Here is a 232,954-nt window from a genome sequence, read left to right on the forward strand (position 1 = left end):
TTGAGAGGGGGGTTTTCACCTCTGTTTCAATGTATTTATCACATAACTTCCTGTGAACATGTTTTCAAGCAGTAAGACCCAACGATTTGATCGGGTTGTCTCTGCCTGAGGTGCAATTTCCCCACCGACCTCCAGCTAAAAATTTCTGTACCTAGGAATGCCTTCCGCCCGCAGGGAAAATGGGGGTAGAGGTTGGGGTATGAGGGGCGCGGGCGCAAGTGGCTCTTAAGTATCCAAGGAAGATTCCATGGAAATGCCAAGGACAGAGGCAGCATCCGCAATACTGCCTCAGTTGATAGGATTGATGGGAACTCAATACTTGTTGATCACCCCATTTCCCCCTGAATTTGGCTTGTGGAAAAACAGAGGAAACAAAAAAGTGGAATGAAGGGATGGCGAAACACTCGCTCGAGTCGGACTCCGCCTTTGGTCCCAAGGTGGGAGAGTGGGGAGGTCGAGGGCGTGGGGGTGCGACACTGGCTAGCGCCTGCGCCCTGGCGCCCACCTGTTTCGGAAGCCCTGGGATCCAGACACTTTCTGACTCCGTAACAACGGCTCGATTAAACGTTTTATTCTTCATGCAACTGAAAGTGTGTTATGATTTAAAACATCCGATCCCCGAGAGACTGTTTCTTAGCCGTCTCCGTCGTCCGCCGGCACCGTCGAAGGCAGCTGCCATTGAGGGTTGCCAAGGCGCGGGGTCCTGGGTTTCCATGACAACACGAAGGCGTCCCGGGAAAGGCGTGGCAACAAGATGTCTGGCGGGAAACACAATTTACGGGTACGGGTTGCAAGTGTCCGTTTCCCATCACTTCTGACGGCAGAAACGAGGTCGAGTTCTGCCCGACCTCGAGTCGGTGAAGCTGCGAGCGCGAGGGCGGCCTATGGGGAAGCCAGGGGCGCCCTTAGGTGGTGCCGGTGGTCGGAGGGGTGGGCCCAGCGTGTTCTTCCCGGCCTGGGCCCAGGTATTTTAGTTGCATCAGATATCTTGGGAGAGCCCAGAAATCTCCCCAAAGAAAACCCAAGGTAGATAAATTGTAAACTCCAAATTTAGCATGAACACTAAACGGGTATCCCTCCCTCCCTTCCCTTCTATGTCTCTCTTTTTTCCCTGCAGGTCTGTGTTGCAACTCTGCCAAATCCCAGTACTGCATGCCGGTGATAGGTTTGTAGATTAGCTTTCCAGAGGGGTATTTCAACTATTTACAGAGAGTGCTAGGCATTGCTTATAATGTCACTCCCGAAAACACCCTCCACGTCAACACCTGAGGGCAAAAACTTGAAAATCTCTGCATCCAAGGAAGAGACAGGTAACGTTCGTCAAGGCATAAGTAATCATGACCATAATCAGAAATCACAACCATTCACTTTTTTCCTTAATCTGAGATTTCAGATACTTTAGTTTTGTTTTACTAATATACTTGTTTAAATAAAATAAAAAGCCTTGTCTTTTATAATATTTTGCAGTCCTACTCCGCGTAAGGATTGTAATTTTTTTTTCAAATGCTGATGAGTTTTATGTTGTTCTAAATTCAACCTATTTTAAGTACCAGTGGTGGTTTGAAACAGTACTTTCTGGGGTTTGGGGGGTTTTTCTTTGTTAAGGAACTAGTTTGTATCAGTTCAGTTCAGTTCAGTTGCTCAGTCCTGTCGGACTATTTGGGAAGCCATGAACCACAGCACACCAGGCCTCCTTGTCCATCACCAACTCCCAGAGTTCATTCAAACTCACGTCCATCGAGTCAGTGATGCCATCCAGCCATCTCATCCTCTGTCGTGCCCTTCTCCTCCTGCCCCCAATCCCTCCCAGCATCAAAGTCTTCTCCAATGAGTCAACTCTTCTCATGAGGTGGCCAAAGTACTGGAGTTTCAGCTTTAGCATCATTCCTTCCAAAGAAATCCCAGGACTGATCTCCTTTAGAAGGGACTGGTTGGATCTCCTTGTAGTCCAAGGGACTCTCAAGAGTCTTCTCAAGACTTTGTATCAGGTTTTAGTAATTACTCTGAATGAAGGTACTTACATAAGATTTTCATTCATATATAGACGTGCAGATCTGTTCTAGGATAAGAATCTGCCAGACTCATTTCTCCCCTTGTTATGTTAAAGGCTCCTCCAGCTCACCTACATCTTGTTTTTAGGAGAGACTCTGCTAAAATCCACTTACCTTTTTTTTTTTTCTTATTCTGATATTCTGACTCCATCCCAAACTCGCAAGAGGTAAAGATTTGGTAATGTGAACTTCAGGTGTTCTGATGGTCAATAAAGCATGATACATCCTTACAAAAATTAAACCATGCTATGTGAGAAGCATAGATTAGTGGAGAGTTCTTTAAGAAGAGTGACAGCCCAGCCCTCCTTGACTAACTACATAGGAGACTTTTCCTATATTAGGTGTTCACCTTCTCTTTATAAATCATCTGCCCTCATTGAACTCTTCAGAACATTCTTTGTACCGAGTGTACCTTACTAATTTGCTCAGATTATTCTACTCCTTTTTTTTGTTTGTTTGTTTTTGAACAAGCTCTGGGAGTTGGTGATGGACAGGGAAGCCTGGCGTGCTGCAGTTCATGGGCTTGCAAAGAGTTGGACACTGCTGGGGAACTGCACTGAACTGATTCTACTCTTTTCATTTCTAACAATCGCAATTCTCTGTTAAATCCAACTCAAATCCCTTCCACTCTATAAATTTTCCAATTGAATTTTCACCTTTGAACTTAGATAGAAAAAATTACTAAGTAATTTGACAGTTTTGAAGAAATTTCTTTTGTGATTTTCACATCAAAGGGTAAATAGACATTCCCATCATCCTTATGCTATCCCAGTTAACTGATCAAGTTAAGTGAGTTGTTTTCAGTTTTGAATTTGGAGTAATGGAGGTTTATCATTGTACATGAGTTTCTGAACTCATATCTGATGTGAGTGTAACAGAGCAGAATGAGCGCAGCCCTTAGCAGCCAGCCATTACTGTGCCTCATTACTCCACACCCTGTTACTAGGCAACAGGTCTTGCTCAGCCGTTGCTTGCTGCCTTAGTGAGCCCTGCTTGCAAGCAACCAACTATTAATGAAGGATTGTCAGTTGTCCTTCTCAGCCATTGGTCAGCACCGCAGTGACCCACTGATAGCTGTCAATGAGGAATCACTGGGGAAGTGATTCAATCAAGGATCAGTGATGTGGTCATCAGGTGGAGAGTGAGGTAAGAGACAGATACAGGTCTTCTCCTGGAGGCCCTCCAGCTTACCCAGGTTTGGGCCAGGGGGTGAGCTGAAGGGCCCGGGGAACAGCCTGTGGGGCTCCAGAGCCCTCACCAAGGCCCTCCACTAGCCTTGGTCCAGGCCTTGAGGCAGCAGTGAGATTCTCCCTTCCCTGTCTCTGTGACCTAAGAGCAGTGGCTGTCTGCCTGGGTTGCAATCTGTGAGACCTGGTCTCCCCCATTTGGGTGGCCTGAGGAAGCAGAGGGCCGGTTGGGTTGGATGCCTGGCTCCCTCAGGGATGACAGCTGGGCAGCGTGTGGGAACCTGGCCCTGAGGGAGCTGCCAATTGAGCTCTGTCTCCTCTTAGCCGGGACCGCGACCTTGGAGGGTGAAAGTTATACCCTGTAACCTTGTTCTTCCTTGTCAGGTCAGAGAATACCATTCATCTGGTAGAGATTTACAGGAACATCACTACCTGCCCATGACTAGACTTAAAGAACAAAGAATCTGACACTGAGAAGTCTGCAACAACTAACCACGCCCATCCCTCCCCTTTTGCTTTTAAAGGGACTTGCTGAAAGCTTTCCGTAACTTTGGGGTTCTTAGGGTATGAGCCACCCATTTCCTCATGTGAATCTGTAATAAACCTTTCTCTGTTCCAAACATTAACGTTTAATATCGATGGGCTTCACTGTGCATAGGACACAGGGATTTGTGATTTCGGTAACATGAGTAGGGCAAACAGTATGAGTTGTTTTTTTTTCTTGACTAGATGATACAGTGTTTTAAATATTGTTGCTATTCTTGACAACCAGAGGCAATGGGTCTCTCTGTCAGCAACATATATATAGGATTGATGAGACAGCCTGGAAATCTCTAACTAACTAACAACAACAACAACAAAAAAATACAGTAAGCTTTTCTTTCCCATTGTTTTCTTAGGACTTCCTGAACTAAAGGAGAAAAAAATTTTGGTGGATCGGTCAAAACCCCTTCCTACTTCCCTTCAAAATGAGTTCATCCCTGAGGAAGTTCTGCTTTCTCTGACCAATGCGGCCAATGCTGGTCCTTGTCCTGAAAACTTACTGCCTCCTAAGAAAATTAAAACTCCAAAGGTGTGTATGTATATGTGTGTGTGTGTGTGTGTGTGTGTGTGAGTGTGTGTGTGTGTGTGTGTATAAAGTACTTGGGAACATTTATCTTGACATCCAGTTCATTAAGTATTTATTTAAAATGTTTTATATTCCAGATTATCTTAAGGATATTTTAAAATTAATTTCCTAGATTGAAAGCTAAAATATTTTGCATGAATACTTTCAAGGAAATACATGAGTATATCCATTAACCTGTTTCTGTGTGATTTACCTAAATGATCATTACTAGTCTTAGTCTTGATGTTTTTCTTTTAAAAAAAAAAAAAAGTTACTTGTTTATTTATTTGGCTGACTTGGTCTTGATTGCTGCATGTGAGCTCTCTCTAGTTGCAGAGAGCGGGGCCTACTTTCTCCTTGCAGCACGCAGGCTTCTCATTGCAGTAGCCCCTCGGTCATAGCCGAGCGCACGCTCTAGGGTGCCCAGGCTTCACTGGTTGCTGCATGTGGGCTTGTTAGTTGTGGTTCCTGGCCTCTCGAGCACTGGACTCAGTAGTTTTGGAGCCCGGACTTGGGTCCTCCGAGGCTTGTGGGATCTTCCCCAGCCTGGGAAGTCCTTGTGCCCTGCATTGCAAGTCAGGTTCTTAACCACTGTACCACCAGGGAAGCCCGGAGTCTTGATATTTTTCTTTCACTATTAAGTTGTTCTAGTTTCAATGATAATTCTTCTTGTTATCGAATAAGAATTACACTTTTTCTAAACAGTATCCAAATGCCTTTAATGTACTCAAAAATGATTAAGAATAGATTTCATTTGACTAGAGCGCCCTCTGCTGTGTACTCATGGTTGTTTTCTTTCCCCCAGGGTACTCTTCCTCGCTCAGTCGACCATGTCTGGCATAACCCTGTCCGAAGAAATAAGTTCAAATTCCTGATTGACCATCCAGTTTCCCTAACGGGAGCTGGAAGGTAAAGAAGGAAGATAGTGGGGTAGAGGCAGATGAACAGAGTCATTATCTCATTTTGTATGATTTCCTTGGGAGGAGCAGAACTGGAAAAATCACAGAATCATAGTTTTAAAGCTTAAAGTATCTTTAATGAACCAGCGTGCCATCTGGAGAGGGCATGGGTCTACCTTTTGTGTATGACTATTATCGGTAGGATGGCAATGGAAGCTGGCTCTTCTGACGTTTCACTCATTTAAATTTGCCTTTGTGTGCCTTTGTGTGCTTGTCCCCTTACTCTCCTGTTCCTTACTGTACCCTAGCAGGAGGGACAGTATCAGGCAGAATGTCTTTAGGGCCTCTTTAATTTGCACTTCTGAGAAGAGCTAGGTAACATAGTTTTATGACATGCAAAAACTTGAAAAGTAAGTGCTTAGTCCCTGGTTTTCCTCAGAGCAAACCCTTAACCTTTACACGTGTGTGTGCTCAGTCGCTCAGTCATGTCTGACTCTTTGCAACCCCATGAACTGTAGTGCACCAGGCTCCTCTGTCCATGGAGTTTTCCAGGCAAGAGTCCTGGAGTGGGTTGCCATTTCCTACTCCAGGGGATCGTCCAGATCCGGGGATCAAACCCAGGTCTCTTGCGCCTCCTGCACTGGCAGGCAAATTCCCTACCACTGCACCACCGTCAAGGAAATGATCAAATCAGCAAGTTATATTTGTTTTTATATCATTCCTAAAAATATCCAAAGTGTCAGTATTTTCCCTATGAAGATGGTGGTCTCCTAATTTTCTGTGTGTCGTTCATTTATCAACTTACTCCCTCAAAAAAAAAAAAAAAACAAAAAAACAAACTTAACTCCTGCCATGCTCCTTACTGAAATACCACTTAATAGTGAGTTTACAGTTACTAATACTTGGGTAGATTATTTGGTTTTTCTGAGTTCAGTTTCTTATTTGTAAAAAGGGAATAACAGACTCACTCCGTTTCGTGTACCTCCCAGGGATATAGAAAGCATGAATGAGATAATGAATGCAAGGGCACTTGTAAACCTGTACACTGCTCTTACTGCTGTGTGAATATAAGCTGTTATTCCTCAGTTATGTCTCAGTGCTAGAAAAAGTGGCAGAAATTTAGGCTATGGACTTCTCTGTTCTGGGGCTCTGGTGTCATAAGTATCGGTACTTTATTTTATGCCAGTGGACCATGACTTTAATCATTACCATTTAATAATTAGTAGTTATGAGATATTTGAAGTACTTTTGAAAAATTATTAGCTCTGAGTGCAGCAATAATGTGACATTAAAATGTTAATGTCAAATGACATCTAAGTAGCAATTTTTAAAATGTGAGATCTGTAGTAGGTAAGACAGGATAGTGGCCTCTCTGAAATGTCCACGTGGCAAAGGTTACCCTGATTTGGCATTGGTAAGAGATAAGAGGAGGGTGACGATAAAATCAGTAAGTGTTAGTGACAGATATTGAGGACAAAGGATGGGACAGAATCAATCATGGATGCTGAGATTTTTGATGAGTAGAGTGGTGGTGCTAACTGACAGAATTAGTGATTACAGAAGGATGACACGTTAGAATGCAGGAGAAATATTTAGTAACTAGAAGTTACTAGAAGTATCTAGAAGTAACAAGTGTGATAAGGTGAGATTTGATAGCATAGCCAAGGGAGACTGTGTAGGGAAAGCGCAGCGGAATGAGGCTAGGATATTGTGGAACATTTCCATTTGGCAGGCAGGAGGTCACAGAGATGTCCAAGAAGGAGTGGGTGGGACGAGGGAACCGAGGGAGTCCGGTCATACAGAGGGCAGGGGAGAGGAGAGTGTTTTTAGAAAGTGAGGTGATCAACCCTGGAAAATACCCCAGAAGAAGAGTGGAAGATGAGAGCTGGTGACTTAACTGTAGAAAGTCATCCTTAGCTTTCTGGAGCATGATTTCAGCAGAGAGATGGGAATGAAATCAGAATTGCAGGAAAATTGTAAAAAGTCTAATGTTGAGCAGAAAGTGCGAGGCAGATGAAGGTAACTTGATGACAGTGCACGTCAAGGGAAGATTTTTAGAAGCAGAAACAACCTGAGTTATAGACTGGAGGGAATGTTCCAAGAGAAAAGGAAATACACAGAAATTATAATTGATGGAATGAGATCCCCAAGGATGTGGGCAAAGATGAAATGAAGGACTGAAGTGGAGGAAATAATCCTGGGGAATAGAATACATCTTAACCTGAGGTTGAAGGAAAGGAGAAAGAAGTTTGAGGTGGAGAAGAGGAAGGATGTGGGGAAAAACCCTAATGCCTCAGCCTTCTAAGTAAAGTATGAGGTAAGGAGACCAGTTTTGTGTCCCTTTTTACCCACTAGAAGGATGTGTGTGGGCATTACCCACTTTTATCCAGTAGCCAAACAAAAAACTTATTTTGTATTTTTTAATCTTAGGGATATTTCTTTTCTGTATGATGTTAAATACGTTAAAGGAGAGACGAGGGAGAGTGCGGTTTGTCCCCCACGAACGCACCATGCACTGCAGTCACGTGATGGTGTCATTGTACCTCATAAGGTAAATCAAGTATTTGAAAAATAACTTCCTCTCCCGCTACCTAAAAAAAAAAAAATCCTCAAAATATAAAGCCATGGGAAACTCTAACGGCCTGCATTGTTTAGGTTTTCTAATTTTTTCATGGCACTTTTCTAATTTTTTCTAGAAAAGGGAATTTACTGGGAGAAGATCAAATGTATCTTAAGCAGTTTTCCAAACTACAACTATTTAATCTTGAAAATACAGTATAGGAGCCTAGATTTTTTTTTTTTTTAAGAAACCCACAGTTTAAAGTTGTAGAGTACTTAAAAGTAACACAACATCATAAATCAGCTAGATTTCAATTTAAGAAAAGGCAGAAAAAAAAGTTGTAGAATTCTTATTTTTGGCAGGTTGCTAAGGTAAATTTGAAATAACTCTTCAATTTTCAAGTCAATAGATTTCTTTGTTATCAAATACTAAAACCAAGATTGTTCTTTAATTCATGGTTAATTTTTTAACCTGTTTTCTGCTAAAAGTTTATTATTCCTTGCCATGACCCATATTACTAAGTGTTGTTATTTCTCTAATCAAAATCTCTTAATAAATAGTATCCTTTTGGGGTAGCAATTAGGATTTATATGACTCATCTAATGTTTTTATTCTTGTTCTTTCTTTTTAAGCCAAAGAAACTAACAGATACATTGATTCCTGAAGAATTTCATATTGTGTCAAACACAGGAGTTTCAGGTTTAGAGTGTTTTGATGAGTGAGTACTGGGGTATATACTGAATATCTGACAAGTTGAGCTGTTTCCTGCTTCCTAGACATAGAGGAACCTGAGCAATTCACTCATGTTCCTAGGCAGTTGTCTGGTCACTGAGTTGTGTCTTACTCTTTTGTGACCCCATGGACTGTAGCCCGCCAGGCTCTTTGTCCATGGGATTTCCCAGGCAAGAATACTGGAGTGGGTTGCCATTTCCTTCTCCAAGGGATCTTCTCAACCCAGGGATCGAGCCTGTGTCTCCTGCATGTGGCTGGCAGATTCTCTACCACTGAACCACCAGTGGAGCCTTTTCCTAGTCAATATCTACAATGAAATGAGTAAACGTTCGGCTTAACATGCTAATAAAATTTAAGGAAGGTATCAAAACCTAATGAAAAATGTCTTACTTAAAAGAGTTTGAAACAACAAGAATTTACTGTATGGTGCAGGGAACTGTGCGATTATAAAATATTCAATATCCTGTAATATCTTCAATATCTTGTAATAACCTATAATGGAAAATATTCTGAAAAAAACACATAAATATAACTGAGTCAGTTTGCTATGCACCTAAAAGTAACATAATATTGTAAATCAGTTATATTTCAATTTTTAAAATTTTGAGATTTTTGTGATTAAATTGTTCTGTCTTTTTCCTATTGTTTAATTTTGAATGAAAAAAATTAGGTCTTTGTTCTGAATGCTTGCTTCCTCTTTAGCAATGGTTTTGAGCAATGACAAAGGAAAGTATCCCTCTAAGTTGAAACCTCGTAATGCATGCTCTAGGGCTTAACCCCAGACTTCAAACTAGTCATTTCCAGTTTTCTTTGATTCCTGCTTTATGAGTTTGAAAATGGTTTTATTTTCGGAAACAACACTTGAATGTTTCATAATTTGAAATTTGAAAAACTAAAACTGTGGACTAGTTTTTATAGTAAAATATCCAGAAGCTGTCATTCATTTCACCTTATCCAGTACGTATGTTATGTGGCATTTCGTTATAATGGTGGGTTTCAGAACAGTATTGTGCCAAAGGGAACTAAATGCAACTCATTTTGGGGGGTGACTTTTAATTTTTTACATAATTTTAAAGTTACAAAAATGTTACAAAATAAGACAAGGAACTCCCATATACTCTCTCCTGACTCACTGAGTAATTACATTTTGCCTTATTTGCTTTAATACATACATACACACACTCTTAAACTATTTAAGAGTAAGTTGGAGGCCTTCATAACATTTTGCCACCAAATACTTTAGTGTGTGTTTCCTTACAACACGCTATCCTGTTGACGACTTTTTTAGCTCCATCATCTCGTATGTACTAGTTGCTGTTTTACAATATAGACTCATAGATTTCTCCCTTTTTTTTGGTGAGTCATATTTCTTTGCTATCATTGATGTTCAAGTTTTTCCTGATTTTGCTAATGCCAGCTCCTTTGAGCTGGCTCTTGTGTTCTTTAGGCACGTGCCCGTTTTCTCTTATTCTCAGGCTCAGTGAGATTTTCAGGTTCATCTTGGATTTCCCAACTCCAGCTCTGAAATGAGCTATGAGTCACTTCTTCGAGAAGTACTGTTTTCCTTTTCTTGGAGAAGAGTTCTTAGAAACCAAGATCTGGGTCCTAGGTGTACTCATTGCTCCCAGGGTATCATTATTTTTAGTGCCTCTCACACACTCACATTTGAAACTATTCTGAGCCTTTACAGTCCCTGAATATTTTTCGCGAATCTTAATTCTGAAAATGGACCTTATTAAACAACTGTGTTCCAGTAGGGGGCAGAAACAAAGTAAATGTTTTTCAACTGGAGGAAGAAAAAAGATATATAAATAGCAATGAATTTGAAGAATTGCCATGTGGTTCTCATCGTGATGCCCACTTAGGTATAGGCACGTACTTCCAGGCGACAAATGTGTATGTTGGGCATCAGGAAAACTGGGTTTGGTTTCATCTCTAGTTCTTATTAATTTTGTAACCTGTTTAGTCACTTAACTTTGTTGACTTCGGTGTTCTTAGAACATTCTTCCACCTTTGATAGGCCATTTTTTTTAATGAGCCAAAGAAATTTTTGTATTGTGATATATTGGAAAATGTGATTAATGCTCTTTTACTTAAATGCTTTAAATCTAAGTATCTGTGTCTGTAGATGTCTAAGGCTATTTAAGTATGATCTTGTGTGTAAAACAATGGACCTTTCTGATTGTCTCCAAGCTTCTCAATTCTGTGAGATCTTAAGTTTTTCGTGTTTTCTTATGTGATAAATAGGCCAAACAGTTTTCTTACAATAGCATTTCCCTGTCTTATTTATTGCAGCAAATACACTACCCTCCTCACAGACAGTGAAAATAGGTTATTGCTCTTCCCATCCATGTAAGTACAGTTTATTTTGAGAATGTTTCTAAGAAAGAATAACTATATTTCTTTTTCCTTTTTATTGATAGTTTATTACACAAAAATAATAAAATTATCATAGAAACCCAAGACAATGATTGCCTACATTTCTGTCATTTAATCAGTGCTTTCTTTGTCCAACTGCATATTGATTCTTTACATATTTATAATAACATCAAAGTGCTAGAAAACACTTTTTTAAAAAATTACCATTTTAAATGGTTTTTTTTTTGTTCTTGTTTTTAAATTTTATTGTGGGAAGAATATTTAATATGAGATCTACCCTCTTAATAAAATTGTAAAAAAAAATAAAATTGTAAGGGTGAAATACAGTGTTGTTAATTATAGGCACAGTGTTATACAGCAATACTCTAGAACCTTGCATTATTGAAATATTATGCCCTTGATCAGCAACTTCTCATTTCCTCCTCCCCACAGCCCTTGCAGACTGCTGTTAAACTCTCTGATTCTATGAGTTTGACCATTTTAGGTACCTCATGTAAATGGAATCAAGCAGTGCTTGTTCTGTGACTGGCTTATCTCACTTAGCATGATATCCTCTTGGTACATTCATGTTGTTACATAGTGAAGTATTTTCTTTTTTCTAAAGGCTGAATAATATTCCTGTGTGTGTGTGTATACTTCTTCATTCATTCATTAACGGACGTTTAGGCTGTTTCCGCATCTTGGCTATTGTGAATAGAGCTTCAGTGGCTATTGTGAATAGAGCTTCAGTGAACCTGGAGTGCTAATCTCTCTCCGAGATCCCTTTTTTGGGGGTGAGGGGCCATGTTATGCAGCAATCAGGCTCTGAGTTCCTTGACTGGGAATCAAACCTGTGCCCCGTGCAGTGGAACTGTGGATTCACTGGACCACCAGGAAGTCCCTCTCTTTGAAATCCTGGTTTCAAGTCTTTTAAGTGGGATTACTAAATATATATAAAATACCTTTATATTCTACATTTAACTATTAGTATTTCTCCATTTTGCTATAGGCTTTTTTTTTTCTTATCCTTTTCCATTTTCTTTTTGATTGTGAAGTATCTGGTATTAACACCTTGTTAGCCAATATTAACAACTTGTAGCCAATATTAACAGCATGATGTTTATCACTCCACGTTTTTCTGTGTTATAGTCTTACACAGTAGGTATATAAAATTTTTTTTGAGGGAGGAAAACAGAACATTATTTTCTTTTATGAAAAAGAGGATCATACTATTTGTATTTTTTTTGGTTTTTGTTTTGTTTTTGTATTTTGTTTTACTGTATTAATGATATCCCACAAGATTAGTACGTACAGGTATAATGCTTTAAAATGCCATTAATGTTCCATAGTATGTACATTTTCTTTATACATATTATGTTCCTTTTGAGCATGACGTTTTATAACATTAATTATATAAATCTGCTGTCTAAATCTTTTAGGAAACCTAATAAGAGAATAGAAGTGGTCCAACTGAATGATGTGATGGACACTATGCTAGAGAGGGCTGGTGTGGAAAATCAGGAATATACAGGGCCAACCAAGGTAAGTGCAAACATCAGTGAAAACTGTTAAGAGCACTTGCTCTGGAAGTAAAATGCCTGGATTGGAATCCTGACCCTGCCATTTATTAGCTGGTGACCTTGGGCAGGTCATTTAATGTATTTGTGCCTTGATTTCCTCATCTGTAAATTACAGATAATACTATTTACCTCATAAAGTTGTTGTGGAGATTAAATGACATAATGAATGTAAAGTGCTTAGGACAATGCTTGACATGTGGTAAACACTGTATAATTTTTTATTATTGTTATTGTATTTAACCAAATATAAGGCACCATTGATTATAAAACCCTTGTATTTCATGTACCATTAAAAAACACTGCCAATTAAACCATGGTTTCTTACCACTTGTACTTTTTATTTTGCACCTAATGAAAGGGCTTTTTCAGTCTTATATAGATATAGATTTTTTTTTCTTTATGGGGCTATTTCTCTTTTATTTTGTAGTTTTATTTCTATAGAATTTGAAATTTATAGACAAGTTCAGTATAAGGCACTGCTATGTAATCTTTACCCAGATTCGTTAATTGTTTGCATTGTGCCCTGTTGGCTTTATCATTCTCTTTCTCTCTGTATACATCCTCCATGTGTATGGGTATTTTCCTGAACCATTTTAGAGTAAGCTGGCAACTTCATGCATCTTTATCACCAAACATTTTAGGGTATGTTTCCTATGAATAAGGACATTCTCTTATATATCTATAATATAGTTTTCAAAATCAGGAAATTTAATGTTGATATGAAAATATTATCTACTACAGTTCATATTCAAGTTTCAAATTTTATTAACTGTACCTGTAATGGCTTTTATAGCTATTTCCCCCTCTATTTCAGGATCCCAGGTCACACAGTACTTTTAGTTGTCATGTTCCTGAAACTGTTCTTTGGTTTTCTTAGCTTTGATATCTACAGAATGTTCCTCAATTTTGGTTTGTCTGATGTGTAATTATTCAATTCAGGCTATGTATTTTTGGCTGGTATAACATAGTAGTAATATTGTGACTTTCTCAGTGCATCGTATAAAGAGGTACATGATTAGATTTATTGATGTATCATTTTTATATATGTTTATAAAGAAAAATGTAAGTGAGCAAATTAATCTAGGTATTTCAAAAACTTACACTAAAACTTCCCAGTGCTTACCCCCTAGGATGTCTTTTACTGGCAAGACTATAATAAATACTGATTGTCTTCCTTATCTTTTGCCAGATGCACAAACTGCTTCATATACTGAAGAAGGAACAGACCATTTATAACACAGTATTTCATGAACTGATTCGACAAGTCAGTGTGGACTGTGCAGATAGAGGAGAACTACTCTCCAAAATCAGGTTCGAGCTGTTACTGGAGTATGCCAGTTTCCTCCTGAATTTTGTATTGGAATTATATTTATATCTGTTTTTCAGAAAATCACAAAAATATATGTCTCTATTCTGTTGATAATAAGGGACCCAAGTGTATTTCTATTCTATTTTATATAGTAAAAGTATATTATCTGAGAACTTCCTTAAGTTGATTTCTGTTGGGATGTTTGACACCCTCTTCTTTTATGATGGGGAGTGAAATGCTATGTGAAAAGGTAGAAAAAGATAGATTCTGAAGACAGACCAGTCTGGTTTTAAAGCATCATCTAGGTGTATGACTTTGGTAAAAATCTATGCCTTAGTTTTCTTATCTCTAAATGAAGATAATAGCTATGTGAAAATTTTCAGTCTTTTTGTTCACTTGTAAATGATATTTACTGAGTGTCTACTATGGTTCAGGCCTTAAGATGCTTCACAGAATTGTGGTGAGGTTTAAATGAGAGCACGGAAGTAAGTAGGTGCTCAGTACAAATGATTATGATAGATTATGATTATAAATACTATTAGGACTATAATTCTTCTCCTTATGGCTATGGTACTTTCCAAAAGCTGAAAGGAATAGTAGAATACTGGGTTCTGATTACGTATCTGCAGCTTCCTTGCCCTGGAACCATAGGCACATGATCAGATCTCTCTGATTATCTGCGTCTCCTGAATGGGAATTAACAGTATACATGTGCCCTATTTGTCCGCTGTCTGATTTGTGGAAACAGAGTGTGCCTATGTGACACTACTCATTAACTAGAAGCAAAGCCATTAGCAGGAGACTGATCAGGATTAGAATGCTAAGGAGTAAGCTGTTGGAACACCACCAAGAGCTGCAGAATGCCAAATCAGAATGAGGATGGGGACAAATGAAGGCTGAGTTGTCACTCCAAGAACAAAGTCAGGAAGGACAGATGAGGAATCAGTTGGAGAGGAACTAGATGACGGTATCCAAAGTTTCTTTAGTGAGAAATTGATGTGAGTGGAACTCTTCCAGCTGATTTTAGGAGTTAGCTTTTACAGGCCAAAATAGGGTGGGCCCCTGTTCCAGGAAGTCTAGACAGAAAGAGACAGGGAAATCAAAGCCAGAATTCTTTAACAAAAATGGAGTCAGACGCTAGGGAGACAAAAATACTAACTTCAAAATGCCAGCAATAGGATCAGAACAGGGCTTGAAATGGGTTTCCCTGGTGGCTCAGAGGGTAAAGAATCCTGCAGTGTGGGAGACTTGCGTTTAGTCCCTGGATTGGGACAATCCCCTGGAGAAGGGAATGGCAACCTGCTCCAGTACTCTTGCCGGGAGAATCCCCATGGACAGAGGAGCCTGGTGGGCAACAGTCCATGGGGTTGCAAAGAGTTGGACACGCTGAGCAACTAAACACAGCACACAGGGCTTCAAAGCTAAGAATTTAGAATAGGGTAGAGTTGGACTTAAGAATACACAGTAGGTGGGGATAAACCATGAGGTTTCAGGATGATTGCTGGGAACATTCATGATGTATTTGTGGAATAGTGAAACACTTTGTCGGTTCAGCATAATCTAATGTCCACTATTTTGTTGTGGTAGGAGTTTATTTTGAAGAACTAGGCCTCACCTTCAATGAGGAAGACATCTGTTGTCCTCAGGCTGGTATCTTACAGAGTCCTCCCTGTTTCACAAGATTTTGGGAGGATCCAATAGATATCCCCAGCAAATGGTAACACCTCGCATGCCCCAGAAATACTCTCCATCAGCCCCTAGCTGTTTGCTTGTCCGTCTGTTTATCACTAGTTTTCTGCTTTATGTCTTTCTGATCAGCTTGTGTGTGTGTCTTTTCATGCAACTGTCTCTCAGGCTTGTTGCTGTAGAAGGAGGGTTTCATATGAAACAGAGGTTCATAATAGCTGTTTTTTATAAGGGGAGAATAACTGACAGACTGGTTATAAGCTGAGTAAGACTCACAGAAATAGGGCTACCACAGTAATTATTTTTGGTTGACATTATGTTTGTATGCAGGCACCTGACTTTTTTTCTGGTTGTTATTTTTTCCAGTATTTTATGGGAATTTTCAAATATACACATAAAAATGGAAAGAATTTTACTGTGAGCCTACATACATCTAGATTCTCCATTAATATACTTTTCTTGCTTTATCGCTTATCTATCTAGCCATCCTGATATTTATCCACCAATTTTGTGTACTTAAAAGGCAGACATCAGTGTATTTCCCTTAGATACTTCAGCATGTATGTCACGAATCAGTTCATTAGTTATTTGCCGTTTTGTTTCTTCTGAGTCTCATTCATGATGGTGTAATTGTGAGTGTTTTCCAATCTTTGCTTGTGTGACTAATAATTTGGCTAATCTTAACCATGAAATCCTTAGGGTATAAATGATGGATGCTTCCTGAAGAGATGATTTGCATTTTTTCTCTCCTGGAATCCTGGCTTCCTCCTATACCCAGGTTGCCTGCTTTGAAGAAAGCCCAAGGCTTGGTCTCTGGGACCCAACGCTAGCACTTTTACTGGGCCACCTCTAATCTTGCGTTTTCCTGGTGAATAATTTTTACTGGTTACCACTTCCCACCCCATTGTTAGCTTACTGTATTTAGTTTGTTGCTCTTGTGTTGTTGTTTTTGTTTTTTTCCATTTCTAGAGGCTTGTGTTTCTTTCTGCGAGTGAGGTAATACTTCAGAAAGTATGCTTTATCATGGATATAATTGTGTGTGTGTTGGAGGATAATTACTGTACAGTATGGTGATGGCCTCTGCCGTACATCAGCGTGAATCATCAGTAGGCACGCGTGTAACCCCTCCCTCCTGAACCCTCCTCCCCCTCCCTCCTCACCCCATCCCTCCAGGTTGTCTCAGAGCACGGCTTTGGGTTCCCTGTGTCATACATCAAACTCTCACTGGCTGTCTATTTTACACATGGAAATGTGTATGTTTCAGTGCTATTCTCTCAAATCATCCCATCCGCTCCTCCTCCGACTGTGTCCAAAAGTCTGTTCTTTATGTCTGCGTCTCCTTTTCTGCCCTGCACATAGGATTGTTGGTACTGCCTTTCAGATTCCATATGTATACGTTAATATATGATATTTGTCTTTCCCTTTCTAACTTACTCCATTCTGTACAATAGGCTCTAGGTTCATCCTGTAGTTGTGTTTTAATGGAAAAGCCCTTCAGAGTGTGTTGTTCCTGTATCACCATAAGGGAAAACCCTAAAGAAAGCGTTTTAAAAATTGATGCTTCCCAATGAATGAGCTGCACACTGAGCTGATTAACTCCCTGTCACTTTAAGTGTGTAAGCAAGGGCTGGATAATTCTTTTTGTCAGTGGGTGAGAGATTCAACCAAATGATTATTCCAACACAAAGATATTATAATCCTGGGGTCTCAGTTTTTAGAATATAATACCTAGATCACTTTTAAAATAAATGAAGACTTCTCAGTTATGGTATTCATAGTTTATCATCTAGAATCATTTCCAAATATTTTGTTTGATGTTGTTCAGAAGCAAGAGAAATTACTGTACTTAGGGACTTACAGTTGGCGTCCTACATTTTGGTCAATTTGAGAAAAGTGGTTTTATTCATGAATTTAATTTATAAAAATCCCACTCTATTCAAGATACTGTCAGATGTTGTAAATGAATAAATATGTAAGATATAGTTTTTATCATCATAGAGTTTCTAAATTAGAAGAAGAAATAGAAGAAGTCGTTGTTTTGTTCTACATCTCAGACATTATGTTCCAAATAACTATGACTCTGTTTAAAATTCTCCATAGTTCATTCACTCGGCATTCAGAATTTATTCATGAGATGGCAAGAATTCACAGCCTAGGTCTTTCTCTAGCTTGTTCTTCGCGCATAGCTTTTATGAGTGTCTGTTCACTATTTCTTTCCTTAAAATTACTTTTCTCTCTCACATACCTTCTGGCTCCTGTTCCTTTCTGCCTGATGTCTTGTCTTCCTTTTTCTCATGCAGAGAGCGGTATGTACAAATGCTTGACCAAATTGCCCGGCAGATGATCGACTTCTACAAAGACATGGTAACTCAGCGAATGATGGACCAGCGCATTTTAGAAGAACTGTACAATTTTAAGAATGTGATTGAGGAACTGACCAGGTAAAAACTGTGCTTATCAAAGCTTTGTCTCTAAAGAGAGTAAAAGATACTCAGGGAAAGTAGAGATTAAAAGGCTCTCTTACTCTGATTTCATGTTTTGCAAGAGAACAGAAAGACCTAGATAGAGATGCAGAGACATGGGTTACATAGGTTAACACAAAACTAGGGCTCTGTGTATATTTGATAGTTGTTCTTCCTTTCAAAATAGAGGTGCTTATCTTAATCTGGTTTACAGAGCAGTGCCATGATTATGGATGTTAAGGTTCAAATCCCGAAGAGAATAAGCAGTATGTGTCATAGCTATCACATTTTGTGATCGGCTAGATGTTAGTGGGAGGAATGAAGACAATAGAATAGACATGCCAGAGGGTAGGATAGAGCAGCCTTAAGGCCTTGGCTGCCAGCATCTGCCCTCACTCCATTCTAGAGAGCTCTCCAGATCTTTCTGCCTCTTCTAGCCAGTCTGACTCCATTGCTAAACCTGGTTAGAGTTCACTTGAATGAATACTAGATTTCTTGCCTTGGTTTATGGGGCAGAAAAACTGGGAAGAGATATATGCATGATAACTGAGAAGATTCCTGAGTATAAATCTGATTTCCTAGGCAGAAACTTTTTCAAAATCTTCAGTTATGGCTATAAAATTGGCTTGCTCAATTTCAGGGAACTGTGTCTGGTTCGGGCACATGATATAAAATTAACAAAGGAAGCAGAGAAGGCCCACAGAGATTTGGCACAAGCTCTTTTAGACGCTGAAAAGAATGCCAGGTGAGTTACCAAATGTTAGCCATTATGTCATATTTGCTTCACACCTTCTTTCAAGAAATAAAATTTTTTAGAAGAATTTGAAAATTTTTAAAATTATAGCGGTTCTGGAAGGAGTTAATATACATAAAGCTCATTGTATATATTAACTCTTCCACACACTGTTGTAATACACATCTTGTGTCTCCTTGTATGAAAGTTTTCCAGGGGTGTAAAACCTAGAAGTGGAATTACTGAGTCATGGCATATTCTAACCTTGTCTTGCTAGATGTTACCAAATACTCCCCAAAGTAGTTATACCAGTGTATCCTCTAATCAGTGTATGAGATTTCCCTTTTGCTCATATCTTCTATAGTCTTATAAATATGAAAATGTATCTGGTTTTTGTTTGCATTTTCCAAGTTAGTAGTTAGTAATGTGAGTCTAGTTCTCTTTTAGATGTTAATGACTCTACTGAGGTCCTAATGTTATTATTCTATTTCAGGGACTTAGCCGACTTTTTCTATAAAGGGCCAGATGGTGAGATATGGTTTCTAATACAACTCTGCCTTTGTCAATGTGTGCCATTGTAGTGCAGAAGCAGCCAAGGACAATACCAGAACATCAGTGTTCTGAAAAAATTTTATTTACTGACACTGAAATCTGAATTTATAACATTTCCATTTACTACAGAATATTATTCTCCTATTGTTTTTTCACCACTAAAAACTATTAAAAAGTAAATCAAATACATAAAAAATTTTAAAGTAAAGTTCTTAACTCATAGGGTATACTAAAACAAGCGATGGGCCAGGTCTGACCCACTGGCTGTAGTTTTCTAACTTCTCTTCTATTTCATTTTCTGTTAGAGTTCTGATTACTAGGAAGCTCTTGGGTATGTATCAAAAGATAAATCTCATTGCATTTTAATTTCATATTTAGTTGATTTAAGATATTATATTATTATAGAAGTAGTACATGTGCCTTTTATGAAAATTAATAAATACAATCAAAAATAAATTTTAAAAAAATCACAGTTTCACTCCCTATAGATTACTACTGTAAATACCTTAGTGTATATTCTTATGGGTATTTTTTCTGTGTATATGTGCATACGTGCATTGTTTAAACCAAAGTTGTATTGTACATACTGTTAGCCTGTTTTTTCAGTCAATAATCCATACTTGTTTCAGCAAATTTTTACCTGATATATTACCCAATTCTTTTTTTTTTTTTTTTTAACTTTATTTATTCGGCTGCACTGTGTGGCATGTGGGATCTTAGTTCCCTGAGCAGGGGTTGAACCTGGGACTCCTGCATTTAAAGCATGGTCTTAACCCCTGGACCACCAGAGAAGTCCTCACCCAATTCCTATTTGAATGTTCTTAATTATTCCCCAAATGAATTTTACATTGGGTTGTCCAAACCAGTACCCAATCTAGTACCACACATTGTATCTTATTCTGTGTGCCTTTTAATCCAGCATTATCTTTTGCTTTTTTTTTAACATGTTAAAGAGTGACCATATTTTCTAAATGTCAAGAAAAACACAAATTTATATAAAATATAAATTCAAAAATAACTTTCTGACTTGTATTCTGTTTTGTCGCTTGCTAGAATGAGGGGTACCTTGATCATTTTTTGTCCACTGAATGTACTACTGTTTTCTGTAGCTAAGTCATCCTTGTTATCGTAGTAAATAACTACCTTATACTCTGTCTTTTATCCTCTGATCTCTGATATTACCTCTCCATCCTCTTTCTGAGCTGATGACCTTGCTTTCTAAAATACAGAAGCAAATTGAAGACAGAGCTCAGTTCTCTCATCTCCCCACCCCGCTACGTCTGTGCTCATACATTTGCTCTTTCCTTCTCTCACTGTGGATAAACTGTCTCCTTTCTAAGGTCAGTCTCTCCATTTGTGTCCTATTACATCCACTCTTCAAGTACTCTTGATATTTGCAGCAAATATTCCCTCTTTCTCCTGTATCATTAATATTTCCCTCTACTTGATCAGTCACACCAGTAAACAAATATGCTGTAATTGCGCTTATCTTAAAAACAATAATAACAAAAGAGAACCCCCCTTCCCCAGACCCCAAAACCATACACAAAAACTTCCAAGTCTCTGAGGACGACAAATCCCCTTCTAGCTGTGGCTCCATTTCTCTGTTCCCCTTACAACAGACTTCCTCAAAAGGTTGTCATTCTCCTTTTTCTCTACTCTGTCCTCCTGTTATCACTTGAACCCACTCCAGTCAGGCTTTCAACCGCACCATTCCACCAAATTGCACTTGTCAGAGTCACCATTGACTTCCATATTATTATATCCAAAGGCCCATTCTCAGTTCTCATTTAGCTTGACTTACAGCAGCATTTGTCATAACTGACCAGTTGCTTTTACTTAAAACAATGTCTTTTAGTATATTATGCTGTCCTAGTTTTGCTGCTACTTTACTCTTGCCTCCTTATTGATATCCCTTACAGGTTCCTTTCATCTCGCCAATTTCTATTTATTTATTTGAAGTATAGTTGATTTACAGTGTTGTGTTAGTTTCTGGTGCAGAGCAAAGTGATTCAGTTTTGTGTGTGTGTGTGTGTGTGTGTGTGTGTGTGTGTGTGTGTGTGTATCAGTTCAGTTCAGTTCAGTTCAGTCGCTCAGCCATGTCCAACTCTTTGCAACCTCATGAACTACAGCACACCAGGCCTCCCTGTCCATCACCAACTCCCAGAGCCTACCCAAACTCATGTCCAGTGAGTCAGTGATGCCATCCAACAATCTCATCCTCTGTCATCCCCTTCTCCTCCTTCCCTCAATCTTTCCCAGCATCAGGGTCTTTTCAAATGAGTCAGTTCTTAGCATCAGGTGGCCAAAGTATTAGAGTTTCAGCTTTAACATCAGTCCTTCTGATGAACACCCAGGACTGATCTCCTTTTGGATGGACTGGTTGCATCTCCTTGCAGTCCAAGGGACTCTCAAGAATCTTCTCCAACACCACAGTTCAAAAACATCAATTCTTCGGTGTTCAGCTTTCTTTATAGTCCAACTCTCACATCCATACATGACTATTGGAAAACCATAGCCTTGACTAGATGGACCTTTGCTGGCAAAGTAATGTCTCTGCTTTTTAATATGCTGTCTAGGTTGGTCATAACTTTCCTTCCAAGGAGTAAGCGTCTTTTAATTTCATGGCTGCAGTCACCATCTGCAGTGATTTGGAGCCCCCCAAAATAAAGTCACCCACTGTTTCCTCATCTGTTTGCCATGAAGTGATGGGACCGGATGCCATGATCTTCGTTTTCTGAATGTTGAGCTTTAAGCCAACTTTTTCACTCTCCTCTTTCACTTTCATCAAGAGGCTCTTTAGTTCTTCACTTTCTGCATAAGGGTGGTGTCATCTGCATATCTGAGGTTATTGATATTTCTCCCAGCAATCTTGATTCCAGCTTGTGCTTCTTCCAGCCCAGCATTTTTCATGATGTACTCTGCATATAAGTTAAATAAGCAGGGTGATAATATATAGCATTGACGTACTCCTTTTCCTATTTGGAACCAGTCTGTTGTTCCATGTCCAGTTCTAACTGTTGCTTCCTGACCTGCATACAGGTTTCTCAAGAGCAGGTCAGGTGGTCTGGTACTCCCATCTCTTTCAGAATTTTCCACAGTTGATTGTGATCCACACAGTCAAAGGCTTTGGTACAGTCAGTAAAGCAGAAATAGATGTTTTTTTGGGAACTCTCTTGCTTTTTCAATGATGTAGTGGATGTTGGCAATTTGATCCCTGGTTCCTCTGCCTTTTCTAAAACCAGCTTGAACATCTGGAAGTTAACGGTTCATGTATTGCTGAAGCCTGGCTTGGAGAATTTTGAGCATCACTTTACTAGCATGTGAGATGAGTGCAATTGTGTGGTAGTTTGAGCATTCTTTGCCATTTTCTTTCTTTGGGATTGGAATGGAAACTGACCTTTTCCAGCCTTGTGGCCACTGCTGAGTTTTCCAAATTTGCTGACATATTGAGTGCAGCACTTTGACAACATCATCTTTTAGGATTTGAAATAGCTCAACTGGGATTCTATTGCCTCCACTAGCTTTGTGTGTATATATGTATATATATATAAGCTGGAGATAGAATATATATATAAATATACTTTTTCATATCCCTTTCCATTATGGTTTATTATAGGATATTGAACATAGTTCCCTGTATAATACAGTAGGATCCTGTTTATCTGTTTTATATATAGGATTTTGTATCTGCTTATCCCAAAGTCCCAATTTGTCCTTCTCCGTTCCCTTTTCCCTTTGGTTAACCATAAGTTTGTTTTCTCTGCCTGCATCTCACCAGTTTCTAAGTGTTGGCATGCTCATTCTTGGATCTTTCTTCTTTCTATACTCATTTCCTAGGTGAATCTATTCAGTTTTGTGGCTTTAATGCCATCATCTATATAGTCTCAATTCACAAATTTCTATCTCCAGCTTCAACCATGTCCACGAATTTGTATCTCTAGCTTCAGTCTTCTCTTTGAATCCCAGACATGTATTCAACAGCCTTAACGTTTTGGCTTAGATGCTTAACATTTCCAAACTGAATTCCTGTTCTTCCCCTCAAATCTGCTCTTCCCACATGCTCTTCCCCTTTCAGTTAATGGCAACTCCCTCCTTCTAGTTTCTCCAGCAAAAAGTCCTGGCATTAGCCTTGATCCCTTTTTTCTCTCAAATCTCACATGTCTCCATTAGCAAATTCTGTCAGCTCTCCCTTCGTTATATATACAGAATCGTCACTGCTTTAACTACTACCATCTGCATCTCTTGCCTGGGGTATTACAATAAACTTCTAAATGGCCTTTTTACTTCCGCCTTTACACTTTGTGAGTCTGTTCTCCACACACCAGCCAGTGTGATCTCTTAACACTTGACTCAAATGATGTCATTTCTCTGTTCAAAATTTTTTAAAAATCACAGGACTTATCCTACCAGAATTCCTCTGACTTCTGCTTTATTCTAAGTCTGCTTGTCTTTGAGCTGTTCTTTAAACACACTAGGGTGGCCTGCTTCAGGCCCTGGAGTCCTTCTCCCCCAGGCAGCTGTATGGTTTCCTCCCTCCTTCTTTTGGACCTTTGCTCAAATGTCTTATCAATACAGTCTTTCCTGACCCCTCTATTTAAAATTGTAATACACTTCATATTCTTAATCCCCTTTATCTTACTTATTTTTATCCACAGCACTATCACTACTTAATACAGTATGTTTTACTTTAATTTATTCATTAGCTCTTCTAAATAAACTTTATAAGGGCAAAGTTTATTTTTAGTTTTTGTTTAATTTTGAATATTACTTGGGATATAGCAGGCACTGAACAGATATTTGTTGAATGAATTAAAAAAATAAACTAGACCTTCTTTTGTGCTAATGTCCATTATAAGAATAAAACATCTTCTAAAATCAAAGAGAAGGGGAAGAAAAGAGAGGAAAAAGGTCTCACTTTCTTTAAACATTGGTGGTTCTGAAGTAGGATGGTTTGTGTTTTGCGTGTGATTAGAAATTACAGGTAATATTTTTATTATGATTATTTTGTTGAAAATTTGGAAAACAGATACACATAAATAAGAAAATAAAGAGCATTCACAATTCTTTTAGAGTTAACTACTATTACTATTTCAATATGTTTTTCTTTTTTCTATATATATTTTTAAAAATCATATAAAGCTGAATATAGACCATTATCATTTGGGTATTCTTGTTTTATGTTTTACACAAAAATTTTTCCTATGCAGTACACTATTAAGAACATGATCTTTAATTAGCAACAGAGTATTTTCATCAGAGAGCTACATTATGTATTTTATTTGGCCAGTCCCTTGTTTTTGGACATTAAGGTTATTTCTGCATTTTTTCTTTGGCTGTTATAAACAAGGGTCATTAAGTTTAGTGCGTAGCTAGTGCATTAATTTTAGTGTGTAGCTGTTAAGGTTATAGCTTGTTGAATTTTTACATGTATATTCATCTGCATGACATCTATGGTGATTAATTTTTTTGCAGTTTGAACAAGTTGAAGTCTCCAAATAGAAGGAGGCTTTAGGAACTGATTTTGGTGGTTAATGGCTTTCAATGAAATCAGAAGAATTTTATGTCACTAGCTTTTTATTGTTTCAGAAAAGTTAATGTCCTTGTTGTTGTTTAGTTGCTAAGTCATGTGCAACTCTTTTGAGGCCCCATGAACGGTAACCCACCAAGCTTCTCTGTCCATGGAATTTTTCTGAGCAAGAATACTAGAGTGGGTTGTCGTTTTCTTCTCCAGGGGATCTTCCCCATCTAGGGATAGAATCTGCGTCTCCTACATTGGCAGGCAGATTCTTCACCACCTAGCCACCAGGGAAGCCCTAATATTCTTTAGGAGGAAGTGTTTCAAAAGGTTTGTAAAAAGCTGCCAATCACTTTATAACTTCTGTGTTTGTATTTAATCTTGGAAGGGCTTTTAATTCAGTTAGGAGGAAAAGATATATTTTGGTAAACATGAAGAAAAAAGATTTAAGATAAAGGTACTTAATTAATTAAACTTAAGCTTTTGATTGGTAGAGAATTTCTTTAAATCTTATGCTAATTATATATAATTTTAAAATATAGTTCACAATTATTGGGCTTTGTGCCTTTGTATCTTCTTAGTAAAGAATCCTAAATTCAATGAGAAAAAAAGCTAAAAACAGTTATATTACTACTACATGTATTTAGAAGTTTTTATTAAATGTCTTGTTATACCACTAGAATACCATGGTGTGAAAATTCTAGAGAATAAAGAAGAATATGATGAAAAGTGTTTAGAGCAGGGAACAATATATTAAACTTTTTCCTTAAGACCTCTATAAGGTTTATACATGAAATGTGACTATTTTTTCTTCTATTTTCCTGTATGTTAATGTTACTAATATATCCAGCAGTTATGCCATAATTACCTTATGATGAGTTTTAAAGGAACAGCCTGCTTTAGAACAAAGTTATTTTTTTGAGATATGTATTTATGTATCTGTTTTTTAATTTTTCTTTTAGAATTGTAGAAGAATATCATGACTTATATACATTACAAAGAGAAAGGATGGAGAGTGATATTAAACAGTTAATGGCAGAAAGAGATATCTGGAGCTCAGCTACATATGAATTATCCGTAAAGGTTGTTTCATCTGAAATCAACTTCTTTTTTGGCTAGATAAAGTTTCATTTTATAATTTTCAATAATCTAGACAAAAATTTTGTTTTATTTTAAAATTTTTGTTGAAGTATGCTTGATTTATAATGTTGTATTTAATTTCTGCTGTACAGCACAGTGACTCAGTTATACATATATAGACATTCTTGTTTCATCTTCTTATCTGTTATGGTTTATCACAGGATATTGAATAGAGCTCCCTATGCTATACAGTATAGGACATTATTGTTTATCTGGCCTATATATAATAGTTTACATTTGCTAATTCCAAACTCCCAGTCCTTCCCAGCCTGACTCTCTTTCTTCCTTGGCAACCACAAATCTTTTCTCTATACCTCTGAGTCTATTTTTGTCTTGTAGATATGTTTGTTTGTGTTTAATTCCACATGTAAGTGATATCATGTTACTTGTCTTTGCTTCTGACTTCACTTAGCACTATAATCTCTGAAAGGGAAAGTGAAAGTCGCTCAGTTGTAATTCTCTAGGCCAGAATACTGGAGTGGGTAGCTATTCCCTTCTCCAGGGGATCTTCCCAACCCAGGGATCGAACCCAGGTCTCCTGCATTGCAAGCTGATTCTTTACCAGTTGAGCCACTAGGGAAACCTAAGAATACTGGAGTGTGTAGCCTATCTCTTCGCCAGCGGATTGTCCCAACCCAGGAATCAAACTGGGGTCGCCTGCATTGCAGGTGGATTCTTTACCAGCTGAGCTACCAGGGAAGCCCTTGATAATCTCTAGGTCCATCCATGTTGCCGCAGATGGCATTATTTCATTCTTTTTAATGATTAGGTAATATTTTATTATGTATATTATATATATGTATGTATATGTGTGTATATATATATACATACCACATCTTCATAAAAATTTTTGTTAATTTTTATTTATTTTTAAAAAATTAGTTTGTATTGGAATATAGTTAATTTGCAATGTTGTGTTAGTTCTCCTGTACAGCAAAGTGAATCAGTTATATGTATATTTATATCCACTCTTTTTAAAATCCTATTCCAATATAGGTCATTACAAGTTATCTGTCTTATATATATTAGTGTGTATATGTCAGTCTCAGTGTCCCAATTTATCCCTTCCATCCCCTCTTTCCTCCTTGGTAACCATATTTGTTTTCTACATCTGTGACTCTATTTCTATTTGTAGATTGGTTCTTTTGTACAATTTTTTAAAAAAATTCCACATATGAACATCATATGATACTTGTCTTTGTTTGACTTGCTTCACTTGGTATGACAATTTCTAGGTCCATTAATGTTGCTGCAAATGGCATTTCATTCTTTTTAATGGCTGAGTAATATCTCAGTGTGTGTATGTGTGTTTGTGTGTGTGTGTATGTGTGTTTGTGTGTGTATGTGTGTGTTTGTGTATGTGTGTTTGTGTGTGTATGTGTTTGTGTGTGTATGTGTGTTTGTGTGTGTATGTGTGTTTGTGTGTGTATGTGTGTGTGTATGTGTTTGTATGTGTGTGTTTGTGTGTGTGTGTATGTGTGTGTGTACCACATCTTCTTTATCCATTCGTCTATCATTGGACATTTAGGTTGTTTTCATGTAGACAAAATCTTTAGAAATGAAGATATATATTTAATTAATGAATAATGCAACTATTCTAAGCCTTGAAAAGGAAAAGTATTTTTTTCTCTTGTTTCTTCTCTACTGGGTACCTGTCTATTGCCCAATTAAGGGCTCTTTTTTTCACCAGAACCTATGAGTATGAGCAGGTATTCTATTTCTATTGTTTGTGAATGTGTTAAAACTTTCAACTTTAATTAGATATTAATAAATTAGGGAAAGTGGTTCTTTTTTTAAATGATTTAACTGTATTATGATCACTGGATAAGTCACTTTGGTTCTATTATTTAATACTTTGGTACCCAAGATGACAACTGAATTGAAATATAGCAGCCTGTTGACAATGACAAGATGCTTTAGGAAAGTATTATAGCAACGTCCCACAATACAGTATTCATTGTTTCCTGGTTGATTGCCTAATGTCACATCTGGAAATTACAATATTAACAGAAAATTATGACCCTAAACACATTGAAAATGTTGTCCTACTTTCCTCTGGAATAGTCAGATCTCATCTCTGACGTGAAAGTTCTATTCTGATGCAGAACTTTAAAAGAGACATTGATATGTCCAGAGAAACAATTGTGACAGTAAATATATGATATAAGAAACAAACCTGTAAAAGAAACAGACTCACAGTTAGAATAAACTAGTGGTTACCAGTGAGGAGAGCGAAAGGGGGAGGGCCAAGGTAGGGGAAGGGAATTGAAGTATGAACTACTATAGATAGAAAAATAAGCCACAGTTCAGTTCAGTCGCTCAGTCATATCCGACTCTTTGCTACCCCATGAATCACAGCACGCCAGGCCTCCCTGTCCATCACCAGCTCCCGGAGTTCACTCAAACTCACATCCATCGAGTCGGTGATGCCATCCAGTCATCTCATCCTCTTTCATCCCCTTCTTCTCCTGCCCCCAATCCCTCCCAGCATCAAGTCTTTTCCAATGAGTCAACTCTTCGCTTGAGGTGGCCAAAGTACTGGAGTTTCAGCTTCAGCATCATTCCTTCCAAAGAACACCCACTACTGATCTCCTTTAGAATGGACTGGTTGGAACCACAAGGATATATCATATAGCACAAAGAATATTGTCAATATTTTATAATAACTACAAATGGAATATAACCTTTAAAAATTGTCAGTCACTATGTTGTACACCTGAAACATGTAATATTATACATCAGTTCGGTTCAGTTCAGTAGCTCAGTTGTGTCCGACTCTTTGTGATCCCATGGACTGCACCATTCCAGGCTCCCTGTCCATCACCAACTCCCGGAGTTCACTCGAACTTGTGTCCATTGAGTCGGTGATGGCATCCAACCATCTCATCCTCTGTCATCCCCTTCTCCTCCTGCCTTCAGTCTTTCCCAGGATCAGGGTCTCAATTATACTTTAATTTAAAAGAAAAAAGAAACAAATCTGGGAACTAGTATGTTCAGTGGGAGAAAAAAAACAAGGGAGTTACCTCATCTAGAAGTATTTAAACAGCAGAGAACTTGACCACTGGTAAGAGATTCCTATAGAAGAATACCTTGAACTAGTGGGGTTTTGTATTAGATCATCATGCTTGCTCCTTGGAAGAATAGGTATGACAAACCTAGACAGTGTATTAAAAAGCAGAGACATCAGTTTGCCAACAAAGGTCCGGCAAGTCAAAGCAATGGTTTTTCCAGTAGTCATGTATGAATGTGAGAGTTGGACCATAAAGAAGGCTGAGGGCCGAAGAATTCATGCTTTCGAACTGTGGTGCTGGAGAAGACTCTTGGAGGGTCCCTTGGACTGCAAGGATATCAAACCAGTCAATCCTAAAGGAAATCAACCCTTAATGTTCATAGAAGGACTGATGCTGAAACTGAAGCTCTGATACTTTGGCCACCTGATGTGAAAAACTGACTATTTAAAAAGACCCTGATGCTGGGAAAAACTGAGGGCAAAAGGAAAGCAGGGGGTGACAGAGGATGAGATGGTTGGATAGCATCACTGACTCAATGGACATGAGTTTGAGCAAACTCAGAAAGATAGTGATGGACAGAGAAGCCTGGTGTGCTGCAGTTCATGGGGTTGCAGAGTCGGACACAAGTGAGTCTGACTGAGCAAGAACAATAGGAAATAACAGCTATAATGTCAACTCCCTAAAAATAAGGACTATGTCTCTTGTTTACCACTATATACACAGTATCTTGAATAGTCAGTTATTCATTGAATGACTATAATTGATTTAGTATATCAGTGGTTCTCAAATGTGACCCCCTTGGAGGTCCATAAGACTCTTCATGAGGTCAAAAGGAGTTTCATTGTAACACTGTTGATATTTGCCTTTTCTCATTCTCATGTGAATGTACAGTGGATATTTCTTGCAGCTACATGGTTTGGGATATTACAAACAGATTGAATTCAAAAACAAATGAAAATACAGCCCTATTCTATTAAGGAAACGCTAAAGAGATTTGTAAAATGTGAAATTGTATGTTCTTTTCAAGTTTCTGTTTTAGAAAACATAGTTATTTTTAAGAAAAAACTTGAAAATACAATGGGTTTATTAATGTTTATGTGAATTAACAAATGTATATTTTAAATAATTTCAGTTAATTTCCAAAGCAATAAATAGCAGTATATATAATCCATGTAAATAAAAGCTCTTTGGTGTTCTCAGTAATTTTTAAAAATGTAAAGGAGTTTTGAGATAAAATTGTTTGAGAGCCTCTGCTGTATACCATGTTCAGTTTGGTTCCAGTTCAGTAGTTTAAGAAAACATGGATTTGTGATTCAAATTAGTTCATGATTTAAAAAAGAAGTTGTCATCGAATTAATGATTCAGTGAAAAATTGATATGTGAAACTGGTTTGGGTTTAATAAATTACAATGGTTAGTTAATGTTTTAGGTTCCTAATTTTAGTACTTTCTAAAAATAGGTAATTGAAAGAAATAAAGTCCTGTTGGCTAAAAGACTTTACCTCAATGAAAAAGGCTGGAATAATTATACTAAGCATTTCATCGTACTGCTATCATCTAAGGTAAAGCTCGATTCACTTGAGTCATGGAAAAAGAGACTTCACCTATTGAGGGTTGAAACTGCAAGAAGCCTTTGTTAGTTTATAAGACTAAATTTTAAATATAGTTTATATTTGTGCTTTATTGGGGGCAGAATGAAAAACCTAAGGAAAAGTGAATAAAGGCTGTTCTTTTTATTTGTCTTCTGATTCGAGCAATTTGAGTAATTTATCTAAGTTAACACTGCAGATGTTACTTACAGAGTTATAGTGCTTAAACAAAAATGGTCATTGAAATAATTGGATTATTGATGTATTCTATGCAATTTGACAGGCAAGTTCAGTGAGCGCATTTGGTTGCAAAGAAAGGAATTGGCATTTAGTATGTTTCTAGAGTTAAATCATTTACACTAGTCATTTCATTTAATTCTTACAACAATCCTGTGAGATATATATTAGGGTCTTTATTTTTTGGAAAAGAAAAATTAATCTGAAATTAAATAATATCCCCCAAGCCAATAAATGACTAGGATTTACATTTGGTTCTGTTTAACTTTGAAATTCCTATTCTTTCGAATGTACTGCCCAGCCTGCCAAGTCCTGTGAGGAAACTGGGCTCATATTGCAACGGAAAAAAAATCTTGATTCTAATTTTTTTTTTTTTACTGTGGAAAAATTCACCACCAAAGGGACTATATAATCGCGTCACTGATATTTTGAAAGAGGAATATCTGTTCAATTTTTTGATCCATTTTCTATGAATGTCTCTAGTATTAACAGTATTAATAATGGCCTGGTGCATGCTAGTAAGTATTTGTTACATGGATAAATGAGTAAGTGGTTCAATTCTGTGCATTTTATCTAGGACACTTCAGACCTTGCACTATTGCAGAAGTTGACACAGAAATGGAGAAATTTAGTGAATAAATTTCAACAGGAAGTGGAGCAAAATGAAGAGGCTACAAGGGAGAGATTGCAAAGTATTAAGGATGGCCTTGTCAAATGGCAGCAGTTCTTCAGAAATAATACGTGGGTCTTCCAAGAATCTTGTTTTTCTGATTATATGACATCATGTTTGATAACTCAGTCTAGATCTTTCTCTCGTTATATCTCATTTCTCTTTTACCTTGTAATTACTCTGACATTGATTTTGGTGAGGTAACCAGCTGGTCCTACAAGGGCACAATCCTTCTAGGAGCTTGAATGGTCTTATATCATATTGATCATACTGATCCCTGTACCAAACTGCTGCTGCTTCCATTGAAATCCAACTCTTTTTCTTTTCTTTACTCTCTTTTTAAAATCAACTTAATGTCTGTTGGCACACTTCATATGTGGATTCATCTGCAAATTCTGTAGCATAGTGCATGTGCAGAGAAGTGGAATCAATGACTGGCAGTTATTAGGAGGTTGGTTTTGATTGGATATCATACTTTGTAACAGAACTTTGATAATGGAAGAAGCTGCCTATAAAGTAGTTAGGTGGAGGCTGGTTGACTAAATCATAGCCAAGGTTAGTGGGAATCAAGGAAATGGCAACCCACTCCAGTATTCTGGCCTGGAACATCCCATGGACGGAGGAGCCTGGCGGGCTACAGTCCACGGGGTCACGAAGGGTTGGACACAACTGAGTGACTTCACTTTTTCACTTTTCATACTTTAAATGCAGGCTGGGCTCAATGTTTTCTAAAGTTTTTTTTTTTTTTTTTTAACTTTAAGATGCTTTGTCTGTTGAGGAAACACATTTAGGTACTATTTCCATGTCGAACTGAGAAGAATAGTTTCAATTTTTCATATCGTCTAAGAGGTGTTCCAGTTAGTAGATTGGGAAGTGGCAGCAGAAGCTGGTGTATATCCAAGCCGGTTGCTGCTGCCACTGGGCACCTTCTGCTTGTTGACTCTCAGCTGGGAGAGGAGCACAGGTGGCAATGGCTTTCTTCTCCTTTCTCCTCAGGAAGGACTTTATCAAGAGCTTTCTTCTTGTGAGGCTTCAAAAGATACTAAAGGAAACACTTTTTAATTTTTTAACCAGAAGTTGGGGCTCCTGACCTAAATGTTGAGTCTTAATTATTCTTTAGGTTTCCTTTCTCTTTATATATTGCTTTGGCCACTGTGTTCAGCAGGAATTATTCCTATGATGACCTAATTTTGGATGCTGAGGACCCAGAGGCTACCCTTTTAATATTGCCATGGCTTCTGACCCTGTAACTTGCTTCCTCAGGTCTGATTATGTTCTGAATTTATATTGTATTTGTCAATTTTAAAATGAATGCCTGTGAGGGAGAGGCTGAACCTGGAAGGCATTTGGGAAAATCATTAGGGAGAAGTAGATTATTAATTGTTATATTATGTGTGGATTCATGATTTTCTTTGTTTATACCTTGCCCTGAGACCACACTCTCGCTCTTTTTCCTTCTTTCAGTGAAAAAGACATTTTATCCTCCCATAAACAAAAGACACTTGAATCAGTCGTTCCAGACTTCAAGCGGTGGCTAATGGTAAGACTTTCTAGTAAACAACTTGGTAATCAAAATGCTGTTTGCAAACTTGTTACTTCTTACCTACAACTGAATCATATCTCATCCTTTAAAAATGCCATGTTAGGTTTTATGAATGACAAGGAAAACATTAAAACTACAGAGGCTTTAAAAAATACTCTTAAATATTCTGTTCTCAGTTCTGTTTTTTAGATTTTGGGGTCAAATAAAGTTAGGTTGTCAGTAAAAAGATTAGGAAAAGATACTTGGGTGGCAATTAAGATAGTTCTGATTCTCTCATCTAATTGTCAGACATAAACAACATCTGTGCCTCTCATGTACCTGGCTTTTGTCTTAAGGACACATTGGACTTTAAAAATTAGTAACATCTTTTTAAAACCTGTGGTAAAAGATACATAACATAAACTTACCATTTACATCATTTTTATGTACAGGTCAGTAGCCTTAAGTACATTCCTTTTGTTGTACAACCATCATCTCCATCCATGTCCAGAACTTTTTCATCTTCCTGAACTGAAATTCTTCCTATTAAACAGTAACTTCCCATTTCCTCCTCCCTCCAGCCCCTGGCAACCGCCATTCTACTTTGTCTTTATAAATTGACTACTCTAGGCACCTCATATAAATGAAATCATGTAGAATTAATCCTTTTGTGACTGACTTATTCTCTTCAGCATAATTCCCACAAGGTTTATCCAACATTGCAGCATTTATCAGAACTTGCTGCTTTCTTAAGGTTGAATTGTATATATAGAGCGCACTTTGTTTATTAATAATGTCTTTTTAAAGTAATCTTTTCAAACTTTGAAAATAGGCTTCATTTTGCTAGTCAAACTGCTATCCTCTTACAGTAGTCTGGTAAGGGAAAATACAATATTCAGTCCAGTTCAGTCGCTTAGTTGTGTCCGACTCTTTGCGATCCCATGAATCACAGCACGCTAGGCCTCCCTGTCCATCACCAACTCCTGGAGTCCACCCAAACCCATGTCCATTGAGTCGGTGATGCCATCCAACCATGTTATCCTCTGTCATCCCCTTCTCCTCCTGCCCTCAATCTTTCCCAGCATCAGGGTCTTTTCAAATGAGTCAGCTGTTTGCATCAGGTGGCCAAAGAATTCCTTCAAATGTTAACATCAAACTCATGACCTAATGAAATCTCATCCAATCCCAAGAAACCATTTTCTTTTCTTTTGGAATGATTTGAGCAGAATTGAAAATGTTTGTTGTCATACATACAATATAGTTAGTTTAGTGACTTATTTTTTTTAATGTTCATCTCTTTGACATTGCATAGATAAAACTGAAAAAATCATGCTTCTTTTTTTTAGTAGGAATAGTAGTAATTTTCATTCATTAACTTGTCAGGCTGAAGGTGCTTTCCATATGTTATTATACTTTTTCTTCATGGTATCCACCTGATGCAGGTTCTGTAATCCCCCATCTTCCAGATGTGGAAATTGAAGATTAGAGATGTTAAGTAACTTGCCTTAGTTACCTATAAATGGTAAATGGCCGAGTCCGTCTCTCAATTGCTCTGCTACAATGCTTTCCAATACTGGTTGCTAATAAGTGTGGATGATTTGTTTACATTATCTGAGTCTTGAAATAATGGCAAGCTTTATATATAAATTGTAACTTATTTTTTCCACAAATACTTAATTGATATGTCAGGTATATCACTTGTACTTTGGGTTAAACAAACGAAAACTTATACATTCTAGGAACTTTCCCAGTATAGTGGGGATCATATAAAGAGAAATATTACATCCTTATCAAAGCAAATAGTGATTATACATGCTCAGCTCTCTGAGGCTTAATTGCCTCTCACTAATATTTTTACCTACATAGGACTGAATATAATTATTTCTTCTTGGTAAACTATGGGTTATCTTGTAGAATATCAAAATTAATTTAAATTCATTTTAATTTTAAAAATAGAATGTATGTCATATGAGGAAATGATATGATGAATAAGATATATAACTCCCAAATATTTGGGAGTCACCTGAGTAGACTTTGATGAAATCATTAGTGAATAATGTACTAATTTCCTCGTCCCCTTTTCACTCTCCAGATGTTGATTGAAGACAGAGACAAATTTTCTGGGGATCTTCTAGTGTCAAAATATGATTCTCTCAAGATTATTAAACGGTTACAGGAAAACTGGACAGATATTGGGCTTGGGATATTTGGTCGCCATAAAAGTATGGAGGGAAATATACCACCAGAGCAGAAGCTCATGGAGGAAATTTTGAAAAATATAGCAAGACTCTACAAAGAATTTGAAATAAGAATAAATGGGGATAATGGTAAGGAAAAAACCAATGGTAATGATAATTAGATGGCTTGACAGTATAAAGCATTTTAATACTAATTATTAGTTTCAATACAATTAATGTTGAAAATCAAAATAATACATTTAGTTTTAAAAATCAAGCAAAATAAAGCATTGAGTATCACTTTATTGAGATATAATTCATTACAACGCATCTATTTAAATATACCATTTGATGAGTTTAATGTGGCTCAGACGGTAAAGCATCTGCCTGCAATGCAGGAGACCCACGTTTGCTCCCTGGATCGGAAAGATCCCCTGGAGAAGGAAATGGCAACCAACTCCAGTACTGGCCTGGAAAATCCTGTGGACAGAGGAGCCTGGTAGGCTACAGTCCATGGGGTTGCAAAGAGTTGGACAGGACTGAGCGACTGACTTCACTTTCACTTTCAGTGTATTCATAGACATGTGCAATGAGGTTGTAAGTCATTTATTAACAAGTCATTTTGAAAACTCCTAAAAGATTAAAGTTTACTGATGAAGGCAGTGAAAATATTTTCATCAAGGACAAGAAAAAGTTGTTTTTTGAAAAATTATTTCTCTTTATATATCTCTGAAATGGGAGTATTTTCATTTCTTATTTTGCAAATGAGTTTAGACAAAGGTAATCCCAAGGACAGAGGAGCCTGGTTGGCTACAGTCCATGGGGTTACAAGAGTCAGACAGGACTCAGGGAGTAAACCACCACCAGCACCATTTGTTTGGAGAGGGTATCTTGCCGTGATGTCACAGTGAATCAATCAAAGATTAGGATCTAGACTTGGTCCTTATCCAGACCAAAACTCAGAATAGGCAATGGCAACCCACTCCAGTACTCTTGCCTGGAAAATCCCATGGACTGAGGAGCCTGGTAGGCTGCAATCTATGGGGTCGCTAAGAGTCGGATAGGACTGAGCGACTTCACTTTCACTTTTCACTTTCATGCACTGGAGAAGGACATGGCAACCCACTCCAGTGTTCTTGCCTGGAGAATCCCAGGGACGGTGGAGCCTGGTGGGCTGCCGTCTACAGGGTCGCACAGAGTCGAACACGACTGAAGCGACTTAGCAGCAGCAGCAGCAGACCAAAACTCTATGTAAACCTGAACAGTGACCTGAAAAATTATCTGTTCTTGTTTCTGTTTTAACTATCCTGTAATCATGAAGAAGCTGTTTTTCATCATTGTCTTCTTAACAGGATAACTCAGTGAATTAATGCCTTTAACAGAAACTGTAGTTCATGGTTTCTGTGTTTAATGTATTTCATTGTCCACCAAGAAGATAAGACAAAGTAAAAACTATCATCAATAAAAATAGTCCATCAGTTAGAAAAGCACTGATTAGATAATTTTTATTCACTAAATATTTGTTTAGGAGCTACTCTTTGCAACATTCTCTGCTAGGCAAGCTGTAGAGTAATATGAAACTTAAAGAAGATATGCCCCTACCCATTAGGATCTCATAATTTATTATTGAAATAGACTTATAACTACTTCTGAAAGTTAATGATTTTCTCACTTTTCCAGGTACCTCTAAAATTCTCCCAACTTTGATTAGTTCTTTTGAATTCTGTTCTTTCAAGTTGGAAAGCCTCCTGGAGTTTCCTGACCTGCTTCTTGAAGAATGGGAGGGACTTAATGAAAAAATAAATGAGATGAAGTCTCAGTTGGATTCATCATTATACATTATTGGCACTGTTCCACAGTACATAGATATGGATTCTGGCCTGTAAGTTCTCATAGCTATCTGCTGGGTAGAAAGGAGTCCCCACTTCTCAGTACTTAGCCTCAATAATGGGTATTTGGGATCAAATGAGAAACCTTGACATCCTGTTCCTCCCAGGAAGAAAGCCATCTGACTGGGGGCCGGAGGGTGAGCGAGTCCTGGGTTCTTAACTACAGCAATCTACAGTGCAGTTTCTGCCTCACTGAGCTGGGAAGGGGAAGAACAGTAGTTTGGGTTCAAATACCATGGACTCTTGCCTTTCCTACTGACTCTTCATAAATTGTCTTGAATATGTATTTCTTCAGTTGCTGTCTATCCTTGAAACCATGTCCAGAGGCTTTCAATATTTTATTGTTTTGTTTTAGTAATTTTACTAATTTCACCGGAGAGTGGGTCACCTTTTCTCCTCACACTGTCATGCTGGAAGTTGATCTCTTGAGAGGATTTTAAAATTCATACTTCTTACTTTGTGGCCTCACTGGTATAGAAGTGAATGTAAAGGGTGTGAGTGTGAGTTTTCATAGTAGAGAGCTAACAGTGAATGTAAGGTCTACATTATTCACAACTGGCTACCTATGTGAGGTGAGGTTAGGAAGGTTGTCAGTGGGTAGCCTTTCTACCAAATATCTTAGGGCTTTAATTCACCTTTCTCTGAATTCTCAAGCAATTGTTCACACCAAAGTTTCCTAGGCCCAGCCAAATGAAACCCTTTCTTTTGTCTCACATTTATTTTTATACTCTTAAGTAAGTCACTTACCTTTATTTTCCTTGCTTTTCCCTTCAGGGAGCTACAAGCACATATATTTAACATGATTCAACAGTGGCTTTTGAAGATAGGTGGTGAGATTAACAATGGTAACATGGAACTTCAGCGCCAAGTATGTACCTGCAGGAATTTACCAGATTGTTTTTTGCCTTGGCTGCGAGTTTTCTTCAAGGGAAAAACCAAGTCATGGCTAACTGAAGTAGGAGATTGGGAGGGCAAAATGGGAACTTGCATAATTACTCAAATGGTTTCCAGTGGATTTTTAAATGAGGTATGTTACTGCGTTTGGAATGAAGTTTCAGCAATGATCAAAAGTTTTTGAGATCCAGTTACTATCTTTACTCTTTACTCAGTGTACGGAGAAGGCAATGGCACCCCACTCCAGTACTCTTGCCTGGAAAATCCCATGGACGGAGGAGCCTGGTGGGCTGCAGTCCATGGGGTCGCTAAGAGTCCGATACGACTGAGCATCTTCACTTTCACTTTTCACTTTCATGCATTGGAGAAGGAAATGGCAACCCACTCCAGTATTCTTGCCTGGAGAATCCCAGGGACGGGGGAGCCTGGTGGGCTGCCGTCCATGGGGTTGCACAGAGTTGGACACGACTGAAGCGACTTAGCAGCAGTATACTGAAAAAATTTCCCTCAATAGTGTTAATCATTTTAAGGATTTATGTTGGTGCCCTTGACTGGCTGAAGGAATGACAGACACGTGTTTCTAGGAAGAAAGACAAAATGCTACAGTACAATTGGTTTATAGTTATTAGAATAGGGACTTGCCCTGCCATTCTGAGGAACTGAACCTGTGGACTTCTTAACTATCACAACAAGAAGTAATAATTTCCAATGGATGTCTTAGTTTATTATATTTACTCCCACTTCCTAATCTTAATTATAAGCTAAATTTACACAGGAGTCTCTTATTATAAGTAAATATAATATGCAAATATTTGATGTTACAAAATTGATAAAATGAATTTAGCTGATTATAATCTTGCTTAAATTAGGAACTTGAAAGGCAGAGATCAGCGTGTTATATGGGAATGCTACTTATGAAGCATTATATCAGTCTGTGAGCACGTTGTAAATATAGAAACACCAAGAGTTGAAGAGCAAATATGTTAAGACTGGAAATATGGATATAGGGGATCTCCAGACCCGTGAGAAATTTCTGATTTAGAACATAACCAGAAGTAAGAAGAAAAAGGGTAGGAGAGTGCCTGTCACATAGTGAGACTCAGTAAATATTTCTCTGAAGTAAGAAGGGACATTCCAACATTGCTGATGTTTTGTGGTGTTGCTGCATTAACACCTTTGATGAGATACTCAGTTTACTATTGGGGGTTACCTCTGGGGAATCATAGTCTCAATTTTTAATATTATGGAATTCAGTTTTTATAATATAGGATTATTTATAAAGTACCTTTATATACTTCTCTATACATCTCCATTTTGATGCTATAAGATTATAATATAGTTAAACTGAATAGAAAACTTGCAAGATCATATATTTTTCAAGAAACTGTATATATCCATATTAATCTATATTAATTGGTATAAGTATTTAAAAATGGAAAATGTTATCTTTATTTCACTCACCGTTTATTTTTCTTTCTCATCCACTTTCTTCCAGATTTTTTTTGTTTGTTTTTTTCTTTATACCTTTAGTTTATCTAATCTGTGCTGCTTGGCAGTAAAACCGATCGTCAAAGATTTTTTATTGTGTATCTCTATTAGCAAAAAATCATTGAACAATTCATTTCTAACTTATATGTGAGACTTACTCTATTGACTTTTTTTCTACATTGTAAAATATATATGACTAGTCAAAAGGGATGAGATGGATAATATTTTAAAATTATTTTCAGTAATGGTTTTTTAAAAAACTGATGTGATCTAATAGGCTTCATAATTTTTTTATAAGCACAGGTTAAGGTTTAGTGACAAAGCCATCTGAAGGTCTGCTTTTAAGTTCAGTTTACTTTTTTTTTTTTTAAGGACTGTCATTGCTAAAATAATAGCTTGCAAAGAAGCAATCCAAATTGAAGAAATTCATTATAGTAAAATTTTCCATTTGCCATAATGTCAGTCAGTGGTTTTTATAAACATTAGACAATACAGCATTTCTTTTTTTAAGCAAAAGATTGTCAATCAATTGAAACACTTTATTTGTAAGATTTTAAAACAATGCTAAAGCTGAAACTCTAGTACTTTGCTGACCTCATGCGAAGAGTTGACTCATTGGAAAAGACTCTGATGCTGGGAGGGATTGGGGGCAGGAGGAGAAGGGGATGACAGAGGATGAGACGGCTGGATGGCATCACCGACTCGATGGACGCAAGTCTGAGTGAACTCTGGGAGTTGGTGATGGACAGGGAGGCCCGGTGTGCTGCGATTCATGGAGTCGTGAAGAATCGGGCACGACTGAGCGACTGAACTGAACTGCAGGCAGCAGCAGCAGAGTTAGGGGAAGGGCAACTCTTCTCGCTGCTTCTGCTGCTGCTAAGTCGCTTCACTCGTGTCCGACTCTGTGTGACCCCAGAGACGGCAGCTCAACAGGCTCCCTCGTCCCTGGGATTCTCCAGGCAAGAACACTGGAGTGGGTTGCCATTTCCTTCTCCAATGCATGAAAGTGAAAAGTGAAAGTGAAGTCGCTCACTCCTAGTGACCCCATGGACTGCAGCTTACCAGGCTCCTCCATCCATGGGATTTTCCAGGCAACAGTACTGGAGTGGATTGCCATTTCCTTCTTCAGAGGACCTTCCTGACCCAGGGATCAAACCTGGGTCTTCTGCATTGTAGGCAGATGCTTTACCATCTGAGCCACAAGGAAAGTCCTTGACTCTGGTCCTCACTAAATCCCGTGCTGGGCTTGATTTGATTGAAGGGTTGGATTGAGTAGATTAGATTGATTAGTTTGATTAGTTTGGTTTGACTGATTTAATTTGTATCAGTTCCTCACTAAAGCCTATGGGCCTCACTAAGGCCTGACACTGTTCCTCACAAAGACCTGACTCTGATCTAAGGATTTAATTGATCGGATTGGGTTAATTGAACTGGATTGATTGGATTGATGTGATAGTTGATTTGTTAGAAAACAGTTCTATTTTAAACTTTTTATGGTTTTTGCTGTTTGATTTATTTTAAATGGGTCATTTATATTATAATCTTTTTTTTTTAACAGATGGATGAATTGCATATACCCATGATCCAGTGGATGGTAAATTTGCTGATTTTAATGATACCTGACTTTCCTGATCCAGATACTCTCATAAATTTGGAGAATAGTGCTGAAAAACATGACGTAGGAATTGCCAAGTTAGAGCTAGATGCAATGGCCCTGGCAAAAAAGTTGTCCCAATATTCCAGCTATTTGAGCAGGTGAAACTATCTGGTTACTGTATTATTTCTGTTGAAAATTAAATATGACATAAAGCAAAGATAAAACACTCTAAATCAACTATACTCCAATAAAAATTGGAAAAAAAAAAAGCAGAGGAGAGAAGGGCAGTTAGTAGTAGCAATAAGGGATAGTTCAGTTTTTAAACTAGCTTCAACACTGTCCTGTTGGAATGTGAAATTTTGGTGTTTTCTTAATTACTTTAGAATTCCTTTGAAAACAGTGTTAGCATAAGCAGAATAGGAAGTGTATATGTATGTGGGAGTGAGAAGTAAAACAAAAAAAACAACTAACCAAACCAGCTGCATAAATAAATTGTAGTTTTGCACCTGCTGTCGGGGGAGTAAGTATAATTTGCATATGTAATTCCATGCAAAATTGAATGTATACTTTTATATGTTTTACTAAACACCAACCAAAACATATTTTAAAAAAGCAAAAAGTGAGGAACTTTCCTGGTGGTCCAGTGGCTAAGACTCTGAGCTCTCATTGCCAGAGGCTTGAGTTTGATCCCTGGTCAGGAAACTAAATCCCACATGCCACAGCTAAGACCCAATGCAGACAAATAAGTTTTTTTAAAAAGAGGAAAAAAGCCTTATATCTGAAAACCTAGAAGATTCCCATCAAATAAAGAAGATGTCTATAAAACTGTACCTTATTAACTAGGAAGCTTACTGTCACTATGATGACTTCAGATTTGAGAAGCCGCTTTTGCAGTTTAGCCAGTTTTGCCTTCATTTCCATTCAGTGTTACCAATGGTTGAATGTGACATGAATGGAGGGGCGGGGGAGGATAGGACTGAGAAACTGAGCAAGAAGCAAATTATTCTGTGGTCAATCAGTAGCTTAATTATTACGGTTAACTTCCACTGTATTTGGACTTATAAGAGAAACCAGCAATAAAAAGGTGATGCTCTGTATGTGTGTGTGTGTGTGTGTGTGTGTTTTTTTTCAGTTGTTGCAAGGAGCTGGTAGTAGCTATGGCTGTGAATAAAGCAAGTCGCTTAGAAAAAAATCCTGATAAGGAACTTAATGAACTGGAGAAGATGAAGGTAACAACTCTATATTCCCCTTACTTTTGTTTTCTTTGTTTTAAGTAGACTTTTTAGGCATAATTGCTTTACAACAAACTGCACGTATTTAAATGTGCAATTTGGTAATTTCTAAAATGTACATACACTTGTAAAATAATGACTATGATTGAGAAAGGAGCATATCCAGCAAACTCAAAGTTTCCTTGTACCCGTTTATACTCTCTCCTTACAGCCTTGTCCTATCCCAGGCAACGTCTGGTCCACTTTCTAACACCAAAGATTAGTTTTCAAGTTTTAGAATTTATATAAATTGAATCATACAGAATATATACATTTCTTTGTCTGACTTCTTTGACGAAGCAGAATTATTTTTAGATTCACACTGCTGCTTTTATTAAAATTGCTTTTTAGTGCTGAGCAGTATCTCATTGAATGGAAATACACCATTTATCAACCATTCTTTGTTGATGAACGTTTGAATTATTTCCATTTTTTATTATTACAAGTAAAGCTTCAATGGATATGCATGTACATATGCATTGCTTTCATTTGTCTTAAATAAATATCTAGAAATGGGATGGCTAAGTCATATGGCTTGTGTTTGTAGCTTTTTGAGAAACTGTCTTCTACGTTCCTGCCAGCAGTATATGAATGTTCCAGTTGTTTCAGACCCTTGCCAAAATTTGATTCGGTCAGTGATTTCAATTTTAGACATTCCAGTAAGTGGCTCGTGGTATGCCGTTGTAGTTTTAATTTGCATTTCCTTCCTGATCAGTGATGTTGAACATCTTTTCATGGGATTATTTGGCATTGCATCTCCTTTGGTGAAAGGTACAAAGTTGCTAAGAGGGTAGATCTTAAAAGTTATCACAGAAAAAAATGTAACTGTGAGGTAATGGATGTTAACTCAATTTGTTGTGATAATCATTTTGCAATAGATACGTATATCAAATCATTATATTGTACATATTAAACATATGCAGTGTTATACATCAATTATTAATCAGTAAAACTGGAAAAATGCTGAAAAAAGAAATACAGTTGTTTTATAGTTTGGTTATTGGTTACTTGATATGTTTAAGTCATTATAAGTGAAATAAAATTAATAAACTATTCAAGGAAAAAAGGCAAAATATCTGCTCAAATCTTTGGCCTTTTATTATTGGTTTGTTTGTTTTGTTATCATTGAATTTGAAAGTACATTATATATTCTGGATAAATGTCCTTTATCAGATATGTGATTTAGAAATATTTTCTCTCAGCCTGTGACTTCCTTTTCTTCTCTTAACAATGTCTTTCAAAAAGGGGAACTTCTAAACTGATGAAGTTCAATCTATCATTTTTTTTCTTTTATGGGTCTTCTTTTGGTATTGTTAATCTAAGAAAAATTTTGTATCGTAACATCTGAAGATTTATAGTTTTAAGCTTTGTGGGTTCAGATTTGTGACCCATTTTTTTTCTTTTCTGGTGTCAGATATGGGTTGAAGTTCACTTATTTGGCATTTGGGTATCCAGTTGTTTAGCACCATGTGTTGAAAAAACTACCCTTTCTCTATTCAGAAGCCTTTTCATCTTTTTTAAAAATCTGGAGGGAGGGCACAGCAGCCCACTCTAGTGTTCTTGCCCAGAGAATCCCCATGGACAGGGGAGCCTGGCAGGCTACAGTCCGTGGGGTCCCAGAGAGTCAGACACGACTGAGCGACTAAGCACGGCACATTGATCGTATATATGGATGATATTCTGGATATTCTACTGTGTTCTGTTGATCTGTGTGTCAACATTGTCACCATTATCAAACTGTTTCGATTACTGTAGTTTTATAATGTTCTGAGATTAGTAATGTAAATCCTCCAAATTTGTTCTTTTTCAAGATTGCCCAGGCTATTCTAGGTCCTTTGCTTTCCATATGTGAAGTTTTTAGAATTAGCTTATCAATGTTTCCAAAGAAACCTATTGGGATTTTTCTTATGATTACATTTTATCTATTGATTAATTTGTGGAGAACTGACATCCTAACAGTATTGAGTCTTTGGGCCTGTGAAGATTGTATATCTCTTCATTTACTTAAGTTCTTTATTTCTTTCAGCAAAGCTTTGTAGTTTTCAGTATATAGGTCTCTGTAAGGTTTATTCCTATGTATTTTATATTTCGGTACTGTTGCAAATTATATTATTCTGTAATTTCAATTTCTTATTATTCTTTTGTAACAGGATTATCACGGATTTAAAAAAATTTTGATTTTATTGGAATATAGTTGATTTACAGTGTTGTGTAAGTTTCAGGTGTACAGCAAAGTGGTTACACATATACATGTAGTCATTCTTTTTAGTATATTTTATTTATTTTTGGCTGTGCTGGGTCTGTGTTGCTGCACACACAAGCTTTCTCTAGTCGTGGAGAGCAAGAGCTACTCTTCCTTGTTGTGCACAGACTTCTCATTGTGGTGGCTTTTCTTGTTGCAGAGCTCAGATACCAGGCATGCAGGATTCAGTAGTTGTGGTGCCATGGACTCAGTTGCATGGACTCAGTTGCTCCGTGACACATGAGATCTTCCCAGATCAGGGACTGAACCCATGTCCCCTGCATTAGCAGACAGATTCTTATCCACTGGACCACCAGGAAGTCCCTATTCATTCCTTTTTAGATTATTTTTTCTTATAGGTGATCACAGAATATTGAGTAGAGTTCCCTGTGCTCTATAGGACGTCCTTGTTCATTATCTATCTTGTATGTAATAGTTTGGGTATGTTCATCCCAAGCTGTTGATTTATCCCTTCCCCCCATGTTTTCCCCTTTGGTAATCATAAGCTTGTTTTTGATATCTGTAAGACTTTCTGTTTTGTAAAAGTTCATTTGTATCATTTTTTAAGAATGATTAAAAAAATTTTTTTATTAGATTCCACATGTGAGTGATATATTAATCATTCTCTGTCTGGCTTCACTTAGTAAGCTAATCTCTAGGTCCATCCATGTTGCTGCAAATGTCAGTAATTCATTCTTTTTATGACTGACTACTATTCTGTTGTATGTGTATATACGTATCACATCTTTATTCCTCGGTTGATGGGCATTTAGGTTGCTTCCATGTCTAGGCTACAATGAGCATTGTATCATGATTTTTTTTAATATATTTATTTCATATCTTGTGATGGTACTGAACTCACTTATCCCTGCTAAGAAGTTTTTTTTTTTTTTCAGATTCCTTAGAATTTTCTATGTACATAATTATATCATCTGCAGATAAGGACAGTTTTATTTCTTTCTTTCTAATTTACATGCCTTTAATTTCTTTTCCTTGACTTTTTCACTAACTAGAGTCTCCAGTACCAGACTGAGTAAAAGTGGTGAGAACAGACACCCTTGTTATAGTTTGATTGATTTTTTATTATTTATTTATTTATTTATGACTGTGCTGGGTCTTCACTGTGTTGCATGGACTTTCTCTAGTTGCAGCGCACGGGCTTCTTTGGTGGAGCACAGGCTTTAGGACACACAGGGTCAGTAGTTGCAGTGCCTGGGTTCTCTGGGTGTGGTGCATGGGTTTAGCTGCCCCATGGGCATGTGGGATCTTAGTTCTCTGACCAGAGATCAAACTCATGTTCCCTTCATTGGAAGGCAGATTCTTACCCACTGGGCCAGCAGGGAAGTCCCTGATTGATTTTTGAATTAAATATTAAATGAACCTTACATTCCTGGTATAAACCCCACTTGATCATGGTGTACTCTCTTTTTATATACTACTAAATTCAATTGTTTGAAGCTTTGTGTAGAATTTTTGCATTGATGTTCTTGAAGATACTGATTATATATTAGTAGTTTACTTTGTTTTCTAATATTTTTGGTTTCGATATTAGGGGTAATGTTTAGCCTCTTAAAATGAGTTGGGAAGTGTTTTACTCTTCTATTTTATAGAGTAATTTGTATACAATTATATATTATTTCTTCCTTAAATGTTTGATATGATTCACCAGTGAAGTCATTTAGGTTTGTGAGAAAGTTTTAAATTACAAAGATAGAGCTATTCAGATATAAGGCTAGCCAGTTTCTCTACTGGGTTTAAGGAAGTTTCCTTACTGCATATAGGGCTATTATATCTTCTTGAGAGAGCTCCTTAGCTTTGGTCTAGTTAGGAATCTGTAATTTCATCTAAGTTGTCTAATTTATTGATGTAGAGTTGCTCACGTTATTCCCCATTATCCTTTTAATAATTATAGGATGTCCACTCTTGTCCCTGTTATTGAAAATTTGTATTTTTTCTCTTTTTGTTCTCATCAGTCTATAAAAAGATTTATCTATTTTTTTGATCTCAAAAACTTGATTTTGCCTTTACCAATTTTTCTCTGTTTTTCTGTTTTGCTAATTTCCACATTGCTCTTTATTATTTCCTTATTTCTACTTATTTTGGATTTAATTTACTCTTCCTTTTCTTGTTTCATAAGGCATGGTGACTCAGTGGGTAAAGAGCCTGCCTGCAGTGCAGGAAGTGTAGTTTGATCCCTGGGTGGGAAAGATCCCCTGGGGGAGGACATGGCAACCCACTCCAGTATTCTTGCCTGGAGAGTCCCTGGACAGAGGAGCCTGGCGGGCTGTAGTCCATGGGGTCGCACAGAGCTGGTCACTACTGAAGCGACTGAGTACATGCACGTAAAGTATAGCTGAGCTTATGATTTTGAAACCCGCCCATAAACAGTAGAAGGGATATTGTATTATGCTGTGTCAGGACTGGTGTATAGAATGCAGGCAGTTTTCTGTTCTTTGGTCTGTTTGATGTTTAAATGACTGTTCTCATTAAATTCTATGATTTTATGCTCTTCTGTATGTGTAATAGATCTCACAGTTTAAAAAAAATGGATTATAACAAATTTAAGTGCAATATCTTATGAATTAATTTAAAAATCTCTAAGAAATGGAAAATTTCTAGGAAAATATACAGTAACATTAATTTTAGGAGGATAAAACTGGTCAATTTTCAGAGAAGAAATTGATACATTTGTTGAAAAAGAGCCTCAAAATTTTGCCTGGGCTCCACAGATGTGTTCAGACTTTGAAGGAGAAGGTAATCCCCACGCCATAGAAACAGTTTAAGAGCATAGGTAATGACTGAACTTTTCCCCAGTTTATTTTGTATAGCTGGCAAAGTTATTTTTAGTGTTAGTCACTCAGTTGTGCCTGACTCTTTGCAACCCCATAGACTATAGCCCACCAGGCTCCTCTGTCCATGAGATTTTCCAGGCCAAGGATACTGGAGTGGGTTGCCATTTCCTTCTCCAGGGGATCTTCCCAACCCAGGATTGAACCCGGGTCTCCTGCACTGCAGATTCTTACCCATTGAGCTACAAGGGAAGATGAAGTCAAACTACAAATGAAGTTTAGGAGAAATAAACTTCATAAATATCAATGCTAAATCCAAATTTTAAAATAGAAATTCCATTCAGTAGAAACTTAAAATAAGAACACTATGAATAACTAGGGTACATGTCAGGAGAGTAAGAATATTTTAGTATTAAAATATGTTTTTTTTTAATTTTAATTTTTAATTTTAAAATCTTTAATTCTTACATGCATGTAAGAAATAAAATATGTTTTTATAGGTATATTTTACTTCTCATATAGGAACTGAAATGTCTTTTAGTTTTGTTTCCGGGAAGACCTCAGAGGCATTGTTTCCAGCAGATTTGTGTGCCTCTGAACTGAGTGGTCTCTTGGATCTTGTAGCCCTTATACTGTGCATCTGGAAGTGTGCTCACATCTTCTCAGGCCTGCTTCTACCCACCCGGATATGGTGAATATCCTGGTTTTGGTAGGCTGGATCTGCCATAGGTGGTAGTAGGGACTCATCAGCCTGTTTTGTTATACACCTTATTTCTCGCTTACTTAAATGGGTTAGAGTTGTGTGATGAGACCACATTTTCAGATAAGAATGATTTTAGAATGAAGATTCAGGGTGCTTTGAGGTATATCTCCTCATTAAAGCTATAGAGGGGACTTCCTTGGCAGTCCAGTGTTTGAGACTTTGCCTTTCAATGCAGGAGGTGTGGGTTCCATCCCTGGTCAGGGAGCTCAAGATCTCATATGCATCAAGGCCAAGAAACCAGAGCATAAACAAGAGAAGCCATATTGTAATAAATTCAATAAAGACTTTAAAATTGGTACACATAAAAAAATCTTTAAAAAAATGGTAAAGCAATAGCAATATGGGGGCGATGTTATGGTGAGGGGATCTTGGGGACTTACATAAAGTCATTCAGGACATTCTCTGGTGGTTCAGTGGTTGCAACTTGGTGCTTTCACTGCAGGGTCCCGGGTCGAGAACTAAGGTCCTGCAAGCTGCATGGTGCTGCCCAAAAAAATCCATATTAGGAGATTTCATAAGAGCTTTGTGCAGTGGATCATTCACAGCCTAATTCACCCCAGCCCCTGACTGGAGGTCCATGACCTAACCATCTCTGAGAATCTATCCTTTCCACCAGGCATATTCAGTCTTCTGTTGAGCTCTTTCTCACTTATTTACTATTTTTTTTTGCCAACAATTTCAGATTAATAAACTGGGAAGGTGTTATCAGAGAAGGCTGAGGATCTGCTCTTCCACCAGAAGTAAGACTTTAATTGATCCTTTGCTCGGGCCTTTTTTCCTCCCAAATGCACCTGTCCTATTTTTAAGCCTGAGGCTGAGGCCTTTCAACGGGTACGTCAAGCTAGTTTATGGCTCAACAGCTATGCACCTGCCCTGGAACCACCTCAGTACTCTTTATTTTATTTTTAAATTAATGGTTAGTTCCCCTCTCATTAGGGTTAACTTCATTTCAAATTCATCCCCATCCTGACTACTACTGTCTTCCTCTCATCTCCTGGACAACCTGTGTGGTATGTGAATCTTTATGACATCAGACTCTGGAACTTATATGGCCTTATGCATATCCTACAAGGTGAAGAGTAGAAGATGGTTCTCCAGAGAAGCTTTCTCTAGTGTGGGCATACTGTGATGCGGTGTGGCTTGCAGCACACTCCAGCTACATTCCAGCCCCTGAAGAAGAACATCTTGCCAACCCAAAGGACTGATATTTGACCTTAATGATGGTTTCCCACAATCTGATACTTCTTGGGCTCCTTCCTGATAAATGTGAGAGTTGCATGATGCTGGACTGGTTTCTGGATCGGGAGGCCTCTTAAGTCAGCATCCTCTGGAGTTTGATCACTCTTACTGATGGTTCATACTCCACTCTACCATAATAATCCCCTAGAGAAATGACTTCTTCATGAAGTCTTGGGGTTGATCTAGTTCCCCAAGACCATCAAGGCAGTGCAGTAACTAATGACCCTATTTACCTCCCATCTGATCCTGGTATATTCATTCAGACCTCACCCAGCTGGGCTGCCATCTTCCAAGAGGACTCAGTTCTTGGGATTCTTACCCCTATGCCTATTTCTGAAAAAAAAGATGATCTCAGTGCATATCAGCTGCTTCACTTGGGAATGAGACTTGCTTATGTTTTCATTTGCTGTTTAGGAACACTATGTCAAAGAGTCCTGGCATCCAGTCAGAGTACAACCACTGGGTCCACTACAGCTGAAGCAGCTGCTGAAAACCTAGAATAAGCCAGATATCTTTTTTCAGTTGTGTTAGGTTGATCATCTATAATGTGCCAGGTGTCTAGATTTAGAGTCACTGATGCCTTGGAGTTTGTTCACAATCTGAGCAATCAGCAGATTACCTGGAAAGATTTCTGAAATAAACTTCAGCAGGCCAAGACTGGTGAAAGACACACACTGACCAGCACCTGATAGTTCTGAGAACATGTGGGAAGGAACAATCCTTTCAATGCCGAACACCTACCATGATAGAAATGAGAAGACTTCTGGCTGGTGCCCTTCAAACTGACCTCTGGCTGCAACTGATGCCATTCTTTCTTGTCTTGCCCTGTGTAATCTATCAAGACCCTGCTATCCACCTTGGGCTATAGTAACCTTTATGTTGCCCAAGATACTACCACCAGTTTCAGGATTTGGGCCTCTGAAAAGAGTATGAGTTTGAAGAGTGGTGCTGGAGAGTTGCCTCTTGCAGTGTTCCAGCAGGTAAACTCAGAGATCTCAGCTTTGTTACCCTTTTGGGGGGACCTGGAGATGATGGATTCTTAATAACTACATTACCACTGTGGACCTACCACTTAGAAAACTATCTCCTGTAGCCTTTTGTTCTGTTTTTGATCCTCTATAATAGGCTTAACATTTAGGACCTTCTCCTTCTCCCCAGACATGAATTTTAGTCTTTTCCCTTCACATCAGAAGCATTTATTAACAGCCCTGAATCAGACATTATCAGAATCAGAGTGTTGATGGAAGGAGATCCACGTGTATTGATTGGCAACCGAGCTATCTCCGTTTAGCTCATCAAAAGTGATGTTAAAGGTTTTTTAGGAAAACTTCCTTGACTGTATAGATAGCCATGAAACTTTTATTAAAAATTCATATTGGGACTTCCCTGATGGTCCAGTGACTAAGACTCCACACTCCTAATGCTGGGGCCTGAGTTTGATCCCTGGTCAGGGAACTTTTCACATGCTACAGTGGAAAGATCCACATGCCACAACTAAGGCCCTGTGCAGCCAAATAAGTAAATATATATTTTTAAAGACTCATAGTGGTATTTTTCCCACCAGTAAGGAAAAATATGTTCTATGGTAGTATTTTCAATGTCTCAGAAGTTTGTAAGAAAATGTCTAGGATGTGCTTTATAGACTGCAATTCAGCTGAAAATAGTTGATTTCTCATGGATGGTGAACTAACTCTGAAGAACTAAAACTTTTAAAAGGTCATTACTATTTTTAAAATTGACTGCCGGGAGCCAGCGTGAGGAATTCCACCCGTGACAAGGTCATGCGGCAGAGCTCTGATGACAAGGCTAATCAGACCTCAGGTTTTCCCCATGGAATTTCCTGAGCATCCACCCCACCCCCCCCCCCCCCCCCCCAAAAAAAAAATAAGAATCTGCCTGCTTTTCCACTCTTCTGACATTCTCTGGAAAAAGTCAGTTCAGGGCTTTAGTCTTCTGCATTTGAAAGGGTGTTTCAATCCAAAAACCCCTCTGATGGCTTTCTAGCCTGCCTGCAGGACTCGTACAGCTGCGCACGTGATTGTGTGAGGCCTCCTGACCGCAGGAGGCACCGGAAGCTTAAAACATCCTAGGAACGTAGGGGCTTCCGAGGAGTCGAAATCATTAGAATAGGACTGATTAAAAGTTTCATTTGTTGAGCCAATACTTGCTGCCACATTTTCATATCCTTTATTTCTAGATATAGTTGGTATATAGAAAAAAAAGTAGTAGGCCTGGCTTTAGCAACATTAGATCTTTGAGTTAAGTACCTTCTTTGTTATAACCCACTGTACCTTTGTTCTATAGAGATGTAACTTTAATGCTTTAAGGAGATGCAGATTAAAGAAAAACACTTCAGGGGAAACGAGATTAACATTCCTTAAGAAAGAGCCAAAAAAGTGTTAGCAAGCCTCCTGGCCAGAAGATAATGTAAATCACCTGAGACCTTTTGTATACAAAAAAGATATACAGTCCATGGAATTCTCTAAAGAAAAATATTGGGATGTGTAGCCATTCCCTTCTCCAGGGGATCATCCCCACCCAGGAATCGAACCCATGTCTCCTGCATGGTAGGCAAATTCATTACCGTCTGAGCTACCAGGGAAGCCTAGTTATATTTATGCAAATATGTTTTTCCGGTTCATTTCTTGACTTTTCACTTAGTCATTTCTCTGTTGTAGCTTTTAATTTTGGTATCTTGGTTAAGAAGATCACTCCAGGATTTCCTTGGTGGTCCTGGAGTGGTTAAGAGTTCACTTGCCAGTGCAGGGGACACAGGTTCAGTCCCTGGTCCAGGAGGATTCCACATGTCACAGGGCAGCCAAGCCTGTGCGCCACAACTACTGAGCCCCTGGGCCCTAGAGCCTGTGCTCCACGACAGCAGAAGCCAGCGCAAGGAGAAGCCCACACACTGCAATTAGAGAGTAGTCCCTGCTCGCCACAGCTAGAGAAATCCTCGCACAGCAACGAAGAGCCAGCACAGCCAAGAATAAATAACGTTTAAAAAGACCACCTCTGCTCACCAAACTTATAGTTCATCCGGCTCTCTTATATCTTATTGCTATAATTGTTGTCTTCAAATTTCATGAGGATTAGGTTTGTGTGTGAGGCACAAATCTCATTTCACTGTTTTTCCCAAATGGATGGTGAATGTTCTTTAAACCCTTTGATGTGTACTTAACATCTTCTTATTGATTTAAAATGTTATTCTCATGATAATGTAAATCTCCTAACTTTCACAGAATTATTTCTGGGCACTTCACGATTAATTTATCATTATTGATGGATACTTGTACAACACCACATTTTATAAAGTAGTACACATTTTGCTATCTGGCATATCAAACCAGGTATTCTTCCTTAAAATGGCATAATTAATAACAAAGTTACCTTCGCTATTTTGCTGATTTACTCTTTCACATTAGTTTTTTTGTTGTTCTTAAATATTTATCTATTTATTTGACTGCTCTGGGTCTTCATTGTGGTGTGTAGGAAAACAGACACCATGTGAAGCTAGTTCCCTGACTAGGGATCGAGCCCAGGCTCCCTGTATTGGGAGCATGGAGTCTTAGCCACTGCATCATCAGGGGAATCCCTCACATTTATTTTAGAATTAGCTTGTGAAGGTTACTGAAAAATCCTATTGAAAGTGAGAGTTAAACTGAATTCACATGTTAATTCTGGGGCAAAACCTTATGTAGTCTTCTTGTCAGTGAATATATGTATCTAAAATTTTTAGGTCATAATGTGTTCTTCAGTTAATGCATTTTCCTAAGACAACTGGTCTTACCAGGTTTATTCACAGTCATGCTACAGTTATTGATATTGTGAATTAAATTTTTTATTCTTTCACCATTTCTCATGATTGCTTGTGCGAAAGAAAACTAATTTTTGAAGACTGATCTGGTGCCTGTCTACCTAAAAGGATTAATTCTAAATATTAATTCTAATAGTTTGTCAGGTGACCCTCTTAGATGATTTTTCCATCAGTAATCATATCACTATTCATTGATGACAGTTTTGTTTCTTCCTTTCAAAGATATATCCCTCATTTATTTTTCTGGCTTATTGCATAAGCTAGGATCTTGAAAATGTTGAATTGAAGAAATATTGAGCATCTATATCTTCTATTGGCTTTAATGAGGAAAATTTTAGTATGTCATTATTATGATTTTGCTAAAATTTTTGATAGTCACTCATTATTAAGTTAGGGAACATGATGTTAGTATTTAATTTGTATATAACATAATAAAATATCATTCTTGTTAAACAGGGTAATTACTATTTTAATAGTGTTAAACTATAATGGACTATGTTGTTGCTCAGTGCTCCAAATAAACTGCATACAATATGAAAAAAAAGAAAAAAAAAGATATACAGAAAGGGTCAAGACTGCTGCCCCTGCGTGACTCTGTATCTTCCATTATGTAAAATTTAGGGTATATAAACACCTTTTAAATAATAAAGTTAGAGGGGGTTTTTGCACAAGCCTGGCCTCCCCTGTGTCGATTCTTTCTCTTGCTCCCTCCCTCTCCTTTTCAGGCTGGTCCCTTGGAATGTGGAGGCTCACTGTGTCTACTTACTTGTCCCGGCTTCTAAGATCCGTAAGAGAGAGAGCCCAAGGCGGGGCACTCTCCGATATTCAAACAGGCGCCGGCGGCCTAACGTAGACGGTGCAAGCTCCTTGTCTGGAACTTTATTGGTTTTCCACGTAACCCAAGTTAATCAGCCTCTTCTCTCCACTTAATTTTCTTACTACACTATTTCTTCCTAATCTAATCTTATATTAATAAATAAATAAATAAGTCTTTCCTTGTCAACGCCGTCCCTGCTTCGAATTCCCTGGATCCACCGGGGCTGGACCCCGGCAATTGACAAATGTTTTTGTTCTAGGTATGATAAAGTTAAAATATGCATCAAATTTTGCAGCTGGAAGGATCTTTAGGGGCAGTGGTATGGTGGAGACTAAGGCTGCCTCACAAGAGCTGACTCAGCAGACCTCTTCCCAACTCTGCCTTCAGTGATAACATACTAAATTGATGACTACCATTGGAATTTCCCTATGAGAGTATATATTTTGGAATTCAACAAATGCTACAAATTAGGGATCCCCCCCCACCAATAAATGTTTTACCAGCTCCCCAGTACATAGGGGTCATCTAGAATAAATGAATAGCTTCATCTGTTTTTAATAGATGAAGACTATAAGAGTTTACTCAAGAAGCCACACCAATTAGAAGAACTAAGGACTAGAACCCAATACTTTCATCTCCCTTGTTTGATCCTCTTTCTGATATGCAGTAAGACATTGACCTAACTCTTTGAATGCAAAATTTAAACTTAGTGATGTTAACAGAGCTGTGGTAAACTTATTTATCTGAAGAGGCTTCTATTCCTTATTTATAAGGCAAGGGTTTGGATTAGATTTTTAAAAAAATTTTGGCTCTGATTTTCCACAATAATTCCACAATAAAAGTTTAATCATGAGAAAAATATGAGACATATTACTACTTTTTATGGTTTGCTTCAGAGAAGGTAATGGCACCCCACTCCAGTACTCTTGCCTGGAAAATCCCATGGACGGAGGAGCCTGGTAGGCTGCAGTCCATGGGGGTCTCAAAGAGTCGGACACGACTGAGCGACTTCACTTTCACTTTTCACTTTCATGCACTGGAGAAGGAAATGGCAACCCACTCCAGTATTCTTGCCTGGAGAATCCCAAGGACAGAGGAGCCTGGTGGGCTGCCATCTATGGGGTCGCACAGATTCAGACACAACTGAAGCGACTTAGCAGCAGCAGCAGCGTGGTTTGTTTCAAGGACCTAAAGTGGATAATTATTTCCCCACATGGTGCAATTTTTTTTTTTTTTTTTTGATGGTGTGAATGACCAAATCCCCTTCCCCAGAGAAAATAATGCTTCCTAGTTCCCTCTGCTTTTTCTCACTAATAAGGAATAACGCATCTTTTAAACACTGAATCCAAAGCTTAGCTCGTAGGAGATCTTAGTAAAGGTAGTTTTTCTGTTCCCTTTGTGGGAGTAAGACCTGCTGTGGACCAATCGTGTTATCTTGATAGATGAGAGATGAGCTCCTTTTCTAAAAAAGTGCTTCAACTTTATCACTTTATTGGGGGCAGAGGAAGTAATATTTTTGTAATCGTTAGGAGCCCTGGCCACCTGGATTAGAATCAAAGCACAGTGCGTAAATATATATGTGACCTTGAGTGAGATATTTAACTGTTCTATTCCTCAGTTTCCTCATCTTAAAAAATGAGGCTAGTAATAGTCTCATAATGAGGATTGAATGAGTTAGTAATGTACAATGCATAGAACAGAGTGCTACATAAGTGTTTGGTGCTGTTATTGTCATATAATTGTAATTGACCCTGGTCAGTTGCATAACATTTATTGGGACAAGTCATTAGACCTTAGTAAATCCAACAGCCTTTCTGCCTCTAATTTTATAGCACTTCACTACTTGTCCCATTTCAACCCAGATCCCAAACCCTGTTGATAACAGATGATATGATTTAGGTCTATATTAACAGAAAATCATTTCTGCACAAATCTTTGAACTGAACTGATACAAAGTTAATTGAATGGAGTTATATTTAGAGGACTTACTCTTAGCGGTTCCTCAGTAGGAGTAAGTGAATAAATGAGTTGGTATAATCTGATTTTTTCTATTTAGTGATTATCTTTTGTCTCTTCTCAGAGAGAATGTTATGATTGGATCACCACGTCCTCTTACCTCCTTTCTGGCCTCAAAGGCAGAAAAATTCAGTTACTGACAGATGAAGAGAAACAGCAGCTACTTGGAGAAGAGGTATTTGCCATGGGTTAGCACTGGTCATCATTCACGCTTTTCCTGTATTTCAGTAGATAAGAGCGCCTTGACTCTTTCCAAAAAATGTTTTGAATCCTCATTCATTTACTCTCTGATAATTTGGGTTCTGACCAAGAGCACTGGCAGGTCTTCTCTCTTCTAAAGAAGAGAGTCCTCACCCAAACACCTCTTTTCACTTTCTTGGAGGGTGATTTTGCCTCCTAGGATATGGCAAGCCACTCCAGTATTCTTGCCTGGAAAATCCCATGGACTGAGGAGCCTGACAGACTGTATAGTCCAGAGGGTGACAAAGAGTGGGACGCGACTGAGCGAGGCACAGCATATTACAGAGGGGAGCTGCCCTGCCGCTTCCTGAGGCATCGCCTCAGACTTCTCTGCTTCTGCCCACACCCCTCCTTCTCCATTTAGTCTGTCTTCCCATCCAAGGTTATGTCTTCCTTTGGGTACTTAATCTCATGTGCATTGTCGTCTTTCTTTAGTATCTTTAATGCCTTCCTCTCTAATTCCATTTTATCAGTGTATTAGCAATCTATAATCACGATCTCTCTCCCATCTGAGAAAATATGTCCTTTGATTTTTTCTCCTCCTTTACGATTTCTTTCCCTCCTTCCTAGCACAATCACTTTTCTTAAAACTCTATGTAAAGTCCCCCAGTGATCTTATTGTCAGATCCAGGTGTCTCCCAATTCCGTATTTAACCTGACTTCTCTGTAGCATTTGATCCTGTTAACCATTCACTTTTTTGGTCATCTCTCTTTACAAGACAAAAATTCCATCTTTCTCCTACTGCTTTCTTTTCATGTAGTCTTCCACCTCTGCCTGCCTCTTAAATGTTGATATTCTTTCCTTGGCTTATTTCCCCTCTCATTCAACACTCTCCACACTGCTATGTTAATCCTGTAGTTTTAACCACCTGTTAACTGAGGATCCCAAGTCAATGAATATCATGTACCTAATGGCTTCCCTGGTGGCTCAGCTGGTAAAGAATCCACCTGCAATGTGGAAGACCTGGGTTCAGTCCCTGGAGGAGGGCATGGCAACCCACTCCAGTATTCTTGCCTGGAGAATCCCCATGGACAGAGGTCTTGTCTGGAGAATCCTCATGGACTGAGGAGCCTGGCAGGCTACCATCCATCGAGTTGCAAAGAGTCAGACACAACTGAGCAACTGAGCACACAATAGCAGTCACACACGTTTATTTTTACTTCAGTCTGTTTGATGGAGTTCGTCTCCAGCAAAGTCTGAAGAAGCTCCTGTTGCTACTGAAGCTGTAAACTATACGGGTGTGATTTGATGGCATATATGTCAATGCTCTTGGGTCTAAGAAGGAAGTTTCTCTCTATACACTTGCAGGACTTCTGTTTTACATTTATTAAAAAAAAGATTTATTTTTTAAATTTTGGCTGTACTATGTGGCTTGTGGGAATTCCCCAACCAGGGGTTGAACCTGGGCCACAACAATGAAAGCTCTGAATCGTAACCGCTAGACTACCAGGGAACTCCTTATTTTACATTTAAACACTGAAAACAGACACCATCTCTCTAAGTTGTACACCCTTAACAAATACTCATTTTTTCTTTGCTGCCCAGATCTTGGCCAGAATTATTTTGAATTAACCACTGAATGATTTCATTAACATTATACATCTTAAATTACAGTACAATTTTAGAAACTTAATGAAGTACCATAGATATGATCTTGGCTGCACTTCAGATCTAGGAAAAAATTCAAGACCTAAACAGAATCACAAAGACTTAAGAACAGAAAGGATTTTAAAAGTCGTTGAATTCAACCAACCATCAGATGCATGAAACTTAGTGTAACACTTACACAGTTGATCGTTAGGTCTGTGTTTGAGTATCTGAAGTGATAGAGAACTTTCAGAGTTAGTCCATTTGTTTTTGGTGAGCAGTGACTATTAGAACATTATTCTTTTATTGAACAAAATGATAGACGTTTCCTTGTAGCTTTTTTCCTAGCTTCTGGTCCTAGTTCAGTCTTTGAGTTTGTAGGAAAAGGCTGATACGTCCTCCACATTATAGTATTTCCCACTATTCTATATTACGGTATTTCTAACATTTGAAACTAGCTATATTCAACCTAAGTCTGTGTCTAGGTTTTCTATTATTTTATATTAATCTGTCAATTCATTAGTCATCACCACAGTCTTTTAATTATTGAGGCCTTATGATACACTTTTATATTTGGTAGGGCCAGCACTTCCTCACTAATCTTTTTCGGGTGTTTGATGGCTACTCTTGTTTATTTATTCTTCTATATAATCTCCCTCTAGAAAATATATGATTCTTTAAAACTCAGGTGATATTAAACTTATATACTAACTTAGAACACACTTTATGCTGTTGAGTAGTCCTGTGAAGAATATGGCTGATAGGATGTCCACCTGTATGCCTTTTAATAATGTTTTATCGTTTTCTCATTTTGCACATTTCTTGTAAGGTAAGCTTGAATATTTTATTTTTCGATATTTTAAATGGAATCTTCTTTTCCATTATACCTTCTAATTGGTAACTGTGTATATATTACTGATTTCTGTATTTTTAATTTTTGTATGGTGACTACTAAATTATCTTCTTATTTTAATAGTTTTTTCAATAAATTCTTTTGGGTTCTCCAGATATTCAATTAAACCACCTACACATAGAAATAGTTTTACCTCTTCCCCCCCCAATTATTATGCCTTTAATTGCTTTTTCTTATCTAATTGCATTGAATTATTCTTCTCCTCTTTCCTTCTGCCTTAATCTTTAGAATTTTCATTAGTGAGGACCTGCTGAAGGCAAACTCAATTTTCGGTTGTCTGAAAAATGTCTTTTTTTCACCCTCATTCTTAAATTTTTTGCTGTGTATACAATTCTAGGATGATTTTCTCTCTGCACATAGAAGATACTGTTTCCACTGTTTTCCGGGTTTTATTGTTACCAAACTGACGATTGAAAATCCAGCTGCCAGACTTCCTTTGTGGCTGAGTGGTGAATAATACACCTGCCAGTGCAGGAGACATGGGTTCGATCCCTGGTGTGGGAAGATCCCACACGCTGCGGAGCAACTAAGCCTTTGCGCCGCAACTGCTGAGCCTGTGCTCTGCGCACCCTTGAGCCCGTGCTCTGCAACAAGAGAAGCCAGGCGATAAGTCTGTGCACTGCAGCGAAGGGTAGCCCCCAGTTGTTGCAGCTAGAGAAGAGCCCATGTGGAAAGGAAGACCCAGCTCAGGCATAAATAAATAAACAAAAATCCAGCTGTCAATTCTTTTGAAGTTCATCTCTGGTTGCATTTAAGATATTCTTTTTTACTTTGGCATTTTGCAGCTTCACTCTGATAAATGTGGATGAAGTTTTTCTTTTCAAATTTTACTTGGGATTCTCTTGGTTTTCGGAATCTTTGGCTGGGTGTCTTTCATTGGATTTGGAAAATTCTCAGTCATCAACTGTTCAATTATTGTCTCTACTGTATTTTCTCTTTCCCTTCCTTCTGTAACTCTGAATGGATATATATTGGAATCTGTCCCCAATGTCTTTTAATTCTTTATATTTTCTGTCTCTTTGCCTCCCTGCATTGATTCCTGGATGATTTCTTCTGACTTAATTTCCAGTTCACTGATTTGCTCTTTAGCTGAGTTTAATCTGCTCTTAAAGCTTTCTGTTGAGTTTGAAATTTAATTGTTCAAGTTCTATTTGGTTCTTTTTCAAGTCTGATTATTTTTGTAATCTTCCATAGTTTCAATCTCTTATTTCTTTTAAAGTTTAAATATAACTATGTAGCCTATCTGATAATTTGAACCTATGTCTATATAAAAATATTAATTACAGTATTATTTATAACAAAATATAAGAAACAATATAGATACTAATCAATAGAAAATTGCTTTCATAAATTATGATATGTTCAAGTAGTAGAATTCCATACAGATAAAATAGATGGTTATATAGTGAAATAAGAATCACCCATGATATGCTATTGAGAAAAGCAGATGAAGGAACATAACATTTATTATTTCATTTGTATGAATGTGTTTATATGTGGATAAAGCAGACGAGAATATTCAACAAAGTGATTCAAGTTGTTACCTCTGAGGGTTGAGATTATTAATTTCTCTGTAATGTTTCAAATATTTCATAGCAATGGTGTGTTATCAGGAAAAGTATTTTCATTTTGGAAAAACATCCTAATATACTATTTTTCTATACTATGTACATAATGGTACAGCATAATTTAAAATTGCTATAAAATGTCTTGTATGGTTTATACTATATTTTTTAATGGCATTTTTCTATTGTGGGTATTGAGCTTATGTATATCTTTGTTTTATAAATATTGCTGCAATAAACTTCTGAAGGACAGTCTTTAGTCAATATTTGTGCCGACTCCACTGGGTATTCAGCACTGTTGACTCCTTCTCTCTTCGCTTTTGGCTTTCCCTGTGACCCTTTCACACTTCTGAGGCAACTTTTAGCCTCCTTTCCAGTCTCCTCTTTCTTCCCTGACCCTTTTTGTGACTCGGTTCCTGTCCAAATAAGGCCTTGTCCCCTAGTCATTTCACAAGTTCTCCTTTGGCAATATAATCTACTTTCTTGGCTTTAAATAAATGCAGATAACTGTTAAATCTCTATCTATAACCAACAGCCTTCCAATCTCCAGATCCACAAATTCAGCTACTTACTTATTTTGCTCCTTCATGAGTCACAGCCTTGTGTAACTCAATGAAACTGTGATCCACACTATGTAGGGCCACCCAAGATGGACAGGTCATGGTGGAGAGTGCTGACAAAATGTGGTCCACGGGGGAAGGGGAATCACTTCAAACCACTTCAGCATTCTTGCCTGGATAACCCCATGAACAGTATGAAGAGGCAAAAAAATAGGACACTGGAAGATGAACCCCCTCGGTCTGAAGGTGTTCAATACCCTACTGGGGAAGAGCAAAGGGCAATTACCAATAGCTACAGAAAGAATGAAGCAGCTAGGCCAACGTGGAAATGACACTCAGTTCTGGATGTGTTTGCTGGTGAAAGTAAAGCCCGATGCTGTAAAGAACAATATTGCATAGGAACTGGAATGTTAGGTCCATGAATCAAGGTAAACTGGATGTGGTCAAGCAGGAGATGGCAAGAGTGGACATTGACATCTTAGGAATCAGTGAATGAAAATGGACAGGAATGGGTGAATTTAATTCAGATGACCATTGTATCTAATAATGTGGGCAAGAATCCCTTAGAAGAAATGGAATAGCCCTAATAGTCAACAAAAGAATCTGAATTACAGTACTTGGGTGCAACCTTGTAAATGGCAGAATGGTCTCAGTTCGTTTCCAAGGCAAACCATTCAACATGACAGTAATCCAAGTCTATGTCCCAAGCACTGATGCTGGAGAAGCTGAAGTCGACCAGTTCTCTGAAGACCTACAACACCATCTACGGCTAACACCAAAAAAGGGATGTCCTTTTCATCATAGAGGATTGAAATGCAAAAGTAAGAAGTCAAGAGACACCAGGAATAATAGGCAAGTTTGGCGTTGGAGTACAAAATGAAACAGGGCAAAGGGTAGCAGAGTTTTGTCAAGAGGATGCCCTGGTCATAGTAAACACCCTTTTCCAACAACCTGAGGCAGTTCTACACGTGGACATCACCACATGGCCAATGGAAATCAGATCGATTATGTTTTTTGCAGCCAAAAATGGAGAAACTCTATACAGTCAGCAAAAACAAGTCCTAGAGAGCTGACTATGGCTCAGATCATGAACTCCTTATTGCAAAATTCAGGCTTAAATTGAAGAAAGTAGGGAAAACCACTAGGTAATTCAGGTATGAAATAAATCAAATCCCTTATGATTATACAGTGGAGATGATGAATAGATTCATGGGAGTAGATTTGATAGAGTGATTGAAGAACTATGAACAGAGGTTTGTAAAACTGTACAGGAGGCAGTGACCAAAACCATCCCAAAGAAAAAGAAATGCAATAAGGCAAAGTAGTTGTCTGAGGAGACGTTACAAATAGCTGAGGAAAGAGAAGCGAAAAGCAAGGGAGAAAGGGAAAGATGTATCCAGCTGAATGCAGAGTTCCAAAGAATAACAAGGAGAGATAAGAAGGCCTTCTTAAATGAACAATGCAAAGAAATAGAGGAAAGCATTAGAATTGGAAGTACTAGAGATCTTGTCAAGAAAATCAAGGGAACATTTCACCCAAGGATGGCATGATAAAGGACAGAAACAGTAAGGACCTAATAGAAGCAGAAGAGATTAAGAAGAGATGGTAAGAATACACAGAACTATATAAGAATAGTCTTAATGACCCAGATAACTACAAGGATGTGATCACTCAACTAGAGCTGGACATCCTGGAGTGTAAAGTCAAGTGGGCAGTAGGAAGCATTACTCCGAACAAAGCTATTGGAGGTGACAGAATTCCAGCTGAGTTGTTTAAAATCCTAAAAGATAATGCTGTGAAAGTTCTGCACTCAGGATGTCAGCAAATTTGGAAAACTGAACAGTGGGCACAGGACTGGAAAAAGTCAGTTTTCATTCTAATCCCAAAGAACAATGCCAAAGAATGTTCAAACTATCACACAATTGCATTCATTTCACATGCTAGCAAGGTTATGCCGAAAATCCTTTAAGCTAGGTTTCAGCAGTATATGAACTGAGAACTTCCAGATATACATGCTGGATTTCAAAGAGGCAGAGAGAGGAACCAGAGATCAAATTGCCATCATCTGTTGGATCATGGAGAAAGCAAGGAAGTTCCAGAAAAACTTCTGCTTCATTGACTATGCTAAAGCCTTTGCCTGTGTGGATCACAACAAATATATGGAAAATTCTGTAAGAGATGGGCGTACCAGACCACCTAACTGTCTCTTGAGAAACCTATATGCAGGTCAAGAAGCAACAGTTAAAATCAGACATGAAACAACTGACTGTTTCCAAGTTGGGAAAGGAGTATGACACCCTGCTTATTTAACTTCTATGCAGAGTACATCACACGAAATGCCAGGGTGGATGAGTGACAAGCTGAAATCAAAATTGCCTGGAGAAATATCAACAACCTCAGATATGCAGATGGCAACACTCTAATGGCAGAAAGTGAAAAGGAACTAAAGAGCCTTTTGATGAGGGTTAAAGATGAGAGTGAAAAAGCTGGCTTAAAATTCACCATTCAAAAAGCTAAGATCATGATTCCATCAGTTCATGGCAAACAGAAGGGGAAAAAGTAGAAGCAGTGACAGATTTTATTCTCTTGGTCTCCAAAATCACTGCGAACAGTGACTGCAGCCACAAAATTAACAGACGCAGAGACATCACTTTGCCAATAAAGATATGTGTAGTCAAAGCCATAGTTTTTCCAGTAGTCATGTAAGGATGTGAGTTGAACCATAAAGAAAGCTGAGTGCCGAGGAATTGATGCTTTTGTGGTGCTGGAGAAGACTCTTGAAAGTCCTTTGGACAGCAAGGAGATCAAACCAGTCACTCCTAAAGGAAATCAATCCTGAATATTCACTGGAAAGGCTGATACTGAAGCTGAAACTTCAGTGCTTTGGGCATCTGATATGAAGAGCTGACTCATTGGAAAAGACCTTGGATGCTGGGAAATACTGAAGTCAAAAGGAGAAGGGGGTGGCGGAGGGTGGGATGGTTGGATGGCATCATCAACTCAATAGACATGGGTTTGAGCAAACTCCAGGGAATAGTCAAGGACAGGGAAGCCTGGTGTGCTGCAGTCCATGGGGTCACAGAGAGTCGGACATGACTGAGTGACTGAACAAGAACAACACGTGGCTAGAGTGATTGTTTTGAAATGTGAAACAGGTCAATCAGATGACTGGTACGTCAGGATAAAATCCAATCTCCCTGGCATAATATTCTAGTCCTTCCTCTGTGACTGTGCTCCTGTCCGTCCGCTTCTAAGTTTTTGTTCTACTGACCTCCTTTTGTTCTTAGTGCCAGTCATGTGCAAATAACATTCTCTGTCTGGAACTCACTTGCGCCATCTTTTTTCTCCTCACCCATTCTTCAGGAGGAAACGCAGACATTATGTCCTCCAAGAAACCTTCTTGATTAACCCTCTCTTTCACCCTTGCCCAATACCAGATCTGGCTTAGGTGCTCCTACTCTTTGATTATATGTAACCATAGTATTTTCTTGTCCACTAAATTGTAAGCTGCTGAAGGCAGGGACTGTTCTTATTAACCTTTGTAATCATGGACTCGATGGACGTGAGTCTGAGTGAACTCCAAGAGATGGTGATGGACAGGGAGGCCTGGTGTGCTGCGATTCATGGGGTCGCAAAGAGTCGGACATGACTGAGCGACTGAACTGAATTGAGCTGAACTGATCCTTATCACTAGCATAATGCACAGTTACAAAATTAATGCTCATTAAATATTTTTTGAATGGAAATATTGCTAATCTTCTGCAAAAATATTTATGTCCACTAAGATACAATATAATATTGTTGTATCTAATAGGATAGTCTAAAAGAATTAAGTGACCCTGAAGCAAGAAAGATTCATAAAGACGTTGAAGAAAACATGGAGGACAAGAAACTTGAGAAGGAAAAGAAAGAAGAGAGTGAAAAAGAGGTAAGATTATTTAGTACTATTTCCTTTTCCTTTATATTTTTAAAGAAAATAATGAATATATATATATTTAAAGAATGAATATATAATGAAAAAATATTTATATATTTGAGTCTCCAAGATGGCTAGTGGTAAAGAATCCCCCTGCCAATGCCAGAGACATGAGTTCAATCCCTGAGTCAGGAAGATCTCCTGGAGAAGGAAATGGCAGGCTTTATAGTCCATGGGAGTCAGACTCGACTTGGCGACTAAACAACAACAAATGCAGCGTGTGTGTATATACATATGTATATATACGGTTGAAAGTAGGAATAGATCGTCTGCAGTGAACGCTTCAGCTTCCTTCCTTTCCTCGTTTAGATTTAACCGTACTTGCACGCACACTTATGTCTTTATTTTCCAAGGATAGGGTGTCCCTCTTCCTTTCTAAATTCAGCCCTTTCCTAACTGGCCTCATTCACCTATACGACTGATAACTACACAATCTACCTCTCACTCTGATGCTGTTTCTTTATCCTTTCATTGGCATATTTTTCAAATAGTTGTTTAAACTCCTTGTCTCTGCTCTTCAGCTCCCACTCTGAGCTGCCTTTTCTCACTTCCCTCAGGCCAGCCACACTTCTCTTCTCCTTATCCTGTCTCCACCCCTGCCGTGGCATTAATAATAAAAATAACCCCTTATTGGGGCATTTGTAATAATAATAATAATGAAAATACAATGATAACTACCAATAACTGAGTGCCTACCATGGCCTATATGCTTTGCACATGTTATCTCTTACACAATACAACCTCAAGGTAAATATTATTGTTCCTATTTTACAGATAAGAAAACAAGCTCAGAAAGGAACTAACTTATGGAAAACCATATGCTATGAGGTGGCAGAACCAACATTCAAACCTAGTTTAGTCTGCCGTAAGAGCCCTTGTAATTCCTGGGTATACTACTACTTTCTTTGGCTTTCAGAACTCATGATCACTCTCCATTTTGTCTTAATTTACTTCCCTGGGGTGTTTCTTTGCTGTGAATAGTTTAAATATTGGCATGACCCCAGACCATGACATACATCCTTTACTCACTTTACGTACTGTACAAAAGAGTAAATATTGTATAACACCCATGCCTCTTTTGATCAGCATTTTCTGCTTTTCTTCTGTTATAGTACTTGGCATATAAAAGACAAAATATATGGAATACATTATTTTTTGGCCACTAAATCTGTCATACCTATTAAATCTCCTCCTTCTCTTCTTTTGACGCCTGAGTTCAGGCCCTTTCCTCCCTATTTTACAAACTCCTATTCAGCTTTCAAATATCGTTTCACTGTAAAAAAAAAAAATAACAAAAACCTGGGGTGTCTAGACAAAATGCAGGGCCCTTTTCTGGGTACACATAGCTCGTGGAACTTACCTTTCTGATCACAGTTATCATGTAGACATAATTATTTTATTGGTTATCTCTTCCACAGTTCTATGAGTTCCTAAGGTCTGAAAGAAATCCTCTTTGTTTGTTTCACAGTTACTTCTCTTTGTCCCCTCTTCCCTATCCCTGCTAATTTTTCCCACAGTGTTTCCTGTAAGTCTTCTAAATGCTTCCTGAATGATGAAAACAAATGGAAAACCAAAGCTTCAGACATGGTACCAGGCAACTTGCCCTGCCACTGGGTCACACACCAGCTCACTAATAGGTCTGTGGTATTTCTATGCTCTAGAAACCTTCGACATCTACAGAAATGGAAAAAATCATTCGAGTCATTGGAGAAGATGAAAACATTCATTCTCAACCTCTATATGGAACAGATGCATTGTCTTCTTGGGTATGTATCTGCAACTCAGCTAGGAAATTCAAAACTAGAAAATTTAACATTATGTAAAAATTATATGGATCTAACATAACTTTTAGCATTTCTAAGAGAACGCCTAAGTAATATATTTTCCAGATTTATTTTTCTCCCAGCATCATCCTTGGAAAACCTCTTGTTTGTTCACAAAAACTTTTCTTTCTCTTCCTTAAAACTCATTTTAAAATCAGCGTTTCATCCCTTTGCTTAACTTAACAATATTATGGTCAATATTTGATCAATTAAAAAAATGTATTTGTTCAGCAGACTCTTGCTAACTGTGATAAGAACATACCACCAATCACAAGAATTACTGGGGAACTGGAAACTCAGCAGGAAAACAAAGTTAAAACTCCTTCACAAAAAATTCTAGGATCATTTACACTTAAGTTAGCGCTGGATTTGTATCTCTCTGTACAGGATGCCATGACTTTAGGAATCTCTGGGTGGGCTTCATCCCACAAACCCCCTGAAAATGGTATGCAACATTCTGTCTGTATAGTCATACTGTGCATTTTCTCGGGGAGCAAGGAGATGTGCTGGAAATCCATAGACATCATCAAATTTCTCAACCTCAAAGTTAAGAACCATTTCATTGCTAGGAGTCTGACCCGTCTGAGTAGGAACAGGCGTGGTGAGCTGTGGTGAGGGTACTGGTGGATAGCAGCTAGATCACTAAAGTGGCTGCATGGTCCAAAGTAGAGGCAGATTGCAGGGATGTATGTGAAGGGAGATTGTAGGAAATAGGCTCCAACTCTGGGAGGAAGAACTGGGTGAAATGATGTGGAGAGTTAGGCAGGAGCAGGCAGAATTGGAGAAAGAGTGGTGCATGGGTTGCAATCACATTCTCCCAAAGTAATGCCTTTTTAACAAGTTTCTAAAATTATGTGTTAATATGTCAGCTGATAGGCTTCCTAGGTGGCTCAGGGGTAAAGAATCCGCCTGCCAATGCAGGAGACACAGGTTCGATCCCTAGGTCAGGAAGATCCCCTGGAGGAGGAAATGGCAACCCGCTCCAGTATTCTTGCCTGGGAAATCTCATGAACAGAAGAGCCTGGCGGGCGACAGTCCATGGGGTCACAGAGTCTGGCGTGACTGAACTGAGCACGCACACATATCAGGTGAGAAGACTGTGAAGCAAAGATGGAAGGGTAAGCAATGCAAACGATGCAAGCGATGCAATGTCATGAGACGTATTTTCTAAAAAAGCAAACAAAGGGTAGCACTATAATGAGAACCCCCCACCAGTCCCACCCCAAACCTTCCTACCCCAGATTTTCTCCCCTGAGGTAAAAGCCCTGCTATGCTATCCTGGCAAGGCATCAGTGTGCGTGCTGAGTCGCTTCAGTCATTTCCGACTCTCTGCGACCCCCTGGACTGTAGCCTGCCAGGCTCCTCTGTCCATGGGATTCTCCAGGCAAGAATACTGGAGTGGGTTGCTGTGTCCTCCTCCAGGGGATCTTCCTGACCCAGGGATCGAACCCTCGTCTCTTGTGTCTCCTGCATTGGCAGTCGGGTTCTTTACCATCAGTGCCACCTGGGAAGCCTGGCAAGGCATCAGGGTCTGGCCTACACTGTGGCGAGAAGCAGTCAGGAAAATATAAGCCTGTAGCCTGGGGCAAAATGGAGGGTGCAGTGCTTGTCTTCGATAGCGTGGGGCTCCTGCCCCAGGATGCCACAGTTCCATCTGATACAGTGTGGTGCCGTGTGGCGAGCCCACCTGAGGATGATGTGGTCCAGAAAGTCTATCTCTCGGCTTTGAAAAGTTGCTGATGTTCTACTATAGACCCCTGAAAACCCAACTGGTCAGGTTCTCGTTGACCCTGAGGCCTAAAATGGACTAAAATGCCCTCCAGATGTACTTGCAAGTTCCTTGAAGTAAGGAAGAATCACATTCATCCTAGGGGGTGGTGACTGAACCACTGCACAGGTAGAAAGGGATCACCAGGTACTCAAACAGAGGGGCCCTGTGTGCTAGGCAAGTGAAGACAGAGTTGATCTTTGGGGATGTCGGTACACAGAGAATGAAGATCCTTGACCTGGAGGAGGTCAGAGATTCGGGGCGGGAGGTGGAGCCTGGGGGAAGGGTGCTGTCTTGATGTGGACTGTGCTGTGGACTCGGTGGGGACAGGAGGGGCCTTGGCTCTGTGCTCTTTCCATTCATAAAGACATCTGGGCTCCCTGAGGGCAGTTTAAGATTTTAAAACTTTCACTGTAAAAATTTCTTTTGCTTTATTTGCTTGTTTTTCCTTTATCCTACCCCCCCCCGCCCCGCCCCCATCTTTCTTTTTGTCTTTTTGACAGACACTTAGCCTCTGGCTCTAAAAACGTAGCAACCGTTTAGCAGGGCTATAGATCCAAGGCACTAGTTCTGTTGGGCAGTGGCTCTCTCTCTTTATGGTCTGCAAATGCGGCTCCCAGGAGGCAGTTTGAATGACACTGGGGAAGGAAAGAGAAAAGGAAGGAAGGGATAGAGAAGCAAAAACCTTGTGGTTTGCAGGTATTGCTTGTCATGTCCACCATAACTAGGAGAGGGAGAGGGATGGACTATCAGTTACTCAAAACTCTCTTCAGTTAGCTGGAAATTAGGACTTTGTGGGAAATCCTGAAGACTGTACTCAAAGCAGGAACCATGCACAAAACTTGGCCTGCTGTGCCTGTTTCAGGCACTATCCGGTCTGGCACTTCCTGATTTCACTGGTGAATCAAGTGACCCCAGTAAGCAGCCCTGACCCTGCCTCTGCACGTCTTGGGGTGCCGCCTGATTTAATCAGGTCTGAGAACTTGCTGCAGAGCACCCCTTGTGGCCCTCTCTGGATGAGAATCATTTCAAAGTTGTCCCTGGAGGAGAAGCAGCCTGAACTCTGTAACAATTAACTGACGGGTGGAGGTGTGGTAAGACTAAATTCAGCAAACTCTCCCGGAGGCTACCCGCTGACCCCAGGCACTGCCCCCTGGCTGCACGAACTGGATTGCCTAAGGCTCAGCTACCAAGATGTTAGGAACAAACAGGTTCTGCCTGTTTGTACAGAGTTATAAATTTGAGGGAGATGGGAGATTTTTGCTGATTACCTCTAAACTCCTTTGAAAGAAAGAGTAGGGGCCAGACTTGAAGGATCAGCCGTATTTCTTTCACTGAGCTAAAAGAAGTGCTTAGAAGTGCTTAGTGTTTTCCTTCCACAATACCATGTATCCCCAGTGTAGGTATTAAGAGCAGTGACTAAATTATCCATCTTTTAACAGCAGCAGGGAAGGGTCCTTGGAATTGGTGGGTCCAGAAAATATGTCCAAAGCTGACAAGGGTCACTGTGGCTGGCTAGGTATTCAGTACTGAGCATTGGATTCCAAGGAACTGGGTCTGAAGCCAGATCCTCCCTGAAATAGTCTCAAGCTAAAGATGTTAGTCCAATCTAAAGCCCATTCGCGGGTTTCCCTGGTGACTCGGTGTTAAAGAATCCTCCTGCCAATGCAGAAGACACAAGTTTGATCCCTGGTCAGGGAAGGTCCCACATGCTGCGAAGCAACTAAGCCTGTGTGCCACAACTATTGAGCCTGTGCTCTAGAGCCCAGGAGCCACCACTGCTGAGTTCATTGCAATGAGAAGCCCGTGCACCATGACTAGCAAGTAGCCCCTGCTTGCCGCAACAAGAGAAGCCTGCACAGCAGCGGAGACCCAGCATGGCCAAAAATAAATTAAAAAAAAAAAGCCCATTAGTAGAGTCAGACCTCAGGAAAACCAAGCCAAAAAGGCCAAAGGCATAATTGGAGTCTGACAGAGAGACTAGCTGAAAGCTATAGCAGGTTGGCACAAACAAGGATGGTCCAATGCAGTTGCTTCCAAGAGCCATGTGGCCCATGTTTGTCTCTATTATACAGTGGGTGAAAGAGCATAAAAGCCAGAGGAAGCTTCAAAATATGAAGAAAGGGCTCAAGGCAGAGTCTCTGTGATTTCCCTTGAGGCATCTATATCCAGTGGGCTTCCCAGGTGGCTCATTGGTAAAGAATCCAGTTCACCTGCCAAGCATGAGATGTGAGTTCCATCTCTGGGTCAGGAAGACCCTGGGAGAAGGAAATGGGAACCTACTCCAGTATTCTTGCCTGGGAAATCCTGTGGACAGAGGAGCCTGGTGGGCCATAATCCATGGGGTTGCAGAAGAGTCGGACTTGACCTAGCAACTAAACAACAACAGTCTGTATCCATATATATGGCTGATGCAGGGAAGTTTGCTCCTTGGCATATATAGAGGAGGCCATAATTCTAGAAACCCAACCGTCCAGCATTTTGGGCCATGGGAATTTCCTATTGAAGGATTTGAAAAGGACCACAAAACATTAATCTATACTTGGTGGTTTCAAAACAGAGGAATGCTTTGCTGGCACATTGTAACTAAATATCTGTCTTTTATCTGAAAGGTACCTTTCACAGAGTACAGTCCTGATCTACTTTGGTTTCCACCTGTAGTTAAAACTGCTTCATGTAGCTGTACAAATCATGTGGAATTCCAGTTCCAGAAGCCTCTGCTGTGAAAAACCTCCTTTTAGATTCAAAGAACAAATAAATTAGTAGTATATGCTGTATGACTGCAGCTATGAAATTAAAAGACGCTTACTCCTTGGAAGGAAAGTTATGACCAACCTAGATAGCATATTGAAAAGCAGAGACATTACTTTGCCAACAAAGGTCCGTCTAGTCAAGTCATGTATGGATGCGAGAGTTGGACTGTAAAGAAAGCTGAGCGCCAAAGAATTGATGCTTTTGAACTGTGGTGATGGAGAAGACTCTTGAGAGTCCCTTGGACTGCAAGGAGATCCAACCAGTCCATTCTGAAGGAGATCAGCCCTGGGTGTTCTTTGGAAGGAATGATGCTAAAGCTGAAACCCCAGTACTATGGCCACCTCATGTGAAGAGCGGACTCATTGGAAAAGACTGATGCTGGGAGGGATTGGGGGCAGGAGAAAAAGGGGATGACAGGATGAGATGGCTGGATGGCATCACTGACTCAATGGACGTGAGTTTGAGTGAACTCCGGGAGTTGGTGATGGACAGGGAGGCCTGGCGTGCTGCGATTCATGGGGTCGCAAAGAGTCGGACACGACTGAGCGACTGAACTGAACTAACTGAACTGATGTGCTGTATTAGCGAGGCCACGTGACACATTGCTGGTCCAGCCTGAAAAGGACAGATTTATTATCCAAAGGGGAGGCAAGACAGAAAGAGGAAAAATATGTGACTGAGACAATAGCAAAAGAATAAAAGAACTGGAGGAAAAGTGAACTTGTTTGATAGTTTGTTTTTGCTGGTTTGCTTTTAGAAAAAGCGAGCGTGGTGCAGTACCATGTGTGACTGAGGATGGAGAAGCCAAGATGAAGGTTCTGCTTTCACCACTAGATCATTCTGTGATTATGGCCGGCTGCCTATCCTCTTAGGTCCCCCTTTCCAGGTCCCCCTTTCCATCTAGAAGGTGGGGTTTACCTTTTACTTGTCCTTGTTGGGGAAATGTGGATAAAAGAGATTTTTAAAAGTACACAGGTCTGGAAAAATGCGTCATAATATTCATTTTAACATATAGTTTTGTCTTCTAAATTTTTCTCTTTTGTCTTCCTCTTATTTTCTGGAGTATGTTTAGAGCCAAATAAGTAAGAGGTTTTTTTAAAAAAATATATTTTCACTACTTTGATGTCTATGAAGTTTCCTAAGAAACTGAAAGATCTGATTGGATTATGCAATGCTATGTGCTTAGTGAAGTAAATTATTAATGACAGAAATATAATTGATTTCCTTGATATTTAACTTGGTTAGAGAAATATGTTTGCCCTTCTCTCTATTTTTTAAACTTTCTCTTCTTTCCCTGCTTCTTTTTGTTGATATTGTTTACCCTGCTTCTTCTTTACAACTCTAATAAAGTTTATGTCCATCTGAATATGAATAATTGGCAATCTGGTATGGTATGTGGCCACAGTCAATCCCTGTTCTTCTTTCATATTAAGAGTGTGTTTAATCATCTACTATATAAATATGAATAGTAGAAAAAGATAGCGTGGTCCAGAACATCTTGAAGAAGGAGGCTATTTACTGTTGGGACTTTCAGTTCATTCATAGTATATATTTTTCTTGTCAGAGAGAATCAGCTAATCAAGGTACATTGGCCCCAAAGTATCTTGAAGCAATGGCTATACTTGATCGCACACAGGAGAAGTTAATGTAAGTATGAGACAGCACAATGGTAAGAAGACAGAGATTGTTGTCCAGGAGGTCTAGCTGAGAAATGCACACTTCTTGGCTTATTTTTGGTTCTCCTGTTTCCTTTTTCCTCACAAGCAGGATGGGTACCATCAAATCATCTGGTGGCAATGAATTAAACTGCTCCAGGAGGGACAGCTGTCCTCAGCTACATTGGAGATGGAGGAAGTCCAGTGTGTGTGTGTGTGTATATAGAGTGGGAGCAGAGTGTGAGGAGTGATCCAGCTCAGTATGTTTTAAAAGATGAGCTAGAGAAATAAATGGAACTAGAAGAAGCTATTATGTGCAAGAAAGAAGGTTACATAACCCAAATTGTAGGAAGGACAATAGAGTTAAGATAGCTAAGAAACTGTGAGAATAAGAGATATAGACATATATGTTCTAGTTATTAAGCACACTTCAAACCAGTAAGATCTGGTTTTAAAGGTGCTGGAAAATAAGGGACACTATTTTATTTGCTTGTTAGATTATATCAATATAGAGAAGCCAAGCTTAACCACTGAAAAGGGTTCCTTGGCTATTGGTGGAGAATCCCAAATATCCAAAAGTCAGTTTTTATTAAGAAATTATAAATATATTCTTAAATTGCACCATGACTGCAACTCTGACATTACCTTCCAGAGTAGCTCCTAGACCCTCAATTCTTGGCTAAACATTGATGCTGCTGCTTTCCTTGTTTGTGCTGTATATATATATATATTCTTCTCATCCCACTACCTTTTTTGGACAATGAGTTTCTAGATCTGAAAGATACTTTTTCAGACCTTTCCATTTTACTGTGTTTCTCTGGACTTTGTCATCATCAGAGAGGTCGAAAGCCGAGCCAGACAAGCTGAGGAGAGGTTTGATGATGTGAATGAAAGACTTCATTATACCATTATAAGAAATAAAGAACTGGAGAAAGAGTTAGAGGAAGTATTGATGAAGTATAAAATGAAGGAGCCTGAAGTGGAAGAAGAAGAAAATGAAGGAGAAAGAGAAGAAGAAAAAGAAGAAGAAGAAGAAGAAATCAGACCACCAGACAGAGCCTCAAAATCTCCAAAGAAAGGTGAGCATTGCTTTCTCATTTTTGCTTCATTTGGATAGTACTTATGAGTGAAAACTTGATTGGGTCATAAATATTTTAGAAGAGCATTAATATTTTTTGTGGTGATCTACTAGTTCATACTTCTGCTAGGAATCCAGACACACACACACACACACACACCCCCAAATGACTAACAGTGGTGACTAATAAACTAATATGAGATACAATTTCAACTTATAAAACTGGCAAAGCTTTTTTAAAAACAAAGAATACAGTGCTGGACAGAGGGCGCAAAGTAGTTAGTTTTACAAATAATACTTGTGGATAGACAGACAGGTATAACTCTTTGAGAAAGCAGTTTGAGAGTGTGTATGGGTAGGCCTCAAAAATATACATGTATTTTGACTTAAGAATTTCACTCTTGAGAATCTAGTCAAAGGAAATAATCACAATTTTTTAAAGCTAGAAAAAAAGACCAGAACAAATATGCCTACACATTGATATACATTGTCTCTGGTTGCTAAAGGTTTATGGGGAATTTTGTCTTTAGTTTTCAGTACTTAGTGGATTGTCTATGATGAAAATAATTTTTATTCAACAAGAAAAGGAATTTCGCTCTTCATTTTCTTATCTCTAATTAATCTGTAATCTTCCCTCAAAGAGTTTTGAATATCCCCAATAGTGGAGGCTATTCTTTGATTTTGGCTTTCACCTTCAACCTGCAGTCTGTCCCCAGGACAGGTCCTGGTGCCAGGGGTAGTACTGGGCAGACATCTATTATCTATTTTTCTCTATCACCCCTGTCTCTACCTCTGCCTTCAGCAAAAGCAGTTAGCTGGCCAGTCACTCAGAGTCCCTGGCCCAGCTGTGGTGTATCCTGTCAGTACTGGAGCAGGGGGAATCTGAGTCCATTTTCTCTCCTCCTGTTAACTCTGAACTGGTAAAATGTTAATCATTCCTGGTGTGAAGATCCTTTAGCCTTAGGTCTGAATGTATGTGAGGTAGTTTGCATGAATTAAAAAAAAAAATTATCTTCTATTGTGGTGTGATTTTATCCCGATAATCTAGAAACTAGACTTTCCCTAGATTGTTGTTGTTGCTAAGTTGTGTCCAGCTCTGCGACCCTGTGGACTGTAGCCCATCAGGTTCCTCCATCCATGGTGTAAATTACTATATGCAAATCACAGAAAAGGTCTTCGTGTTAAACTGGAGAGGTCACCTCAACATGGGATGTGTGACTTTAGTTTCGTCCATTTCCATGAAAGTCTTGGGAATTAGTTTAAATACAAAAATAAAACATTTTAATAATTTTAGGTGGAGGATAACTATTCAGTTAGGTCCCAGCCTGCAAACAATAACCTGCATACCAAGGATACAACCCCTCTTCTCCCTCCTTTCCATACCCCTCATCAGAGTCACTGCTAGGGACTCAAAAGTAGAGGATGAGAAGCCTTGCAAAGCTTAGGGGAACAGGCTGCTAAGCAAGGCAATCCCCATGCCATGCAAGTGACCTAAACATTTCTCTGAAAAATCCACAAGTTAGACATTCCTTAGAGTTAGCAGGTAGCTCCTTAAAAAAAAGAAAAAAAAAATGCAGATACCTTGGAGCAATCTGACATGCATATGGAACATACTGGGTCATATTTTATGAGTTAGTGCCAGGAGATCTCTTCTCTCCTAATTGTTGTTCAGTGAAGGAATGGAAAATCATACAGTGAAGGAATGAGCCTTGTGAATGCTGAGTAAGGAGAAGATTTGGATGGAGTAGGAAGACATTTATTTTTATGTCATTATTTTTAATAGCAAATCACTGTGTTCTGAGTTATTGATGAAGAAAGGAATGGAGCTTGGTGTTTACAAAGATGAATGTGGCTTAGCCTCTGATCAAAGTGAGGCCTGTGATAAGGAATGGGGACAAGACAGGGTGTGAACAAGAGGACCGTTGAATGCGGGAGGCAGATGGCTGCAGCCAGTCAGAAGGATTCCAAACAACTGAGAAGCTTCATTTCATGGTGCAGTCAGAGACAGCAGGCTTGTGTAGGATCTGTGCATGAGAGACTGGAGGGAACAGGGACCAAGAGACACAACAGGGGTACAGCCACGGATATGGGAGGGTTCTGGACACCCAGCTCTATTTGAAAAATTTTCCCTACTAAGTTTGGGGTATGTACTGGAAGGAAGGAAGGAAGAAATATTCTTCTTTCTCTTCTATCCTCATTACCTATAAACTTTGAGAATATACATTCTCAATCCCAGTAACCAATGTGGAGTCAAATTTTGGGCACATGGTTTGTCGCTTGGGGCTTACTCATGCAGACAGAATTTTAAAAATGCTTTGTAAAATCAAAAGTCCTTAATATAAGGTATTATTACTACAATAATTGTTTTGGTCTTTTCAGAGATACAGCGCAAGGAGGGTTCTAAATCCAAACTCCGGACTAAATCCAAGACGAAACCCAAATAGCAACCACAGGATGCTGGGCTACACCACACCATAGCCATCCCAGATATCTGTGCACTTTTGAACTGACAGTGTGGCTCAACTGACGGGACTCCCTTTGCAGCAGACAACTCAGGAGCATCTTCTCTTTAAAAGTCACAGTGATGGCTCTAGGCAGTCAATCAGTTAGCTTATTTCCAAAATTAAAAATGGTTTGTGTAAAGGTTTTCTAGCCTCTTCAGTTGATTTCCCAGCGGAAGTCTATGAAAAGTGTCAGCTTCTGTCAAGAAAATTATGCTTTCTGAGGACTTTGAACTCTGCAGAGGAGAATGGCAAATAAAAAGCTTTACTCTTTTTTCAATTTAAAAAAGGGGATCCTGATAACACTGTTAGTTTTCTGCAGCATTTTCAGATTTCTTATTTCAGAAAATAAGAAAGAATTCTTTTTAAATAATTGTAAAATTATTGTTTTCTTCTTGTTAAATAATTTTTTGTCTTCTCTTCTTTTTAAATAATTTCATTTATTTTTGGTTGTGCTGGGTCTTCGTTGTTGTGTGGGCTATTCTCTACTTGAGGTGAGTGGGGGTTACGCTTTAGCTGCACAGGTTTCTCACCATTGTGATGTCTCTTGTGAAGCAAGGGCTGTAGGGTGTGGGGGCTTCAGTAGTTGCAGCGTATGGGCTCAGTGGTTGCGGTTCCCGGACTCCTGAGCACAGGCTCAATAGCTGTGGTACACAGGCTTAGTTGCTCCTCAGCATGTGGGGTCTTCCCAGACTAGGGATCAAATCTGTATCTCCTGCGTTGGCAGGTGAATATTTCACTGAGCCAGGAGGGAAGACCCTTACTCCAGGCATTCTTAAGATTTATCTGGTCTTCGCAATAACCCTGCAAAGTAGGTGGAAGAGAGACAGTTTACCCCCTCATTTCTCAGAAGATGAAATTGAGGCCCCAGATGGGCAAAAACTCCCCAAGACCTCAGAGCTAATTGCTGTCAGAGACCCCAGCTTGCTGGCTCTGTGTCTGGATTGTCCAACAATGGTGATGGGCCACCAGGCCATTGCTCAGATGGCTTCCTTCACAGGGGCCAATGTTATTGAAGATTCACCCAGAATCTCCATTTTTCACTTTTATTGCCTCATTGTCTGCTCTGTTCATGACCCTGGATGCATCTTGGCATTAGAGATGGACCAAGCTTCAAAAGTATGTTGCAAATGACAAGTGGACATCTGGCTGGTCACTCAGCAAGGAGTCCCTCCTACCTCACTTCTCGGCTCGCTTGCATTTGTTTTATCTCCCCCTGGCTCCAGACACCTATGAGATTTCTTGACCTGCTTTGGTTCCGCATCTTTGCTGTTCCTTTGGATTTATCTCCTAGAATTGTAGGATTTTGTCTGTTCCTTTAAGCCTCAGAAACCCTCTGACTGCAGAGTCCTCAGCTCTGTTTAAGCCCAACCCCTGGTCAGGCCTGCCTTGACCCACACATACCAAAGTGTTTGTGGGGTGGGTTTCAAAATTGCTTGGGGTGAACCTAGGCCTACTGGTTGACTCCTTAATTCTGGGGAAAGAAAACATGAAATTCTTCAGACAATTGACTAGGCACATGGCCCACCTGAAAGCCACAGATCAAGCTACTGGCTCACACTTCTAGGTACCACTTGGCAGGGCAGAGCCAGCCCCACCTTTTCACTTTCCTAGATAGATTCTTGAATGATTCTAGCAAACTGAGGGTTTTTGGTGAAATTTTAGAACACTTGAAAAAAATTGATTCCCTGCTTTGTAGGAATGAGTGGTCGTTTTCATAGAAATCATCAGCCCCCATGCCTGAACACAAGGGTCTGGCCCCTCAGAATGTGTCAGCTCCATTAGGTAGAAGGCTGTCTTAAAGGTCAGAGTGATGCTGGATGCCGCTACAATTAGAATGAGATGTTGGGTACCTAGTTGGGATGGCTTGGTTGTGAGTCACAAAAACCCATTCTTGCAAACCCCAAAAGAAAGAATAATTTATTTGAAAGCATGTTGGGGAGCTCAAATTGAAGGATTGAAGGAAAGTCTTAAAGAACCAGGCTAAGAATAAGATAGGATCAGGCAGTTTAAATCAGAAGCAAAATTTGCTTCACCATCTCACCCAATTGCTACCACCAATTGAACTCCAGTCATTTTTTCCATCCTTATACTATTCTTAAAGTCTCACGAGGGAGAAAGGCCACCTTGTAGTCACAAACCATCCATGGATGTACCAGGGATGGTGAGAAGACGTAAGGGATCTCTCTAGCTTCTTAAAAGGGAAGGAAGGACCCCTGGCTCTTCTGTTTCGTTGAGACGGAACACAGTTACAGGAAAAGGAAATACCCAGATAAAATCAGGCTGGTGGTAGGAAGGTGTAATGAACATTTGGTGGTTTTTTTAAAAAGTATTCTACAGAGAAGGCCTCTGCACTACGGCTTTCTGAAAGTTGTCTTGAGCGTCTTCACTTTCCCAAGTAGCTGACTTGGGAGAAATTTTAGGTAGTCCTTGAGACACTGCTGTCCCTTCTCAAGATGACCCTGAGGTGGTCCCCTGAGCAGAGTGGAGGGAGGAGCTCTAACTCTGTTTTTCTGGCAGTGAGGTTCCTGTGCTTGTGACAAAGGAGACCACCCATTCTGTGCTCAGCTGTTCAGTCAAAGCTGTGCTGACCAGATGGGGCTCATCACACTCCTCAGTGTCCCAGTCTCAGTGGTGACATGTTCCACATCCCTAGGGAGCCGAGGTGGTAGTGTCTTAGGGACCTCAGGAAGTTTGGTGAGCAAGTCCCCAGTCTACCAGGCCTGGCTCTTCACCACCCACCTAGACCTACCCCACACACGTGGGCACTGTGCAACTCTCTCCCAAGAGTTCTGGTTCTACGCTAAGATTCTACCCACTTGAACTTGTCAGTACTTTCTGGCACACATTGGCTAGTCTTTCCTCTTGTTTTTGGCCTTTCCCAGCCGGAGATCAATGACTCACATGTTGCCTCGGTAACCTACATTTTGCATTTCACTTTCAAAGACTGCTGAGAATTCCGCTTGAGGGCCCCAAATCTAGAGCACCTTGTACCCACTTCTGGATTTCCAAATAAGCCTGCCACCTATGAGCAAGCATTTTCCCACAGGAAGCAGAGGAGCTGCTCTGAAATTAGGAACGTAACTGTCGTAGTCTTGTGGCCTAGGGCCTGCTTTCTTCAAAAACTGGGGGTGCTTGCTCTCTGAGCCTGAGGCTGTCTGGAGTTCATCAGCACTTCTACTGTGAATAACAGACAGTTCATTCCAGCCAAGTCTGCCACAGCCGCAAGACAGTCTCCTATTCAGGACTGTTGAGCAAGCCCACTAATCCCCCGGCCTCAAAAATGAGCTCTGCCATGCACAGGTTTTCAAGAAGCAGGACTTTGTGGATGGTGCAACTTGTCTAAGATGGGGCATCTAAGAGCAAGACCAGTGAAGGCAGCCTTCCAGAGGTTCCTAAACAATCCCAGTACACAGCGGTGCCATTGGCCTGGACAGTGTTCCTGTGGTTCTAGAATGGCTGATGAAAGGGCTCCTGCACATCTTTTTGGATTGCAGTGGCTTTTGTATGGAGACCATCCTCCTGTACTTGCAGGGGTTGGGTCCCATGAGCCCCTGATCTTAGGCTACCTCTATGCCAGCTGTGAGAAAACTTCTGAAAGTCTAAAGGTGAGAGTAACAGTTCCCATCATCTGTCTCACCAAGGCAAAGTGCTTTTGGGCAGACAGTATATTTCTATCTCAGATGTCCAGCAGATCCTAGAGTTTATAAGATACAGCTATTAATCCATCTCCCATTTTCCACTCTGGTCACCCAAATAATCAAACCAAGGTAAGAAGGAAAAGCATGTCTGATTTATGGCTGAAACTATTGCTGATCAAGAGAAACTCCTCTCTTCTGTCTAGCTTTTGCATTGCTTTCATAAAGAAGAGCTCTACACCTTTGAAACAAATGCTTGAAATATTTCAGGGTGGGGGGATTCTAATACAGGAGACCTCATATGCAGATTCTTAAGCTGGTTTTATCCAAAACAACCACTGTGGGGACATGAGTTCCTGGCCATTGGGGGCTAACTTTGAAGCATGGGGACAACCTGTATTAGGGGCCAGGCTCCTATTTGGATGGACCCAATCACTGTCATTGAGATCTACTGGGCTAAAATCAGAAAAATAATAATAGTCATGATTTATTGAGTACTTACCTAGTTTATAAGCACTGGGCTAAGCATTGCATACGAATTACTTTGTTTAGTCACAACAACTTTGTGAGGTGGTTTCTACTGCTATGCCCATTCATGTCAGGATAAGTTGCATGTCCAAGGTTAAACATCTAGTAAGTTATAGAGTCGGGATCAAATCTGGTGTATCTGACAGCAGAGTCCAAGCTATCAGTTAACAGTGCTACTTTCCCTCCAAGCTCAGAAAAAACTAGAAGTGCTGTTGATGAACCCTCTTCAAAAGGATTTGACTTCTACATTCTCTACATACTGTTCAGCTCAAATACTGTGTAAATGCACTGACATGCAAATCAAAATCCTAGAGGACATCAGAACCTTCACAGTCCCGATAGACTCTGCCAAAGAGCCTTGCAGCAACCAGGAGTAATCTAACGAGGAGGAACATATTTACTCTATTATCCAGACAGGGTCCCCAAGGATGTGGAACACAGAAACATTGGCGGAACAACCTACCACGCTCCCAGATACAAAGGAGTCCAAACTGCAGAGTTCTAGGTGATGTAGGGGTTGCCCTTGAAGCTCCAAGGAAGCCCTGCTAAGCCCCCTTAGGATGACCTGTGTTTTTGATATTGACTTGTATAAGCTGTTATCTCCATCTTGTACTTCCCAGATTCCAGAACTGTAAGAAATAAACTCCTGTGGTTTATAAGCCACCATCTATGGTATTCTGTTGTAACAGCCTGAACTAAGACACTGCTACTCTGTTAACACTAAAGTAAATTTCCAGAGAAAAACTGTTCCCTAGTATATATCCTAGTTTTGGATCCTATTGTCCAGCTTGTCCTCTACTATCATTTCAAGATCAGTAACAGTTGGAATGCAGCACCTGGGCCTCAGGAGAAGACTTCTCCTGCTGAGACCTTGTGGACAGCCCTGTCAGCTCTCTAAGTAGTCCCTGAAGAATTTGCCTTTGACTCATTGTGCCCTTTCCCCGAGAACAGTTTCATAGCAGCTTATCCCCATTATTCCTTCCCATCAAGCTCTCCTACCCTAACTAAAAGTTGGTTAATACCTAAAGATGCCATAGATCACTCAAGAAGACCTGGAAGGTACCCTCTGCAAGGCAGTGAACAATTTAAATGTTGACTCGAGACAGACATCAGAGGAGACCAACCAATGGCATTCCCCAGATATATAGACAAATCTGCCATTGACAAAAAGAACCAAGCTCTAAGGAATTATTAAGAGTCCTAAAAGTCATCATTGCATTATTACCCAGGCATTCACTTATTGTTCTATTCCTGCCTCTGGTTATGCTTGAACAAGCATGATCTTACCACCTCCTTCATTGCTCATGCCAACATTTGCCACCCTGAAATTAGGAACCATCTGTATGGGGCAAAAAGTGGCCAGCTATCCTTGATGCCACCTTAACTCCAGTAACCAGTACACTTGGGTGGGTATGGACAGTGGTCATGAGAAATACTTCCTGCTTCAAGGAGGCTCTAATTGCCACTGGTCCTTTAAATGGGAGGTGGACCATCTATGACCGTGCCCTAGCTGGGCCACAAAAGCACACTGCAAGCCCAAATATATTAGCTATTCTAGGAAATCACCAGAAGCTTCCCTCCCACCCCACTCCAAGTCTCATCCTATCACTGCTTCATCAGTGACTGATGCCTCTCTGGCATCATATTCCTGGTTCTGGCAATTTTTGTTAGCTGCCTTTGGCTCACTTGGATTTGACAGCCATTTGGATTCCACACTTTGTATTTTGGCACTTCTGCATGGTTTAGAACTTTTCTTGCTCCTCTGGCTTCAGAATCCTGCATTTCCTCCAGCCGAGGTGGCACAATCCATGATGTTCAGCACTGCCACTCCTCCACAAACTAGTATGATCTTTGGGAGGAAGGACTGGAAAGACTTTTAATAAGAAGATATGGAAACATTTTTAAGAATTGGATGAAACAGTCTTTTGAAACAAAATTGAAAGTTATAGTCTCAATAATTAGCAAACTTATAAGCAGATTGCTATATCAATAAATTAATTTGGCATGGTGTAGGAATATGTTTTAAAGTCATCTAATACGTCCAGTGTAACCTTGGGAAGATAGATTGCTTGGCTGAAATCCTAAGTTAGTAGGATTGGTGAGAATGTGTAGTTTTCCCAGCTGTGAATGGAGATGAGGGGGCAGCCTAGAGATGTATGACAGTGATGACTCTAAGGTTGGCATCATTTTGTCCAGCTTTATTATAATGTGCTGTTAGGAAGTTTTAAAAATTGAGGCAGAATTAGTATATAACATTATGTAAGTTTTGTGTGTCCAACATTAAGTTTGAGTTCTGTATATATTATAGCACATTCACCATCAAAAGTTTAGTTTCCATCTGTCACCACATAGCTGATCCCCTTTACTCAATATAAAATAATAACATCAAATAACGTGGGGAATAAAGAGGCAGATTGAAGGACAAAGAAATCACCAAATAGTAAGCCACTGAAGAGAGCTACCACCATTTCCCTCTTTACAAACAGCATGGAAATTACCATTATATGTAGCATTTTACTAACATGATTTATTATAGTTTTACAAATTAGTAATGTTCTATATGTTATTACTTTTTTAAAGTTTTTAGAGAATTTCCTATATACCTCACTATGCTTTCTTATTTACTTGGCTAATTTTTTTCTGTACTATATACTTCTAATTATGTAGGACAAGTTAATGGAAAGTAAGACTTAGGGCACGTGTAGATCACATAATTTTCAGCTCAGTTCAGTTCAGTCACACAGTCGTGTCTGACTCTTTGCGACCCCATGAATTGCAGCACGCCAGGCCTCCCTGTCCATCACCATCTCCCGGAGTTCACTCAGACTCACGTCCATCGAGTCCGTGATGCCATCCAGCCATCTCATCCTCGGTCGTCCCCTTCTCCTCCTGCCCACAATCCCTCCCAGCATCGAAGTCTTTTCCAATGAGTCAACTCTTTGCATGAAGTGGCCAAAGTACTGGAGTTTCAGCTTTAGCATCATTCCTTCCAAAGAAATCCCAGGGCTGATCTCCTTCAGAATGGACTGGTTGGATCTCCTTGCAGTCCAAGGGACTCTCAAGAGTCTTCTCCAACACCACAGTTCAAAAGCATCAATTCTTCGGCGTTCAGCTTTCTTCATAGTCCAACTCTCACATCCATACATGACCACAGGAAAAACCATAGGCTTTACTAGACGGACCTTAGTTGGCAAAGTAATGTCTCTGCTTTTGAATATGCTATCTAGGTTGGTCATAACTTTTCTTCCAAGGAGTAAGTGTCTTTTAATTTCATGGCTGAAGTCACCATCTGCAGTGATTTTGGAGCCCCCCAAAATAAACTCTGACACTGTTTCCACTGTTTCCCCATCTATTTCCCATGAAGTGATGGGACCGGATGCCATGATCTTCGTTTTCTGAATGTTGAGCCTTAAGCCAACTTTTTCACTCTCCTCTTTCACTTTCATCAAGAGGCTTTTTGTCTTCACTTTCTGCCATAAGGGTGGTGTCATCTGCATATCTGAGGTTATTGATATTTCTCCTGGCAATCTTGATTCCAGCTTGTGCTTCTTCCAGCCCAGTGTTTCTCATGATGTACTCTGCATAGAAGTAAAATAAGCAGGGTGACAATATACAGCCTTGACATACTCCTTTTCCTATTTGGAACCAGTCTGTTGTTCCATGTCCAGTTCTAACTGTTGCTTCCTGACCTGCATACAGATTTCTCAAGAAGCAAGTCAGGTGGTCTGGTATTCCCATCTCTTTCAGAATTTTCCACAGTTTATTGTGATCCACACAATCAAAGGCTTTGGCATAATCAATAAAGCAGAAATAGACGTTTTTCTGGAACTCTCTTGCTTTTTCCATGATCCAGCGGATGTTGGCAATTTGATCTCTGGTTCCTCTGCCTTTTCTAAAACCAGCTTGAACATCAGGGAGTTCATGGTTCACGTATTGCTGAAGCCTGGCTTGGAGAATTTTGAACATTACTTTACTAGCGTGTGAGATGAGTGCAATTGTGCGGTAGTTTGAGCATTCTTTGGCATTGCCTTTCTTTGGGATTGGAATGAAAACTGACCTTTTCCAGTCCTGTGGCCACTGCTGAGTTTTCCAAATTTGCTGGCATATTGAGTACAGCACTTTCACAGCATCATCTTTCAGGGTTTGAAACAGCTCAACTGGAATTCCATCACCTCCACTAACTTTGTTCATAATGATGCTTTCTAAGGCCAACTTGACTTCACATTCCAAGGTGTCTGGCTCTAGATGAGTGATCACATCATGATTATCTGGGTCGTGAAGATCTTTTTTGTACAGTTCTTCCATGTATTCTTGCCACCTCTTCTTAATATCTTCTGCTTCTGTTAGGTCCATACCATTTCTGTCCTTTATTGAGCCCATCTTTGCATGAAATGTTCCCTTGGTATCTCTAATTTTCTTGAAGAGATCTCTAGTCTTTCCCATTCTGTTGTTTTCCTCTATTTCTTTGCATTGATCACTGAAGAAGGCTTTCTTATCTCTTCTTGCTATTCTTTGGAACTCTGCATTCAGATGCTTATATCTTTCCTTTTCTCCTTTGCTTTTTGCCTCTCTTCTTTTCACAGCTATTTGTAAGGCCTACCCAGACAGCCATTTTGCTTTTTTGCATTTCTTTTCCATGGGGATGGGCTTGATCCCTGTCTCCTGTACAATGTCACGAACCTCATTCCACAGTTCATCAGGCACTCTATCTATCAGATCTAGGCCCTTAAATCTATTTCTCACTTCCACTGTATAATCATAAGGGATTTGATTTAGGTCATACCTGAATGGTCTAGCGGTTTTCCCTACTTTCTTCAATTTAAGTCTGAATTTGGCAATAAGGAGTTCATGATCTGAGCCACAGTCAGCTTCCGGTCTTGTTTTTGTTGACTGTATAGAGCTTCTCCATCTTTGGCTGCAAAGAATATAATCAATCTGATTTCAGTGTTGACCATCTGGTGATGTCCATGTGTAGAGTCTTCTCTTGTGTTGTTGGAAGAGGGTGTTTGCTATGACCAGTGCATTGTCTTGGCAAAACTCTGTTAGTCTTTGCCCTGCTTCATTCCGCATTCCAAGGCCAAATTTGCCTGTTACTCCAGATGTCTCTTGACTTCCTACTTTTGCATTCCAATCCCCTATAATGAAAAGGACATCTTTTGGGGGTGTTAGTTCTGAAAGGTCTTGTAGGTCTTCATAAAACCATTCAACTTCAGTTTCTTCAGTGTTACTGGTTGGGGCATAGACTTGGATTACTGTGATATTGAATGGTTTGCCTTGGAGACGAACAGAGATCATTCTGTCGTTTTTGAGACTGCATCCAAGTACTGCATTTTGGACTCTTTTGTTGACCATGATGGCTACTCCATTTCTTCTGAGGGATTCCTGCCCGCAGTAGTAGATGTAATGGTCATCTGAGTTAAATTCACCCATTCCAGTCCATTTTAGTTCGCTGATTCCTAGAATGTTGACGTTCACCCTTGCCATCTCTTGTTTGACTACTTCCAATTTGCCTTGATTCATGGACCTGACATTCCAGGTTCCTATGCAATATTGCTTTTACAGCATCAGACCTTGCTTCTATCACCAGTCACCTCCACAACTGGGTATTGTTTTTGCTTTGGCTCCATCCCTTCATTCTTTCTGGAGTTATTTCTCCACTATCTCTAGTAGCGTGTTGGGCACCTACTGACCTGGGGAGTTCCTCTTTCAGTATCCTATCATTTTGCCTTTTCATACTGTTCATGGGGTTCTCAAGGCAAGAATACTGAAGTGGTTTGCCATTCCCTTCTCCAGTGGACCACATTCTGTCAGCCCTCTCCACCATGACCCGCCTATCTTGGGTTGCCCCACAGGCATGGCTTGGTTTCATTGAGTTAGACACGGCTGTGGTCCTAGTGTGATTAGATTGACTAGTTTTCTGTGAGTATGGTTTCAGAGTGTCTGCCCTCTAGTATTTAAAGAATAAATATTGGGTTGGCAAACTAGTTCGTTTGGGTTTTTCCATAAGATGTTACAGAAAAACCAAAACAAATTTTTTGGCCAAGCCAACAACTGGTAAATTCTATACTGAAAGTACATCAGCCCTATATTTATCACAATGCTTCCTTAGATTATAAGCAACATGTACCAGGTAAGTGTTTTTATCCTTTTATTTCTCTATTTGAAAAAAAAGAGTCTCTATAAAAATAATTCATTTGAAATTCTTTAATTAGGTATACATTTTATATCCAGCTCAAGTACTGGAATATGTACTCACAAGTATCTCTCTTTCACTCAGAAATACAGGAGTGTCATTGTGGTGCAGCTATCAGAGTCAGGTGCAAAAGCCTTGGGTGGAGCATACAAGCTAGAGTGTGGAATGACAGGGAATTATTAAGACGTGCTTTTGAGGAGTTCATAGTAGGAGAGAAGCCTGCATCGTGTGAGATTACAACAGAGTGTGATAAGCATAATGATAGGGGCATGTAGAAAGGGCTGTGGGAGCAAAAGAACTCTTCCCAAAGGGGCTAGAGGGCATCGAGGGAAAAGGACATTTGAACTGCATCTTCAGAAGTCAAAATTCAGCCATGTGTAGAATGCTGGCTAACGCTCTTTCCCATAATTCCTCTGATCAGATGATCCACCTACACATGTTCTGTGGCTTCTCTGTCATTACATGATTTCACTGTCTTCTTGTGTGTTGCTGCACTGGGGCTTCATGCATTCCAAGGGCATCTCACATGGCAACAAAAGAAAGAGCGGAACTGAGGACCGAGGGCCTTGCTTGGGGATGTAGCTGTTATATGGAGCCCTCTTTGCAGTCACATGATCCTTGTTTCTTCCTATAACATGGGAGAGTCTTTCTTTTTAGGATTCAGCGGCTCAACAGGTTTGGAAGGATTTGGTAAGGGGATGCCTCCTTGAGTTCTATTGCTTGGAGAAGATAGGAAATTAAGCAAGTCAAATGGCAAAGGTAAAACCACTGTGGAAGGTTTCTCTGTGGACAAGGATTGAAGGGTGTGCAGGTACCGAAGCTGAGCAGCGGCTGGAGTGCCTGATAGAATCTCGGCTGCCATCCTCAGGGACTCGGAGGCGGCCTTCTCCCCTTCTGCAGCGATCATCTAGACAAGGGATGCGAGGAAAAACAATGTGTGATTTTTCTTCTTTGCTTCATGAAGGTTTTAATCCTACTTAGGGTGATTCAACAGACAAGCACTAGTATCTACTATGGGACAGGTGCTGCTAAGCACAGGGGAGCAGACTGCCTTTTTGCTTAAGATCTTGATCTAGGGAGAGAGATACACTGTTGATTATAATGGGCTTTCCAGGTGGCACTAGCGGTAAAGGATCCACCTGGAAGTGCAGGAGATGCAAGAAGCTCAGGTTCAAATCCCTTGGAGGAGGAAATGGTAACCTATTCCAGTATTTTTGCCTGAAAAATTCCATGGACAGAGGAGCCTGGTGGACTACCATCCATGGGGTCACAAAGAGTTCATTGTAACTTGGTGCAGAATTTGTTAAGAGCAATAAGTGTTAGGGGAATTACTATGTCTGGTGGGCCTTGGAAGAGTATTAGGGTTTTGCCATTTTAGAGGAAAGGTTGGCCAGCATTCCAGGCAAAGACATGCAATCCTGAAAGAATGACTCCCAACTCAGGTTAGCATTTCAGAAGAAAAACACAAAAAAGGTCACCACCCAAATGTCCCCTTAAAGTGGGCAAAGGGAACTAGACTCAAAGATCTAGAAGCAGCTCTGCCCAGAGGACTGCCTTCCTCCCCATCTTTGTCCACCAATGCTCCAAAGTTATCCATCCTCTTGGTAGTATGGATTTTTGCTTACCTGCTTTCTGTTCTTTAAGGGGAAATCTGCCTCCCCTTCAGCCCTCATTTTCCTCTTCCCGACCCCCTTTCCCACCCACACCCAATCCTCTGGTAGCCACATCTTCTCACTGGCACACCTGAGCAGATGCCATGCGTGGCACAGCCTCCCCTGGGCTCTAGAGATGAGGAAAGTGTGCTCTGACATGGTTGTCCCTCCAGAGCTTGCACAGAGCTAAGGATACAGGCCTGGGTGTCATTAACCTAGAGGGGACAGGTGACGGATATCACTCAGGGAGAGATGCCAGTGGGATGGAGTTCAGGGAAGATACCTCTAGGGAAAGAGAGTGAAGGCAAGACTCAGGGAGGAGGAGGTCACCGTTACCAACAGCATCAGAGAGAGGGTCTAACAGAGAAAGAGATGTTGCACTGGTCAGTTAGGAGGCTGTGAGCATGCCCGAGGAGAATAATTTTAATAGCGTGGTGTGTGCACAAGCCAGATTCCCCCCAGCGCCTGGATGGATAGGTAAGGAGCGAAGGGGAAATCTTCTCCATGAGGAGGGTTTCTTTTGGATTTTCTGGAGCTCCTCTGATGCTCCTCCGCTGTGCGGGAGGATGGCATGCTCAGGGCTGGCTCACCCGCACTTTGGCTTGTCTTTGTGCTTCGGCTTCCACCGCCAATGAGTGTTGCAGCCCAGCTGGGAGGCGCACATCCTTACTGAAAGAGAAAGTGGGTGGGTAGGTGAGTGTGCAGAGCAGCTTTAGCAGCCAGAGCTTTCAGACAAACCTGCCACCTTCTCTACGCTCGGTTCATGATACATAGTGGACTCTGATTAAGCAGAGTGCGCCGCCCTAGACCTCTGTGCAGACAGTGGGCAGAGAAGAGGGGCTTAAGCATCATTGCCTCCAGTGTGGATTTTTATTATCACTGATGCTGTAGTAGAGCTGTGGTTTTCTCTTTACAAGTAAAGCAAATTTTGTGTTGCTGTATTGGGTTGGCCCAGAAGTTCGTTCGGGTTTTTCCATAGTATCTTACAGAAAATGTGAATGAACTTTTTGGCCCACACAACACTCTGATAATTTTCCCACTTAAAGTTTAATCTGAATTCTGGCTACTAAATCTGAATAATGAACAACAGCCTTGAAGAGCCATACTATTACTAATGAGGGAAGTCATCTAAGTTAACAAAAGAGAACTGAATCAAAAAGGGTAGAACTGATCAAGTACTTAATGTACTGGAAAAAAGATACAAAATTGGATTTTTCCCCCTGATTGTAACTATAAAAAGTACATAGAAAACAACTTGGCAGTTCCTCAGAAAGCTAAATATGGAGTTACCAGATGATCCAGTAATTTCACACCTACGTATATAACTAAGAGAAGTGAAAACATGTTCACATATCACCTTGCACATGAATGTTCATTGCGGCCTGATTAATAATGCCCCCAAAGTGGAAGCAACCCAAATGTCCATCAGCTGAGAGCAGATCAACAAACCATGGTAAAAAAAAAAAAAAAAAAAAAACCATGGTATAGCCAGTCACACGATGGAATATTATTCAACTGTAAAAAGGAAGGAAGCACTGATTCATGCTACACCACGGAGGGACACTGAAAACATTATGGTGAGTGAAGGAAGCCAGACACAAAAGGCCACAGATTGTGTGATTATGTTTATATTAAATTTCTAGAAAAGCCAAATCTAGAGAGACAGAGAGGAGTCAGTGGTTGTCAGGGGCTGGGGGTTGAGGCAGAAATGAAGAGTTCCTGCTTAACGGATGCAGGTTTTCTTTTGGAAATGATAAAAATATTCTGGAATTATATGGTAGTGGTCTGTGAATATACTAAAAACCACTGAGTTTCTATTTTAAATGGTTAAAAATGATGAGTTTTATGTTATACGAATTTTACCTTAGAAAATGTTTAAATCCATAGAAAATATGACAGTTATTTACCCAGATGTTTATAGTGGTTGTGTTATAGTAATAAGATAATATGTAAATTTTTCTTCCAAATTTATGCTAATATGGCTACAGTACTCATTCAATGAAAATAACTTTTCAAATAGAAGTTTTTAAATAAGATCAAAATATTTCCCTTTATCATGTTGTTCTTCCTGGTTGATTTCCTACCCACATTTCTGTTCTCTCCACTTTGATTCCCCAAATACAGGTCACTGCATCCAAGGCGACCTGTGGAGGGAAGAGTTAAGACATCAGTGAGAACCTCTGGGTGCACCGATGGCCACTGCACTGAGAAAGCACATTTCTCCTGAAAGGTCATTATGTCCTTCCCTTTTTCATTTTAACATTATAAGGCCTTGCAAAAAACTGTTTAGTTTGCACAGTGCCACTCAACAAATACTTGTGGAATTAAAGATGGTGTGATAGGCTGACTAATGGCTCCTAAAGACATCCCTGGAACCTGTGAATGTTTCCCTAAAAGAAACTATGCAGACGCAATTTAACTTCAAGGCTATTAAAATGAAGGGCTTATCCTGGATCTTCCCAGTGGGCCCAAAAAGCAACTGCCAGGGTCCTTATAAGAGGGAAGCGTGGTTGGGGTGGGGGACATCTGGCTACAGAAGAGGAGAAAGTGATGTGATGATGCAAGCAAAGGTTGGAGTGCTGTGATTTGAAGACGGAGGAAGGGGCCACGATCTAAAGAATACAGGCGGCCACCCAGCACTAAAAAGGGCAAGGAAATGGATTCTCCTCTCCAAACCTCCAGAAGGAACCAGCCCCTGCTGACACCTTGACTCTGGCCCAGTGAGACGTGTTTTGGACTTCTGGCCTTGAAACCATAGATAAAACTGGTGGTGATTTGTGGTTTGTTACAAAAGCTATAAGAAATAATAGAGATGGTATGTTTGTTAAATCTGCTCTAAAATACATTTATTATTGGGGCTTCCCAGGTGGCGCTAGTGGTAAAGAACTTGCCTGCCAATGCAGAGATGTAAGAGATGTAGGTTCAATCCCTGGGTCAGGAAGATCCCCTGGAGAAGGGAATGGCAACCCACTCTAGTATTCTTGCCTTGAGAATCCCATGGACAGAGGAGCCTGGCGGGCTACAGTCCATAGGGTCGCAAAAAGTTGGACATGACTGAAGCAACTTAGCACACAGCACATTTGTTAAATTTGTTCTAAAATGCATTTGTTAGAGAACCAATATTTTTAGTCTCTCTCTCATAGGATATTCTCTTCCATATAATATTCATTTATGGGAGCTTTTACTTCCTGTTTTTGGCACCTGTCTCCCCTACCTCCCCATCCCAGGAGTGGGAAGAAAATGAACTATGGGTTCTGGAAAGGAGGGGGAGGCATGGAGCAATAGGTGGGCCATACTCTTTTTCCTTTTTAACTTATTTCTGATGACTTCTTGGGGACTAGATGGCTTAGTACACTGGGAACCCTGAGAAGACTAATTTGAGGGGTTGATGGGAGGAAGAAATGTTGAAAAAGACTTCACAGAGGAGGTGGCATCTTAAAGAACAATACAATCTTGCCGGTGGGGAAAAGGGAAGTATTTGGTGCAGTGCTGGGCTGTGCTTAGTCGCTCAGCCATGTCCAACTCTGCGAGGAACAGCCTAAGAGGAAGCATGGAAGCATAGACACACTGAACGCTGGAGAAACACTCGCGTAGAGTATCAGACACACCAGAGGAAAGACGGCAAAGCTGAGGCTACAACAGTTGGGTCATTTATTCACTCATCCAAAAACCCAGTATCTGGCTGCTGTGTAAGAGCCCAGGACCAAGTACTGAGGACAAAAAGATGAATAAAATATGACCCCTGACAGAATGGAGTTCAAGGTCTGGGGAAACAAATGTGTAAATGTATAAATTATAATTCAGCATAACAAGGGCAAGCTTGAATGTCAAGCATCTGGACCTTATCCATTATCCCTTGAGGAGGGATGAACAGAAAGAGACGGTTGAAGGGAGGATAGAGGGGAGCACATGAGAGTGGTTTTTAAATTACAGAGCAGCAACTTCCCTGTGTCTTCTTGCTCTAACTTTCTCTCTTTTCAGCTTCTCTTATTTCCTGAATTCTTCCATTTTCACTAGGATGCTAATCCCAGTTTCATCAGTGATGAATTGGACAAGCCACAAACATTCGGACACCTCATTGTCTCAGCTGCGTCTGCCTGGGCCTCATCAAGAATAATCATTATCAGTGCCTTTGATCCTTTGTTGCTGCTGCTGGAGGTCTTCCTTTAGCTAGACTTGCTCGTAACCTCCTTAGAGAAGGCAAGGCACCCCACTCCAGTACTCTTGCCTGGAAAATCCCATGGGCGGAGGAGCCTGGTAGGCTGTAGTCCATGGGGTTGCGAAGAGTTGGACATGACTGAGCGAGTTCACTTTCACTTCTCACTTTCATGCACTGGAGAAGGAAATGGCAACCCACTCCAGTGTTCTTGCCTGGAGAATCCCAGGGACGGCGGAGCCTAGTGGGTTGCCGTCTATGGGGTTGCACAGAGTCGGACACGACTGAAGCGACTTCAGCAGCAGTAGCAGCAGCAGCTCGTAACCTCCTAACTCGGTTCAGGGCCTGGGCGCCTCTTGGCCTCAATGACAGCCTCCATCACTGATGATAACTGCCACTTGACTGGCCGGCTACCTAGAATGCTGCTCTGTTCTCATCTCTCTTCTGAACACCTCTGCCAACTTGTCTTGGTAAGAATCGCAGACACCCACCCTGGTTGTGAGCGAAGTTGCTGAGCTTGCTCTCTGCAGGGCTAGATGCTGCTGCTTGTGAGGTTGTTCTTGTTTTTCTCTCTTTTCACCCCAGCTCAATAAAATCTGGATCATTGGCTGGGTAATTAACCACTTAAAGGTCTGTGATATTTTGCCTCTTTTAACCTGATAAAGTTTTTCAGTCTTTATCATTATCTAACTTTGCTTGTTTCCCCAACTAGACTGTAATGTCCCCAAATTCATTCCGTATCATTTTTTATTCCACCAACCCCTCCTTCCAGCCACTAGGGGAGGGTGAGAAGCAAAAGTGTGGCAATGACTGACTAATGGCAGCACAGATGGGTGACTAGGACCGGTTCAGGTCTGATTGGCAACCTCTTAACTGTCAGCTCCTTTCGGGACTGTACCTTTAACAGTGAATGCACGGCACATGGAAGATTCAGTAAATGGTCAACGAAGAAATGAATAAAAGGTAAAGGGATATTTCAACATACTTGGTGTTAAATTCATCTAAGTACCTTTACATCTTGAGCAATGTTCTTCCTCTCAAGAAGAATTTCAGTGAGGGATCGATGAGCTAGGAGACGCTTCATGGTGGTTTGCACAAGGAATTGGACGGCTTTGGACACATGAGCAAGACTGTTTAGGAGAAGAGAGGCATTTTCCATGCGGTAGTAGCAGACGGCATCTATCTCCATCACAAACATGTCTTTGGTTACAATCTAGGCAGAAAAAAAAATTTTGGATGACAGGCCTGATTCTTGGGCTTCTTTCCCACATAAGGATAGAGGGGTTAAATATGTCCAAAGGGTATTTTCTCAGAGACAGATAATAGTAAGAAAAAAAAAAAAAAGAGTAGTTGGCTCAGTCTTTAATCAAATAGACATTGAAAAAAATTATGGAATTTGTATTAAATACACTAAACAACTCAATTTAAAGGAATCCTGTTATAAATCCTTTTGTAAAAATATCAGGAATAATTTTCTCATATGAAAACATCCAGTTGATTGTATATCAGGTCTTTTTAAACTGATGCCAAAAAAATCTGCTAAAAGAGCAACACATTCTGGGAAACCAGTACTCATGTGTATTGAGTGTATATTTAGAGGGCAGTTTGTGATATGTATCAAAAGCCCTAAGAGATGTATGTGTACAACATTTCCTTTTTTAGACAAAAGGATATATTTTAACGATTTAACTGTAAAGATGTGATTTACAGTATTGCTTATTGTAAGAAAAAATTAGAAATAGAGAGTTCCCTGGCAGTCCAGTGGTTAGGGCTTGGAGCTTTCACTGCTAGAGGTCTGGATTCAATTCCTGGTCTGAGAACTGAGATCCCATATCCCATGCAGTACCTGTGTGCTTAGCCATGTCAGACTCTTTGCAACCCTTTGGACTGTAGCCCGCTAGGCTCCTGTGTCCATGGGGTTTTCCAGGCAGGAATACTGGAGCAGGTTGCCATTTCCTCCTCCAGGGGATCTTTCTGACCCAGGGATCAAACCCACATCTCCTGTGTCTCCTGCATTGCAGGAGGATTCTTCACCCACGGAGCCATCAGGGAAGCCCATGCCATGCAATGCAGCAGCCAAGAAAGTTTAGAAATAATATCAACAGTAGGGAATTAGCTGAGTAAATTCCAGTTACTAAACTCAATTAGTTAAGTAAATTAATTGAGTAAAATCCACACCATGAAATGCTGTATGTCTATTTAAAACAGAGGTAGAAACATAGCTAATATATAAAAAGATGGTAACAGTATATTTTTGAGTGAAAAAGGATAGGTGACTAAATAGGTATGTATGGTATGATTGATATATATGATGTATATATGTATATATGATGTGTATATGTATATATGATGTGTATATGTATATATGATGTATATATATATATATATATATACATGTCTGAAAGTATAACCACATATATAGAAAAGTTTGAAGGATACATTCCAAAATATCAACTCTATGGGTAACAGGATTAGGTGTATGTTTTATTCCTTTTTCACATTTTATTATCTAAAATAAGCCTTTTAAACAAATATCATTTTTATTCACCTATCTGTTTGCCAAAAGAAAGAATGAGAAAGAACCTCAAATGGAAAGTAGGAGAGCATTTAGGAAAGGCATATAAATCAGAATCAGTAACAGGAAAGTCTAGATGTTAACTCAACATTTAACTTTTAATTGTGGTAAAATGAACAGAACATCAAATTCACCATCTTGACCATTTTGACAAGCACAATTCAGTAGAATTAGGTACATTCACACTGTTGAGCAACAAGCATCCAGAGCTCTTTTCATCCTGCAAAACTGAAATCCACTGAACACCTCTCAGTTCTCTCCTCCCCCAGTCCCCACAACCATCCTTCACTTTCTGTTGCTCTGAATCTCACTCCTCCAGGTTCCTCATACAGAAGGAGTCATACAGTATTTGTCTTTTTGTGACTGGCTTATTTCACTTAGCATAATTTTCCCCAGGTTCATCCATGTTGTCGTATGTGCCAGAATTTCATTCCTTTTTAAGGCTGATTAGTATTCCATTGTCAGTATATGCCACATTTTGTTTATTCAGCCATTGATGGGAACACGGATTGCTTCCACCTTTGTGGCCACTGTGAACTGATGTTATGCACACAGGTATATAAGCATCTCTTCAATTAGCCTGCTTTCAATGCTTTGGAGTCTATACACCCAAAAGTAAATTGGTAGAGTATATGGTAATTCTATTTTTAATTTTTGAGTAACTCTTTTCTACAGTAACTGCACCATTTTACATTCCCACCAATAGTATACAAGGGTTCCAATTTCTCTACATCTTTGCCAACACATTATCTTTTTTTTCTTAATAATTGCCATCCTAATAGATGTGAGGTGGTATCTCACTGTGTTTTTTATTTGCATTTCTCTAATGATTTTAGTGATGCAGAGCATCTTTTCACATGTTTATTGGCTATTTAAATAGCTTTTTTGGAGAAATATGTCCATTCAAGTCAAGGTATATACAATATATCATATATAGAGGGCAATCTTCTTTACTCAGTCATTCAATTTAAATATTCATTTTATCTAAAGAATACCATAACAGCAACATCCAGATGTATTTGAACAAATTATTGGGTACCATGCCTTAGTCAGGTTGACACATAAAATTAACTATCACTAAGGCCTTTGCCCATTTTACTTGGATTGTTTGCTTACTTGTTGAGTTATAAGGTTTAATATATATTTTGGATATTAACCTCTTATAAGAGAGAATATTTGCAATTTTTCCCCATTCTATAAGTTGCCTTTTCATTCTGCTGATTGTATCCTTTGATGTATAGGAGTTTTAAATTTTGATGTAATCTTTTTTTTTTTTTTCTGTTTTTGAGCAAGAATAGTCATTTTCTTCTAGGCCAGAATTGGTAGAGTGCTTAGCCAGGAAAAATGTAGACAGAAAGCAAAATCCCCCACTTGGCTTACCTCATGAAAGGGTATCTCCAAGGTTTGGAGACGAAGGTCAACCTTGTGGTAGGTATCCAGGCAGGGCAAAAAGAAGAAAAGGCCTAGAAAGGGGGGAAAGGGAAGTGACAGGTGAATAGCTGGCATGGAGGCTGTTTGGGGTCCACTTTTTTGGTGTCAAGTTGAATGCTGCGTCACTTTTCTTCGCCTCCATGATCTATGCATGGACCATTGGGCCATCACACCTCCACCCTGTGTTGTGTTTGTTGTTGCTAAGGTTACCAAATAATTTGTTGTTCCATATGGGACATGTTTAGGGGTGAAAGGAAAGGACTACACCGGGACAACAGGCCCAATCAGGGATTATACCCAGTAAAATGGGCTGTATGGTCAGCTTGGTCATGGTGCTGACCTGTCCAGATCTTGGGTCACACATCTGTCTCCTTCATCAGATTTAAACTCTCCAACACGAGTGTCTTATGCATTATTGTTAGCATTAGTGCCTAACTAGTGCCTTTTAGGTGCTCTATAAAAAACTAGTTTTTGAATCCATGTGTGTACCAAGGTGACCAACTTTAGAGCCAGCAACCTCGATGTGGTATTTCTTATACTGGGAGTCCCAGAGGTAATCAGGACAGCAGCATCATGATATCAGCCTCTGGTTGGCTAGTCAGTCCTCACCCACCCAGTATAATGTATAGAGTGCCTGGCCATAGGTCCTAACCTACTTCCTGCTCCAGCCAGGGGGCCCTAGCACATGGCTGTCTGCATCTACTCTCTTTCAGTCGCTAGTGACCTGGTAGTAATGCTCTCTGAAGGATTTCTTAATAACTGGTGTTACAAATAACAGACTGAAAAATGAAGATATCACGAGTCAAGTTACTTCATGGAGTCTGAGGGCCATATTACAGATATACATGAATTGATGAAATTGGCAAGTTTCTTGCAGGGGGTGGGGTGTAAAGAAGATTGTTCTTACCAGGGCCTTTGGCTCGTCCAGGAAGCAGATGTCCCAGTCGGAATATAATTACTCTCTCATACTCCTGTACAACCTAAAGGGAAATGTAATACTTTTGAATTACTCTAGGAGAGAAAAATGAAGTCTTCAAAAGACCTTGGCATGACAGTGATTAAAAGTATCAGAAATCTCTTGTTTTGAGAACCAAGAAAAAATTTCTCTTAAAACTTACATTTTCAAAATGTAGAATTTCAGGAACCAATGAAAAAGTATATTGGCCATGTTAATTTTTGAGCCTGTGGACAGAATTTTGATTAGGACTCATGACTGTCTAAAAAATAACTGCTTCTACCAAATCAAAGAAATCACAGCATATTTAATCTTGTATTTTTGCTGTGACTGATGCATTAATAGCTTTTACATGAATTTCTTATTAGCTACATACAAACCTTATGGCAGCCATGCAGGTGCTCAGATCACCCTTCAAGAAGAGCCTGCAGCCAACTATATGTTGTCTGTAGGAGACACACTTTCAAGTCAAAAGTACAAATAGCTTGAAAGTAAAAGGACAGAAAAAACTACACCATACAGAGTAACCAAAAAATAGCAGGGATGACTACACTGATGTCGGACAAAATGGAGTTTAAAACCAACACACCAAAATGTTACTAGTGATAAAGAGGGACATTGTGAAATGGTAAAAGTGACATTGTGAAATGGTAAAAGTGTCAATGCATTAGGAAAGTATAAAACAGAAAACATGTATGTACCTAAAAATAGATCTCCAGCATATATAGGGCAAAAACCAAAAGAAGATAAAAATAGACAATTCAATAATAATAGTTAGAGACTTTACTATCCCACTTTCAATTGTGGGTAAAAGAACTAGACAGAAGGTCAACAAAGAAAGAAGAGATTTCAAAAACACTATAAGTAAACTAGACCTAACAGATATCTATGCATAATTCCACTCAACAATAGAAGAGTACATATTCTTTTTGTGAAAACATGGAACATCTCCAGGATAGCCCATATGCTAGGCCATTTTAAAAAACTTCAGTAAATTTAAAAGGATTGAAACCACACAAAGTATATTCTCCTATAACAATTAAATGAAATTAGAAATCAATAACAAAAGGATATTTGGGAAATTAAATCACACACTCTAACCAACAGGTCAAAGAATTTATCACAAAAGGAACTGAAAAACACTTTGAGATGAATGAAAACAAAACCTCAAGATACCAAAATGAATGGGATGAAACTAAAGCAATGCTTAGAGGAAAATTTATAGCTGTAAATATCTATAATAAATGAGATGAAATATCTCAAAATAATACACTAATTTTTTAATATAAATTTATTTATTTTAATTGGAGGTTAATTACTTTACAATATTGTATTGGTTTTGCCATATGTCAACATGAATCCGCCACATGTATAGGGTTCAGGATGGGGTACACTAATTTTTTGATGCTAGAAACAGAAGCACAAACTAAACCCAAAGTAAGCAGAAAGAAAAAAGATTCAGTGGAAATAAATGCAATAGAAAATAGAAAAACATTAGAGAAAATTAATTGAAACCATAGTTGAACCCAAAGAACCATAGTTGGTTCTTTGAAAAGTTCAGCAAAATTGACAAATATTTAGCTAGACTGACCAAGAAAAAAAGAGAGATTAAAATGTTGAAATCAGGAGCCAAAGAGGAATGACAAAGACATCACTACTATCCTTATAGAAATAAAAAAGATTATAGATGAAAGTACTATGAACAACTATACACGAACAAATTAGATAACAAGTAAAATAAATTCCTAGAGTCATAAACTACCAAAACTGATTCAAGAAGGAAAAATAAAAGTGAAAAAGACCCAGAATTAAAAGATTGAATTAGTAGTTTAAAAATTTCCAACAAAGAAAAGTCCAAGGCCAGATGACCTCACTTGTAAATTCTGCCAAACATTTAAAGAGGAATTATCAGCAGTTCTTCACAAATTCTCCCACCTCATTCTCTGAGGCCAGGATTACCCTGATACCAAAACAATACAGAGACATCACAAGAAAGGAAAACTATAGACCAATATCTCTCATGAATATAAATGCAAAACTCCTCAACAAGACAATAAGCAACCTGACTCCAATAACATATTAAAAGGTTTATACACCCTAAGCAAATGGGACATATCCTAGGAATATATAGTTGATTTACCATCCAAAATTCAATGAATACAGTATACCACATTAGGAGAATAAAGAGCAAATGTCATGTCATCGTCTCAATGGGTGAAGAAAAGGCATTTGACAAAATCCAACACTCTCTTATGAAGATGAAGGAGAAGAAGAGGAGGAAGGAAAACTTGCATGAAATTGTCAACAGCCTCAGCAGCATCTGCAGCGTTCCCACCAAAGACATGCTCTTCCTGGCCACTCCTGCCAGTGACTAAGAACGACAGGGATACAAGGGCCTGGCCATTTCTGTCCATTGTGAGACTCATCTCCGAGGCAAACTTTGCTCAGGAGTTCCCTTTCAGTAGGTCCAAGACTTTCTTGAAGTTGTCCCACAGTCTGAGGCTCCTTCTGTCCAATCCTTCCTTCCCCTTCTCAGATCACAGGTGTTAGATCTGCCTCATTCGTGGAAGGCTTTCCCTTCCCTACTTCCATTCTCAATCTTTCTTACGATGTCTCCCCACAAATCCCTTGCACTTCTAATTCCATCTTGGTATGTTCTTCCTGAACTGACACAAGTCTTCGTTTACTTCAGGGACAGCTTCAGACACATGTAAAATCACCTGTGTGTGGATGCCAAGGTGCTTCAGTTGTGTCTCATTGTGATCTATGGACTGTTGCCTGCCAGGCTCCACTGTCCATGGGATTCTACAGGCAAGAATACTGGAGTGGGTTGCCATGCCCTCCTCTAGGGGACCTTCTGGCCCCAGGGATGGAACCTTCACCTCTTATGTCTCCTGGTGCCTGGTATTGGCAGGCAGGAGGGTTCTTCACCACTAGCATCACCCATGGGCCCAAGATGTTTGTCATTTGTGATCTCTTGAAGCTGCCTGAGGTTTCCTGAATGTGTTAATAATAGGCACCATGACCTATTCTTGGGGAAGGCAATGGCACCCCACCCCAGTACTCTTGCCTGGAAAACCCAATGGACGGAGGAGCCTGGTGGGCTGCAGTCCATGGGGTCGCGAAGAGTCAGACACGACTGAGCGACTTCACTTTCACTTTTCACTTTCATGCACTGGAGAAGGAAATGGCAACCCTCTCCAGTGTTCTTGCCTGGAGAATCCCAGGGACGGCGGAGCCTGGTGGGCTGCTGTCTATGGGGTCACTCAGAGTCGGACACGACTGAAGTGACTTGGCAGCAGCAGCAGCAGTAGCAGCAGCATGACCTATTCTGGGCCTGTCTTTGTGTTAGTATAGAGTGTAGATCAACTGGATACAGGTCCTGTCTTGAAGGGGCTCTCAGTCGAATGGCAGAGATTGAAGTGAGTGAAAGTTGCTCAGTCCTGTCCGACTCTCTGCAACCCCATGGCCTATACAGTCCATGGAATTCTCCAGGCCAGAATACTGGAGTGGGTAGCTGTTCCCTTCTCCAAGGGATCTTCCCAATACAGGGATCAAACCCAGGTCTCTCTCATTGCAGGTGGATTCTTAACCAGCTGAGCCACCAGGGAAGCCCAAGAATACTGGTGTGGATTGGATATCTATAAACATTATACTTGTGGTAATTGCTAGAATGGATGAGAAAGGTGGGGGAGATGAGAGCACAAGGAAGGGAATGACAGTCTGGACTAGTCAAGGAAAGCTTCTCAGTTCTCTTTGAGCAGGTATAAAACAGTAAGAGGTCTTCTACAAGGTGAGTGGGAGTGAGCGCATTCCATGCAGAACAGACAGCAAGTACCAAAACACAGAACTGAGAGTGGACATGGAGTGGTGAGTGAGAGACACCAGGCAATTACTTGTTAGGTCCTCATGGACTCTCACCTTTATGCAGAACCAGATAGAAAAAGGGAAGGTCACGATGATGAAGAGCAGCGATGTGAGGACAAGAAGCCACTCACAGGCCCCTAAACTGGAAGACTTGGTACCTTGAAAAAAGAAAAAATAAATTATATTGGAACTTCACCACATTTACTGACTAGCGCCTCTAGCTCAGTCCCTGATATTAAGGTCGGATCAGTTTGTAGACTTTGCTGGAAACAGTAGAATGAGCTGGACGTCAGTGTGCTCGTTTCCCAGAACCTGTCTGTGTGACGGGCTTTGGGGGCTGACGGAAGGCGGAATAGGCTCCTGGAAAGGCAGTGGTGGGCACCCTGGAACAAGCCCAGCATCTGAACATGTGGTCTGGGCTCCAGTTCTGATGCCACCGTTTTCTGTTCAAATGGCCTTAAGCAAGGCACACAACCTCTCAGTTTCCTCATCTATTCCAGGAAATGCTATTCATCGCATGACTATTTTCATAATAACCGTCTCATGGGATATTTCATATCTGGCATAAGGATGAAATGACATATACACATAGAGGCATGAAACTGTTTTCTTTTGTGTGTGTGGTGGTGTTATTTGAAGCGATTCAAAACACATGTGTCCAGAGGTTTATCTTCCCTGAAATTACAACCCCGTCTATCACTTGCCCCAATAACTGAAATTTCTGCATGAGAGCCCCTTCTTGTTTTCAAGTCTTTTTTTGTTTTTGTTTTTGTTTTGGCTGCACCCCACAGCTTGTGGGATCTTAGATCCCCCTGACCAGGGACAGAACCAGGGCCCCCACAGGGAAAGTTCCAACTCGTAACAACTAGACTGCCAGAGAATTCCTGGGAGTCCCTTCTTTGGGTAAAGGTGTGGATCTTTAGACAATCTCTGAAAATCACCTTTGTGGGGTAATATTAGCCCATCTGTGCCTATAAAGAGGTGATAAGGAACTGGAGTACAGACCATCCAGGTTGCTTGAGTGATAAATGAAATGGTGTTTATATCAGGGAAAGTTCATCTCAAGAACACAAGCTTCTTAGGGCCTTGTCTTATTTACACTGTGTCCCACGACTGGAGTAGTGCCTGAAACACACATTCAGCAAATAATTCTTGAATGTAGAAAGGAAGGCGAAGTGGATAGTGAAAATGATTTAAATGCAATAGTTACAGAAATCTCAAGAATTTTAATCTTTAGGTACTAGAATATTGGCCAAAGGGACACTATTTATCAGTTAAAAAAAAATCTCATAGACAACTAGAAGGTGACTAAAGATTACAAATGGTAAGTAGTCTATTTTTAAGAGTAGGGATGGAAACGGATAACTAATTAGTGGGCCTGAAGATTTTATTTCCATGCTGGGAAAATAAATGGAAAGGTCATCACCAAACTGATGTGCAGATTAATTGAAGAGGGCAGATAAACAAGATGCACGAGCACAAAACTAACCTCAGTGCTAGATGCCAATCTGTGGTGGTTCCCAAATGGTGTCCCACAGAACCCTAATCCCACAGGGTGCTCCACAGACCAAGAGTTCCCGGAATAAATGAGTTTAGAAAATACTGTGAACGGTGTTCCCCTCCTGGAGCTCCCAACAGTCATGGGCGTATTGAAGCTAGGAAAATCCCTTCAGCAAAGAAGCCTTCTTAACTTTGTTTAACCTAGTATTTCCCAAAATTTGACCAGGTGATGTTTTCTCCAAACAAATGCATGCTCCATGGAATTTATTTCTCATGCAACCTGTTTGGGGAGAGATGACTCTATCAGCATCACATTGGTTTTTACAATATTCTTTCCTGAGAGCAACAGTAGTGTTCTTGCCATGTTTAAACACGTTTATAATAATATTTCATTTGCCAGTGATAAGCATGGTAAGTAAAAATAAATAAATGCACATACAGACAAAATTTACATTTTCTAAGTGAAGAAAGTCCTCAAAATTCCTTCATGTAATAGTTAGGGATATGAACAGAAAACTAATATCTATACCCAAATATAACTTATACATTTTACTAACAAAGTATTTTTCTCTTAAAATGAGTTCCTTGAACATCCAGTTTGTTAGGTTTAAATAAATAGTGAAACGTGACATGTTAAAGCCAAAAGAGCCTTTAGATACGCCGTAGTGCAAGAATCCCCAACATTTCAATGAAGTGAAGCTTCTTTTTGTTTCTCCCAACCTTAGGTGGCCTGGTGGAAATGTGGTGCTACATGAGGAGGAGAGGGGGTATTGCTGTGTCTGTGGGAACCACAGAAAGCTCCCAGTCAAGGACTCAGCAAGCGGGTCTCATCCTTAAGGTGACCCATCCACTTGGGGGGCCACTAGCTCTAGTGACCTTATAGCTGAAGAGACTGAATGAGGCCCACAGTGTGAAGCTACTAGCCCAAGGCCACCGCTAGTTGGGGGTAGTGCTGGAACCATGACCAGAAATCAGGCAGAGCACCCTGCAAGGATGGGCTTTTCAGTAAGACTTATTCTGAGATTCTGGCTTCTCTAGTTTCCACCTGTAGGTCTTGGGCAAGTAACTTAATTTCTCAGCATTTTTTCTTATCTGTGCCTACTCAGTAAAGCACTTAGCTTGTGCCTGGCACAAAGTAAGAGGTCCAAAAATGGGGCTCCCTTCCTTTCCTACCCCACCCATATGATCTGAAGCACAATACTTACTCAGCATTAATACTCACAATGACTCACAATACTAACCTCAGCATTAATGTAGCAGTAAATCCAGTAACCCTTTAATAATCAGAAATTTCTGATCCATGAAGAGGCATCAGGTAGGCAAAACAGCATTAACATGGTCAACATAAACCAGAGCCCAACTGCTGGAATATTTCTCAAGTCATAGCTTTCAATGCTACAGCATATAGGGAAGTGCTGCTAGCTGGGAAATGTTAAAATTTTGTAGTCAGCAGAAAGTAGTATAACACTACTCCTTATTTACCTTCCTTTAAAGTTAAACCTCCTTCATCCTATAATTAAGGTAATGAGTTTTTTCTTCATTCATCATAAGATGGATTGGAGTCAGGGACTTCCCTGGTGGTCCAGTAGTTAAGATTCCACCTTCCACTTCAGGAGGCATGAGGTCAGTCCCTGGTCAGGGAACTAAGGTTCCACATGCCACAGAATGTGGCCAAAAATTAGACTAAAAAAAAAAAAAAAAGGATTGGAAGCAGATAAATTTGTTCCTAAGAGTTGTTTCACCTGCAGAAGCCAAAGAGACCCTTTTCCCTGTGATTCCCTCCCTTTGGTCTAACTTGCCTCTTTTAGCTTGCAAAGATTCTGCTCTGAGCATTTATATGTATATTCTTTCCAGGCTTTGTGTAAGATAAGCACTTTGAATGTTTATCTTAGCTCATTTTATGTGAGCTCATTTTAATGTTTATGTTAGCTCATTTTATCCTCACAATTACCCTCTGCGGTGGGTACTCTTGGTGTCCCCATTTGATAGATGGGTAAGGCTCTGCCTATGATCAAATGGTTAACTGAGATCTGGCTTTTCTTTACTTGACTCTATGTCTCTACTTTTTAGCAAGAATGATCAGCGCGAGGAAGGTGTAAAATGCTTTTAGGTTAAGTCTGATGAAGAGCCGAGAAAAAGCTACAAACTACCCTGAATCATCAGCTCCTGCATTTCTTAAACTAGGGGCCCACATACTCTTCCAGCCACAAGAGCAGCTGCAAGGTTCCTTCGGCATGTTGGTCCCCAACCTGGACCACACTCCCTGCCACCTCTCAACCGTGGCTGACCCCTGCGAACAGTGGTATTCGGTGGATGTTATTTGTATTTCTTCTGATGCATTTTGGTCTCCACCACTGGTGGGTCAGCGGGTCCTAACTCGCTGTCTTTGATTTCCTGGGAATCTGAGCAGGTCCAGCCGGTTGCTCTGACCCCTGTAGCTCTCAGGGCGGTGACTCGTTGCACCCTAACTGACATTTCTTGGGTACCACTTGGGAAGACAGCACCCTCTCCCGGGGCCTCAGCCTGCCCGCTGTACCTTCCTCGGGCCGCTCGCTCTCCAGCAGCGCCACCACTTCGGTGCCCTCTTCGCCAGAGCCCCGGACTTCATCCACGTCCACCACAGTGGCTGCCGGAGCTCGGGGCTCGCCCGGGCTCCCTGCCCGCCCGAGGGCCGGCTGCTCCGGCTCGGCATCCCGGCGCCCGCGGCCTCGGCCGCCCCTGTCTGTCTTCGCCCTTTTGCTCTCCTTGTGCGAGGAGCCGCTGCCTCTCCTGTGGGCGTCTCTGGACGAGCTCCGAGCCCTCTTCTCCATCCTCAGAGCGACCTGGCCCGGGAGTGCGGTTCCTGCGGCGTCTCTTGGCAGGGATGCACGCGCCTCCCCGGGGAAGAATATAATGACCCTGGGCGGGGGCGGGACCCCAGAGGTGTGCGGGCGGGGCTCTGCTCAAGGTGAAACCCGACCGCTGTTTCTCAGAGGAGCCGGGGTCAGGGCGCGCCGCCCTTGAGACTCGGTGCCACCTTCAGCAGTGAGTTTGTGTGAGAGCCCGTGTGCCAGGTTAAAACGTCTTAAAATGTGTTTCTAGAGACGAACATTTGAGCTGAAATATCACGCAGGCCCGCAAACTGCTGAAGGTGTGATGGCACTTTGCTTTACGATTTGTTAATATTGTATGAATTACAATATGTGGTCCCCGCGTAAGGCTAGAGAGATTAAGGGACAGAAAAGGTTGTCCGATTAGGGTAAATAAGGTAAAATTAGAAACTTCTCTGCAAGCACCACCCCACCCCCCACCTCTGCCTTAAGATCGTCTCAAGGTTACCTTTCCTCTCCTAATTTACTTTATGTCCTGGCCCCACTCTTTCTGCCGAAGATTTCGCAGGTAAAGGTGTTGGCTGACTACTCCTGGGAAGATTCACATTTTAAAAGGGGCGAAGCAGGGGTGGGGGTGGGTGGGGGTAAGAAAAATTCTCCCAGACCTCTACTTACACACACACATGCTCTCTTATTTACATTTCTTTTTCAATAATTTATTATTATTTTACTAATGCTTAAGCCTGCTGATGTTGCTTCGTGAAGAAGCAGAAGAGAAGGGATCTGATTTAACTTTTTTTTTTTTTTGATTTAACTTTTTTAAGGAAAGGGCTACTTTTGTTCTTGGCTAAACCCTGTTCCTATTCTTCCTTCATAAAGGCAAGAGTTTTGCTTTTTTAAGCCTTACTGGCCATCTCCACTCAGCAGTACCCTGGGGTAGCTGCCCCACCTGCATCTGAAACGTTGAATGGATCTATTTCTTTCTTATTCTCTATTAATAATTTCTCATTGAATAGGAGGTTGGTCTGGATAACCAAACTCAAGATTTATGATTCTACTCAAAGAGTTCATTACAGTATGGTAGAGATAATGATCACTTAGTTTTAATTTTCCAATATTTATTGAGTTCACATAGTGATAGCTTTTTTTCTTTCTCAAAAACTTTATTAAAGAATGAGGCCTGGGAGACTTTCCTGGTAAGAGGGTAAGACTCCATGTTTCCAAAGCAAGGACTGCAGTTTCTGAAGTAACTTAAATTGACTCTGGAAAAACCATTCTACTATTTTCTTCCATATATTCTGAGTTAGGTCACTGGGAATATAATAATTAAAAGATGAGTAAAAAAAAGTCAAATAGATTTATTTTTTTACTGTCTAAACCTGATTATTGTGTGGACTACATAGGGAGGGTAAATGTTTCTTTTCAAGTGCCTGACTCAGTATTTTTTCCCCATAACACTATACTGAAAAAATTTTTGAAGTTGCATTTGGCCCAAAGGGGGGAAAATATGATTATTTACTATTCATTCAAAATTAATAGTTGCTATTAAACATAGGTAGTTTATCATCTTTAAAGATTTTCCTATTTGGAAACTGTAGCATTTATTAATTTTTTCTCATCTTTTGATTCTGTTATGTATTAATTTGACCTAGAGTCCTAGCTGTAGACTTTTAAACTAAAATTGTACCTCAATTTTTGAACCAAGAATTGGCAGGATATCTGGCCAAATTACATTCTCAAAGCTGTACCTTCTCCCCCAATAAGATTTCTTGTAGGATAAAAATTGATGAGAAAAAGCCATACTTGATTGTTGCAGCCCGTGTTGGGTACTTGTTCTCAAGTCTCCTCTGCTCTTATCACTGCTTCATTTTCTATATCCATTTATAACAGTAACACAAGCATCTGCTTACATCACAAGGCTCTTTGGATTATGAATGACAATGACAATATCTGAGAAAGGGGGTAACATTCCATGTTTAAAAAAGTCAACATGCTGAGTGCTGAGGTAGCAGCACTAGTCTCTAGCTGGCTGGCCTCATCTCTTCTTAAAATGATGCTGCTGTTTTCTTTTAGATTCCTTTTTAATTGAAAGTGTGTCAGTCATCCCTTTGCTGAAAATATATGTGCACAGCTTTCTCTCTTAATACATTAGCCCTTGTTTGGGTTTGTTATGAGGCTGACCTCTGTGGGAATGGAGGTATCAGGAGAGGGAGAGGACCAATTAAAGTTGCTGGCTTTGAGTTTTTTTCTAAGACAAAGGTCATGAAAGATTTCAATGCTTTCTAAATTAATATACTTATTCTCATTTAGCAGCTTGAAATTTTATATCTATAATGAAGAGTGAATATTTATACATCTTATTTAATGGAAAAGTGGAATTCATTATCACTAGATAAAATTGCAAATATTTTAAAGCTAGAAGAAACTATAGGGACTTATATGTAACTTTCTCAATTTGTAGGTGGCAGAGAAACCAATCAGGAGGGCACAGTAGTGGTCTAGGAAAGCGATGCTGATGAGAGCTGGCTTTGGCAGTGGGGATGGCTTAGAGTCAGGAAATTTATTTCTGAGGTAGAGAAATAGCAGAATTTAATGACTGCATGGAGTTATGAAGGGGGTGGTGGGGGTGAGGGGATAGACTTGAGAGATTTTTGCCTTTATAGGTTGAGCAGTTGGTAAATAACTGCAGGCATCTCTGGCAGACCCACTTCCCCTAATTATACTGCTCTCAAGCGTTTCAAGCTCTGGCCTTCTTTGCCTGGAGAGGCAGTTGTCTACTTGTTAGGTGTAGGTAAGACTGCCTGGACTTTTCTCTCATGAATTCACTTCACAGATACATAGTGAGCGCTTACCGTATGTTTAGCATTGCTCACTTCTGAGAATGTAAAGGTAAGACATGTTCTTGAGAAACAAGAGAGTCTAACAGGGAGAAACGTGTAAACATACAGGTGTGATACAGTGTGTATGTTATGACAGAAGGATCTACAGCAGGGTTTCTCTGCCTCAGCCCTGTTGACCTTTTGGACCAGATAATTCTCTGTTGCAGGGGACTTTCCTGTGTAAGATCTTTAGCAGCATCTCTGGCCTCTACCCACCACAAGATGCCAGTAGTACCAACCCTGAGACATTATCAAGTGTCCCATAGGGACAAAACTGCTCCTGGTTGAGAACCACAGATATCTATATGTTACCATGAGGACCCAAAGGAGGGGACAAGTAATTCTGAGTAAAGTCAGAGAAAACCTAGTTTAAACCATATTAAGAGGTGGGCAGGTGATTCTCAGAGGGCTTCAAGAACTGGGCCTTCCAGCAGATCAAACGACTACATGAAATTCCTAATCAAGGGTTTTTGATAAGCTTTAAATATTTTTTGTTACCATGGATGAGAAATGTGTTCACACACTTTTTTAAAAAAGATTTATTTTATTTGTGGCTGTGCTGGATCTTGGTGGCTGCCACAGGCTTTCTCCAGTTGCAGCGATCCCTGGCTACTTTCCAGTTGCAGTGGGCAGGCTCATTGTAATGGTTTCTCCTTCTTTTGGAGTATGGTACAAGTGGATTTCAAATTCAACCAAACTTTTTCCAAACCAGTATTTCAAAATAAAGATAAAACTTCAGGCATGAAATTGGCTGCAAGGGCTCAAGCCCGCTGCGCAGGAAACCCCACCTCGCTCCCCCGCCCTTCGTGGGCCTCGCTTTACGCTGCGCAGCCTCCTTGCGCACCGGAAGGGACGTTCATCCGCGCTTTGTCTGGCGCTCCTGGACGCAGAAAACTGGCAGCACCCAGCTTCTTGCAGAATTCAGTGAGTGTCTGGCTCTTACCTTGCTCCCTGGAGGCCTGTGAGCGTGCCAGCTGACCCCACTGGGTCGCCTTCTGAAAAGTCTGGGTGGAGGTTACTTTTGACCGGAGGGGTCCCCAGCATCTCCTTTTCCCCCAGCCTTCAAGCTACCCTTACGGGCTGAGAAAATCAATCCGATAGACCGCACACCAGTAATCTATTCGGGACAATGAGTCAGGGGTGGGGGTAGGGTAGGAACTGCAGTTCTCACTTTAGCGGCCATCAGAATCACCTCGGGGCTTCCCTGGTAGCTCAGCTGGTCAAGAATCTACTTGTAATACAGGAGACCCCCGTCCCATACCTGGGTCGGGAAGATCCCCTGGAGAGAGGATAGGCTACCCACTCCAGTGATCTTGGGCTTCCCTGGTGACTCAGACGGTAAAGAATCCGCCTGCAATGTGGGAGACCTGGGTTCCTGGGAACCCATTCCTGGGTTGGGAAGATCCCTTGGAGGAGGGCATGGCAACCCACTCCAATATTCTTGCCTGGAGAATCCCCATGGCAGAAGGAGCCTGATGGGCTATAATCCATGGGGTCACAAAAAGTGGGACATAACTGAGCCTCTAAGCACAGCACAGAATCACCTGGAGGGCTAATTAAACTGCGTTGTTGGGCTCTTCTTGCCCCTTCCCCAGGTTCTAGTTGAGCAAGTAGGGGGTGGGGTCTGATAATTTCTAATAAGTTTCTAGATTGTTTTGATGCTCTGGAACCACAAGTCGGGAATCCCTATCTTAGAGGTTAAACAAAGTGTTTTCTAAATACTCTGTTTAAAGCAGCCCCTTCTCACTCCGGCTTACCCTGGTTTATTTTTCCAAAGTTACCGCTACTTGACGTTTTATATATTTATCTGCTTTTTGTTTGTCTTTAGTTAGGTCCAGGAGAACAGAACTTTGTCTTGCTCTTGTAGTTCCATATTCTAGTACTGCCTGGCACATGGTAGGAACTAGAAAATCTGTGTTATTTGAATGAACATGCGTTTTGGAAGGCATGAGCCAAAGCTGAACATGTGGGAGTGAAAAAGGTCGCTCAGGAAGAGGGGCAAGACTGAAAAGGAGGAGCCAAGGACAGACCCTGGTAGGTGTGGACATTTAATGGAATAACAGAAATAAGAGCAGAAACCTAGGTGCCAAGCTCAATGAAGCAGCATTATAGACACCCAGAGAGGAGAGATTTTCAGAAAGGGAGGGGACACAGAGAGGAAACAGTAGCCATCACCTACCGTGGAAAGATTGAAAAGTTCTTAGGATTTGTCATTGGTGGTTTTGATAAAACTGAGATGTTCAGAGTAGCAGACTGAGTGCTTTGGATTGAGTAGCGATTGGTGGATGAAAAAGTGGGGGAAAGTGAGCGTGGACTGTTTATTCAAGGATTTGGCCAAGAAGGAATGGCTGGAGGATGTCAGAAAGAAAGTGTTTTTCGCTCTGTCTCTCCCTCTCTGTGTGTGTGTCTTTGGGAGGCAGAGCCAAGTCATTTTCTAGTGGTGAGGCAGGAATATGTAAAAAAGTTTAACAGGGATGGCAAAGGTTTAGCGTAATTGCTGTGAGGAATAGAACTGAACAGTGACATCAAATGGCCCCAAGTTGGGCATGCTGTTAAACTTTGGGAGGTTGGGATGCTGCCCAAGTTCTATCATGAGCTTCTAACTCACCTCCTCCTTCACGGATAGTGTTTTCAAAAGATTCTCTCATACTTGTCATGGGGCATATATTAAAGCTTCAGATTCTTAAAACACACACACACACACCACAACACAAAACTCATTATTGGCTGTTTTTTAAGGCAGGAATGCTGGTAGGAGCAGCTGCAATGGAAATATCCTCCCAGATACAGGCAGGGGATGGGAGGAGACCAGGTGGAAACAGTTAATTAACAGAAGAAAAGTGTGCTCTGGTCATCATAGTAGGATGGGAAACACATTGGTCTGACTCACAGAGCTGTCTGGTTGTGGTAATTAATTGTAGGGTCCCAGGGATGAAATCAACAAACAACTCACTAAGTCTTTTTGATTTGTGTAATTACAAAAGCAAACAAACCAACAAAACACAGTTCTAGGTCTGGGGAACGGAGGACTCTGAGTGAGAAACAGGACTCGACAGTTCTGTTCCAAGAACTAAATCAGATCCCAGGAGTGTAGCCTAAATATTCTTAAAGAAGGATGGTGCTGAAACACTGTACCTAAGTACTGCAAACCTTTTCTCCAGCCTTTCCCCAAAGGCCTTGGAACCCCTTATGGATAAATGTTCTGGAAAACAGGAGGAACTCAAACTTCTTAGTAACTGTCACTAATTTCAAAAGAACACGAATGTCACTGTGTGCTGTCAACATTGAGAATATAGGGGTTAGGTGATAAATGAATTAAATTCTGGTCCAAGTTCACCTTTGAGCAGGGCTAGTAGGACTGTGAATTCATCCTGTGGTTAGTACCCTACTTGCCAAGTGAATAGCTGGAATAGGTAATCTTAGCAACTGACAGAATTCTTACATGGGCACAGTCACTCATTGAGTAAGGGCTATTCTGGTAGAAAATGCCAAGTCATGTGCCAAAATAGTACATCAAAAACATTACTACATACCTGCAGAGTGTCTCCATCAAAGGCAAGAAAGATGCTAAAGTGATGGTTCCCACCTCATTCCAATTTAGCCACTACGTAAGTCTGACTGTTCTCAGAGAATGACAGTGCATTATAAACCCAAGCAAGTGATGACTTCAAGCGTAGCTTAACTGTTCCAAATGGGGTCCCCTTATTGAAGCAACTCAGCCCCTGACACTCAGGTTGCAGTTATTGATCTGAGATTTAGCTCCAGAATATCTTGGTAAAAATCTCTTATTTTCCCACTATGCACCAATAACTTTCTAGATTCGATCAAGAGTTTTGTTTTTATTGCCTACCACTTTTTTATATCCTTGTTAATTTCTGCCAGTTTCTTTAAAGTGGGCATCATAATTGTACTTTTTCAGATTGTTAAAATTTGATAATCTACGTTAAGAGCATGTAGTAAGTGCACCATATGTTACCTATTATCATAGATAACGGTGAAAATCAGGGATATGGTTTTTCAATTCATTGTCCATTTTGCTCTCAGGTTGTTTAGTGAGATGGTAAATTTTCAGAATTTTCGGGTGTTCCATTTAAATGCTGATTTGGCTGGGTTAAGGATTTCAGTTTCAGCTTTAAAGACATTGCTCCATTGAGAAATCCAATGGCAATATAATTTCCATTGCTTTCTAGGTAACCTATTTCTATGTAAAAGCTCTTCTCTTTCTTCTGGATGTTGTCTAGAATGGGATCTTAAGTTTATTAGTCATCCTAAGGACTCAGTGGAACCATTTAATCTGAAAATTTGTGTTTTTCTTCAAATCTGAGACATTTTCTTCTTTCCAAATTTCCAACCCTCACCAACATCTGTTGTTTGTGTAATACCTGTCATTCAGAGGTTGGAGTAGTGTCCAGCTGGATCCATTCTTAATGTTTCATCACTTTCCTTTTAATTTTCTATTAGCCATGTCCTTTTTGCTATAAACTAGCCCACAGATCTTTTCTGTATTTCTGAGATTACTCAGTATTCTTGGTTCATTGATGAACATTTTGTTCCTTAGAGCTTTTGTCTTAATGTCATGGGATTTTAGGTCAAAGTAGATGTGTGTGCTCTGGTTTCTTTCTTGACTCATCCTCGGTTATATTTTGGTTTTCTTATTCCTTTAATCAGATGGTATATTTTAAGGTAAAAGTCTTCATACTCTGCCTTTCTAGTCTATACCTCTTAAACTACCATTATCTGGTTTTCAAGGCCCTTATGCTGCTGCTAAGTAGCTTCAGTCGTGTCCGACTCTTCAGCGACCCCATAGACCTCCCTCGTCCCTGGGATTCTCCAGGCAAGAACACTGGAGTGGGTTGCCATTTCCTTCTCCAATGCATGAAAGTGAAAAGTGAAAGTGAAGTCGCTCAGTCGTGTCCGACTCTTCAGCGACGCCATGGACTGGAGCCTACCAGGCTCCTCCGTCCATGGGATTTTCCAGGCAAGAGTAGTGGAGTGGGGTGCCATTGCCTTCTCTGAAGGCCCTTATACATCTGGCCTACTCCACCTATCCAGTAAAATACACCCCAGGTTATTTCCTCAAATACATCCTCTTCTTTAGTTTCCCAGCGCTTTTCTCTCCAGTGAAGTTCTCCACTGAAGTTCGCCACTCATTCCACTCTGCTGGGAGCTGCATCTATCTAGCTCAGCAGCGGTTCTCCACCAAGCATCAGAATTGCCTGAAATTTCCTCCAATAGACCCACACCGGCTAGAATCAGAGTATCTGCTGATCAGACCCGAGCATCTTTTTCACTTCTTAAAGAAGCGCCACGGGCGATTGAGAGGCACACCTAGGCTAAGATCTTGCAGCCGCCTCCTCCTCCGGCCTAGAGGCGTTTGGAAGGGTTCTTGTGCGCGCTGCCTCACCTCGTGCCTCCCAAGCACGTCGCAAGAAGTAGGCGCCGGCCATCCCAGAAGGCTGCCTGGGAGGGGACCTAGGCGGCCCCAGGACTGGGACCGAACGCAGGCCAGATCCCGGAGCCAGCAGTCCTACCTAACCGTCCCACCGGCCGTGAGCCCTCGGGGCCGGAACTCGGCGTCCGGGGCGCACCTCGCGGGCCCGCAGGCACTAGTGCGCAGGCGCGCAGACCGCCTCACAGCTGCGGGTCTGTGGCTGCTAGTTCGTGTGCGCCTTTGACGTTGCCAGGCCCGCAACGGCAGCGGCAGCGCCAGGGTGAGCGGCGGCCGGCAGGGTCGGTCGGCAGGGTCGGCAGCTGAGGGTGCTCCGCCTGCTTCCCGCCCCCCTAACTCTTTTACCCAGGGCCGTGGGCAGTCCCCTTGAGGGACTTTGGGAGGTAGGGTTGGGAGGGGTCAACACCTCGCGCCCAAGCCGAGCACAGTTGGGAGAGGGCGCGCAACGACAAGGTGGTTGACTTGGAAGACTACGCGGGGAGTCTCTCCGTAGGTTTGGGCTCTGGAGAAAGTCTGCCGTCTGAGCGTGATTCCGCGGAGCCCAGTCCTCGCACTGTGGAGGAAGGCGTGCTGCGTGTGCCTTCTTCCCAGTCCTGGTTCCGGAAGAGTGGGCGAGAGAGTCTCTGACAACGAAGTCTACAGTGTAGAGTGAGATCCAGGACAAGCAGAGTTAAGGCTTTACCAAGAAGCGGGCCAGGAACTTAAACTTTTCACACGTTAGGTCGCGGCAGGGATTTCGTGAGGCACACTTGGGTTAATCATCACAGATTGGGATTTAGATTTTGAATTATGTAGGAGCTTTCCCAAACCCAAGTTTCAGAGCACCTTTGTGGTATTGTTTCTGCCTCGTTTACCTTTAAAATGCACCTCTCAGTTGTTTATATTCCACTTTGGGCCATTTTAAACTTTTTATTTTTTTTTTTTCCTCTTGGGTTTGCCTGCTTTTCCTCATGAGCAATGATTCTGTCTTAAATCTTGTAGGGTGCAATGTCTGAACAAGAGCGTATACAGGAATGCCTGAGGAAGGAAATAAGGTCACTTCTCATTTCCACCAAAGATGGTTTGACCCCACAGCAGTTGGAAAAGGAGTACCTTTTGATGGTTGGCAACCATTTGCCGCTCCGAATCCTTGGGTATCGGTCCACAATGGAGCTGGTGTTGGACATGCCTGATGTTGTCAGTGTCTGCCCCTGTGGGGATGGTACTGTAATACTGAAAGGTAGGTTTAAGATCTGGAGGTCTGGGGCTTACCTGGTGGTCCAGTGGCTAAGACTCCATGCTCTCAGTGAGGAGGCTGGAGTTCGATCCCTGGTCAGGGAACTAGATTCCACATGCTGCTACCAAGAAGTTGCATGCCACAACTAAAGAACCCACATGCCACAATGAAGACCTGTTGTAGCCAAATATATAAATTAAAAAAAAAAGATTTGGAGGTCTATGAACTTTGTAATAATAATCACTTGTTAAAGAATTGTTCTAGCTCTGCAAGTATCCTGCATTCCAGGCAGGGGATTTTACTTTCTTGAGGGAGAAGAGAGATCATAGGCACCTTTGAGGTTGTGGGCAGAGTTAGATCTTTAGCACAATCAGGAAACCTTCCCCAGAATGCTGTGCTTTCACAAAAACTACGTTTTGCATATGATTTCATGTTTTAACATCTTATGTGAGGAGAAACTTAAGGGGATTTTTAAATAATGGAATCTTGTTTTAAATTTCATGAGGCACAAAAACATCATTGTAGGGAAGTTTATTGTTCATCTCTAGAGTTTCAGATCTTTCAGGAGTTAATTAGTAGCAGTGTTAACACGTTGGGTTCCACTGTTCTCCATCCTCCAGTAGAGAAGCTAACAAGCTGTTGTCTAGAATACAAGAAATGGAGTAACCAGGGATTCATGTTTATCCTGCCGCCTAGATACAAAGCTACTTGGAGAACAAAAAATTATATAACCACAGGTGCAAAGAATGAAGAAGGGAGCCAGTTTTCACCTAAATATGATTTCTTTTTTTTTTTTTTTTCTTCACACCTCCTAAGCCATCCCAGATGAGTCCACCAAAGGAATAGCAAATTTAGTTGCAAAACAGAAGAGCAACCATAAGGTTCGAAACTCTGTGCAGAAGGGAAGGGCCAGTGTTTGCTCTGGTCCCAGCTCTCGCCGGCGAGTACCTTACCGAGGAAGGGTGCCCCCTATTCTTCCAGCCGTTGTGAAGAGCGAGTTGAAAGACCTCTTGGCGTTATCTCCTGTTCTCCTTTCTGATTTTGAAAATGCATTTGCCAATCGATTTGGACGATCATTCCAGTATGTGCAGTATGGCTTCCTCTCTATGTTCGAAGTGCTGAATGCTGCTTCAGATGTTGTTTCTGTGGAGCAGACCAGAGCAGGTTCTTTGTTGACACTGAAGAAGAGTGTATCAGAGGAAAAGCAGAGAGGATGGCCTGCAGGTAAGCACATTAGCACAAGTAACCGTATTGCAGATCAGCAAATTTTGGAGCTGTTGTACATATGTGTATATATGTATGTATGTAATGGCTAAGCTCCATTAGTTTGTTGAAGTTGAATCCTGGCTCTAACACTTGCTAGCCATGTTATCTCAGGCGAGTTACTTAAAATGGCTAAGCCCTTAGTCCCCTCATCTCCATAATAATTGGCTCTTGGAGTCATGCTGAGGATTAAATGAGACAAGATTTGTAAAGTGCCTGGCATTTAGTAAGCCCACAGTAAGTGGTAGCTACTATTATGAAAACATAAGATCAGCTCTCTCTGGAGTGCTATAAATTAACAGTTATGTGTGTTCAGGTAAAGAAAATATAGCATAGAAAATGAAAAGTTTAAAAAATAATACTGGTCTGTGGCATTTGCTATCTGATCTTGGCTATCACTGAATCTTTGATACCCTAGCAGGCACTGTACTAATTTATGTAGTGTAATGATAACCACTGTATTTGTATAGCATTTTACCTTGGATTCTCATACTATAGACAGGTTGGGTCAGTAACTGTCTTACAGATCAGAAAGCCAAAACTCAAGAAAGTTGAATGACTTTTCAAAAATTTCATGGCTAGAAAAGTGGTACAGCTGAAGTTAGGTACTGAACTCTTATTAGTGCTCATTCAGTGCTTTGCCTACCCAAGTACTGTCTCTCTTAAAGGCTCAGAAGACTAATATGATTATTGATGAGATGTCTCTCTAGACCCTTGACAGTGTAGAATCCATTCACTGACTATTTGGGGAACTCTATGCCCATTTCAGTGATTTTTCTTTTTCTCAAAATCTGTGTTTTTAGATTGATATAGAAAAATCATGAAACTATCATGAATTTATAAACCAATATTTAAATTGTGATGGGAAGTATAATTTGACAAGGATATGGTAGGGGGTTTACAGGTTCTAGTCAAGGAAGACTATGGGGGCCACTGAGTGTTTTGCATCTAAACCTCAATGGCATCAGTATTCTTTTTTTTTTTTTTAATTTTTTGGCTGTGCCATGCCACTTGTGGGATCTCTGTTCCATGACCAGGGATGGAACCCAGACCGCAGCTGTGAAAAGTGCTGAATCCTACACTAGGCCACCTGAGAGCTCCCTGTGTCAGTATTCTTGAGGTGCTTAAACTTTGGGAGAGTAACTCATGCTCTTCAACTTCTATGAGTTTGAGTTGTATAAAGCAGTTTGACAATTTAATGAATTGTAGGGGGTGGATATTCCTTCCCAGTGATTGAATTGTTGATTTTCTCCACCCATAGTCCGTTATTCCTCATCAGGATATCTTGGAAGTAATTTTTTTCTCTTGTCAGCTTGATCTTAGGGTAAAAAAAGAGCTAGGCCTTGCTGGGGTTCAGTTATCTTTCATGTTTTTTAACAATATACCTTTCTCCTGTGGTGTTTCCCTACCTGCTAATCTTGAAGAAAATAATCTATACTCTAGGATAATATCCTTTATTCTGTAGCTTTTCATTCTCCACCTCTCCCCTCATACCACTAGATGGTTATCCAGTTTGAAAAACATAATTCAAGCAGATTCTTTATTTGAAGACTTAATGGTCTCCTAAACAAGATACAGCTTTTTTGATTTTTACCTATTGAGTCCTGCCTCTTTGTAATGATTTTCAGGTGTCCTTAAGTAGAGTTTTAGAAATCCCCAATCTTTCAGTAACACCTTATTATCTTTTGGTTTTGTTCTGTAGATGACTAATCATTTCCATTGTATGTAAAGTTGATTAGCATAATATGAAAATACAAGCTGACTCTTTAGTTCTAAGGGCCTAACCTCTATATATAGCCACCAGAAGATAAACTAGAAATTGGTAGTGATAATTTTTCTCTCTTCGTTTATTCACAAAAGGTAAGATTTTCACCCAACCTTTTAGAATGAAGCAACAAGGGTCATATCCCATAGGCTTCCCAGTAGCAAAGGCATGCTTTTCACAACCCACTTCAAACATGGAACCACCAAAGCAAATACTGGACATGGAAAGGAATTCTAGATCAAATGTAATGGAGACTTCAAGGCTGAATCACAGTGAAAAATTAAACCAGGTAAGATGTCTGAGTTTGGAGCTGTAAATACACCAAAACTGTCTTTAAATTTAGTGGTTATTACTTAACTCTCAAGGGAAAATTGCCCTTTTGAAATTCAAGTCATTCACTTATTTCAGATTTAACTTAAGCATTGTTTTGTGGCTCTGTGGTTTAGTAAGAAGTGAGACCTGGCAGTGAGAAGGGTACAATTTTATCAACTCCTTGGTTTCTACTATTTTCTGCAGATGACTCCCAAATCTGTATGTCTAGTTCCATCTTCTCATCAAAGTTATAGAAGCATATTTGCCACTTACCTCATGAGTATCTTCACCTGAACGCTGGCCCTGACACTGCAGTCCTGGTAATGTGACTGTAATGCTGAAGGACTTTGAGTAAAAACTATTAGACTAGACCCAACAAAAACCCGGTTTAAGTTTGCAAGATGAACAAGTAGAGCTCAAAATAAGGTCATGGAAATTAAAGACATAAAAGTGCTTTATTTCTGCATGTAACAGTCCAGTTTTCCCAGCACCATTTGTTGAAGAGATGTCTCTGCAGCATTGTATAGTCTTGCCTCTTTTGTCATAGATTAATTAACCGTAGTTGGATGGGCTTATTTCTGGGTTTTCTATCCTGTTCCATTGAGCTATATTTATATTAATATTCTTGTGCCAGTATCATACTGTTTTGATGACTGTAGCTTTCTAGTATAGGCTGAAGTCAGGGAGCCTGATTCCTCCAGCTACATTTTTCTTTCTCAAGATTACTTTGGCTATTTGGGGTCTTTTGTGTCTATACAGATTTTGAGATTTTTTTTGGTTCTAGTTCTGTGAAAAATGCCTTTAGTAATTGATAGGGATTGTATTGAATCTGTAGATTGGCTTGGGTATTACAGTCATTTTGGCAATATTGATTCTTGCAATCCATGAACTTGGTGTATCTTTCCACTTGTTTGTATCATCTTTTATTTCTTTCATCTGTATCTTATAGTTTTTGGAGTATAGATCTTTTGTCTTCTTAGGTAGGTTTATTCCTAGGTATTTTATTCTTTTTCATGCAGTGGTCAATGGAATTGTTTCTTGAATTTCTCTTTCTAATCTTTTGTTGTTAGTGTATAGAAATGCAATAGATTTCTGTGTATTATAAATTTTGTAACCTGCAACGTTACCAGTAGTTTTCTGGTAGATCTTTAGGATCTTCTATGTATAGTATCATGTCATCTGCAAACAGTGACCATTTAACTTCTTCTTCCCCAATTTGGATTCCCTTTACTTCTTTTTCCTGTCTGATTGCTGTAACTAGGACTTCCAAAACTGTTGACTAAAAGTGGTAAGAGTTGGCAACCTGGCCTTGTTCCTGATCTTAGAGGGAATGCTTTCAGCTTTTCACCATTAAGTACAATGCTAACTGTAGGTTTGTCATATATTGCCTGTATTATGTTGAAGTATGTTCCCTCTGTGCCCACTTTCTGAAAAGTTTCTATCATAAATGGGTGCTGAATTTTTGTCATGTATACAATGGAATAACACTCAGCCATTAGAAAGAATGAAATAATACCATTTGCAGCAACATGTATGGATATAGAGAGTGTCATATTGAGTAAAGTAAGTCAGAGAAGTGTTGTATGACCTCCCTTATACGTGGAATCTAAAAAGAAATGATACAAATGAACTTATTACAAAACAGAAAGAGACTCACAGACTGAGCTTATGGTTGCCAGGAGGGAAGAATGGGGTAAGGGATACTTAGGGAATTTGGAATGGGCATGTACACACTGCTATATTTAAAACAGATAGCCAACAAGGTCCTACTGTATAGCACATGAAACTATTTTAATGTTATGTGGCAGTCTGGATGGAAGGGGAGTTTGGGGGACAATGGATACATGTAATGTGTATAACGAGTCCTTCACTGTTCACTTGAAACTATCACAACATTGTTAATTTGTTATACCCCAATACAAAATAAAAAGTTTAAAAAAGTCCTTTTTTCTATAACTTAAAAAAATTAGCTTTAGTAACTTAATTTATATATAGTAAAATCTGTCCATTGAAAATGTACAGCTTGAGTTTTAACATATATATCTAGATGTGTAATTGCCATCAAAGTCAAGAAACACCATTTCAGTCTTCCCCCGTGAATTCCTTCATGCCATTTTGTAGTTGATCTCTTTCCCCAACTACAGCTACAGACAACCAATACTTACTATAATTGTGACTTTCCAAGAGTTTCATATGAATGGAATTAAATAATACTCAACTTTTTGTGTCTAGTTTCTTTAACAGGATGCTTTTGAGATTCATCCAATATGTATCCGTAGTTTGTTCCTTTTTCTTATTGAGTATTGTTTCTCTGTATTGATATACCACAATTTATTTTCCATTCATCATTAGATAATATTTGGGTGGTTTCCTGTTTGGGGTATTATGAATAAAGCTGCTATGAACATTTGCTTATACTTTGTGTGAACATTGGCTTAATTTCTCTTGGGTCAACACCTAAAAGTTAGATTTTTGGGTCAAAGAGTAAGTTTAACTTTTAAGAAATTACCAAACTCTTTCCAAAGTGGCTGTACAATTTTACTTTGTGAGCTATGTATAAGAGTTCCACTTGCATCTCTGTTAACATTTGGTATTATCAGGTTAAAAAACAGTAGCCATTTAAGTGGATGCATGGTAGTATCTCATTATGGCTTTAACTGAAGTTTCTCTAGGGATGAATAATATTGGGTATATTTGCCCAATGGCTGAGGGGTAAAGAAGTGCAGAAGATGCAGAAGACATGGATTTGATCCCAGGGTTGGGAAGATCCCGTGGAGGAGGGCAAGGCAACCCACTTGAGTCATTTTGCTGGGAAAATCCCATGGATAGAGGAGCCTCACCAACTGCAGTCAATGGGGTTGCAAAGAGTTGGACACGATTAAAGTAACTGAGCATGCGTGCACACACCATTTGTATATCTTCTTGGAAGTGTCTCTTCCTATCTTTTGCTCATTCTTAAAAATCAAATTTCTTTGTATTGAGTTAGAAGACACTGATTTTATAAGAAATACATATTTGGTCTTTATCCTTTTCTCACACAGATCTCCTAAAACCTTTGGAAATTCCTAAGTAAAGAGAGCAATAAAGGTGGCTTTTGTTATTTTAATGAGGTGACTTTGGAAAGCACCTAAGAATTGCTAATTCTTACTTAGGTTCAACCTAACTCCATTAGGTTGCTAATGGAGTCAGCTGTGTAGTTCAGTTCAGTTCAGTCGCTCAGTCATGTCCGACTCTTTGCGACCCTATGAATTGCAGCACGCCAGGCCTCCCTGTCCATCACCATCTCCCAGAGTTCACTCAGACTCACGTCCATCGAGTCCATGATGCCATCCAGCCATCTCATCCTCGGTCGTCCCCTTCTCCTCCTGCCTCCAATCTCTCCTAGCATCAGAGTCTTTCCAATGAGTCAACTCTTCGCATGAGGTGTCCAAAGTACTGGAGCTTCAGCTTTAGCATCATTCCTTCCAAAGAAATCCCAGGGTTGATCTCCTTCAGAATGGACTGGTTGGATCTCCTTGCAGTCCAAGGGACTCTCAAGAGTCTTCTCCAACACCACAGTTCAAAAGCATCAATTCTTCAGTGCTCAGCCTTCTTCGCAGTCCAACTCTCACATCCATACATGACCACAGGAAACACCATAGCCTTGACTAGACGGACCTTAGTCGGCAAAGTAATGTCTCTGCTTTTGAATATACTATCTAGGTTGGTCATAACTTTTCTTCCAAGGAGTAAGTGTCTTTTAATTTCATGGCTGCAATCAACATCTGCACTGATTTTGGAGCCCCCAAAATAAAAGTCTGACACTGTTTCTACTGTTTCCCTATCTATTTCCCATGAAGTGATGGGACCGGATGCCATGATCTTCATTTTCTGAATGTTGAGCTTTAAGCCAACTTTTTCACTCTCCTCTTTCACTTTCATTAAGAGGCTTTTTAGTTCCTCTTCACTTTCTGCCATAAGGGTGGTGTCATCTGCATATCTGAGGTTATTGAGATTTCTCCCGGCAATCTTGATTCCAGCTTGTGTTTCTTCCAGTCCAGCGTTTCTCATGATGGACTCTGCATATAAGTTAAATAAGCAGGGTGACAATATACAGTGTTGATGTACTCCTTTTCCTATTTGGAACCAGTTGTTGTTCCATGTCTGGGTCGAACTGTTGCCTCCTGACCTGCATACAGATTTCTCAAGAGGCAGGTTAGGTGGTCTGGTATTCCCATCTCTTTCAGAATTTTCCACAATTTATTGTGATCCACACAGTCAAAGGCTGTGGCATAGTCAATAAAGCAGAAATAGGTGTTTTTCTGGAACTCTCTTGCTTTTTCCATGATCCAGCAGATGTTGGCAATTTGATCTCTGGTTCCTCTGCCTTTTCTAAAACCAGCTTGAACATCAGGGAGTTCACGGTTCACGTATTGCTGAAGCCTGGCTTGGAGAATTTTGAGCATTACTTTACTAGCGTGTGAGATGAGTGCAATTGTGCGGTAGTCTGAGCATTCTTTGGCATTGCCTCTTTGGAATTGGAATGAAAACTGACCTTTTCCAGTCCTGTGGCCACTGAGTTTTCCAAATTTGCTGGCATATTGAGTGCAGCACTTTCACAGCATCATCTTTCAGGATTTGAAACAGCTCAGCTGGAATTCCATCACCTCCACTAGCTTTGTTCGTAGTGATGCTTTCTAAGGCCCACCTAACTTCACATTCCAAGATGTCTGGCTCTAGATTAGTGATCACATCATCATGATTATCTGGGTCGTGAAGATCTTTTTTGTACAGTTCTTCTGCGTATTCTTGCCACCACCTCTTAATATCTTCTGCTTCTGTTAGGTCCATACCATTTCTGTCCTTTATCGAGCCCATCTTTGCATGAAATGTTCCCTTGGTATCTCTAATTTTCTTGAAGAGATCTCTAGCCTTTCCCATTCTGTTGTTTTCCTCTATTTCTTTGCATTGATCACTGAAGAAGGCTTTCTTATCTCTTCTTGCTATTCTTTGGAACTCTGCATTCAGATGCTTATATCTTTCCTTTTCTCCTTTGCCTTTTTTTTTTAAAATATGGAACGCTTCACAAATTTGCGTGTCATCCTTGAGCAGGGGCCATGCTAATCTTCTCTGTATCGTTCCAATTTTAGTATATGTGCTGCCGAAGCGAGCACTCTCCTTTGCTTTTTGCCTCTCTTCTTTTCACAGCTAGTTGTAAGGCCTACCCAGACAGCCATTTTGCTTTTTTGCATTTCTTTTCCATGGGGATGGTCTTGATCCCTGTCTCCTGTACAGTGTCACGAACCTCATTCCATAGTTCATCAGGCACTCTATCTATCAGATCTAGGCCCTTAAATCTGTTTCTCACTTCCACTGTATAATCATAAGGGATTTGATTTAGGTCATACCTGAATGGTCAAGCGGTTTTCCCTACTTTCTTCAATTTCAGTCTGAATTTGGCAATAAGGAGCTCATGATCTGAGCCACAGTCAGCTCCCGGTCTTGTTTTTGTTGACTGTATAGAGCTTCTCCATCTTTGGCTGCAGAGAATATAATCAGTCTGATTTCGGTGTTAACCATCTGGTGATGTCCATGTGTAGAGTCTTCTCTTGTGTTGTTGGAAGAGGGTGTTTGCTATGACCAGTGCATTATCTTGGCAAAACTCTATTAGTCTTTGTCCTGTTTCATTCCATATTCCAAGGCCAAATGTGCCTGTTACTCCAGGTGTTTCTTGACTTCCTACTTTTGCATTCCAGTCCCCTACAATGAAAAGGACATCTTTTTTGGGTGTTAGTTTTGGAAGGTTAGAAAGCTTCAGTGCAGCTCTAAACCTCCTAGGAGGGTAGAAGAGTTGGAAATTAATTTCATTCATAGCCAATGGTTAATCAGTCATGCTGATGTAACGATGACTCCATGAAAACCCCAGAGGGTTTGTAAAGCTTCTGGTGTGGTGAACATATAGAGATTCGGGGTGAGTGGCATGCTAGGAAAAGGCGTGAAAATTCTGCAGTCCTTCCCACATACCTTGCCCTCTGTATCTCTTCCATTTGACTTTTATTGAGTTATATCTTTTTATTTATTTTTCATTCATTAACAAAACATATAATTGACATATAAGATTATATTAGCTTCATACAATAGGATTAAAACAGGATTAGATATATGTATGTATTGTGAAATGATCACAATAAGTGTACTAAACATCTATCACCACACAGAGTTAAAATTTTTTTTCTTGTGGTGAGGACTTTTTAAGATTTACTCTCAGCAACTTTTAATTTTAGAATACAGTATTATTAGTATACAGTTAATACCTATGTGTGTGTATATATATTTATATATAAAAGAAATACCATGCTGTCCATTACATCCCCAAGACTAATTAGTTTATAACTGGAAGTTTGTACTTTTTGAGCACCTTTACCTCTTTTGCCCACCCCCTGCATGCTGCCTCTGGCAACCACCCATCTATTCTCTGTTTCTGTGAGTTTAGTTTTCTTTATTGTTTTTGTTGAACCGATTTCACATGTAAGTAAGATCATGCAGTATTTGACTGACTTGTTTTACTTAGCATGATGCCCTCAAGGTTCATTCATTGTTATTACAAATTGTGGGATTTCCGCCTTGCTTTATGGCTAATACACATATTCCACAACTTCTTTATGTCTGTCAATGAACCCTTAAATAGTGTAAATGCTGCAGATAGTATGGGTATGCAGATACCTTTTTGAGTTGGTATTTTTGTTTCCTTCAGATAAATACCCAGAGGTTTCTGGATGATATGGTGCCTCTTTCTACCATTTTGTATGGTATAGGCACCAATTTACATTCCCACCAACAGTGCACAAGAATGACTTTTTCTCTACATCTTCATCAGTACTTGTTATTTCTAGTCTTTTTGATAATAGTCATTCTACCAGGTGTTAGGTGATATTTCATTGTGGTTTGGTTTGCATTCCCTGTGTTAGTCCCTCAGTCTTGTCCAACTCTGTGACCCCGTGGACTGTAGCCTGCTAGGCTCCTCTGTCTGTGGAATTCTCCAGTTGAGAATACTGGAGTGGGTAGCCATTCCCTTCTCCAAGGGCTCTTCCCAACCCAGGGATCAAACCCAGGTCTCCTGCATTGCAGGCAGATTCTTTACCATCTGAGCCACCAGGGCAGATGATTGTTTGTATCAGGCAGCCCCTTTGCACTTACCTGTTGGCTCTCTGTACATTTGGCGGGGGCAAGGGGAATGTCTATTCAGATCCTCTGCTTTTTTTTTAGTTGAAGTTTTTAGGGTTATTTTTTTCTTTGATGGTGAGTTGTGGAAGTTCTTTTATATATTTTGAGCATTACTACCTTATCAAATGTAAGATTTGCAAATATTTTCTCTCATTCATTTTTGGATAGTCGTCTTTTTTGTGCCATAGGGTTTTAGTTTGATGTAGTCTTCCTTGTTTGTTTTTGCCTTTGCTGCCTTTCCTTTCAGTGTCAAATCCAAAAAGTCATTTCTAAGACTGAGGACAAGGAGCTCATTATCTAAGTTTTCTTCCAGGATTTTTATGGTTTCTGATATTAGGTTCAGATTTTTAGTTCACCTTGAGTTACTTTTGTGTGTGGTATGGAGTTCTACCTTTTTATTGTTGTCATTGTTTAGTTACTAACTTTTGTCCAACTTCCCTGTGACCTCCATGGACTGTAGCCCACTTGGCTCCTCTGTCCATGGGATTCTCCAGGCAGGAATACTGGAATGGGTTGTCATTTCTTTCGCCAATATCTTTTTATAATAAACCAGTAATCTGGTAATTGAAAATGTTTCTCTGAGTTCTGTGACCCATTATAGCAAATTAAATTGAACCCAAGGAGAGGGTTATGGAAACCTGCTTTATAGCCACTGCTCAGGTGGCAGCCTGGGCTTGGAATTGTCATCTAACGTCAAAGGATGCCATGGGTGTTCAATCTTGCAGAACTCAGCCTTGTGGAACTGGGCCATGGAATCTGAATGCTGTCTCCAATGTCAGAATTGACTTGAATTGTAGGATACGCAGCAAATAATAAGTAATTACCAAAAAATCATAAGGTGATATATATATTAAAATGATGTATAACATAACCACATCTATTTAAGAATGTATTCCAATATCAAATAGCAAAGTTCAACAATGGAATACTGCAATTAATTTTGCACCAACCTAATATATTTGGGTAGAGTGTTCTATAAATGTCAGTAAAGTTGGTTATAGTACCATTCAGGAATTCTTTATTTTCGCTGATGTTTTCCTAGTTTTTCCTTTAATTGCTGCAGGATCAGTGTTGAAATATTTAAATATAGTTGTGGATTTGTTTATTTTACTTTTTAGCCTTAGATACAAATCTCTGTTAGGTGCATATATATTGAGTTGGCCAAAAAGTTTGTTCCATACCATCTTATGGAACAACTTGAATGAACTATTTTAGTCAGTCCAATATTCAGGATTTATGTATGTCCTGATGAATTGCCCTGTTTATCATTGTGAAATACCCCTTTTTGTTGCTCATGATATTCCTTGTTTTGAAGTTTACTTTGTTTTATATTGCCATAGTGATGCTAGCATTCTTTAGATGTTAACACTGTATATTTTTATATACTTTTATTTTTAACATACTTCTTTTATATTTCAAATGTGTTTCCTTAAGACAGTATTTGGTTGTCTTGCTTTATTATTTACTCTGTCAGTTTCTGTCATTTAATGGGCATGTTTATACCATGTATATTTAGTGATTTAAATCTGATTTTTGTGTTTTAAATCTGATTTTTGCAGGTTTTTCCCTATTTTTTCTTCTGGATTAATTTTTAAAAATAAAAATTTTAGAGCAGTTTTAAGTTCACGGCAAACTTGAACAGAAAATACATGGAGTCCCCATATTTCCCCTGCTCCTACGTTCAGGCGGGGTCTCTCACTATACCATGAGCTTCCTGCAGCAGAGTGATACCTTTGTTACAGTTGAACCTTTACTGACACATCATAATCACTCAAAGTCTGTAGTTTACATTAGGGTTCACTCCTGATACTGTAAATTCTGTGGATTTTGACAAATGTGTAATGACATATATTCACATTGTAATATCACACTGTATAGTTTCACTGCCCCTCACATTCTCTGTGCTCTATGAGCTCTTCTCTTCCTCCTTTCTAGCCCATAGCAACCACTGATCTTTTTACTGTTTCTGTAGTTCTGCCTTTTCCAGAATGCTCTATAGTTGGAATCATACAGTATGTTGCCTTTTTATATTGCCTCCTTTCATTTAATAATATGCATTTAAAGTTTCTCCATGTGTTTTCATGGCCTCTTAGCTGATTTCACTTTAGTGCTGAGTAATAGTCCATTGTGTGCATATATTGCGGTTTATCCATTTACCTCCCGAAGGACATCGTGTTTGCTTTCAGGTTTTGGTTATGAATAAAGCTGCTGGAAACAGTCTGTGTGCAGTTTTGTGTGTAGACATAAATTTTCAGCTCCTTTGAGTAAATACCAAGGAGCATGATGGCTTGATTATATGATGAGAGTTTAGTTTTACAAGGAACTGCCAAACTGACTTCCAAAGTGGCTATATCATCTTGCATTCCCACCAATGTGAGAGTTCCTGTTGCTCCACATCCCCATCAGCATTTGGTGTTGTCAATGTTTTGGATTTTGATCATTCTACTAGCTGTATTGGAGAAGGAAATGACAACCCACTCCAGTATTCTTGCCTGGAGAATCCCATGGACAGAGGAGCCTGGCCTGCAGTCCATGGGATTGCAAAGAGTTGGACACGACTGAGCAACTGATATACACTAGCTGTATGGTGATACCTCATTGTTGTTTTAATTTACACTTCTCTAATGACATTGTGTTGAACATCTTTTAATATGCTTACTTTGCTATCTGTATATCTTCTATAGTGAAATGTCTGTTCAGATATTTTGCCCTGTTTTTAATTAAGTTGTTTGTTTTCTTATTGTTGAGTTTTAATGGTTCTTCGTATGTTTTGTTTGACAAGTCTTTATCAGATATGTATTTTGTAATTTCTTTTTTTTTTTTTTTTGCAGTTTGTGACTTTTCTTTTCACTGTCTTTATATTCTGTCTTAGAGCAGAAGCTTTTTATTTTAATGAAGTCCAGCTTGTCAGTTATTTTTTTTAATAGATCATATCTTTGGTGTTGTATCTTAAAAAGTCATTATCATACCCAGGGTCATCTTGATGTTCTCTAATGTTATTGTCTAGGAATTTTAATAGTCTGTATTTTACACTTAGGTCTGTGATCCATGTTGGGGTAATTTTTGTGTAGGGTGTAAGGTCTTTGTCTGGAGTCAGTTTTTTTGCATGTGGCTGTCCGGTTGTTCCAGCACCATTGTTGAAGATTCTCTTCACTCTGTTGTATTGCTTTTTCTCTTTGTCGAAGATGAGTTGGTTGTATTTTTGTGGATCTGTTTCAGCATTCTTTGTTCTATTCCGTTGGTCTGTTTGTCTGTTCTTTTGCCATTACCAAGGTATCTTGATTACTGTACCTTTATAGTAAGTCTTGAAGTCAGATAATGTCAGTCCTCCAATTTTTAAAAAATGTTTATTTTTATTTGGCTGGGTCTTAGCTGCAGCACTCAGGATCTTCCATCCTTCTTGTGGCATGCGGGGTCTTCTGTTTGTGATGGGTGGGATCTTTTTCTTTTTTAAGTTTTTAACTTTTAAGTTTTGGCACTTAGATTCTTTAGATACAAACTCTTTAGTTGTGGCAAGAAAACTCTTAGTTGTGGCAGTTGGGGTCTCGTTGTTCCCCAGCCAGGCACTGAACCTGGGCACCCTGCATTGGGAGTGTGGTGTCTTAGCCACTGTACCACCAGGAGAGTCCAGTCCTCCAAATTTGTTCTTCTCCTTCAATTTTGAGTTACTTATCCTGGGTCTTTTGTCTCTATATAAATTCTAGAATCAGTTTGTTGATATCTCCCAAAAAGCTTGCTGGGATTTTGATTGGGGTTGGATTGAATCTGTAGATCAAATTGGGAAGAACTGACCTCTTGATGACATTAAGTCTTCCTATCCATGAACATGGAATACTTCTCCATTTATTTAGTAGTATTAATAGCTCTTTGATATCTTTCATCAGAGTTTTGTATTATTCTTCATACAATTCCTAGGATTTCTTTCGAGGGAATGATGCTAAAGCTGAAACTCCAGTACTTTGGCCACCTCATGTGAAGAGTTGACTCATTGGAAAAGACTCTGATGCTGGGAGGGATTGGGGGCAGGAGAAGAAGGGGACGACTGAGGACGAGATGGCTTGATGGCATCACGGACTCGATGGACACGAGTCTGAGTGAGCTCTGGGAGTTGGTGATGGACAGGGAGGCCTGGCGTGCTGCGATTCATGGGGTAGCAAAGAGTTGGACATGACTGAGCGACTGAACTGAGCTGAACTGAACTGATACCAAAGTATTTCATTTTGGGTGCACTGACTTAAATGGTCATGTGTTTTTACTTTTGAGTTTCACTTCTTCCTTGCTGGTATATAAGAAAGTGATTAGCTTTTGTCTTATTAATGTTGTATTCTGCAACATTGCTATCATTGCATATTCATTCTAGTTTTTTTTTGTTGATTCTTTAGAATTTCTGTATAGACAAATATGTCATCTTCAAGCAGAGATAGTTATATTTCTTCCTTCTGAATTATTGTACAGTTGCCCTTGTTGAATACTGTGAGGGTTGGGGGCATCCACCCCTTGCACAGTCAAAAATCTGCATATATCTTTTGATTCCTCCCAAAACAACTACTAATAGCCTACCTTTGACCAGAAGTCTGATAACATAAACAGTTGATTAACATGTTTTGTATATTAAATGTTATTATATACTGTATACTTATGATACAGGGCTTCCCTGGTGGCTCTAGCGGTAAAGAATCTGCCTGCAATGCAGGAGACCTGGCTTCAGTCCCTGAGTTGGGAAGATCCCTGGAAGAGGGCATGGCCACCCACTCCAGTATTCTTTCCTAAACAATCCCCTGGACAGAGGAACCTGGCAGGATGCAGTCCAGGGGGTCTCAAAGAGTCGGATACAACTGAGTGACTAAGCACATACTTATGATACAGGAAGCTAGAGAAAAAAGTTTTAAAGAAAAGCATAAGAAAAATATATTTACTTATCAATATCATAAGTTTACGTTGTTTATAGGATGAATCATCTGTCAGTACTTACATTAATAATGTCTTACATGATACAAAACACTGTATGTATTATATATATTATTAACCCTAGCTGTCAAAAAAGATAATGTGAAACAAATTAATGTTTATTATAGGTATAGTGATTCATACATTGATATTGTAGAAGCAGCAATATGATTGTTTTATGATAGCCTAAAGTAATTGATATGATTGCTTCATGGTTGCCTAGCCTATACACAACACTATGACTTGTCATAAAATTTTTATGACATACAGCATTATAGTTACATGCATAATACAGTTTTGGGAATGTTGTTACATTTTTTAAAAAAACCACTTATCTGTAGCTATAGGCTGATGAGCAGTTTCTCCAATTAGGAAAGGTATATTGCACACTAATTTAATTCTTTGAAAGTACAGTTATAAAACAGTAAGAAAATGGACACATTGTTAATTTTATCTTAAATGTCACTCATCTTAATGCCTGTGTACGGATAGACCAGTATCTGCATGTAGTTTATACGTTCATGACATATGTTTTAAAATTTTTTTGGATATTTCTGTGCTACACAGTTCACCTACAAGTTTATTCAAATTTTCATAAATCTCGATAATTTTATATATTGAAACAAATCTGTAAGTGAATCCATGCAGTTCAAATTCATGTTGTTCAAGTGTCAGCTGTGCTTTCCATTTCCTCCAAAAACAGCGTTGAGAGGCAACAGTGAGAGAGGACATTCTTATCTTGTCCCCAGTTAGCTATTTTTTATGATTCTATTTTATTGCGGTTATTTGTTTATTAGTTGTAACTCTTTAAAAAACATTTTTAGTGGATGTGGATGCTTTAGGGCTTTTAACATAAATTTTAATTTATCACAGTTGTTCCTCACGTAATATTACACTATTTCATGTAGATTAAGAACTTTAGAACAATAGATTTACATTTCACTTTTCCCATCTTTTGTGCTGTTGTGATACATTTTAATTGTATGTATGTTATATGCTCCTTAACACATTTTTGTTTTGCTTTAAAGTATTTTGATAACAGTGATCTTCTGTTGCATTTAATTCCATTCAGATTATTTTTCATTTTAGATATTTTTCATTTCTGCATATTCCACTTAGATCTTTTTTATATCCTTTATCTCTTTATTGTTTTCATACTTTCCTTATATATGTAACCATTTTTTGGATGCACTGCATCATCTGGGATCCTAGTTCCTTGACCAAGGATTAATGTGTGCCCTCTGCAGTGGAAGCGTGGAGCCCTAACCGCTGGACTGCCAGGGAATCCCGTTTTCCTTTTTGATATGGTCATATTCTCCTACCTCTGTGCATGGCTGGCAACTTTGATTAGCTGCTAGACATTATGAAGTTTTCATTGTTGAGCGTCACTCAGTTAATTTACTTGGGCTCAATTGATTATTTTGAGTTTTGCTTTTTTAAAACTTGTTAGGGCAAGTACTGGGGCTTCCTGGGTGGCACACTTGGTAAAGAATCTGCCTGCCAATACAGGAGATGCAAGAGACGTGGGTTTGATCCCTAGGTCAGGAAGATCCCCAAGAGTAGGAAGTGGCAACCCATTCCAGTATTCTTGCCTGGAAAATTCCACAGACAGAGGAGCCTGGCGTGCTACAGTCCATGGGGTTGCAAAGAGTCGGATACTACTGAGCCCTAGAGGGTTATGGTTAGGTTAGAGGGTTTACTATCCATTGAATTTTGTTATCTTAAAATTCATATGTTGAAGCCCTAACCCCCAATGTGTTAGTATTTGGAGATGGAGCCTTTGGGCAGCAATTATGTTTAGATGAAGTTGTGAGGGTGGAACCCTCATGACAGGATTAAGTGCCCTTGTAAGAAGAGAAACCAGAGAGCTTGCTCTCCTCCTCCATGTGTATATAACAAGGAAAAGCCGTGGGAGCATACAGCAAGAAGTCAGCCATCTGCAAGTCAGAGAATCCTTACCAGGATCCAACTGTGCTGTGTCAACTGAAAAAATGCACAACCCAAGAGCTGAGAGTTCTTTTCAGCAGACATTCTTAGTATTTCAAGCCTAGGAGACAGCCTTTCAGATAAATGCTGAGGAAACTGTTCTGAAGAGGAAGGTGCAGGGTGGGGGACGGGAAGGATATATAAGAGTTTTTATAATAATACCAGGTAGTCAGAACAAAAGGCTACTGTTAATAAAAGAAAACTAGATAGCTCAGGTTACAGAATTTAGTTAGGATCTTTCTGCATAGGGGAAGGTGCAAGAGTCTGGGCTCACTGAAATCATTTCCTCAGCTATTTGGGGCCAGTGTTCCATGTTTTCTTAAGCTGTACCGTCAAGTGTAGCTGTGTTCTGATGGCTGCTAGATGGTGGGCATTCCTTATTTCTCCCTTAGGATCCATGTCTGGGTGGCTGCAAATTGCTGGTGGCTGCAACATCCTTTATTTACTGATATGGCAAGCAATATTTTATCCCTGGTGGCTCAGCGGTAAAGAACCTATCTGCCAGTGCAGGAGACAGGATTGATCCCTAGGTCGGGAAGATCCCCTGGAGAAGGAAATGACAATCCACTCCTGTATTCTCGCCTGGAGAATCCCATGGGGAGAGGAGCCTGTAGAGGAATAGGCTACAGTCCGTGGGCTTGCAAAGAGTTGGACACAGCTGAGCAGCTAAACAACAGGAACAATTTTATTTTTCAGATGGACGCCTGATGTTGGGCTTCCAGCCTCCAGAATTGTGAGGAAATGAATTTCTGTTGTTTGCAGCCACCTAATGTCTGTTATTTTGCTGTGGAACCCTTAGTAGACTAAGACTTCTAGTTCAAAGAAACCTTCAGTCTAGGGCTAATTTGGCTCCACCACTGAGGCATTTCCTTTCTGAGGAGTCACCTGGATGTGTTAAGAGGAGGTCCTTCCATTCTGCCTTAGTCAGTTCAGTTCAATTGCTCAGCCATGTCTGACTCTGCGACCCCATGGACTGCAGCACGCCAGACTTCCCTGACCATCACCAACTCCTGGAGCTTACTCAACTCATGTCTGTCCAGTCAGTGATGCCATCCAACCGTCTCGTCCTCTGTCATCCCCTTCTCCTCCCGCCTTCAGTCTTTCATAGCATCAGGGTCTTTTCCAGTGAGTCAGTTCTTTGCCAAAATATTGGCGTTTCAGCTTCAGCATCAGTCCTTCCAATGAATATTCAGGACTGATTTCCTTTAGGATGGACTGGTTGGATCTTCTTGCAGTCCAGGGGACTCTCAAGAGTCTTGTTGGAGAAGAACACCAGTTCAGAAGCATCAGTTCTTCGGTGCTCAGCTTTCTTTATAGTCCAGCTCTCATATCCATACATAACCTCTTCCTTAGTGGAAACAGTTAATTTTTCTCAGCTCCATGTGAGCTCTGGGTGTTGTGTGGCCTGTTGCTTCTTGTTTGTTTCACCAGTTTCAGAGTACATCCCCTCCCCCTCTGCCTTATGTATAGATCACTTGTCATCCAGAAACTTCGGGGGTCCCTCTACAGATCTCTAGAGCTATCGCTGTCTGTGCCAGTCCCTCTTCTCCATACCTATCCGTATATTAACATCCTCGTCCTTCCCAAACTCGAATTTGTCTCCTCAGTTCATCTATTTCTATTACCTCTTTCTGGGCTGCAGACTGAAAATTCTCCAGGCTGCCAGGTGGGGCAGTTTAGGGCTCTCCACTCAGTTGTACACTGTTATTTAACATCTGTAACTCATCTGTAACTCAAGTTGTTAATGGCAGGAGGGTGGGGGTCATAACTTTGGTTCTAGAGGTAGAGACTTTTTAACACAGAAAACTCAGCCTAAAAAAGTTATTCATAGTCCTACTGCCAAAAGATAGTTTTCACTCCATTCCTTTCTTAGTGATTTCCCCATTTTTTAGGTCTCTCTTCTTTTTCTTGGCATTTCCTGTGCTGGAGAGACCTCACACGAGTCTACTCATCTTCCTTTGCAGGTAAACTTGCTATATGCTTGTCAGTGCCTGTCGTTATCTTTGAAATTCAGAAGATCACAATGAACTAACTGTTGGACTCTTTCCCTTTTATTTTATTAAAAAGATTTGCTGCGGTACATGGACTCTTGACTTCGCACACAGGCTCTGCGGAGTCTTCTGTGGTTGCGGCTAGGAATCTAGGTGGCTTCTCTTGTAGAGCGTGGGCTCTAGGGCATGCCAAGTTTAGGACATTTGCACCTGGTATGGCTCCAAGGAGAGGAGTTAGACACAGAGACACTTTTCCTATATTTATTTTCCTTTGAGTTTCATCCTGTGTTTTGCAGCCCTAAGAATTCTTCATAGATGCAACCTGATCACAACATTTCACTTCTCGTTGGAGCTTTTTGCTATCAAAACTATTTAAATCTTTTTTTTTTTTTAAGGAGTAGGCTTTAATTCCTAAATCATATATTTTAATTTTCTGGTGGGACAGACGCTACATAGTTATCAGATCCCACATAATTCTATTTATAAAAAGTACCACTTTCTATTCCTTAAAATTGTAGATCTATAAATTCGCCAGGTGTTGCCTCAGAACTCTACAAGTATATGTATGTGTTTTTATATTCATAGAAAAATAATAGATAAATTTATAACAAATTTGTTAATTGGAGAATTTTTTGAACTTTTTTTTATGTTTTTTTTTTTGTAGTGAGCATACATTATTTTTGTTATAAGAAAAAAATGTTATTAAATCAGTTTCTCCTTTGTAAAATGAGGACTGGAGTTTCTTCATTTTTTTCACCTGCAAGAGGAACAGGCCAACTTGTTCATTTGTATCCTGTGTTTTCCCATTTTCCTGTTTTATTTCGCAAAAGCAAATGGTTAGAATAATTTAAAGTATTTTTGTAAGACATGAATAATCTTTTTACCACATTCTATTCAATTTCCTTTGTTTTGATCTCTTTAGGGTAAGTTTAGATGAGAGATGAAAATTTGAATCGGCAAGTATGGATTAGCCATTATCATTCTAGTGAATGAAGCCTCAGATACTCTAGCCAGTCCAGCTCTTCAGAATTCTGTGCCTGAGTGTGTACTAACAGTGATGTTACTTAATAGGTTATTGACTGAAAGAGTGTTTGGTTCAAGTACAGGGATCTGGCATTTCTTTGTTCTCTAGCTTTACAATCAAGAGTACTGTCAGTGAGAAAAAGTGAATCAATAGTTGATCTAAGAGTGAAATGGGAAATTTTGTTGGAGCCAACCTGAGGATTATAACCCACGAGGTGGTCTTTCAGAAAGTTCTAAAGGCTGTTCTGCTTGTTAGAGGTCAAGGCACAGTTAAATCAGTTTTTGAGACCAAGAGTTATACATCGAAGTTTACATAGTCCAACAAGGTGAGTAGTGGGTTGTTGTGACCCCCTAGAGGATTAAGAAAGGAATGTTGTCTCCTAGGGAATTACTTTGCTGGAGCCAGAAGGAATTTTTTTTTTTTTTTTTTGCAAGTGGGCATTCCTGTGTCTTCTAAGGGAATCTAGTTAATATATAATGCAGACATACAGTACACACTGAAGCGAGTAATAGCTCAGATGGGCGGAGAGATTTTATGTTTAATTTTCCTATCTTGTCTTAAAAATTTTACGTCACAGTACCCTTTCCTACCCCACATTTAGAAAACTTTATTGTAATATTCGACATGAGATTTAAAGTAGGTAAACTTGGAATTATAAACAAAGTTCTAGTCTTGAGTGAATTGAAAATCAGGGCTGGGTGTTAGTTTGCAACTGACTTTTACACTCAAACAATTGATAGTTTTTACATGAATTAGATTCTGTGATTGGTATTGTATATAAGAATAGAAGCTTTTTATTTATTTATTTAAGAAAAGAAACTTTTAAAATTTTACTTGGTGACCTGGCTCAACTGTCTTGAAAGAGTAACCTCAACAAAGTAACTGGATATGCTAGACAGTTAATGTGGTTCTCTGAAAGGTACATTTTCTGGCCAACGTAGAGTAGCTTTTCCCTGCCTATTTTTTTCCATGAGTTCAGATGAAATTTTTAGTATGGCAGGTCAGATTCCATACTTACCTAGTTTTTAGTCAATTGAGATACTTAGCAAATATTTGAGCAGTTGAAAGTGTCACTTCTGTGTGTGTGTCTGTGCCAGTTTTGTGATCTTAATCAGAAATGTATTAATGTTTTACCATATGGCCAAACGGTCTGCAATATATTCTTCTAAAGATGTTACTTCTGTTCCTTTCTGCTTTTAGCTTCATGCATCTTCTTTCCAAAATGCTTCCACCTTCAAGTTTCTAAATATCACCCAGGTGTCTTACGTTTTACAAAACTTTCTTATTACAAAAGTAATATAGATTGATTGCAAAAGATTTACAATACAGAAAAGCACAGAAGAAAATGAAAATCACCTATTCTTTTACCACCCAGAAAAGTTGACGTTTTCTTTTAAAGAAAATAAAATTAGCATCATTCTAGTCCAGGTTTGTGACTTGCTTTTTTAAGTCAGGATTGTGAATATTCCACATTATTAAATATTGCAGCACAATATAATTTTTAATGGCAGTATGGATATGCCATAATTTTTTAACTTGGGGATTTAGGATGTTGCTATTAAACATAACCTTATTGTTGAAAATCTTACTCAAATTTGTACAAATTGTTAGTTTCTCCATAGGATAAAATTCTAGATAAGTAATCACTACATCTTGGAGAAGGAAATGGCAACCCACTCCAGTATTCTTGCCTAGAGAATTCCACAGACAGAGGAGTCTGGCAGGCTATAATCCACAGGGTATAATCCAAGAGTCGGACACAACTTAGTGACTAAACCACCACCACTGATCCACATATCTGAAGAAACGTGTACTTTTATGACTCATGATGTATGCAGTTAATTGTCCTCCATGAAAGTTGTTTCAGTTAACATTCACACAAGATGCTTGTGAATGGGCTTCTTTAATTTGTACCTTTGCTAGTACTCAGTGTAAATTGATGCTTCATCTGAACACCGTCCCCTGACCTCTCCCTTCTTACCAACCCTTGTCTAAGTTAGATCTCCCATTGCTTTCCTAATACTTTCAAGTATAGTATTCTTTGACACTATAGTATTTGACAGTATATTTGACAAAGTATTTGACACTTTGATGCTATATAGTATTCTATGACAAGTCTGTGGGTTTTTCATAATCTTTATCATAATTGTAATTATGTAGTTATATGACTGTTTCATGGTGGTCTCTCATCACTAGACTGAAAGTTCCATGAGGGCAGTGATCATACCTAATTTATTTACCCCGGTATATTCAGTGCTGAGTACAATGTGAAGTGCATAGTATGTGTTCAGTACATATTTGTTGAGTGAATAAATGAGCATTCTTGTAAAAATACCAATTTGATAGGCAAATAACCATATTTGACTGTTAATATCTGTTTATTAGAGGTTGAACTTTTATTCTGTTATTGGCTAGCTCATGTTAATTTTTTTAAATCAATTGCCTTTTCATATCTTTGTCCATTTTTCTGAGGGGTGTATCTTTTTTATTCAGAGCTCTTCTCTGCTTCTTCTTGGGTCCTGTAGGCTCCTATCTGAATATATATATATACACACATATATATGTGTGTGTGTATGTATACATATACATATATATGTATGTATTATATATTACTCTATATATGTATATATATACATCTTAACCCTATATATATTCATATATATATAATGGGTTATTTTCCATCTTTATCGCCTTTTATAATCCTTTGTTCACTTGATTTATTGTCCATTTTTTTTCTGCTTGGTGTGTAGGCATCTGAGACTACAGCATTGTTGAAATCAGGGTCCCCTCTTGATTACTTTCTTCATGTCAATCACTGATTGCCTCTCACTCTTTTTTAAAATTTATTTTTGGCTGCACAGGTTTTTCTCCAGTTGTAGCAAGCAGAGGCTACTCTCTGTTGCAATGCTCAGGTTTCTCATTGTGGTGGCTTCTCTTGTTACTGAGCATGGGCTCTAGGGCTCCCAGGCTTCAGTGGCTGCCATTCCCGGGCTCTAGAGTACAGGCTCAATAGTTGTGGCATGCAGGCTTAGTTTCTACGAAGCATGCAGGGTCCTCCCAGACCATGGATCAAACCTGTGTCTCCTGCATTGGTAGGCTAACTCTTCACCAGTGACCCACCAGGGAAGCCCTACCTCTACTCTTACTCCCTGCCCTCCCACATTGTAACTATTAACCTCTGCTTACAGATATTTCCAAGATTACTTGGACTTTAATAGATCTCCCTCACCCCATTCAATATACAGTCAGCAGAATTTAGTCTTCTAGCTTGAGGCAAAAAAAAATTTTTTTTTTTCTTATCTTGAGATGCTTTTTGTTCTTAGCTAAGAGTCTATCATTTTGACATCTTAACCCAAGCTTGGCAAATATTTTCTCAAAAGGACCAGGTAGTAAGTATTTGAAACTTTTTAGGGCCTAATGATCTGCATTATAACTACCAATCACTGCCCTCATAGTGCTAAAGCAACCTTGGACAGTATGTGAATGAGTGATAAAGAAGTTGTGGTACATATACACAATGGAATATTACTCTGCCATAAAAAGGAACCCATTTGACTCAGTTCTAATGAGGTGGATAAACCTAGAGCCTATTACACAGAGATAAGTCAGAAAGAGAAAGACAAATATTGTGTATTAATGCATATATGTGAAATCTAGAGACAGTACTGATGAACCTATCTGCAGAGCAGCAGAGGACACGCAGACGTAAAGAACAGACCTGTGAATACAGAGAGGGAAGGAGAGGGCAGAACGAACCGAGAGAGTAGCACTGAAACACACATGACCGCCAGTGAAATTAGATAGCCAGTGGAAATTTGCTGAATGACACAGGGGGCTCAAATCTAGTGCTGTCTGATAACCTAGAAGGGTAGGGTGGTGTGAGAGGTGGAGGGAAGTTCACGAGCGAGGGCACATATATATATATATAGCTGATTCATATTGATATATGGCAGAAACCAACACAATATTATAAAGCAATTATTGCCCAATTAAAAGTAAATTAAAAAGCTATATGAATGAGTCAATATGGCCACATTCCAATAAAACTTTATTTATGGATACTGACATTTGAATGTCATAAAATTTTCATGTGTCACAAAAATTACTTGTTTTTCCCTCCTAGCAGTTTGAAAATGCTGAAACAGTTCTTAGCCAGTTTTGACCCATGGGCCATAGTTTGCTGACTGTATCACAAGCCGTGTTCCATAGAGATAACTCATGCTTATAATCACCACCCTGCTACTTATCTCCTAGTTTCCCAAACTCTTGGAATTGATTAAAAGCCATCAAAAATCTGCCTCTGTTTTTAAGATCCTTTGTTTTCTGCATAAAACTTTAGGTCATTGAGGCTGTTTCCCTGGTCTCTTTTTTTCCATCCCTGTAGAATCATTGGTTCCTTCCTCTCTATTATATTCTTCCCTAGTTTCTGTGGAATCCTCCTTTGATTATCTCCTCTTTCTCTTCTTACTCCCTTGGCACCCAGGTTAAAACTCTTGCCCTGAGAGTTGTGGTGTTTTAACTGGTCATGCACTGCACCAGTCTAATTTTCTGCTGCCAGATTAAAATTATGAACATATTTCTCCTTTGCTAAAAATCTCTGATACCAGTTTTTGTTTATGTAACCCAAGAAAAGCTCCTTAGCTTGGCATGTGAGGAGTTGCTACAATATGACTTCAGCCTGCTTTCTTCAGTTTTCTACTACTTTTCTGATGCTTTCAGGCAAACAGTTACATTCTTTTCTCCTTTGTTTATCAAGTTCCTTCTGCCTTCATTGCCCCCTTTACCACCTTTTTCTACAATATCCTCCATCCTTCAAGGCCTTCCTAAAAGAAAGCCTTCTGTATGACTTGGTATAATATGTCCTGCTGCATTCTTGTATTTCTTTAATGGCTGTCAAGAGTCAGCCAGCACAAGAGATGCAGGTTCAGTTCCTGGGTCGGGAAGACCCCCTGGAGGAGGAGATGGCCAACCCACTCCAATATTTTTGCCTAGGAAATCCATGGACAGAAAAGCCTGGTGGGCTACAGTCCATGGGATTACAAGAGTCCATGAGGTTACATGAGTCCAGCAGGACTGAGCCCCCCCCCCACACACACACACTGAGCACGCACACACACACACACGTGCACACACAGTCAGCCTTAAATTTATAGCTGTTTATGCATTTATCTCATTTCTCTACTTAATTGTAAGTGGCTTGAGAGGAATGATGCTATCAAAGGTGACACTTTTTTGTCACCTGAAATACCTAGCTTGGTGATAATAAGTTGTATTGAATCTTCAAATGGTGGGAAGATGTTGAGATGTGAAGAATCAGTTATCTTGAGATTCTTTTATTGTTCACTGAAAGAGCTTTAGGGAATTATCTCATGACAGTTCCGGAAGAAATATAAAGAACCTAAGACCAAAGGCTGAGGCATTTTGTGAAAGCTAGTTATACAGTCTTAGGAATCCCCCCTTCCCAGATCCCACTTTCCTGTCAACCTTAGGAAACAGAGATTATCTTCATTTTTCAGACGAAGAAACCTTAAAAGTTCATATACCTTGTAAGTAATGGCAGGCCAAGTGACAATAAGAAGAAATATTACCCTTCTCGCCGAACACCGCCAACATGGTGTTCAGGCGCTTCGTAGAGGTTGGCCGGGTGGCCTACGTCTCCTTTGGGCCTCATGCCGGGAAGCTGGTCGCGATTGTAGATGTTATTGATCAGAACAGGGCTTTGGTGGATGGACCTTGCACTCAAGTAAGGAGACAAGCTATGCCTTTCAAATGCCTGCAGCTCACTGACTTCATCCTCAAGTTCCCACACAGTGCCCGCCAGAAGTATGTCCGGAAAGCCTGGGAGAAGGCAGATATCAATGCAAAGTGGGCAGCCACAAGGTGGGCCAAGAAGATTGAAGCCAGAGAAAAGAAAGCCAAGATGACAGATTTTGATCGTTACAAAGTCATGAAGGCAAGGAAAATGAGGAACAGACTAATCAAGATTGAAGTTAAGAAACTTCAAAAGGCAGCTCTCCTGAAAGCTTCTCCCAAGAAAGCCCTTGCTGCTAAGGGGGCAGCTGCAGTAGCTGCTGCTGCTGCCAAGGTTCCAGCAAAAAAAGATGACCACTGAGGGTAAGAAGGCTCCAGCCCAGAAGGTTCCTGCCCAGAAAGCTGGAGGCCAGAAGGCAGCACCTCCTCCTAAAACTCAGAAGGGTCAGAAAGCTCCATCCCAGAAAGCACCTGCTCCAAAGGCATCTGGCAAGAAAGCATGAGTACATAAGAGGCTATTCGAATCAGAATAAAAGTTCTTTTTGACGTGCTGGCAAATTAAAAAAAAAAAAAAAGAAGAAATATTAAAAAAATAAAAGTTTAAAAGGAAAAAACAATTAGTGATTGTGTTTATGTGATAGGATTTTAGGTAGTTTTTTTTATACTTTTGTGTCTTTTCTAACATATGCGTGTATATATATATATATATATATATTTTTTTTTTTTACATAGCAGCTTTAAATATAACTCCATGGACTTTCTTTTTTTTTTTTTTCTTTTTTCATGATCTTTCAATCTGTTACAGATCTCCACTCCATGGCTCTTCACTGGACCTTGGTGTCTGGTTATGCTCTACAATACTCTCTACTCCTAACCTCCTGTGCTTCCAGCTTATTTTTTCAGTTATTCCCATGCATTGTCTTTTTTTACTTTTTTTTTTTTTTTTTACCATATTGGGACCTCTCTATACCATTGACTTTTTTCTGCTAAAATCCTCTGACCCCTACTGTCTTAACTCAGGCCTCACCTATCTTTACTCCCTACCTGATGAGTTTAAATAACCATCCATTATTTCCTCAGCTTTATTTTTCTACTTTCTCAACTATCTGAGCTCCCTTCCCTTTTATGCTGTTGAGTAGGCCTTACTTCTGAACTCAAAAAGGGAATGCTGAAGCTATCAGGTAGTGACTTTCTCCACCTGCCTGACCCTACGTTTACAGAGCCTTTCTGAATCCATACTGGTCCTTTCCTCCTCCATTTTTGTGACAGGGGAAGAGCTCACCTTCCTGCTTTTTAGGGCAAGACCTTCCACCACTACTCTGGCTCCCAGGGACCTTCATTCATCCCATCTCTTCCCTGCATTAATGCATTTAATAAACACTGAATAATTTTATAAACAAAATTAGTAACAAAAATCTTTCCTGGGTAAGAGTGTGGGATTTTGTATTTGAAGATTCTAAACCTAATGGTTAAGGAGAATGCTAATTATCCTGGGAAATGTCAATGTTTAGTCTTATAATGAGTCCACCTCTCTGAATGTATTTTATAGAGTATGAAATGTTACAGTGTTTCTTAATAACAATAGTCTATTTGGTTGAAACATGCTTTCTTCGATAGGTATTTCCTTTATTTACTGTTCAGATTTATCTTTGACTTAAAAAAATTTTTTTTGACTATAATTTGAACTTTTCCCCCCTTTTTTCATAGTTGGAGAATACCTTCAAATCAGTTATTGCACAAATTGGACCTGGAGGGACTATTAATCCAGAACTAAAACATAAGATAAAATTTGTAAGTATTTTTCATTTTGGGGAAATGGATGAAAATAATTGATCATACATTTAGGTATCATTTATGATTAATTTTACTTGCTTACAAGTATTTTAGTTTTATATTTATTCTTGATCTTTTCATATGTACTGCAAATGGAGTGGCTAATCTTTTAAGATCAGAAAAGAATTAATTAAAAGTTTTAATTAATTATTAAGAAACTGTAATTCCTCCATAAATTCTCTTTTCTTCCCCTTAAATTGTTGTTCACAGTTCAAAGTCTTTACAATACCAAGTTTATATGTATGTATGTCAAATATTATTCTAAATAGTGCATGGTATTCCATTGTGTTGATAAACACCATATTTCACTTGTATGATCTGTTATCAGTTAACATTTTAGGTTATTTCTAGGCTTGGTTATTAAAAGATGCTGTAGTTAATGTCCTTGAACATTTACCTAGAAGTAGAGGTTGCCAAAGGTATTGAATATTTCAGGTTTTGAAAAATACTGCTAAATTGCCCTCCGAGGTTTGATCAAATTTACATTCCCACTGACAATGAAATGACACTATCTAACCATCTTGTTTCAACTTAATACCTCTTGATTTTTTACATTGTGCATCCTTTTGTGTGCTTCCTAGCCATTTATATTTCTTACGTGAATTGCCTGTTCATGTCCTTGGCCTAATTTATTGTTTTTCCTTATTAGTTTGTGAAAGTTCTTAGCAGTTTCGTATTGGGCCAAAGGGTATGTAAACTTAAAATTTTGGTGTGTGCGTAGCTCAGTCGTGTCTGACTCTGTGACCCCATAGACTATAGCCTGCCAGGCTCTTCTGTCCATGGCATTCACCAGGCAAGGATACTGTAGTGGGTTGCCATTTCCTGCTCCACGGGATCTTCCCGACCCAGGAATCAAACCTGGGTCTCCTGCATTGCAGGTGGACTCTTTACCAACTGAGCTAGGAGGGAAGCCCAAAATTTTGGTGGGCGCTGTTAATTGTGATTTGAATGGTCAGAGTGTCATTACAGCTTTTACTGCCTTATTTTATTCTGTTTCAGCTGTTGTGATTTTATTAGAAATGCAAAAACCTTGGTGCATTCAGGCCCTGTTGTTTTGTTTCGACATTTGACTAAGTGTCCAACAATTTATTTAAGGATGTCCAATATGACTTTTTTTATGGTAACAAAAGATTAGACAAAGGTTAAGTGTTCATTGAAAAAGGATTGCTTACATTATCCACTCAACTAGGGAGTATCATGCAGCTCATAAAGTTTCTATATTATCTTGATTAATTTACAAGGAAGTATCTTCTTGACATATTGTTGGACATTAAAAACAGGATTTCTAGAATAATATGTTTAGTATTGTCTTTTCATGTAAAATTATGAATAATATGAGTGTGTGGGGGCATAGAAAGGTTTCTGAAAGGATGTTTTTTGAAATGCAACAAATAACTATCTCTGGGTCACAGGATTTTGTAATAATTTTTACTTTATATTTTTCTGACACTTGAGTTAGAATTTTTAATAAGATATATAGTATCTGAAAAAGTCTAGGAAAACATAAAGCTTTTTATACCTTACTGGGATAGAATAGGAGAAGGCAATGGCACCCCACTCCAGTACTTTTGCCTGGAAAATCCCATGGACGGAGGAGCCTGGTAGGCTGCAGTCCATGGGGTCTCGAAGAGATGGACACGACTGAGCTACTTCACTTTCACTTTTTACTTTCATGCATTGGAGAGGGAAATGGCAACCCACTCCAGTGTTCTTGCCTGGAGAATCCCAGGGATGGGGGAGCCTGGTGGGCTGCCGTCTATGGGGTCACATAGGGTCGGACATGACTGAAGCAACTTAGCAGCAGCAGGGATAGAATAAGTCCACTTGTAGGAATTTATCCTAAAAATATTTGTATAAGTGTGCAGAATGCAGATATGAAGATAATTATGTGGTATTTGTGATGATGAGAGATGGGAAATAACCATAAATAATTGATTAAATAAATTTAATTATATTGAGTATTTGAAAAAACTATAGCTAGCGATGCCAAAAGCTCAGCCTCTGTACACTGGTGCCAAATCAAACCTCAGACAGAGTTTTGGGTGAAGTAGAAAAGAACAGCTTTATGGCTTTTCCAGGCAAAGGGAGATAGTGTGGCCCTTTGCCTTGGAAACTGTGTCCCAACCCAGGGAGTTTGGTGAGGAGTCTTGAGGCGGTGCTGCAAGGGTGGGGTTGCTGATAAGATAGGGATGTGTGAAGGTCCTGCTCTTCCTTTAATCTCGGTTAATCTTCTTAATGAGCTTCTCAGAAGGCAATGGCACCCCGCTCCAGTACTCTTGCCTGGAAAATCCCATGGACGGAGGAGCCTGGCAGGCTTCAGTCCATGGGGTCGCGAAGAGTCGGACACGACTGAGCGACTTCACTTTCACCTTTCACTTTCATGCATTGGAGGAGGAAATGGCAACCCACTCCAGTGTTCTTGCCTGAAGAATCCTGGGGATGGGGGAGCCTGGTGGGCTGCCGTCTGTGGGGTCGCACAGAGTCAGACACGACTGAAGCGACTTAGCAGCAGCTAGTTCTTTTAGTTTGGCTTCAGGTGGTCTTTCCTGGTATGAACAATGCTGACACCTTCTATTTATTGAATTTTAATTCTCAGTTCAGTTCAGTCGCTCAGTCATGTCTGACTCTGCAACCCCATGGACTGCAGCACGCCAGGCCTTCCTGTCCATCACCAACTCCCAGAGCCTACCCAAACTCATGTCCATTGAGTCAGTGATGCCTTCCAACCATCTCATCCTCTGTCATCCCCTTTTCCCCCCGCCTTCAATCTTTCCCAGCATCAGGGTCTTTTCAAATGAGTCGTCAGTTCTTTGTATCAGATGGCCAAAGTATTGGAGTTTCAGCTTCAGCATCAGTCCTTCCCGTGAATATTCAGGACTGATTTCCTTTAGGATGGACTGGTTGGATCTCCTTGCAGTCCAAGGGACTTGCAAGAGTCTTCTCCAACACCACAGTTCAAAAGCAGTTCTTCAGCACTCAGCTTTCTGTATAGTCCAACTCTCACATCCAAAAATGACTATTGGAAAAACTGTAGCTTTGACTAGATGGACCTTTGTTGGTAAAGTAATGTCTCTGCTTTTTAATATGCTGTCTAGGTTGGTCATAACTTTTCTTCCAAGGAGTGAGTATCTTTTAATTTCACTGTAGTCCCCATCTGCAGTGATTTTGGAGCCCCCCAAAATAAAGTCTGTCACTGTTTCCACTGTTTCCCCATCTCTATGCCATGAATTGATGGGCCCAGATGCTATAATCTTAGTTTTCTGAATGTTGAGTTTTAAGCCAACTTTTTAACTTTCATCGAGAGGCTCTTTAGCACTTTCTGCCATAAGGGTGGTGTCATCTGCATATCTGAGGTCATTGATATTTCTCCCGGCAGTCTTGATTCCAGCTTGTGCTTCATCCAACCCAGCATTTCTCATGATGTACTCTGCATATTAGTTAAATAAACAGGGTGACAATATACAGCCTTGACGTACTCCTTTTCCTATTTGGAACCAGTCTGTTGTTCCATGTCCAGTTCTAACTGTTGCTTCCTGACCTGCATACAGGTTTCTCAAGGGGCAGGTCAGGTGGTCTGGTATTCCCATCTTTTTCAGAATTTTCCACAGTTTATTGTGATCCACACAGTCAAAGGCTTTGGCATAGTCAACAAAGCAGAAATAAGAGTTTTAATTCTATAAAGAGCTTAAAGACATTGTTATGTATATCCCTTGAGAAGAAGTCAGGACCCTGTCTCAAGGCTGCACTATTGTTTCTTGACTGTTCCTCCCTTGACTCTGCATCTACTTTGTCCCTTCCTGGATTGACAACTGTTCAGATTTGTTCTTTGGAACTCAGGGAAGGTCATGGAGGCCAGAGTCTGTTTTCTGTAAGAAATGGGGGACGTGGAATCACTTCTGTGCCCAAGAGCCCCACAGTCTCCAGTTCAGTTTCACTAGTAAACATGTTGATCCATATTTACTGGTATGGAAAGAGTCTTCGAGACGATATTAAAAATCGAGAGAAGCAATGACCTGATTTTCATATTAAAGATATTTTTGTGTGCATGCGGACAACAGTGGCCAGTATCTTTGCTTAACTGTGTTTTCCAGTGTTTTCTACAGTGTCCATTGTATTTCTTTTCTGCCCTTTAAAATGCTTGAAATTATGCCATAGAATATTTATTATACATGAGCTAAGACTAAATATGTTAGCTGAGCTAAAGAACTCTAGGAATTTCTGATCAGTCGTGGCACTGCTATTTTATGCAGGAATGATTTCTCAACTCTGGAAATGTTGGAATTCACTGCCTTTTTTGGTTGTTACAACTTTTTTAAAACTAGAAGGTGACTTTAAAAAATTACTGTGCCTTTTAATTCATTCACTTAATAATGTCATTTTTGCCTTTGTTGCTATGTAAATTTACATTTTCTTATTTTGATATTTTGCCACCCAGCATTCCCATTGTGTCGTTTATATTGTATTTCACTTTTTATTTATTAGGTTGTATCCAAGTTTCCAGAGGGTTTGCTTATTTCTAAATTGCTTAGAGAGTTTGAGGTGAGTGTTCTTTTTTTCACCAATCATGGTTTTTTATGGCTTGCATATGTTTCTCATCCTTGATGAAAATTTTGTTGCTACTCCTTGGATCCTCCAAGTCTGTGCTCTAGAACTTAAACATTTTGTTTTGCATTTTGGTAGCTGCTTTTTTACTCAAAGAGTTAAGAATATGGTTTTTAATAAATACTTGATTATGCGTAGAAAAAATATCTTTGCCACTATTGTTATATAATTAGAATGAGAGTTAATTTGTTTCTCATGTTTGATAATACCAAATGTCAGTGGGGATATGGAGAAACAGGATACCTCATGCAGTGCTTGTGGGACAGAACCTCTTTGGCAATATGACTTTACTTGACAAAATGTACCCCTGATAATTCTGGAGTTCCACTTCTATAGATGCACTTTAGAGAAACTCTTAAACATGTGCACATGAAGACAAACAGATGATACCTACATTGCAGCATGGTTAAAAACTGGGAATAAATTGAATATCTATCAATAGGAAAATGGATAAATAAATTGAGATAATGGAGTAATATGTAGTAGAAAAAATAAACAACCAAGATTTAGCTCACTCATGCCACATGGATCATTTTTGGAACCTATCATGTTAGGTGGAAAAAAATCACATTGCAGAATGATAATTCAGATACTGCCATATGCCTCATTTTAAAAAAAGGGGTAGGTGTGGTGGGCTCTATTCAGAATGCTTTTCTTATAGTAGTCCATTTGTTTTCACAACAGACTGAGGCATAGAAAAGTAACTTGCCTACCAAATAGGTAGCCAGTAATGAGTGGAGCCAGGGTTTGAAATCCTGGCAGCCTAGCTTCAGACTTCAGTATCCTAACTCTTAACTACTATGTCATGAACATTATCATATATTTGTACATATAAACAAGTTTGTTTGAGATACTATATAGTGTAATGATTGATAGATCAAATCTGTGTGCTATTTTACAGATGATGTGTATAATGTTATCTACTTGATAAAATTTTGTAAAGAAGTTTAAATGGCTTAAAATAATTAGAACGTTGCCTGCCGCATAGTAATTGTTTGGTAAATGTTAAAACTCATAGTAGAAGAAAAAGAAGAAAACTTGTTTTAGAAAAGATACACATCACCCCTCAAGTTCAGTTTAGTCACTCAGTCGTGTCCGACTCTTTGCGATCCCATGGACCACAGCATGCCAGGCCTCCCTGTCCTTCACCAACTCCCAGAGTTCATCCAGACTCATGTCCATCGAGTCGGTGATGCCATCCAACCATCTCATCCTCTGTCATCCCCTTCTCCTGTCCTCAATCTTTCCCAGCATCAAGGTCTTTTCAAATGAGTCAGCTCTTCGCATCAGGTGGCCAAAGTATTGGGAGTTTCAGCTTCAGCATCAGTCCTTCCAGTGAATATTCAGAACTGATTTCCTTTAGGATGGACTGGTTGGATCTCCTTGCAGTCCAAGGGACTCTCGAGTCTTCTCCAACACCACAGTTCAAAAGCATCAATTCTTTGGTGCTCAGCTTTCTTTAATGCAGAAAATTTAATTTCACATTATGAATGAAAGCAATGACTCCTTTAAAGCCTCAAAGTTTATTTCAGATAGGCCCATGAGAGAAAGCTTAAACAGTCTTGATATCTTTTGGGTTAACAAATCAAGTCACTTATCTAATAATGAAATTACAGAATAAAGTGTAAAATAGAGTAGTAAAGTAATAGCATATGACTTAATTATTAGAAAATTTATGGGTAAAAATAAACTTCCTATGCCAGGTTCACAACTCAAAGTGAATAGTTTCCTACCATGAACGTTTTAGCAAAAGTAGCTTCCTGTATTAAAGATTCATGGAGTTAAGGTTACAAGTCAACAATTTTGTAGAAATTAAAGCAAACCTTTTTTAAATAGGATTTTTTTTTAAAAATTTATATTGGAGTATAGTTGATTAACAATGTTTTTTTGATTTCAGGTGTACAGCAAAGTGATTCAGTTATATATATATATATATATATATATATATGTATGTATCTGTTCTTTTTCCAAATTCTTTTCCCATCTAGGTTATAACAGAATATTGAGCAGAGTTTCCTGTGCTGTACAGTAGGCCCTTGTTGGTTATTTATTTTAAATACAACAGCGTGTACATGTCAATCCCAAACTCCCAATCTATTCCTCCCCCCACCCCAGTCACACCTTTTGCCCCTGGTAATCATAAGTTTGTTCTCCAAGTCTGTGAGTCTGTAAAACAAACCTTTTAATGTTACAGGAAAGGTCTTTGCCTTTCTTAGTAAACAAACTTCTGCAGAAATTCAACATTATTATTAAACATATATAATAAGTATAGATTTAATTTAATCTTTATTGTAACTTGTAGAAATACTAAACCTTTATTTATCCAACATGATATAAAAGCTACCTTGTGATTTGTCCTCTTGAAATACTTGGACAACAGTCTGCCCTTCTTTCAGGATCTTTTGTTGAATTGCTAATTGAAGGAAGATAGTGCAGAGGCAGCATAGGTTTTGGATCTTCCTGAAGTGTCAGTTATAGAGAGTGAGTGAATGAAGTTGCTCAATCGTGTCTGACTCTTTGCGATCCCATGGACTGTAGCCTACCAAACTCCCCACTCCATGGGATTTTCCAGGCAAGAGTACTGGAGTGGGTTGTATTTCTTTCTCCAGGGGATCGTCCCCACCCAGACCCAGGGATCAAACCCAGGTCTCCCACATTGCAGGCAGACGCTTTACCATCTGAACCACTAGGGAAGCCCATAGAGAGCTAGAAGCCACATAGAGAACTAGATGGCAAAATAGAAAATCCAAAGACAGTATTGATAACAAAATTAGGTAATATATCTCTGCAAATAATTGCTAGAGAGTAATCAGCAGCTGCCATAAAAGCCTCATGATATCAGTGTCTGTGCCAGGAGAAAACAGGAGCACTAATGGATCTATGAGACAGAAGAACTACAAAATAGTCATCAGGTACTCACTTCTGGCCTGGAGAATTCCATGGATTGTATAGTCCAAGGAATTGCAAAGAGTCAGACACAACTAAGCAACTTTCACTTCACTTTACTTCATCCACTAGAATGTACAGCAAGCCATTTCGAAAACTGTGACTGAAACTGTGTGTTATTTTGACCTAGTAGCAGAAAATGCTTCATAGTAAGAGTTGAATGGGGCTGGAGCATCATAGCTCCTGTGAATTTTTGAAACTGACCAGCCAGAGCTCCCTCATAGACGCTAATGAAAAATTGAGCAGGATACGAAAAGAGGAGTCTTAGGTGTAAGTAGTATTAAGGGAAAAGAGCCAAGAAATTTCAAAATTAACCTACTATATTTTTAAGCAATTTACAAAAACAATGGAAGGAGGAGCTCTGTGAATCAGAAAGTAATCCAGAATGATGTCCTACAAGTCAGGCAAATGAATTTCATGTAAAATATGCAGCAGAAGAGGATCTGGGTTAAATTGCATTGTTGTTTGAATTAAAAAAGAGATTAAGTAACAGAAGAGCATATCCATTGATAATAGGAGCATGTCAGAAATACATGTCCCTAATACAGATAAAAACTGAAACATTTTTCAAAAATATAAAGTGATACAAAACATGAAAGAACAGCATAAATCTGAATTATACAAATTTGGGAATACAGTGAAGGGTACTCAGAAAATTACTCAGGAAATAATCATAAATAAAAGAAGAAAAATTTCAGAAATGAAGGCTAAACTTCAAACATTACAAGAACAAAAATATAGAACAGCTGATGCCCTAAGAAAACCAGTAGATAAAAATGAGGTACATTGTGAAAGTCGAAAGGAAATGAGGGAGGCACTGGGTATCCAGGTATGAAAGGCTCTGTCACTAAGATTTTTGAAATCTAGTGAGAAACTTAGGCATGCAAATAAATTAAGGTAATATGTCTGAGTAGCCTACATTGGAACAATCCTGATGATAATTATTATAAATTCTGGACAAAATATACAAAATTACTCTCTGAAGGTACTAGAAATTGTTCAAAAGCAGGCAGAAATTGGAAAGGAGTCAGCACCTAGAGAGGAGAGAATAGTACCTTTTTTATTTGCATGGAGTTTGGCCCAATGTCGGGCCCCATACATAGTTTGGAATTGATAACTGGATAGAAATCAAAAGTTTTACCTGCCTCTGATTTGGAGCTACATAAGCAGTTGAAAAATGACAAAACAAATCACTGCGACCCCATGGACTGTAACCTGCCAGATTCGTTTGTCCATGGTATTTCCCAGGCAAGAATCCTAGAGTGGGTTGCCATTCCCTTCTCCTGGGGATCTTCCCCATCCAGGGATCAAACTCTGGTCTCCTGCATTGGAGGCAGATTCTTTACCGTCTGAGCAACCAAGGAAGACAAGCAGTTGGAAGATGAGGCAAGAAGTCATGGGATGGAGAGGGAGCGTCAAATTCTGCACGTAAATTCTGCTCAAATCTCTGACTGATTCTTGAATTACACATGCCTGGGGCAGACTCACAGAAGCCTAGTAAGGCTGAAAGAACTAAATCTCTTTCAGTTGTGGCCCAAAACAGGGTCAGAGTTTCGAGTTTAAGGTTAGTCAGGTTAACTCCCTATTAAAGTTAAGCAAAAAGCAGTACTCTCAGAAGAAGCATAAAAGATTCCACAGTCTACAGCTTACCTATTATGATGTCCCAGATACAAGCAAAAATTACTGAATAAACAAGAAAATGTGCCCCCTGGTGAAGAGAAAAAGTAATCGATAGAAATTGATACTGAGATGATGCAGATGTTGAAGTTAGCAAAAAGATTTTAAAGGAATTCTTAAAACCACATTAAAAAGAGTATAATGCAATATGTATTCATATTGAACAAATGGATAAGAAACCTCAGTGGAGAAAAAGAAACTGTAAAGCCAAATAATTTTCTAGAGCTGAAAATAAAATATCTGAAGTAATTTCACTACAGTATCTTAAGAACAAATTGGAAATGGCAGAAGAAAGCATCAGTAAACCCCAAGACAAATTGGTAGAAATGATCCAATCTGAAGAACAGAGAGAGAAAATAAATGAAAAAAAAATTTTTTAAAGCAGAACCTGGGGACTTTTGTGGTGGTTCAGCCATTAAGAATCAGCCTGCCAATACAGGGGACACAGGTTTGATCCGTGCTTCAGGAAGATTCCTCTTGTTGGGGGGCAACTAAGCTTAACTGTGGAAGCCCTAGAGCCCATGCTCTGCAGCAAGAGAAGTCACCTCAACGAGAAGCCTGTGCAGCACAACTAGATCATAGCACCTGCTTGCTACAACCCAAGAGAGCCCATGCACAGCAGCGAAGACCCAGCGCAGCCAAAAATAAAATAAATAAAAACAGAATCTGGGGGTTCCCTGCTGGCATAGTATATAGAATTTGGCACTTCTGCTGTGACTTGGGTTTGATCCCTGGCTGGGGAACTGAGATACCACAAACTGTGCAGCATGGCCGGAGAGAAAAACAAACGCAGGATTGGAGAGACCTGTAGGACAGTACCAAATGGTCTAAAATGTATAATTGTGAGGAAAGAAAGATGGTAAAAAAAAATATGAATTTCATAAATTTTATGAGTTTACAGATTTAAGAAGACCAGAAAAGCCCTCAAAATGAATACAGAGGAAATCTTATGTAAAATGTGTGGGTATATAAAAGACTTTCAACCAATTAAGTCTGTGACCGTTTAAAGCAAAAATTACAACATTGTATAACCGAGTTTGTAACATACAGATTTAGTACCTGTGAAAATCATAGCATAATGAGTGGAGGGGCAATCAGTTCAGTTCAGTCGCTCAGTCGAGTCCGACTCTATGTGACTCCACGGACTGCAGCCCACCAGGCTCCTCCATCCCTGGGATTCTCCAGGCAAGAACACTGGAGTGGGCTGCCATTTCCTTCCCCAATGCATGAAAGTGAAAGTGAAGTTGCTCAGGCAAGAGTACTGGAGTGGGGTGCCATCACCTTTAGATACATTAAAATGGAATTGTATAAAAATACTCAATAAACTCAAGGGAAGACTGGGTTTACTGTTCAGCTTTCTTGCTTGAAAGACAACAAAGGAACAAATTTTGAGAGAAACAAAATACAGATGGAATCAACAGAAATTAAATAGCAAAAAGTGGTAGCTGTATAGGATAAAATATTTGCAAACAGTATGAGCAGCAAGGGCTCAATTTCCAAAATATACAAACAACTCATGCAGCGCAATATAAAAAACAACCCAATCAAAAAATGGGCAGGAGACTTAAACAGATATTTCTTAAGAAACATAGAGGGCCAACAGGCACTTGAAAGACGCTCAACAGCACTGATTAATAGAGAAATGCAAATGCAATGAGGCATGACCTCACACCAGTCAGAATGGCCATCATCAAAAAATCTACAAATAATAAATGCTGGAGAGGGTGTGGAGGAAAGGGAGCCTTTCTGCGCTGTTGGTGGAAATGTAAATTGGTGCAACCACTGTGGAGAAACAGTATGGATGTTCCTTGGAAAACTAAAAATAGAGCTGCCATATGATCCAGCAATCCCACTGCTAGGCATATATCCAGAGAAAATCATAATTCAAAAAGATACACGCACCCCAGTGTTCTTTGCAACTCTATTTTCAATAGCCAAGACATGGAAGCAGCCTGTGTCCGTCAACAAATGAATAAAGAAGATGTGGTGTGTATATATACACATAATGGAATTACTCAGCCATAAAATGAATAAAATAATGCCATTTCCTACAACGTGGATAGTCCTAGGGATTATCATACCAAGTGAAGTCAGTCAGAGACAAATATAACACTTCTGTGTGAAATCTTAAGACATAAGTGAACTTCTTTACAAAACAGAAACGGACTCACAGACATAGAAAATCTGTGGTTACCAAAGGGGAAAGGGAAAGAGGGATATATCTGGGATTAACAGATGCATACTAATATATAAGAAATAAGTAAACAACAAGGATATACTGTATAGCACAGGGAACTGTATTCAGTATCTTGTAATTACCTAAAGAGGAAAAGAATCTGAAGAAAATATATACGTATATGTGAAATGAACCGTTTTGCTATACACCTGAAACCAACACAACATTGTAAAGCAACTATACTTCAATTTAAAGAATGGTATCTGTAACTCCACTTATATTAATAATTTCATAAATATAATAGAGTATATATTAAAATTAATGAAGTTATAAGATATAATGAAAAAGCATAATGCAACTAAATGCTATGCATATGAAATATACTGTTAGTAGGAAGACATAAATTGGTTGACAGTAAAAGATGAAAAAGATATATATATATAATAAGCATAAAAGAACTAAAAAGACTCAAAAAAATCAGGTAAAGGAGACCAAGGTAAAGTGTATTATTATCAGAGACAGAGAAACGTTTTGTAAGAATAAAGGGTTAATCAGGAAGACACCATGGCCAAATGTATATTCACCTAATAATGCTTTAAGATAAATGATCTAAAAATTAACAGAATTAATTATGAATTAACTTCCACAATTATAAGGATTTTCTCTTTCTGGCAATTGATAAAATAGTCAAAAAAATTAATAAGGACATGGAAAATCTGAGCCATACTCTCTATCATCTTGATCTGTTTGACTTTTATAGAACACTGTACCCAGCAACTGCAGAATACACATTGTATTCAAGTACACATGGAAGATACATTTACCAAGACAGACCATGTAGTTGGTTATAGAATAAGTCTAAACAAATTTCAAAATACTGAAATCTTAAAGTATGTTCTTTAAGATGGAATTAAATTACAGATCAATACAATGAGTTCCCTAAGTATTAACCCTCCAGAAAACTTGGGAATTAAATAGTTCTCTTGCAAATAACTTTCTGCTTTAAATTGAAGTATAGTTGATTTGCAATGTTGTGTTAGTTTCTGGTGTATAGCAAAGTTATTCAAACATATATATATATATATATATATATATATATATATATATTCTTTTTCGTATTCTTTTCTATTGTTGGTAAAATATTGAATATAGCTAAACAGTTTATTAAAGATAGAATAAGGGAAATTTGAAAGTATTTTCCATTGAATGCTATTGAAATATATCAAAATTGTGAGATGCAGCTGAAGTAGTGCTCAAAGGGAAATTTATAGCTTTAAGATGCCTAAATTAAAATAAAATGCCTAAATTAGAAGAAAAGAAAGGTATAAAATTGTCATTGACCTAAAGGTCTACCTGAATAAGTCAGAAAAAGGAGGAGGAATGTCTACGTAGAAAACCCTAAAGACACTACCAGAAAATTACTAGAGCTAATCAATGAGTATACTAAAGTTGCAGGATATAAAATTAATACACAGAAATCCCTTGCATTCCTATACACTAACAGTGAGAACACAGAAAGGGAAATTAAGGAAATAATCCCATTCACCATTGTGACAAAAATAATAAAATACTTAGGAATAAATTTACCTAAAGAAACAAAAGACCTCTATAGAGAAAACTCTAAAACACTGATGAAAGAAATCAAAGATGACACAAATAGATGGAGAAATATACCATGTTCATGGGTTGGAAGAATCAATATAGTGACAATTAATATGCTACCCAGAGCAATCTATAGATTCAATGTAATCCGTATCAAGCGACCAACAGTATTTTTCGAACTAGAACAAATAATTTCACAATTTGTATGGAGACACAGAAAACCTCAAATAGTCAAAGCAATCTTGAGAAATTAGAATGGAACTGGAGGAATCAACCTGCCTGACTTCAGACTATGCTACAAAGTTACAGTCATCAAGACAGTATGGTGTACTGGCACACAGACAGAAATATAGATCAATGGAACAAAATAGAAAGCCCAGAGATAAATCCGTATACCTATGGACACCTGATCTTTGACAAAGGAGGCAAAAATATACAATGGAGAAAAGACCATCTCTTTAACAAGTGGTGCTGGGAAAACTGGTCAACCACCTGTAAAAGAATGAAACTAGAACACTTTCTATCACCATACACAAAAATAAACTCAAAATGGATTAAAGATCTAAATGTAAGACCAGAAACTATAAAACTCCTGAAGGAAAACATAGGCAGAACACTCTCTGACATAAATCACAGTAGGATCCTCTATGACCCAGAGTAATGGAAATAAAAGCAAAAATAAATAGGACCTAATTAAACTTAAAAGCTTTTACACAACAAAGGAAACTATAAACAAGGTGAAAAGACAGCCTTCAGAATGGGAGAAAATTATAGCAAATGAAGCAACTGATAAAGAATTAATCTTAAAAATACACAAGCAATTCCTACAGCTCAATACCAGAAAAGTAAACAACCCAATCAAAAAATGGGCCAAAGAACTAAACAGACATTTCTCCAAAGAAGACATACAGATGGCTAACAAACACATGAAAAGATGCTCAACATCACTCATTATCAGAGAAATGCAAATCAAAACCACAATGAGGTACCATTTCACGTTGGTCAGAATGGCTACTATCAAAAAGTCTACAAACAATAAATGCTGGAGAAGGTGTGGAGAAAAGAGAACCCTCTTATACTGTTGGTGGGAATGTAAACTAGAATGGCCATTATGAAGAACAATGTGGAGGTTCATTAAAAACCTGGAAATAGTACTGCCAGACCACCCAGCAATCCTGCTGCTGAGCATACACACCAAGGAAACCAGAATTGAAGGAGACACATGTATCCCAATGTTCATTGCAGCACTGTTTACAATAGCTAGGACATGGAAGCAACCTAGATGTGCCTTGGCAGACGAATGGATAAAGTTGTGGTACATATACAGAATGGAATATTACTCAGCTATTAAAACGGCATTTGAGTCAGTTCTAATGAGGTGGATGAAACTGGAGCCTATTATTCAGAGTGAAGTAAGTCAGAAAAATACCAATACAGTATATTAATGCATATATATAGAATTTAGAAAGATAACAACGACACTATATGCAAGACACAAAAGGGACAGCAAAAGAGATATAGAGAACAGATTTTTGGACTCTGTGGGAGAAGGCGAGGGTCAGATGATTTGAGAGAATAGTGTTGAAACGTGTATATTACCATATGTGAGATAGATGACCAGTCCAAGTTTGGTGTGTGAAACAGGGCACTCAAAGCCGGTGCACTGAGAACCCAGAGGGATAGAATGGTGAAGGAGGTGGGAGGCAGGTTTGGGACAGGGGTGACATGTGTACACCCATGGCTGACTCATGTCAGTGTATGGCAAAACCCACTGCAGTATTGTAATTAGCCTCCAATTATAATAAATAAATTAATTTTTTTAAAAAGAAAAAGGAATGACAAGATAGTAGGAGAAAATGGTAAAGTCAAAATAGTAAGAGACAAGAAATGATAAAATCAAGAATAGACATTAATAAAATAGCAACAGTGAAGAAAGCCAGAATTGATTGCAAGATCCCAAAATTGATGAACCATTAGCTAGTTAAATTAGGAAAAAAGAGGACACAAATACCAAAGTCAGGAAAGAGATTATATCATTATCATCTTACAGATGTTAAAAGGACAATAAGAAAATTTTATGAACAACTGTGCCTATCATTTGACAACTTAATGGAATGGAAAAATTCCTCAAAAGACATGAATTACCCAATTGAGACAAGATGAAATAGAAAATCTGAATATCCCTATATCAAAGAAATGAATTTTTGTTATTTAAAAACAATAAAAAACAAAAAGAATAAAATCTGACAGTTTCCATTGTTTCCCCATCTATTTCCCATGAAGTGATGGAACCAGATGCCATGATCTTCGTTTTCTGAATGTTGAGCTTTAAGCCAAGTTTTTCACTCTCCACTTTCACTTTCATCAAGAGGCTTTTAGTTCCTCTTCACTTTCTGCCATAAGGGTGGTATCATCTGCATATCTGAGGTTATTGATATTTCTCCCGGCAATCTTGATTCCAGCTTGTGTTTCTTCCAGTCCAGTGTTTCTCATGATGTACTCTGCGTATAAGTTAAATAAGCAGGGTGAATTTGTTAAGGTCAAAGATAAAATATTAAAAATATATATTGTATTAATTATATATTAACAAAAACATAATATGTGAAAAAAGTGAAAGAGGAGAGTGAAAAAGATTAGTAATAAAGTCAAATAGATTTATTTTTTGCTGTCTAAAAATAGGAAAAGGAGTATGTCAAGGCTGTATATTGTCACCCTGCTTTTGAATTGATGCTTTTGAACTGTGGTGTTGGAGAAGACTCTTGAGAGTCCCTTGGACTGCAAGGAGATCCACCAGTCCATCCTAAAGGAGACCAGTCCTGGGTGTTCACTGGAAGGACTGATGCTGAAGCTGAAACTCCAATATTTTGGCCACCTCATGCAAAGAGTTCACTCATTGGAAAAGACCATGATGCTGGGAGGGATTGGGGGCAGGAGGAGAAGGGGACAACAGAGGATGAGATGGATGGCATCACCGACTCGATGCACATGAGTTTGGGTAAACTCTGGGAGTTGGTGATGGACAGGGAGGCCTGGTGTACTGTGATTCATGGGGTCGCAAAGAGTTGGACACGACTGAGTGACTGAACAGAACTGAACTGAAGCCCATCCAATATATTTAATTTTGTGAGTACATATGATGTTAAAAACTAATTGGTTATCATGGAAGATGATGGAGAACTAATTCATTTTCTTAAAAAATGGTAAAGAGAAAGAGCCAGTTGCTTATCTTGGCTTTCCTGAATGCACTGGTAGGACTGGGTAACTAAATAACAGATGAGGGGACCATATCTCTATAAAATATTCCAACTAAATAATGAAAAAGAATCGATAGATTAGAATATCACTATATTAAAACTCTCAATAAATAGTAAATCAGGCATTGACCAGTAATGGCTATGATAATAGCACCAACATAGAGACAGCCAGACACTATGTGTTCTTTTTAGAATATGACATCACCAGCAGCTTTGTTAAGGGGTGGAGCATGCGTCTGATCAAGCCTCTGGGTCCAGCTACCAATTTGCGAAAAATAGAGTTTGCACTATGAAAGTGTCATCTGCAAAATCTACTCTGAGAAAATTAAATCATATAATACATTTGAAAACATAAACTCTTAGGAAAACATAACGAAAATGGATTGGAGATGGAAGAGAGTGGAAGTAGAAATAAATGTCAGTTGCTTCCTTACTTACGGTGGGAGTATATAGAGAAGATAGCGTAAGAAAGGTATTAGGGCAATGTGTGTGATATGTCAGCTGATGGACTAAACTAATTTACTAAAAGATTCTGAGGATCACAAAGCAAAACTCAACTATGTTTCATGTACTGATTTGAAAATATCTCCGTATTAACGCATTAAAAGATACAACAGATGTAATCTATTATGCTAAAGGATGATGTATATTCAAGTTTTGACAGTTTCTGGCAAGTTTCACAGAAGAATCTGCTGGTGATGGTTTCCACACGAAACTACTAATAGTGTTTACCTCCAAGGAGGTGCTCTCCTGGTCAGCTGAGAAATGGGAGTGGACTGGAGACTTAGTTTTTGCTATATACCTTTGAAAAACTTCCAAATATCACTTACTCAAAAAATCAATAACTTATAGTTAAAAAAAATCCTTCCCAGCCTAGTCTTATGTTCAGCTGAATTGCACATTCATAATACTAGGCACTTACAGAGAAGGGAAAGAAACCCTTAAAGAGACTAATGAACATAGAAAGGAAAGAAGCCATAGTATGTAATGTACAAAGAAGTAAGTAGAGGTACCAAATCTAATTCATTGCCACCCTTCCTCTGTCCTCTACCAGTTCTTTCTCTCTCAGGATAATCATGATTGGCTATATAATGACTGTTTTAAACTATGACTTGACTGATACTGGGCAACACATTTGCAAGTGTCCTGGGAGAAGTCATAAAGAGTTGACTTGAATCTGAGAGCATTACATCAACAAGAACTATGCACTGCAGAAATCCTACCCTTTGGGCTTGGAGGCAGTGACTGGGAAGGTGGATATGGAACTGGCAGGGCCAGTGAGCACCGAGCCCCTTGAGCCCCGGAGGGTAACTGAGCTGGCTGGTGCGCTGGCAGCCATGTGATGCGGCAGGCCGGTGTTCAGCATCAGCATTCAGGATGCCTGCAGGTTCTGTTCATGTCCAGCAGGCTGGTGTTCAGCGTTCAGCATTGAGGATGCCTGCGGGGTGCTGTTCGTGTCCAGCAGGCTGGTGTTCAGCATTCAGGATGCCTGCGGGGTGCTGTTTGTGTCCATGTTCTTCAGGTCCAAGGACGATGACAAGATGGTCTTCCAGACAGAACCTAAGGAAATCAATGATCATACCTCTGACATTAAAAAGGCTCCATGGTGATAAACAGATCCTTTCAGCTGGTGATAAAACTGTTCTACTCTGGGATCACACAACTATGACAGAGGTGAAATCTCTAAGTTTTGATGTCTTTAGTAGTATGGGATATATTCCTAAGGGAATGCCTGGTAATAACGTATGGACCATCTGTTGCTTTTCATAGTGCAGTAAGTTTGGACTCAAATCGTTTGAAGCTCCTGCAACCATCAATTCTGCATCTCTTTGCCCTGAGAATTTCTTGTAGCAGCAAGTGAAGGTTTTAAACCTTATAAATATGATTATAATAGTGAAGATGCATTATAATCCTACAAAGGACACTTTGGTCCCATTCACTGTATGAGGTTTAGGTCTGATGGAGAACTCTGTGCCAGTGGTTCTGAAGATGGAACGTAGAGACTGTGGCAGATTATGGTAGGAAAACCTATGGTGTGCTTCCTGAAGATAGTAGTGAGCTGGCAAAGCTGAGGATCCATTTTTCAGAGCCTACAGAAGAAGAGATAGAAGAAATTGCTTCAGAGAATTCAGATTCCATCTATAGTTCAACTCCTCAAATTATGGCCTGAGCGTCAGACAGATGCCACAGATAGTACACAGCTTACAGACTAAAGCAGAGAGAAGCATCGGCCTCCAAGTTAGTCTCTGGTTAAGGCAAACATGAGCAGTGAATAATGAGGAATATGAATAAGCTCCAGTGCTAGAACTTACCAACTTGGTGATACCTATGAGTGAAAACACAAGAGTATCTATCAGATTAAGACAGATGGAGTTATCCTCTTGTAGTCTGATGGTCTGTTGTCTTTTTAATGAATATATGTAAGCCAACATTCAATTTCTCTTATTACAGTTAGATTTCCGGTAGCTGTTTCTGTTATGAAGAGTGGAAATGTATTGGCCTATTTTTCTGACTCTTCCCTTAAAGCAGAAAGTTGGGTTTGCTTGTTTGCTTTAATTGTAAAGAAGAGGGAATACATGATAAAGCAATGGGTTTGACATCTCTTTCATTGTACACTACTTCTGAACATCTAATTGTTTTGCCTTGTCTCAATAAAATACCTCTAAAACAAAGACGTCCCACCGTTTGTCAAGGGTCAGTCCTCTAAAAGTGTTTGCACTGTGTGTTCCTGTCAATCTTCTCCAAGGTGATTAAGTCAGGGCAAGGATTTATTTCCTACTGACACCTAATTAGGCTTCCCAGGTGGTACAGTGGTAAAGAATCCTCCTGCCAATGCAGGAGAAGCAAGGGACGTGGGTTCAATCTCTGGGTTGGGAAGATCCCCTGGAGGAGGAAATGGCAACCCACTCCAGTATTCTTGCCTGGAAAATTCCATGGACAGAGGAGCCTGGTGAGCTACAGTCCATGGGGTTGCAAAGAGTTGGAATGTGACTGAACCGACCTGCACAACACCTAATCAAAAGGAAAAGAGCAAGAAACATGGTTAGCTCAACTGCTTTACCTTGGTTAGGGAGACAAAAGATTTAAGAATTCAGACCTTTTCGTTGGAGATCGTGATTAACAAGGAATTCTCAGGTGGCTCAGTGGTGAGAAATTCACCTGCCAGTGCAGGAGACACACAAGACGTGGGTTTGACCCCTTGAGTCAGGAAGATCCCCTGGAGGAAGAAATGGCAACCCACTCTAGTATTGTTGCCTGAGAAACCCCATGAACAGAGGAACCTGGCAGACTACAGTCTGTGGAGTCACAAAGAGCCGGACACGACTGAGCAACTGCACACACACTCACTCTATTAGCAAGGACAAACCTAACTAATTCACTGTGCAGTTTAAACCAGACATATTTGTTATTTGTTTTATATATATTATCTTCTGTCTCTATTTGGTATAATTCTTCTTTTTTCCAAGTTAAGAAAATCAGTGTGCTGTAGAAAATACACTTAGACTTACCTATTTATCCCAACTTCAAGGGCGAAATAATAAGCATAGTTTTAAGGAAACATTTAAAAATAGTATTATTTTATTGCATGTGAAAGGTGGTAGTGAATATTCTTTCTGTGAACATAGAGAAATATCAACAGTTTTATTAGCATTTCTGTATTTTGTATGTTCCCCTCTTTTTAAAAAGACTTTTGCTTTATAATCATACATTGTGAAAAATGAGAGGTAAAAATGTCTTCTAATTTTCTTTTTAATTATCATGTGCTCTAAAAGGAACTTGAAGGTGGCCTAGAAGTTTATGGTGAGGGATTATAGGTTGCTTGGTTTGTGTTATATTCACATGGAAGCAAGTGTTTATTGAATGCCTGAATTTACTCACCCCTACAAATTTAGTTTGGAGTCCAAGTCCAAATTAAAGCATTGTCCTTGAAGCATTTGTATATGTTACATTCCTTGTTTTTTTTTGTTTGTTTGTTTTTGTAACAGTTAATTTTTAAAGAGCAACTTTCACCCAAAAAACTGGGCTTCTTAAATGTAATAGAGCTTGTTGGAGCACTTAGTGACATTCTCCATGTTGAGTTCAGGGAAGGAGAACAAGACTTGCTGGTGTTTGATGCTGATATGAAGCCTCTAGCATCTGGTGAGTTGTATTACAGTGTGATGCAAACCTAATGTTTAATTATCTCTGTAAGGACAAGGAAAAAGAATGCATCATTTAGGTAATAATCTTAATTGTAACCACATCAACCAAACAGATGACATGTTAGCCTTGAAACTGTTTCGTGTATAATGACCTCCTTCCTGATGATGTATGTTGGAATAATGCTGCTATGTTAAAATCTGAGTTTTTAAAGTTTACTTTCTTCATTGTTTAGATTTTTTAATAATTCTGAAGAAATAAGTTTTCTAAGATGATGCTCTCACGGGGAAACACTAGGTAGTCCAGTGGCTCTTAACTCGGTTGTTCAGCACTGAGCAGTCTGTGTAATTCTATTACGTAATTACATTATAGTCCATTTAACCAGTCTCCTATCAATGGACATGTAGAGAGTATCCCCTTTTTTGTATTATAAAATATATAGTGTGCAATATCCTTGTGACTACATCTTTGTATAGTTACTAGTGCATTTCTTTAGGAGCTGCTATGGTTTTATGTCTATCTGGAATCCATTTCAGTGTGTCAACCTCTTATAATTGTCATAAACATATAAATTTGAACAAAATATGTGATTGGTTTGGGAATTCCCTAAAAATTAAGAGATTGTATTATGGAACATTAAGTGGTTACATACATTGAGGTTCCATTGTACATTAGTAGTACAAGTAGTTATACTGTACATTAAGCAACAGTGAATGTTCACAGCTAAAGTTGAACAAGAAATAAATTGAAATAAGGATGTTGAAAAATAAAACCTTTCACCAAAGTTTAAAAAACCTTACCAGACTTCTCTTCCAACCTCCGCCCCCATCATAAATAATGTAAGATTTGTTCCCATCTGGAACTTCCCTTGTGTCTCTCCATACTGAAAGGTCTGCAAAGACAGGTTCGTATCTATCATTATCTGCCCAGTGCCTGGCACATAGAATGTGCTTAATAATAGTTTACAGGTTATTTTAATAGATACACATAGGTTTCTCTATCGGTCATTTCAGATGGAGCTGTGTCATCAGTCAGAAATTCATTTTTAGTTCAATCAGATAAGAAAATAGAAGCCAAAGCTTGTGTGTCCAGTCCCCCTAGAAATTCACTGTCTACTGCTGTTATCAAGGAGACTACTTGGGATTGCCCTTCAAAAAACCATAAGGAACCAGAACAGAAGATTTTCAAGAAGCCTAATCTGGTGGTAAAACCTTTGCAGCTGGTGAGTATGGTTTGATGTCTGTCTTCAAGTAATGGAGATTCAGCATTATGAAAAGTAACTGAATGAGTGTTTCTTTAGACAAAATTTCTGTTTGAGAAAAACTCTTATTTCTGGACATATGATTTCTTAGACAAGACCAGAACTTTGGTCTGAAGTCATCTTATACAGTGTTCATTCTGGTTTTCAGTCTTTTATATAACTAGCTTTCCTTGAGTCTCATTTCAGAGTTTTCAGTTGGCTTTGAAGAGTTGACTGTTGTTTGAGGATGACATTGCTTGACAGATGTTGATTCTCTGTCCATCTGTTTCTGTAGGCTTGAAAACCCTTCAGGGCTTCAGAGGGAAGAACTGAGAAGCTTGGCTGTAACCGTATTCTCAATACTTAGCTGTAGGTTGCCCCTGCACCTAGCCTAAGTTGTAGGGTGCTTTTCTCTTTTATTTGATCTCTACACACACACTTCTCCGCTTTTGTGTTCTCATCTCCTGTTAGTTATTTTGTCATTATTAAGAAATTAGTTGCTTCCTCTTCCCTTTTGCCCTTCATACCTGGTTTCTTTCATGGAGGGAAAACATTTTATTTGGAGAGCCTGCTGTATTTTCTAGAGGATGATAGAAAAGCCTAAAGGAAAATAGTATATTTTAGAATGAAAGTGTTTGAGAAGCCCCATTTTTGGTTGGAAGAGTAGTCTGAAATTTAATCCATTCTTTCAAGTTGCCTTTGTTGGTAGGATTGGTTAGGATGAGGCTGTATCTTATTTAGGCTGTAACTTAGTTCACCCTAAATATTTGAAGCACCATGTTTTCAGTTTTGTACAGGGCAGTTGTGTGCGACACACTTTTAACTCTCTTTATGTACTTGACTTTTAAGTCTCTTTATGTACTTTCACTCTCTTTATGTACAGTACTTTTTGTACTTTAGGTAAGGATCATCTTGGAAATTGTTTTAAAGGCATAACTGTGGGTCTCACTTCCAGATATTCTGAATCACTGAATCTGGGCTAGAGCCTAAGAATTTTCATTTTTATAATTTGCCAGGTGTTTCTAGTAAAGGTAACTCATGAAATATACTTTAAGAAACATTGTCAAAGTTTGACATGTTACTCAAAGATTTATAGTGGTTTCTTTTTTTAATTTGTAGCAAGTAGAAATGAACAAATCCCAGCTCAACTTGGCAATGGCAAATCATGACATCCCACCAGATGCTGTGCGGGACAAGAAATTATGCAGACTGCCCCCATTAGATACCAGTACCCTCGTGGGTGTCTTTGTGGAGTATATCCTCTCTCCTAGTCAATTCTACATCCGAATCTACAGCAGGGATTCATCAGAGTTACTTGAGGACATGATGATTGAAATGCGGTAGGATTCTGTTATTTTCAATGTATTTTTCACATACCTTGTTAAGTCAGTTCTCAAACATTTTGGTCTCAGGGGTTTTAAAAATTAAGGACTCAGAAGAGCCTTTGTTTATCAGTATTTATTGTACCAAAAATAAAACAGTGAGAATGTAAAATATTGCTTAAAAATCATGATAAGTTCATTTTTCTGAATATAATATTTTTATGGAAAATAGCTGTAGTTGGCTTACTAGAAGAAAGTTGTATTTCAGTATCTGCTTCTGCTTTTAATTTCTTGAGATACATTCTTTTGGTGAAAGCTTATGAAAACATCTGGCCTCAAATAGGTACATAGTTGGGAAAAAGAGTATTTTAACAGCCTTTTCAGAAAATTGTGAATATTATTTTGATAGTATATGAAACCTTGACAATTAGTGGTTTCTTAAGGTTTGATGTAATGTGGAATTTGAACTTTTCAAACTCTTACTATGTTAAAATCCATTTTTTAACTTTGCACTTTGAATGGATCCAGGATTAGCTATGTAATTGCAGGCTCTAGTGCAAAATTGACATGCAAGACTTCTTGTTTAAAAATGAAGAATTTCAAAACAGCAGTAGCAGAGCATTATTAGAGTAAACATTCAGTTCAGTTCAGTCACTCAGTCGTGTCTGACTCTTTGCAACCCCATGGACTGCAGCACGCCAGGCTTCTCTGTCCATTGCCAACTGCCAGAGCTTGCTCAAACTCATATCCATTGAGTTGGTGATGCCATCCAACCATCTCATCCTCTGTCACTTCCTTCTCCTCCTGCCTTCAGTCTTTCCCAGCATCAGGGCCTTTCCAATGAATCAGTTCTTTGCATCAGGTGGCCGAAGTATTGGAGCTCAAGCTTCAGCATCAGTCCTTCCAATGAATATTCAGGACTGATTTCCTTTAGGATGGACTGGTTGAATCTCCTTGCAGTCCAAGGGACTCTCAAGAGTCTTCTCCAACACCACAGTTCAAAAGCATCAATTCTTTGGCACTCAGCTTTCTTTATGATCCAACTCTAACATCCATACATGACTACTAGAAAAACCACAGCTTTGACTAAACGGATCTTTGTTGGCTAGTGAAGTTGCTCAGTCGTCTCCGACTCTTTGTGACCCTGTGGACTGTAACTTACCAGTATCCTCTGTACATGGGATTTTCTAGGCAAGAGTACTGGAGTGGGTTTCCATTTCCTTCTCCAGGGTATCTTCCCAACTCAGGGATCAAACCAGGGTCTCCTGCATTGCAGGCAGACGCTTTACCATCTGAGCCACCAGGAAAACCTTGCCGAAGGTTTGTCGGCAAACCTGTGTAATATTCTGCCTAGATTGGTGATAGCTTTTCTTGCATGGAGCAAGTGTCTTTTAATTTCATGGCTGCAGTCACCGTCTGCAGTGGTTTTGAAGCCCAAGAAAATAAAGTCTGACACTGTTTCCACTGTTTCCCCATCTATTTCCCATGAAGTGATGGAAGCAGATGCCATGATCATAGTTTTCTGAATGTTGAGCTTTAAGCTAACTTTTTCACTCTCCTCTTTCACTTTCATCAAGAGGCTCTTTAGTTCCTCTTCGCTTTCTGCCATAAAGGTGATGTGATCTTCATATCTGAGGTTATTGATGTTTCTTCTGGCAATCCTGATTCCAGCTTGTGCTTCATCTAGCCTGGCATTTCACATGATGTACTCTGCATGTAAGTTAAACAATCTGGGTGACAATATACAGCCTTGATGTACTCCTTTCCCACTTTGGAACCAGTCTGTTGTTCCACGTCCAGTTCTAACTGTTGCTTCTTGACCTGAATACAGATTTCTCCAGAGGCAGTTAAGGTGGCCTGGTATTCCATCTCTTGAAGAATTTCCCACAGTTTGTTGTGATCCACACAGTCAAAGGCTTTGGAGTAGTCAATAAAGCAGAAGTAGATGTTTTTCTGGAACTCTCTTGCTTTTTCTGTGATCCAGTGGATGTTGGCAATTTGATCTCTGGTTCCTCTGCCTTTTCTGAATCTAACTTGAACATCTGGAAGTTCTTGGTTCATGTATTGTTGAAACCTAGCTTGGAAAATTTTGAGCATTGCTTTGCTAGGATGTGAGATGAGTGCAATTGTGCAGTAGTTTGAACATGCTTTGGCATTGCCTTTCTTTGGGATCGGGATGAAAACTGACCTTTTCCAGTCCTGTGGCCACTGCTGAGTTTTCCAAATTTGCTGGCATACTGAATGCAGCACTTGCACAGCATCATCTTTTGGGACTTGAAATAGCTCAACTGGAATTCCATTACCTCCACTAGTTTTGTTGGTAGTGATGCTTCCTAAGGCCTACCTGACTTCGGACTCCAGGATTTCTGGATCATGAAGATCCTTTTTGTATAGTACTTCTGTTTATTCTTGCCACCTCTTAATATCTTCTGCTTCTGTTAGGTCCATACCGTTTCTGTCTTTTATTGTGCCCATCTTTGCATGGAATGTTCCCTTGGTATCTCTAATTTTCTGGAAGAGATCTCTGGTCTTTCCCATTCTATTGTTTTCCCCTATTTCTTTGCATGGATCCCTGAGGAAGGCTTTCTTATCTCTCCTTGCTATTCTTTGAAACTCTGCATTCAAATGGGTATATCTTTCCTTTTCTCCTTTGCCTTTAGCGTGTCTTCTTTTCTTAGCTATTTGTAAGGCCTCCTCAGACAGCAATTTAGCCTTTCTTTTTCTTGGGGATGGTCTTGATCACTGCCTCCTGTATAGTGTCACAAACCTCTGTCCATAGTTCCTTAGGCACTCTTTAACTATCAGATCTAATCCCTTGAGTGTGTTTGTCACTTTCCACTGTATAAGTAAGCATAGAGACCTTCTAAGTGTGGACTCAATGGAACTGGCCCTCAATTTTACCACCATTTGTGATTTTAAAACATCATGCATTGGTCTTTTGGAAAATACTGGTGCAGTGAGTTATATACATCTTCCAAATGTGGATGTTTCATCACACAATATATTTTTAAAAAATCACACTCATCAGTATCTCTGATATCATCAGAAGAGTATTATGTATTAGGAAGCTGTCAAGCTCACAGTGCTAGATGTAACATTTCAAAAATTTTAATTGGAAAGGTTTGAATTTTATCATTGACAATAAATACTGTAAGTGTTTTCCTGGAAGTGACAAGCCCACTTCATTCTTGAGAAAGTGTGAGTCAAATACCCAAATCTGAATAAACGTAGTTTCTGAGTGGACCTTTCAAGCAAAAATGGTGTTTAATAGTGTCTTATTCATCTTCCAACTAAAAACAATACTCCACACGCACATACACACACGCAGAGCAGCTAGTTCAGTTCACAACTGAAATCCGTTAAGTGCTTTTCCTTAAGGCAACTTAGGAAGCATTGTACTTCCATTTTTGTTACAGAGAATATTGAAAAGAAAGTCACTCTGTGTTTGAGATTTAATACACTTAATAATTTTTATTGCTTTATCATGGACATTCTTAAGTGAAATTAGCCTTTTTTTTTCTTTAAAAAAATTTAATTGGAATGCATAGCAGTGAAAAATAAATGACTACTAGTACAGTTGAATCAGAGAAGGCAATGGCAACCCACTCCAGTACTCTTGCCTGGAAAATCCCATGGACGGAGGAGCCTGGTAGGCTGCAGTCCATGGGGTCGCGAAGAGTCGGACATGACTAAGTGACTTCACTTTCACTTTTCACTTTGATGCATTGGAGAAGGAAATGGCAACCCACTCCAGTGTTCTTGCCTGGAGAATCCCAGGGATGAGATAGCCTGGTGGGCTGCTGTCTCTGGGGTCGCACAGAGTCGGACACGACTGGAGCGACTTAGCAGCAGCAGCAGCAGCAGTACAGTTGAATGTCATTGGTTTGATTCAGCAAAGGCACCTGGAGTTTTACCCTTTTGTAAAACTTTGTAAAAGCAAAGGCACCATTGCTTTCATACCATCAATGCAAATGTTAACCCAGTGAAAAGGGCAAATAATTATTTTCGTAATAATACAATATATTAAAATAGCTTTGATCTTATGAACTCTTTGAAAGTATGTCAGGGTCCCAGGAATTTGTAAACTGCACTTGGAGAATTACTGCTCTAAATTATCTTTTTTCTATTGAATAATGATGTCTTTTGTTAGTAAACACTATGTAAAATGTTTACATTTTCATTCACTAGATTTATTCATGAACAGCAATCTGATTTTTACATTGGTGTCACATATAAGAGTAATTTATTTTGTATCTCTCCAAAAGCATACTGTGTTTTTACTAAGTAGACTATATCACTATATTATATATATCACTATATTATATACTGTATCACTATATATATGTATGCCAAGAATACTTGGTATAATGTTAATAATGATCACTTAGTAAATTTCTATTTGAAGAAGTTTATTGGTAAAGAGAAAGAATTTGGACATGAAAAAGAAAATTAATTGGTATCGGTAATAAGCATTACCAAATCAGAAAAAGTGAGAATTTTTCTTTGCCTTTTGCCAAGACTTTCCTGCTCTTGATAACATCAGTAAAACTGAACTTTAATTTTTTTCTTTTTCTATGGATTTCTTTTATGGAATTCTGCAGGCGCTGTTATTCTAATCAGTTGGTTTCTGATCGATATGCCATGCCAGAGTGTTTTATCCAGCCAGGACATCTCTGTTGTGTAAGGATTTCTGAGGATAAGTGGTGGTATCGGGTCATTATCCATCGAATTCTTGGGAAACAGGAAGTTGAAGTGTTCTATCCAGATTTTGGAAACATTGGAACTGTTCAGAAGTCTTCCCTGAGGTTCCTCAAGTGAGTTAATAAATTCATTAAGAACAATTTAGGTTTGAACCATAATGCTGGAGTTGTGGGGGAGTGAGGACCTCTCTTCCTTTTCTCCTGCCTCCATCCTTTCTACCCCTTTCTTCTGAGTGCAGATTTGGCAAATGGTCATTTAGTTTCACAGCTGGATTACAATCTCTTGTGTTTTCTGTCACATGACTGTGAATCTGAATGGACCATGAGACTAAATTTCATCCTCTTATTAAGAAAATGATGCTTTGGGTCATGCTAAGAGTTGCATTTATATATCATGAAGTTTGGACTGTTTCCACCTATATTTTAATTTCATGGTTTCAAAGACTTGTTATGTTTTACGAATTTCTTTCTTAGACAGTAGTGTGAAGCGGTAAGACATTTCATGTAAAAATGCATGCATTAAATACTCTGAGATGGTGTAAAAAACTGAAATCAAGAAGTGGATAAGACTTGCACCACAGCTACTGAAGCCCACATGCCTGGAGTTCGTGCTTTACAACAGGAGAAGCCACCTCAGTGGAAGCCCGCGCACTGCAGTGAAGAGCAGCCACCGCTTGCTGCAACTAGGGAAAGCCCACATGCAGCAAGAAGATCTAGCACAGCCAAAAATACATAATTTTTTTTTAAAGAAAGGGATAAGAGATTCCATAAAATGCAGTTTTAAAATATTAAATATTCATATATTTGTCTGTTGCAGGTGCTGCTACACAAAGCTTCCTGCTCAGGCTATCCCTTGTTCTTTGGCATGGGTGAGACCAGTAGAGGTATGTTTGTTTGCTCTCCATTTAATAAGCAAACATTTGATGCCAAGAACAATTCTAAGTTCTCAGGATAAAAAAATAAAACATGAAAAAGAAAGTCATTGTAGAAAGAATGGGAGAAAGGCATGTAGACAAAAATAATTGTACTTGTCAGATTTCCTAGGGAGTTTTATAGTGTATGACAGAAATACAGAAGGACAGCCCTTGTTTCTGTTCAAGGTAATCAGAGACGGTGTCTTAAAAGAGGTGACATTTGCATGAAACTTTGAAGGAAGATTAGCACCATAACTGAACAAACAAGAAAGACATTCCAGGCGAAGGAAGAGTAGCATGAAGTATCTCAAATTTGAGGAATTTTAAGTGGTTCTGTTTGGCTATGTAATAGAGGATGAGCTGCAGTTGGTGCATGGCAAATGATGTCAGAGAAACAGGAGACTAAGGTGGAGACCTGTAGCCATGTGTGGGAGTCTGGACATTGTCCTTTATTGTTTTAAAAACTTTTTTTTTCTTGTATTGGCGTATAGCTAGTTAACAAACAATGTTGTGATAGTTCAGATGGACAGCAAAGGGATTCAGCCATACATATACATGTATTCATTCTCTCCCAAACTCCTGTCCCATCCAGGCTACCACATAACATTGAACAGAGTTCAATTATCTTAGGTTAGGTTGGGTATCTGTTTTAAATATAGCAGTGTGTACATGCTGGGTGTTGTCCTTTAGTTTCTAGGGAGCAACTAAAGAGAACTGCCACAATCAGAAATACATTTTTAAAAGAGTTCTCTAGTGACATTGTTGTAGGAGATGTTTGGTATGGGGTGGAACAGGAGCCATTTTCATCCATATAGATACATATATTTGTGTAGTTATAATTATGCACCTAATTTTGTTTTTTTTTTTTTCCCCTCAGAACTCTTAATTATCCATACTGTACACATTTATTATCCCATATTGGTCTGTTTAAATAACTTATCAGTAGCTTCCATTTGTTGTTGTTGTTCAGTTGCTAAGTTGTGCCTCACTCTTTGCGACCCCGAGGACTGCAGCACACCAGGCTTCCCTGTCTTTCACTTGTCTCCCAGCGTGTGCTCAGATTCACGTCCACTGAGTCGGTGATGCGATTTAACCATTTCATCCTCTGCCACCCTCTTCTCCTTTTGCCTTCAATATAGTATTAGAACTATCTGCTAATGAAATTGAAGTTTACAAATTTACTCTTTAGGAAACAAAACTATATTATTGAGGTAACATTGATGTATAACATTATGTTTATAATATTGATTTATAACATTATGTGTACAACATTGTATTTCCACTTCTATATACATATATCCTACTACGTACTCACTACCAAAAGTTTATTTTCCATCAGATGACCCAACCCCCTTTACCCATTTGCCCACCCCCTCTTCCCTCTCCTCTGATAACCATTACTCTGTTCTCCGTATGTACATATTTGTGTGTTTGGTTTGTTCATTATTTTTTGCTTGTTTATTAGTTTTTAAATACTCTACAAAGTGAAATCATGTGATATATGTCTTTATCCATCTGACTTATTTTATTCAGCATAAAATGCTCAAGTTTAATCCATGTTGTTGCAAATGGTAAGGTCACATCTTTTTTTTTTTAATAGCTGAGCACTATTCCATTATATTTATATGCCACATTTTCTTTATCTATTCTGCTGTTGATGGGCACTTCACTTGATTCATATCTTGGCTATTTAAATAATGCCAAAGAACGTGAGGGTGCAGATATATTTTCCAATTAGTGTTTTCATATTCTTTGGATAAATACCCAGAAGTGCGATAGCTGGATCATATGGTAGTTCTAGTCTTAATTTTTTGAGGAATCTCCATACTGTCTCTGTCTGTCCACCAATTTACTTTCTCACCAGTACTGTATATGAGAGTTCCCTTTTCTCCACATCATTGCCAACACTTCTATTTCTTACCTTTTTGATAATAGCCATTCTTACAGGTGTAAGGTGCTGTCAAACTGTGGGTTTGATTTTTATTTCCATAATAATTAGTGCTGTTGAGTATCTTTTCATGTACCTGTTGGCCATTTGTATATTGTCTTTGGAAAATGTCTCTTCAGTTTCTTTACCCATTTTCGAAACAGACTGTTTTTGTTGTTGTTGAGTTGTATGAGTTCTTTATATGCTTTGGATAAACCTCGTATCAGATATATCATTAGCAAAAATCCTCTCCTATTTGGTAGACAGTCTTGTTATATATGGAGAAGGAAATGGCACCCCACTCCAGTATTCTTGCCTGGAGAATCCCATGGACGGAGGAGCTTGGTGGGCTACAGTCCATGGGTCGCAAAGAGTTGGACACGAGGGAGCGACTTCACTTTCACTTTCACTTGTTATATTGCTAATTTCCTTTGCTGTGCAAAAGCTTTTTAGCTTGGTGTAGTCCCTTTTATTTATTTTTGCTTTTGTTTTCCTTGCCTGTGGAGACATATCTAAGGAGATATTGCTAAGACTGATGCCAAAGAGCATACTGCCTGTGTTTTCTTCCAGGAGCTTTATTTAGTCTCAGGTCTTACGTTTAGTCCCGGGCTTCCCTGATAGCTCAGTTGATAAAGAATCTGCCTGCAATGCAGGAGACCTGGGTGCAATCCCTGGGTTGGAAAGATCCCCTAGAGAAGGAAAAGGCTACCCACTCCAGTATTCTGGCCTGGAGAATTCCAGAACTGTATAGTCCGTAGGGTCACAAAGAGTTGGACACTACTGAGTGACTTTCACTTACATTTACGTCTTTAGTCCCTTTTGAGTTGATTTGTGTATATGGTGGGAGATAATGGTCTGTGCTCTAGTTGCAGTATGTGGCTTCTCCTGTTGCGGAGCCTGGGCTCTAGGGTGCACAGGCTTCAGTAGTCGCAGCATGAGGGCTCAGCAGTTGTGGCCCACAGACTTAGTTGCCCTTGGAGCGTGTGGGATTTTCCCGGACCAGGGATCAAATCCATGTCCTCTGCATTGGCAGGTGGATTGTTAACCAGTGGACCACCAAGAAAGTCCTGTTTGGTTCTTTCTTTCTTTTTTATTTTAGAGTTTCAATCTCTTAGGTGAAATATTCCTTCTGTTCATTAACTTTATTCATGAGCTCATTAAACTGCCTTTCTCACTGCTCATTGAATTTCTTCGCAACAGCTATTTTGAATTCTTTAACAGTTAAATTGAAGCATTCCATGCCTTTGGTTTCTGGAGAACTGTTGCTGTCTTTTTGTGGTACAGTGTCGCTGTGAGTCTTGGTGGTGTTTGACCAGGTGTTCCCGAGCTGGTGTTGAATGACAGAGTAGGAGTTCGATTTCCTCCAGTAGGTGGCGCAATCATTTAAGGTTTTGGTTTCTTTTACCTGAGCGGCCTCTGGTTGTATTTGAGAGTTGGCCCTTTCCAGCCTCCACCTTCCCTGTAAGAGGGGTGGCTCCATGCCTTGTTTGTCCCTGCTTTTTGTGCCACCAGGGTCTTCGCTGCCTTGCTTCTGCCATAGCCGCTGTTGTCATCTGGCCTGTGGGCTCTTTGCTTGTGTCAGGGCTCCCCTTGAGACACAGGACCTGCTGAGGGGAGAGGTGATGAAGGGGGTGCAGGTGGGGTCGTGGGCTCCTCAGATGCTGGAGGGACAGGCTCCCAGGCCCCGCTGCCGCTCCTGCCTGCGGCCGTGGGTGCCAGGGGCGGTCAGGTGGCCGCAGTTGTGCGCACCGCCTTCTTTGTGGCCCCCAGGTTCTCCGCAGCTGTGTGTTCACGACCTCACCCAGAGGGCCAGGATGCCAGCATGGAGTCTGCAGTTCCCCCGCCCCTCTGTGCATTTCAGTCCATCTCCCTTTGGGTGTGCAGATGTGTGGAATTCTGCAGTGCCCTGTGGTGCTGGGCAGAAGCACGTTTTGTGAGTTGTGGATGTTTCACTGGATATAGATTGAAGGAGAGAGGCAAAGGTAGTCTTTACTATTCTACCATGTTTCTAAAGTCTGAAAACTGTGTTCTTCGGTTTTAATATGTTTATGTGTCGATTTATTCTTATGTGTCCTACTTTGTGGTTCATTGGAATTTTTATCTGTGCATTTTTACTTTTCATTCAGTTCAGTTCTTAGCCATTATCTCCTCAGTTACTGTCTTTTCCCTATATTCATATTCATAGCCCTCCCCCGTTTCTCTCTTTTTGTAGAACCATAATTTAAAACATGGTAAACCTTCTCAGTTTGCCTGCCATATCTTTTAACCTCTGTTCTGTAGTCTATATACATTTCTGTCTTCTGTGTTGCATTCTGGGTAATTTTTCTAAATTATCTTCCAGTTTACTAATTTTTTAGAAGTTTATTTTTTAATTGAAGGATAATTGCTTTACAGAATTTTGTTGTTTTCTGTCAGACATCAAAATGAATCAGCCATAGGTGTTTATTTTTTATTTCTACCTAATCTGTTATAGAATACACCTATTAGGGTTTGGGGACTTCCCTGGTGGCTCAGACGGTAAAGCATCTGCCTACAATGTGGGAGACCCGGGTTCAATCCCTGGGTTGGGAAGATCTCCTGGAGAAGGAAATGGCTACCCACCCCATTATTCTTGCCTGGAAAATCCCATAGACGGAGGAGCCTGGTAGCCTACAGTCCATGAGGTCACAAAGAGTCAGACACGACTGAGCGACTTCACTTTCACTTTCAGTAGGGTTTTACTTTTGGTTATTATTACTCTATTTTTACTTTCTAATTTCTAATTCAAATATTATTATTATTATATTTTTACTTTCTAAAAATTCTCTTGATTCTTTAATTCTGCTAGATTGATTTTTAATAGATTGCAGATCTCTACAGAAGCTTTCAAGTTAATTTCATTTTTTGTTTGTTTTTACATGTAGTAAGTTTATTTGTTTTGTAATTCATCTGGAAATTCAGATATCTAAAGTTTCTGAGATTTTGTATTAGTTAGATTGTATTTGTGATTCGTTGTCTCTTTATATACTTTTTATCTTTGCCTATGTCCTGTTTATTGACTTTTAAAAAATTTTTTGTAAAATTGGTTAGAATATAGATTGAGTTTGCCTGCCTCTACAAAGATTTACATTCTCTTCTGCCAGGTACCTAGCAGTCTAGAACCATGTTAATTCAAATGAACAACGTGAGGATTTGTGTACCACCCAGTTGATGTGAAAATTGAGTTGCAAATCCATGTGAAGGCTAATTTATTTCTTTTTGCCTTATTCTGAGCATGTATCCCTAGGGACTCAATAAACTCCTCTCCACTCTCTATCATGGGCAGATACTGGCTTGAATTTCTGTCCTCTGACCTGTAAGATCCTTGAAACCAAAGTTCAGATTAGCCTGGATTAGCAGATAACCTTAAGACAAAAATAGTTCCCACTTTCCCTTTAATTTTGACCTGACCTGTGTTACTCTTTTGTTCTCTGATGCTTTTTGGACATGTTTTTAAAATATTTTATCTAAAATTTTTAGTTTCTGTGGGAGGGTTGGTCCAATAATCTAACTCAATCATTTCCAAACATGGAAGTTTTTCATCACATTAAGATAAGTTTTCCCCATAATCCCATTTTCACCATTTTTCCTTTATTCTACCTTTCCTCATCCCCAAATCATAAATATCCTCAAATGTGTTATTCTGATATTTTCATGGTTTGACTTTTCTACTAAAATCTTTAGTTCATTAGGAACTCACTTGTATTTGTGGTTTGGTTTTTATAATTGGTGTTTGAATCTGTCATCTGAATCTCACATCTTGATTGTATTTCAGGAACATTGGACATCCAGAGCTGTTTTGCAGTTCCAGAAGCTGTGTGGTTTGAAGCCATTAGTAGGGGTAGTGGATGAATATGTAGATGGGATCCTGAACATTTTCCTATGTGACACATCCTCAAACGAAGATGTCTATTTCCACCACGTTTTGAGGACAGAGGGTCATGCTATTGTATGCCGAGAAAATGTCCCTTCTAAGGTGGAGCAGTCTGAATGTATTTTGTAATGTATTTTGTTTAATCTCAACCCTTCAAGGTATGAGAATTTAATACAGAAGGTTATCTGATTGATTCTTTAAGAGACTGTGAGATGCCTGGCTTACAGCACTTTCTTAATTTTCTCATGACCACAGAAAACTACATTTGGCTTATTGTCCTTTAGAATGTGAGTGCTTTTATTTTAAATAATGGAGAATTCTGTCTTACCCCCTGGTATTTAATTCTCTGAAGTTTTCTTAGAGAAGAGCAACACTCTCTTATTTTCTAATTATTGATAACAGTATCTACATCACCATTAATATTGGTGTTGATCATTTTTGTGGCCATCAAGCACTATCAGTATGGAGAAAATTCTATTAAATTTTAGAAGATAATACATTTCCACAACATTTGAGGATTATGGAGTGCTCTTTCCATTTTTTTTCTGAGAAACTAAACTCTTCCTCCTCCTTTTTCTTATCCTAGGGTTTCAGAGACCTCAACCCATTAGCTTTATACACTAAATCCAGTGTGAGGCCTGAGGACATTGTCCTAAAAGAGCTGGGCTATCATTCCCAGCAGCACTATTTTAATGAAGACCGAGAGATCAGTCCACAGTCAAAAGAAAGTGACTTATATACCCTGGTAAGAGGTTTTTTGCAAATACTGTCATATTCTTTTTATTATTGTTAATATTTAATGAGTACTTACTGTATGCCAGACACTATAAAAGGCACTTTTAATATATTTAATACTCATAAAATACTTGTGATGTAGTGCTTAGTTGCTCAGTCGTGTCCGACTCTCTGTGACCCCATGGACTGTATCCCACCAGGCTCCTCTGTCCATGCAGATTCTCCAGGCGGGAATACTGGAGTGGGTTGCCATGCCCTCCTCCAGGGGATCTTCCCAACCCACGGATCAAACCCAGGTCTCCCGCATTGCAGGTGGATTCTTTACCATCTGAGCCACCAGGGAAGCCCAAGAATACTGGAGTAGGTAGCCTATCTCTTCTCCAGAGGATCTTCCCGACCCAGGAATTGAACCAGGGTCTCCTGCATTGCAGGTGGATTCTTTACCAGCTGAGCTACCAGGGAAGTTGTAGTGACTATAATTAACCTTATTTTAGCAATGAGGAAACTGAGGCATTTGCAAACCTGGGGAGGTTTGGAAACTACACAGTACTCTCAATAGTTACCTTGTCTCTTATCATTTGCTGGTTTAAACCTTCATTTCAGCCATACTTTTTCCTGCATAATTTCTCTTGTATACTGAATTCTGCTGCCACCTTGGTGCAGTTGTGACCTTACCTGCATGGATCCAAATGCTATTTTTTCTTCCCTCTACAAACTTCAGATGTTTCTTAAGTGTTCTCATTTCTAACTTTTTCTGTAAACCTGTGGCAACTCCTACCCACAGTAATAATAATCATATTGTTATGTATTATTCTATACCACAGTTCAGTTGCTCAGTTGTGTCCAGCTCTTTGCAACCCCATGAACTGCAGCATGCCAGGCTTCCCTATCCATCACCAACTCCCGGAGTTTGTGGAAACTCATGTCCATTGAGTCAGTGATGCCATCCAACCATCTCATCCTCTGTCATCCCCTTCTCCTCCTGCCTTCGATCTTTCCCAGCATCAGGGTCTTTTCAGTTCTTCGCATCAGGTGGCCAAAGTATTGGAGTTTCAGCTTCAGCATCAGTCCTTTCAATGAATATTCAGGACTGATTTTCTTTAGGATGGACTGGTTGGATCTTGCAGTCCAAGGGATTCTCAAGAGTCTTCTCCAACACCACAGTTCAAAAGCATCAATTCTTGGGCACTCATCTTTCTTTATGATCCAACTCTCACATCCATACATGACTACTAGAAAAACCATACCTTTGACTAGACGGACCTTTGTTGGCAAAGTCTCTGCTTTTTAATAGGCTGTCTAGATTGGTCATAGCTTTTCTTCCAAGGAGCAAGTGTCTTTTAATTTCATGACTGCAGTCCCCATCTGCAGTGATTTTGGAGCCCCCCAAAATAAAGTCTCTCACTGTTTCCACTGTTTCCCCATTTATTTGCCATGAACTGATGGGACCAGATGCCATGATCTTAGTTTTCTGAATGTTGGGTTTTAAGCCAACCTTTTCACTCTCCTCTTTCACTTTCGTCAAGAGGCTCTTTAGTTCTTCTTCGCTTTCTGCCATAAATGTAGTGTCATCTGCATATCTGAGGTTATTGATAGTTCTCCTGGCAATCTTGATTCCAGCTTGTGCTTCATCCAGTCCAGCATTTCTCATGATGTACTCTGCATATAAGTTAAATAAGCAGGGTGACAGTATACAGCCTGGACGACAACAAACCAGTCTGTTGTTCCATGTCCAGTTCTAACTGTTGCTTCTTGACCTGCATACAGATATCTCAGGAGGCAGGTCAGGTGGTCTGGTATTCCCATCTCTTTTCAGAATTTTCCACAGTTTGTTGTGATCCACACAGTCAGAGGCTTTGGCATAGTCAGTAAAGCAGAAGTAGATGTTTTTCTGGCACTCCCTTGCTTTTTCAATGATCCAGTGGATGTTATCAATTTGATCTCTGGTTCTTCTGCCTTTACTAAAACCACCTTGAACATCTGGAAGTTCACGGTTCACATACTGTTGAAGCCTAGCTTGGAGAATTTTGAGCATTACTTTGCTAGCGTGTGAGATGAGTGCAATTGTGTGGTAGTTTGAGCATTCTTTGGCATTGCCTTTCTTTGGGATTGGGATGAAAACTGACCTTTTCCAGTCCTGTGGCCACTGCTGAGTTTTCCAAATTTGCTGGCATATTGAGTGCAGCACTTTTACAGCATCATCTTTTAGGATTTGAAATAGCTCAACTGGAATTCCATCACCTCCACTAGCTTTGTTGGTGGTGATGATTCCTAAGGCCCACCTGACTTCAGACTCTAGGATGTCTGACTCTAGGTGAGTGATCACACCATCATGATAAAAAGATAACAGTGACACTTACTTGTACTTGTGCTGTGTGGCAGGCGCTGTTCTAAGTACTTGCATGTACTAGTTAATTAATCTTCACAACCACTTTACCAGGTTATTTCTTTAAGATCCCCATTTTAGATATATGTAAAGTGATGCACATTAGTGAATAAGTTAAATGACTTTTCAGCAAATGAGCAAATAAATAGACATGTCTTCAAAGTCTCATATTCCTCATGGCGATAAGTACTGAGCTAAAAGTATAGGTTGGGCTTAGTCTGAGAGTCCCCAAATTTATTTTTTCTAGACATGACAAAGCTTTATTCTTTGAATAAAATATGAAAATATTGTTTTGTAAGTATGTTTTTTATATATGACTTTAAATTATAGGGATAATGTTATTTTGTTAGTGGACTTGCATTATTAGAAAAGATAAAAAGGAAAGGCTATTTTGCTGTACCCCTGAAACTAACACAACATTGTAAATCAATTATATTTCAGTAAATTTTTTTTTCAAAGGACCATTTGACTACTGGGAGATTAACCTACTCTGAAAAATGTGTATGAATGTTTACTGCTGCATATTTCAAGCAATATCAACATTTTAGATTTCATTTTAGTTTAAAATTAGTTAAAATTAATTGGGCTTGTTTAACTTGTAAAACTTTCTGAAATCTGAATTTTTGTTAGTCCTTATTACTTGATTACTTGAGTTTTTAGAATATCTTATCACTGTGTTGATGTCTTTAAATAATCATAGTTCAGTCCTAAAAATGAAATAAGGCCATCTTTTCTGCAAAGAGATAAGGCCTAAAGCTTCTCTATTGTACCCCCAACCTGTATTTTAACGTATCAAGACTCCCACATACTATATACGCACATAAACCTACCTCTATACACTTTGTTGTTGTTTAGTCACTAAGTCGTGTCTAATTCTTTTGTGACCCCGTGGACTATAGCCCACCAGGCTCCTCTGTCCATGCAGATTCTCCAGGCGGGAATACTGGAGTGGGTTGCCATGCCCTCCTCCAGGGGGTCTTCCCAACCCAGGGATCAAACCCATGTCTCCTGCATTGGCAGGCGGATTCTTTACTGCTGAGCCAGCAGGGAAGCCCCTCTATACACCTGATTCCCTCTAATCCTTGCTTTTCTTTTAGGCATCCTAACAGTTTGATTTATCTCCTTTATTACATGTTCTCAGACATCTTCCTTCTCCGGTATTATTTTGGTCAGTGTGACATCTCTGTATTGGCTCTACACTGCAGGCTGTGCTGTGATGATCTGATTGTGTATCTTCATGCTATATTTGAGTTCTTTTAGAGCTGGGCCCCTATTGCATTCATCTTTATACCCACAGAGCTACCCTGTACACATTACATAATATGTACTCAATAATTGTTAACCTCTGTGTGCGTCCTCAGTCATGTCTTACTCTTTGCGACCCAATGGACTGTAGCCACAGGCTCCTCTGTCCATGGGATTCTCCAGGCAAAAATACTGGAGTGGTTTATCATTTCCTCCTCCAGGGGATCTTCCTGACTCTGGATTGAACCCACGTCTCTTATGTCTCCTGCATTGGTAGGCAGATTGTTTACCACTCTGCCACCTGGGAAGCCCTTGGCCTGAACTAATTTAACAGGATGGGAATACCTAGGGTCAGTGCCTAAAGTTAGAAAATGATGTTGCATATGTATGAACCATAGTGAAAAATTGCCCCCAGAATTTATAGGCGTGTAAATATTGGAAACAGCATTACTATAGAAAATAAAATAATTTCTCTTTCTTATCTACTAGCAAGATATTAATGATGAAAAGACTTTAAGTCACCTTAAATCAGTCACCTCAGAGGAGCTATTAAAGGATTCTAAATTAAATTCTTTGGAAATACAAGATAAGAGCTGTGAAGAAGATCCGAAGTGGTCCATCCCAGAGCTAAAGGATCTGAAAGAAGAAAATGAGGTAGGAGAAGGGGATATAGCTTTTTAAAAATGTAGTTAATAAATTAATGAGTGAAGGAGACTGAAGTAAAATAGCTCTTTATGCCCTATTCATTGTGGTGCCATCAGAGCATCTCCCACAGATGAATTACAGATGATCGCCTGTACCAAGACCAAAGTTTCAGCAATGTAGCCTTGATCGCAAAAAAGAAAAGCCATTATCTGACTTCTGGGCAATTTTTAAGAATTATGCAGTGATTAGAAAGTAGTATTGAGAAATAGTATTAGGAAGACCCATCAAGAAAAATGTTTGACAGCTCTCTTTGGAGGGCATATTTTTAATCAAATGTCCATGTGCTCACAGCTGTCTTAAAACCAAATGTTTATGTACACACAGTTTAGAGTTCCCCATAACCCCTTCCCCTTCATTTCCTGTTTCACAGAGCAACCATTTTCATTTCTTTTAACATCTTCTTTTGGAATTTGTCTCTATTTCTTTCGTTAACTAGCATGCTTATATTGTTATTTCCTTATTTTTCAGTTTTAAGCATGTATGGCCTTCCCAGCATGAGAGATGAAGGTTTAGTTCTGTTTCATCTCTTGTCCCCCGCCCCAGACAAAAATATCCTTTCTATTCTCTCATCATCTTACTAATATATCAAACTTTCTATTGGATCACCATTCATTGAGTATTTTGTTATTGTGACTCTGTAAATGCTATATACAGTCAAGTAATATGTGATGGCAAGTTTTCCTTTCCTGCATAACTTTTGTTTTCTCTGGTGTTAATACTGCTTTCTAAGTGAATATACAGTAAACAGTTGACTTTGTACTCAGAGTACTGTCCTATCAATTTTAATATGTGTATAGATCTATGTAACCACCACCGTAATCAGGATGCAGAATGGTTCCATCATCTGAAAAAACTCCCTGATGCTACTCCTTTATAATCACATCTCCCCAAATCCCTAATCCCCTAGCAAGCATTTGTGTTTCCTGTCACCATAGTTTTACCTTTTCAGGACTGTCAATTAAGTGGAATCATGTGATATGTAACTTCCCAATAGAAACTTGTTTGATTCAGCACAGTACCTTCATTTAAATCATTGCGTGTATCAGTAGTTCATTTATGTTGATGATGAGTAGTATGGTATGGATATACCATAGTTTGGATATCCATGCATCCATTGAAGACATTATGGTTATTTAATGTATGAATTGATCTTCTGTATTTTGGTATGAATAGATCTTCTGTAAATATTCATGTGTAGGCTTTTTAATAAACATAATCAAGAGTCAGATTGCTGGCTCATGTGGTAAATAAATGTATGCCAAATTTTTCCGGACTGGCTGTACCATTTTGCATTCCTACCAGCAGTATATGAGTTCCAGTTGCTCCATATCTTATCAGCACTTGATATTGTCAGGAATTTTTATTTTTAACCATTTTCATAGGTATGCCGTAGTAGTATCACAGTGTGGTTTTAATCTGCATTTCCCTAATGACTGTGATATTGACCATCTTATCATGTGCTTATTTGCCATCCACATGTATTTCTTGGTGAAATGCCTGTTACAGTCTTTTGCCCATTTTTTGAATGAGTTGTTATTCTTTATATGTTCTGGATATGTTCTGGATAGCCCCTTGTCAGATTTGTGATTTTCAAATATTTTCTCCCACTTGTAGCTTCATTCTCTTAATGGCGTCTTTCATATAGGAAAGGTTTTTAATTTTGAGAAAGTATATCAGTTGTTTTTTCTTTTATGTACTGTGTTTTCAGTTTCAAAACATCTTGATTTAATTTTAGTACAAGGGGTGAGATTTAGGTTAAGGTTATGGATTTTCAGTGGTTTTAGTGCTATTTGTTGGAAAGACTATGCTTTCTCTATTGAATTTTAAAATATTTTTTGATATCATATTTTACATCTTTTTGTTTTATCTATCTCTTAACTGCTTATTGTAGATAACAGACAATTTTCCTCTTAACTTTCCTACTAGCTTTATAAGTAGTTGATCTGTTACCTTTACCATATGTTTGCTTTTGCACATTGAGATTTTTCTTGTAATTTTTATATGTCTAGTTGTGATCTTTTCTGCTTTAAGAAGCCCCTTTAACATTTCTTGTAAAACTGATGCTGAACCCTTGTAGACTTTTTGGTGATGGTCATTCTGACCAGTGTGATGCCTCACTGCAGTTTTGATTTGCATTTCTCTAATAATGAGCAACGTTGAACATTTTTTCATGTGTTTATTAGCCATATGTCTTGTCTTTTTTGGAGAAATGTCTGTTTATGCCCACTTTTTGATGGGGTTGTTTGTTCTTCTGGTATTAAGCCTCATGAGCTGACATTAAATGAGCGGCTCTTGTTTTCATTCTCTTTATACCCTCAATTCCAAAAAACTTCATAGGAGTAATTCCTGAACTTTTGCAGTATTTATGGTATAAGCTTGGGTTGCTTCTCAGATTTTCCTCCTAAAAGCTCAGGATTCCACTTTCTCAGGATTACTTAGCAAGTTGTCCCTTGTCTGATTTCCTGTATTCAGAACATAGGTGATGTTTTCCCCTCTTATTTCTCTTTGACTGTAAGTTTATACCTTGAATCTATTTTATTTTGGTGCTATGTCTGAAGGGGAGAACGTAATGAATTGTATATTCAAACTGCCATCTTTACCTAGAGTCAGGAAAAATTGTAAAGCTAAATTTCAAAATGTATTCATATAGGAACAATAAACTAAAGTATTTCTTTGTCGCCTAGGATGAGATCCCCACTGGAATGCCATGCCTGGAGTCAGTAACCATAGGTGATGATATTTGGGATGAGAACTGGTTACCTTTGCAGGCTAAAATGGGAAAAGAAAGCGATGCTGCCTCCCACTTGTTTACCTCAAGCCTTGGTGGAAAGAAACCATATTCATCATGTAAAGAAATACCACAGAAGGTTAGATCCTTGGGAAAACATAAAGAAAATCATTACTGCAAAAGGAACTGTTAATGTAATTGTTCAAGCCTCAGAAAAGCTGCACATTCTGCATTTCATGTGGATTTCTCAGACAGTAATTCAGAAGAATGCATTTCCTAGCCCCTCCCTCCCTGCAAAGAAGACAGTGTTAGGGATGGAGACAAGATGAAATGGGAGAGTAAACCATGGACATATTGTGTCTGTCTACCCTATCAGTCATTACAATTTTTGTTTTATAGTTGGCACCTAGTTAAGGTCTTAGAAACTAGAAATAAAGTGTTTTCCCTAATTTAATTTTTGTTGCTCTAACCTTATAATATCTGGATCTGAGTATATTTACTAATATTGGACCCTATATATTTAAATTTTAATTTATTTCCCACTGGCTACAAGAAAGAAGATACGTCAGCATTAAGATTCTGCTTCTTATTTGTGCCATTTTAATACTGAATGATTAGAAAAATCATCTAGCCATGAAAAATGTATTGAAGATAATACTACAAACAGAATCATACTTATTTTTATGAGATCTGTGTATTCAAAGGAATTCAGTGTGTTGGGTATGGACCAGTAAAGCAAGAGGGAAAACTCACATTGATATTAGAACGTTAATATCTTTTCTTGTTCAGTTAGTATACACTACCTTCTTGCCTTTACCTTGCCCAAGTTATCCTCCATATGAATCACGTGGCACTGTATCTCCGTTTAGTATTGCAGCATTTTTTTCTCTGTAGGATTGGTGTTTTCCTACACCCGAAGATATATGGGATGATTCATGGCAGCCTTCAGGCCTTGTGAATGGAATGAAGGTAGAAGTTCAAATACCAGAAGGACTGGGTGCTCAAGAAAAACATGTTGACACAACCAGGATTCAAAAGGTAAGTGTCTAATGAGTGCTACTGTGACAGGTTTTTTTATGAGGAAGTGCTTTCAGTTTTAGAAGGTGAGATTCTGGTGAATGATCCCTCTCTCAGCATTTGGTAGACTACATATACGTAAAAATGTATGTTTATTTAAAAATTAATTTCAGTTATCTTATTATAGTTATTCATCTCTCCAGAAGAAAATTCTGAGCCTAGCATTAGAAGATTGATTAAACATTAGGGATAGAGAAAAACAAATATTTTCACTTAGCCATACATTTCAAGTTCTGTATCTGCCCAATCATCTGCCCAATCATTTCTTTTCTGTTGCTTTAGTGGAAAGCACTAACCCTGGAATAAAATTCATTTGTTTTGTGTTTCTCAAATATTTTATGAGCATCCTGAAAATAGGAGGACAATTTGTGTGAATCATGAAATTTGGCTAATGGTCTCTGTACTTTTGTGCAGTACACTGAAAATGAAGGACTTCATGTCTAGACTTGTTAAAAAAGCAGAGTTGTGGACGATGAACCTTCTGAGTGATATATTTTCTGCAGGATGTGATTACTTTGCATGAGATCTATTGATAAAGTATGCTTTATTACATAAAACAGTCTGTTCCGTAAATGTAGGTTTCTAAAAGCACAGATTTAGTTTAAAGATAAAGTTGTTTGTTTTGTTTATCCATGCATCAGCTGATGAACATTTGAGTTATTTCTGCTTTTCTGCTATTATGAATAATGCTGCTGTGACATGCGTGTATGTGTTTCTACGTGGATGTATGTTTTCAGTTTTCTTAGGTATATACCCGGGAGTTGAATTACTAGGTTCTGTGGTAATAAATCTAGGCTCACTCCCCCAGCCCCCGGTGGCTCAGCAGTAAACGTGCAGTGTAGGAGACACAGGAGACGTGGGTTTGATCCTGGGTTGGGAGGATCCCCTGGAGAGAGGAATGGCTACCCCCTCCAATATTCTTGCCTGGGAAATCCCATGGACAAAGGAGCCTGGTAGGCTACAGTCCATAGGGTCATGAAGAGTAGGGCATGACTGAAGCGACTAAGCACACACACACGGTAACTCTGTTTAGTATTTTGAGGAATTGTCAGACTGTTCCAAGCATTTGCACCATTTTATATTCCCATCAGCAATCTAAGAGTGTTTCCATTTGGTCCACATCTTTGTCAACACTTGTTATTATCTAATTTTTAAAATTATAGCCATCCTAGTGGGCATGAAGTTTTATGTTATTGTGATTTGGGGCTGTGCTTTTGATTACATGCGTTAATGTTTTACAAATCATGAACATATTTCTTGAAAGTTGCCACTAACCTCTGGTTCCATAAGGGTGTATTTTCAGACAGCAGTGAAGGAGTTTTTCATTGATAACTATAGAGCGAGAATCTGGCAGAGCAATGCATCTTGAACTACCAGTGTTCATAGTGATCACCTGAGAGTCTTGTGAGACTGCAGATTCTGATTGAGCAGATCTGGGCTAGGGACTAAAGTTCTCCATGTCTGGCAAGCTTACAGGTGATGCTGATGCTGCTTGGTGATGAATCACACTTTGAACAGCAATGTTCTAAACTGCTCTTAACTTTTCACTTACATGCTTAAATTGACCACAGGTACTTGCTTTCATAGTGGCATACAAATTTAGTAGGCATTCACCAATGTTCTTTTCTGTTTTTCAGAGTGAAAAAGTGTCAGAATGCATCTTAAATGTGTTTTAGCAATTTGTCTTTCTTCAAAATCATATTTATCAGGAAAGGAAAAAGATACAGCTTTTAGAAAACTATTTCTGATTTTGACTGAAGGGAATGGTAACCCACTCCAGTATTCTTCCCTGGAGAATTCCATGGATAGAGGAGCCTGGTGGGCTTCAGTCCAGGGGGTTGCAAAGAGTCGGACACGACTGAGCAACTAACACATACTTTCACACACTGCTAAAAATAGGCAGCAGGGCTTAGTGTAAAAAACAATTGCCTTGAAATTCTATAATCTAGAGCTTAATCTTTACCACAAGTTTGAGCAAGTTGCCTTTTGGGGCCTTAGTGTATCCATCTGCAAAAACTGATTTTGACTAATGATCTTTCCAGCCATAAAAGCTTATCATATTAATGTTAACTTAATTATCATTGAAGCTTCATTTTAAGAGAGAATAAACTTAAAGGGTAACTAAAGCACACACGTGAAGTTGCATAAATTAAGCAAAAATTTGAATCTAGGTCTTTGCTTTCCTGAAGTAGCATATTATATGGTAAGGTAACTACGTGGGCTTTTAGAGATTTCATTTTTGCTGCCCCCAAAAAGAAGCACAGCCATTTGTATAATGTAATTATATAAGCCATATCCTTGCCAGCCATGTTTAAAAATGAACAAGGTTTTTTGTCATGGAAGAGAAAAGGAAAGCCAACTGATATTGAATGTCTTAACACACCAGTCTAAAGAACATACAAAGCTACATTTTCTATTCATATAATTTTTGTTTCAGTTTACTCTAGGCAGATCCCAGACCCTAAGCCACTTATGTGGGTTTATTATGGCAGCTGCTAATGAGGCCCGGGAGTTGGTGATGGGCAGGGAGGCCTGGCATGCTGTGATTCATAGGGTTGCAAAGAGTCAGACACAACTGAGCAACTGAACTGAACTGAATGAGGTGCACCTAGTTGTGTTAATGCCAGTTACCGTCACTTTATCTTCTAATGCCAGTTAGAAGATAAATGCTCTGAGTCACCCTAGACTGTAACTATTTCAGCAGTGCTCTGTAGGAAGATACAGGATTTATTGATTAAACCTTGGCACTTCATTCACTTTAGCCCAAATTGAGGCTTTGTTTGGGAATTCCATCTTTTCCTCTCAAACCTCGGTTTTTAGTACTCCATTTTGTCAGTTCTCCTGAGGTTCCTTCCTTTAAATCCGTTGTGTTCTCCTAGTGTGTTGCTGATGCTGCAGACGCAGTTAATGCCTCCTTCACAGGCACCTACAGGCCAGGTTCTGTTTCCCTAGCTGAAAACCATGAGCTCTTCAGGGAGAGGGATCGTATCTACTGAGGTGGTGTGATGGAGCAGGGAGTGCATAGGCGAGCCTGAGTTTGGATCTCTGTCTTGTCCCTTATTGGTTGACACTGGATAACTTGCTCCGCCTCTTGCGAAAAGCATTCTGCTAAGTGAATAAGATGCCATGCAGAAGACCCAATGACACCTAAACTAGAACAACGTTTGGATGTTTCAGTGAAGAAACATGTGCCAGCAGCCTGACACTGTGCCTGACACTGAGTGCTCAGTGAATGTTATTTCTCTCCTTTTCCTGCCATTTTTCCCTGGCTATGCATAGCAGTCCTGAGTACCAGGTTTGCTCATAATACATGTTCAATAAACACTTCTTAAACTCATGGTCCCTCATTTAGAGAAGGACTTGTTTTCCAGAGAGTATCTAGACTCTGAAAAGTAGGGAGTTTTATTTATGATATGAAAATATTCTTTTATTATAAGGGAGGAAACAAAATAGACAGTTCTTACGGTTAAATTAACAGTGACTTTTCATGCTTTTGCCCCATTTCCCCCATTCTGTAGCAATCAAATGTCACGAGTGCCTCAGATTCTCCCGTGTTGCCCAAACTGGAGGAGTTCTACATCTCTCTTATCCAGTCACAGCAGTCAGCAGAAGGCGGCCAGTTTGAGCCCAGCAACACTCAGACTCCACCAAAGCAAATTCAGCTGTCCTCACCTCTCGCGTTGGTCAGTTCTGGGTCAGGTAGGTTGACAGACAGTGGGCAGATGCAGTGGTTGGCCGTGTTGCTGAAAACCTTGATTTATATTTTTCAGAACATAACTTGAAAAATTATAAACACTAGCATTTGTCTCAAGTCCTCGTGTTATTTTTGGACTTAGTTCTTCCTTTTTACTTTGCCACTTTTCTTGTTTTCTGCAGTTTGGGGAGATGATCAGGTTTATGCACTTTAAAGTTTGCCAGTTTTTAAGTATGAAATTCTGTGAGTTCTGACAGATGTGTACAGTCCAGTAGGCAGCACTACAATTATGATAAGAGAACATTTTTGTCACTCTGAAAAGCTTCATGTGTCTTTGCAGTCATTCCCTCTTACTCCCCGTCTCATTGGCTTTTTAGAATTTCATATAAAGGAAATCATAGTATGTAGTTTTTATGGCTGACTTCTTTCAATATTTAGCACAGTGTTTTAGAGATTCATCTATGTTGTTGCCAATGTCTAATGTTTTTTCTTATTTATTGCTGAGTAGTACACAGTCGGAGAAGGCAGTGGCACCCCACTCCAGTACTCTTGCCTGGAAAATCCCATGGATGGAGGAGCCTGGTGGGCTGCAGTCCACGGGGTCGCTAAGAGTGGGCACGACTGAGCAACTTCACTTTCACTTTCATGCATTGAAGAAGGCAGTGGCACCCCACTCCAGTATTCTTGCCTGGAGAATCCCAGAGACAGAGGAGCCTGGTGGGCTGCCGTCTATGGGGTCGCACAGAGTCAGACACGACTGAAGCGACTTAGCAGTAGCAGCAGTACACAGTAGTAGGGACATACACCAGTTTATCTGTTCACCAGATGATGGATTATTTCCAGATTTGGGTCATGAATAAAACTTCTGTGAATGTTCAGCTCTTTGTGTAGACATGTATTTGTTATTTCTGTTCATTAAGTACCTAGGAGTGGAATTGCTGGGTCATATGCTGACTGCATGTTTAGCTTTTTAAGAACTGTCAAAATGTTTTCCAAAATGACTGTGCCGTTTGGTAATTCACATCAGCAATGTCCTTGATCCAGTGGATGTTGGCAATTTGATCTCTGGTTCCTCTGCCTTTTCTAAAACCAGCTTGAACATCAGGGAATTCACAGTTCACGTATTGCTGAAGCCTGGCTTGGAGAATTTTGAGCGTTACTTTACTAGCATGTGAGATGAGTGCAATTGTGTGGTAGTTTGAGCATTCTTTGGCATTGCCTTTCTTTGGAATTGGAATGAAAACTGACCTTTTCCAGTCCTGTGGCCACTGCTGAGTTTTCCAAATTTGCTGGCATATTGAGTGCAGCACTTTCACAGCATCATCTTTCAGGATTTGAAACAGCTCCACTGGAATTCCATCACCTCCACTATCTTTGTTCGTAGTGATTCTTTCTAAGGCCCACTTGATTTCACATTCTAAGATGTCTGGCTCTAGATTAGTGATCACATCATCATGATTATCTGGGTCGTGAAGATTTTTTTTGTACAGTTCTTCCGTGTATTCTTGCCACCTCTTCTTAATATCTTCTGCTTCTGTTAGGTCGAGACCATATCTGTCCTTTATCAAGCCCATCTTTGCATGAAACCACTGCAGATAGTGACTGCAGCCATGAAATTAAAAAACGCTTACTCCTTGGAAGAAAAGTTATGACCAACCTAGATAGTATATTCAAAAGCAGAGACATTACTTTGCCAACTAAGGTCCGTCAAGGCTATGGTTTTTCCTGTGGTCATGTATGGATGTGAGAGTTGGACTATGAAGAAGGCTGAGCGCCGAAAAATTGATGCTTTTGAACTGTGGTGTTGGAGAAGATTCTTGAGAGTCCCTTGGACTGCAAGGAGATCCAACCAGTCCATTCTGAAGGAGATCAACCCTGGGATTTCTTTGGAAGGAATGATGCTAAAGCTGAAGCTCCAGTACTTTGGACACCTCATGCGAAGAGTTGACTCATTGGAAAAAACTCTGATGCTGGGAGAGATTGCGGGCAGGAGGAGAAGGGGACGACCCAGGATGAGATGGCTGGATGGCATCATGGACTCGATGGACGTGAGTCTGAGTGAACTCCGGGAGATAGTGATGGACAGGGAGGCCTGGCGTGCTGCGATTCATGGGGTCGCAAAGAGTCGGACACGACTGAGCGACTGAACTGAACTGAATGTCCTTGATTGTTGCTTTATATTCATGCCAACATACTATATCTCCAATCTTTAAAATTTTCCCATTTTAGTGGATGTGTAGTGGTATCTTATCGTGGTTTTAATTTACACTTCCCTATTTACCAGTGACATTGACTGTGTTTTCCTGTGTTTATGTGCCATTTGAATTACCTGTTCAAGTATTTATGCATTTCTATTGGATTATGTGTTTATTGGCTTGTAAAAATTCTTCATTCTAGACACAAAACCTTTGTCAGATGCTTATATTGCAAATATTTCCAGGTATACGGCCTGCGTTTTCATTTCCTTAATAGTGTTCTTGGAAGAGCAAGTTTTCCTTTTGATAAAATCAGATTTGTTAATTATTTTTTCTTTATGGTTTGAAGTTTTTGTATCCTATTTAGAAATTTTCCTAACTCAAATAATTAAGACTTTCTCTTACAAAAGTTCTGTAGTTTTAGGTCTTACGTCAGGTCTGTGATCCAGTTGTTAATTTTTGTATGTGATGTGGTGTAAGGATCAATGTTTATTTTGATTGCATATAAATATTCAATTGTTCCAGTATGATTTATTGAAAAGGCAGTTCTTGCTCCATTTAACTGCCTTGATGTCTTTGTCAAAAGCCAATAAGTTGTGTATGTGAGGGTCTATTTCCTGACTTTAATTATGTTCTCCTGCGATTATGTCTGCCTTTATACCCCTGTCTTGATTTCTGTGGCTTTATAATAAGTCTTGAAGTGATACAGATTTGTTCATTTTTTTAAAAATTGCTTTGGCTATTCCAGGTCATTTTCCATATGAATTTTAGGATTAACTTAATTTCTACAGAAAGCCTACTAAAATCTTTATTGATATTGAAAAAAAAAATCTCTAGATTAATTTGGGGAGAAGTGACGTGTTAACAGTATTGAGTTTTCTTATCTGTGAGCATAATATAACCTTTTCTTGTTCTGTGCTTAATATATTATTTTCCTGTCTGATGTATTTTTCATCTCAGAAGTTCAGTTTATAACCTGTAGGGTTTTGTGTGGGGTTTTTTGTTTTTTGTTTTTGTATCTTCCCTCTTTCTCCTCTGCGTACTCATCTTTCACTTCTTGAATACTTTGAGTGTTCTTGTGACAGCTGTTTTAACACCCTCATCTTGTGATTCAAGCATATGTATCATTTCTGCATTCTGTCATCTGTCATTTCTGAACTGGCTTCTACTGAATGGTTTTTATCTTGATCACAAGTCACATTTTTCTATTTTTTTGCACATCTGATAGTTTTTTTATTAGATGGCAGGTACCGAATTACACGTTGTTGACTGAATGACTGAATCTCTTTTTCTTCTCTCTTTCCTTCCTTTCTTCCCTCCCTCCCTGCTGTCTATATAGTATCTGTCTATCGTTTGGGGGTAATTAAATTATCTGAAATAGATTTGATCATTTCTGCATTTATTTTAGATTTCATTAGGCTGATTAGAAAAGCCTTTAGTCTGTGGGCCCGGCTAGGCAGTACCTTTCTGAGGGTATTGATGGGACTTGATGTCCTGCAGGTGTCTTTACACTGTAGCTGGTGGGAACACAAAATGTTTTGCCCCAACATAAACTGCAGTGATTGTTCTGCCTACTCCTTTCAAATAGGTCTTCTCCCTGGCCTTGGTGGTTTTCTCAGGCATGAGCCAGATTACTCCCCAGCCTCAGGCTGGAGGGGCCTCTCTGCAGGCCTCCAGCTGCTTCTTTCCCTACAGCTTGCTGCCTTTGCACTTGTACTCCCCCCACCAATTCCAGCCACCTTGTTTAGTCACTAAGTCGTGTCTGACTCTTTGCGACCCCAAGGACTATAGTACTTCAAGCTCCTCTGTCCTTGGCCTTCTTGAATTCCAAGCTCTGTCTTCTCAGTGCAGTGAGACCTCCAGGCTCAGTGTGGACTCTCCCTCCTTGTACTTCAGCCTGGACTTTATCTTGACAGTGAACTCAGGCACTCATAAAGCTTACTCCATTTGTTTCCCATTTCTCAGGGATTGCTGTCATGTAAGCTTGTTGGTAATGGCAACCCACTCCAGTACTCTTGCCTGGAAAATCCCATGGACGGAGGAGCCTGGTAGGCTGCAGTCCATAGGGTCGCTAAGAGCTGGACATGACTGAGTGACTTCACTTTCACTTTTCACTTTCATGTATTGGAGAAGGAAATGGCAACCCACTCCAGTATTCTTGCCTGGAGAATCCCAGGGACTGGGGAGCCTGGTGGGCTGCTGTCTCTGGGGTCACACAGAGTCGTCAGACACAACTGAAGCGACTTAGCAGCAGCAGCAGCAGCAGCAGCAGCAGCAGCAAGCTTGTTGGTCAATGTCTGAGAGCTGTTGTTTTATTTATTTTGTCCAGTTTTCTAGTTGTTTAAAGCAAGAGATATTGTTTTTCAATCCCTGTTAAATTAGCATCATGTCTGGAAGCTGAAGTTTTGTTGCACTCCTAAATTCTTTCATGTGTCCCTGCTTTCGTATTTTTATACCTTTTAAAATCTGAACTCATCAACGGCTACATGTAAAACCCATTATTTCACTAGGATTCACCAATCTCTTTTTCACTCCAGTGGGCATTAATGATAGTCTTGTGTTCAGAGTTTTACTTTTTAGAATCCCTGTCAAATTCTCCTTAATTTATCACAAAATATATCACACACCTAGTGCACTAGATGTTAAGGATAGAAAGATGGATAGGATATTAGATTGTGCCTGCATTTTCTGAGGTTTTTTTGAGGTCTGTAATGTTAGGGTCTAGAGCAGTGCTTTTCAGAATGTAGTCAGCATACCAGCACTTGTCTATGAAGCGTTTGTGATAATGGACACCACAGTAGCACTTCACTTAGCTCACCTAGATTTTTTTTTCCTAAAGCAGGACTTTCTTGAAGGAATCAGTGTGTTGGCTTAGGTGCTGGCACCAGCTCCTCCCATCGCAGGCAGGTAACAAACAGTTCATAGACCAGCTCCTTCAGTAGCCCTGGTGCAGAGTACACACGTGAGGTGCCTCGTAGCCTCCTCTTTGCTCTTAAGACCTCTTGGCATTGGAGTTCCCAGCAATTTGTCTCATGGAAAAGACCCTTCTTCTTAGTTCAACTAATTCCCAAGGAATTCTTTTTATGGCTGACAACTGGTTTTTGGAATTTCTTAGCAAACACAGTCTTGTTCAGTTTTGTTTTTACACCAGCAGATGTGGAATTGGAATGACTTTGGCAATAGAGAAGGCCTATGGGACACTATTTTGCTCACTGCTGGAAGGAAATAGGAGAGCCTAAGGATTCTTTCTTGGAATTGGAATTATATTCAGTTTATTTTTATGATGTCCTAGAAAGAGATCTCCCCTTCCTTGTTCACAAGTACATGTTTTTCCTCTCATCTTTGACCTCACTTGACCTTCCTCCTCCTTTGATCTCACACTGACAAGAATTTATCTCAATGCAAGATCCCCCATCCTCATTTCCTTTCCATTGTTGACTGGTTTCTGAGCTTCATTGTCTCTTGATTTGCCATTGGTAATTTTACCACTTAACCTTAAGATGGGGTTTCCTTGGTGGCTCAGTGGTAAAGGGTCTGCCTGCCAATGCAGGAGACGTGGGTTCAATTCCTGGGTCAGAAAGATCCCCTGGAGAAGGAAGTGGCTACCCTCTCCTGGAAAATCGCTTGGACAAAGGAGCCTGGTGGGTTACAGTCCATGGGATTGCAAAAGAGTCAGATGACTTAGCAATTCAACAATGACAACAACAACAGATCTGTAAAGATGTAGAACAGGAGAGTGTGAGGACCCCCTGAAGAGACCTTTGTTTTCTTTCTTTTTCAGTGGAAGGCTCCCCAGAGAGCCTAGAGAACGAAGATTTTTCTAGTAGCTCTGCTATTACAGTGTTCAAAGATACAAGTCAGGGAGCCGTGGACCAGCTCTCTTTGATTTTGTCTCCTGAGCACCAGATTTCTCAGAAGTTCTACATTCCTCGAAGCACAGCCACTGCTGCCTTAGGAGCTGCCGCAAGGCTCGCCACATCCAAGAGCCTCCTGCACTGGTACCCCAGTGTGAAAAAGATGGAAACATGAGGGCGGTGGGGAGGAAAAAGTCAACCAGAGACTTAGGGCGTGATGCCTTCCCAAGTCAAACCAAGAAGGAGGTATTGAGACAAAAACAGTATTTTGTTGACAAAGTTTCAAGACAAAGTTGATGCCTTTGTCTTTCTGTGCAACCCTTTGTTAGCTTTATTATGCTCACAGTCCCCTTTGTTGTTAAAATATTGATTTCTAACATTCATTATCATTTTCATTGATGTTTATTTTTCTTAGAGTTTTGTTCACCTTTGTTCAATGTAGAAGTTTAAAGGACTTTTTAGTTTGTGTTTCTATAAATGTTTTTCTTGTATATATCATGACTGATAAATGTAAGCTGAAAAACTAATGTTTTGTGATCCATACTTAGCAAAAAATTGTCGCAGCTGTCTCCAGAGAGAGGATGTCTGACTTTTAAAGCTGCTTTTCCTCGTTTGAAAACCTCTATACCATAGAGAGAATCTACGGCTCCAATCTTTGCTGTCATTAATTCTTTGAAATACTAGGATCACTAAGAAAATCCACACCATGAATCTTTGCTCATTAAAAAAAAAAAAAAAAGAAAGATGAAGCTATCTTTCAGTGTAGGCAGTTTCTTGAAGACTTAACAAGAAAATTAGAGACCAGTTGTTGAAACTGAGCTGAGCCATCTCTGCAGTCATCATAGTTCTCTGGAGCCTTAATGTAACAGTAGCTAAACAGTGGTATTGTTTAAGCATTTATAGAGCACTTGTGAAACACTCAGTCATGTCTAACTCTTTGTGACCCCATGGACTGTATAGCCTGCCAGGGTCCTCTGTCCATGGAATTCTCCAGGCAAGAATACTAAAGTGGATGGCCGTTTGTCCAGGGATCTTCCCAACCCAGGGATCAAACCCAGGTCTCCCTCACTGCAGGCAGATTCTCTACCATCTGAGCCACCAGGGAAGCCTGCGTCATAGAGCATGATGTTCTCTAAAGTCCAATTTATTATAGGAAATTCTGTTTAGCTGATAGTGTAAAACCATCAGGAGAAAAGACTGAAAGGTGAAATTAAAGAATGTGAATGATACCAAATTCTCTGTGGTAAAATACAAGACTTACCTCCAAATTTAAAAAAAATCCAATACAGAAGCATTTCTTAGTGATAAAATCAGAGAAGGAGGTGTGAATTACTGGCCTGCTGCATATGACTAGATCCTCACCCTTCTAGCCCCCTTCTAAAGCCTCCTGCTTTGACATTAAGTGGCAGAGCTGGCTCCTAGTTCCTTTCTTTCCTCCTACAATAAGGCATGTCTCCTCTGTTTTGCTCAGTTAGTTAGTCAGCAAAATGTCTACTGAGGAAGGGGGTGAAATGAAAGTAAATATCAGAGTACATTTAAATGTAGAGTATTAATGGTTAAAACTTCTGTCTTAGGATGACGTGATCGTGAAACAAACCCAAAGTCTCTTTAACTGCTGAGGGTTTTGGTTTAAAAACCTTAGAGCATTTTTAATGCAGTAAAAATTTCAAATCCAGATTCACCTTTCAGTTCAATTCAGGTCAGTTCAGTCGCTCAGTCGTGTCCGACTCTTTCGATCCCATGAATAGCAGCACGCCAGGCCTCCCTGTCCATCACCAACTCCCAGAGTTCACTCAAACTCATGTCCATCGAGTCGGTGATGCCATCCAGCCATCTCATCCTCTGTTGTTCCCTTCTCCTGCCCTCAATCCCTCCCAGCATCAGGGTCTTTTCCAATGAGTCAACTCTTCACGTGAGGTGGCCAAAGTACTGGAGTTTCAGCTTCAACATCAGTCCTTTCAACGAACACCCAGGACTGATCTCCTTTAGGATGGACTGGTTGGATCAATTCTAATATATCTATATCAATGATGGTATGCTAATTAACCAAAAAAGTGTAATCTGGAAGCATCACTGATGGTTGACCCAGATAGAACAGGTTTCCCATTTGGGTTTTTGGGGTTTTGTATCAGATACCTTTATTGGAGAAGGCAGTCAAAGAGTTATATGGAGGGTCAGTGAACCATTAAATATCACTTTGACAGGTAAATGTCATATATGATACTTGACTGTGATATGAACTGAAACAGCTGTTTTTCATATAAGTTTATGTAATTATCCACAATTTGTTTCTAAAGAAGAAAACTCATTTTGAATGATTGTTCAGAGAAAAGGGCAAGTTTGAGTTCTACTCTTCACTTCTCCAGATGCACAGTCACTGGGTTCCAGGCCGAGTGAATCTGGTAGAAGCAGTCTTTACATATTTAGTACGTGAGGTTGTAACTCTCTCTGCTGCTGCTAAGTCACGTCAGTTGTGTCCGACTCTGTGCGACCCCATAGATGGCAGCCTAACAGGCTCCCCCATTCCTGGGATTCTCCAGGCAAGAACACTGGAGTGGGTTGCCATTTCCTTCTGCAATGCGTGAAAGTGAAGTCGCTCAGTCGCGTCCAACTCTTCGCTACCCCATGAACCACAGCCTACCAGGCTCCTCCGTCCATGGGATTTACAAAACTACCAGCAAGAACCCTGCCAACACTGGGTAACCTGATGGCAACTAATTTTACACTTTGCCAGTTAGATGGGGATTATGGAATCATTGTGTTATTAAGGCTCTTTCAGAATCGTTTGCAAATGACCAGATCATTTAGACAGAGCTATCTCAAACTAATGAGTGTCAACACACTTAGACCGAGGCCTGTTTAGTAATGAATAGTTAAGATCTTATTTAAATTAGAAGAGTGAAGGAATGAACCTTTGAGAGGCTTGTACAGTTTGGCTACTTGACTTTGACTAAGACAGCCAATCTGCCAGTGTTTCCCTACCTTCTCCCATAAGGTGGGCTTTGTTTGGTGGGTAACTGAAATAGCTCAAAGCATCAAACAAATTTAACAGATCATTTGAAAATGAGTAAATAGGTTTCTGTATATGGGCAGGAGTAGCACTAAGAACGGAGAAGGCAATGGCACCCCACTCCAGTACTCTTGCCTGAAAAATCCCATGGATGGAGGAGCCTGGTAGGCTGCAGTCCATGAGGTTGCTAAGAGTCGGACACTACTGAGCAACTTCACTTTCACGTTTCACTTTCATGCATTGGAGAAGGAAATGGCAACCCACCCCAGTATTCTTGCCTGGAGAATCTCAGGCTGCCGCCTATGGGATCGCATAGAGTCGGACACGACTGAAGCAACTTAGCAGCAGCAGCAGTAAGAAATGTTGAAAAGATAGGGAAATGCTCATGGTTAGGGTTTGTATTTCATTGTCAAAAGATGGGTTGACATCTACTACACTTAGAAAAACCGCCATCTCCTCCCCATGTTTTTGGTGTTAAGGTTAACCTATTAGAAGTAGTGGCAGTCCCCAAGGAATGTTAAGTGGGAAGTGGGAACCTGAGGTATGTATTGAGGGCATGGGAGGTTGAGAACACACGGGAGAATCCTGGTCATAAACTCCTTAGGGTTAGAAGAGAGAGTGGCTTTACTGTTAGCCACTCAGGTTTTAACTCCAGTGGCTTGTAGTCAGTACCCCTCTCCTATCCAGAAACACACCATAGGAAGTCAAAAGAGGGCCATGCCAGCTGCACCGAACCATGCCTTTTCTCTCTCACTCTCACACATTTGAGATGCCAATTGTCTGTTTCAAGGCATGGGGATGACTAGAGACTTCTGCCTGCAGTCAGGCATGTCTAGCCTGAAGACTTTGTAGGTTTTGATGTAGAAAGGATGTCAGATAAGGAAATTTGAAACCTAGACCGACTGACTTGCCTGTGGCCACACAGCCTAAATTCCCATGTCTGCTGACTCCTAGCTCAGGGAGCTTTCCACAGGAGAATAGTGCAACACCGTCTGTGTCATATCAATGATTTGATGCCAGAAAACATAGTTTGGTATTTAAGTCCAAATGAATGGTGATTCTGATAGGTGGCTGAGCAATCCCCGGTGTTGGTGGGGAAAGAGGTTGATCTACAAAGATATCATGTTCTTCACTGTGTATAGCTTAAATAACAGTGGGCCAGTTCTGCAGGTGAAGAATCTGGACAGGGGCATCTTTGGGGATGAGAAACTAAAATCTTACAAAGCAGTCCTTCTGAGGCTTCCTATTAGCATCTATACTAGGAAGCAAGGCCTTTCTAACAAACTTTTGGTATCTTTTCAGAATTAAATTTGTTTTATTTATATGTACAGAGTTACATTGTTCATAATTTTGCAGGAGCCATCACCAAGACATTTAAAAGATTTCATTTCCTATAGTCCATTCAGATTATGACGTTTTCCAAGATGTCAGCGAAGGCGCCTATGAAATAAATTTGTCCACATGCTTTGAACGCGACCCTGTTCCTAACAGCTAGGTGTCATTTGTCTTGGTTACCAGTCAGCCGAGTAAGTTCTTGGTGTCTTAAGCCTTTTGGAACCAGAATACCTTAATCTCTGCTGTTCTTCACACCATGGTAGACAGAAATCATTTTAACTTTTCAGTCGAGGACTTCTTTAATATTAGAATCATCGTGTACCACTTTTTACATGAAATTGAGTGTTTGATGTACCCCAAAACTGAGTAGAGAACTTGTTCACAACTCCGTTTTCTTGGTTATAAGCATAAATTTCAGGAAATGCTTTTATTTTTCTGTTTGGTATAAACTTTGTTTTATATTTCTGTTAAATTTTTTTAGTATTTTTTAATTTATGGAAAATGGTTATATAGAAACCATTTTTTACTTGGTTATTATTTCTGGTGCAGTTTAGATAAAAATTTGATAAGGAAACCAAGATATGACTCTCTGTCCTCTAAACTTCTGTTACAGAACTCATGGGAAATTATTGGGCTCAAAGAATTATGATCAGCCTAATTCTTGGAGTTTGAAATAGCATTTTGTTTGATTTATTTAAATATTTATGAAGTTGGAATTTGTTTTGTCAGAAATGTCGAGGTGTTTTTTGTGCTTTTTGTTGTGATGACTCTGCAGGAATGAAAATTTCACTTAAATATGTGACCTAAAGAACTTAGTTTCACTTTTCACTTTCATGCATTGGGGAAGGAAATGGCAACCCACTCCAGTGTTCTTGCCTGGAGAATCCCAGGGACGGGGGAGCCTCATGGGCTGCCGTCTATGGGGTCGCACAGAGTCGGACATGACTGAAGCGACTTAGCAGCAGCAGCAGCAAAGAACTTAGCTGAGTACAATACAAAGTTCCATTATACAGTAAAAGCAAAGATTTGACATTCTTCTTGACTAAAATGTTTGTCTTCAATTTGGGCATGACCTCTTTATTCTTCACGTACTTTGACCTTTGTGAACCTTTGCTATCCTGTAGCTAAATACCTTAATTCCATGAAATTGGAGATTCATTCACACTGGAGCCTTTTAAGTACTTGGCAGCTACTCAAAGACTTGGTTTCCTTCTCTTGTTCACAGCAATGTCATCAAATCTTTGTAAGTTGTCTCCCAGTTTCTTAGATGCTCCCTGGGGACTGTTCCACACGCTGAACACCAAACCTCATCCCATCCTGCTGTGACTGGAGTTCAGTGCTGTTTCAGCCACTTCCTGCATTTCCTGATTCCGCATACAGAAACTTTCCTGCAGTAGCTCTTCTGCCTGGAGCATAGTGTTTCCAGGTACTTCTCAACTCCATTTAGGCGATGTCTGGTACAAACTCTTCCTTCACCTGTCATTCCACAGGACCATAGTAGAAACCAAAGATTGAGCTCAGTTCATTTCTTACTGCAGCAAAGGACTTCTCAACAGAAGTATCCTGTTACTACAGTACTGTCACTCATACGTTCTGATAAAAAAATCTCTTCCCATGGCCATGTATATGATAATACCTGTCAATTAAGTGACTGTATATGTAACATTTAGACTACTATTAGGCAAAATGGATCCCTGCAGGTTGTGCCTTATTTCCTCCTCATGGTACCTTCCTCCTAATGGATGCAGGTCTTTGCCTAGAGGGATGAAACTTCAGCAGACATATCACAAGTTTATCCTCTCTTTTCTGAATTTTAAAAGCAATAACTTGTCTTGTACTGATCAGGAGTGGGACAGAGGCCTGTCAAATTGTAACTCTTAAATGTCTCATTAGTCCTCCTGGTTCTCTGTAGAGTTATTGAATTGAGAGAAGAGGGGTGGAACTTTTGACCATAATTAAATGATAGCATCCTTCTTATGTCTCACATTGTAGGCAGTGGAACATCTGTTAATGATCAAGTAGAATGTTTTTCAACAACCTTTTCTGCAGTTGATACAGATTTATCTTTGATAAACTGTTTGAACTCAGAAACTTAACTCCACCAAAACTTTTTGGTCTTCATTTACTTTCTACTTGGAATTGATGCAACAGTTGACTTTATCCAGATTTATAAGGCTTGGTAAAGTTGTCTCAAAACATGAGTTAAGAGAAAAATTATGAGTTTTACAATAAAGGCCAAAATCAATTCTAGCCAACATCATGAAATTATCAATAAACCAGCATTCTATACTGGCTTTGCTTAGAATCACTTCAGATTTACAAAGTAATTCAACATTCAATTTTTGGTATCAATTCTAGAGTTTTGTGGAATTTTTATCAAGTCTTCTAAGCTGAACAAAATTAATGCTCAGTGATGCTCCTTTGTTCTTAGATCATAAGTATGGAATACTCTTGGGACATAGTTTTATTAAAGACTATTTGAACAACTTGGCAAAATCATGTTTGATGTGAATGTAATGTTTAAGAATTTCCAATTTTTATATGCTGTGTATCACTGATCCCTAACCTTTTATGGGGTTATTAATTTTTTTCAAATACTGAGAACTATCCAGTGTCAGTAGTGTCTGACTCTGTGACCCCATAGAATTCTCCAGGCAAGAATACTGGAGTGGGTAGCCATTCTCTTCTCCAGGGGATCTTTATGACCCAGGGATCGAACCCATATTTCCCAATTGTGGGTGGATTCTTTACCATCTGAGCCACCAGGGAAGCCCCCCAGAAAGTGCACATTCGTCCAAAATTGTTCCCTATGTTCTAGGAGTCCACGACTCCTGAAACCCACCTTACGCATTCGTGAACAGAAAAAGGTCAAGAAAATCACCCTTCTCCACCCAGGCCCTACCTCCATCCCTGGTGTCCTTGCCACCACCCACTAGTTGCCTGAGATATAAATCTCAGAGTGGGATCATTCTTGACTGCTCTCTGCCCTTCATCTTTCATCCAGCCCATCATAAAAGCCTGTCAAATGCTACCTCCTAAATAGCTCACCAGCCCTTCTGTTTCTCTGTGGAGCTACTGCCACCACCTTAGAGTTGCCTCCTCTCTGGCAGGTTGGTAGGTGTTCAGTATATTTTGAGTGAATGAATGAGTAAACAGGGCAGAGAATAGGATATATTTCAGGTCAGTTGAAATCTTGATCTCTTTCTGCTAGGCTATATATTCTGAATGTCTATTAAACAGAAGGCTTTAGTGGGAAGAGTCTGATCAAATATGAGCAAAGAGCCCATTTAAACTTTGAATTTCGAGTTGAATAAGGAGCACGTCTCCCAGATGAGAGAACTGAGAAGGACTGGAGATGTTTTGACTAGGTTATTCTTCTGCACAAACCATATGTGGTTATTTTCCCAGTTTGGCTTATGAAAGAAAGTGCCAAAATAAATAAAAGTTTTATATTTGCAGCTTCTCAGCAACCAGCTTCTTAGCTTTCTCTCAGAGAAGTTTGATTTACCAGATTGGTTCCTTGTATGGCTCTGATTCATTCTTGGAGGCATACCTTTGATGTCCCATCTTATTTTCCAGAAACTCCTTTCAGCACCACAGACCCCAGTTCAGTGGTCAAACAAAAGAAATTGATTAAAATTGTTCTTTGGGGGTAATATATTAGTTTGGACGGAAGCTGTTTTTGTGGGCTTTCTCAGCTGGGGCTAAATTGAGTTGTGTCATGGGTAGTGGCGGGTATTACAGGCAGGATTGTGACAGTGCTGCTTCTAGTTTCAAATAATGGCCTCCAGGGGCAAAAACAAAATGAAAGACACCGAAGAATCTGCTCTTCTTACCAAGAGCCTCCCTTTTAGTTTTTGGTGGCTTTTATGTCATTAATACTTTTAAAAGCACTGTTAATACTTCTATGTCATTAATGCTTTTAATGACTTGGAAGATTCATGTTGTGAGGTTTCTGTTTTGAATTCAGTGTAGTGATTTGCAGCTAAAGGAATTAGCAGGGGAAACTGCCACTGGCTTTCAACTTGCTAGATGGCAAAGGTTAAATTGAAAATTCACATTGAAAAATCAAATGCTCATGACTGCCCATTACCAGCGTTTCCAAGCCCACAGGAAGGGCAGCAGTTTGCCAGCCTGGCCCTGTTTCAGTCTCCTGGGGGACTTGGAAAAAGGTCTGCAGCTTGGACCACAGCATCCTCCAAAGGCTTTGGTTTTATTGGTCCCAGGTGTTCTGATAAGCTGAAGGGCAGAGAACTACTGTGCAAGAAGATAATCCCAACTGCAGGAAAAACTACGCACTGTGTCCTGGCCTGTCTCACCATGAGCTTTATTTTTTATTTTTTAGCCACACGGCATGTGGGATCTTGGTTCCCTGACCAGGGATTGGAACCCGCATCCCCTGCATTGGAAGCTCAGAGTCTTAACCACTGGACGATGAGGGAGGTCCCCTCAACCATGATGGTTCTTACGGGAGGGCTTAGAGGAGGCTGCTGTTCAACTTTTTCAAACTATTCCTGCTGCCCCCTTCAGCCTGCCCGATTCCTCGTCCTTTGCTTCATCTGACAGGGTCCAGTGTCCTCCAGCCCCCCACTGCGCCTCACTTTCCCTCCCAAGTGCAGAGATGTGAGCTGCTGTGATGGACTGGGGGGTTTATCCCTCAGAAACACTGCTGTGGGAATAAGAACATGAGAACTATTGTGTTAGAAAATCATTACTATTTGAAGAGTAGGGTGGTGATTGACTTCTGCAACCAAATTTTTAATTTTAAGTGAAAACATTGGACAGGAGATCAGTAGATTTTGGAGTGCACGATACAACATCGTTCGCTACAGCCATGATGTTGGACAGCAGGTCCCTCGAACTTACTCATCTGAATCTCTGAGGTTTTAACTCCATTGGTTGGCATCTCCCCATGTGCCCTAAAATGATTTTAAGTTGGTTATCTGATATCTAAATCCAGGTTCTTTGATCTCCCCTGGTGGCACTTTCCCACTCAGTATTATAAAGACTTAACATGGGTGGTGTGATATGCTTCAGTTACGGTGCTGCTTCTCCGCCCTCTCAAAAAGGACCAAGTGTTACAGTCCCATGACAAGTGTGGGAAGGACATGCAATGCTGGAGTCAGTAGTAACTGTTTTACTCGTGGTTAACCAGTTCTCATTTTATCTTGATTGGACAAGAGAAACTGATACAATTGGAAACTTCATATGAAACCTTAACAAAATTCAATTTCCTGCTGTCTTTAGAAGGAATCTATTGCAGTGTTGGAGTGGCCTGGTGTCACAGAAGGCATTAGCTCGGGATATGATGCTAAAACTTCCCAGGCTTTCCTTCAAGACCAGACATAGCTGAGCTTAGAACAGCAGCTGCTAAAATGGGACAGACAGCAAGAGTGAAAGTGTGTGAAAACCTCGTGGAAGTTTTAACTTGAGGATTATAAACCCAGGATTTCTCTACCTGAATTACCTCTCAGAGTAGATCTCGTGATGGGAATATTTTACCAAAGCTGGATTTTTTTTTTCTCCAAAGCAAAAAAAATCTGCCAAGTCACTTCAGTTGTGTTCGACTCTGTGCGACCCCAGAGACGGCGGCCCACCAGGCTTCCCCGTCCCTGGGATTCTAAAGCAAGAACACTCGAGTGGGTTGCCATTTCCTTCTCCAATGCATGAAAGTGAAAAGTGAACATGAAGTCACTCAGTCATGTCCGACTCCTAGCGACCCCATGGACTGCAGCCTACCAGGCTCCTCTGTCCATGGGATTTTCCAGGCAAGAGTAAAAAATCTGCCCTGTTCTAAAATTAATTGAAGTTCATGGTTCTTCTGAAATCAGGTTTTGCTGTCTCCTCACTGCTAGGTGGCGCTCTGGGACAGGAGTTCTGTTGCCAGCCCTGATGCTGAAAATCCTTTCTTTGACATTCTGTTGACAGAACTGTAGAGTTTCAGTGTTGGATAGACCTTGGAGCTCACCTTAAGCTACCCTCTTTTTTTCTCTTGAAAAAAAAAAAAAAAAGTGACATAAGTGACTTCTTTGGGAAGTAAGGATCTTAGAGTAATTCTCATAGGGTGGCCTTACCACAGTTTAAGCTTTCTTCTAATTTGACCCCGTGAGAAGCCACCACAGAGCTCTCTTTACAGAACTTGGACTTTAAAAACACTGTATGTACATCTTAATCACATGAGGGTGGAGGGGAAGCTCCAACATAAGCACGTTTGGAAGCTACAACTACTGATGCTACCTTGCTCCACTGAAAAAATTCTAAGGAAAAAAGTCACCTTTCCATCTTTATTTTGGACTTTCCAAGCAGATACACTTTTATCTCTTTTATAAATTTATGTTGTTACAAAAACACAAAACTTTTACAATTGAAGCACATTTTGAGTCTTTAAAAGGCTTTTCTTATCCCAAGGCTTTAAATGTTGTGTGTGTGCAGGTCTTCCTGGGGAAAGTTCCCCGGATTCTTCAGATCCTCAAGAATGATGAAGCATGCCTGCAGGAGTTCTGCTGCCTGTGCTAGAAGACTATAGAGGAGATGGAAAGCAACTGTTAACCCTTGGGACTTCACTCTCAGGTGAAGGCAAGCGACTTCTCTGTGTGGAGAGTGGGTTTGGCTCACAACAAGATCTTGAGTCAGTTATAATAACCATCACTTCATCAGGCTTTACACATTGCCAGGCAGCAGAGACAGCTGCCATCAAAAGTTAACGAGCTTGGATCACAGTAACACAAGGATAGCAAATAAGTTCAGCACCCTGTCCCTTCTGGGCAGCACTGTATTTATAAAAAGAGGTAGGCCAGCATTCACAAAAGAATTGCATAAATAATAACAGCTTTATCTAATTTATGTAATGTGCCACAAGCCATTTGTTACAGATTATCTGCTTTATACAGATTATCTCATTTAATCCTTTCAGTAACACTGTGGAGTAGGTACTATTTCTATTTCTGCTCCCATATTTCAAATAAAACTGAGGCATGGAAAGGTTAAGTATCTTTCCCACACAGAAATTATGTCATAATAATGTTGATATTAACTTACTAAGTACTTATTATATGCTACACCCAGTATATATATTGGAGTTTCCCTGGTGGTTCCATGGTAAAGAATCCACCTGCCAATATAGGAGACGCAAGAGACACGGGTTTGATCCCTGGGTCAGGAAGATCCCCTGGAGTAAGAAATAGCAACCTACTTCAGTATTGTTGCCTGGAAAATTCCATGAACAGAGGAGCCTGGTAGGCTACAGTCCATGGGATCAGAAAGAGTCAAACATGACTGAGCATGCATGCACATACATATTTGATTTGATTTTCAGGGTATCCGTATTACTATTCCTGTTTTACAAGAGGAGAAGCGGAAGCTCAGAAAATTAATTTAACCAAAGTCACATCTCATATGGGGCAGGAACTAAATGTCTGACTCCTCCAAAGAGTTATCTACTTTGTCTCCCATCGCGTCTCTCCTATTCTCTCCCAAACCCACTCCAGTTCCACCCAAACCATCCTATCAAAAGTGCTCCTGTCAAGATCTCCTGTGACCTCCAAGTCTCAGAGTCAGCTCTCAGCGCTCATCTTGCCTGGCCCATCATTAGCATTTGATGCCCCTTCTCTCTTTCTAGGACTCACCTGCTCTGGGGCTCCCTCCTACTTGTTGGTCGATGCTTGGCTTCTGCTTTCTTGGCTCCTCCTCCCCGCCCCCGGCACCGCCCCCCGCCACCTCTCCATCCTAGAGAGCACCAGGCTTCACCTTCTTGCAAGTTCCTCCAGTCCCAAGGCTTTAATCACCATCTGTAGGCTCCCATGTAGCTACCGCCCAGAACGCTCTCCTGAACTCTCTACTCAAATGCCCATTTGACCTCTCCACTCAGATATCCAAACAACCTCTGAAGCTTAGCAGGTCCGAAATAGAACTCATGATGTTCGCCCTGTCTTCAGCCAGAACCACACCTTGTACAGAGTCTTCTGTAACCCCTGTGATTGCAACTCCCTCCGTCAAACTGCTGCCGCTGCTGCTAAGTCGCTTCAGTTGTGTCTGACGACTCTGTGCGACCCCATAGATGGCAGCCCACCAAGCTCCCCCATCCCTGGGATTCTCAAGGCAAGAACACTGGAGTGGGTTGCCATTTCCTTCTCCAATGCATGAGAGTGAAAAGTGAAAGTGAAGTCACTCAGTCGTGTCCAACTCTTAGCGACCCCATGGACTGTAGCCCACCAGGCTCCTCCATCCATGGGATTTTCCAGGCAAGAGTACTGGAGTGGGGTGCCATTTCCTTCTCCGTCAAACTACGCAGGCCCAAATCACAGATGCTTTTCTTTTCTCTCACACCTCACACCCAATCAGCCACAAAATCCTACTGGCTCTTTTTTCAAAATGTATTCATTGTTTACCTAAAATTCAGATGTAACTGGAGTCCATATTTTTATTTGCACTCTCTGCCAACTCTTCCCCACAAACCCATTCCTGACCTGTGCCTCCTGTTACCTTCTGCCCTCATCCCTACAGCCTTCACCGTGCTTGCTTCAGTCCTCCCACACTGACCTTGCTATCTTTTTGTCAACAGGCAGCTCCCACCTTTGGCTTTGCCTCGGCTGTTGTCCCTTCAGTATTTGCATCTCCTCAAAGAGTTCATTTTGAAAATTACTGCTTGACCTTGCACTCCAGATCCCTCTTACCCTGCTCTACTCTTTTTCTGTAGCACCTAACATATGCTATGGTTCCCAGATCACTCAGTGGTAAAGAATCTGCCTGCAATGCAGGAGACCGGGGTTCAATCCCTAGGTCAGGAAGATTCCCTGGAGAAAGAAATGGCAACCCTTTTCAGTAATCTTACCTGGAGAATCCCATGAACAGAGGAGCCTGGTGGGCTATAGTCCATAGGGTCACAAAGAGTTAGACATGACTTAGAGACTAAGCAACAACAATATATGATATAACCCTTTATTGTGTATTGTCTGTCTCCAACAACCAGATTATGAACTTCACAAGCAGGCATTTTTGTCCATTTTGTTCATTATTGTATCCCAAGAGGCTTAAACAATAGTACATAGGTGGTTCAATCTCTGTCATGTCCGATTCTTTGCGACCCCATGGGCTGTAGCCCGCCAAGCTCCTCTGTCCATGGAATTCTCCAGGCAAGAATACTGGAGTGAGTAGCCATTCTCTTTTCTAGGGGATCTTCCTGACCCAGGGATCAACTTGCATTTGGTGTACTGCAGGCGAACTCTTTACCATCTGAGCCACCAGGGAAGCTGTAGCACATAGGCGCCGGATAAATATTTATTGAATGAATGATCTCAAAGGACTGTGCTCCTTTTTGTTGCATTAGACCCCCTCTGTTTCAGCTTGTCTCATGAGAAATATTTGAAGAACCTGAGAGTGTATAGTTTGGAGAAGAGATGATTGGCCAGCTTGGAGAGTGCACGTACTTTCCAGCTGTGACGGTTCTCTGGGACCTTCTGGATCAAGGCACAGAAATGTCCACATCTCTCTGCCCAGGTTTTTGGTACACAAGGGTCCATGCTAAACTCCAAGGGTATGAAAATAAAGAAGATAATTCCTATGTAGAAAGACCTTATACTGTGGTGGGTTTGAGGATCCTGCCTGTTTGGTCAAACAGGAGGGAACTGGGCCTGACTGGCCACATTTGCCCCCTTTCCAAAGAAAGCACCGCAGCTTCTAAGCGCCCTCTATATCCAATCACCTCCTCCACCCCGCAGCTTTTTTCCTACTCTGGTAATCCCCAGAGAAAAAGCAGAGCGAATATTAAGCACAAGCAGTGAGAAGAACATCTGCTCTAACCTCACCATGACCCCGATGCGCTGGGCAGAGATAAATTAAAGCAAGCGCAGGAAGCCTGTTGGCGTCAGTGTCCAATGACGCCAACAGGAAGGTGGGGCGGGAGAGGGCGGGTGCGTGAGTGCACACATGGGCACCAAGAAGCAGACTCGCCTCTGAAAATCATTTCCTCCCAGAACATCCCAGGAGGGAGGAAAATCGTTACTACTGGGATAATAATGTTTACTCAATAACGTCGTATAGATCTTCAACCCACCTTATTTCTGCACTGTTATCTTCCTGAATTACTGATTAGCGACATCACCATCTTGATATGTAATCAATCACTAGAAAATTCTAAAGCGTTTTGCAGAAACGTAGTAGTAACACATCAGCTAGACGATGGAGAAGTATCTTTGGGGGAGGATGGTTTTCTCACTTTCCCATTTCATCCTGGATGGACCTTCAGCTTGTACTGGTCACTCAATGAGAGGGCTGTCAGTATTCTAATCCAATGAAAATTTACTATAGGCTTGTTTGACACAGACTGTGACGCTTCCTGTGTCCATGGTATTAAATTTACTGAAAGGGCTTATCTTTTACAAAAAGGAAATGGCTCTCTAGTGCAAAGGACCAGGCAGAGAGAGGGTAAAACTGAGTAGGGCTTGAGATCAACTACATGCCAGGAGCAAGAACTTGTTTTCTCAGAACTCAGGACACCTTAGATGACAGCCCAGGGTTCTAGAGGGAGATCCTAGACCTGGCAGATCTTGAAAGGCAGAACTGGCCCAGCCAAACTGGGGAGGGGTCATATTGATCCTCAGCGTCATTGGATTTTCATTGTCAACTCTTCTCTCTCTGACCTTTGTTCACTGTGCCCCATGGAGGGCCCTGCCCTTCCCCATCACAGCACACACAGGCCCTGCTGGTGGTGCTGGCCCTTGTTCCACATTTTAGAGGCACGATTAAGCTACCCAGTTTTTTTTTTTTTTAATGTATTTATTTGTCTGCTCTGGGTCTTAGTTGTGGTACGCAGGATCCTCATTGTGGCATGTGGGATCTTTAGCTGTAGCGTGTGGAATCTAGTTCCCTGACCAGGGATCGAACCCCTGCCCCCTGCATTGGGAGTGAGGAGTCTTAGCCACTGGACCACCAGGGAAATCCCTAGCTATGTAATTTAAAACTGTATCCGTCACTCTTAGAAACTATTAGTGTCTTATAGTGAAATCTAGTCCCCTGGCTAAATCTTCCCTCTTTTTTCTTTTTTTTTAATAATTGCACATGTAAAGAGAGGAGACTATGCTCTCTGCATATTTGCTTCAACAGCATGAAGATTTTCCCATCCTTTATCTTTGACTTAAACATTTCTCTGGTTTTTGGTAATGACATCCTATAAGGAAGTATCTTAAACTTGTTTTGGCACTTCCTGTCACTTTGATGAAGTGGGAATCTGGGGACCAATAAGATTCAAATTGCAAAAATAAGTTTAAAATAATTTTACTGGGACAAACTACATCTTGAGCACCAAAGTCAGAGCACTATTTTCAATCATTTTAGTAGATCATATCACGAGATGCTTGGGGTAGGACTGGCAGGCTGTCCACAACCATTGGGTACAATCAGGCTGGAGGTTCAGCACTGTTATTTTCTTTTTTCTTTTTTCCTTTTGCTTCTGTGTTTTGCCATTACTTTCATTTTAAAGGTTACTCAATATGCCAGCAAATTTGGAAAACTCAGCAGTGGCCACAGGACTGGAAAAGATCAGTCTTCATTCCAATCCCAAAGAAAGGCAATGCCAAAGAATGCTCAAACTACCGCACAAGTGCACTCATCTCACACGCTAGTAAAGTAATGCTCACAATTCTCCAAGCCAAGCTTCAGCAATACATGAACCGTGAACTTCCAGATGCTCAAGCTGGTTTTAGAAAAGGCAGAGGAACCAGAGATCAAATTGCCAACATCCGCTGGATCATGGAAAAAGCAAGAGAGTTCCAGAAAAACGTCTATTTCTGCTTTATTGACTATGCCAAAGCCTTTGACTGTGTGGATCACAATAAACTGTGGGAAATTCAAGAGATGGGACTACCAGACCACCTGACCTGCCTCTTGAGAAACCTATATGCAGATCAGGAAGCAACAGTTAGAACTGGACATGGAACAACAGACTGGTTCCAAATAGGAAAAGGAGTACGTCAAGGCTGTATATTGTCACCCTGCTTATTTAACTTCTATGCAGAGTACATCATGAGAAACGCTGGGCTGGAAGAAGCACAAGCTGGAATCAAGATTGCCAGGAGAAATATCAATAACCTCAGATATGCAGATGACACCACCCTTATGGCAGAAAGTGAAGAATTGAAAAGCCTCTTGATGAAAGTGAAAGATGAGAGTGAAAAAGTTGGCTTAAAGTTCAACATTCAGAAAATGAAGATCATGGCATCTGGTCCCATCACTTCATGGGAAATAGATGGGGAAACAGTGGAAACAGTGTCAGACTATTTTGGGGGGCTCCAAAATCACTGCAGATAGTGGCTGCAGCCATGAAATTAAAAGACGCTTACTCCTTGGAAAAAAAGTTATGACCGACCTAGATAGCATATTAAAAAGCAGAGACATTACTTTGCCAACAAAGGTCCATCTAGTCAAGGCTATGGTTTTTCCAGTGGTCATGTATGGATGTGAGTGTTGGACTGTGAAGAAAGCTGAGCACTGAAGAATTGATGCTTTTGAACTGTGGTGTTGGAGAAGACTCTTGAGAGTCCTTGAACTGCAAGGAAATCAAACCAGTCCATTCTGAAGGAGATCAGCCCTGGGTATTCTTTGGAAGGAATGATGCTAAAGGTGAAACTCCAATACTTTGGCCACCTCATGCGAAGAGTTGACTCGTTGGAAAAGACTTTGATGCTGGGGGCAGGAGGAGAAGGGGACAACAGAGGATGAGATGGCTGGATGGCATCACTGACTCAATGGACATGAGTCTGAGTGAACTCCAGAGTTGGTGATGGACAGGGAGGCCTGGCATGCTGTGATTCATGGGGTTGCAAAGAGTCAGACACGACTGAGCGACTGAACTGAACTGAACTGAAAATTACCACTGCTACAAAAACTAGGATCTGACAGGATCCACTATCAACTTTATCCCAAACCCAATCTTCTTTTCAGGGAACTTAGCCATGTAGCAGGGGGATGTGGCGAAACCAAGTCAAAAGGAAAAGCTAAGACTATCAGAGTTTTGATGACCTTTCTTGGAGTGCTTGCCTTTTGGAGGAGCAATGTATGAATGAAGAAAAGGAGGATCTAAATGTCCAGGACCAAATAGGCCCTTCTTAGATGCTATGCCTCAAAATACTAAGAGAATTAACTATAATTCTGAGACTACATCAAGAAGACAACATTCCATTGACCCTCCTCACAACTGAGACAACTTCTAGTTAGTTATTTTTATTTTTTAACTGAAGGATATTTGCTTTATAATGTTGTGGTGTTTTCTGCCATACAACAATGCAAATCAATCATAGTTATATATATATGTATATATATAAATATTTATCCCCTCCCCTTTAGCCTCCTTCCCCCGTCCCATCCCACCCCTCTAGGTCATCATGGAGTGCCAGGCTGAGCTCCCTGGGTTATATAGCAGATTCCTTCTAGATATCTGTGTTATGCTTGATAGTGGATACATGTCAGTGCTACTTTCTCAACTCACCCTACCCTTTCCGTCCCCTGCTGTGTCCACAAGTCCATTCCCTACATCTACATCTCCATTCCTATCAACCGTTCCCTCTTCCAGACAAATGCCAGTTCCATCATTTCTAATTCCTCACACAAGGTAACATGAAATGGTATTATTTTAACTATGAAAAGATGTTAAATTTATCACTTTGTCCAAAAATGTGTGATTCAGTCACATGCAAAATGAAAGAGGGCTGTTAAGGATTTCTTCCAAGACAAGTCTCTAGCTCTCCCAACTCAAAGGACCCATTTTAAACTGAGGAATTGGCTGCAAGAGGAGACATTGAAGCCAAGTGTGAATAAGTGCCTAGACCACTGGTCCTGAATGGCTGAAGCTCAGCTTCTTCATTCAGTCAACACATATTTGCCAGGAACCTACCATATGCCAGTCATTGTGCTAAATGCTGCAGAAATCCTGTCTTTAAGGATTTCACAGTTTGGTGAGAGGGTGGGCAGGGTGGTGGGAGCTTGCAGATAAGCAGCCATTGCAGGCTTGATGGGCTTCCCTGCTGGCTCAGACGGTGAAGAATCTGCCTGCAATGCAGGAGGCCAGAGTTCGATCCCTGGGTTGGAAAGATCCCCTGAAAAAGTAAATGGCAACCCACTCCAGATTCTTGCCTAGAGAGTTCCATGGACAGAGGAGCCTCGCAGGCAACAGTCCATAGGGTTGAGGAGTCAGTCACAACTGAGTGACCTGGGCTTCACAGATGGTGCTAGTGGTAAAGAACCTGCCTGCCAGTTTTCAAGATATAAGACACACGAGTTCGATCCCTGGGTCAGGATTGATCAATACTGTTTGGAGCATGTTTAGGGACCCTCAGCAGCACAGAAGGCCTAACCCAGCCTAGGGCTGGCAAGCAGCATACATTGCAGAGAAGGCTTCTTTGAAGTCGCCTGTGCTCAGTTTTGAAGGTCATACACCTGTCTGTGGTTTTAGTGCACAGAAGGTGTTTAAAAACCACTGAAAAGGTATTTCAAAAGCACAAAGAAAGGAGGTATGGGAGATATTTTCCAGTGTTTGGCTGGGATTTAAAAAATAACTTTAGGGAAAATATCCAAAACTTCTAAAGAAGGTAAAAGATGATTTTATGACCTTTGATGTCAAGCTAAGAGCATTTTCTAAAGAGCCTACCAAATTTCATTTGCACAACTGATTATGGCCTAAACATTTTACAAGTCTGTGAAATTTATAGTGTGATTTTCTTTTCTGCCAATTTAAAGATGAAAACTCTGAGGTTTGTAGTTTATTGTCTTGTAGAACCTTAACCAATTTGAATTAACTAACTTAGCAAATTTATTTCACCTTTCTTTTTTCCACTAAGTATAAAAATCCCAACTTTTCACATTACCTTTAAAAACAGCTTTGCCATCCTGCTGGTTTCATTATTACAGTAAATAAAACTTTAAAATGAGCACTCTATTTTTTGTTGAAAAATCAGGTTTGTAACATTTGGGGAATTACACTTTGATGGGTAAGTATGACCAGAAAATAAAGAGCTCGTTATGAAAACATATACTGCGTGCAAAGTGCTTATTAAAGATTTTGAATGTAGTGATGGTACCCAACCCTCATTAGCTACGTTCTCCTCTATTTTTCCATCTTAAGAAAAATAGGGATATTCAGTAATATTCTAGACACAGCACTTCCATGTAGGCTGCAGCCTCAACTCTTGTTCTGTCACCTATGTGCCCAAATAGGAACTGTTTTTCACTGTTTCATCCAGGGGACTTATGGAAATATTAATTTGTGGGTTCCCCCCCTCCCCCGTGCTTTAAAAAAGCATATACATTTACAGGGATTAATTTGAGAACACCAGAATCATACAGAACAACGAACCATGTAGAACAATACACTGGAACCAGTAGGCAATAAAGAAAGTGTATGCCTGCCAGGAAACCAGCCTACATCCTGCTGGAGAAGCACAGTACTGTGACTTTCTTCTGAGCTTGGTCATCACAAGATCCAAAACTTTTGACATGAGCTTGAGTAATTTTTAAATTAGTTCATGGTTAAAATTTGTAAGGGAGTTCTTTTCTTCTTCACTTAATTAATTGTATAAAAATTGAGAGATAGGCATATAGATAAATGAGGTGGAGAGTGAGTATGCATCAAGCAAAGAGCTCACATGTGCAGAGGCCTGGAGATGTGGGGATAAAAGGAAGAATGTATTTAAGGAACTCCAAGCAGATCAGTATGACTGGACCACTGAGGAGCAGATAAGGTAATGAAGACATAAAGCTGCCCACATAGACAGAAGCCAAATGAAAATGGGCCTTGCAGGCCATGCAAAGGAATGGAGACTTCTGAGGAGAGTAACAAGTCATTGAAGGATTTCAAATGCACTTTATGAAGACCACTTTGATAGCAAATATGAATTATAGACTGAAGGAGGCAAGATTGGAAACAGGGTCACTGGTTAAAAGGTCATTGCAATAATCCATAATCCATGTAGAAGTAATGAAAGCCTAGAGGAGGACCTAGGGAATGGAGAGGGTTAGATTACCTCCCCTTGAAAAGAAAATGGTCCAAAGATCTTATCAGAAAGTATAACTCTTTCCCATGTCTTGTATCCACATCTGTTTGAATGAAAGCAAAGAGATAATAGTAACATTCCAAGCAGTAATTCTGTCTTGAGTCTGTTCCGGGAATAATTCTGCTTCACATGTGGGCTCTCCAGCTGTATCTTTTGCTGTATATACATTTAAGAACTCAGAGTCTATGAAACTTGACCCACATCCCTCAGAAGAGCACCCTGAGAGGAATTGATCACATGGGAGAAACACTGAACTACAGTTATCTCCCTTCAAGTCTTTTAGAAACAGAAGTTTTTCATTTTCACAATTCCAATGAATCACTTATAACTAATCAAAGTCTTTCTTTAAAAAAATGCATCATTTTCTTTTGCTGAAGTTGGTATTTTCTCTGGCATGCAGTGGAAAATTAGATACGTTGATCTCTTACATGGGGCTAGGATCTCAAATGGTCATTTAAGAATGAGGAAAGAGCTGCAGAGCCCGGAACCTAAAACTGTCTGGGAAACTGGTGGAGTAAAAATCTCCGAAAATTTTCTCCTTCATAAACGCAAAGAAAACACTAGCAAGATTGCAAGAATCAACTTGTTCTAAACCCTGGAAATTACCAAAGGCTTGCAGCAATCCAGAAAACGTGGGTTCAAGAAAAACTTCGTAAGGAGAGCAAGCTTTGTGGCACTTTAATTTGCCCTATTTCCATTCCCCCTCTCCCCAGCATCACGGTGGTCTTGAAACCAACAGTCAGTGTGAAAATCAGCTGTCTGGCGGCTACTGTAAGAAACACAATAGAACTGGAACTTCTTCGAAGTCCCATTACCAGAGAGTTTCTATTTTTTGCACTGTCTGGCAGTTCCCTGGAAGACTTCATTAGCAAGTATAACTTTTTAAAAAAATTTTTATGTTGGAGCATAGTTGATTTACAATGTGTTAGTTTCAGATGTACAGCAAAGTGATGCTGTTATGCATAGCTATTTAAACTTATGGTTACCAAAGGGGAAATGGTGGGGGGAGATATTTTAGGAGGTTGGAATTAACATATACACACTATTTATGTAAAATAATCAACAAAGACCTACTCACATCTCTCTAATAACTTATATGGGAAAGAATCTGAAAAAGAATAGATATACGCAAATATATCTTCACTTACCTGATGTAGAGCTCAACCAGTGCAAACAACCTATTCTCTAGGCATATTGAGAACAATCAGGCAATTGTTCTACATCATGAATGCCGGAGGCAGTGAATAATAGTTGGGACAATTTGTTGTAGATCAGTCGCTAAGTCATGTCTGACTCTTTGTGACCCCCATGGAAAGTGCAGCATGCCAGGCTTCCCTGTCCTTCACTATCTCCTGGAATTTGCTCAAATTCATGTCCATTGAGTCAGTGATGCTATCTAACCGTCTCATCGTCTGCTACCCACTTCTCCTTGTCCTTAAATCTTCCCCAGCATCAGGGTCTTTTTCAATGTGCTGGTTCTTCACATCAGGTGGCCAAAGGATTGGAACTTCAGCTTTAGCATCAGTCCTCCCTGTGAATATTCAGGATTGATTTCCTTTAGGATTGATTGGTTTGATCTCCTTGCAGTCCAAGGAACTCTTAAGAGTCTTCTCTAGCACCACAATTTGAAAGCATCAGTTGGGACAATAGGTGAACCAAAAAATCTTAAAAATGGAGAATGAGATATATATATTTTAAGGTTGGTGCAAAAGTAATTTTGGTTTTGCACTGCTGAAATTTACCATTTGATACTGGAATACATTCTTAAATAAATGTGGTTATGTTATACATCATTTTAATGTGTATTTCTTGCTTTATTTTTTGCTAATGACTTGTTACTTGCTGTTTATATGTATTTTAGACTATGGAAATGATGTTAGACAAAAAGCAAATTTGAGCAATTTTCTTATTCAAGTTCAAAATGGCTTGTAAAGCAATGGAGACAACGCACAACATCAACAATGCATTTGGCCCAGGCACTGCCAACAAATGTACAGTGCAGTGGTGGTTCAGGAAGTTTTGCAAAGGAGATAAGAGCCTTGAAGGTGAGGAGTGTAGTGGCCAGCCATAAGAAGTTGACAACAATCAACTGAGAGCAGTCATTGAAACTGATCCTCTTACAACTACATGAGTAGTTGCCTGAGAACTCAACGTCAACCATTCTACAGTCATTTGGCATTTGAAGCAAATTGTAAAGGTGAAAAAGTTTGATAAGTGAGTGCCTCATGAGCTGCAAATCAAAAAAATCGTTGTTTTGAAGTGTCGTCTTATTCTGCACAACAGCGATGAACTGTTTCTTGATCAGATTGTGACATGCGATGAAAAGTGGATTGTATATGACAACCAGATTGTGTATGACCAGCTCAGTGGTTGGACAGAGAAGAAGCTCCAGAGCACTTCCCAAACTTAAACTTTCACCAAAAAATGTCATGATTACTGTTTGGTGGTCTGCTGCCAGTATGATCCATTACAGCTTTCTGAATCCCAGCAAACCCATTACATCTGAGAAGTGTGCTCAGCAAATCAATGAGATGCACTGCACTGAAAACTGCAAGGTCTGCAGCCAGCATTGGTCAACAGAAAGGGCCCAGTTCTCCATGACAAGGCCTGACCACACAACCAATGCTTTAAAAGTTAAATGAATTGGGCTAAAAGCTTTGCCTCATCTGCCATACTCACCTAACCTCTCACGAACTGACTACCACTTCTTCAAGCATCTTGACAACTTTTTGCAGGGAAAAGGCTTCCACAACCAGCAGGAGGCAGAAAATGCCTTCCAAGAGTTTGTCGAAATCTCAAGGTACAGATTTTTAGGCTACAGGAATAAACAAACATTTCTCATAGGCAAAAATGTGTTGATTATAATGGTTCCTATTTTGATTAATAAACATGTGTTTGAGCCTAGTTATAATGATTTAAAATTCAGGGTCCAAAACAGCAATTACTCTTGCACCAATCTATAGATTGTTGGAAAGCTCTGATATGTGTATTCCTGGGAATCTAGAAAGGCATGTATATCTTCAAGACTGTGCATATGCTCTGGGAAGAGCATATATACAAAATTAATTCAAAATGTATCAAAGACCTAACTTAAAAGCTGAGACTGTAAAACTTTTAAGAGAACATATAGGCATAAACCTTAGTGATCATGGATTTAGCAATGATTTCCTGGATATGGGCTTCCCTGGTGACTCAGATGGTAAAGGGTCTGCCTGCAATGCGGGAAACCTCAGTTGGTTCCCTGGGTTGGGAAGATCCCCTGGAGAAGGGAATGGCTACCCACTCCAGTATTCTTGCCTGGAGAATTCCATGGATTGTATAGTCCCATGGGGGTCACAGAGTCAGACATGACTGAGCAACTAACACATACTTTCTGGATATGACACTGAGAATACTAGCAAAAAAAGAAAAAACATAAACTGGATTTCATCAAAATAATCTTGTGCTTCAAAGGATACATCAGGAAAATGAAAATATAGCCCCAAAATGGGAGAGAATTTTCATAAATACATTCGATAAGGGACTTGTATCTAGAATATATGAAGAAATCTTACAACTCAGAAATAAAAAGGCAATTCGCCCAATTAAAATGGGCAAAGGATATTAATAGGCATTTCTCCAAAGAAGATAAACCAATGGCCAATAAACACATTAAAAGGTACTAAACATTAGCAAATAGGGAAATGCAAAAAGCAAAACCACAAAGTAATACTTCACACTCACTACTGTGGCTATAAATAAAAAAAGATAGTAACAAGTGTTACGAGGATGTGAAGAAACTGGAACTCTCATACATTTCCAGTGAGAATATAAAATGATGCAGCTGTTTTGACAAGCAGTCTGGCTAAATACAGAATTACCATATGACCTGACAATTTTACTCTTGGCTATTTACCCAAGAGTAATGGCAAGTTATGTCTTTATAAAAAACTTGGACATGCATGTTCATAGAAGCTTTATTCATAATAGATAAAGAAGTGGGAACAACCCAACAATGACTGAATGAATGGATGAACAAAATGGGGTATATCCATATGAAGGATATTATTCAGCCATAAAAGGAATGAAGTAATGATTCATAGTACAACATACATGAACCTTGAAAACATGATGGTAAGTGAAAGAAACCAGACACAAAAGGCCAAATGTTGTATGATTCCATTTATATGAAATTTCTAGAATAGGCAAATCCATAGCGAGAGAAAGATCAGTGATTGCCAATGGCTAGTGGGGAGGAGAGAATAAGGAGTAACTGTTAATGGATACGGAGTTTCTGTTTGGAGTGATGAAAATATTCTGAAATATGGCAATAGCTTCCTAATTTTATGAATAACTCATTGAATTGTACACTTTAAGGGGTGGATTTTATGGCATGTGAATTATGTCTTGGTAAAAATAAGTTAATTGAAATAAGTCTTTTGTTAGGAGCAAAAGCCTATATCTGATCAAACAGGGTGCTTTTGACTTCACAGACTCAAAAGGAGGCTCAGGACACAGTGCTGTACAGGATCTTAATTACAGACATGAATCAGAATCATTTGTGGAGCTTTTAGACCATGCAGACAACAGGCCCACTTTTACATTTTCTGATTTAGTGGGGTCATGGATAGGACCAAACCTATGATTTTATATATTCCTGATTTAGATGTTGAGGACTTCCCAGTTATTAGAGGACAGCAGGAGAAATTAGGAGTTGGAAAATCCAGATGAGTCACAATTCTAAGTCATTTTGGTTCTAGAGAGAGATTTCTCTCCTCTATTCTAAGAGTGGTTGCTGTCTACTCCTTACGTTTCATGAAGATATTTATAAAGCATATTGATCACTTACATTTCTTTTCCCAAATTCATGCCAGTATCTCAACTGTGTTAGTTAAATAAGAGGCACTCAGTATTGTTAATGTATTTTCCCTTCTTTATATCTACTTTTATCTGAGCCCTTACAGCTTTAGGAATGAATAGCTTTCTCAAAGAGTAGCCTTGGAATCTGGAATAGTAGCTTTGGTAATAATACTTGAAGTATTGAGAGAATAAAAAGAATTTAGATAAGGATTAATATTGGTTCATCTAAAAGGAAATATGAGTTCTGGGGAAGATTAGAAATCTCCTTCATCACTGAATGGCATTCCATATGTAAATCTGTTGCTCACACCCTCAGTCTTGGCAAGTATTAGGACACGAACTCTCTAGGGCTGTCCCAAACACAGTGGGTCCCAGAAAAAGAGGTATGACTCGTGACAAGAACCCTGTGGGGTGCTTCAATCTGTTTCCGTGATTTATGACCCCCTTTCCCCAGTGGTGACTCCTACCATTTGGTCCAAACCTACAGAGACCATGTCTGACAATTTGGCAGAGAGAGGGGCATGTACCATCTTGAATCTATCTTGGGCTCACAAATCACCTTTCTTCCCTGCAAAGTTATTAGTTGCTTAATTATAGAGGAGAAGTTTGCATCTGTGGCCAGATACCAAGGCCAGGTTTAATAAAACCTGAAATGGCTCCCAGTTCCCAAGGACAATCAACATCGAAGAATTCCACTGCACACTTGCCCAGGACTATAGGGTTGATGAAAAATGCCAGCCTTCCCAAGTATAATATTTTCTCAGATTCCAGAATAGCTACTGACGATGTGTAATAAAACAACTGCTAATACATCTGGGTTTGAGTGAGATAATCAGGAAAACAAAACTATCAAGGTGACCTACAAAAACTCACTTCCCATCTGTCTCCATTCCTCTTCCACTAAAACAATATGTAGGGCACTTTGGTATGGCCTTGAAAAAGATAGGGAAGAGGGATGAATGACTTTTTAAGAGAGTCATTCACTTTAACTTTCCATACTGTACAATCCTATGATGGGGGGTTTTGTGCAGTTATTTTTACAGCTAGTAATATACACATTGCACAAAACTTAAAAGATTTTAAAAGATCTACCGAAAAAGTCTCCCTCCCATTCATTCCACTTAACCCTCCAGTGTCTTACCCCAGGATGGGGCCAATGGGGCGGGCATGGATGGTGCTAGGCAGTGTTTTAGGTCCTGGGGACAGAGCAGCAAACCTAACAAAGTCTCTGGCCTCAGTGAGCTTACATTCTGGTGTGGAGAGACACAAAATAGGGTCCTGGTAAGTCCTACGAGAAAAATAAAATAGCCTGAGTAGGACTAGCCTTTGAGGCTCTCAAGGAGAGCTTTGGTTGGCTCTACCAAATGTTGCCGAGATGCTCAGTGTGGAGCTACATGTAGTGATGTGTCTACCAGATTTCCCAGCATGAAGCTGGTTGATGACCTTGACATTGGAGGGTAGGGAGAGAAGCTTGATTATGATGGATGGAAGAATGTGTAAGTGAGACAGCGGCAACAATACTCACTCACTCCAGAGGTTTGCTATGAGTGGGCAGAGAAATGGGACCCTGGCTGGAATGTTGTTGCACACGTGAAATGAAACAATGCGTACGCAGTGCTGAGCCCAACGCTTGGCACAGAGTGAGCACAGGGCTGTTCTCCGTATTGTATTTCCTATCTTTAGTTCTGTCTGTGTCTATTCAAAGCTCATTTTTTTTTCTGAAAGATATTTTCAATCTATGCTTGTCTTGTCTGAGTCCTGCGAATGTACAGTGACTCAGAGAAGCATCCACAATTATGAATGATTATATCTCTAGCGACTATGGATAAGAGTTACTGTTCTAGGAATTGTAAAAGGAAGGGCTTTGTGTTGTAAGTGGTTTGTCAGAATGCATTTGGTGCTGGCAGGGTGAGGTCAGATGAGAACTCATTTCAGCCTGAAAGAGTGCTTTGAAGGGTTCTGCCAAGTACCAGGTTTCAGGCAGTAAGTGATCTTTCTCTTTTTTCTTTCTGCTTCTGGGTCCCACCTTCAGTTCAATCGCAATACAGATGTGAAGGCACCCAGGGAATTCTCTAGACAGGTTTTCGGTGTCTCTAGACAGGTTTTCTGGCATTTCCTATTTTCTGGGCGTGGGGGCAGTGGTGGTGCTAGGTTTGTGGTTTGTCTGCTTTTGGTCTTTTGTTTGAGAAATGTCAGCCATATAGACACATTTCCCAATTGTCACTATTTACAATCACTTAAATGGCCATAGGGTCACAAAGAGTGGGACACGACTGAAGCAACTTTGCACACATGCACAAATGGCCATACGGATAGAAAGACAAAGCAACTTGGACCACCTACAACCGAGGTAAACTACCCTAGCAGGAGGGAAAGAGGGCTAGTGGTACCCATCCTAAGTCACTCCAGTCCTGTTCCTCAAGGCACCTGCTCGTGTCCCAAACAGTAGCTCCATATTTGTTTCAAAACCGTATATGTGCAGAATGTCAATCCTGTTAAAGGATTTTACCCTTTGCCGACTAAGGTCCGTCTAGTCAAGGCTATGGTTTTTCCAGTAGTCATGTATGGATATGAGAGTTGGACCGAGAAGAAAGCTGAGCACCGAAGAATTGATGCTTTTGAACTGTGGTGTTGGAGAAGACTCTTGAGAGTCCCTTGAACTGCAAGGAGATCCAACAGTCCATTATGAAGGAGATCAGCCCTGGGATTTCTTTGGAAGGAATAATGCTAAAGCTGAAACTCCAGTACTTTGGCCACCTCATGTGAAGAGTTGACTCATTGGAAAAGACTCTGATGCTGGGAGGGATTGGGGGCAGGAGGAGAAGGGGACGACAGAGGATGAGATGGCTGGATGGCATCATTGACTTGATGGACGTGAGTCTGAGTGAACTCCGGGATTTGGTGATGGACAGGGAGGCCTGGTGTGCTGAGATTCATGGGGTCGCAAAGAGTCGGACACGACTGAGCAACTGAACTGAACTGAACCCCAGATTCCTAGTATATTCATCTGTTGGTACCTGGCTGGGTAGCTATTGTCCTGGGAAGACAAGAACAGTCCTCTCATCTTCCAGGTGCTAGAGTCAGAACACACCGTTCTGTTGCTCTTCCTGCCAGCTGAAAGACCGCATCCTGGAGCTTCTCCTCTTGGAGTTGTGGCTTCTCCCTCCGCCCCTACCCACCAACTCCCACGATGTCTCTTCAGCACTGTCTGCTTTTTGAAAGCAGTTTAGTGTATGTTCATTATATAACCCCATTATTTGTGACTTCAGTCATTGCCTTGTATTAACATATTAGTTATTTTGTATGTCTTATCTTTCCAACTATAATTGTGACACCCTTAAATTTCTTTGAATTCTTTTTGGCTGAGTATATAGAACAGACACTGTAAATATTTTTGAGTTAGTTCTACCGCATTTCCTTACCCTCAAGGATCTTAACATTTCACTGGGGAGGGAAGGGATACTCAGGTGAAATAGCTCAATAACAAGTCAAGACAACAACTCAACGCCAAAGTGGAATGTAGACCTAGGAGGCACAGTGGCAAGGATGCCAAGGGAGAAAAAGTCACAAGGCTGAGCCAGTCTGAGAAGGCTCCTAGTTGCCCTGAGACAATATATCAATAGTTGGTTTTGTAAATGAATCCAGCTAGCCTACCAGTATTACTACAGCTGTCATTTTGTCTTTTGTATACCGAACTCTGCTTCCCAAAAGGGATTTGTTCGACAGACAAGCCCACATCCTGGCCCCTAGAAATCTCCCAGCAAACTTTACTCCTGTCCTCTTTTCTCGCTTTCAAAGCCCTTTCGTCACTATTCTTTTTTTTTTTTTTTTTACTTCTGTTTCTATGAAAAGATTTATCTTACGGTTCAGCTCTCTGAAAGAAAGAGCCGATAGTGGAGAGTGGGCATAGAGAGGATGCGCATGCTTCCCTGTGCTGCTTTCTGGGTGCTGCAGTTGTGCTTTTAATCCTGCTGCTGTCAAGCTCCATTAGGAGGTTTGAGCATCAGCCTCCTACCTTTGGGGCCTGGCCTCCCATCAGCTCTGGCTGAAATGAGGACGGTGTTTGAGACTGGTAATCAAGAAGAAAGACAGGTTGGATATTTGCAAAGAGCCCTTACTTACCATGCTTACCACCCAGTCACCTTTCATATCACATGGGGGCATTTATCTTCCCATTTGCAAGCACTGACTGCCATTAGGGAAGCCATCAGGATGCCATGTGCTGGCATCCATAAAATCATTTTAAAACAGTAGTAGGGAATCAAGGCGAAGCTTCTGTAACTCTCACATACCTCTGAAAAGGAACGGATTGCTTCTTTCTGGGAACATGGAACAGTGCTGAAGGAGCAGGGCCCCCTTCTCCTCCAAGTAGGCAAAGCAGTCTTGATAATCCGGGATGACAGATGTTACAACCAACAGCCTTCACATCTGGCCTCCGAGGTGACTTCAGTGGGTCATAGAGGCACCTGGACTCTTGCCTCAGAGCACTGGCAGCAAGTTTCTGGGAAGGAAAAGGCCCCCTGATTTCTCTTTCTTTGCATTTGATATAAAGTAGGAACCAGTGCCTTAGAAAGAATTCATGGAATCACTGTTTCTCAAGCTGAAATGAACACCTTTATTGTCATCAGCAGAAAATGTTAACAGCCTATCTGTGCAAGTTATAATGCTGGATCTCAAACCAGAATCTGTATTTTTTTTGTGAACCCTTAGTATAAAAAAGCATGCATTTGAACTTAGTAAATATATGCAAATCTGGATGAAATGCAAAGCTCAAAATCATTGTAGGGAAAACAAACAGACAGGTTATGAGTGGTTATCCGTATCTTGTTACCACAGCTATTTATTAAAATAAGTACTTCTTTTTAAAGGAAAACTCAAACATTTACATAGAAATGTATTTGTTGAGCCAGGTATTTACTTTGGAATGTTAATTTAATTTATTCATTAGGAATTAAAATTTGCAAAATTTGAATTTGCAAAAAGTTGCATATTAATGCCCATAATTAGTTTCACTGATACAAGTCTAACATATTCATTTTTGAAATGATTATTTGTCCTTCATTAGGTTGTAGCAAAAACTTTTCTACTACAATCTGTGAAACAAATATATTTAGTATTAGAGGGCTGAGATAAGTTCAGACAGATTGGCCTCAGAAAAAAGCAGGAATATAAATTTATGAGATGATACACCATAAAAAGCTATAAATGTGAGTTTGGCTGTGAAGTAGTAGAGGAGAAACTGAAGTAGCAGCAAATGTCCAGATGACAATGAGCAAATCACTTCTGATGTGAGAGCCTGGGAGAGCAACACTAAGCCAAGTACAAAGAATGAGAGCTCTTCTTTAGAAAGCAATGGTAACAGTAGCAGAGTATTCTCAAAGAAATTTCTGGAGGAAATAGGACAGTTTGCTCTGTAAGATGTGACACATGAGAAAACAACTTATATGGTTGCTTTTTAATAATAACCTCTAGTGTAAGAAGAAAATTTTGACTTGTGGTGCCCACCTTGGGCTGAGTAAACAACGCTCTGAACTCAGGCCACTCCGTCCAGACTCAGCATTGCCCCAACTGCAGTGTTAGAATGACGTCTTCACACAGTTTTCCAATTAAGAGAGCACCATTCTTTGTCTGTTTATTTCTGGCTACACTCTCTCATCGTTGCTGTGGTCGTGAAAGAGTACTTTCCTGTGATTGTAATACATTTCAGAACATTGTCTTAATGAGTGATATTTGTACCCCTGCCCCCCTTGAATGGAGCCTGAGACTGACTGCGTTCAGCTGAGCCTGAGACATGGCAGCCGTGTCACTGGCCGTGAAGTGGCTGCTCAGTCTCACGCATGGGCCAGTCTTGGCCACCAGGGCAGGTGAGGGGCCAGAGGAGAGGATGTGGACCGAGGCCTGCTCAGAAAGGCTACCAGAGTGTGAAAGAGAAAAAGGGCCGCTCAATAGTGATGTGAGCACAAAGTGCACAGAGAGGAGTCAGTGACAACTATTTTTTTTTTTTTTAAGATTTATTTATGTTTTTTCCAGTGGTCATGTATGGATGTGAGAGTTGGACTATAAAGAAAGCTGAGGGCCAAAGAATTGATGCTTTTGAACTGTGGTGTTGGAGAAGACTCTTGAGAGTCCCTGGGACTGCAAGGAGATCCAACCAGTCCATCCTAAAGGAGATCAGTCCTGAATATTCATTGGAAGGACTGATGCTGAAGCTGAACTCCAATACTTTGACCACCTGATGCGAAGAGCTGACTCATTTGAAAAGACCCTGATGCTGGGAAAGATTGAGGGCAGGAGGAGAAGGGGACTACAGAGGATGAGATGGTTGGATGGCATCACAGACTCAATGGACATGGGTTTGGGTGAACTCTGGAGTTGGTGATGGACAGGGAGGCCTGGCATGCTGCAGTGCATGGGGTCGCAAAGAGTCGGACACAACTGAGCAACTGAACTGAACTGATTTATATTTTTGGCTGCACTGGGTTTTCGTTGCTGTGCACGGGCTTTCATTAGTTGTGGTGAGTGGAGCCAACTCTAGTTGTGATGCATGGGCTTCTCATTGAGGTGGCTTTTCTTGTTGCAGAGCATGGGCTCTAGAAACATGGCCTTTAGTAGTTGCCATGCGTGGGCCCAGTAGTTGTGCCAGGCATGCTTAGATGTCCTGTGGCATGTGAGGCTCTTCCCCTGAATTCAGTTCAGTTCAGTTGCTCAGTCATGTCTGACTCTTTGGACTGCAGCACACCAGGCCTCCCTGTCCACCACCAACTCCCGGAGCTTGCGGAAACTCATGTCCATTGAGTCGGTGATTCCATCCAGTCATCTCATCCTCTGTCACCTCCTTCCCCGCCTGCCTTCAGTCTTTCTCAGCATCAGGGTCTTTTCCAATGAGTAAGTTCTTTGCATCAGGTGGCCGAAGTATTGGAGGTTCAGTTTCAGCATCAGTCCTTCCAATGAGTATTCAGGACTGATTTCCTTTAGGATGGACTGGTTGGATCTCCTTGCAGTTCAAGGGACTCTCAAGAGTCTTCTCCAACACCACAGTTCAAAAGCATCAATTCTTCAGTGCTCAGCTTTCTTTATGGTCCAACTCTCACATCCATACATGACTACTGGAAAAACCATAGCTTTGACTATACACACCTTTGTCAGTAAAGTCAAGTCTCTGCTTTTTAATATGCTGTCTAGGGACTGTCCCTTATGAGGGATCAAACCTGTGTCTCCTGCATTGGCAGGCAGATTCTTAACCAACAGACTACAAGGGAAGCCCACAACTGTCTGTTTTTTAAAATTGTCTTTCAGTTCAGTTCATTTCAGTTCAGTTGCTCAGTCGTGTCTGACTCTTTGCGACCCCCATGAATCGCAGCACGCCAGGCCTCCCTGTCCATCACGAACTCCCAGAGTTCACTCAGAGTTGCATCCATCGAGTCAGTGATGCCATCCAGCCATCTCATCCTCAGTCGTCCCCTTCTCCTCCTGCCCCCAATCCCTCCCAGCATCAAAGTCTTTTCCAATGAGTCAACTCTTCACATGAGGTGGCCAAAGTACTGGAGTTTCAGCTTTAGCATCATTCCTTCCAAAGAAATCCCCAGGTTGATTTCCTTTAGAATGGACTGGTTGGATGTCCTTGCAGTCCAAGGGACTCTCAAGAGTCTTCTCCAACATCACAGTTCAAAAGCATCAATTCTTCGGTGCTCAGCCTTCTTCACAGTCCAACTCTCACAACCATACATGACTACTGGAAAAACCATAGCCTTGACTAGATGGACCTTAGTCGGCAAAGTAATGTCTCTGCTTTTGAGTATGCTATCTAGGTTGCTCATAACTTTTCTTCCAAAGTTGTCTATATTGCTTACTAACTCTGCATAGCCACTGGGCTAGGTGATCTTTATGTGGGCACACTTAAGAGGTAGAGAGTTGGGACTTCCCTGGTGGTCCAGTGGCTAAGACTCCATGCCCTCAATGCAGGAGGCCAGAGTTCGATCCCTGGTCAGGGAACTAGACTCCACATGCTGCAACCAAGAAGTTGCATGCCACAACTAAAGAACCTGCATCCACAATGAAGACCTGTTGCAGTCAAATAAATAAATGAATAATTTTTTTTTTAAAGAAAGAAAAAAGTACAGAGAGTATTTATCTCTCATTCTGTAGCTGAGGAACTAAGATTAAGAAAGATTAAGTAACTTTCCTAAGATTATTCTGGTGGTGAAAACACCCAAACTCAGTTTGTTTGACTATTGACTGTACTATTTGTTGTTGCAGTATGATTTAAAATGCAAGCCAAGAATTCCTGATTTCCAAGAAGCAACTATAAAACACTCTCAAGAGAGGATTGTACATGCATGGTCAGTCATGTCCAACTCTTTGGACCCTATGGACAGTAGCCCACCAGACTTCTCTGCCCATGGAATTTTCTAGGCAAGAATACTGGAGCGGGTTGCCATTTCCTTTTCTAGGATACCTTCCTGACCCAGGGATTGAACCCACATCTCTGTGTCTCCTGCATTGGCAGGCAGATTGTTTCTTTACCAACTGCACCCCCTGGGGAGCCCCAAGAGAGGACAGATGCTTCATTTGTACTGGAAAGACCAGAAAAGGGAGAGAGAAGAAAATGCAAAGTTGAATAAATTTAAATGCAAGATAAAAATTCACACCTTCACAGAGGTAGCACACTCCTTCTTGTTGGATAATTGATTACACCTGATCTGAATCTTGATTCCCAGGCTTTGTGAGAGAAGACCCATCCCCCATTATTCCTGGGGGTTTTCCAAGCTTATTTTCTCACATTTCTCTCTTTCTCTGGGCTTGTACATTCACACATGCCACCTCCTTTCTGACCCACATTGCAGCAGGCACAAAGCCAGCCCTCGTTACCTGTTCTTATACACCCACAGATTCATACACAGAAAGGCATATTGTTGGTTTAGAAACTTTGCTGAAGATCTGGGGGAAGACGTTCACAGGAAAGGGTGATATATGTCTGTGTCCACTATCCTCTTCTCATTTTCCTTGTTTCTTACACCCCAGGAACAACAAAGTCTCTTTGCCTCAGAGAGGACAGTTTTTTGAAAATCAATTTTCCCCCTAAATTTAGAAAGGAAATTCAGTGCATATCCTGCATATTAGCATAACACACCCCTAATAGAGACTGGAGTGGCATTCAAATACATCAATGTTTTTGCAGCAGAATGAATAAATACTGGCACCAAGTGAGATAAATAAAGATTTTAAATAGCCTCACTGTTGCCTGAGATTTGCTACAAATCAAATCAGCTCAGATTTTTTTTCTCAAATGAAGTCATTTCTAAACTGAGGTTCATCGATTTTTGAATTTCAAATTGTGGATCAGGGATTGTAGAACTGCGTAAGAAAACCACTGAGCTAGGTTTTCTTTTCCTTTATTTTTTAAATTGTGGAAGTATGATAACACATTTACAGGAGACTTGGAAGATACAGAACAAAGTTACATATAGTTCCACTGTAACAATTATTTTTTTAAGTAGCTAGATTGAGATTTTTAGTTGAAGTTTCAATGAGCTAGGTTTTATACTCTAGCCCTTCCCTGGAGACATCTGTGGCCTTAATTAATCACTGACTAAACAGTACTGGACATCTTTAAAAAGAAAAAATTTAAATATGTAGCTTGAGTGTCTGATGGCAGAGTTGGTCATATGGAAGAAATTAAACTAACACTCCTTTTTGAAACTTTTCCCAGCAAAACCTGTCTTTAGATAAACAGAATTTTTATTTCCCCAATTATAATGACAACACCAAGATTGCTTTGGGAAGAGAGAAACAGCCTCCTCAAGATAAAGGAGGGGATGTTTCCACTGGCCAAAGAGACTAGGCTGAGGTGATGTAGTCCTTGTCTAAAGGATCCTTTTATTTATTTATTTATTTATTTTTATTATTTTTAATCTGTGGGATCTTAGTTCCTCAATCAGGGATTAAACGCATGCCCCTGCATTGGAAGTGCAGAATCTTAAGGAAGTCTCAGGTCCTTTCATTTTACAATGAAAGTCAATAGAAACAAAATATTCACTTTACAACTTAGTTTACCAGCATGCATCTAAGAAAGCAAGGGATATGGGTAATTTTCTTTTTTTCCTTGAGGTAGTCCTATAGATTTCTAGCCAAAAGACAGAATTTTTACCAAAATAAGCCCTTCCAGATTAAAACAAAAGCAACACCTTCATGCATGCAACTGAAGATCTTCTGCTTCTGATAGTGGCAGACTTATCCTCCTGAAGGATTAGCTGAAGGTGAGTAAAAGGTTGGATAAACCATGATTAAAATCTTAAAAGCATTAAAGAGCTAACAATAAGGAATTACTAGCATTAAACCCAACCTGAAGATAGAAATCCAAAGAGACGGAACCTTACATTTGGGACACTGGGGGTCTTTTGATGATCCTGGTTAGAAGTCAAAAGTTGAAGTGCACTGTTCACCAAAGGTATGAATGCTGTTAAACCACCCTGTGCTTTGGTTTGGAGTCTTTTAAAGGAGTTACACTCTAGGGTAGAGTGAATGGACGTGCACTTGTACTTGGGTGTGGGCTGGATTTAGTGACTCATTTCTCATGAATAGTATATGGCAAAGGTGACGCTTTTTCACCACATGAGCTTTCATCCCTGTTTCTTTCTTTTTGTGGGGGTGGGAGGTGCATGGCATGTGGGAATCTTAGTTCCATGACCAAGGACTGAAACCAAGCCCCCACAGTGGACATATGGAGTCTTCAGTCTTAACCACTGAACCACCAAGGAAGTCCCGTGGGTTTCTTAAAAAAAAAATTTTTTTTTTTAATTTTCTAAACAAGTAGTTGATTTACAATATTGTATTAGTTTCAGGTGTACAGCATAATAATTCAGTATTTTTGCAGATTATGTAGGTTATTGTAAAACAATGGGCATAATTCTCTGTGTTATACAGTATATTCTTGTTGCTTATCTATTTTCTATTTAGTAGTTTGTTAATCCTGTACCCCTAATTTGTCTCTCCTTTTTCCTCTCCCTTTTGGTAACTGCAAGTTTGTTCTATATCTGCAACTCTATTTCTGTTTTGTATATACATTCACTTGTATTAGTTTTAGATTCCACATAGAAATTATATTATGTATTATGTAGTATTTTTCTTTCTCTGTCTGACGTTTTCTTAAGCATTATGTTCTCTAAACTGAAGATCAACAAGGATATGGAAGACCTGAACAAACTATGAAACAGCTAGGTGTAACATACACCCATAGAATGCTCCACCCAACAACACCAATCTTCTCTGGTGCACATGACCTTCTCTAGAACAGCCCTTACATTAGGTCATAAAATACATCTCAATACATTTTAAAGATGTGACATCAAAGAAAACATGTTCTCTAACCAGAATGGAATAAAATTAGATAATGCTAACAGAAATAATGGAGAAGGCAATGGTACCCCACTCCAGTACTCTTGCCTGGAAAATTCCATGGATGGAGGAGCCTGGTAG

The 232,954-nt window shown here is 39.8% G+C and overlaps 4 protein-coding genes, 1 non-coding gene and 1 pseudogene across 6 annotated transcripts; 4 read left to right on the plus strand and 2 right to left on the minus strand.

Moving 5' to 3' along the window:
• The first annotated feature begins 718 nt into the window (after nucleotides 1–718).
• Nucleotides 719–76,701, plus strand: AXDND1 (axonemal dynein light chain domain containing 1). Its single transcript, XM_004014094.6, has 26 exons — nucleotides 719–781; nucleotides 1,118–1,310; nucleotides 4,138–4,310; nucleotides 5,152–5,255; nucleotides 7,676–7,796; nucleotides 8,438–8,523; nucleotides 10,833–10,889; nucleotides 12,335–12,437; nucleotides 13,665–13,786; nucleotides 17,771–17,911; nucleotides 18,573–18,677; nucleotides 25,698–25,818; nucleotides 30,346–30,447; nucleotides 31,289–31,452; nucleotides 32,846–32,921; nucleotides 34,996–35,230; nucleotides 36,761–36,962; nucleotides 37,744–37,837; nucleotides 40,910–41,106; nucleotides 42,081–42,177; nucleotides 55,964–56,074; nucleotides 64,580–64,693; nucleotides 66,403–66,507; nucleotides 72,651–72,733; nucleotides 73,579–73,820; nucleotides 76,199–76,701. The coding sequence occupies exons 2-26, from the start codon at nucleotides 1,232–1,234 to the stop codon at nucleotides 76,261–76,263; spliced, it is 3,099 nt and encodes a 1,032-aa protein (XP_004014143.2). The 5' UTR covers nucleotides 719–781; nucleotides 1,118–1,231; the 3' UTR covers nucleotides 76,264–76,701.
• A 9,974-nt stretch (nucleotides 76,702–86,675) lies between these two features.
• On the minus strand, nucleotides 86,676–105,680 carry NPHS2 (NPHS2 stomatin family member, podocin). Its single transcript, XM_027976124.3, has 8 exons — nucleotides 105,352–105,680; nucleotides 101,370–101,473; nucleotides 97,401–97,473; nucleotides 96,443–96,525; nucleotides 93,497–93,700; nucleotides 90,420–90,475; nucleotides 88,922–89,000; nucleotides 86,676–87,586 (listed from the first exon to the last, which is right to left on the minus strand). The coding sequence occupies exons 1-8, from the start codon at nucleotides 105,623–105,625 to the stop codon at nucleotides 87,308–87,310; spliced, it is 1,152 nt and encodes a 383-aa protein (XP_027831925.1). The 5' UTR covers nucleotides 105,626–105,680; the 3' UTR covers nucleotides 86,676–87,307.
• A 3,688-nt stretch (nucleotides 105,681–109,368) lies between these two features.
• Nucleotides 109,369–196,782, plus strand: TDRD5 (tudor domain containing 5). 2 transcript variants are annotated; one of them, XM_060396647.1, is made up of 18 exons: nucleotides 109,369–109,428; nucleotides 114,935–115,172; nucleotides 115,986–116,393; nucleotides 118,293–118,486; nucleotides 143,119–143,202; nucleotides 147,727–147,783; nucleotides 163,488–163,641; nucleotides 164,655–164,863; nucleotides 166,001–166,221; nucleotides 170,805–171,017; nucleotides 171,721–171,787; nucleotides 177,538–177,738; nucleotides 178,223–178,381; nucleotides 182,492–182,656; nucleotides 185,392–185,574; nucleotides 186,330–186,473; nucleotides 190,031–190,211; nucleotides 190,715–196,782. In XM_060396647.1, exons 2-18 carry the CDS (start codon nucleotides 114,941–114,943, stop codon nucleotides 190,813–190,815), a joined length of 2,973 nt encoding a protein of 990 aa, XP_060252630.1. In that variant the 5' UTR covers nucleotides 109,369–109,428; nucleotides 114,935–114,940; the 3' UTR covers nucleotides 190,816–196,782. The 2 variants fall into 2 exon arrangements, with proteins under 2 accessions (XP_060252630.1, XP_042085353.1); XM_042229419.2 differs by having other exon boundaries at nucleotides 196,183–196,782.
• LOC114117394 (U6 spliceosomal RNA) lies at nucleotides 123,556–123,662 on the minus strand. Its single transcript, XR_003591094.1, has one exon. It is a non-coding gene; the product is annotated as a U6 spliceosomal RNA (small nuclear RNA).
• Nucleotides 141,249–141,957, plus strand: LOC121816084 (large ribosomal subunit protein eL14-like). Its single transcript, XM_042229420.1, is given in 2 exon segments — nucleotides 141,249–141,754; nucleotides 141,756–141,957. Coding segments are annotated over 2 exon segments (642 nt in total). The 5' UTR covers nucleotides 141,249–141,271; the 3' UTR covers nucleotides 141,915–141,957.
• On the plus strand, nucleotides 160,761–161,671 carry LOC114117310 (serine-threonine kinase receptor-associated protein-like; annotated as a pseudogene).
• Nucleotides 196,783–232,954: the final 36,172 nt, after the last annotated feature.

This window comes from Ovis aries, chromosome 12, assembly GCF_016772045.2.
Source record: "Ovis aries strain OAR_USU_Benz2616 breed Rambouillet chromosome 12, ARS-UI_Ramb_v3.0, whole genome shotgun sequence".
NCBI classification, from domain to species: domain Eukaryota; kingdom Metazoa; phylum Chordata; class Mammalia; order Artiodactyla; family Bovidae; genus Ovis; species Ovis aries.

What these genes read in the sequence shown, in the direction of transcription:
- AXDND1 (XM_004014094.6), top strand. Translation starts at nt 1,232, where the DNA reads ATGTCACTCCCGAAAACACCCTCCACGTCAACACCTGAGGGCAAAAAC. An exon ending in TATTCCAGCTATTTGAGCAG is followed by an intron (nt 41,107 to 42,080) that starts GTGAAACTATCT and finishes GTTTTTTTTCAG; the next exon opens with TTGTTGCAAGGAGCTGGTAG. An exon ending in ATGAACTGGAGAAGATGAAG is followed by an intron (nt 42,178 to 55,963) that starts GTAACAACTCTA and finishes GTCTCTTCTCAG; the next exon opens with AGAGAATGTTATGATTGGAT.
- NPHS2 (XM_027976124.3), bottom strand. Translation starts at nt 105,625, where the DNA reads ATGGAGAAGAGGGCTCGGAGCTCGTCCAGAGACGCCCACAGGAGAGGC. An exon ending in CTATCTGGTTCTGCATAAAG is followed by an intron (nt 97,474 to 101,369) that starts GTGAGAGTCCAT and finishes ATTTCCCTTTAG; the next exon opens with GTTGTACAGGAGTATGAGAG. An exon ending in AAAGTGGAGAGAACAGAAAT is followed by an intron (nt 89,001 to 90,419) that starts GTGGGTAGGAAA and finishes TTTCTCTTTCAG; the next exon opens with TAAGGATGTGCGCCTCCCAG.
- TDRD5 (XM_042229419.2), top strand. Translation starts at nt 114,941, where the DNA reads ATGTCTGAACAAGAGCGTATACAGGAATGCCTGAGGAAGGAAATAAGG. An exon ending in GACATGATGATTGAAATGCG is followed by an intron (nt 166,222 to 170,804) that starts GTAGGATTCTGT and finishes GGAATTCTGCAG; the next exon opens with GCGCTGTTATTCTAATCAGT. An exon ending in GAGAAAATGTCCCTTCTAAG is followed by an intron (nt 177,739 to 178,222) that starts GTGGAGCAGTCT and finishes TTCTTATCCTAG; the next exon opens with GGTTTCAGAGACCTCAACCC.